This window comes from Molossus molossus, unplaced genomic scaffold (assembly GCF_014108415.1).
Source record: "Molossus molossus isolate mMolMol1 unplaced genomic scaffold, mMolMol1.p scaffold_m16_p_10, whole genome shotgun sequence".
In the NCBI taxonomy this organism is placed as follows: domain Eukaryota; kingdom Metazoa; phylum Chordata; class Mammalia; order Chiroptera; family Molossidae; genus Molossus; species Molossus molossus.
This window is the reverse complement of record NW_023425345.1, coordinates 88,349,513-88,637,870: the sequence shown is the minus strand read 5'-3', so window position 1 is coordinate 88,637,870 and position 288,358 is coordinate 88,349,513. Positions and strand designations below refer to the sequence as shown.

The 288,358-nt window shown below is 39.7% G+C and overlaps 2 protein-coding genes across 5 annotated transcripts; one reads left to right on the top strand and one right to left on the bottom strand.

Annotated features, from left to right (window-relative positions):
- The first annotated feature begins 74,685 nt into the window (after window positions 1-74,685).
- EEA1 (early endosome antigen 1) lies at window positions 74,686-209,780 on the top strand. Of its 4 annotated transcripts, XM_036252237.1 has the most exons (31): window positions 74,686-74,891; window positions 100,889-100,981; window positions 108,100-108,225; window positions 116,935-117,062; window positions 125,573-125,627; window positions 125,723-125,788; window positions 127,782-127,821; window positions 129,271-129,384; window positions 130,281-130,402; window positions 131,754-131,909; window positions 135,743-135,757; window positions 139,505-139,621; window positions 149,018-149,356; window positions 164,562-164,711; window positions 165,165-165,284; window positions 171,257-171,460; window positions 174,656-174,856; window positions 175,859-175,972; window positions 178,230-178,385; window positions 180,389-180,528; window positions 187,206-187,536; window positions 188,681-188,782; window positions 190,243-190,437; window positions 197,040-197,222; window positions 201,892-202,077; window positions 203,625-203,756; window positions 205,048-205,233; window positions 206,170-206,408; window positions 207,052-207,172; window positions 207,735-207,833; window positions 208,531-208,933. In XM_036252237.1, the coding sequence occupies exons 1-31, from the start codon at window positions 74,868-74,870 to the stop codon at window positions 208,651-208,653; spliced, it is 4,377 nt and encodes a 1,458-aa protein (XP_036108130.1). In that variant the 5' UTR covers window positions 74,686-74,867; the 3' UTR covers window positions 208,654-208,933. The 4 variants fall into 4 exon arrangements, with proteins under 4 accessions (XP_036108130.1, XP_036108132.1, XP_036108131.1 ...); XM_036252239.1 differs by lacking the exon at window positions 108,100-108,225; XM_036252238.1 differs by lacking the exon at window positions 135,743-135,757.
- Window positions 209,781-214,807: 5,027 nt separating this feature from the next.
- PLEKHG7 (pleckstrin homology and RhoGEF domain containing G7) lies at window positions 214,808-256,068 on the bottom strand. The gene is made up of 15 exons (XM_036251551.1): window positions 255,869-256,068; window positions 249,255-249,379; window positions 246,707-246,747; window positions 242,030-242,128; window positions 241,193-241,336; window positions 238,164-238,259; window positions 237,516-237,617; window positions 233,895-234,008; window positions 228,735-228,909; window positions 227,134-227,249; window positions 226,712-226,805; window positions 222,672-222,751; window positions 220,608-220,761; window positions 215,907-216,004; window positions 214,808-214,915 (listed from the first exon to the last, which is right to left on the bottom strand). The coding sequence occupies exons 1-15, from the start codon at window positions 256,066-256,068 to the stop codon at window positions 214,808-214,810; spliced, it is 1,746 nt and encodes a 581-aa protein (XP_036107444.1).
- Window positions 256,069-288,358: the final 32,290 nt, after the last annotated feature.

Genomic DNA, 288,358 nt, shown 5'->3' with positions numbered 1-288,358 from the left:
TGCTGAGTGCCTGACATGCAGTGTCAGGAAGGCAAACATTTCCTCTACCCTCTTAGGTTCCGTAAGTGGGGTCCTGCAAAATAAACTAACAAAAGACAGATTAACAAGAGAAAGGGCACAAAATTTTTATTTCTATTTATGTGCACAGGAGTTCACCAAAAGGAAGTGCAGTTGAAAGAAGCCGTTAGAGTCCAGGCCTTATATACCCTTTCAACAAAGGAAAGGGGTTTGCACTCCAAGGGATGATAAATCATGGGCCAGGACTGGGAAATACGTGGGGAAACTGGTGGAGGAAAAGGGTTATCTTGGTAAGGCCTGTGGATGCAGATCACCGAGTCTCCAGTGAGTTCTCTTCCCTTCCTGGTGGGGAAGAGGGGGTCGGGGGACACCTTCGCAAAGGGAAATGTATCCCCTGCTTTTAGGCAGATAAGGGAGGGACAGAGAATTCCCACATCTGTTGATTCTCAGTTATCTTCATGCCAAAATGACCTACTTCGGGGTGGCATATCCTGATCCCCTTCAGTAGCCAGCCTGAATTTGAGATGTGTTGCGAGTATGAAACACATACCAGATTGTGAAGACTTAATACAAACAAATAAGAATAGAAAATATCTCCTTAATAATTTTTTACATTGATTATGTGCTGAAATTATAATATTTTTGATATACTGGACTAAATGAAATGTATTCTTAGATTAATTTCATCTGTTTCTATTCACTTTTTTTTTTTCCTCCGTGTGACTACTACAACATTGTAAATGGCTTGGGGCTCGCATTGTATTACTATGAGACCATTGCAGTCCAGGACATTAAGTAAATGACTCAAGTTGAGGGTGAATTCAGTTTTTTATAGCGTGGCCTTCATTGCCAGGTGGACAGCAGATGTTAGCTAATTTAGTAGAATGACAGAAATTTAAACTCAAAAGTGATTTAAACAATAGGAAGACCTCCTGGGATACTCAGAACAGTGGGAAGCATTTTTTTGTTGTTGCGTTTGTTGTTTTAAACTTTCAATGATGTATGGGTAGTGTGTTTGGGGTGACATTTTTCATGTCCACTTCAAAGACAGGCTTCAGTTCTTTAGAGTGTAAAAATAAGGACAGCAAATCCTGAGCTGAAGGGTAGGAATGACATCGAGTGAAACAGAAGGAGGATCTGATGAAGTGAAAAGTTAACTGAAGAGCATTCCCTGGTGGCCGACATTCATACAAAGCATGTGACCGTTTATGCAAACACAACATAGCAAACATCATCTCCCAGGTCCCATCCATCTGACACAGAGGGTGCAAGACAAGGGCACATAAAAGAAAACCTTATTTCACCCCAGCCCCCGTCGGCTGGTTCCCGGAACTTCTCTGAGTCTTTCTTGATGGCCCGAGGTGGTTGTGAGGGTGGCTGCGAGTGAAAGAGGTCTTTCTGTCCTCCCTTTTCTCCTGGGTCCCCCTCCTGAAATAGCTTCCAATAGTTTCCAGGGCCTTTGGGGACCAGAGATCGCCACACCTAGGTATGACCTGTCAGTTCTGCGCCTGCTTCCTTACTTGAACTCCTTGTCACCACTGATCAATCAGAACAAAGTGTTCGTCAGCTAACTTGTGGTTATGCTTCTCCCCTTGCCCCAGGTTCGTGAACTTCGGCCCACGCGCAGCAAGAGCCAGCACGCAGTCCCTCCTTGAAGCTCCCGCCTTAAACAGGCGAGGCTCGGGGTGAAACATTCTTTGATTCCCTCTCCCATCGCACCACCCTTGCCTCCCGCTTCCCCACACCCAGTTCTTGTTTACTCTTCTCTCTATAAAAGAAAAAAAACACTTTGCCCTGGCTGGGTTGCTCAGTGGTTAGAACGTCTGCCTGAGGATCAAAGAATCACAGGTTCGAGTCCGGTCAAGGGCACGCACCTGGGTTGTGGTTTGATCCCTGGCCCTGGTCCGAGTCCTGTTGGAGGCAACCGATGGATGTGTCTCTCTCACATCGATGTTTCTCTCTCTCCCTCCCATTCTATCAGAAGATAAATTGAAGAATATCCTCTGGTGAGGATTTAAAAAAAGAAAAGAAAAAACACTTCAGACTGACTCTTGAGATCCTTGCAGATCTTATAAGCCAGAGTTTTCTCTCTATTGCAAGAGGCCCTTTCTTCCTCCTTGCAATAATCCTTTGGAATTACCCCCTCCTTACTAAGTCTGGATTTGTTTTCTACTTGACAGTTTTTACAGGCAGAGGAAGGGGGCTTTGGAGGGGGTTCCAGCCCTGAGTTTTACTCCCTTCAGAAAACCTTGTTTACTTGACTTTGTTTACCGCATACTAAGTTGAACCCGTGTTGTGTGCTCTTTTAGAAAAGGATTTTGCTACGTTGGCACACGTTCAACGGACTCCATAGATGTGGCCCATCGGCCGCATGTGTCAGTACCCAAGAATGGTGTAGGCAGAAACTCTGGGCTCTGGGCGGCGCACGTGTGTCTGACACCTGCCAAGCTGGGCCCCACTGGTGCTGGAGTCTCCGGACTCTGGTGTTCACCGCTTGCCAGCTGGCGGTCTGTGGGCTGGCTTCAGCTCCAGGTTTCCTTTATTTGGGCCACTCAACATTGAAAACAATTCTTTTCATTAGTTACCACTATTTTGTTCTTTTGGTACGTGCCCCTAGTGGGAACCGAACCCGGGACTCTCTGGTCTGCAGGCTGATGCTCCAACCGCTGAGCCAAACCGGCCAGGGCTATTTTTATTTTTTTAAATCGAGACGTCATATACATCTTCTAGCTTCTCTTGAGAGACAGGATCTGGAAACATTATTTGCATCCCCCCATAGGGCAACTAGTCCTCATAACCCTTGCCTGCCTCTCTTATGTTACCTGTCTGGACAGCGGCCCTTAACTGTTCACCTTGATAATGGCATGGAGCTAACAATTTCATGGTTGGGAGGTCAAAATAAGGTAAGTGGCTCCCAGCAAGACCTCGATGATTGTTTCTCTCCCTCCTTACTTGCTGGCATTAAGGTTTGTGAACTTACATTGACTATTATTCATCATTTCAATAGATTTTGCAGTTTGAATACATTGGCTCAGCGACTGGAATGTCAGCCCTCTGACCAAAGGGTTTCGGGTTTGAATCCCGGTCAGGGGCACGTGCCTGGGTTACAGGTTTGATCCTGGGCCCTGGTTGGGCAACCAATTGATGTCTCCCCGCCCCCTCACCTCTTTAACTCTCTCTGAAAATCAATGGCCAAATATCCTCAGGTGAGGATTAACAACAACAACAACAACAAAATGACTACACAGGCTAATAGTTAAAAATAACAATGAAAGAAAGGTTAGAAGTGTCTCTGAGATGAAACAAGTCCTTAGGGGAAAAGAAGTTGACTTTGGGATCTTGCAAGTGTGTGCGAAAGATAAACTTTTTCTTTTTAAGATTAAAATCTTAGACCACAGTTGTGTCTTCTTCCAAGTTACTTATTCAGTCAGTGAGATAGCTCATTGCAAAATAAATGTTTTCCCCACCCTGTTCTAAAAAAGCTGACTTGATTGATTTTACAATTAAATTGAGGGAGGTGGCTGATTGTTTCTGCAAACTCATTCCTTGCTCTTTATTAATTTGGTTTAAAGTTTAGCCATTGAACATTCAAGTGACTAATCCACCTTGAACCTACAAAAGCAAGTTGAAAGCATGACACAGGGTGGGCAAAGTGGTTTACAGTGGTGAGTATGCAAAACACAAAGTTTATTCCTGTATTATTATTTATGAATGATTCTATTGTTTATTTGTATTATAACTGTAGACCTACTTTTGCCCACCCCTGTATAAAAAACGTGTCACAGCTCTCCCGGATTTTTGAGTCTAACTTTTCCTTGAAAACTCGCACGCGTCTGATCACTGGAATACGTGGGGCTGTGAGGTGAGCTGGAGACCACCAAAGCTGCCTGGGCTGCCGAGAGGGCTCACCGTTTCCACGAGAACTCCCTTGCGGGTGGGTTCCAGGTCCTCTCCTGAAGGTATTTTTGCAGATTCAAGTCAAAAGAGACCCCCCCTCCCCCAACCAGGCTCTTTTGTGGTTCCTACTAAACTGACTGTGACTAACTGCATAGTTCAAGCCTCTCAGGTGACTTGACCTCCCCTCACCCCCTAATCCCTGCTGAACACTAAACTTGGCCAGTTTCAAGAATGATGTGCTCGGTTCGACAGTGGTCGGAGGCGTCCTCCCGGATTCACAGCCTCACGCCAGGCCTAACACCCCATTTCCCGCAGGAGGAGGGGGTGGGGGCGGGATGCGGAAGAGCCCACCAGCCTCTCCCGTAAGACGTGCAGCTCCTCCCGCCTCAGGTTTGTCTGTCTCAATACAATACGCTCTACTTCTGGAAGCTTCTTGTAACCTTGCATTTGGAAAATGATGCCAATTCTTTTCCTCGGCGAGGTTTTTGAATGCTTCTGGCATTTTCACAAGTTGCTTTAATTTTTATTTTTATTGTTAAAAGTATTACAGATGTCCCTTCTTTTTTTCCCTCATTGACACCCTCCTCCCCACTCCTGCCCACCCCCTTCATCCCTTTGTTGTCTGTGTCCATTGGTTGTGTGTACATGCTTATCAGTCCTTTGGTTTATCTCCCCCCCCCCCCCCCCCCCCCCCCCCCGCGCTTCCCTCTGAGGTTGAGGTTTGTCAGTCTGTTCCTTACTTCCATGTCTCTGGGTCTATTTTGTTCATCATCAGCTAATTTTGTTCATTATATTCCACAAATAAGTGAGATCATGTGGTACTTGTCTTTCTCTGACTGGCTTATTTCACTTAGCCTAATACTCTCCAGGTCCCTCCATGTTGTCTCAAAGGATAAGAGATCTTTCTTTCTTATAGCTGCATAGTACTCCATTGTGTATATGTACCACTGCTTTTTTATCCACTCGTCTACTGATGGACACTTGGGCTGTTTCCAGATCTTAGCAATTGTAAATAGTGCTGCTATGAACATGGGGGTACATATATTCTTTCTGATTGGCGTTTTAGGCTTCTTAGGGTATATTCCTAGAAGTGGGACCACTCGGTCAAATGGCAGTTCCATTTTTAATTTTTTGAGGAAACATCACGCTGTTTTCCATAGTGGCTGCATCAGTCTGCATTCCCACCAGCAGTGTACTAGAGTCCCCTTTTCTCCACACCCTCGCCAGTACTTGTTTAATGGTTTGTTGATGGCAGCCATTCTGGCAGGTGTGAGATGAAACCTCATAGTCATTTAAATTTGCATCTCTCTGATGATTAGTGAAGCTGAGTATTTTTTCATATGTCTCTTGGCCATTTGTATGTCCTGTTTGGAGAAGTGTCCATTCAAGTCCTCTGCCCATTTTAATCGGATTATTTGTCTCCCTTTTGTTGATTTGTATGAAAATTGTATATATTTTGGGTATTAACCTCTTATCTGTTGTAGCATCGGCAAATATGTTCTCCCAGAGAGTGGGCTCCCTTTTCATTTTGATGCTGGTTTCTTTTGCTGCGGAGAAGCTTTTTAGTTTGGTAGCCCCATTTATTAATTTTTGCCTTTGTTTCTCTTGCCCTAGGTGATGTATCAGTGAGAATTCTGCTACGTGTGATGTCTGAGATTTGGCTGCCTACATTCTCTTCTAGGATTTTTAATGTTTCATGACTTACATTTAAGACTTTTATCCATTTTGGGTTTATTCTTGTGCATGTTGTGAGTTGGTGATCTAGTTTCATTTTTTTGCATGTGCCTGTCCAACTTTCCCAGCACCATTTATTGAAGAGACTATCTTTTCTTCATTGTATGCTCTGGCCTCTTTTGTCCAATATTAATTGAGCATAATGTCTTGGGTGGATTTCTGGATTCTCTGTTCTGTTCCATTGATCTATATGTCTGTTCTTGTGCCAGTACCAGGCTACTTTTTTATTTTCTTAAATTTTAGTATTCAAACAAAATGTGGCCAATTTAAACGTTTCATTAGCTGTTGCTAAGCTGCTTCCCTGCTTGCTTGTAAAACACCCTTTCCAGGACCCAGTGAAAGCTGAAGCCCTACGTTTTTTGAAGTGAACTAGCACCCTCTATAGGCCAAACGTGTTACGAGTCTGAAAAACCACAGCACACAAGGAGTGTTACCTCCCTAATGCCAGCGCCTAAGGCAAAAACCGCATTTGTCAAAATCATCTGTGAAAATCCCTGAAATTATCAGGCACAATAAAAGCCAAGAATTATCTTCTTTTGTGTCTCCTTTAATTTGGCAGCTGCCTCCATTCATCTGGAGCAGTAGAACTTCAGTAAGAAAAGGAAGATTCGGTCAAATAGTCATCTTTTTCTGGATCCCTCTTTTGTCCCTGCCCCCTTATTTTGAGAAGATCACATTCTTCAAATCCCACACAGTATTGATTGACTGTCTACCAGGTGCCAATCACCACTGTAGGCTCTAACACAGAGATACTCCTGCTTTTATACAGTTTATATTCTAATGAGGAGATAGAGATTAACATCTGGATTTTGAGGCGATTCTTTTTCCAGAGAGTGGCAAGTTCTCTGAGGATTATAAAACAGGAACGTGTCCTAGAAAGTGGTGGAGGCAGTGGAGCACCTGTTTTCAGTAGAGCAGTGAAGGAGGGCCTCCAGCAGGAGGTGACTTGGAGCAGAGATGTGGATGAGGAGGCAGGTATATAAACTTGGTGACTGTCCAAACTGTGGAGGGAGGAGCCAAAAAAAAACTATTCCTCAGACATTTGGCTCATGTCTCTGAACTCAGAAGTTTGAGTTTATTGAATTTCTTCTTCTGGTTTGTTGTATAGCTTTTCATTTAGCTTAACACATGGTTGGTAACCTTAAACAGATTATTCTTATTTATTTTAAATCGTAGTATTATCGGAGAAATGCCTTCCTCTGTTGCCAGAGAGTGGGGTTCTTGGGGAACCGCTGGAATAAGCATTTCTGGAGACTCCCACAGGAGGATGAGATGTGGTAGAAAGCTTTATTGGCATGGAATTACATCTCTGGTTTGCAAAACCCCATTTTCCTTAAGCCAGTCCTGGAAGGGGTACAGCCGGGGATGCAGCAGAGCTAGGAGCAAAGCCAGTGTCCAGCGTTTCCAGTCCATGGTGGAGCTGGGTCCAGACAGCATCAGGCTAGGTCCAGTTCATCAGTTCATTGTGTGGGGTCCACATGGCCATAAGCCATGTGGGAAAATGTGGGGGTACATGCCCCCTACAATTAGAGAACCAGGAGCCCACCACACAAGAGAGAGAACTCCTTTGCTTAGGAGTTTATGCATCTCAGATTTCATGCCTTTGCAGTGGCCACGCCTATCCTGGCCAATGACCTGTTCCCAGGTGTGACTGACAGGCTAGCACCTTCCCTACATCACCCAGACCTTAGTGGGCCTGTATCTATTTGGCCTTCCATTTGCTCCTTTCTATTTATTAATAACTGGGCTGTTATAATGGTATCAATGGGACGAAATTAACAATTCTGAACTGTTCTTATTCACAGGAAGTAAGGGATGAGAGTTAAGAAACAACATGCTGTTTCAGGTCAAACGCTGGGGTGAAAGAGCAAGTCTTCTTTCCACAGTCACTCAGCGCCTTTCCTGGGAGCACTTTCTTCTCTGAGGAGGCTGTTCTAGGCCAGGGTGACCACGCTCTTCTGACTCTGAAGAACCCAGCACATAGGAGAAGTGGCAACCTACTGATGGTAACCATTTGCCAGTAAGTTCCCAATGGCATCTCTCCAACAACGAGGAACAGAACTCCCCAGCAGAGTGAGAATGAAGACCCTGTCCAAGAAGAGAAGTGGCAAAAAGAAGAGAAAGTGTTTGAGAGGGGAGGCGGAAGTAAAACCATCAGACTGAGCGTCAAGCCTAAAAGGAACTAGGATCCTGCTTCATTCACTCATCAAAAGATCTATTGGACACTTGCAACATGCCAAGCACTGTGCGAAGCACTGGGGATATTACAGTAACCAAGACCTAGTCCTGAACTCACGGTTCAGGGACAGTTCATATGGAACGCTCTCAAGTCCATCAGGAGGTCTCCTGTGATGCCACAGTCCTCAATCCTATATTCCCTGCCCATAAGGCTACTGTTGGGCTGCCCAGGGCTCTCCTAGTTCAGGATGGACTCTAATTTAGACACTTCAGGTTACCTCCTCCTTCCATCAAACACTGGCAGACAGAGAGGGCAGTGTAATGTTCGACAGCACAGGCTTTGGAATCCGAAGGTCTTTGTTTCAAGTTCTGACTGCCACTTACTGGACTCCTGACTTAAAAACTTTGTTCTCGACTTTCAGTCAAGATGGCAGGTAGGTAAACATGGTCTCACCTCCTCCCACAACCACATCAAAATTACAACTAAACTACGACACAAGCATCATTCAGAACCACCTGAAATCGAGCTGAATGGAAGTCCTACAACTACGGAATTAAAGCAGCAGCCACATCCAGACTGGTAGGAGGGGCGGAGGCAGATGGGCTGGTCCCACACCCACGTGTGGCGGATAAAAATCAGGAGGACACCTCGGCTGGGAAGGTCCTTCCTGAGGACTGAGGGGTCCCTGTCCCACACCAGGCACCCAGCTCAGGGTTCCAGTGCCAGGAAGAGAATCCCCATAACTTCTGGCTGGAAAAACCAGCGGGAACTGAGGTTCAGGGAGGCTGAAGCGGCTGGAGCCCCAGGCAGCTCCCTAAAGGGCCGGCATACGGACTTATCGGACTCTCTCCCTCTAAGCTTGGAGGGGAGGCAGCTCGAGGGGCACCAGAGATATACAGGGAAGAACTGAGCTGTTTGGCCTCAGGATGAGGGCTGGAGAGGCTGCTGTCTCTTGGACAGACCTGCAGGCAGAGGCTGTTGTTCCTTTGGTGAGCCTTCCCTGGGGCGGCAGATGGCCACCTTATCTGGGACTCCAGCAACCTGGCTCACTCTGTTGGTCCCATCCTGATGATTCTCTGAGACCCTGCCCCACCCAACTTTTGGGCCCACCCAAGCTGTTTCCCAAGGCTTTACCATAGGATTGGCCTGTCTTGGATTCTGCTTCAGAATTTTCTAAAATCTCTCAAACAAGCAGCATCTGGTCTCAGCTAGCCTCATACCTTTCGTTAAGTGGTCCCAGGCCTGGCACTAGAAGCAGCCAGCCTTGGTTCACAACTAGGCTTTTCCTGGGTACCTTTAAGCCCAGCACAAGAAGCAGCCACCTGCAGATCACTTTGTAGCTTATGATGGGTGGTCCCAGATGGAACACAGACAGTGGCTGACCTTGCCCCAGAGCCAGCACACCTAGTGGACAACTTCAGACCACATTGAGACACTACTGCCCAACCACCTCCACAAGAGACACACTCAATGAGCAGATTCAGTGGGTACCAGAGCCCTGATAAAGTAAGTCTTGTTCTGTGTGGTTGGCCCCTATACCACTGATCCTCCAAGGGAGTCAGAGGCCAGTGGTCAGTGGGCACAGCCAGTGACCTGCAGCTGATCAGCCTGAGTAAATCCCTCCCATTGACGTACCAACAGCAATCAAGACTCAATTACAACAGAAGGGTGTACAGTCCACACTAGGGGTGTACCTGAAGGGCCCAGCTGGGGTGATCAGGGAGGCTGTGCCACTAGATCCTACAGACACCTATAACAATAGGCCACCCTACGAAGCTTAGGAGACATAGCAACTCTACCTATTACATAGAAACAATCACAGGGAAGCAGCCAAAATGAGGAGACAAAGAAATATGTCCCAAGTGAAAGAAAAGAACAAAACTCCAGGAAAAGAACTAAGCGAAATGATGATAAGCAATCAATCAGATACAGAGTTCAGAAAACAGGTTATAAGGTTGCTCAAGGAACTTGGTGAGATATTCAAGGAACTTAGTGAGAACATCAACAACATAAAAAAGGACCAGTCAGAAATGAAGGATGCACTAACTGAAATAAAGAATAATTTACAGGGAATCAGTAGTGGAGTAGGTAAAGCCAAGAAATAAACCATCAATTTGGAATATAAAGAAGAAGAAAAAAAAACACCCAATCAGAACAGCAAAAAGAAAAAAAAAGAATATAAAACAATGAGGATAGTGTAAGAAGCCTCTGGGATCACTTCAAGCGTGCCAACATTTACATCATAGGGGTGCCAGGAGGAGAAGAGAGAGAACAAGCAATTGAAAACCTATTTGAAACGATAATGATAGAAATATTCCCTAACTTGGTGAAGGAAACAGACATACAAGTCCAAGAAGCACAGAGAGTCCCAAATAAGATGAACCCCAAGAGGCCCACACAAAGACACATCATCATCAAAATGCCAAAGGTTAAATACAAAGAAAGAATCTTAAAAGGAGCAAGAGAAAAGCAGTTTTTAACCTACAAAGGAGCTCCCATAAGACTGTCAGCTGATTTCTTGAAAGAAATTTTGCAGGCCAGAAAGGAGTGGCAAAAGATAGTCAAGGTAATGAAAAGCAACAACCTACAACCAAGATTATTCTATTCTGCAGAGCTATCATTTAGAATTGATGGACAGATCAAGAGTTTCCCAGATAAGAAAAAGCTAAAGGAGTTCATCACCACCAAACCAGTATTATATGAAATGTTGAAGGGTCTTCTTGAAGGAGAAGAAGAACAAAACTATGAACAACAAAATGGCAATGAATACATAGCTATCAACAATTGAATTTACAAACAAAATGAGCAAGCAGAACAGAAATAGACTCCTAGATACAGAGAACTTTTTATTGCTTGCCAGATGGGCAGGGAGAGGGATGGGTAAAAATGTCTCTGGAGGGATGGGTGAAAAAGATGAAGGAATTAAGAAGTACAAATTGGTTGTTAGACTGATGAACCTCAAAGGGAAGGGGGGAGGGAGGGTGTGATGAGATAAACCAAAGAACTTCTATGCATATATGCATAACCAAAGATACTGACAATAGTGTGGGGAAGGCAGGAGGGCGGTGGTATTGGGGAGGAGGGGGTCAATGAGGAAAGGGGGGGGGCATCTGTAATACATTCAACAATAAAGATGAGTTAAAAAAATAAAATAAATAAAGTAGAAAGAAGAAAAAAGAAAAGAAAAGAACAGAAAAGAAATCAACCAGCAAATGCAGGAATAGGTTGAACAACAAATCAATCTCAATCTCTCTCTCTCTCTCTCTCTCTCTCTCTCTCTCTCTCTCTCCTCAAATCAATCAATAAATAAAGTTTTGTTTTTTTTTTATCCTCACCCAAGGATATTTTTCCATTTTTTGTACAGATAGAGTGGGAGGGAGAGAGAGGAAGGGAGAGAGAGACAGAAACATCGATGTAAAGGGACACATTGAGTGGCTGCCACCCGCATGACCAACCAGGACCGGGGACAAACTGCAACCGAAGTACGTGCCCTTAGCGGGAACCGAACCCGGGTCTCTCCGGACCACAGGCCGACGCTCTAACCGCTGAGCCAAACTGGCCAGGGCATAAATAAAGATTTTTTAAAAAGACAAAAAATTTGTTCTCATCTTAACAATTGTGATTAAAAACAATGAAAGGCTTTCATGCTGACTAAATGGGATGGTTTTGTACAGTGCTGAGCCAACTATCTGTCACAGAAGGGAGATTGCTGGGCTGAAAAATGACCCCCACAGATGTCCAGATCCAAATCCCCGAGACTTGTGAATGTTGTTATGTGGCAAAAGCATTTTGCAGATACTATTGAATTAAGAACCTTGAGATGGGGAGAGGATCCTGGATTATCTAGGTGGGTCCCAAATGGAATCACAGCTTCCTTATATGAGGGAGACAGGGAAACTTGACTATCGAACAGTCAGACAGAAGGCATTGTGATGATGGAAGCAGATTTAAAGATATTATGTTGATAACTTTGAAGACGGAGGAAGGAGCCTGGAAAGGCTGGGAACTAGATTCTCCCCTAGAGCCTCCTGAAGAAACCAGCCCTGCCAGCATCTGGACTTCAGCACAATAAAACCGATCCAGACTGGCCTCCAAAATGAAACAAAGTACATTTCTGTTGATTTAAGCCACTAAATTTGTTATAGTTTGTAACAGCAGAATAAGAAACTAATACAATGAATAGGCAATAAATAGTAGATAGTCAATAAGTGCCCACATAAGGCAAACGTGGCACAGTGACAATTTTAGCAACTACAATTTTTTGAGAACTTATTACGGTCTATGTTGTAGGTACTCTATTTTAAGTGCTGTACAGTAATTACACTATTTAATCCTCAGAACAACCCTGAATTGGGTACTATTATATCCCCCACCCCATTTTTAAGTCCAATGTATCAATTTTTTCCTCTCTGAAGCATGTTTTAGTGTCATATATAAAAACTCTTTACCTACCCTAAGGTCACAAATATTTTATGCTGTTTTTCTTCTAGATATTTTATAGTTTTATATTTTACATTAAAATTTATTATCCAGATCTTGACAATTGTAAATAGTGCTGCTATGAACATAAGGGTACATATATTCTTTCTGATTATATTTCAGGCAGCCTAAGTGTCCATCAGTAGATGAATGGATAAAAAAGCTGTGGTACATATACACAATGGAACACTATGCAGCTGTAAGAAAGATCTCATATCTTTTGAGACAACATGGAGGGACCTGGAAAGTATTATCCTAAGCCAAACAGGCCAATCAGAGAAAAACAAATACCACATGATCTCACTTATTTGTGGAATATAATGAACAAAAAATGCTGATGAATGCCCTGGCCGCTTTTGCTCAGCGATTGGAGCATCGGCCTGCGGACCAGAGAGTCCTGGGCTCAGTTGCCGCTAGGGACACTTACTCTCCTCCCCCCCCCCAAAAAGCTGATGAACAAAACAGACCCAGAGACATAGAAAGCAGTGTGGTTCAGACCGACAAATGTCAGAGGAGAGGGGTGGGAGAGGGATGAGATAAACGAAAGAACTTACATGCATATGTGTGTAACCAATGGACATAGACAACGATGCTTGGTGGGGGACAGGATGGGGAAGAGGGTGGCTGCGGGGAAAAGGAGAAACATCTGTAACAAAAAAAATTAATAAAAAACATTTATTATCCATTTTGAGGTAATTTTTGGCATAAAGTGTGAGATAAGAATCAAGAATTGTTTTTTTCACATGGAAATTGTTTATAAATATAAATGTAAATATAAATACACCATTTGTTTGAAAGAGACTACTCCTCCACTGAATTGCCTTCACAGCTTTGGAATTAACAATCAGTTGACTATATTTGTGTGGGTCTATTTTTGAACCCCTATTGTGCTACACTGCTCTAGATGTCTTAGCATTTCATCATTACCACACACTGTCTTCATTATTGTGGCTTTAGAGGCAGCTTTGAAATCACACAGTGTGAACCCTCCAACTTTCCCCCCTCAAATTGTCTTGGCTATTCTGGTTCCTTTGTCTTTCCATATAAATACTAGAAGCTGTTGATTACAAAAAAAAAAGAAAAAGGAAAATTCTGTGGAGATTTTGATTGGCATTGTGTTGTGTGTTTAAGGATCACCCTTTGTAACATATGAACAAACGAAGGCATGGAGAAGTTAAGTAATCTGCCCAAGATCACACTGCTACAACCTTGATGGAGCTGGGGTATGCCCACAAGCAGCCAGCCCCCTTAATCTCTGCTCCTAATCTCTCTGCTTACTGCCCCCACATGTTGTGTGTTGAGCTACACCACAAAGATTCCATAAAAGAAGATTAAAATATCGCCACTGCCCAGCCTTCACTCTATGTAAAGACCTTGGAAGTGGCAATCTCAGGAAATCTGTCAACAAGGGAGTTGGTGGCCTGGGTGAGGCTATTTGTAGTTTGAGTGGGTGATCTTTCCAGATCCTCTGAGCTCACAGATTCTCTGTCCATGCACAGTGGATCCCGTTGCTCGCAGCTTCGTGTCTAAGCAAGGAAATGGGTTTCATTTTATGAACATTTGATGCTCTCTCCTTTCTATTTAGCCCTTACACTCAGGATAACGAGCGGCTAGGGAGAGAAATTCCGGTTAGATTTCTAATAAAGGGAGATCTTGTATGTCAGTAATTAAACAGGAGACTGAAAATGCCATTTCCTCCTGGCTGACTGCTGCACAGAGTGATCTTTTGTGGACAACCTGACACACCTGGCTGAAAACGCTCTTCTCTGCTTCTCCAAACCAGATTCCTTGGGATACTGCTGGCCTGGGACAGTGGGCTGAATCAGTGTCTCAGAGAGACGCCAGAGAGAAACACAGGCTTGTCCTGGGGGTACCTGGGGTGTGGTGGGAAGAATGAGAAATAAAACATTTGACAGATCAAATCAGTCTCTTCAGGGGCTTGCTACCATGTTCAGAGTTGCCCACTGTAGTCAGAAGACAAAATGACTGACTGATGTCCAAAGACAAATGGCTTCTGAAAAGATGTGATGGCAGCACCGTACTTGACACATGGCAGGTGATCAATAAACTGTTAATGGAGAAATATAAAAAGCAATCGGGGTTAGAAATAGTATCTGAATTATGCCCTTCTATGGGTCTCGGTTTCTTAACAGTACTTTGAAATTGCCTTTGAATTATGAAGTGAGAGGTCCGTAGTGGGTTGAAATTGTGTGTGACTGGAGGCAGCAGCTGCCTGTGAGGCCCCAAATTCTTCAAGGCCTTAGCTATACCTGTGGGGTTATTGTTGCGTTTTTTTTTTTTTATCTCTACCTGAAAACACAGAGTGTGAGAAACTATGCTTTGTTGAGCTCCTGTCTTCCTTGATGACAACTAAATTCCCAATTACCCAACCTTCTATGAGTTGACTTGGTAATTGAGTGCAATTAATGAGTTTAAAATTTATGTTATGCAATAAATTGTAGCATGGTGTTTAATTGCTCTATCTATCTATCTATCTATCTATCTATCTATCTATCTATCATCTATCACTTGATTGATTGATCTGTCTGCAAGCCCTTGACTTACTAAGGGGTGCTTGTTTCTGAATTGAGTGTTCTGGTTTTCTGAAGGCCCTTTCATGAGTATATCTGGTCAACGTTTGTATTTTTCCCAAGAACTGAACTTTCACAGCCTTAATTAGTATTTATAAGTAGACTATCTTAAACATAATTTTTGAATGTATGAGAAATATGACTAGTATTGTCACCATGGCAAATTGGCATGTCTTCCCACAAGAGAACTAAATCTACATTAGTCGCATCTGTCTGTCTCTTACAAAGTAGAAAATGGAAGACAGAAGAAAATATCCCCATGAAGCCATCTGAGAGTACCTTTACCGGTCTTTTTCTTTTTTCTTTTTTTAACAATCCACCTGAAAACAGGGATTTTTGATAAAATACAAGACTCTTAGGTAAATTTGAATTTCAAATAAGCAACAAAATTTTTTTTTATATATAATTGTATTCCATACAATATTTGAAACATATTTACACTAAACATCATTTTGTTGCTTATCTGAAATTTAACTGGACATTCTGTATTTGTATCTGCTAATCTGGTAACCCTACTTTGAAACAACTCAGTTTACAATCCTCCGGGATCCTCTAATTTCAATACCTGGAACAACCGGATCTCTTGGCTAGCACGGCTTGGTGTCCTTTGAGATCGGATCAACAGGTGGGAGCATCTGGGACATTATCGGGGCCACACAGACAGGTACATGTGGTGCTGCGGCCGGGAGTGTGAACTGGCTCTCCGCTCTCTGTTGTCTTCTAATTCTATACCAGTCGAAGTTGTAGATGAGCACATGGCTTCCCAGTAGGGGCAGCTCTCCCCAGCCAGCTCACTGCCTCTGTGACTAGCATGTGTCAATGGGATGTGAACAGGTGTTCTAGGCCCCTTCCAGATCTCGTTTAAGGGCATTCGCTGGGGACTGGACTCAGTTTATAAAACTATGAAGATTTACGTACCCTCCCCTCAAGGCCTTGCTGTCTACCCTGCTTCTGACGTGTTGCATTCCTGTGGCTGTCACCACCCTTTGCTCAGGGGTTGCTTCAGTCTCCCAGACTCTGTTGCTTCCATCTGGGAGACATTTCTCACACCCAAGTCCAGATAGGTGCGGCCCCGCAGCGGCTGCCTGAAGGGACAGTAATATGACTCAGAAATGTGGGAAAGTAGGAACACCTCAAGGGATGAGCTTCACCCAAGAGACAAAAATATCAGAAATTGCTGCAGGTAAATGGCTCGGCTTTCCTACCCCTGGTAGGGCTCCAACAGCTGGCCTGCGTTGCCTTTACCTGGTAGCTTGTCAGAAATGCAGACACTCAGCTGAACCTCAGACCTATGGCATCAAATTTGTATTTTAACAGGAGAGTCATATGCATATTAAAGTTTGAAAAGACACAGCTGTTCAATAGAAGAAAAACAACCCAGCACCTACATACATTATAGTCACACTACTGGAAATGAAGGATAAAGAAAAATCTCTAGGGCAGCCAGAGAAAATGACATAGTACAGTGGAGCAGAGATAAGAACTACCTGTCAGAAACTAAGCAAGTCAGAAGAGAGTGACATCTTTTATATGCCAAACGAACAAAACTATCAAAAATGCCTTTCCAAAAATAAATACTTTTCTCAACAAATGAAAACGGAGGATATGAATTATGAGCAGTCCTGCACTCCTAGAACTGTTCCAGGAATTTCTTCAGACAGAAGCAATATTATATCAGATAGAAATTTGGATCTGCCCAGAGAATGGTGTAAGTGAAGATAAATACAAAATTCATTTTTTAAGTTCTATGTTCTCTAAAAAGATAGATAATTTCCTAAAGCAAAAATAAGTGTCATTGTAGTATGTGTATATAACACAGGTGAGGTAAAATGTGGCACAAATGATGGGAAGCATAAATTGGGAATATACTTGTTTAAGATACAATAGAATTTGAGGTAGACTATGATTAATTAAAGATCAATCAACTTGACTTAACTGACATTTGTACAACACTGCACCCCAGAAGACATAAGAAAAATATGCTTTTGAGCCAGAGCAGAAATAAACTAGACATTCATAATAGAGAGATATTTGAGAAATCCTTAAATATTTGGAAATTAAACAACACACTTCTAAATAACCCTGAGCCAATACAGAAAGTCGTGTGGGAAATTAGACAATATTTTGAATTAAATAAAAATGGAAAATATTGCCTGGCCATTGTGGGTCAATGGTTTAGCATCCACCCATGCACCACCAGGTCATCACTTTGATTCCTGGTCAAGGCACATGCCCAGGTTGTGGGCCCAGTCCCCAGTGGGGAAGCATGCAGGAGGCGGCCAATTGATGTTCTCTCTCATCGATGTTTCTCTCTCTCTATCCCTTCCTTTCTCTCTAAAATCAATAAAGAAGGAATTACAAAATAGTGGCAGAGTGAATGGAACCTACACAGATTATCTCCCAGGACCAAACTGGAATTACAACTAAAATAAAGACAAATCATTGGGAAAAAAGCAACAGAAAAGCAGCTGGAGAGGACCCATTTAACCAGGGACAGAAAAAAAAGGACACTAAATCGAGCTTAGTAGAGCTGTGGAGGCATGAGAGGGCAGGCTGTTTTAGCTGTGAGGAGTTCCCTCAGGGTTAAAATTAGCTACAACCATTCACCTTGGGCTCTGGCAGAGGGAGGGTGGACTAGACTAGAACTGTGTGGTTAAACTCGGTATTTGGAGGGCACTCAGAGTTTTATCTGGGTCGCACCCTCACAGGACAGTGGCCATGTTGTTTGGGGAGCTCCTTCCCGGAGCTCTAGGGAGAAGTGTCAGCCTTTCCCTCAGAGATTTAACCCCACCAAACTGGGCCAGAGAAATGCAAATTGAGGCTCATTAGAAACCAGCATCTGCCCCACCCTCTGGAAATCCTCTTACCCTGACCACCTGAGCGAGTTTTTCTTTTTTTTTTTTTTTTTTATGAATTTTTATTTATTTTTTTGTTACAGATATTTTACCTTTTTACCCCATTGGCACCCCCCCTACCCCCCCTCCACCCTGTCCCCGGCTTAGTTGTCCATGTCCATTGGTCATGCATACATGCATATAGGTTCTGTGGTTTATCTCTTCCCACCCCCCCACCCCCCATCCCCTCTTCTGAGGGATGTAAGTCTGTGCCCTACTTCCATGTGTCTGGGTCTACTGTATTCCTCAGACTGTTATGTTCATTATATTCCGTATATAAGTGAGATCATGTGGTATTTGTCTTTTTCTGCTTGGCTTCTTTCACTTAGGATAATACTTTCCAGGTCCCTCCATGTCATCTCAAAGGATAAGAGATATTTCTTTCTTACCGTTGCATAGTACTCCATTGTGTATATGTACCACAGCTTTTTTATCCATTCGTCTACTGGTGGACACTTGGGCTGTTTCCAGATCTTAGCTATTGTAAATAGTGCTGCTACAAACATGGGGGTACATATATTCTTCCTGATTGGTGTTTCAGGCTTCTTAGGGTATATTCCTAGCAGTGGGATTACTGGGTCAAATGGAAGTTCAATTTTTAATTTTTTGAGGTAGCACCATATTGTTTTCCATAGCGGCTGTACCAGTCTGCATTCCCACCAGCAGTGTATTAGAGTCCCCTTTTCTCCACACCCTCGCCAACACGTTGTTTGATGATTTGTTGATGGCGGCCATTCTGACAGGTGTGAGGTGATACCTCGTTGTTTTAATTTGCATCTCTCTGATGATTAGTGATGTTGAGCATTTCTTCATATGTCTCTTGGCCATTTGTATGTCCTGTTTGGAGAGGCTGAGCGAGTTTTTCATTCAGCTGAGGGTTACAACCAAAGTCTCATCAAGTAACTGAGATTAATAGCTTCTAGGCAATAAGCTAGAGGATAACTGAACCCTTCCTAGGCTTGCAAATCTACCCAGGAAAGTAAGACTTGACAGTGATATTTAACATGGGTCCTCACACACTCATCCAAGTCCAGTAGAGGGAGCCACAGACAGCAGAACACCAAAACCCAAAAGGAAAATTTGGCAGGCTCCAAATCCCACTGAGATAGCTAAAATGGTGAAACAAATCCCAAATGAAAGAACAAGAGCACTCTACTGAAGATGAGATAAATGAAATGCAGTTAAGCAAGTTATCAGAGATAGAGTTTAGAGCAATGATCTTGAGAAAGCTCAACAGCATGGGTAAGGACCTCAACACCATGAGTAAAGATATAAAATATTGAAAACCAACCAACTGGAAATGAAGAATGACATAGCAGAAACAAAGAACACATTGGAAGGAATAACCAGCAGAGTAGACGAAGCCAAGGACTGAAATAGTGAATTAGAAGACAGAGTAGAAAAAATCACCCAATCAAAAAACCACAAAGAAAAACAATTAAAAAACAGGAAGACATCTTAAGAAAACTGTGGGGCAACTGGAAATGTAACAACATTTGCATTGATTGGAGTTCCAGAAGCAGAAGAAAATGAGCAAGGGTTAGAGAATATATTTGAAGAAATAATAACAGAAAACTTCCCTAACTTGGTGAAGGAAGAAAGCATTTAATTTCAAGAAGCACAGAGAGGCCCAAGTAAGAAGAACTCAAACAGGCACACACCAAGAAACATAATAACTGAAATGCCAAAAATTAAAAACAAAGAGAGAATCCTAAAGGCAGCAAGAGATAAGCAACAGGTTACCTACAAAGGAACCCCCATAAGGCTATCAGTTGACTTCTCAACAGAAGCACTACAGGCCAGAAGGGAATGGCATGAAGAAATCAAGGTCATGAAAAACAAGGATCTGAATCCAAGACTACTCTAACCAGCAAGGCTATCATTCAAAATAGAAGGTCAAATGAAGAGCTTCCCAGACAAAAAAAAAAAAAAGGCTAAGGGGATATGTCAGCACCAAACCAGCACTGCAAGAAATGTTAAAAGGACTGCTGTAATTAGCAGAAAAAACAGGAAGAAAAATATAACTACAATAAACAAAAATGGCAATAAATAAGTACATATCAATAATAATCTTAAATGTAAATGGATTGAATGCTCCAATAAACAGACACAGAGTAGCTGATTGGATAAGAAAGCATGGCTCATCGATATGTTGTTTACAAGAGACCCACCTCTCAACAAAAGACTCACATAGGTTGAAAGTGAAGGGATGGAAAAAATCTTCCAAGCAAACAGAAAGGAACAAAGAGCTGGGATATCAATACTCATATCTGATAAAATAGATTTCAAAATGAAGGCCGTAACTAGAGACAAAGAAGGCCACTACCTAATATTGAAAGGATCTATCCAACAGGAAGATATAACCTTGGTAAACATATATATATATCCAACATAGGGACACCAAAATATATTTTAAAACTTCTGGAAAACTACAAAGGAGAAATTGACAGCAATACAATCATAGCAGGGGACTTCAACATCCCACTGACATCACTGGATAGATCCTCTAGACAAAAAATTAACACAGAAACAGAGACTCTAAATGATGCAGTAGATCAAATGGATTTAATAGATATCTACAGAGAATTATACCCCAAAACTGCAGAATTCACATTCTTCTCAAGCGCACATGGAACATTCTCAAAGACAGACCACATGTTAGGACACAAAGCAAGTCTCTACAAGTTCAAGAAGATTGAAATCAGATCAAGCATTATCTCAGATCACAATGAAATGCAAGTAGAAATCAATCACAAGAAGAACATGCAAAGACATTTGAACACATGGAAGCTAAATAGCATTTTATTAAACAATGAATGGGTTACCAAGGAAATCAAGGAAGAAATTAAAACCTTCCTGGAAACCAATGAAAACGAACACACAACACAAAATCTATGGGATGCAGTGAAAGCAGTCTTGAGAAGGAAGTTCATAGCACTACAGGCCTACCTCAAAAAACAAGAAAATTTTCTAATAGACTATCTAACCTCACAACTTAAAGAACAAGAAAGCAAACAAAAAGAAAACACCAGAGTAAGTAGAAGGAAAGAAATAGTAAATATCAGAGCAGAAATAAATGACATAGAGACCAAAATAACACAATTCAAACGATCAATGAAACAAAGAGCTGGTTCTCTGAGAAGATAAACAAGATTGATGGACCCTTAGCTAAATTCACCAAGAAACAAATTCACCAAATACACAAATCAGAAATGAAAGAGGATCCCTGGCCGGTTTGGCTCAGCGGTTAGAGCGTCGGCCTGCGGTCCGGAGAGACCCGGGTTCGGTTCCCGCTAAGGGCACGTACTTCGGTTGCAGTTAGTCCCTGGCCCTGGTTGGTCGTGTGGGTGGCAGCCACTCGATGTGTCCCTTTCACGTCGATGTTTCTCTCTCTCTCTCTCTCTCCCTTCCACTCTATCTGTACAAAAATTGGAAAAATGTCCTTGGGTGAGGATAAAAAAAATAAAAAAAAAAAAAAGAAATGAAAGAGGAGAAATAACAACTGACACCGCAGAAATACAAAGGATTGTTAACAAATACTATGAACAGTAATACATTGACAATTTGGACAATCTAAGTGAAATGGACAAATTTCTAGAAACACATAGTCTTCCAAAACTGAACCGGGAAGAGATAGAAAACTTGAACAGACCAATAACAACTAAGGAAATTGAAGATGTAATCAACACTCTCCCAGCAAACAAAAACCCAGGCCTAGATAGCTTCAGGGGAGAGTTTTTTTTTTTTTTTTTTTATCCTCACCGGAGGATATTTTTCCATTTTTTGTACAGATAGAGTGGGAGGGAGAGAGAGGAAGGGAGAGAGAGAGAGAAACATAGATGTCATCGAGTGGTTGCCACCCACACGACCAACCAGGGCCGGGGACAAACTGCAACCGAAGTACATGCCCTTAGTGGGAACTGAACCCTGGTCTCTCCGGACCGCAGGCCGACGCTCTAACCGCTGAGCCAAACCGGCCAGGGCCAGGGGAGAGTTTTATAGAACATTCAAAGAAGAACTAACACCCATTCTCCTCAAACTATTCCAAAAAATGCAAGAAGAAGGAAGACTTCCAAACTCGTTTTATGAGGCCAGAATAATTCTAATTCCAAAACCAGATAAAGACACTACAAAGAAAGAAAACTACGAGCCAATATCCCTGATGAACACAGATGCCAAAATCCTCAACAAAATATTAGCAAATCGGATGCAGTAATACATTAAAAAAACTTTTCCCCATGACCAAGTGGGATTCATCCCAGGGATGCAAGGCTGGTACAATATTTGCAAATCAATAAATGTGATGCACCACATAAACAAAATGAAAGATAAAAACCATATGATCATATCAATACAGGCTGAAGAAGCATTTGACAAAATCCAGCACTGCCTGGCCAGTTTGGGTCAGTGGTTAGAGCGTCGGCCTGTGGTACAGAGAGACCTGGGGTCAGTTCCCGCCAAGGGCATGTACCTCGGTTGCAGTTTGTCCCCGGCCCTGGTTGGGTTGTGCGGGTGGCAGCCACTTGATGTGTCCCTTTTACGTCAATGTTTCTCTCTCTCTCTGTCTTCCACTCTATCTGAACAAAAAAATGGAAAAATGTCCTCAGGTGAGGATGAAAAAAAAAATCCAGCACTCATTTCTGATAAAAACACTCAGCAATGTGGGAATAGAGGGATCATATCTCAATATAATAAAGGTCATATATGAAAGACCTACAGCCAACATCATACTCAATGGGCAGAAACTAAAAGTATTTCCCTTAAGAACAGGAACAAGACAGGGATGCCCACTTTCGCCACTCTTATTTAACATAGTACTGAAAGTTTTAGCCACAGCAATCAGACATGAAGAAAAAGGGATCCAAATTAAAAAGAAGGAAGTGAAACTGTCATTATTCTCAGATAACATGATATTCTCAGATAACATAGAAAACCCTAAAGACTCCATCAAAAATCTACTAGACTGAACAAACAAGTTTGGCAAGGTAGCAGGATACAAAATTAACATCAAGAAATCAACGGCATTCTTATACACCAATAATGAACTCACAGAAAGAGAAACTAAGAAAACAATCCCATTTACCATTGCAGCAAAAAATTAAGATACCTAGGAATAAACTTAACCAAAGAAGTAAAGGACCTATTTGCAGAAAACTATAGGACATTGAGAAAAGAAATAGAAGAAGATATAAAAAAGTGGAAGCACTTACTCTGTTCATGGATTGGAAGAATTAACATCATTAAAATGTTCGTATTACCCCAAGCAATCTATAGATTCAATGCAATTCCCATCAAAATACCAGTGATATGTTTCACAGAACTAGAACACATGGTTAACCAAAAGAGACCCCAAATAGCCACAGCAATCTTGAAAAAGAAAGACAAAGTAGGTGGGATCACAATACCAGATATCAGGTTATACTACAAAGCCACTGTAATCAATACAGCCTGGTACTGGCACAAGAACAGGCAGATAGATCAGTGGAACAGAACAGAGAACCAGAAATTGACCCAAGTCATTATGCTCAATTAATATTTGACAAAGGTGGCAAGAGCATACAATGGAGTAAAGACAGCCTCTTTAATAAATGGTGTTGAGAAAATTGGACAGCTACATGCAAAAAAATGAAACTAGACCATCAACTTACACCATATACAAGAATAAACTCAAAATGGATAAAAGACTTAAATGTGATTTGTGAATCCATAAAAATCCTAGAAGAAAATGTGGGCAACAAAATTTCAGACATTATATGCAGCAGAATTTTCACTGATACATCACCTAATGCAACAGAAACAAAGGAAAAAAATAAACACATGGGACTACATCAAACTCAAAAGCTGCTGCACAGCAAAAGAAACAAGCATCAACATGGAAAGGGAACCCACTATATGGGAGAGCATAATTGCCAATGATATATCAGATAAGGGGTTAATTTCCAAAATGTGTAGAGTGCTCATACAACTCAACAAAAGGAAGACAAAGAACCTAATTAAAAAATGGGCAGAGGACCTAAATAGACATCTCTCCCAAAAGAACATACAAATGGCCAAGAGACATATGAAGAAAGCCTCAACATCACTAATCATCAGAGAGATGCAAATTAAAACAACTATGAGGTGTCACCTCACACCTGTCAGAATGGCCGCCATCAACAAATCATCAAATAAGTGCTGACGAGGGTGTGGAGAAAGGGGGACTCTAGTACACTGCTGGTGGGAATGCAGACTTGTGCAGCCACTACGGAAAATAGCATGTTTCCTCAAAAAATTAAAAATGGAACTGCCATTTGACCCAGTGATGCCACATCTAGGAATAGATTCTAGGAAGCCTGAAACAACAATCAGAAAAAATGTACGTGCCCCTGTGTTCATAGTAGCACTATTTACAATCGCTAAGATCTGGAAACAGCCCAAGTGTCTATCAATAGATGAGTGGATGAAGAAGCAGTGGTACATATACACAATGGAGTACTATGCAGCTGTAAGAAAGAAAGATCTCTTATCGCTTGAGAAAACATGGAGGGACCTTGAGAGTATTATGCTAAGTGAAATAAGCCAATCAGAGAAAGACAAATACCACATAATCTCACTTATTTGTGGAATATAATGAACAAGGTGGGCTGATGAATGAAATAGACCCAGAGACATACAAAGGAGTATGGTTCAGACTGACAAACCTCAGAGAAGGGGTTGGGGAGGATGGATGAGATGAACCAAAGAACTTACAAGCATGTAAGCATAACCAATGCACATAGACAACATTGCTCTGGGGGTTTGGGGGGGATGGGAAGGAGGGTGTCTAGGGGGGAAAAAGGAGAAACATCTGCAACAAAAATAAATTAATAAAAATTGGAAACAAAATAAAATCAATAAAGAAAAACAATTTTTTAATGAAAAATATTGATGATATGCAATCAGTATTATAGAGAAATAATTAAACTATGAACCCCACCATTACCTAGGCCCCCGTTGGCTTCTAGGTCATTTCCTAGGCGCTTGTTTGTTATGTAGAATCCATGTACGAGAAAAACAAAAACATCGAAAGAGGCTCAGTTGATGTCCATAAAAGTGAACTGAGGCACAAATGAAGGACGGTGTCAAGTAGATTTTTTGAAATAGAGGGAGACAGTGGAGAACGTGATGGGGGGAGTGGGCACTGAATAGTGCATCTAAACTCTAAAGTGCAGTTCAAGGAGTTTTGCTGTATTCTAAAAATATACCCCGATGTTAATATTTTATCAAAAGACTAAGCAAAGATTTACATTTTTAAAATGTTATGTTTCTGAAGGTGCCATTTCTTTGAGTGAGGCTCAAAGACAGGCCCCACGCAGCCCGAAACAGCCTTTCTAAGCTCCTTTCCTCATCCGTGTCCTGGAAGGCACTTTCCTCTTCTACGTTCTCCTTAGGCTGCAGGTTGTTTTTTTCTCGTTCATGTTCTTACTGAGTGCCTGTCGGGGTATTTATTTTCGTTTCTTTCCTTTACAAGGAAAAGACTTTATGAGGAAGAGGCCCCATGCACTCCTCTGCCCGGGAGGGATTAAACCACTCAAACCCCTAGAAATGGCCCTGAACATCTCACCTGTACTTTGAACATATATACCCTTTTATTTGCATCAGGCTTTTGAAGCCCCATCATCCTCCCCCACCCCCACAGCCAGATAATGAGCACATGACCCAAATCATCCCAGGAATTTGAATCCAGGGCATAAAGACACACAGCTGGGAGGTGGCTGAGGCTGACTCATTCCGCTGGCAGCCTCTAACATGTACTATTCCAGGAATTCCTGGTTCTGAGATGTCTGGAGCTGCCTAGTCTGGTTTTTTCTGATTTCCCTTCAACCCTGCGTTTTCTCGCATCCCTCCAATCAGGTCGGCCTTGTTTGAGTTAGCGATCTGTTTCTGTTGTTTGTGAGCACAGGGGCACAACGGAGACAAGTTCCAACACAGAAAGGGTGCTGAGCTCTGTGCCAGACTCTGCTGCGCTGGGCCTGCTTGTGCTGGTGTGGGCTGTGCGATGACTCAGCACTCCCACAGTTTTTTCCTACTTGTTCTGCTGGGAAACCGCTCATCTTACAGTGGACAATATGCTGAGACATCACTTGTCCCTCATTTGGTGCAGAAACATTATGTTTGAAGTCCACATTTGTTCCTATTGGTCTGTGTGCCAAGTGGTGGTACTTGATGCCATAAAAAACCATTTGGATCCTAAAAGTTATAAAGTGACCATTCAAATGATCCAGAATATGTTCCTACTAATTTTTTGACATTATCATTGAAATGAAAGCACATCACTTAAAAAACCTGAGGAGCCCTGGCCAGTTTGGCTCAGCGGTTAGAGCATCGGCCTGCGGTCCAGAGAGACCCGGGTTTGGTTCCCACTAAGGGCGCGTACCTCGGTTGCAGTTTGTCCCTGGCCCTGGTTGGTCGTGCAGGTGAGAACCGCTCGACGTGTCCCTTTCACGTCGATGTTTTTTCTCTCTCTCTCCCTCCCACTCTATTTGAACAAAAAATGGAAAAATGTCCTCGGGTGAGGATAAAAAAGAAACCTGAGGAAGTGTGTTGTGGTCGACCTGACTTTATGTTGTATTACAGACTTCGTCATCCTTCCCGATACCTCGGCGGGCTTAGGGTCAGCCTTGATAATGTGTGGCTGAGTACCAGGAGCTTACAAAGCTAACATGCAAAGACCTGAGCAGAAAAGGCAACACAAATGGTCGATAAGCGTAAGAAAATGTGTTCAGTGTCAGAGCAAAGAGGTTTAATGTATCAGTTATGATGGTCTGGGTAATGCTATAATAACATTCAACATCAAATCGCAGTGGCTTAAAACAACAAAGTTTATCTCTTGCTTGCCTCTGTCCTGGTTTAGCCGAAGGCTTTGTTCCATGGAATGTTGCTGGTAACCAACAGCCAAAGTGAAAGAAAACTCTGTAGGGTCTTACACTGGAAATGAAACACTCAACCCAGAGTGCTGCCTACCATTTCTATTCACAAGTCAGTGACCAGAACAGGTCATATGTCCCCATCTGACCTCCAAGGCCATGAAATTCAATCCTACGCTATGATTGGAAGATGGAAAGTCAAAAATATTTGGTGGGCAGTGTCAAAGACTAGAACATATAATCAAAGCAATACTAAGCTATTATTTTTCAGCTATTAGATTGGCAACTTCATAAAGAGAAATTAAATCTGTCTCAGCAAGTATGTGAAACCAGCATTCTTATACATCAGGAATAAAGTTTGTGCATCATTTCTTGGGGCAGTTTGACAATGCGCGTGCACACACACACACTCACACACACACACTGTGCATATACTTTGCCGGACAATTTCACCTCTAGGAACTTAAGCTAAAAAGAAAAATATTCACAATTGTGAAAAGCTAGAATTACAAAAACATTTATTACAGCACTGTGCATAACCATGGAAAATGGGAACAACCCACAAATGCAACAGCTTAGTAATGGCTGAACAGCTTATGTTACAGCTGCTTGATCAAATATTGTGGATCCTTAAAATTGTGCTCACAAAGAATTCATAACTGAGTAACATCTTTATTTTACAATGGGAAGCAACAAGGCAGCCTACACACTTCTCTCAAAGCAATATAACACACCTAGTGATTTGCAGAGATAAAATTCTCTCTGAAACGCTTGCTAACATGCAATGATCCTTTCTTTCTCTCTATAAGATATATTACAAAAACACCTTGAGTTTGTAAATGATTTGTTCCAGGTGACAACAAAGAATAACGTTTCTTACAGGAACAGTGTTTTTCTTCTTGCTGCACTCCGCAGGTTCTCCCCTACTCCCCTTCAGTGACCACAGCTCCTTCAGCAGAGCCTGTATATCTACTGCGAGGGACCCCAATCAGGGCTGGCCTCTGTGGGTGACTCCTATGCTGTTTTATAGCTCAACTGTTCAGCATCTACAGAAACTATGCTCGAAGCGGGATAGTGGGTGTCGTCAGGGTGGCTTCCATTTCCCCAGATGCTTACTTATGCTCCGGACTGGGGGAGAGATGGAGTACTGACTCCGTTCCCAAAGTCCTCATGGACTTTGCTCTCTAGGGATTAGCAGAGCACCCTGATCTCACTTGGGTCCTCCCTCCCTCCCTCCCTCCCTCCTTCCCTCCTTCCCTCCTTCCTTCCTTCCTTTCCTTGTTTCCTTGAAAGAAACATTTACTGAGCAGTGTTCAGGTTCAGTGTGTGCCCAGCACTGGGAGCACCACAATGAACCACACACTCTCCGCCCCCACGGAGCATTCAATCCATTGGGAAAGAGGCGACTGACGTGTATCCCTGTGGTGGGCACCTGTGAGATGCCCCAGCGGCCCCTGCCTCCTGGCATTCACACCCTCGTGTAATTCCCTATCCCGAGCATTGGCTGAACTTAGTGACTTGCTTGTAATAAATAGAACGTGGCAGAGCACTGGAATGCCACGTCCAGGACTGGGCAATAAGAAGACTCCGGCTCCTGTCACAGGTCCCCACCAGCACCGCGTCTCCTTCCCTCTTGCTCTGGGGGAAACAAGCGCTGTGGGCTTCACCCCTAGGCTGCGCAATCAGTGTCACTTGTCAGAAATAGAAGGTCATTGTGAAAATAATCGCAACAAAAGCAAAACAGTGCTATTAAATCATGGCAAAACAAGGTTGTCCACTGAAACTCTGAACCTGAGACCCCCTTGCTTCCCTCTCTCTGTGTCACTCTTCAGAAGAGAGGTGATAAAAATTTATTATCAAACGGAAATGTTCTCTTTGACGTGATCAAGATGAAAAGACATTTAAATAAGAATTATATGATTCTGTTTTAGTTACTGCATTGTCCACGTACTACCAACATACGTCTCTTGTTCATGAAGCGCTTTGAACACACTACCCTACAGTATAACCCGAGGCGCTCAGCCACAGAGATGGTTAGCACTCCTTAGCCAGGGCAAGCTGTTTTTTTAAGCCAGCCGTAAGGGAGTAGTTCTGCACCTGGGTGGGTGTCACAGTGGTGTTTTGTGAATTTTTATGGTGTGTTACGAGATTTTAATCAATATATAAAATTGATTCCCCCCTCCAGCTGAGGATACACATTTGTGTGTGTGTGCGGAGATTCTACAGAGTGAGTTGGCAATGTGTCTCCCACTCTCCTTCCCTCTCTAAGAGACCGGTGAACTGGAACACTTGTCAGAGCTAAAACCACTCAAAGGCTACACAGCAATAAAGAGTGACTCAGTGAATAGTAGAATAACTCTAAAGGCTTTTCAGTTTTCCCAAACTTGCTTTTTCAAGATCATCATTCACTTTTTTAGAAAAAATTCTAGGACTCTATAGAAAATTGTTTATATATGTGTGTGTGTGTGTGTGTGTCTGTGTGTGTGTTTATTGATTTTCTTAGAGAGGAAGGGAGAGAGAAAAACATCTATATGAGAGATGCACAGCTCCACTGGGGATCAAGCCCACAACCCGGGCATGTGCCCTGACTGGGAATCAAACAGGGATTTCTCAGTCCAAGGGATCACGCTTAATCCATTGAGCCACACCGGCCAGGCGTATCATCATCATTCACCTTTTAATAAAACTTTTGAGCACACTGTCCAAACCTCTAGAATTAAGAAATGTGCCTAGCCCTGGCCGGTTTTGCTCAGTGGTTAGAGCATTGGCCTGCGGTCCAGAGAGACCTGGGTTTGGTTCCTGCTAAGGGCATGTACCTCGGTTGCGGTTTGTCCTCGGCCCTGGTTGGGTCGTGTGGGTGGCAACCACTTGATGTGTCCCTTTCACGTTGATGTCTCTCTCTCTCTCTCTCTCTCTCTCTCTTTCCCTCCCACTCTATCTGAACAAAATATTGAAAAATGTCCTCGGGTGAAAATAAAAAAAAAAAAGAAATGTGCCTAATCTTTTCACTTTAAAACCATTAACCTTAAAGGGTGAAAAATGTCATAGTTGGTATGTTGGAGGCAGAATCCTTCCGCCAGCAACCAAGTCAGATTTCAGAATTCTTGCAGTAAGAGTTGTGCTTTTATGGGAACAAATGCTTCTTATTCATTTCCTCTCTCAAAGCAATAAAGCATGACTAGTGATTTGCAGAGATAAAATTCTCTCTGAAATGCTTCCTAACACGCAATAGTTTTTTTTTTTTTTTCTCTCTTTCTCTAAGATATATTATGAAAACACTTTGAGTTTGTAAACGATTTGTTCCAAGTGACAACAAAGAATAACATTTCTTCCAGGATCAGTGTTTTCCATTCTCAGAATTTTGGCACCTGCCTGATATATTTCTAGACAAATGGGATCGAACAGCATAGTCAAGCCTGGAAATGCAGAGCTGCGGAAGGAGGTGTACACAGCAGCAGTTGGGGGTAGAGTTTCGTGCATAAAACCAGAAGAAGGTACAGGGTGAGAGAATTGTTATTATTTCCCCTCCAGTGCGGAACTGGGCCACGTTTGGGTGCCCGGCGTGAGCTTGGCAGGGACTCACTGGCTTCCTCGTGCTGTTGCGTTCCCCAGGACTTCCTGTCCGCATTACCGGCTCAGTGAATGGCCTGTTTTGTAAATGGAATGCCACAGTGGTTCCACACGTCCAAATAGAAGAAATCGACTGACCTAGAACATGGAAATCCACGGAGAGGTCAAACTTGATTCTTTTCTCATTTAAATTTCTAAAGGGATACTTGCCTGGCATCCCCCAAATGATTTTCAATAAGTATCTAACTTGGATTGAAATGTTTGAATCCCAGACAAAAAAAAATAAAAGTAAGTCATGAGAAGAGAATAAGTAGGCAGGAATCAAGCACCACTTCCTCTCTTAAGAGAGATTTGTGACCCACCCATGACCATTTCCTCATCTCTAAGAAGGAACATTCACAGAAACCAAGTAAGTTCTATTTGCTTAAAAGTTTGAATCAGCCCTGGCCAGTTTGGCTCAGTGGTTGAGCATCAGCCCGCGGACCAAAGAGTCCCGGGTTCGGTTCCTACTAGGGGCACGTACCACAAAAAAAAAAAAAAGGTGACTCAGCCTAAAACAAAGTTTGAATCAGTAACAATTATATTTAATTGGAACATTAACAATTGAGGGAAAAGGACAGACTGTCACACTCTAGGAGGTCAGCCTCAGGGCGTGCAGGACCTCAGTGACTGGCTGGCTGGGGGGAGGTGGAAGCTGGACCCAGGCTCAGGAACATGATATGGTTGTGGTTCTGACCTCCAAGAACGCTGGCTGGTGGTCCAAGCTGATGTTCAAAAGGAGGGACAAATGATGCAGTTACATGCAATGCTGACATCTAAGGGGGTCCATTTAACAGATGGTGCATGTCAGCAAAAGTCTCCATAGACAAATGATGCTTCAAGTTGGCAGGGAACAAATCTTATGCTTGCAAATGGTTCCACGTTTATAGTATGACCTAGCCAGCGACTTGCAGGTCAGTGGAGGTCAGGGAGAGACATGGTGAGACTGGCCAGTGCTCCAGCAGAGCAGAGCTGGGCGCTATTTCTCAGAGAAACTGAGGCACAAGTTCAATCACATAAACTAGACCACGTGGTGAGATTTAGGGGGGTGTCATAGCTCAGTGCACACAGACTTCACAGACCCCAGTCAACAGAAAAACAACTATTTTCAGAACCCACCCACTAGCATACAATGGGACTCAGTGATGCCAAATTAGAAGGTGGGAACTGACATGTGTTAGCAAACCAAACAGCTTTGCCGTGGCAGGTAGGAGCTGCAGTGCTCATCGAGGGTACGCTCTGGTGGTGGCCTGTACTGCATTTTATGGAAAGGAAGTGTAAAAGGATTCATAGAGTCCCAAAGGCCAAAAAAATGAGAGGTGCACAACCTCTTGGCAATCAGGGAAATCAAGTTAAAAATCACAATTGGTACAATTTCACCCCCATTAGGTATACGTAAGAATGTTACTGCAGCAGGTAGAAAACTGGTGGGTGGGTTAAAACGACCTAGACATTCATCAGTAGGGTGGACATTTGATTTAGTAACAAGTATTTATGGTAATTTAAATGTTATATTATACTTCACGATAGAATGCTGTAAAACTACTATGAAAGAGGGAATGTAAATGAACACGAGCTAATAGAGAAAACAGAAGGCACATTCATGAAATACTGAATAATGTATCTCTAGAGCAACACAAGCTTAAGTTATAGAGTGTATCTAAATACCTAAGTTAATGCAGAAAAGCGTTTTGTTCCTACTTGTAATGTTAACACTCGCCAGCTTACATGGCACATTTTGATTTAGATGACCAGCAACCGGTAGAACAGGAAATTGTTTGAAGACAGGAACCAAGCAGAATGCTTCAACAGAGCTGGTGCTGACTAATGTTAGTTGAATGAAATAGAAGTGAATGAAGAGTTCAAGACACAATTGGGTCAGTTGCTTAACTGTCATCATTTGGACCAAGGTCAAAGCCATCAGTGTTAATCCTGGCTCCTGCTCTTCCTCCTGTCCATCCTGGCTTCTTTCTGTAACCCCTTACGTTCCCTCCTTACAGACATGTTGAACCAGTCAGGGCAAGTAGGGAGAGGGATGATCTGTCCCTATAGCTCATTCTCCACCCGCATTGTTTTTTAATTCTTTTTTTATCCTCACCCGAGGACATTTTTCCATTTTTTTTTGTTCAGATAGAGTGGGAGGGAGAGAGAGAAACAGAGAGAGAGAGAGAGAGAGAAACATCGATGTGAAAGGAACACATCGAGTGGCTGCCACCCGCACGACCGACCAGGGCCGGGGACAAACTGCAACCGAGGTACGTGCCCTTAGCGGGAACCGAACCCGGGTCTCTCAGGACTGCAGGCCGACACTCTAACCGCTGAGCCAAACCGGCCAGGGCCGCATTGTTTTTTAATCCTCACCCAAGGATATTTTTCCATTGATTTTTAGATAGAATGGTAGGGGGAGAGAGAGAAACATTGATGTGAAAGAGACACATCGATTGGTTGCCTGCCGCATGACCCCAACCAGACCCCAGGGCCAGGGATTGAATTGCAACCAAGGTATGTGCCCTCACCAGAATCAAACCCATGACTCTTTTCCTTGGGCCAACACTCTAACTGCTGAGCCAATCTGGCCAGGGCTCCACCCTCATTTTTCATCTCAGCTTGGATAGTTTGGGAGTTCCCCTGAGAACAATCAGATGTCTTTGAGAATACATGGTGTTTTTCTATGATATGTATCCATGTATGTGCATGTGATTTCATATGCATGGGCATAAAATACCAGCCTGGGCTGACTGTTGCACTTCCGCTCTACCACACCACTCCTAACCTTAGGGGCACTCTGAGGACTCGCACACAGAAAAGTAAATAAAGCAAATGAAACACAAGCACCGTGGCAGCTGTTGGAGCGCTCTGATGGGCATTCACTGTAAGAGGCATTTCAGGGATGTACCTAGAATAAGTCCAAAGACTAGCATGCACCAGGAGGGACTGAGACCTTTAAAAATAGTAGACAATAACTAAAATGATGTTGAAGGTGTATTTGAAGCAGGAGAAAGAAGAAAAAAGACAAATCCATTGCCAAGGAAACATGATGCAGTTTTAACAGATGGCACAGAGAAAAATGGAAAGACCTCACTATCATTTTGCTTTGATTTTTTAAAAAACAGCATTTCCCAAAGTGGGTTCCACAAAACGTTAGTTCTTAAATAGGTTTTGCAGGAAGAATTGCAAAATACTTTCCCAGATACTTTTGGGTAACATTGGGAAAATACACAGAGTTCTTCATTGTGGGTTTTTTCCTTTGCTTTAAGATGCAAAGTGTTCTTTGAAACCCATTCAGACTTATGTTCTGATTGACACTTACCGGCAAGCATCTCATGGGACTGGTTTTCTGTGAAACACACTTCAGAAAACACTCTTTAAAAGAAAGAATGGTCTTCTAAAGAACATATGGAATATCTAAGAATAAATAGGGCAAAGACAAAACTTCATTAAGAAACTACAGTTCATCCTTGAGGAAGAGAGAGAGAGAGAGAGAGAGAGAGAGAATAACTATTTTCAAGGCTCTTCAATGTTTTAGCCCAGAAAGTATATCCCAACTACTATAATCCAATTTGAGAAGTAAAAGAACATGTTAAAAATTCCATTAGAGGGCCCAAGACAATATGCTCAATTAATATTTGACAAAGGTGGCAAGAACATACAGTGGAGTAAAGACAGCCTCTTCAATAAATGGTGCTGGGAAAATTGGACAGCTACATGCAAAAAAAAAAAAAAATGAAACTAGACCATCAACTTACACCCTACACAAAAATAAACTCAAAATGGATAAAAGATTTAAATGTGACTCATGAATCCATAAAAATCCTAGGAGAAACTGTAGGCAACAAAATTTCAGACATCATATGCAGCAGAATTTTCACTGATACATCACCTAAGGCAACAGAAACAAAGGAGAAAATGAACACATGGTTCTATATCAAACTCAAAAGCTTCTGCACAGCAAAAGATACAATCATCAAAATGGAAAGGCAACCCACTGTATGGGAGAGCATAATTGCCAATGATATATCAGATAAAGAGTTAATTTCCAATATATATAGAGTGCTCATACAACTCCACAAAAGGAAGACAAAGAACCCAATTAAAAAATGGGCAGAGGAACTAAATAGACACCTCTTCAAACAGGACATACAAATGGTTAAGAGACATATGAAGAAATGCTCAACATCACTAATCATCAGAGAAATACAAATTAAAACAACAATGGCCTCCATCAACAAATCATCAAACAAGTGTTGGCGAGGGTGTGGAGAAAAGGGGACTCTAGTGCACTGCTGGTGGGAATGCAGACTGGTGCAGCCACTATGGAAAACAATATGGTGTTACCTCAAAAAATTAAAAATGGAACTGCCATTTGACCCAGTGATCCCACTTCTAGGAATATACCCTAAGAAGCCTGAAACAACAATCAGAAAGAATATATGTACCCCCATGTTTGTAGCAGCACTATTTACAATAGCAAAGATCTGGAAATAGCCTAAATGTCCATCAGTAGATGAGTGGATAAAAAAAGCAGTGGTACACATACACAATGGAGTACTATGCAGCTATAAGAAAGAAAGATCTCTTATCCTTTGAGATGACATGGAGGGACCTGGAAAGTATTATCCTAAGCAAAACAAGCCAAACAGAGAAAGACAAGTATCATATGATCTCACTTATTTGTGGAATATAATGAACATAACAGTCTGAGGAGTGGGGTAGTCCTAGAGACGTGGAAGTGGGGTACAGACTGACAATTCCCAGAAGAGAGGGTTGTGGGGGAGAGATAAACCACAGAACTTATATGCATGTATACATGAACAATGGACATGGACAACAAATCTGGGGACAGGGCGGGGATGGAGCAGGAGGGGGAAATCAGTGGGGGGGGAGGAGAAACATCTGTAACAAAAATAAATAAATTAAATAGATAAATAAATGGGAAAAAATTCCATTAGATTGGAAAAGAGCAAGTAACATATCCAAAGAAAGTTTTTAAAACATTGAGACCAAAATATAATAACCATTTAGAGCTAAAATAGGTTTTCATGCCCTTATGATTCTTTTATTGCAACCGAGAGAAACCAACACTGACAACTTTAAGGTAAACGTGGATGCACCAGTGGGACTTGTACTGGGAAGAAAAATGCAAAACTAGAGTTGGGCTTGAAATCAGAGCAAGAACCAGGGACGCTGTGGGCACGAGAGCCTGCCGTCCACACTGCCGTTCTCAGCTGCCATGACCGAAGTGAAACCCTTCAAACGCCCTCCTCTATCCATCACTCCGCTGGAGACTCTCAGTCTCAGGAGAGAAAGTCCAGTTGGAACAGCGTGGCTCTCAGCCTGCCTCTTGGCCCAGGGAGGGCTGGGCACCAAGAATGCACGCACGAGGGAGATGGATTACCTAAAATAAAATGGGGAAGTTGGTGGAAAGGGAAATGAATGAGGAGTGCCTGCGTATCAACCAACGCCCACTGTGTGTTTCCTAAGAAAAAGCTATATTAAATTAATGTGATTGCGTGAGTTTGGTAAAACTCTGAAATGGCATAAGAGAACTGTGGCGTTGATTCATTGTTTATGTTTAATTCATTCTTTTATTTATAAATCTTCAATATATAGCAAATAAACATAAGACGCCATGGTACACAAATCACGTTAGTCTCTTGCCTAACACCTTTGTAGGTTTACACTTAGGCTGAAAACAAAATCCCTGATGGGGCCTCCAAGGGCCCCATAGCATCTAGTCCCCTAAAAGCCCCACCCCTTGCCCACCCATTTCTGCCCTAGTGGCCTCAGACTGTCCCCACTCGGTGCCTCTGATGGTCCTCGCCTCGCTCAAGCCTGAACAACCTGAATAACCCCTAGTCCTGGGCTACAAGTTAAATGTTGGTTCCTCAGAGAACTTTCGCTAAACTCTCAGTCTGATGATTTCTCTCCTGTTGTTCTGGCCCCTGGAACCCTGGTTTCTTCCTTCCCAAGTTCAAGGACCACATCTAGTTTGTTCAATTCTAAATGTATTGTCTAACATAGACCTTGGCGAGTGTTGGCACACAGGAAATGCTGTTCAATGAGGATTCAGAAACAAATATGCACTCTATTTACATGGAGTCTGTCTTCTAGGGACAAGAAATGATGATGATCACTGTGGTCAGTACAGTACTGGAGGGTTGGGGAAGATGTCAAAGAAACACCCTGAAGGGAAGGGCAGTTCCAGAAGGTCTCCTTTCGTGCCCTTGTGGTTCTCTCCAAGAGGGTGAAATGAGGGGTGGAGGATCACATGTGTAGAGGGAGGGGAAGGGAGAGGGACGTGTGAAGGGTGCCCCTTCTGGTGAGTGCCACAGGATCGGGGCTGTGACCCCTTCTGCAGCACTTGTATCCCAGGTTTGGATGAAGACACAATCATTATGGCCCAGCTGGTGCGGCTCAGTGGTTAAGCATTGACCCAGGCACCAAGAGGTTGCCCGTTTGATTCCTGGTCAGGGCACATGCTCAGGTTGTGGGACCGATCCCCATTGAGGGGCACGCAGGAGGCAGCTGATCGATGTTCTCTCTCATTGGTGTTTCTCTCTCTCTCTTCCTCTCCCTCTAAAAAAATCTATAAAGGAAAAAAGACATGATAATTATGAAATTGGTACATGGCATAGAACTGGGAAGAATGACCAATGGGCTCTCTTGTCTAAAATTCTCTTTGAGCCCTGGCTGGTTTGGCTCAGCAGTTGGAGCGTTGGCCTGTGGACCAGAGAGTCCCAGGTTCGGTTCCCGCTAGGGGCACATACCTAAAAAAAAAAAAAGTTTAAAATTCTCTTTGATCAACCCTGGCTGGTTTGGCTTAGGGGTTGGAGAGTCAGCCTTGTCCGATGGCCTGGGGACTGGCGCCAGGCAAAGTGCTCGACCATTGTCTGCTTGCTCAGCCTTGTCTCCCACCCTGAACGGCCTGCCTCGAGCTTGTAGATTAACTCCCATCTTGCTCTTATCGATCCACATTCCAGAGGCTCCATGCATAGCCCCATAGCCCCCGCAGGGCCAAACCCTAAGGGACAAATTCCAGCTGCAACAGGCAGATAGATATAAAAGACACGAGCCCCTACATTGCGGCTTCTAGGACTCGACCCCCGGAGTCTGTGAACCCGCCCGGAGTGCACCCAATAAAGCCTGATCCCTGTTTATTCGGCTGATTGGCTCTCCAGTCTCTTCTCTGTTTTTTTCGGCGGCGCCCCCCGATTCCTTACAAGCCTGTGGACCAGAGAGTCCTGGGTTCGGTTCCCGTTAGGGGCAAGTACAAAAAAAAAAAAAAAAGTAAAATTCTCTGATCAAGTTTGCTTTAAACATGCATACTCCACTGCACTCCTTCATGGAACATTTGTTTTCTATTAATTAGTAGTGTCTTTGTGTTTCAATATATTTGCAATTTAATTCAAATGACTTGGAAAATGGGTTTTTTAAGAGAACAAATCAACGACTTGCTATTCTAGAATGTTAAATATGTTGCAAAGATAACTCACGGTGCCAGAGTTAAAAACAAAAACATAAAACAAAATGTTTGACATTCCTTTTTCAAACTCATGTGCTTTCAGCCTTCCAGTTATTACCCTAACATGCTTTTTATTAAACTCTTACTTTTCTTCCATTTGCACAATTAGGCTGAAAATCCGTGGTTTACAACACAGTGAGAGGACCATTAGCCAATTTATGCGTACTCAGTTGTTAAAATGGGGTAATAAAACTAATTTTCTTTTCCTCCCTCCTCCCTCCCTTCTGTCTTCCTTCCTCTTCCCACAAACATTTATTAAGATTCTAGTGCTAGCCTAGATCTCAGCTGGGTGCACATATTTTGAACATATATAATATTTGGATATAGGTTTTATTTAATTAGCTATATCCAAAGTAAGTTTAACATGACTCAATTGACCCAATTAAAGTACACATCTAGAAAGATTGAATACATTTGTTTTTAAACCAAATCTCTTTTTTTTTTCTTTATTGGTTTTAGAGAAAGAAGAAGTGAGTGGCAGAGAGATAGATAAAAAATGATGAGAGAAAACATTAATTGGCTGCCTCCTGCATGCCCCCCACTGAGGATCAGGCCCACAACCCGGGCATGTGCCCTGATAGGGAATTGAACTGGCAATCTCTTGGTGCATGGGTCAGTGCTCAACCACTGAGCCACACTGGCTGGGCTTGAATACATTTTTAAACTCCTATTTCAGCCCAATATGATGTAACAGAGTTGTCTCCCCGCCTGCCTGACCCCTCTGACCTCCCACATTCATTCATAGATAGTGATTCATTATCACACAGTTTTAGATTAGGTTCGTTTATGGTTGGCTCCAGCTTTGAGAGCAAAATAAAAATGTACTCCACTGACTCTTTAGGAAGTCAGTAAACCTTTTCATTTCTTAATTCTGGTTCTAGTTAAGGCTGGAATAAGCAGTTTTCCACCCAGCAATTGTAATTAAATCCATTCATTGAAAAAATAAACATAGACCATAACACATCAATTACAATAGTTACAGAGTGTATCTAATACAACATGTGGATCAAACAAATACATAGTTCTATGTATGACATATTCAACAAAACTGGGTGCATTTAATTTAGCTGATCTATCACTGTGGACCTATTTCCTTGTCTTCTGCTAGTTTTAGAAATGTTTTCCTTTTCTTGCTTCGTTGTTGTTGGTATTTAGTAGACTGCTCAGGCTCGTGAGTAAGGACAGAGGCAAGAATTTGTTAACACTGTGCATGATATTCACCAATGTCCCACTCACACATGGAAAAATGTCCTGGAGAGTACTATTTGAATGGCAGTTTCTTCAACTCGTTTAAAATAAACTAGAAATTTCTTTTTGTTTGGCAGAATTATTTTTTAAAGTGAAGTCGAGGGTAAATTTAAGAGACTTGTTTAGATGTAGAGTTTCCTGTTGGTAAGAATTTAAGATACAGCCTCAGAGGTATAGACAAGGGGGGAGAAGCAGCCCCACATTTTAAAGAACGGCCCCTCAACACACATGCACAGGCTCTGAGAACAACATCCAGGTCCACCAACCATCACTCCCAATAGCCTCTAGCAGACAAGGCTGGAGATTCATTTGCAAAGATGCATTTTCAGGGGCACTTCCCAAGAGGAGAGAACACGGTGGCATTTCTTGTTCTGCATGGGCCACTGCTCCTCCACAGAGTCAGGGAAGGGAGGCAGTGAGAGAGTCCCTTAGAATTGGGAGTGCTGGCTGGAGGGATGCGGGACTTTCATTTCCTGACCAGATGCTTGGCGGGCTGGAAGAATGTGTGCATCTGCCCTGCACTGCTACAGAGGTGGAAGACAATCCAGTTTTGGGGAGAATGTAACAAGGGTCTCTGGAGTTTGAGGGGTGTAGAGAAATCTGCAGAATAGAGGCTGGCTGGAGCTGTCCCTGGTGGCTGGGCAAAGACAGAGGGTTGCAAGTTACACTCCACCTCTCGTCTGGGCGAGAATGCACAGTGCTTCCTGTCGACCCAAGGAACAGGGTGGGGACTGTCTACCCAATGGAGTGAAAGCAGAAGCTGTGCTGCCAGCTGCAATGGGGGGGGCGGGGTAGGGTGGAATGGAGGGAAAATTAAAATTTAATTTAGACTGTACTGAAATTTTCCATAGCTAAAAAGGAGGAGGCTCCTTTCTCACCTGAGAGAACCCCAAAGGTCTGAAAGGAGTACCTGCTTGCTTGAAGGCAGTGGTGGACGGAGAAGCAGCAGTTTTTTAAAACTTATAATCACTGATTCAGTGCATCAAACAAGTCAGTTACATGGTTTATTAAAAACGAAGCTACTTTATCACCTATGGAGTATTCCTGCCACACAATTATTTTTTGAACCTAAATGTAATCAAGTCCTTCTTCTGTTAAAAAAAAAAAAAAATTATTGTTGAGAGTGTTACAGATGTTTCTCCTCCTTTTCCCCTCATTCCCCCCTCCACCGGGGTCCCGCCCTCCCCAGGCCTTCACCACCCTGTTGTCTGTGTCCACGGGCAATGCATATATGCATGTCTGTTCTTTGGTCAATCCCTACCCTCTGAGAATCAAGTCTCTTGAACTGACCACCAGCTTACAGGAAAGACAGGAGATGGAAGAAACTGTGAAGGACACCAGGAGGGCACTGGCAGCCGAACCCAGGTGATGGCAATCCCTCAGGACAGTGGCCTTTCTCTCCAATAACGTGGTATAGAGGGAAAAGGGGAGGACTGTCGTAGTGCAAAGAAACGTCACAGAACATCTGACACGTGTAATGTGTGCATTGTGTTCAAGCTTTTCTTTGGACAAAAATAAAAAAGATATTTTTGAGACAATCAGGGAAAGTTGAACTTAGATTGACCATTAAACATATTAAGGAATTATTAATTTGAGGAGTATGGCGTTATTGGGTTTTTTTGTTTTTGTTTTTGTTTTCTCATATGTTCTCATGTACTAGAGAAACACACTGAGGTATCTGTAGGTATGGAGATATGATTTCTGGGATTTGTTTATAAATACTCCTGGGCAAAATAATAAAAAATAAATTAAAAAATAAAGTCTTTAGGATAAAAGAAAATAAAGTGTAAATTGGGGGAAAGAATTAATAAAAAAAAGTGGTAAAATGGGAATAATTGTTGAGGCTAGATGATGGATACATAAGGCTTTATTATACTATTCTTTCTATTTTTTTTTTTTAAAGATATATTTGCCCTCTTCTTTGTTCTTTTTTAATTAAAAGAAAATTTTTTCTTTATTTATTTTTAGAGAGAGAGGAAGGGAGAGGGAGAAAGAGATAGAAACATTGATGAGAGAGAACGTCGATTGGCCACCTCTTGCATGCCCCCCACTGGGGATCGGGCCCACAACCTGGGCATGTGCCCTGACCGGGAGTCGAACCGGCGACCTCTGGGTGCATGGGTTGACACTCAGCCACTGAGCCACACCAACCAGGTATATTCTTTCTATTTTTATATGTGTGACATTTTTCATAATAAAATGTTGAAAATTAAAAATTAAATTAAAAAGCTGTTTAAATGGCAAATATTTTTATTTTTATTATGTAAAGTCTAATGGTGGTATAACATAGTGGTGATGAGCTCAAATGCTGAAATTAAACTTAGTTTTGAATGCCAGCTACAACCATTATAAGTCATGTGATCTTAGGCAAGACACTTAACCTTTTTACGTTCCATTTTCCCCGTATGTAAAAGCGAATAATAATGCCTGTTATTGTTGCTACAAGGATTTAATAAGATAATAACTAAAAAAGATACTAACAAAACACAGAGTTGCCACAAGTATTTGAGTAATGGATATTCTCTTCAAGTAGGCACAGAGCAGGTGCATGTATTAGCCTAGTCAGATTTAATTTTCACTTCTCCTCTGTTTCCGTATTAAGCTACTATCTTTGATGCTACAGTTGTCTTGTTACCTTAAGTCTGAGAACTGTAAGGCAAAGTGAAAATGGGCTTAGGCAGAAGTTCTTGGGCCAGAGAACCGGTTTTACACCTTCTCACCTTGAAGTCCATCCAGACTTGACCTTTAATTAGTTAGAGTTCTATGATTGTAAGTCACACAAGCCAAATATGAACAAAAGACTATATTAATATATTACAAAGTTCAAGGAAAATCTGAATCTAGGGTGGCAGACAAAAGGCAAACTAAGGAACCATAAAAACTAGACATCTAATTAGCATGAAGCCATAATGCTTAGTTTTTTCAGGTCACCACAATCAGGATGATTGAACTTAAACTATTTGAAGTCTCTGTATCACTTGGCTCAGTATTTCAGGTTCAGAAAGAGAGCCTGAGTGGCCCACGTTGGGTCACACGCCCATCCCTTGCTTGGAATGGAGAAGTGAATTGGATTCCTCTAATGATAGCCCTGCCTAGACTGTCTCCAAAGATGGAGAGATTGTGTTCTCTGTTAGATGACTCATCTCTTCTTCCATAATAACAGGGTTTTAGCTGGTCAAATATCTGCTCAAATAAAGACATTCCGCAGATTCCCTAGAAGCTCTATATGGCCATGGGCTATAAGCAGAAGACATTATGTGACATGTCCAGGTTCTGTCCTAGAATTGTACGTGTGCTCCTCCAGCCTCCTCGAGTCTCCTTATTCCTTTCCTCTGACTTCTTTTCATCTTACAAGTGCAGAGACTAAATCGTAGAAAGGTTAAGTGACTTGTTAGCTTTCCTGTATTTACAGGTGGCATATCTGAGATTTAAATGATTTAGAAACCCCTCACTCTTAGCCATGGTGCTGCACATAATGCAGGCATACAATAGTAATTAAACATCAAGTATTAGGCATTAGATGAGAAACTCTAAGTACTGCAATGAGCAGTCTCCTTCTCTTTGGGTAGCTGGTAGGCCCGGGAGTAATAGAGAGAGTAGGCAATGATAAGAAAAGGCCATGTGTTGTCTAAAGAGATATATCTAAAACCAGCAGGGTCCTGGAGCTGCCTTGTACTGGTTCTTACCAGTTTGTAGAAGCTTCCTTGCAAATGATGCCCATCAACTGATAAAGAGATTAATAAATGTGATCTATCCACACAATGGAACATTATTCAGTAATAAAAAGAAATGAAGTATTGATACACGCTACGATATATAGGGGCCTTGAAAATGTGCTACGTGAAAGAAAACAGTCATAAAAAAACACAAATTGTATGATGCTATTTATATGACATGTCTAGAAGAGGGAAATCGAATAAGACAAAATAAATTAGTGATTGTCTCTTAGGACTAGGTTAGGGAATGGTTGGAGGTTAGTGGCTGTTAATGAGTCTTTTTAGGGTGGTGAAATGTTTTATTTTTATTTATTTAAATCATCATCTGAGGATATTTTTCCCCCATTTATCTTCAGATAGATCTGGAGGGAGAGAGGGAGGAAGAGAGAAAGAGAGAGAGAAACATCAATGCGAGAGAGAGACACATCAATTGGTTGCCTTCCTCACGACCCCAACTGGGGCTGGGGATGAACCACAACCGAGGTACGTGCCCTTAGCTGGAATTGAACCCAGGACTCTTTGGTCCATGGGCTGACGCTCTAACTGCTGAGCCAAACTAGCCAGGGTGGATGGTGAAATTTTTAAAAATGAGTTGTGATGGTGGTTGTTGCACAAATCTTGAATACATTAAAGCTATTGAGTTGTACATTTAAGTGAGTAAATTATATGGTAAATTAATTGTATATCAATAAAGTTATTTAAAAAATAAATTGGTGTGAATATATCCCAACTCCTCATCCAATGACATTAGGAGGGTTGCCCAATTTAGCAATTTAGCAAGTAAAAATACAAGACAACCAGTTGTACTTGAATTTCATAGAAACAGCAAATACTGCCCTGGCCAGTTTGGCTCAGCGGTTAGAGCATCGGCCTGTGGTCCAGAGAGACCCGGGTTCGGTTCCCGCTAAGGGCACGTATCTCGGTTGCAGTTTGTCCCCGGCCCTGGTTGGGTCGTATAGGTGGCAGTCACTCGATGTATCCTTTTCACGTCGATGTTTTTCTCTCTCTCTCCCTCCCACTCTATCTGAACAACAGCAACAAAAAAAAAAATGGAAAAGTGTCCTTGGGTGAGGATAACAAAAAAAGAAAAAAAGTTAGAAACAGCAAATACTTTTTTTTTTTTTTTTTTTTTGCATTTATCATCAGATAGAGTGGGAGGGAGAGAGGAAGAGAGAGAGAAATATTGACGTGAGAGAGACACATCGAGTGGCTGCCACCCACACGACCCCAACTGGGGCCAGGGACAAACTGCAACCCAGGTACATGCCCTTAGTGGGAACCGAACCCAGGCCTCTCTGGTCCACAGGCCGACACTCTAACTGCTGGGCAAAACTGGCCAGGGCGCAAATACTTTTTAATATATGTATTCTGTGAAATATTTGGGACTTACTTATACTAAAAGTGATCCCTGTTTATCTGCAATTTAGATTTAACTGCACATCCTATATTTTATCTAGCAATCCCAGGTAGAAGTGTCTATACAACAGAAATCAGTAAATTTTACAAAACAGACCCTGCCACTTGGGAGCTCCCCAGAGAGCTGGTTGTTAAATATTTGCCAGCACACCATTGAACATGCCATTTAAAAAGATAAAGATGGAAAGTCGAAAGGTGTAAAAAGATATACTACTTAGCAAATACTAACCAAAATAAAGGTGGTATGACTATGTTCATATCAGACAAAATAGACTTTAAAACAAAACAAAACAAAAATTACTGTAATGTAGCTAAAGACATTGATAGAAGACTCACTTCATCAAGATTTAAAAATTCAAAGATGGCCTGGTCTGTGTGGCTCAGGGGTTGAGCGTTGACCCATGAGCCAAGAGGTTGCTGGTTTGATTCCCGGTCAGGGCACATGCCCAGGTTGTGGACCAAATCCCCAGTGGGGGCATGCAGGAGGACAAGTGATGTTCTCTCTCATTGATGTTTCTATCTCTCGCTCCCTCTCCCTTCCTCTCTCTAAAAGTCAATAAAGAAAAAACAAATTTTTTGATAACAGATATTTATTTATTATTAATTGGTTTATTTTTGTTGCAGATGTTTCTCCTTTTTCCCCCCTAGACACCTTCCTCTCGATTCTGTATCCCCCCCACCCCCCCGCCCCAGCATTGTTGTCTATGTCCTTTGGTTATGCTTATATGCATATAAGTTCTCTGGTTTGTCTCTTTCTTCCTCCCAACCCCCCTCCTCTGAGGTTTGTCCGTCTGAACCCTACTTCTTTCTATGTCTCTGGCTCTATTTTGTTCATCAGCTTATTTTGTTCACCCACTTACTTTGTTTATTATATTCCACAAATAAGTGAGATCATGTGGTATTTGTCTTTCTCTGATTGGCTTATCTCTCTAAAAGTCAATAAAGAAGAAAAATTTTTAATAAAAATTCCAAGTTGTGTGGGTCTCATAGCACAACTTTAAAATATATAAAATCCTGGCTGTTGTGGCTCAGAGGTTAGAGTGTCGGCCCATAGACCAAAGGGCTGTGGGTTTGATTTCCAGTCAAGGGCACATACCTGGGTAGCAGGTTTGATCCCTGGCCCTTGTCGGGGTGCTGCAAGAGGCAACCAATCAATGTGTCTCTCTCATATCAATGTTTCTCTCTCTCTTTACCTCCCTCCCTTCCTCCTTTCCACTCTCCCTAAGAATCAATAAAAAAAATGTCAAGTGGCCCTGGCCGATTTGGCTCAGCGGTTAGAGTGTCGGCCTGCGGTCCTGAGAGACCCGGGTTCGGTTCCCACTAAGAGCACGTACCTCGGTTGCAGTTTGTCCCCGGCCCTGGTCGGTTGTGCGGGTGGCAGCCACTCGATGTGTTCCTTTCACATCGATGTTTCTCTCTCTCTCTCTGTTCCTCTCTCTCCCTCCCACTCTACCTGAACAAAAAAAAAAAAAAATGGAAAAATGTCCTCGGGTGAGGATAAAAAAAAAAAAAAAAGTCAAGTGAAAGAAGCCAGAGACAAAAGACCACCTATGATATGATTCCATTTATATGAAATGTCCAGAATAAGCATTTCATAGAGACATAACGATTAATGATTGCTTAGGGCTCATAACAGGGATTAGGAAGTGACAGCTAAAGGATATGAAATTTCTTTCTGAGGTGGTGGAATATTCTGAAATTGTGGTGATGACTGCACAACTCAGAGAATATACTAAAAACCACTGACATGAACACTTTAAATGGGCGAATTGTATCATAGGTAAATGATATCTCAATAAAGCTGTTAGCAAAAAAGAAAAAAGTGACTTCTGTGAACATAGCACAGAACAGTCCCTGACTTCTTATGGAAAGAATAACTGATCACTCAGACTCCCCCTTGGATGGCAGGGAAGTTCCAGGAGAGGGAGAAGAGGACACACAGGAAAGCATAAGGACAGCAGCAGTAGAGGTGTTGTTTATAAAGAAGGAAAACGGAGGTTATCTGAATGTCCATCAACAGAGGCCTGGCTAGACAGTGAAAAATCCACATTCTAAAATATTAAGCAAGACTTTGAAGTGCATGAGAAAGGGCAAGAAGGCTAGGAACCATGGTGTTCAAGGTTCGGTGATGTCTGGGGAGGGGTACTGTCATGTTTTACTCTATAAATTCTACATGTTTTTATGACAACCATGTATTCTTATATTAATTAAGTAAAATTTTTAATGGAAAAATAAATAAATAAAATATATAAAATAAAAATTGCCAGAACTACAAGGACGATCCACAAATCCACCACCACAGTGGGATACTTTGCTGTCTCTCTCGATAATTAATGGACCGATCATAAAAGATATTAGTAAGGACCTAGATTTCAAAAATATAGTGAACAAGCTGAATCTAACAGACACATGTAGACCCATATCCCCGACAACTGGATTTCATACAGTCTTGCCAGGTGCCCCTAAAGCATTTATGAGACAACTGTCCAGGGATATGGGCAAATAGCAACTTTGAATAACATTTTTAAGAACAGGTATATGCAAATCATATTCTCTAAACACAATGTGATTAAATTAGAAATGCCCTTTAAAATATCAGATGCTTGGAAATTTATAAACATATTTATAGAAACACATGTCTCAGAGAAGAAATCATAATGGAAATTTTAAAATACTTAAACTTGGATGGTAATAAAAATACATAGTAAAAATTCAGAGGAGCCTTGGCCAGTTTGGCTCAGCAGTTAGAGCATCAGTATGAGAACTAAAGGGTCATGTGTTTGATTCCTGGTCAAGGGCACATACCTGGGTTGCGGGTTTGATTCTGGCCCTGGTTGGGGTCATGTGGGAGGCAACCAATCAATGTGTCTCTTTCACATCTATGTTCCTCTCTCTCTCCCTCCCTTCCTGCCTTCAACTTTATTTAAAAATCAATGGAAAAATATCCTCTGGTGAGGATTAACCAAAAAAAGACAAAGAAAAAAGAAAGAAAAAAAGAAATTCAGAGGAAAATGTATAGTTCTTAGTGTTTACATTAGAAAGAAAAATGTACCTAAAAGTTAATGAGCTAAGCTTCAAAACTAAAAGATAAGAAAAAAGAATAAAACCAAGCATAGTGAAAAAAAAAAGAGAGAAATAATAATTTTTTAAAAAGGAAAGAATAGTCAAATGAACACATTTAGAAAAAATCATAAAAAATTGAAATGATATTTTAAAATCTTCCCATGCATATAAGAAAAACCCCAGACAATATCACAGGGAGTTCTAACACACTTTCAAGGAATAGAAAATGGGGAGAATCTCTCCTTGACTCATTTTCTGAAGTTGGGTATAATGGTGATATCAAAACCAGACAGGTTCAGTGTAAAAAATGCAATTTAGAGGCCCTCTTAAAACAAAACATTGGCAAACAGAATACCATAAGACAGAAAGAGACCATTTAGCTTTGTAAAATTGAGTTGCTTATAAGATGCAGTATTGGTTCAGCATTAGAAAATCAATAGCGTAATTCACTACATCAAGATATTAAAGGCAATATGATCACCTCAACAGATACAAACAAACACAAAAAAATCAATAAATTCAGCAGCAATTCATGGTTTGAAAAGCAATCTTAACCTGATAATAAGTACCTAGAAAAAAAGGCATAGAACAAAACAACATATTTTAATGGTGACATGCTAAAGCCATACTTATAAAATCAGGAATGAAACAGGATGCTTGTTATTACTGCTTCTATATAACATTGCAATGAAGGTCTTCCAAAGCACAGCTAAAGAATGACTGCAAATAAAATTCAATTTTAAACACTGTCATTATTCACAAAGGAAACGATAATGTACAAAGGAAACACAAATGTATATATTGATTTATAAATTGGAAATAAAATAGAGTTTAACAGGATCATTAGATTTAAGATGAAAGGGTAATTAAATTTTGATACAGCAGCTACAGTAAAAAAAAAAAATACAACAAAATATATCTAGGAATAAGTGTAATCAAAGATACGTAAGACCCTTTTGTAGTAAAGTGTAAGTCTTTACTGGATGGGATTAAAGAGGATTGAAATGAATGAAGAGAGAAATCATGTTTATGGATTGGAGGATTTAATAATTTGAAGACTGAGTTCAAATCAATTTCTATTAAAATCTCAACAGGATTTTTTTTATCCTCACCCGAGGACATTTTTCCATTTTTTGTTCAGCTAGAGTGGGAGGGAGAGAGAGGAACAGAGAGAGAGAGAGAAACATTGATGTGAAAGAAACACATCGAGTGGCTGCCACCAGCACGATCAACCAGGGCCGGGGACAAACTACAACCGAGGTACGCGCCCTTAGCGGGAACCGAACCCCGGTCTCTCAGGACCGCAGGCCGACGCTCTAACTGCTGAGCCAAACCGGCCAGGGCTCAACAGGATTTTTTTTGAGGAATTTATCAGAATATTTCTAAAATTTATATTAATAAAATTTATATTAAGAGCCAAGGGCCAAACAAAGGTAGACTAAAACAACAAGCTGATATCAAGACTTCTTACAAAGCTATAGTGATTAAGATAATGTGTAACTGTCACGAGATAGGCAAATAGACCAATCTAAGAGAACAGAAAACCACTTAGCCAAACGATATACATGTTTATGTGAACGATATACATGTTTATGTGAAAGCCTGGTACCCGATAGAGCTGCGAATGCATAGCAGTGGGAGAAAGTAGAACAACTACAACTAGTTATCACTATGAAAAACAAAACTGAACGTTGGATTTCTGGTTTACACCATGCATAAAATCAATTTCAGATGGATTAAAGAATTAAATGTGAAAGGCAAAGCCTTACAACTTTTAGAAGATTGTATAATATTTTTATGACATCAACATAGACAAGGACTTCACAAGCACACACAGAGAAATATTAATACATTTAAATACACTAAAATTGAGAAGTTTATTTATCAAAAAAAAAAAAAAAAAAATAGAGTGAAACAGCAAGTCCCAATCTGGGAGAAGATATTTGTAAAACACATGACAGACAAAATCCTAATATCTAGAATATGGAAATGGGCAAAAGACATAAATAGCAATTTCACGGAAGAAACTCAAATGTCAAGTAAAATATGAAAGTGTGCTCCCTAGGAAATGCAAACTAAAAGCACACCGATCGCCTTTGGCCTGGCTCTAGACGTCATCCAAACTAGGAAAATTCAGACTCTCTGGGGCCCCTTGAGCCACTGACACATTGGCAAACACGGGAAGCACCAGGAAGTCATGGTAACGGTGGTGTCGTGCCTTAATTCAGCGCTTTGTAACTTATCAGTGAGCAGACAAAGGTAAAATGCTTCCAAAATGAGATGGACTTGCCCCTATCATTGATTTATTTCCATTGGACTACTGCAAAGTTCTTGAGACTGCAAAGCAACCAATGCCGTCAGTCATGGTGAAGACAATCCCAATTAGCAGAAGAGTTAAGGAGAGTAAGGAAGCAAGTGTCCTGATGATGGTGTGAAGTCACATTGGTAGGATTATTAATTGTTACACATACACACTCACAAAAATACAAACACACATTTAAATTCCATTTCAAAAGGTCTCATTGGCAAAAAAATTAAAACATCTGACAGTGTCAAGTGTTGGTAAAGATACAGAGCAAAGAGAATTTATTTATACTGCTAGTGAAAATATAAATAGAAACAACCACTTTGGAAAATAATTTAGCGTTATTTAATAAAGTTGTAGATGTGCATATTTTAATCCCCAGCAATTCCAAGGAGAAATGAAAATTATGAAGATCATAAGGTGAAGATCATAGGAGGGTGAAATGATATGAGAATGTTTTAAAAGTATAGTGTTGAAAGTCACAATCTGTGCTGAAAAATAAGCTGAAGAATATGAAAAATTTTAAGCAAAAATTCATTAGAATCTGGCAATGCCAAACCAGAAATGGTTAACAGTGCTAAAACAAGAGAAGCTAGGGGAAAGAACTTTGCAGAGAAGGTGCAGAAGCAAAGAAAGGTAATTATTTGATTGGCTTATGCATTTGCCTTGTTTGGAAAAGTCTAGTTGGCTGTTTGTGTTTGGTTGTCCTTAGGTTTTGATTTCTTAACCTTGAGGCATTTCAGGCTTAAGTTTTGGTTTGCATTAAAGCTGCCCAATCAATGGCTTCCTTGTTTAATTAATTTAACAATAGATAAATAAAAGATTTAAACTCCTAGAATAATATCGCCTATTTTAGTGCTGTTTTACACCAGTTCACTAGGTATTCAAGTACTTGAAACCATTAACAGTCTAGGCTCTGGAGTCAGACTGCCTGGCTTCAAATCTTGGCTCAATCACTTTTTGGTTTGGGCAAGTTATTTAATCTCTCTAAACCTCAGTACCATCTATCTCAGGATTATTATGAGGAATAAATGCAATAACATAAGTAAGAAGTTGCAAACAAGCACTAATAAGTGCACAATACAGGTTAACTACAAGGTTTCTGTTTGGTTATTTTGTCCTTGCAATAAAAAGTTACAATAAACAAGGTAATGTAGAATGATTTCCTATCATGATGTAAGTTACTTTAAAAACAACACACACTGTTTGCAATGTTTAATAAAATAACATTTCTCAGTATTGAGAAATTCTACCTAGTGGAGCTGCTTTCAAAATCAAGATAGATTCTTATCCACCAAGACAGCCCTGTATCTTATTTTACTTTATTGAATAAGAGAACATTTTCTAACCACAAGTAAATTTTTCTAGTCAAACCTAGGTTTCAACAAATGGTACTTCTTTGGCAAGAAGAAGAAACTTCCTAAACTAACTATTGCTTGAGTAAGCAACTGACAATACATAAAAAGACCTGGCAAATATTTATTTAGAGGATTTATCAGATTGTTTGTTTTTATAAGTAAATCCACTTCTCCAAAACTTTAGCAATTAATAATTTTCCAGAGAACAGAAACAATTAAAAAAATTAAATACAATAAAAATTAAATACAATTAAATGAAACAAAGCAAAAATAGATGTAATTTTCTTTAAACTCTTGGCACAGTTCTTCAAGCCAACTTCTTAATCAGGGTCAGCAAATACTATCCACACTTAGAAAAATGACTTGATCTTTCTACGTGGTGTGGGAGAGGAAGAAACTTTCCTCTACCCTCCTAGATTAGGTTCTTCCCTCTGGTCTAATAATCAATTTAACATGAGACAGATTAACAGAAAAAAAAATGAATTACATATGAATATATGGGAAGTCCACATACATGAGAAAGTCAGAGACCACATACATGAGAGGTTCAGAGTCAGAAAGCTAACACGAAGTATATGGCAATCTGAATTAAGGATGAGGTGAGGCACATCAGGGTTTTGGAAGGGAGGAAGTTCACTCACAGAATAAGAAGAACAGGTATTCAGTGATTAGACGTTTGCCCTACCCTATAGATAGTTTTCCCCACACGACTTATTGAAGAGACTGTCTTTACCCCATTGTTGTAGATTAACTGACCATATAAGCAAGGATTTATTTCTGGGCCCTCTATTTGATTCCATTGATGTATCTTTTTTATGCTAGTGTTATACTGTTTTGATTAAAATAACTTTGTAGTTTAGTTTAAAATCAGGGAGCATGATATATCCCACTTTGTTCGTTCTTTTTTTATCCTCACCTGAGGACATTTTTCAATATTTTTTTCAGATAGAGTGGGAGGGGGAGAGAGAGAGAGAAACATCGATGTGAAAGGGACACATCCAGTGGTTGCCACCCACATGACCCAACCAGGGCTGGGGACGAACTGCAACCGAGGTACGTGCCCTTAGTGAGAACTGAACCCGGGTCTCTCCGTACCGCAAGCCAACGCTCTAACCGCTGAGCTAAACCAGCCAGGACCCACTTTGTTCTTTCTCAAGGTTCTTTGGGTTTGTGGAGTCTTTTGTGGTTCCATATAAATTTTAGGACTAGTTTTTTAGTTCTGAAAAGAATGTCATTGGTATTTTAATAGGAATTGCATCAAACCTGCACAGTGTTTACGGTAGTAAAGAAATTGTTTTCTTAATTTCTTTTTCTTATGGTTCATTATTGGTGGATAGAAATGTAACATATTTCTGTGTTTTGATTTTGCATCCAGCAACTTTACTGAATTCACTATTTCTAATATTTTTTTGTTGGAGTCTTTCTGGTTTCCCTATATAGTATTATGTCATCAAAATGTGAGAGTTTTGCTTCTTCCTTACTGATTTGGATTATTTTTATATCTTTGTCTTGTATGAATACTGTGGCTAGAACTTCCAATACTATGTTAAATAGAAGTGATCTTGCAGTAGTTTTTTTGTGTGAGCTATAGGAGAGGAAAAATTATTTTCCCTCTACCCTTCTAAATTAGTGGCTAAGGCACCCTGTAATAAAAGGTAGATAAACAAGAGAAAACAAATATAAGCATGTTAACATGTATAACTCATGTACACATGAGATACCCAGAAAAAAATGAGTAATTCCTCCATGTGGTCTAAGTCACCAGTTTAAATACCATTTTAGGTTAAAGACAATAGAAAGGAAGTTGTGTGTGTTGAGGAAGGGGGTGGAGATTACTAGAAAAAGCATGGTAATCAAGGGGAAACTGTGTTATGCAGATTTAAGTTGGTACCTTCTCTGTTGATAGATTGTCCTGTGATTTAGTACTGCTTTTCTTCCTGGTAGAGAGGGAAATACCCTTATAGATGGAGGTTTCCCTTACAGAGCGAATGTCCCTGACAGAGGAATAAATTCTATTCTTGTTTTCAGAGCTTACCTTGAATTTGCCATTTCTCAATATAGTTAGCTCAAAATAACTCTGTGCCAAAGAGGCATATTTTGGGGTGGCATATCCTGCTACCTGTCAGAACAAAATTACCCATCTGAATTGCAAATGAATTGGGTGAGTTGATTATTGTTCTTGAAGGTTATACTGTTACCAGAAAGGGACTGGGCCTGAGCAGGTCTGTCTTGGCCTGGCCTATACTGGGTGGTTCTTGACTTCCTGCAAGAAAGATTTCACAACACAAGTCCAGGTGGTTTTGAGATTTACACTAATTGAAGCTGGGGACAGTGAGACAGGAAGGGCTTAGCACAGAAGCAGCGACAGGAGAGCCCAGGCGGGCAGCTGTCAGCTCCCTGGAGAGTCAGAGAACAGGAGGCCTTGGGGACAGGTTCAGCAGGTTAGCCCTGCCGAGCTGCCGCTGCCCATTATTAGTCCCTTGGTTGCAAGTCTTGTGGGGTGCCTTAGAATATAGGAGGTGCACACCTGTGGGGGTAAAAGAGGGTGAAGGAAAAGTCTCGGGTGTGTTCCTGGGCAGGAGAGCATGTGCTGGGTTCTTAGTTTTTGGAGGGTTTTTAAAGACTGACGTTTGGGGGAGGTCTTAGGGAAGGATCTCAATAGAATATTCATCAGCTTTTCCAGGTGTATTTTTTTCTGAGTCATGGTCTCCTCTGATTGGTCGGTGCCAGGGCAGGGGATCACTAGATCACTAGTCATCGCAGCTGGTCCTGGTGTCACCAGCCTGGTTTAAGTGCTGCTTTTCTGGGCCTGGAGCTGAAATACAACTGAGGCCTGGATGTTATCTCGGGGAGGGGGGGGGGGGTTCTAAACACATGACCAGCAATATGCTAGGGGAGGAAAGCCACCCCGAGGGTGAGGTCCGGTGCCAGTTTTGCCCATGGCTAGGCACCTCGAGCTCTTCACCCTGGTGACCTTCTGTACCTGGCTGTAAATTGCTCTGCCTGTTTGTTCAGCTGTCTGTTTCCCCATTCCGCTTGCCAAGGAGTTTTCCTAGCTTCTTACTATCCTGCCTCAACACCACGTTCTACAATCTCTGAGGTTGAATGGGATCGGGGTATGCCACCCTGAAGTATGCCACTTTGACATATTGATTATTGAGAGCTGAGAGCAACTGAGAAAGAGCAGACAGCATTAGAGCTGTTGGAATAAATGTCCATCCCAAGATGGAGTGACTCCCGCCCAGAGTGCCATGTCCACAAACAAACTCACGGAACTTCCATGTCTCTGTGATGCTCCACTTGACCAGAAGCCCAAAATGTTTAGTCAGCCAATCCCCAAACGCCAAGCCTACTCTGGGCGTTCTCACCCCAAACACGGTTCACCGTGTGGCCCCGCCAAGCAGCTATTTTTCTATTTGTTTCTCCCTTGTTCTTTATTTATCCTATGAAAGTTTCTTATCTTCTGCCCCATCTTGCAGTTCTCCAAAAAAAAAAAAGAGGCTATCCACTTCATCAAGCATTAAAGAAAGTTTGTTTGTAAACATGAATGGTCTGTTCTAATCTTTCATTGAACAGTTCTTTTCTCTTAGATTTTCTGCTTCAACGCAGGGCATACATTTCTCCCCTTCCTGGAGCAGGATGAGGAGAGCTAGTCTTATCACCTGAAATGAATTTAGGCAGGTTAAACTTTTGAAGAGTCTATTTGAGCAAAACTTGATTTGAGTCAAGTAACACCACACCGGAAGGTTAAGAATTCTCCACCAACAGTAGCTAGAGGCAACAGGTAGAAGCAAAGAAATTATTTCATTGTCTATAGTTTAAGTGGTTACCTTGTTTGGGGAAGCCTAGCTGGTTATTTGGGATTGGCTGTCCTTGGGTTTTGATTTCCTAATCTTGAGGCATTTCAGGCTTGGGTTTGGATTTCCTCAGGGAGGCTGCTAAGGCATTAGAATCACATCGGTCTAATGGCCTCCTTGTTTAATTAATTTATCACACAGGATATGGAGAGCTGGCTCGCAGAGGAGTCTGCACAAGCAAACCTTGCTAAAATAACCCTTCTCCTCTTTCAAATCCTCCCGTGTATTTCCTAGTCACTTTCCCACCGTTTATCTGCCCTGGAAGTCCCAAACCCTTTCCTTTGATGAGTCACTTCTCCAGAATGGATCACCGCCCTTTGTTAAAATTATGTAGCCCCCCAGTCTAATCACCTCTTTAAGTTTTTGCTTCTTTTTTGTGTGAAATCCTTATGCACATATATGTATTAACATCAATAAAAAGTGGTATGCCTTTTTAATGTTAATCTGTGTTTTGTTATTTTGAGTTGTACCTCCCCAGGCATGTAAACTAAGAGGGAAGAGAGGAAAAGTTTTTATTCCCCTACAAGGTAAAGGGAAAGAAGGGAGACTGTATTTTCCAATGCTGTTCTTTTGTTGTTGTTAATCCTCACCCAGGGATATTTTTCCATTGATTTTTAGACAGAGTGGAAGAGGAGGAGGAGGGGGGAGAGAGAGAGAGAGAGAAAGAGAGAGAGAGAGAGAGAGAGAGAGAGAGAGAGAGAGAGAGAGAGAGAAACATTGATGTGAAAGAGACACATCAATTGGTTGCCTTCTGTACAACCCACCTGGGCTGGGGATCAAACCTGCAACCCTGGTATGTGCCCTTGACCTGCTCTTCGGCCTGCAGGCTGATGTTCCAACTGCTGAGCAAACCCGCCAGGGCTCCAACGTTATTCTTTAATTATCTTCCCAGATTAATTTGTTTGCTTGTTTCTGTCAACTAAGTGTCCATTTTTTATATTAACTGAAATCTGTCAAATAAGATACATTTTAAAATCTAGTTTAGCCAACTAACCTGTAACAAGCATTGTCCTTAAACATTTTTAAAAAGTATACCACATGTGTCCTGGCTGGTGTGGCTTAGTGGTTAGAGTGTCTGGCTCGCACACTGAAGGGTCTTGGGTTTGATTCTCAGCCAAGGGCATGCACCTGGGTTGCAGGTTTGATCCCCAGCTCCTGTGGGGCAGGTGTAGGAGGCAGCCGATGTGGTCGATATGTCTCTCTCACATTGATGTTTCTTTTATCTTCCCTTCCCTCTCTTCCAATGCCTCTAAAAATCAATGGAAAAAGTATCCTCAGATGAGGATTAACAACAACAAAAAGTATACCAACGTTATTTTTTATGTAATCTTGCAAATGCTGATATTAAATACGTTTTAATATCATTTAGAAGTGATAACATGAATGAGGTGATAGTCCTAAATTATCAGGTGGACTTTGTCTCCCTTAACAAAGAAAACACTTTTCTTAATAAAATAGATGTAGATAGAGGATGGAGGGTAAGAAGGAGGGAGAGAGAGAGAGAGAGAGAAAGAGAGAGCAAGAACTTTCCTTGTCCATGCAGAATACTTTTTACACAAAAGTATTTTGTGTAAATATGAATAACAATTATATTAAGTTAAGTACTTTATCATCTCTCATTGCTCACTCACGCTACCATCTCTGTGGTGGTAAGACATTTTGAAATTAGTATTTCACAAAAGAGTATTTACTTGAGCCCTGATTAAAATACTCCAGGTTTTCAGACTGTTATAAGCAGTCTATGGACTTAAGCAATGCACTGTTTGAATTACATGTCCTCTGGAATCTTCTACAACTGAATTTCTTTCAAATCACAAGAGGAGATGGAAGTGTGCTCGATCTAAATTCAATATAACTCATCATTCTGATGATGCTGCCTAGAGAGGCCCGTGGGCTAGCTGTTAAGAGACCTCAGGAAGTTCATTTTCACTGGTAAATCAATGAGGTACAAGCTCTGAATCTTTGTTTGCCAGCTCAAAACTTGAATTTTTGTCAGCACATTAAAAGTAAAGTCTTCTCTTGGCAAACTTGTATTATCCAAATTTACAGAGACTCCAGTGCCATTTTATTAATTTACAATGGGCAATAAAATATGCATATGGATTGTTATGCTTACATCAACAGGACCAGTGCATTCACTCTTTAAAGGCAAATCTACCCAGGAAGCCAATTGTAATTGAAAATGGGGGGAGAGGTTTGCATTCAGAACAAGAGGTAGCTGAATGATGCACGTTAGGGACAAGCTTGTCACATAGCACAGAATGTTTTGAGTCTGTGAAGGTCTCTTCTCCCCACAATAGGTTTGATGACAAATTGGAGGAACACATAGACCACGTGACTTAGTTTGGGGGAGGGTGTGAGATTGAGGATGAGTAGGAATTAGACAGAGAAAGGGAAGATGAATATCGGGAATATTTCAGGCATATGGAATAGCACAGTTACTGGCCCAGAAGTAAGGGAGAGATTGTGATGAACCGGGAACCTGCGATAGTTCAGCATGCCTGAAGGGCAGTGCAAAGAAAATAATATAAAGAGATCAAGGGTGGAGGGGCAGCTGGGACAGGGACATGCGGAAGCCATGCAAGCCACAGCGAGGAGTTTGGAATTTTATTCTTAAACCAGTGGTGACTAGTGAGGGATTTAAATAGGGGTAATAATGATGTGTTTTAGAAAGATCACTCTGTCTGCATTGTGAAGAAAGAAGTGGAGGGATGCAAAACCAAAATCAGATCAGTTGGCAACTCAGATTAGAATGGAGTGAGTTTGAAAATGAGGTGATGTGAGCTAGAATTCACAGGACTGCGTGATTAATTGAATACGGGCAGAAATAAAAAGTGAACGAAGATGACATTCAGATTTCTAGCTTGGGCACATTGATTGTTGTCTCTCGCACGACCCCGACTAGGACCAGGGATTGAACCTGCAACTGAGGTATTTGCCCTTGACCAGGAATCGAACCTGTGACTCTGGTTGACGCTCAGCCACAGAGCCAAACCAGCCAGAACTTTTTAAATGAAACGAGTTTTAAAATGTTGACCAATGTTATATATTTCCTTTCAGTGTGGTACGTGGAAGGAATCATAGCTTTGTAGTCATGGCCATGTTTCAAACTTCTCATCCTCCTTGAACTTGTCTATGATATTTAATACAGAGTTGTAGACATCATATATGACACGTCTAGCATTGGACCACGCTCTGCGCTCTTAACTTAGATCTAGTATATATGAACATATATAATCAAATTTATTTTCCAGAATTTCTTTGACTCTTGTTTAACTCGAGGCTCAACTGCTGTGTCTCTGGAGGCTGAACTCGATCTACTCTGCATCTCCAGGCTGCCTTGCTCTTTGTCTCCTCTTGGGGTCAGGCCAGTGGAAAGTATAAGCAAGAAATCTAGAATGTTGGAAGGGAGTGAGTCCCCGGGCATATATTTGCTTGGTCCTCTCCCTTCCATGTCTCAGAATTTTCTAAGTATTCCTCTACTGAAGGTCATAGCTGCTGTCCTCGGCTTTCTGTCATAGTTCTCTTTGGATTCTAGTTACTGTTTCCTCTTCTTGCCCTTTGAGGCTCTAGTGCAACTAGATATATGGTAACTCCTGCTATTGATAACCTATGTGTGCTCTACCATTTCTTAGTGGTTTTCTTAACCTTTGATTACACCTGTTTAAATAGTCTGCTCCTTTAAAATATCCTCAATTACTCGTTCCTTCTGGTCCCCTGACTGACGCTTTCCTTTAAAAAAAAAATCTTACTCAGAACCCCACTTTATATAAAACATGAAAGTAAAGCTACATCAGCTGACACAAAGGTGAATACAGTAAACTCTCAATGTTGCAGACCTCCATTTAACAGACTTCAGATTTAACTGATAAAGTTTTCTGTCTTATGTCATATGTGAATATTAACTAACACCCTTTTAATTTTAAAATGCTTTTAATCAAGATTTGCTTATAATTAAATTAACAGGTTTGTTTGTTTGTTTGTTATTAATCCACTGTTATTTTTTTTTATTTTATTTTAACAAATAGGCCATATGTTGGAAGAGACACTGTAGTAATTTCACTGCCATAAATAAATAATATATATCTACAACTATAGTCTATATATTTAAATCCAAGAGTCATCTCTCCTAAATAATGTTCAGTGAGGGATTAGTACGTCCCAGTCCCCCCACCCCAGCATTGTTGTCCATGTCCATTGGTTATGCATACATGCATATAAGTTTTTTGGTTGATCTCATCCCCGCCCTCCCCCTCCCCGCCCTCCTCCTCTGAGGTTTGTCAGTCTGAACTATATTCCTTTCTATGTCTCTGGGTCTATTTTGTTCATCAGTTTATTGTGTTCATATAAGTGAGATTATGTGGTATTTGTCTTTTTTCTGATTGGCTTATTTTGCTTAGCAGAATGCTCTCTAGTTTCCTCCATGTTGTCTCAAAGGATAAGAGATCTCTCTTACAGCTGCATAGTATTCCATTGTGTACATATACCACTGCTTTCTTATCCACTCATCTATTGATGGATACTCGGGCTGTTTCCAGATCTTAGCTATTATAAATAGTGCTGCTATTAACATAGGGTTACATATATTCTTTCTGATTGGTGTTTCAGGCTTCTTAGGATATATTCCTAGAAGTGGGACCACGGGGTCAAAGAGCAGTTCCATTTTTAACTTTTTGAGGTAACACCATAGTGTTTTCTAGAGTGGCTGCACCAGTCTGCATTCCCACCAGCAGTGCACTAGAGTCCCCTTTTCTCCACACCCTCCATAGCATTTGTTGCTTGATAATTTGTCAATGGCGGCCATTCTGACAGGTATGAGGTGATACCTCATTGTTGTTTTAATTTGCATCTCTCTGATGATTAGTGACTCTGAGCATTTCTTCATATGTCTCTTGGCCATTTGTATGTCCTGTTTGGAGAGGTGTGTATTTAGGTCCTCTGCCCATTTTTTAATTGGGTTCTTTGTCTTCCTTTTGTTGAGTTGTATGAGCACTCTATATATTTTGGAAATTAACCCCTTATCAGATGTATCTTTGGCAATTATGCTTTCCCCCATATAGTGGGTTCCCTTTCCATTTTGATGCTTTTTTTTTTTTTTGCTGCGCAGAAGCATTTTAGTTTGATGTAGTCCCATGTGTTCATTTTTTCCTTTGTTTCTCTTGCCTTAGGCCTTGTACCAGTGAAAATTCTGCTGTGTATGATGTCTGAAATTTTGTTGCCTACATTTTCTTCTAGGATTTTTATCGATTCACAAGTCACATTAAGTCTTTTATTCATTTAGAATTTATTCTTGTGTATGGTGTAAGTTGGTGGTCTAGTTTCATTTTTTTACATGTAGTTGTCTAATTTTTCCAATGCCATTTATTGAAGAGGCTGTCTTTACTCCACTGTATGCTCTTGCCTCCTTTGTCAAATATTAATTGAGCATAATGACTTGGGTCAATTTCTGGGTTCTCTGTTCTGTTCCATTGATCTATATGCCTGTTCTTGTGTCAGTACCAGGCATTTTTTATTACAATGGCTTTGTAGAATAACCTGATATCCAATATTATAATCCCTCCTACTTTGTCCTTCTTTTTCAAGATTGCTGGGCTACTCGGGGTCTGTTTTTAGTTCCATATGAATTTTTGAAGTATTTGTTCTAGTTCTGTGAAATATGTCATTGGTATTTTAATGGAGATTGCATTGAATCTATAGATTGCTTTGGGTAGTATGGACATTTTAGTGATGTTAATTCTTCCATTCCATGAACAAGGTATGTGCTTCCACTTTTTTTTATATCTTCCTCTATTTCTTTTTTCAATGTCCTGTAGTTTACTGCAAATAGGTCTTTTACTTTTTTGGTTAAGTTTATTCCTATGTATCTTAATTTTTTTTGCCACAATGGTAAATGGGATTGTTTTTTGAGTTTGTCTTTCTGTGAGTTCATTGTTGGTGTATAAGAAGGCTGTTGAGCCCTGGCCAGTTTTGCTCAGCGGTTAGAGCAGCGGCCTGTTGTCCAGAAAGACCCAGGTTTGGTTCCTGCTAAGGGCACGTACCTCGGTTGCAGTTTGTCCTCGGCCCTGGTTGGGTCGTGCGGGTGGCAATCACTCGATGTGTCCCTTTCACTTCAATGTTTCTCTCTTTCTCTCTGTCTCCCTCCTACTCTATCTGAACAAAAAATGAAAAAATGTCCTCGGGCGAGAATAGAAAAAAAAGAAAAGAACACTGTTGATTACTTGATGTCAATTTTGTATCCTGCTGCTTTGCCAAATTTATTTATTAAGTCTAGTAGATTTTTGATGGAGTCTTTAGGGTTTTCTATGTATAATATCATACAAACTGTCATCTGCAAATAATGACAGTTTTACTTCCTCCTTTCCAGTTTGGATCTCTTTTATTCTTTCTTCATGTCTTTTGCTGTGGCTAAGACTTCCAGCACTATATTAAATAAGGGTGGCAAAAGTGGACATTCCTGTCTTGTTCCTGTTCTTAAGAGAAAAGCTTTTAGTTTTTGCTCATTGAGTATGACGTTGTCTGTAGGTTTTTCTTTTTTCTTTTTTTTTTTCAGAAAGAGTGGGAGGGAGAAGAAGGGAGAGAGAGGAAGAGAGAGAAAAACATCAACGTGAAAGGGATACATCGAGTGGCTGCCACCCGCACGACCCAACCAGGGCCGAGGACAAACTGCAACCGAGGTACGTGCCCTTAGCAGGAAACCAAACCTGGGTCTTTCTGGACAACAGGCCGCTGCTCTAACCGCTGAGCCAAACTGGCCAGGGTGGCTATAGGTTTTTCATAAATGGCCTTGATTATGTGAAGATATTATCCCTCTATTCCTACATTGCTGAGCGCGGTTAGTCAGAAATGGCTGCTAGATTTTGTCAAATGCTCTTTCAGTGTCTATTGATATGATCAAATGGTTTTTATCTTTCATTTAGTTTATGTGGTGTATCGCATTTATTGATTTGCATATATTGTACAAGCCTTGCATCCCTAGGATGAATCCTGCTTCCTTATGGGGAATAATTTTTTTTAATGTATTGCTGGGTTCGATTTGTTAATATTTTGTTAAGGATTTTGGCATCTATGTTCATCAGGTTATTGGCCTGTAGTTTCCTTTTTTTGTAGTACCTTTACCTGGTTTCAGAATTAGAATTATGCTGGCCTTATAAAACAAGTTTGGAAGTCTTTCTTCTTGGATTTTCTGGAATAGTTTGAGGAGAATGGGTGTTAGTTCTTCTCTGAACATTCAGTAAAACTCCCCCATGAAGCCATCCGGACCTGGGCTTTTGTTTGCTGGGAGATCTTGTATTACATCTTCAATTTCCTTAGTTTTTATTGATCTGTTCAAGTTTTCTATCTCTTCCTGGTTCAATTTAGGGAGACTATGTGTTTCTAGAAATTTGTCCATTTCACGTAGATTGTCCAATTTGTTGCCACATAATTGTTCATAGTATTTGATAGTGATCCTTTGTGGTGTCAGTTGTTACTTCTCCTCTTACGTTTCAGATTTTGTTTATTTGGGTCCTCTCTTTTTTTTTCTTGGTAAGTCTAGCTAAGGGTCTATCAATCTTGTTTATCTTTTCAAAGAATCAGCTCTTTGTTTCATTGATCTTTTGAGTTGTTTTTTTATTCTCTATGTAATTTATTTCTGCTCTAATCTTTATTGTTTCTTTCCTTCTGCTTGCTCTGAGTTTTTCTTTCTGTTTGCTTTCTAGTTCTTTAAGTTGTGAGGTTAGAGAGTCAATTAGAAGTTTTTCTTATTTTTTGAAGTAGGTCTGTAGTGCTATGAACTTCCCTCTCAGGACTGCTTTTGCTGTATCCCATAGATTTTGTGTTGTTGTATGTTCATTTTTATTGGTTTCCAGGAAGGTTATAATTTCTTCCTTGATCTCCTTGATAACCCATTCATTGTTTAATAACATGCTATTTAGCCTCCATGTGTTTAAATGTTTTTGTTATAATTGATTTCTAGTTTCATGCCATAGTGATCTGAGAAGATGCTTGATATGATTTTAATCTTCTTGAACTTGTGGAGACAATTTGTGTCCTAACATGTGGTCTATCTTTGAGAATGTCCCATGGGCACTTGAGAAGAATGTTAATTCTGCAGTTTTGGGGTATAATTCTCTGTAGATATCTATTAAATCTATTTGATCTAATGCATCATTTAGAGTCTCTGTTTCCTTGTTAATTTTTTGTCTAGAGGATCTATCCAGTGATGTCAGTGGGGTGTTGAAGTCCCCTGCTATGATTGTATTGCTGTCAATTTCTCCTTTGAAGTCCTCCAGAAGTTTTGAAATATATTTTTGTGCTCCTATGTTGGGCGCATGCATGTTTACCAAGGTTATATCTTCCTGTTGGATAGATCCTTTCAATATTATGTAGTGACCTTCTTTGTCTCTAGTTATGGTCTTCATTTTAAAGTCTATTTTATCAGATATGAATATTACTACCCCAGCTCTTTTTTCCTTTTTGTTTGCTTGGAAGACTTTTTTCTATCCTTTCACTTTCAACCTATGTGAGTGTTTTGTTGTGAGGTAGGTCTCTTGTAAACAACATATATATGAGTCATGCTTTCTTATCCAATCAGGTACTCTGTGTCTTTTGATTGGATTGTTCAATCCATTTACGTTTAAGGTTATTATTGATATGTACTTATTTATTGCCATTTTTGTTTATTGTGGTTCTATTTTTCTTTCTATTTCTTCTACTAATTACAACGGTCTTTTTAACATTTCTTGCAGTGCCAGTTTGGTGTTAATATATTCCCTTAGCCTTTTTTTTGGGGGGGGGGGCGGGGGGAGTCTGGGAAGCTCTTTATTTGACCTTCTATTTTGAATGATAGCCTTGCTGGTTAGAGTAGTCTTGGATTCAGATCCTTGTTTTTCATGACCTTGATTATTTCATGCCATACCCTTCTGGCCTATAGTGTTTCTGTTGAGAAGTCAGCTGATAGCCTCATGGGGGTTCCTTTGTGGGTAATCTGTTGTTTGTCTCTTGCTGCCTTTAGGATTCTCTCATTGTCTTTAATTTTTGACATTTTAATTATTATGTGTCTTGGTGTGTGCCTGTCTGAGTTCTTCTTACTTGGGGCTCTCTGTGCTTCTTGAATTTGAATGTCTTTTTCCTTCACCAAGTTAAGGAAGTTTTTTGTCACTATTTTAAAAAATATATTCTCTAACCCTTACTCATTTTCTTCTTCTGGAACTTCTATGATGTAGAGTTTCATATTGTCCTACAGTTCTCTTAAGCAGTCTTCCTGTTTTTTAATTCTTTTTTCTTTTTGGTTTTCTGATTGGGTGATTTTTTTCTACCCTGTCTTCTAATTCACTGATCCGGTCCTTGGCTTGCTCTACTCTGCTGGTTATTCCTTCCAATGTTCTTTATTTCTGCTATGTGATTTTTTATTTGCAATTGATTGATTTTTAATGTTTCTATATCTTTACTCATGCTGTTGGGCTTCCTCATTATCATCAGGCTGACCTTTACCTCTGATAACTTGATTAACTGCATTTCATTTATCTCTCCTTCAGTAGAGTTGTCTTGTTCTTTCACTTAGGATTTGTTTCTATGTTTTACAATTTTGGCTGTCTCAGTGGGTTTTGGAGGCTACCTTATTTTCCATGTGGGTGTTGGTGTTCTGCTGATTATGGCTCTCACTACTGGGTTTGGATGAAAATGTGAGGACCCACGTTAAACACCACTGTCAAGTCTTACTTTCCTGGGTAGATTTGCAAGCCCAGTAAAGGTTCAGTTATCCTCGAGCTTTTTGCCTAGAGGCTATAATCTCAGTTATTTGATGAGCCTTAAGCTGTAGCCCTCAACTGAATGAAAAAAAAATCCCTCAGGTGTTCAGCATAAGAGGATTTCTAGAGGGTGGGACAGATGCTTGCTGGCTATTAATGAGCCTCAATTTACATTTCTCTGGTCTGGCCAGGTGGTGTTAAATTCCTGAGGGATGGGCTGTTGCTTCTCTCTCAGGGCTCTGGGAAGGGGCTCTTTGAGTAAGATGGCTTTTGTCCTGTGAGGGAGTGCTTCTTCAAAAAACTCCCATTGCCCTCCCAGTTCTCTAAGCTCCTAAGTATCCACACAGTTCCAGTCCAGCCTGCCCTCCCTCTACTGGAGCCCAAGGTGAGTGGCTTTTGCTAATTTAGTGCTCTGTCCCAGGCCTCTGTGCTATGGAGCCGGCTTGGGATGTTAACCCCATGGGAACTGCTTACAGCTAAAACAGCTGCTGTCACCCTGGCCGGTTTGGCTCAGTGGTTAAAGCGTCGGCCTGCGGTCCTGAGAGACCCGGGTTCGGTTCCCGCTAAGGGCACGTACCTCGGTTGTAGTTTGTCCCTGGCCCTGGTCGGTTGTGCAGGTGGCAGCCACTCGATGTGTTCCTTTCACATCGATGTTTCTCTCTCTCTCTCTGTTCCTCTCTCTCCCTCCCACTCTACCTGAACAAAAAATGGAAAAAAAAATGTCCTCGGGTGAGGATAAAAAAATAAAACAGCTGCTGTCTGTGGGCTCCCTGCCCACCCTCTTGTCCTGCAGTTCCTGCCAGGTTTGATTTAGTGTCCCTTTTCTGTCCTTGGTTTTTTGGTCCTCTCCAACTGCTTTTCTGTTGCTTTTTCCTAATGATTTGTCTTTATTTTAGTTGTAATTCTAGTTTGGTCCTGGACGATGGTCTGTGTAGCTTCCATTCACTCTGCTGCCATTTTGGAATCTTGAAGCAGTTTTAACACCTGCAGGCTGATGTTCCCACTGTGCTAAGCCACGCCCCAGCCATGTGCATTTGTTTATTTGTGGTGACTGGTGAATACACCAATTTACTAGAGATTTTCAGTATAAATTTATTTATTTATTTTAATTTATTTTTTCTTTATTGATTTTAGAGAGAGGAAGGGAGAGGGAAAGAGAGATGGAACCATCAGTTGGCTGCATTTTGCATGTCCCCCACTGGTAATGTGGCCCACAACCTGGGCATGTGCCCTTACTGGGAATCGAACTAGCAACCTCTTGGTGCCTAGGTTGACATTCAACTACTGAGCCATACTGGCCAGGGTCAGTATAAATTTAAAGTTAGATTAATACATATAGAAAACTTTTCTGTGAAATTAAACATTTCATACATACTTAATTTTGATTATGCAAATGTGTCTATATAAGTAAAAACAGGTAAGCTAGCTGTCAATTTTTTAACATATGGAAAACCTACTTCATTACATAATGAACTTTAAGCTTTAATGAACCACTCCTTGCCTGAATTAGTTCATTATATGGAGGTTTTACTGCAATGCAGGGCCTTGATTCCTTGCTTCTCCCATCCACTCATGTGGCCTCTGAGAACTTGGGGCTTGGAGGGACACACTTAGAAAAACACTGCACTTATCAAATCCAAGGAAATGCCAGCCCTGACCAATGCTCATATGAGATCTCTCCACCAAATGCGTTAAATAACTTGACCTGACCTCACAAATACACTTTAGAAACACGTGGGACACAGCTTCAGATATTAGTTCTGTTGGTGAAAAACTTTTCCTTCTAGGTTTCTTGGCTGGTCTGTAATTAAATTGACATAGACAGATTGACAAGAGAAAAACAAGCAAAAGTTTAATAACATGTTTACCTCCTCCATACAGGGAAATACTTAGGAAGATGGAGTAACTGTTCAAAATGGCAGGTCATCACCTTAAATAACATTTCAGCTAAAGACAAAAGAAGATGTTGTGGTCGGGGACAATCAGTTATGGGAGGTTACCAGAAAAGGCACTGTAAACAAGGGTAAAGGTTTTGTGTATGTTTCAGTTACTGCCTTCTCTGTTAAGAGTTTCTAGAGATTGAGTCATGCTTCTCTTCTTGCTATAGAGTTGGAGACACCATTATCAATAAAGAGCTCCCTTTTACATGTAAATATCTCTTACAAAGTATAACTTCTACTTGATTTTCAGAGCTTCTCTCATATCTGCTCTTTCTTAAAAATAATTATCCTAATATTATCCTTATGCAAAGAGGCACATTGTGGGGTCAGATTTTGCTCCCCTCCAGTTCCATTTCTATAGTTCACCCACATAGCCTTTGGTGACTTATTATATTTGGTTGGCTGTTCAGCAAGGGGTCCACAGGTTGGTCTCAGAAGACTGATAAGAGTGATGATTTGGATTTGATCTAACATAAATTTCACTTTAATTTACTACTGCTTCCTCCCCCCCCCCCAAACAGATAATGTAAAGATATTTGCAAGATCTGAAAGATGAGTTATCCTAGATCTCCATTGCCTTCTTAGTTCCCAAAATGTGTGGTTTTAGAAAACCCCCACAGAATGAGAAGTCTACCAGGTCAGAAAGTCCCAACCATGAATTTTCTGTTTATGATTAGAGGAGCCATATCAGTTCTCAAAAGTTCTATCCTGTTACCATTGATGGGAATATTTGTGCCATCTCTACATGATTCCATAGTCTATTTTGTACTCTACAAACTTGTGAGACATATATATATATATACACACACACATATATATATATATAGAGAGAGAGAGAGAAAGAGAGAGAGAGAGAGAGAGAGAGAGAGACTACTATGTTTAAATATATCTTAAAATTACTATTATTTTGGATTTTCCCAGTACATGCCTCCAAAGAAATTCAATGGAGACCTAACGCCTTCCTTGAGATTAATCAAGTCAACTAGAGTTTGAAGAAAACCAGTAGGGATTTCTGGAGATTTCCTGTATCTCCCCATTCCTTTGACATCCTTGTCTTCGCCTCCTTCCTCATTATGTCTTCAAGAGCTGAAAAAGCACAAATTGGTACTAAGCTTTGAGTAGTTGGTTCAATAATGCTAATATAAGTTGTTAAAAGTGCATAAATCAGTTAAGTTTTTAGAAAATGATCTACTTGATGCCAAATAGCTGGTTAGTAGTCCTGTGTGAATTCCTTAGAATCCCTAAACTATTTTTTGCCTTACTTGTAGACTCACCATCTGTACTTTGCTTGTTGTGTTGTGATTTTTCTTGGATTTGCTTCTAATTGCAAATGAAGTATTTGGTTACCACAGACGAAATTAACAAGAGGAAATAATGTTCTAATTTTTGGAAGGTTGGAAATAGATCGTTTCCAATAAATATTGGGAAATTTTGAAGAATCAAGAAACATACATAAATATTATATCAAAAGCAAAAAGAAAATCAAACCAGATCAAAAGACTGTTGGATTGCTCTCAAATTGTTAGATTTGGACTACATCTTCACAAGTAGGAAGAGAGTAGCTTGAGGAACCCTGTAAGCCAACTCTTACAGAAATAATTAGATACTTCTGTTTTAGTCATTTTGGGTGGCAATAAAAAATTCCACAGACTGAGTGGCAGAAATTTGTTGCTCACAGTTCTGGAGGCTGAAGATCAGAGTGCCAGTAGAGTCAGTGAGGGTCTTCTTCCAGATTGCAGCCTTTCTCTTCTCACACAGAGGAAGGGACTAGAGTGCTCTCTAGTCTCTTTCATAAGAACACTAATCCCATTCATGAAGACCCCACCCTCATGATCTGATCACCTCCCAAAGGTCCCACCTACTAATAATATCACCTTTGGGAGTTAGGATTTTAACACAGGAAATTTGAATAGATACAAACATTCAAACCACAGCACCTTCATTCCTTTTTGCAGTTCTTTCTTTGTTCATCCCTCAACAAATGGTTATTGTTAACCACAGGCTGAGCACTGTTTTAATTGTTGGGAATACAGCCGTGAACAAGAGACAAGGTCCTTGTATGCAGGGAATTTACATTCTTCTTGGGGAGACATAAATAGAAATGGGTGATGTGGTAGATTGGAGGCTACTTTATTGTTTTATTTTTCAATTACAGTTTTCATTCAATATTATTTTGTATTAGTTTCAGGTGTACAGCACAGTAGTAAGCCAATCATATACTTTACAACGTGTTCCCTTGATATTTCAAGTATCCAACTGGCCTCATACACACTTAATACAATATTATTGACTGTATTCCCTATGCTATACTTTATAGCCGTGTGACTATTTTGTGACTACCAATTTTTACTTCTTAATCCCTTCACCATTTTCACCCAGTCCCACCCCTTTCCCCTCTGGCAATTGTCAGTCTGATCTCTACATCCATGAATCTGTTTTTGTTTATTTTGTGACTGGAGGCCACTTTAGATAAGGTGATCCTTGGTGATATCTCTGAGGAGGTGACTTTCAGGTACAGTATGAATGTCACGATATTAAGCACAAGATCTCATGGGAAAAACATTCCCTAAATAGAAACTGGTTGGTGCGGAGGCAGGAATAGGATTTGTGTAACTGGAATAAAAGTTCAGGCATACTAAGCCAAGGGAAGGGTGTTCAAAGTGGAGGGTAGAGCAGTGGGCAGGGTCAGATAGACAGGATACATTAGTCAGGCAGGATAAGGTATTTGGATTTTATTGTGATTATGATGGGAAGCTATAATCAAGGAGGACAGTGACATTATTTAATTTGCATATTTAAAAGTTGTTCCTAGATGCTGTATAGTTAATGGATTATAGGGAAGCCAAAGTAAAATCAGGGAGACCAACCAGGAAACTATTATAGTAGGCTAGACAGGAGATGAATGTGCTATAGACTAGGGAGATAATGGAAAGAAGCAGCAGATTTGGTGTATGTTCTGGAGATAGACCTGTCAGTATTTTCTGATGGATTGGCTCGGGGGAGGGGGGAGTGATGAGATAAAGAGAGAAATCAAAGATAACTCTAAGATTTCTGGTTTGATCTAACTAAGTGGTACATAATGAGACAGGAGAACAGGTGAAGAAGCAGTTTTGAAGATAATGAAAGTTTTGTTTGAGCCATAAGTTTGAAATGCTCATTAGATATCCCACAAGAGATATGAAATAGATGGTTTGTTATGCAAGTCTAGAAATCTGGGGAGAGGTCGGCATGACCTTTGGGGAAAAAGATGAAATATAAAGCCAGGAGCCTAGCTGAGATCACTTGTAGGCTGTTTGTGATAGATAAAATGAGGGTTCTTAAAACAGAATGGGGGACACTTGAACATTAAGATGCACAATATACAATATCGAGTGCATTCAGGGGTAAAGTATATAAAAAACTCATACAGCTCAACACCAAGAAACAAATAATCTAATTAAAAAATGGGTAGAGGATCTTTACAGACACTTCTCCTAAGAAGACATACAAATAGCTCTGGCTAGTGTGGCTCAATTGGTTGAGCAACATCCCATGCACCAAAATGTCAACAGTTTGATTCCCAGGTTTGGGGTTCGATCTCCAGTAGGGGTGTGTATGAGAGGCACCTGATCGATGTTCTTCTCTCACAATGATGTTTCTCTCTCTCTCTTCCTCTCCTTTCTTCTCTCTCTAAAATCAATAAATACATATTAAAAAAAAGGAAGACATATGATATATGAACATATGCTCAACTTCACCGGCTATTAGAGAAATACAAATCTACAGTGAGATACCATTTCACACCTGTGAGAATGGCTATTATCAATAAGACAAATAATAATAAGTATTGGAGAGATTGTAGAGAAAAATGAATATTCATTCACTGCTGGTGGGAATATAAAATGGTATCACCATTATGGAAAACAGTATAGAGTTTCCTCAAAAAATTAAGAATAGAGTTATTATATGGCCCAGCAACTCCTCTTCTGGATATCTACCAGATTTTTTTTTTTTTCCCGGTACATGCCTCTAGCAGGAATCAAACCCGGGACTATATGGTCTGTAGGCCGATGCTCCAACTGCTGAGCAAAACCGGCCAGGGTTACCAGAAACATTTTAAAACATTTATTTGCAAATATATATGCACCTCTCTATTTATTGCAGCATTATTCATGGTGGCCAAGACATAGAAACAAGCAAAGCGTCTTTTGATAGAAGATTGGATAAAGAAGATGTGGTACATGCACACTATGGAATACTATTCAGCCATAAAAAAAAGCTGAAGAACTACTATTTGTGACAACCTGGATGGATCTTGAGAATATCATGTAAGTGAAGTAAGTCCGACAGAAAAAGTCAAGAACCATATGATTTCACTCATATGTAGGATATAAAATGGAAAGCAACAAATGAACAAATAAGACAAACAAACAAACACAAACTCATAAACATAGCCAACAATATGGTGGTTACCAAAGAGAAAGGAGGGTGTGTGTGTGTGGGGAGGGGGGGATGGTAGGAAAGGATAAAGGGGGTCAAATATATGGGGACAGAAGGAGATTTGACTTTGGGTGTTAAACACACAATGCAATATACGGATAATGTATTATAGAATTATACACTTGACACCTATATAATTTTATTAATCAAAGTCACCCCAATAAATTTAAGAAGAAAAAAAAAATAGAGAGTAGAGAAGTTATCAAATGAGTCTGAGAAGGAATGATCATTAAGGGGAAAAACCAGAAAGTGTGTTGTCAAGGAAGCCAAGAGAATAAAATAATTCAAGGAGAGAGTAGTCAAGTATTTTGAAAGTAAATGAGTCAAAGTAAAAAATAACAAAGTTGTCAATGGATTAGGCAACATACAGGTCATTTGTGATCTTAACATGAGCAGTCTCATTGAAGCAGATGAGGAGGCTTGACTGGAGCGAAATGCAAGGTAAAAGTGAAACATCCGTAGGTGTGAAAACCATTTTGGTGATCTAGAGAACGAAGACAGGAGGAGAATGTAACAGGATTTCTGCTGGACTGTGCTGAGTTCCTAGCTGAGGTCTGTGGCGATCATGGAGAATAAGCCCAATAGCCCCAGTTGTATATGTGTATCTCTAGTGATACCCAGCTGCTCCTCTGCAGCACAGAGTAGGTGGATAGTTGGGCCTGGCTTCTGCTAGATGAAAACAAAAGAGGAAGAAAGAGGTGAAGAAGTTAAATATATTTGCAAGGGTGGTAGTGGGGATTATAAAGTTGGATCATAGACAGCTGGGTTTTGATAGCAATGAGGACTCCAGGGAAATGGCTGATAGTAAGAAAGCAAGGCCCTGGCCGGTTTGGCTCAGCGGTTAGAGCGTCCGCCTGCATCTGGAGAGACCCGGGTTTGGTTCCCGCTAAGGGCATGTACCTTGGTTGCAGTTTGTCTCCGGCCCTGGTTGGTTGTGTGGGTGGCAGCCACTCGATGTGTCCCTTTCACATCGATGTTTCCCTCTCTCTCTTTTCTCTCTCCCTCCCACTCTGTCTGTACAAAGAATGGAAGAATGTCCTCGGATGAGGATTAAAAAAAAAAAAGAAAGTAAGAGGAGCCAATGGATTGAAGGTCTTAGTGGAGTCAAAGAACTGATGCAATATTCATATAAGAGAGCTGAATAAATAGGAATTAATGGCCAGTTAGGGTAAGCAGAACTGTTATGTGTGGGAAGCTGCTAGATTGGTGAAGGGTAGTTTTACACCCACTGCTTATTTTCTTTTGTAGTAATTAGGTTTTCTAGCATATTATTCCAGTGATGGAGTTTTCATAAATTGCAGGGGAGCACACATATTTTTGAATAACTAGACCTTCTGCTTAGCAGAAGATGAGGGTCTATTTATTAGTCAAAAGATTCCACAGGAGAATTCCAGTAAAAATGGTCTTAGCATGTGATATTATAGGCAGCTTTATACAAAATTAATTCTTGAGAAACAAACAAAAAAGAGAAACAAATATCACTTTAAATGGAAAAAAGTGTTTTCTTTTTTTATTTACAACACTTTTGACACCAAATGTATGGGGTTTCATTCCACACTAAGCAATTCTCCAATTTTCTGGACACCGACTAGGTGTCCTACAATTCAGCTGAACTTGGACACTGACTACCCAGAGTTTGCGCAGACTCCACAGGTTCAGGGCTCAGTCCCACAAGAACACCTCCCACTTCAGACACCAGTCCAAAGTCCCAGGTTGTCACCTTTTCTCATTCCAACTTGCTATAATTTGGGGATTCCTACAAAACCATCCTCAGGTTCAATAATTTGTTATAACAGCTCAAAGAACTCAGGGAAACACTTCACTTAGTATTATCAGTTTATTATAAAGGATACAACTGAGGAACAGCTGAAATGAAGAGATGTATAGGGCAAGTTATGAGGGGAGGGGTTCAGAGCTTCCCTGTTCTCTCCAGGCACAACATTCTCCAAATACCTTGATGGGTTCACCAACCGTACAGCCCTCCAAACCTTATTGTTTAAGTTTTTTATTTTTATGGAGGTTCCATTACATAGGCATGGTTTATTGGCCATTGGTGATGAAGTCTTCCAGCCCCTCTTCCCTCCTGTAAGTGGAAGGTGGTGGGTCTGAAAATTCCAACATTCTGATCATTCCTAGGTCTTTCTGGAGATTAGTCCCAATCCTAAAACTCTAGGAAGCCCCAACCAGTCACCTCATTAGGTATTAAAAGAGACACTCTTATCACTCTGAGGATTTCAAGATTTTACAAGTTCTGGTGTCAGGAACTCTGCGCAGGAACCAAATATATATTTATATTTCACACAGTTTTATCACCTTGGTTGATGAAAACATTTCCCACATTGTATGAAAATAATACACCTGTGTCTGGAAAGATGGAAAAGTGTGCGCTTTGCTATGTTTGCCTGAAAGTATGTAAGTGCTCTCTTATCAATAGTGATTAATAATGTATTAGTTGTACGCATGATTCTTCCTGCACAATAGGCACATACAGTAAAAATAGAACATGTTTGGGAGAGAAAGAACGTATTACATCATATAACCTTTTACACTCTACAAAACACTCTTACTAACTCATTTGAGAAAAATATTGACTGTATTCTTCCAAAAGATCTGTACGAACTTTCCAATAAGCACTCCATTCATTGCTTGGTAGGTTTCAGTCCCACCCTGCACCCCAAGGTAAATTACATTATTCCTTCCAGTTCCCTCTTAATATTAAAGGCTTCTCTGTTCCTCCCAGAGTAAAAGTCAAACCTCTTAGATTGTGAGTACTAGCAGAATGATAGGGCTCTGAAGCTGTGATTTCTGAGTTTAAATAACTAAGCCCACGTCCTTGTTTTGGCGCGCCCTTTATCTGTGACCTCATTATTATTTCTTGATCTGTAAAACAGACACATTAACGCCGATTCACTTCATATGTCTATTATCCGAATAGGATTTAAAATTCATTAGAATGGGCCAAACATGGGCTTTAGACAGATAAAGTGCAACATGTTAGCGACATCAGTCCATTAAATAATGTTGCTACAGTTAAAAAAAGACAACGCCAAACTTCTCTTTGCTAACTACAATTCCAGTTTCTTCCCACCCTTTCTTCTGAGTCTTTCGTTTCTGTTGGCTGAAATTGGAAGCAGGAAGGGAGTAGGGATTAGAAACCAGGAGTCGGACAAGGGCACAGAAGCCCAACAGACCGGTTAATCGTGTCTGCGATCCTCTCCTTTGCTTCCACCCAGGGGCTAAGCGCCTCCGGTAGAAATGACGATCCAGTCCATTCTCGGTCGAGGCCAGGGTCACACTGACCATTTCACAGAGCAGCACGAGTGCCATAGCAGGGTACCCACCCGGGAGCCCCTCCTCCGGTCACGCTCAGGGACACCCCCACGCCAGGTCACGCTCAGGGACACCCCCGCGCCGGGCCCCACGGGTCTCCACCCGCCTCCCTCGCGGGCACGCGCGGTAGGCGCGTGGCCGCGGCCTCTGACAGAGCGCGAGCGTGCGCTCCGCGGCCACCGTTTTTCCCGACTGCCGGAAGGAGCGGAGGCACCAGTATCCTGCTGCCTGTCCGTCAAGCAGTCGCCAACGCCACCTCGCTTCCGATTGGTGCGGGGCCTGGCCGGGCCCCTTCCAGCCCCGCCCCCCGCGGATGGACAGGCCGGGAGGGCGGGGCTGCGGGCAGGCCCGCCTAGCTGTCAGTTTACGGGGGCGGCCCGGCTGGCGGGCTGGCGACGCTCGCCGGCTACCTTTGCGCTCGCTCGCTCGCTAGCTCACGCGCGCTCCCTCTCGCCGCCTGTGGGGAAGTCCGGGCCGCTCCAGCGGCCGCCACTGCCTCGTCCGGATCTCCTCCTGGGTCCCCTTCTGGCTAAGTTCCTTCCTCCCGCACACCCCGCGTAGTCAGTGACCCGCGTAGGGTCCGGAGAGTCACCGCGGCGGCGCCGGTGGTGTTTAAACCATGTTTAGGAGGATTCTGCAGCGGGTAAGAGAGTGAAACCGTCCCCTGGCAGCACGTGAGCGGGAGAGCCCGGGGCTGCGGGTGCCGGGCTGGCAGTGGAGCAGGCGGGCGGGCGCCTTTCCTCTCTAGGCCCCGCTGCCCGGGAGGCGATTAGGCCGCGGTCGTCCGCCCCGGGGTCAGGCCGTGGGGGCAGGGAGGGCGTCTGGGGCGGCGGCGGGGCGACAGGCCGGGCCGGGGCCTGGAGCCCAGTCCCCCTTGGCCGCGCGCGCCCCAGCCCGGGACCGCTCCGCGCGGGGCTGTCAGTGCCGGAGGGCGGCGGGCGGGAGGGTGTGGTGCCGGCGCGTTCCTCCCGGATCCTCGAATGGCCGTGCGAAGGAGGGTGAGTGCCCGCGGGACTGGCCAGCCTGCTGCCCGCCAGGCTGCAGGTCCGCCGGGGGAGACCTCGGGAGGCTTGCTCAGCGCGGACCCTCCTCTCCGCGCCCGCGGTGCCCCCCAACTTTACACCTCGTGCACCTGCCACACTGGGCTTCGGTTTCGCATCTGGACAAGGTTGGAGCGTATATGGTGAAACCCGGCCTAGCATGGGCCCAATCGTGGTACCGACACTTACTGGCAAAGTCAGCTGAGAAAGAAGATATTACTCACTGTTGGAAACTTTTTTTTCTTCCCCCAATTAAAAATGCGGTGTCCCCTCCCAGCCAGCCCTTTTTTTGAGCTGTCCAAGGATAAATCCGCAGTAAGCTTTATCCAATGGTATACATTTACTTCTTCACTTTCTCCCAGCGCTATCTGTATTAAAAATCTGGAAGAAATCTTAAGATAACAAAGATTAGAGAATTGGAAAGCTGTAGGTGTATTGTTTAGGAATCAGTGCCTATAATAACATAAAATCCGTTTTCCTATAAGTGTTACTCTATTAAATTTCTGTTGGTTTTGGATGGCTTTTTTTTTTTTTTCTTATTGAGACAAATAGGGTGCAACAAAATAGAAATAATTGTATAGTTGATGCCAAACCCATTGTTGGTTATTGAGTGAGTAGGATAACTAATTTAAAAGACAGAAGAAATTAGTGAATCTGTGGTATTCAGCCAATGTGCCAAAGATATTGAGTCAACCACTATACAGAAAGGGAGTGTTCTTGCTGTTGCATAGCTTTTGTGAAATGTTCAAGTCATATGAAACTTGGTCATATATCAGGGGCAGAAATAGTTAACTTCTGTCTCTGCCACCCTTTATTGACATTTGATGATTTTTTTCTTTTGCAGAGGTTTTGTCAGAGTTTTTATTTTATTTTATTTTTTATCTTAAGCCGGTGATTTTGGCAGTAGCAAGGACATGCCCTTTGCTCTTGCCATAGTTTCTTGTGTTCAACAATAAAGACATCTGTGCATGATTTACTTGCAGTACTTAGAGATTTTTCTTTTATCGAACCTGCAGGAATGTGTTACATCATGCCTCAGATTTTTTTGTCATAGTTCCACAACTGAAAGTTAGATTCCCTGTGGTTTCTGTTAAAGTTTAGTTTTCAGAAATATGGGATGCTTTCCAGTACTCTTAATGTTGTTAAGCATTACAGTTATATAAAGATGACTCTTACTGTTGGTGCAAACACATCAACAGTGGTGTAAATTTCAGTTGACACTACAAAATCGGAATTTATTTAGGTTATTGCTGAAATGTGATATGGAGTCATCATATGTGAATAAGTCAGTTGACAATTAAGTTTCTTGACCATGGCACTGTTGATATTTGTGACTGGATAACTCTTTGTTGAGGGCTGTCCTTTTTATTGTAAGATGTTTAGCAGCATTCCTGGCTTCTACCCACTAGATGTGGAAGTGGACATTTAATGACAGTGCTGTGTAATAGAGGAATGAAGACTGCCCTGGGAGCTACTTTGTAGGAGGTTGTTGGGGCGGTCATGGAAAAATTCAGGAAGGGGAGCATGTTCGAAGCTTAAATGAGGGAAGGACATGTCTAGCAGAGGGAACAGCAAATGCCAAGACATGGACTCATAAAAACGTGGGTAATATTAGGGAGAACATGAACAATTAAGTTTAGGAAGTGAAATGATGTCCAGGGATTAGTGGGAGATGAGGCTACAGAGGTAGCTACAGATCAGATCAGGAAAGTCCTGCAAAGCCTTCCAGAGTTCAACTTTTATCTTGGAGACGGGTCAGTGTTAATGCTGAGCATTTAATAGGGGCATTTTGATAAAAGCCTTAAAGAAATCTTGTGATTTTATTAATAGTTTAGAATTTAGATTATATATTATATTAATTCCACAGGTGATATTTACTAACAGGTATAACTGGAATCTTTAAATTATGTAACATAGTAACCATTTTATTTTATCCCACCCTGATAATCTTACTTCTCAGCAGAGATATTAAGATATAAGATTGCTCTGACAGTTTGGCTCAGCAGTTAGAGCATTGGCCCATGCCAACTGAAGGGCTATGGGTTCGATTCCCAGTCAAGAGTTTGATCCCTAGCCCCCATTGGGGCTGTGAGGGAGGCAGCCAATCAATGTGTCTTTCTTACATGGATATTTCTCTCTCTTTCTCTCCCCACCCCCTCCCTTCCACTCTGTCTAAAAAATCAAAGTAAGGTATCCTTGGGTGAGGATTAACAACAACAAAAGATATAAGATTAAAACTAAAGTTGCTGATTTAGAGATTTGTTGTTTTTGTTTTTTAAAACCTCACCCGAGGATATTTTTTCATTCCTCTTCAGATATAGTGGGAGGGAGTGGGGGGGGGGGAGAGAGAGAGAGAGAGAGAGAGAGAGAGAGAGAGAGAGAGAGAAAGAGAGAGAAAGAAAGAGAAAGAGAAAGAAACATCCATGTGAGAGAGACACATCAACTGGCAGCCTCCCACACGGACCTCAACCAAGGCCAGGTACAAACCACAATGTGCCCTTGACTGGAATCAAACCCGCTACTCTTCGGTCCTTAGACCAAGGCTCCAACCACTGAACCAACCGGCCAAGGATAGAGATTTGTTTGAAGTGGTCTCCATGTTTTGAAATTATATTGCATTCCTTTAACAATATGTTTTCAGATGACCTTTTTGTTTTAACTGTTGTAATGTTCTTTTGAATAGTGTTTTTTAAATAACATTTTTGAAAGAAGAAACAGACAGTGTACGTACAATTATTATAACTCGGAGTCTTTGAACATCACCAATAAGGTCCCAGGGTACTTTACAGGAAATTTAGTTTCTGATTCCCTTCCTCCTGCTCCTCCTTTTTCTAAAGGGTGTCTCTCTGAGGCTTGAAAGGGTATGAAAAACAATTGAGGTAGCTCCAATATGTGGGTATTGACTATTTTGCTTAATAGTCCTTTGAAGAGAAATGTGAATTTAAAGTACTTGATGGCTAGAAAGATGATCAACGTTTAGTACTTTAGGCAGTTTATAAATTTTGTTGCATTTTCTTTCTTAAGTAACTTACTGTGATTCATTTTCTTTCTTAAGTAACTTACTTAGTGCATTTGATTTACTTTTACTGGTATATATCAATAATATTGCTAAAAAAATGGATCTAATTATTCTAGAATTGTAGAAATATGAAGCTTTTATGGTCAACAGGTCTGTCTCTCTCATTTAAAACATGAGAAAAGTAGAAACAGAGAGCTTCTGTGATTTACTTAAGGTAACACAGTTAGTAGATGTCAAAGCAGACTACAGTCAAATTTTTCCAACTTCCAATCTATTTCCCTTTTCTTGGCATCTTGTTGCTCCACCTACCCTCACCCCCACCCCCACCCCCACCCCCACCCCCACCCCCAGCTCACACACACACACAACTGGTGTAGTTAGTACTATGCTAGTCACTGTGGAAAGTATAGGAAAAATATGGGACTTAACTTTTCCCTCAAGGAACTTATATGATTAAGTGCCAAAGTAAATGATATAGCCAATTAAGGCTATAGTAGTACAGGGGAGGAAAGATTAGAAATGAATCTGTGTGAGTGGGAAGTCTCCTTGGAGAAAATGCATATAAGAAAAAGGGTTTTGAAGAAAGTGTGTGATTAGGAAAGGAAGAGAAAAGTTTCCTTCTAGGAAGAAATTATAGTATAATCAAAGACTCCTGAAAGGAGAATAAGTACATTCTTCCTGCCCACCTTCCTTTCTTTGCATATTGCCTTTCAGTAAACAAATATGTATAACATTTGCCATGCACTAGATACTGGAGACACAACAGTGAATATGACACAATTCGTACCCTTAGGTAGCTTAAACTAAGTGACTTTTAGAGAGAGATGTTTGGAGTAGAAAGAAATTGAGAGAGAAATTTACAAAAATAATGTGATACCTCCTTTTGGAGGTTTATGTTAGCTTATCCCTGTCCAATGCAGATGAGTCACACATGTAATTTAACGTTTCTAGTAGCCACATTTTAAAAAATAAAAAGAAAGAGATGGAATTAATTTAAAAAACATATTTCTTTTGTTTGGCTGGTGTGGCTCAGTAGTTGAGCGTTGACCCATGCACCAAGAGTTCACTGGTTCGATTCCTGGTCAGGACACATGCCCAGATTCCCAGTTGGGGGCATGCAGGAGGTGGCCAATCTGTGTTCTCTCTCATTGATGTTTCTATCTCTCTCACTTCTTCTCTCTCTCTAAAATCAATAAAGGAAAAAATAAAAAAAACCTCAACAATTTCTTTTGACCTAGTGTATCTAAAATACTTAACATGTAATCAATATAGAAATTATTAATGAGATACCTTACATTCTTTTTTGTACTAAGTCCTTGAAATCTGGTGTATATTTTGCACTAACAGCACATCTCAATTTGGACTAATCACATTTCAGCTGTTCAACAGCCTCATGTAGTTGGTAGCTACTGTATTGGATAGTTGCAGGTCTAGTTGAATACGTATCTAATTTTTAACTTTTTATTTAGAACTAATTTCAAACTTACAAAAAGTTTCAAGAATACAGTAATACAAGGAACACCTGTATGTGTTTCATTCAGGTTCACTTATTATTTAACATTTTATCCTATTTATCATTTGCTCGGTTTATTCTCTTTTCTTTATGGTTCCTTTTCCCTCCCTTTCCCCTTTCCTCTTCTACCTTTCCTTCCTCCCACTCTTTCTCTGTGCTGTTGGTATTCTTCTCTCCTCTTCCTCCTCCTCCTCCTCCCCCTCCCCCTCCTCCTCCTCCCCCTTCTTCTCCTCCTCCTCTTTCTTTACTTATTTTTCTGAATCATTTCAGGATCAGTTATGGTCTTTTCCTCTGCATACTTAAGTGAAGATTGGGGATATTTTCTTACATAACCACAGTATAGTTATCAACCACATAAATTTACATTGATTTAGTTTATAATCCATAATCTCAGTTTTGTCAGTTGATCTGATAATATTCTTGGTAGCATTTTCCTTCTCCAGTATAGTGTCCAGTTAGGGTTAGATATTATATTTAATTGTCATGCTTTAGCTTCTTTTAATATGGAACATTTCCACAGCTTTTCTTTGTAACTTTGACATTTGTGAAGCATATAGGTTCCCTCTTGCTTTTTTTTTTTTCCCCCCTGAGAATGTTCTATATGTTGTGATTGTCTGATGTTTTCTTGTGATTAGATTGAGATGATGTATTCTTGGCCAGAATGTTTCCTAGAAACTGTTGTGTCCTTCTCAGATTACCATGTCAGGAGGCCCATGATGTCTTTCTGACTTTCATAGGTAATTTAATTACCTTGTCAAAGGTCAAAATGTAGCTCAATTTTTCAACTGGATAATAATTATTATTTTTTTAATCTAATATGCAGATAGTTGTAAGACCATGTAAATATCCTGCTCCTTATCAACACGTTCCCTAGATTTAAAATCCGTTGCTGATTCATACCTGATCTAGTCTTCACCACAGTGGTGGCAAAATGATGATTTTTCCACTTCGGCATTCCCTCCACATTTATCATTTGGTCCTTGGGACCCCCCTGCCCCTTCCCTCCCGGCTCCCTTCCATCCTACTCCTAGCTCCCGTCCCTAGAAGTTCTCTTCCCTCTCAAATCCATGTCGCCTTCCTCCCTCCCTTCTTTCCTTTCCTATTGGTATGAACTCACAATTTCATTCTTTTTCATGGTTTATACTTGTCGCTGTACTTAATTATTTTGCTGCTTAAATTGCCTAAGATTTGAACAGTGGGAGGCACTTCAGCATGGCTCTTGTATCTCTTGACATGCTCCTACTGGTGCTTTGAGCTCTTCCTTAAACTTTCTGGCATAACAAGGTATTCCAAGCTCATCCTTTGTCTGTCCTTTCCCAGCCCTGAAATTGGCCATTTTTCCATTTTTCTGAGGAACACTTCTCTTTTTAGTGGGGAATGGTATTAAAGACCAAGGTCTGGGGTGGTTTTCCTTCTTGTTTCTTTCAGCAGACAAATCTAACTGAAATTTTGAACTTTATTCTGTAGGCATTAGGAGATTAATAATATTTCATTAAGCAGTGAAATATATTTAGCACAGAGGGGAGAAAAAATTAGTAGGAAGATAAGGGTGAGTTTAGTAAGGTTTGTTTGTGCGGGTTTCGTAGCCCAGATTCTGTCTCTGGTGATAGGGATGCCTTCCACCCTGTTGGTACAGGGAGGGTACTCTTCACATAGGAATCTTACCTCCTGCTTTCAGGAAGCAAAAGGAGGGTCAGAGTATCCTTTTTGCACATGCTGTTTCTTAAGTGCCTTTAAATAAAAATAATCAATATGCCTAAGTGGCATATTTTGAGTGACATATTCTGGTTTCCTTCAGGCACATAGTAGGAGTTAATACTGTTTGTTGAAATGAATATTAAAAGGAATGTTTTGGGAAGATTAATTCGTCAGTGTTGCATGCAATGTATTAAAACCATAGGAGAGCATGGGCAGAGATCAGATGGTAGTGATTTTAATATTTTAGGATTAAACAATTATGATTTATATTAGGATGATGGTTTTGTGAGCAGGAAAAAAATATGATGGATAGGGAAGACCTTTTGAACATATCTGTCCTCAAACATCTATTATGGGCCTACTATGTGCTGTGGACATATTGTTGAGTAAGACTGATGTGAACCCCTGAAGAGCTTAGTGTCTAGGGGAGGAGAGAGGAGCTGTTCAAAGGATCACATAACTATATGGACACATCCTTGGGTGCATGTTGGAAAGGAAAAACACAGAGAGCCCCGACAGACACAGCAAGAAGGCCTTGGTCTAAACTAAGATGCTAGGGAAGGTGGCTCAGATTAGTTACACATCTGTTTCATTAAATGATTACTTATTTATTGAAGTAAATTTTAGAAAGTAGGATTAATTTTCTCTCTGTAGGTTTATTTTCGGTGTGTTAAGAATAAAGGAGCTGGAACTAAGTTTTCTCTTCTAATCCTGGTGGTCTTTTGCTTGACCTGGAGACAATATAATTTACTGGTTAAGAACAAACTGTGGAGCCACACTACCTGCGTGGTATCCAACACCATTTACTAACCGAGTAGCTTTTTGGAAAGTTACTTGACTTCCCTGTTTCACTAAAATGGTCAGAATACTATAGTACCCTTCTCATAGGTTGTTGTGAGAACTAAATGAATTAATACATATAAAAGTCTTAACAGTATCTGGCACACAGTTAACGCTCTATAAAAGTTAGCTGCTGCTAATGTCGGTACAATAAAACCTCGATATAATGGACGAATTCGGGTGAGGGTGTGTTCATTAAAGGGAAAAAGTGTTATAATAAAGGCGTTATAATAAATGCATCTGTTAAAAAATTGACAAATTAGTCAATTTATTTGTTTTTACTTATGTGGACATATTTGTGTAACTAAAATTAAGCATGTATGAAAAGTTTAATTTCACAGAAAAGTTTTCTATATGTCCTGAATAGGTCTAGTAAATGTGTACATTCACCAGTCACTGTGAGTAAACAAATGCACACGGCTGGGGTGTGGCTTAGCCCATGTGGGAACATGGACAGCACATGTTAGAACTGCTGCGGAGTCATGGCTAGTTAGGCCCAGAGATTAGAGCGTCGGCCTGAGGACCGAAGGATTGTGGGTTCAATTCCCAATCAAGGACACATACCTGGGTTGCAGGTTCGTTCTCTGACCCCTGTTGAGGACATGTGGGAGGCAACCAGTCACTGTGTCTTTCTCATATCGATATTTCTCTCGCTCTCCACATGCCCCCTACCACACTGTCTAAAAATCAATGGAAAAATATCCTCAGATAAGGATTAACAAAAAACAAACAAACAAAAAACTGCTGTAGAAAGTCATGCCACCCAAAAGCAGAACCAATTACTGTGCACAATGTGGTGTGATCACGTGCTAATTATTCTCTGAATATTGTTTACCAGCAATGACTCTTGGATTTAAATATGTAGACTATAGCCTGGCTGGTATGGCTCAGTGGTTGAGTGTCGACCCATGCATCAAGAGGTTACTGGTTCTATTCCTGGTCAGGAACCATGCTTAGGTTGTGGACCTGATCCCCACTGAAGGGCATGCAGGAGGGGGCCAATTGATGTTCTCTCTCATAGATGTCTTTATGTCTCTCCCTTTCTCTAAAATCAATAAATAATAATTATTAAAAAACATGTTGACTATAGTTATAGATATGTAATATTTATTTATGTTGGTGAAATTACTACCATGTTTTTTCCAACATATGGGCTATTCTCTAAAATTAAAAAAAAAATAATAGTGAATTAATAACAAAAAAGATGACCTGTTAATTTAATCTTGGTTAAAATCATTTAAAAATTAACAGGGCTTTAATTTTCACATATGACATATGGATTGGAAATTTTGTCTGTTAAATTCTAAGTCCATTAAATCAAGGTCTGTAAAATCGAGGATTTATTGTATTATTATTACTATTGTTATATACTCTAAATTTCTTTAAGGAACACTTTTCTTATCACTCCCTTGCTTTATGTTGTTTTTTAAAAAAATCTGTGTGTGTGTAGACATTTATTCATCATAATGTTGAACATTTATTCTGTGCTAATTGCTGTGCTGAGTTTAGGGATAAAAAATTTCTTGAGTTTTAGTGGGAGAGACAGATACTTTAAATAATTACAAAGCAATGTGATAAGTGTTAATAGATACATAGGAAATATTTGAGTACAAAAAATAAAGTAACTAATTCTGTGGCAGAAGGGTGTGGGAGAATTTGGGGCATAGAGAGGGAATAGAGATTGTTGAAGGCTTTGCAGAAGCAAGACGAGTGACTAAGGCAAGAAGGAGCAATGGAGAGAAGGCATTTTAGAGACAGGGACCAGGTAAATGCTAGAGCCTGAAATAGCCTAGCTCAACATAGGGGAATTGTAAGTATTTCTGCATTGGAATAGGGATAGTTATAAGAGATGAGAATGGAAAGCGTTTTGGACTTTATACTAAGGAGCCATGGAAATTTTTAAATGATGAAATTTATAATAAGGAAACCCCTCAAAAATATTTTTTCCAAGTAATCTTCATAAAAATTAATCAGGTGAATGAATCACTCTTCTGTTTAAAATCTGTTGGTGACTACTCAGTGCCCATAGGAGATGTCCAGATTCTTTACATTGGCACATATGAACTTAATGTTCTGGTCCCATTAACACCATTTCAGGCTCATCTCCACACATCTCTGTACATATACTGGCTTTGCTATTGTCACTAATTGTGTTTCCCACAACTTACCCTGTTCTCTCATCAAACATCTATAGAAGCTCTTTATTCTGTTCAGAGTGTCCTGCAATCACTTGTTCACATTGCTCAGTTAAGGTGACACTAGAAGTTATTTGCTTGCTTTTTTTTTTCTCTTATTCTCTCAAAACACCCCATGCTAATGAAGAAAATGGGCTTACTAGCATCCTCCCACAGCCACATCAAATTACAACTAAACCACAGAACAACCATCATTCAGAACTGCCCGAAATCTAGCTGAACAGAAGTTCTACAACTAAAGATAGAAAGAAGAAGCCACATTGAGACTGGTAGGAGGGGTGGAAATGTGGACAGGCTGGTCCCCCATCTGTGTGTGGTGGATTTGGGAGGGATATCTCAGCTGTGGAGGTTCCCCCTGAGAAGCAAGGGGTCCCAGCCCCGCACTATTCCTTCTAACCCAGGGTTCCAGTGCCAGAAAGAGACATTCCCATAACTTCCGGCTGTAAAAACACTCAGAATTGTGGCTGGGTTAGATGGAAGATGCTGGAGTTCCAGGCCATTCCTCTGAAAGGACCCAGGCATGGACTTGCTCAGACTCACTGCCTCCTTGCTCCAGCACTGAGGCAGCAGCTTGAAAGGAACCAGGGACATACGAGGAGGAACTGACTGCCTAGCATCAGGGTAAGAGCTGTAGGGGTAGTTTTCTCCCAGACAGAAGGGCAGGCAGAGCCATTGTTCCTTTTCAGAGCCCTTCCCCCACAGAGCCAGCAGGTGGGTGTCATATCTGAGTCTCCAACTACCTGGATATCACTATGTACCCCACCCTGGTGATTTCCTGAAACCTTGCCCCACCAACTTGTGGGCCCACCCAGGCTGTTTGCAGTGGTTTTCTATACAAATGGTCTATCTTGGCTGATGCTTCAGACTTTCTTAAAATCTCTCAAACAAGCAGTATCTAGCCTTGGCCTGCTCCATACCTCTAGCTAAGTGGCCCCAGGCCTAGCACTAGAGGCAGCTTGGCCTCTTCTGTGTACCTCCAAGCCCAGCACAAGAAGAGCCATTCATAGATTGCTTTGTAGCTCACACTGGGTGGTCCTGGGCAGAACATAGGTGGTCGCTGACCTTAGCCTGTACCTCCTGGATGGCCCAGAGGCAGCACATCCAATGGTCAACTGCAGACCATGTCGAAGTACCACCCAACCACCTCTGTAAGCGACACACTCAAGGGGTGGACTCAGCAGGTAGCAGAGCCTTGCTGAAGTAAGTCCTGTTCCATGGGGTGAGGCTCTACACAGCTGATCTTGCAGTCCTTGCAACCCATTGGTCTGGGGTAAATCTCATTGAGGTGCCAAGAGCAGTTAGGCTCAACTAAAACAGGAGGGTGTACACAGCCCACACAGGGGTCAGGTTGTACACCTGGACTGCCCAGCTTTGGTGAATGGGAAGGCTGTGCCACCGGACCTTACAGGATACCTACTACATTAGGCCACTCTACCAAACCCAGGAGACATAGCAGCTCTACCTTTACATAGAAACAAACATTTTGTCTCCTGCCAAAATGAGGAGACAAAAGAAACATGTCTCAAATGAAAGAATAAAACTTTAGCAAAGAACTAAAGAAATGGATATAAGTAATCTACTAGATGCAGAATTAAAAACATAGGTTATAAGGATGAATTTAAGGGAAGAGTAGATGAAGTTAGAGAGAACTTCAGCAGCATAAAAAGGACATGGAAACCATTAAAAAAAAAAAACAGAAATGAAGAATATACTAACTGAAATGAAGAATAATTTACAGGGAATCAAAGAGCAGATGAAGCCAAGAATCAAAACAGCGATTTGGAATACAAGGAAGCAAAAATACCCAACCAGAATAGCAAAAAGAAAAAATAATCCAAAAAAATGGGGAACATGTAAGGAGCCTCTGGGACAACTTTAAACATACCAACATTTGCATGATGAGGGTGCTGGAATGAGAAACGAGAGAGCAGGAAATTGAAAACCTCCTTGAACAAATAATGACAGAAAACTTTATTAACCTGGTGAAGGAAATAGACATACCAATCCAGGAAGCATAGAGAGCTCTCAAAAAGATGAACCTAGCCCTGGCTGGTATGTCTTAGTTGGTTGAGAGTTGTCCGATGCACCAAAAAGTTGCCAGTTTGATTACTGATCAGGCACATGCCAGGTAGTGAGTTTGGTTTCCAGTCAGGGTATGTGCAGGAGGCAACTGATAATTGTTTTTTTTTTATCACATCAATGTTTCTGTCTCCCTCTTTTCCCTTCCTTTCCTCTCTGTCTAAAATCAATAAAAACATTTAAAAAAAGATAAACCCATTTAGGCCTATACTAAGACACATCATAATTAAAATGCCAAAGGTTAAAGACAGAGAATCTTAAAAGCAGCAGGAGAAAAGCAGTTAGTTACCTACAAGGGAGCTCCCATAGATTGTTAGGTGGTTTCTCAATAGAAACTTTGCAGGCCAAATGGAATTGGGAAGAAATATTCAAAGTGATGAAAAGCATGGACCTAAAACCAAAATTACTTTATCCACTTAAAATTGAAGGACACATAAAGAACATCTCAGACAAGGAAAATATAAAGGGATTTATCACCACCAAACCAGTATTTCATGAAATGTTAGAGTCTTCTTTAAGAAGGAGAAGAAAAAAAAATGATAAAAAATGTGGACAATACAATGGCAATAAATACACATCTATCAACAATTGGATCTAAAAAAACAAAATAAGCCAAGAATTAGAACAGAAGGTCTTATAGATAACAGAGAACATTTTGATGGTTGCCAGATGGGAGGAAGGTAGAGGTAATTGGTAAAAGAGGCGAAGGGCTTAAGAAGTATAAATTGGTGGTAACAGAATAGTTATGGGGATGTAAAGTACAGCATAGGGAATATAGTAAGTAACATTCCAGTAACTATGTATGGTGTCAGATGGGTACCAGATTTATTGGGATGATTACTTAGTAAGTTATATAAAGTCTAATCACTAAAGTGTACATCAGAAATTAATATAATATTGTATGTCAACTGTAACTGAAAATAAAAAATGATTTAAGGTGTAAAAAAGAAAGAATTGATAGGATTTGTTGGTTTGTAAGTAGTTGGGTAGCTGAGAGGATGGTGGAATGGACTAAGGTAAAGAATAGAGGTAAAGGTTTGGGGAAGAAAGTGAGTGTGACTTAGAAGTGTAGACACCCCAATAGAGATGTTCACTAGGCAAGTGGAAATATAGGTCCAGCACTCAGGTGACAGGTGGAAGCAAGTATGTATGAATGTTGGAGAGAATTCAAGTCAAATAAGGACTGAAAAGTGTCCAGTGGATGGAACAGTTAGAGCATACCTAGTTCACTTTCAGGAGAGTCATAGGGATAAATGATTGGGAAGTAAGGAAATAAATTTAAAATTTATTTTAAAAAGTAAAAATATTAAGTAGCACAGATTACCTGTCTAAGAAATATGGAAGAGAGGAAACAAAGTAATTAACTATTAAATGTATGAATATAATCTGTCATCCTTGAACAACTCTCTAATAAATGCTTTTTATTTTCAAGGATCACAAATTGTACCAAATTAGTTTAAGTTGAAAGGAGAATTTATTGTGAGGTTTCAAGGTGATTGAAGAATAAGATGTGTTGTACTCTTATGTTTCTAGAGAGTAGTACCGAGAATGGTGTTGGAGGCAGCTCTTCCCTCTATCTTACACTTTCTCATGGATCACTTGTGTCTGCATCTCTGCATCCATCCTCTTTGCTACTGCGTTCTCAGTGTCCCAGGACTTCACATTGCCACCTGATCACATGATTCTACTTGATTGTCATCTACCATTACACAACCAACTGGCCCAGTGTCTCAATTCCCAAATTCTGAGAGAAGACTCTGAAATGTCCTCAGTCTTGTTGGGTCATGCATGCATTGGTGTCTAGCTGGCCAAACAGAGTTGCTTCCCTCAGGTCAGGTATTTATTGCTGGTTTAGTAATCTGAGGTTAGGAATGTAGTGGGGTCATATGATACTTAAGATTCCTCCTTCTAGGAGCTGTAGCAAATCTTTTACAAATCACTCTCGAAATAAACTTTGTCATGGCTCTGGAATATTAACAATTATGAGTGGGTTTATTGGGTTCTAAGAATAAATGATTAATCAGATTAGCTCAAAAACAGGATGATTGTGGATGCACTTAGCAATTAGAAATATGGAATTTCATGGAAATTGAAAACCAAAAATTTAATATGGAGCCGAGCCTCTGAAACATTTTTATTGCAAGACTTTGAAGGATCCAACACAGTTTTGTTCAGGACCTCCATGACAGGGCTTTATAGGTTTGTTTTTGTTGTTTTTTGTTTTGGTTTGTTTGTTTTTATTTTGTAATACCAAACATTAATTGTGAACCTGTTTTAAATCTTTTTTTTTTTATCCTCACCCGAGGACATTTTTTGATATTTTGTTCAGATAGAGTGGGAGGGAGAGAGAGAGAGAGAAACATCGACATGAAAGGGGCACATCGAGTAGTTGCCACCCGCACAACCTAACCTGGGCCGGGGACAAACTGCAAATGAGGTACGTGCCCTTAGCGGGAACCGAACCAGAGTCTCTGGGGACCGCAGGCCGACGCTCTAACCGCTGAGCCAAACTGGCCAGGGCCTGTTTTAAATCTTAAATAAACTTTTAACAGATATTGTGAACTATGTAAACAAATCATTCAAACTTCCCTGAAATTCATTGTACCATCTAATCCCAAAAACTTGACCTTCTTTGTAAATCTATAAAAGCAAAGTGAATTTCAAATAAATTCCAACACAGAATAAATATTTTAGATATTTTTTCTTTCACTCAAGAATTCATTATTAGATGCAGGGTACTATACTTACAAACTTATATAGGATTTTACCATGAAATACCAATTGCATTATTGTTTTGCAGCAAAAACAAACAACTAGCCAAACAAAACAATTTTGACATTGTTCTAGTTTATCACACTGCCTTTCACTTGCTTTGTGTGGAAAACTTGCCTGGCTTTATTTAAAAGATTGTAATTTCTCTAAAATAAAGTAGGGGAATATGCTATTTGACTTGGTGAAATATTTTTGAAACATGACAAAAAAAATCAATTGTATTAATTTTAAAAAGAGCCCGGCTGGTGTGTCTCAGTGGTTGAGCGTTGACCCACGCACCAAGAGGTCACTGGTTCAATTTTCCATTCAGGGCACATGCCCAGGTTGCAGGCTTGATCCCTGGTAGGGGGTGTGCAGGAGGCAGCCAATTGATGTTGATGCTTCTCTCACTCATCTATGTTTCTACCTCTCTCTCCCTTTCCTTTCCTCTCTCTCTGAAAAAAACAACTAAAGAAAAGATTAAAAAGAAAAAAAAAAAAAAAGAAAGAACTATTTGTATATACATGCTTTTTAGAGATATGGAGGTTAATACCAAAAAAACACCATAAAGTGGAAGCATCCAGGAGGAATTAGTGTGCTATTACACTTTTACAACCCTTATAGTATGAATTTTATTTTTCAAACTTGATACATGTATTATTTTGATAGAAATAATGCTTAACATTTTTTTTTTAATTCTCACCCGAGGATAGATTTCTATTTATCTTCAGATAGAGTGGGAAGGAGGGAGAGAGAGAAAGATTGACTTGAGAGGGACACATCGACTGGTTGCCTCCCGCACGACCCCAACCAGGGCGAGGGACGAACCACAACCAAGGTACATGCCCTTGACTGTAATCGAACCTGCAGCTCATTGGTCCACGGGCTAACGCTCTAACTGCTGAGCCAAACCAGCCTGGGCATACTTAACATTTTTAAAGATCCTTCAGAATGAAACCCATTATAGAAAATATTGGTTTTGATAATCTTTTCAGACTTACTCTTTTTGGATTTCACATCTTGTACCAATGTCCCAGCAATACTAAATTAAATACAGTTTCTCAAAACCTGCCCTCTTGTCTCTGTCTCTGTCGCTTTTCCCAGGTCCTCCCTCTATCCCTCCTGTTCTTTCTTTAATTTATTTATTTTTGATCACCACCCGAGGATATTTTTTTCCCATTTGTCTTCAGAGTGGGAGGAAGGGAGAGAGACACATCAATCGGTTGCCTCCTGCATGATCCTGACCAGAGCTGGGGACCTGACCACAACCGAGGTATGTACCCTGGACCAAAATTGGACCCGTGACTCTTTGGTTTGCAGACCAATGCTCTAACGGTTGAGCCAAATCAACCAGGGCCTTTCTTTCTTTCTTATTGTTTCTTGATGGTAGAGTTCTGCTGTTAAAGATCTCAGTGATTCTTCACATATTTGTGTCCCTTACTTTCGTTTCTGCTATCAGCTAATTTTCTCACCATCTATTTTAGGTTTTTTCTTCATAGTTTCTGTATACTCAGGGTCTGTGGTCTTTGAAACTTTGGCTGGGTTATAACTTTAATTTGCTCAAGTCCCTCATGTACTCGTACTTTACCTCCTGACTGCACTGTGTATCTGCTTAGTGCCACTCTGTGCAGCTTAGTCATTTCTCTTCATAGTTTGCAACTTAAGAGCCTGAGCGTAGGACTCAGCAGTAGTTCTTGGCATTGTTTTTTTTTTTGGGGGGGGGGGGGTCTTTTTATTGTCTGATAGCTAGCTTATGAATGGTTGCTGTTGGTCCAGGTGATCACATCTGTCAACTGGCAATAGATGTGGGGTCATATAACCTGGCTGTCTTGGGTTGTGTTCACAATATGGGCTATGGTAGAGTAACTTACTTTTTAGGATGGATCCATGCCCATTACATGCAGTGTGATTAACTGACATATTTATTTCAATAACATGAATAATTTAGTTGATTAGCCATCTGTTTAAGAGTTGCATGGGCCTTAGCAGTAGATGAAATGTACTAAACCCACATTTTACTTCTTAGTTTTTTTTTGTTTTTGTTTTTGTTTTTTATCCTCACCCAAGGACATTTTTCCTTTTTTGTTCTGGTAGAGTGGGAGGGAGAGACAGGAACAGAGAGAGAGAGAGAGAGAGAGAGAGAAAGAAACATCGATGTGAAAGGGACACATCGAGTGGCTGCCACCCGCACAACCAACCAGGGCCGGGGACAAACTGCAACCGAGGTACGTGTCCTTAGCGGGAACCGAACCCGGGCCTCTCAGGACCACAGGTCGACACTCTAACCGCTGAGCAAAACTGGCCAGGGCTACTTCTTAGTTTTTAATATCAGACTATGGTTAAGTTTTATATAAGTATGCTAATATAAGTTTTTCCAGAGTCTCAGTGATACTTTATTTGGACTTTATTAGGTAATTAATATTTGGAAAATGATATAAGAATTCTTATCTTTATATGACGCTATGCCAAAATGCATTGTTGTGTGAGATGGAGTAAGTGGTAAATCATATTGAGTTAGATCTCTGATAAAGAAGTGTGACTTTATTTTGTTCTGTAAGATATTTACTTTTCTGATATAACCTTTTATGTGCTTTCAACTTCTAAATAGCTTAAGCATTGATTTAGTTTTTAAAATAAAAATATTTAAATCAAATAATATATTTCTGAATATAAAAATAAGTCATGTGCATCATGAAAATTTAAAAAGTTCAGAAAAGGAAAATTGAGAAGCATAGGGCTGTAGCATAGTGGTTGGTTTAACATTAAGAGCACATGTTTTGAAGTCAGATGGAATTCTACTCTGTGTACATTTGTCATCTTAGCTAACAACTTGTTTAGCTTCTTTAACCTTATTTTTTTTCTTTTGGCTAAATGGGAACAATCCCTTTGACTTTATTCAAAAGATTGTTGTGAGGATTAAATGACATAATGTAAACAAAATGGTTGGTGTTGTGCCTTTCATAGAGGTTGTATATTAGATATTATTACTGTTAATAGAAAGATGAAATATTTCATTTAGCAGACTACCAGTTGACTTTTCCTTAATGGAAATTTCTTATGTGTATGATTTAAAAAATGTAAATAATTGAGAAGAGTTGATGTTCTGAGCTTTTCATAAAATTTATGCCTCAGGGTTATTTTGGTTTTAAGTTTTTGAGTATAAAGGTACCACAGCAAGTAGAGGAATCACTGAATTTGGAATCAAAAGACCTGAGTTTAGATTCTAACTCTGCTGCTAATGTGATTTTAGGCAAATAATTGAGCTTTTCTTGGCTTGACTTTTTTTCTGTCCAATGAGGGCATCACCTAGTGATTTATAAAGTACTTTTCAGGGTAAAAATGTTAGTTGAAAACCAAGGAAGTACCAGGATTTTGAGTCTGCAGATTATTTGCAACCCCAAAGTAGCATTTTTGATGTGTTACATAACAAATCCTGATACCTTTTACCCTATTTGCTGGGAAAAAAGTGTCTTCAGGAAGTGAGCATTCAGTGATAAAATTAGATGACTCATGTAAAGTGACTGTCACAGCACCTGGCATGTACGAGGCTTTAGAAGACAGTAGGTCTCCTTCTCTACTGAGATCCCCCCACCCAGTGTGTAGCCCTTTATGGGTATCTCAAATGCACGTAAGGTACTTTCATTATAGTGGATGCTTTATTGTGCACCCAGGTCTCCCTTTCAGGGTGGAGAAACATTCCCTTAGCTGCCTGGAGTCATGGCTGCCAGAGGCTCATAAGTGTCTCCTTCTCTGGGAGTTGCCCTTACAGAAGGAAGCTGCCTCACCCAAGTTATGTACCCTTTCTGGAAGCAGTCTGCCGTTAATTACTGGTTGATGTAGGGGATACAATGAAATATCATCTTTTTCTTTGATTAGGGTATTCTGTGAAGGGCCATGCTAGCTTTAGGACTCTTAGTAGGATTAACTGAGGCGTCTGTTGCAACTGCATTACTGATCAATATTGTTCTGTTCTGTCTGGGCCTAGTCATGTTTCCCCTGTGTTCACACAGGTGTTCTTGAGAGCACTCCTCAATAAACCTCCTGCTTGCAAATTTCAGAGTCTCAGGGTTTCCTTGGGAACCTGAATCACAAGTTATGTGCTATTTGGATGATTTTTCTCAGGGATTTTGTATCATAAAAGATGATTATATTCAGCCCCAGCTGGTTTGGCTCAGCGGTTAGAGTGTCAGCCCGTGGCCCAAGGGTCTCTGGTTTCATTCTGGTCAAGGGCACGAACCTTGGTTGCAGTTCGTCCCTGGCCCTGGTCAGGGTTGTGCGGGAGGCAGTCAGTAAATGTGTCTCTTTCACATCGATGTTTCTCTCTCTCTCCTTCCCTCCCACTCTATCTGAGAAAGTGGAAAAATATCGTTGGGCGAGGATTAAAAAAATAAGGTGTTTATATTCAGGATGGGTTTTAATTTTATGAATGTTATGGTCTACTTCTTTGAAACTGGTATTCTATATATCTTTTATAATAGGAATCCACGGCCAGTAGATAAGAATTTCTGTTAGATTCTAAAATGCTATGTAAAACATCTTCAAGCCTCTTTGCTGGGATTTTGAACATGGTCCACAAATGCTCTGCTTAGGAAATTTTATTATCAGCACCTTTTCCAGGTCTCTCAAGTGATTTTAAGTCTTAAAAAGTGAAAAAGGGCTACTTCTCAAAACTGGACTATGAACCCATATTTTGATATTTTTTTGTGTCTCTGTCCATATTTATTGAATCAAAATATCCAGTACGCTAAACGTGTTTAAAATATGTAAATCAATTTTAATTATATGTTCGATATTTTAAATTCTAGATATTTAAAAACTTTTATTCCTTTACTTAATATTGAGTTAATTGAGAAATTGGGTTTATACCTAATTTCATTATTAGTAACTTATCCATAATTAGTTTTGATAGTCTCAGTCTCTTACTGATTTGGTTGCTTTTTTTTTTTTTTGACTTGGCTGCTTATAAGAGGTAAATTATTTTCATGTAACTATTAATAACCAAATAAGTTTTAGAGTTTTGAAAGTGTCCGTAAGAAAGCTAAGCTATATATTTAGTGCCCAAACGAATCATGGAATCAGAACTTTAGAGCAGGAAAGACCATGATCTTGTCTGTCCTTGCAATTTATCAATGAAGAAGTTGAGATGAGAGAAATTAAGTGTCTTGAATGGGTATCAGAGGGATGACCTAGAAACATTTTAGATAGTAGTATTCTCTCTAGACTATTGAATTGGGACCTGGGAAACCTGTTTTAATTGCAACTCTACCATTCCATAGCAGAGTAAGCCAATTATACTTTCTGGGGGTTGGTTTCTTCATCTCCAAAGTTATACAGTTGTAACATTATTTCTGTGATGCTTGATTTCTGATTTACTTTCAGTTATGCTTTCCAGCTTTTAAATGTTGATTCTAGGTCTTTTTGGGGAGAAGTGCACTTAATAATAAGTATCTACTATTTATAGTGTTTCTACCAAATGCCAGGCACCGATTTAAACATTTTATATATATTATTTAATTTAATCCCCATAAGAATTTTGTGAGGCTGACATTATTAGTTTTACTTTACAGATGGGAATTAGAGGCTTAGAGAGGTTAAGTACATTTACAAAGCTTCTAAGTGGGCAAACTGGAAATTGAATTCAGGTCTTTGTGTCTCCAACTTCTAAATTCTGAAGCACTATTCATAGATTTAGGTGGACTTTCGTTTTTGAATACTTGACAGGCTCTCCTGAAAACAAGAGCCAATTGCATTTAGATAGGTGTATACTTCTAACCCCCTTTTCTGGCAGGATTTAGTATTGTGTATCAGTATGTTAGGCAGGAAAGACAGGATACAAAAGTATATTGTGTACTGGTGTGTGAGAAATTTTGGAGAGGGCTGGAATCAGATGCAACTGGGGATAGCTTTTTAATGGCATCTTTGAAAGACAAATTGAATAGGTTCAATTTAGCATTAATAATTTAAGAATATAGGTGACTGTATTTGCTTGCTCATTAAAGTTGTAGGTAATTCTAGGTTAGGTGGAATTGCTCACATTTTAGAAAATAGAAATTGTTCTCAGCTGTAAATTGATATAAATGAGTTATGATTACATGTATATTTGTAACAAAGCCTACCATTCATTGCATTGTACATGGTTTTGTGATGGATAGAAAAGCATCTATGGAATTATATGGCTCTATAAGTTTTCTAGGTCAAGGTCATATTATTGTAAAAGTCTGTGTAAGCCTGCTGCTTTTGATATTGATATTGATCAGGATATATTCAGTTTTAAGAAGAAGGTGGAGAAATTAGAAGAAACTCTGAGGGCAAAAAAGTAATTAGCAAAAATGAATTATGAGACAAAATTAAACATGTTAGAGTTATAATGGAGATGGGAATGAAGATTATTAATGACTGTTTTCAAGGCTGAAGATTTAGAACAAGCAGGAAAGGGTTTAAAAGACAAATTTTATAGGAAGTTTGAGGCTGACAGCTAGTTGTTAGGATTAGGAAATCAGAATGTATAAATGAAAAATTGAAGATTCTTTCTCCAATAATTATTTCTAATAGTTTCTTGTGTATTTTCCCACAATTTTTGATGTATATATCCACTAACATTATACAAATATAATCATACTTTTCATATAAGTTTGAATTTTTTCACAATATAGTTTGGAGATCTTTTAGAATCAGCACTTATTGTTTGTTTGTTTGTTTATTTATTTTTTTATTTTTTTTTATTTTTTTTTTCTATCCTCACCCGAGGATATTTTTCCATTTTTTTGTACAGATAGAGAGGGAGGGAGAGAGAGGAAGGGAGAGAGAGTGAGAAACATCGACGTGAAGGGACACATCGAGTGGCTGCCACCCGCACGACCAACCAGGGCCGGGGACAAACTGCAACCGAAGTACGTGCCCTTAGCGGGAACCGAACCCGGGTCTCTCCGGACCGCAGGCCGACGCTCTAACCGCTGAGCCAAACTGGCCAGGGCTGTTTGTTTGTTTATTGATAATCCTTACCCAAGGATATTTTTCCACTGATTTTTTTTTTTTTTTTGAGAGAATAGAAAGGAGGGAGGGAGAGAAATATCGATGTGAGAGAGACACAGTGATTGGTTGCCTACCTCATGACCCTCACCAGGGCTGGGGATAGAACCTGCAACCCAGGTACACGCCCTTGACTGGGAATAGAACCCACGTCCCTTTGGTCTGAAAGCTGACACTTTAACTGCTGAGCAAAACTGTCCAGGGCTTATTGTTTATTTTTAATAACTACATTATATTCAATTGTGTAGATTATCAAAATTTAACTAATCTCCTATTGAGGGACATTTAATTTATTCCCAGTTTTGCTATTATAAACAAGACTGTTGTAAACATTCTTGTATATGTGTATATAGATGGTACTTTTGTGAATTCATCCACTGGGTAATCCCCTAGCAGAGTCAGAGCGTATGTACATATTTTGTATTTAGTTATACTCCCACTAACAATGTTCGAAAGGGATGGTTTTCCAATACCCTTCCCACCAATGAGTATTGTCAAAGAATAAAAACATCTTGATTTTACTCAAATACTCTGAAAACCAGATTGGTAATTTGTCATTTAGTCTTCCAGTTTCTCTAAACTTAAAAAGTTAAAAAATGAAAGCTGGAAAATGGAATGATGTAGATTTAGGGTAGTTACATTAAACCTTTTTTAATGTATGAAAGCTGTTATATGTTGGTTAAATTCAGTGGACACTTTTATTGTGTTCTTACTAGAAATTGTGGTGAATATCTCACTCTGTATAGGGTTCCCACCCTCAAAAAGAGTTCATTTTCTCTTTTGTACAGAAGATATGACATAGCATCTACTGTATGTAATGGTATCTATTGCTGTATAACTAATCACCCCTAAACTTTGGCTTTGGCTTAAAACAACCACCATTTTCTTTGCTTTAGATTCTGTAGATCAACAATTTGTGCTAAGCTCAGCTAAGTGGTCCTTCTGCTGATCTCTCTTAGAGTTGCACACACAGCTGGAGTTATCTGTTGGTTTGATTGGGATGGGTAGTCTGAGGTGGCCTCACTCAGGTTGCTGATTATATTTATTGGGCCGCACATATCCAAGGCTAGCCTGGGCTTATATAGTGGCAGAAGGGTTTCCAGCAACAAGAGGGCAAATCCCATTGTGCAAGCACTTTTGTAGTCTCTGTTTTTATCTTATTTGCTACTCTACCATCAGCCAAGGCAAGCAAGTCTCATGGCCAGTCCAGAGTACATGTGGGAGAGGATTAAACAAGAGAATTACAGCTCTGGCTGGTTTGGCTCAGCGGTTAGAGCATCGGCCTGCGGTCCGGAGAGGCCCGGGTTTGGTTCCCGCTAAGGGTGTGTATCTCGGTTGCAGTTTGTCCCCTGCCCTGGTTGGGTCATGCGGGTGGCAGCCACTCGATGTGTCTCTTTCACGTCGATGTTTCTCTCTCTCTCTCTCTCTCTCTTACTCTCTCTCCCTCTGGCTCTATCTGAATAAAAAATGGAAAAATGTCCTCGAGTGAGGATAAAAAATAAATAAATAAATAAAAATAAACAAGAGAATTACAAGGGCATTAAAACATAGGTATGAATCATTGAGGGTCTTTACTGTAACAATCTATAATAGACACTACTTTCTTTTTTTCTTGTATTATAAGGTTACAAGAAAAATATCAATAAGAGACAAGTGAATTTAAAGGACAGAAAGATTTCTTATCTGGGGGGGGGATTTAGGGAGGGTTTTATGTCATTTAAGTTGGAAAGATGGTTTCATCAAAAGTTACAAAATGGTGGTTTTTCTAAAGTTTTTATTCCTTCTACATACATTGACATTTTTTTGGTGCATGGGTTGATGCTCAACCACTGAGCCACACCGGCCAGGCCATTGACATTTTTCTGTAAAGAAGTTTTGAACATCAACCAGGGGTATTTTGTTACCATGAATTTCAGTGCATACTGAAAGTCAGGATGAATGCTTAATTCTTTTCATTTAATTACTAATTTTCAGAATAAGAGTTGGTATACTATTGATCAATACAGTTTATTTGTTTTTTGATTTTCTCTTTCCTTGAGAAAAGAGAATTAACCATTTTTTTATATACTATTTTATGAACTCATGGATTTTTAGATAGTTCGTGGCTTTCAATCAGTGGAGGTCAGTGTGAATTTTGATTTGCAAATTGTCCCAGCTTTAGCTAGTGGAAGTGCCTCCAAGGTGACTTGTCATTTTGACAGGATCCTATTAATGCTTGATAGCTTCTTGCTTTTTGGCACACCATGTCCTAGGTCTGTCTTACAGAACGTCTCCTCTAAGCCTGGAATCAGCATTTCTTTAAAAACTCCTGGTTCCTTTTAGAGGGGAATGCTATTTAGATATCATGGTCAGGGCACTTGAGGTGCTCATTATTTCTGGGTTGTCATTGCTTTTAAGCTTTTAAGCAATAAGAACTAAGATCTATATATGTGTTTCTATATTTATATATATATCTTCAAATATCATTATTAAACTTTTAAGTGACAATAATTAAGATAAATATATCTTAATTATATATTTAAAGATATATAAAAGCAAACAAAATGAGTTCAAATTTAAGATTATAAAATGGTTTATACTTCTTTGATTTTGTATTTTTATCTTTTTTATCTTATACGTACTGAATTTCTTGGTTTGTAACATTAACAAAATTATTTTTTCTAATATACATAAAATAATTTTAAATAACTATATTAATATTACTGTTAATAAGTTTACATAATGTTTTCTAGCAGTTTTTTTCCTCTTTATACTATATCTCACTAAAGCTATGTAGTAAAAAATGCTGTGTTCTTAAATCACTTGGGATAATTATTTTCTGTGTGGCTTGAGATTCAGTTAGGTTTAAAAATTTTTTTTTAATTGTGTTAACATAAAATTTACCTCTAAAAAGTATATAATTCAGTGGCCTTAAGGATATTTATATTTTGCCACCATGACAGCTATCTGTCTTTAGAGTGTTTTCTTCTTTTAATTTATTTATTGATTTGGGGGGGGGGGGGAACGGAGACAGAGAGACATCGATTTTGTTGTTCCACTTAATTACGCATTCATCGGTTGATTCTTGTACATGCCCTGACTGGAGATTGAACCTTGGCGTATCTGGAAGATGCTCGAATCAACTGAGCTTTCTGGCCAGGGCCTCCAGAGTGTTTTTTTTATTTTATTTTATTTTTTTTTTATTTTCACCCAAGGACATTTTTGCATTTATCTTCAGATAGAGTGGGAGGAAGAGAGAGAGAGAAACATCAATGTGAGAGAGACACATCAAGTGGTTGCCACCTACACGACCCCAACCGGGGCTGGGGACAAACTGTAACTGAGGTACGTGCCCTTAGTGGGAATTGAACCCAGGTCTCTTTGGTCCATGGACCAATGCTCTAACTGCTGAGCCAAACCAGCCAAGGCCTCCAGAGTGTTTTTATCATCCCAAACTGAAACTCTGTACAATTAAACTCTATGTAGCATAAATGTTTTTTGATAAGGATTATTGAGTCAGTCCTTGTGCTCTGAATCTTTCTGCTCAGTGTTTTAATAGATTTACAGTTTCTTTAAGGTAACTCCTAGGTATTAATGAATGCCAAAGTTAGGTGATAAAGGTTGCAGGGGTAAGATAAAAAAACAAAAACTTTAGCTCTACAAACTGTATCTTTGGTGATGGAATATTAAGTATTGGAGAGAGATTGTTAGTGATTGGTATGGATGGTACATGGTTGGGTGACTAGATAATGTGAACTGTGTTGGTCTTTTTAGCACCTCTCAAATCATCGTAGTTTAATTGGTGTAGTAGAGAGAACAATGCAAGCGTAATCAGAAGATCAGCATTTGAGTTCTGCTTCTTTCTGATTTTTGTTTAATACAATCTTATTTTATTTATTTATTTTTATTTTTTAAACTCATCTTTATTGTTGAATGTATTACGGATGTCCCCTCTTTTTTTTCCCCATTGACCCCCTCCTCCCCAATCCTGTCCCCCTTCTGCCTTCCTCACACTATTGTCAGTGTCCACTGTGTATGCATATATGCATAGAAGTTCTTTGCTATATCTCATCCTGCCCTCCCTCCCCCCTTCCCTTTGAGGTTCATCAGTCTAACAACCAATTGTTCAATACAATCTTGAGAAGTCCTTTAGCTGCTTTGAATCTGTTTTCTCATCTGTAGAAATAACATTTGTCCTGCCTCTCACAGAGATGTCATCATGACTAAATAAGATGTTCTGTGAAAGTGATTTGAAACTATAAAGCACTATATCCAAAAGTAAAATTTTGATTAATTTAAAAAGATACCACATAGAAATCTTGATACAGTATTAGGTACAATTTTTAGTAAAGAATAGCTGCTAGTACTGTTCATTATTGTTGAGAACACATCTACTTATGTGTTAAGCCTAGACCTGATTACTATTTAGGTTATTAAATAGTTTATGGATATATTTTTAATATCTACTTTGATCCCCCCCTTCTGTTTATGTTTCAGACTCCTGGAAGAGTTGGCTCTCAAGGTTCTGATTTAGATTCATCAGCAACTCCTGTTAACACAGTGGACGTCAATAATGAAAGCTCTTCAGAGGTATGGAAAATAATGATTTGGGAATAAAATTCAGTATTGTTTAAGGAAAAATAGCAAATATCTGGAGTAATGAGTAGTCATTTAAAGGTTCATAGGGAAAGTTATTATAGGTCTTACAAAGGAATGCACCTTTTTTCCTGTTTTTTTAAAGATTAAATTTATTGGTTAATAGGATCATATAGGTTTTAGGTGTGTATTTCTATGTTACAAGATCTGTCTATTGCACTTCGTGCCCACTACCCAAAGTCAAATCATCTTCTGTCACCACAAATGCAATTTTTGAATCATAGTTGTAGATGTATACTGGTGTTTAGTTGTGAGAATGAGAAAATGGATATTAAGACTGAAAACTAATATTGCCAATATCTCTTTAATGCTAATGTCATCTTAAATTAATGAAGACTTAAAATCTATTGATAAGGAACTCCCGGTTAGAAAGTATCTGTTTATGTGTCTGTATTCTTTTTTTTTTTTTTTTATCCTCACCCGAGGACATTTTTCCATTTTTTTGTACAGATAGAGTGGGAGGGAGAGAGAGGAAGAGAGAGAGAGGGAAACATCGATGTGAAGGGACACATCGAGTGGCTGCCACCCGCACGACCAACCAGGGCCGGGGACAAACTGCAACCGGGGACAAACTGTACATGCCCTTAGCGGGAACCGAACCCGGGTCACTCCGGACCGCAGGCGGACGCTCTAACCGCTGAACCAAACCGGCCAGGGCTGTTTATGTGTCTGTATTCTTATGAACTACTGAGCTAATGAAAAATTAGGTTATCTTTAAAATTTATACATTATTTGCTGTCTTCATAAGAAGTTTTATCTTTGATAGCTTATTAAAAATCAACAGAGAAAGTAAATAAGACTAAGAAAGAAAGAAATTTTTGAGAAGTCAACCTTAGTAGTTGCTTATTATAATTATTTTTTAAAACAAACAATATTTGCACTTTATAGAGAAAGCAGATAAGGAAAGAGGAATATAAAACCACCCATAATACTGTCCCTAAGAGATCTACACACATTCTGCTCTGATAGTTTTTGTTAGTTGACCCTTTCTGGGTCCAACAGTATCACCTACATAGTATGCCTTTATCTTTTTTCTCCTCTTCTTCACCTCTTAGTTAATGAGTCTTTCTTTTGTGTGTTTTGGGTATATTTCTTTTTCTAACCATTTATCTCTCTGTTTTTTTTCTCTTTGACCATCTGTCTCTTCATCCATTTGTCTTCATGTATATGTATATTGACCATAATATTTTACAAGATTGTGAGAGCAAGAAGGAAAATATCAGATGAACTTCATTAATAACAAATTTGAGGAAATGCCTTTAAAAAATATTCCAAATTGTGTTCATAATATGATGAGCTTAAAGTGCTCATCACACAATAACCCTGAAAGAAATCTATTAATATTTGTTGATCTCAGTCATACCAAAAAGAAAATCTCCAGTGGGTAGTGAGTAGTGTCTGATAATCTTGCTATATATTCTTCCTAGGGTCATTTCCCTACTCTCTGAGATAGTTCTTCTCTCTTCCTATCCCCAAATCTCCCATGAGTCTAGTCTTGTTCCCACCTTCCTCAGTCACTTTCTATATCATTGAGAAAATAGGAACCATTAGACAAAATGTTCTTGTTTTGTCACCAGAGCTATGCTTATACCTGTTTTCTTTTTTACTTTAGCACAGGGAAGACAGGTTCCTTTCCCTGTCAAATTTCAATCCTTTCTCTTGTGTACTGGATTCCATTCTCTCTCACATTCTCAGTTTATCTTCTTTTCCTCCTGCCACTTTAGTTTTTACCTGTGTCATAAATTATTTACATCAACACATAAATACTACTCTAGAGGTGCCACTAACCTGGGACCCCCCCCCCCTTAAATTAACTTCTGTGCTTAAAATTCTTCAGACTACACAATAACATAAATTCTGAATACTAACCTAATCAAGGGTTATTAGTGATTATGGATTCTCAGGGGAAGTTGCTTTTTTCATGTGCTTAGTGCTAAGGTACAGATTTGTCATGGTCTCAGTCAAGGTCTCAGTCAATCTCTCAATCAATCAATGTCTTTCTCTCTCTCTCTCTCAACCAATCTCTCTCTCTCTCAACCAATCTCTCTCTCTCTCTCTTTCTCTTTTATCCTGCGGCTGGCTTCCCACTTTGAACAAACTCTGGGTTTTAACCTTATGCCTTTCACATTCCATTTAAATGGAATTTGAAACATCATGGTCTCCAGGACTTTAAAGAAATAGTAAAAAATAGAGCAATAGCTTGCTTTGGTGCTTATGTATATCATATTTTATATTTCATTGCATATAATATATATATATATAACATTGTCTTACTTATTATGGGCTATTATAACAAAAGTACCCTAAACTTATTAAACAATAAACATCTATTTCTCACAGTTCTGGAGACTGGGAAGTCCAGGACCAAAGCTCCAGCAAATTTTATGTCTGCTTCTTGGTTCATAGATGGCTGTCTCACATGGCCAAAGGGATGAGAAAGCTCTCAGATCTCTTTTATAAGCACACTAATCCCACTCATGAGGGCTCCACCTCATGGTCTAATTACCCCCACAAAGGCCCCACCTCCTAACACCATCACATATGGGTTTGGATTTCAACACATGAATTTTGGGGTTCACAAACATTCAATCCACACATATATGTAATATGTATAAGTATATAATGTAATAAGTGACATTTATATCATTTAGTTATCAGGATAGTGCTCAGACTATTTAGTATACTGTATTGCCAGAACAACTTTGTTTACTCTTTATCCTTTTCCAATCTGGCTTCCATCCTTGGTACCCACTGAAACTACTCACTAATAACCTACATAATGCCAAATTCTATTTTCCTTTTTCTGGACCTGTAGTTAGAGAGAGCTTTTTTGTTAAGTACCCAATAAAGATTCTAGGTTGCCAGCTTCTCTCTACTACCTAGTCGGGATTACATGAGGCAAAAAGAAAACTCAGAGCACTTACCACTGGGTCAGTCTTTGGGTCTTGAAATCTTTAGCTGGTCTGCCTTATTCTCTTTACCTTTCAGAGTTTTCTGATGTTGTTTTATATCTAATTTCTAGGGATGTTAATTTTACTTAGCAGGAGGAATGGGGAAAGGTGCATCTATTCCATTTTGTCTGGAACTGGACTTCAGTCCATTTTAAAAGTTGGATTTATTTATCTTTTTACTGTTGAATTGTGAGAGTTCTTTATCTACTTTGGGTACAAGTCCTTTGTCAGTATTTTGACTGCTTTCTATTCTCCCCATTGGTGAGGGTTATGGGGATGGCTAAACACATAATTTAACCTGACACTGGGCAGATGAGGTCAAGGGCAGTTTATTAATCACATATACTCACAGCCCGGGGCGGGGGGGGGGGGGGCATTGCATGCCATACAGGGCCACTGAGGGCTGCACTTAGGGACAAAATAAACAACCAGGGGCTGTGGGAGGCAGGCTTCACAGTGTCAAGAAGGTGAGGTGCCTCATCGTTCCTACAGGAGGATGTGATTGGCTTGTTTGATTAACTTGGTGGGCGGTGGGGAACTGATGCCCACTACTCAGGGATAATAAGCAGGCCCTGTGCCTGTGTCCTGTGGAAAAGGGGGTTGTTTGACTGGAGACCTTATCTGCAGGAGCAGAGTGGGGAGGAGAACTTCCAGTTAGGTCATTTGAAACCCCCCAGTTTCACCACTTGTCAAGGCAACACATAATACTGGGCCTTAAATTTAGGCCGTACACCTCAGTCAGATATGTGTGATATGGATATTTTCTCTCAGTCCATGGCTTGCTTTTCATTTTGTTAATGGTGTTTTCAAAGAGAAGTTTTTAATTTAGAGGAAATCTAGTTTGTCAATCTTTTCTTTTATGGTTAATGCTTTTTGGGTCCTTCTATGAATTTTTTTTTCTACCCCAAGATTGCAAAGACTTTTTTCTATGCTTCCTCTGATTTAAAAAATAATAATTATTTTAGGGTGTACATGTAAGTTTATGGTTTCTTTAAAATTCTTGTGTGTAGTATGAGATAGTGGTTGAGATTCATTTTTTTCCAGATGGATATGGGAACTACACTTTTCCATATGGTTGTTTCAGTACCATTTGTTGAAAATGTTACCTTGTCCCATTGAATTATATTTTTACTTTTGTGAGAAATCAACTGACCTTATATGTATGGCTGTATTCCTGTGTTTTTAATTCTGTTTCATTGATTTTTATGTATATTTGTATAGTTACATCAATATTGTCTTAATTACTGTAGTTTCATAGTAAATTTTCAAATCAGATAGTTTGTCTCCCAATTTTGTTGTTCTTTTCAAATTTGGTTTCACTCTTATTTAATAGGTTCTTTGCATGTCTCTATAAATTTGAGAAAAGTTCTACAAGGATTTAAAAAAAATTTTTTTTCTTTATTGTTTTAGAGAGAGAGGAAGGGAGAGGGAGAGAGATAGATAGAAATATTGATGAGAAAGAACATCAATTGGCTGCCTTCTTCATGCCCCCCACTGGGGATTTTGCCCACAAACTGGGCATGTGCCTTGACCAGGAATCAAACCGGCGACCTCTTGGTGCATGGGTCAGTGCTCAACCACTGAGCCACACTGGCCAGGCTCGATTAGGGTTTTGATTAGGATTATATATAATCTACAGATTAATTTCGGGAAGAGAGCCCATCTTAATATTTAATCTTCAAATTCTTGCACACAATATAATTCAATTTCTTTAATTTCACTCAGCTGTGTTTTATAGTTTTCCATGTAGAAGTCATATATATTATTTAATTTATTAATTGGTAATTTTTGTTTTTTCATGGTAGCACATAGTATTGCTTCTAATTTTATTTTCCATTTGTTTGTTTTTATGATATAGAAGTACAACAGACTTTTGCATGCCTATCTTTATGGTACAACCTGGCTAAATTCATTCATTTTCAATAGGTTTTTTGGGGAGGTATATTAGGATTATCTAAAGAGAAGCAGAACCAATAGATTCATATATATGTGTGTTCTTAGCACCTTAGCATAATGGATGGAGCATAGTAATCACACTCAGTACATACTTTTTGAATGAACAATTGAATGATTTTATGTGAAAATTTACAATGAAGAAACTAGAGTAAAATGAAAGGCATAAAGCTGTGATAGCAAAAAAAAAAAAAGGCAATGATGTCTTACTTTAAAGAAGTATTATTTTGTAGTTCTAGCACTTGAGACTATGGTTGCCTGAAAGACATGCCTTTCTTTATTAAAAACAAACTCCAAAACCAAAAAAATTGAATGCATGTTCCTCACTTTTATCTCTTGGCTAATCTCCTTTAAGGCTTGTTAATAAAAGGAACAATGATATCAATAACAGCCACCATTTATTAATATTTTCTTTCTTACACATACTATAAGCACTTTGTACATATTATGTCACTTAATTCTCATGAGACTCATATGAAGTAGTTTATTATTGTTATCTCATTTAACAGATGAGGAAATTGAAGGTTATAAAATCTACTTAAAGTAGTGTGAATCCATGATTCAAACCCAAGCCTAGCTCTTAACTGCTACCCTGTCTTGCCTCCCACTTTGGAACCTTGTTTGCAGTCTTCCTTGCCATCATGGCTTTTGTCCTCAGTGATATTAGTGACTCAAGGAACATCCTTATTTCTCAGTTCTTAATGTTATCAGTGCCAGTTTTGTTACCTTTATTACCTCTCTTCTAGCTACTCAAGTGATGGCAGTACCTTCTCTACCTGATTATCAGGCAGAATCATTTCATCTGAAATGTTAAAATCTTTATCCCTCATTTTTTTATCATAAGTGCCTATCCCCTCAAAAACTTCATCATATTTTCATTACTTTGGGCTTGCTGAGTACTTCAGATTTTTTTTAAATCCTCACCAGAGGATTATTTTCCCATTGATATTTAGAGAAAGTAGAAGGGAGGAAGGGAGGGGGAGAGAGAGAGAAACATCCATGTGAGAGAGACACATCTATTGGTTGCCACCTGCACAACCCCGACTGGAGCTGGGGATCAAACCCACAACCCAGGTACTCGCCCTTGCTCAGGAATCGAACCTGCAACCCTTCGGTCCAAGGGCCGATGCTCTAACCACTGAACCAAACTGGTCAGGGCGAGTATTGCAGCTTTTAATTTTCTGTCTTTTCTTCTAGTCTTTAACCTTTCCAGGCTTCATTTTCTTTCCTTTCTAACCATACATTTAATGATGGTTGGTATTAGGGAACACTTGCAATGTGTCAGGCACTATACTAAGCACTTTATGTACTACATGATAACTCTAGGAGAATAGTTGCTAATATTAGCCCCATTTTATAGATGAGGAAACTGACAGTAAGTAAAGTGATTTTCTTGAGCTCATATAGTAAGCATAGGTTTTTATAACCTATTGTCCTTCACCACTGTTCATTTTGTTTACTTTTTCCTGATACTATTAATTGCACAATTTTCTTGTCCTTCTACTGTTCCTACCTGAAAAAAACCCAACCATAGCTCAGTGTAACAGTCCAGATTTTAAAATACAGATATTGTTAGGTATAGGAACTTTGGAAGATTGTTTTAAAATGATATTTGGTTTGGAAAAATAGAATGAAGGTCATCTACTGGAAATTTGAGTATGGGCAAGAAAGGGATCTCAGGCTAGAGGAATATGATGAAGACTAAAAATTGCTTTCATTATAAGAAATTTGGTTTAGTATATTGTATCACATGAAGGTATTTGTTATACCTACTAGACATTTCTTGATCTATAAAAAAAGGTAACTTGCTAATAATAGCTTTCAGACAAGTAAGAATAAAGTGTCATAAACAAATATAATAATTATGGTTCAACTAATAATAAACAACTGGTTATTATAACTAAAAAAACAAACAAAACCAAAACGAACCAATGGGAATTTACAGTATAAGATGGGAACTAATTTTAGAAGTCCTGCTTTGTATGGATCTTCCACCTTTTGTTCCATTCTTACCTGAAAATTTCCTTTGCAAATACTAAAAAGAGATAATACTAATTATTATTTTTGTTATGTCCATTTTTATTGTCTGTATTTTGTTTTATAAACAACTTTTTATGTATATACTTCCTAAAAGTTGTTATTTCACAGGGTTTCATCTGTCCGTTATGCATGAAAAGATGTGTAACTGCTATTGAGTTGTCGGAGCATTACCAGGAAGTGCACCCTGAACATGAAACAAGAGGACAGGAACTTCTTAATGACTCCAGTGTTACTGTGGGTCCTGTATATTTTGTTTTAGTATCTTGGTTATGGGTTGCTCAGGATAGCTCTATTTTTCTTTGCTTGGTGTTGCTTTGCTTTTTATGCTACAAGGGAATATTGATTGCTTTAATTATGCATGCTTTAAAGAAAGTTCCATGAGGACAAGAGGCTCTTGGGAAGTTGGCTTGGTCTCTCTTGCTGTTTGCAGCTGTCTTTTTGTGAATCTAAACAAATATAAAAGTTTAAGTTAATATCTTTGCATAGATTTTGTCATGAAATTTGAAATACAACGTGAATGATATTTTATTTTAACACTGTAAGTTATATCTTTATTACATAGGTAATGCTCTAGTAATGAGTGCATTATAATGCTTTAGATTAAAATGCTTTACTCTTACATAGAAAGAGGACCTTACATGTGAGCTGTTAACTCTCTTTATCTGGAAAAATATACAGCAGAATCTGGATCTACCCGAACCTGAGGGAGATGATAGAATGACACACACTCATTAACAGTGGATCACCTAAATATTTCTCAGGAGTGTGGAGGGCTAGTACATATCTAATGCTGGGAGTAGGATCCAGTGAGGGGAAGTGGTACCCATTTTTAGGCTGGAAAAAGTTTCTTAGATGATCCTGATATATATATATAGATATATATATATATCTATATATATATCTAAATATCTATATATATATCTTCCTTTTGAAAATTACGACAGTGGTCTAAAAAAAGAGAAACATACTCCTTTTTTCTTTTTTGTACAAATCTTACAAAAGAATGACATTTTTTTATACTAGGAAAGACAAAAAATCAGACTTTTTTCTGTGAGGCAATTATATAATAAGGAATTGAGCTCATCAAACATTCACTTGTTTAACATATTAATGAGTACCTCTTAGTTGCCAGGTATTTAGGTATTTTGGTAGGTAAAGGAGACAAAAGGTAAGTAGGATATGCTTTCTACCCCAGGAAGTTTCTATGATAGGTTTTATTTGCAAAAAGAATACAGTAGCTAATTTGGCTTGAGGGGAACTGGAAAAACTTCACTAGGGAACAATTAAACCAGACATTCTCTAGGGTAATGGGGAAAATAGTGTATATAGGAGGACATTATTAAAGTAGGGGGAACAGTGATAGCAAAGATAGAGGCCTGATTTTTGCAACTCTGCTTAGCATTTTACCAGTTGTTTTCCTTCCAGAACATATGGGTTAACTGTTCTTCTTTATGGGTTGTCAGAATCACAAGTGACAATCTCACCTACCTGTCACTTAGATAAGAACTTTCCTTTTAATGCAAAGAACATTTGGTATAACAAAGTTACCATAAGTATCAATTTAAGTTCTCCAGAACCGCAGGCCGACACTCTAACCGCTGAGCCAAACCCGCCAGGGCTTAAGTTCTTAGCTGTAGTGAACCTGAGAAAGAATTACAGATAATTGAAATATAAGAGTAAGGAATTTATTGTTTTTGATGTTAGGTAAACTGTGTGTGTGGGGATTGGTTAGGTTTCTTTTTTTTTTTTGAAGTTGGATAGAGTTTGGAATGATTAAGGGCAATAAATATAGCTGGCTATTTTTAGTGTTTTATTTGCTAACAGTACTTTTGTGGAACTTATTTGATATCTAACAATCTCAATCCTCTTGAAAATAGTTTAGAAAAATAAATAAAGGCAGAGTCTCTTAATGTCCAGAATTAGTATTACAAAGTCCTTGAACCAAAGATTATGTATTCTGTTCATGAGATATCACTCAGACACTCATTCTTATTTTATTTTTATTTTAAATGAGTGATGTGGTTTTAATAAACTTTTCCTTAATCGACGCCTCTTAACCATAGCAGGCTAGCATTGTCAGAATTAGCATGCAAACAATTTTCATAAATTATTGTTGAAAGACAAGACAGGGTGTAGGGAAACCTGTAAAATGTGCGTATAGGAATTAAAAGAGTCTTGCCAGAATTAGTAGAGTGGATGACACCCAAATCAGTGAGTAATAAATTATGCCTCTTAGACATCAAGCAAAGGTTTAATATCATCAGTTTAAGAAGGTGAGGAAGTAGCCCTGGCTGGTTTGGCTCAGCAGTTAGAGTGATGGCCCGCGGACCAACGAATCATGGGTTCGATTCTGGTCAAGGACACATACCTCAGTTGTGGTTTGATCCCTGGCCCTGGTTGGGTCATGTGGGAGGCAACCAATCGGTGTTTCTCTCTCATATTGATGTTTCTCTCTCACATCGATGTTTCTCTCTCTCTCTCTCTCTCTCTTCCTCCCTCCCTCCCACTATATCTGAAAATCCTCGGGTGAGGATAAAAAAAAAAAAGATGAGGAAGTAGCCCTGGCCAGTTTGCTCAGTGGTTGGAGTGATGGCCTGTGGACCAAAGAGTTGCAGGTTTGATTCCAGTCAAGGGCACGTACCTTGGTTGCGGTTCAGTCCCCGGCCCTGGTTGGAGTCGTGCGGGAGGCAACGATCCATGTGTGTCTCTCTCATCAATGTTTTTTATTTATTTTTTATTGTTGAAAGCATTACAGATGTCCTTCTTTTTTCCCCTTGACCCCCTCCTTCCTGCTCCCACCCCCCTTCTGCTTTTCCCAACTTAATGTCTTTATCACTTGGTTGTTACAGATGTTTCTCCTTTTTCCCCCATTGACACCTTCTTCCCTATCCCCCCTCTCCCTGCCCCGTCCCCAGCATTGTTGCCTGTGTCCATTGGTTACACATACATGCATATAAATATTTTGGTTTATCTCTTCCTACCTCTCCTACCCCCCATCCCTCTGAGGTTTGTTAGTCTGTTTCCTACTTCCATGACTCCAGATCTCTTTTGGTTGACAGTTTATTTTGTTCATTATGTTCTATAAATAAGTGAGATCATGTGATACTTGTCTTTCTCTGCCTGGCTTATTTCACTTAGCATAAGGTCCCTCCATGTTGTCTCAAAGGGTAAGATATCTCTCTTTCTTACAGCTGCATAGTATTCCATTGTGTAAATGTACCACAGCTTTTTTATCCACTCATCAACTGATAGGCACTTGGTCTATATCCAGATCTTAGCAATTGTAAATAGTGCTGCTATGAACATAGGGTTACATATATTTTTTCTGATTGGTGTTTCAGACTTCTTAGGGTATATTCCTAGAAGTGGCGTCACTGGGTCTAATGGCAGATCAATTTTTAATTTTTTGAGGAAACACCATATTATTTTCCATAGCGGCTGCACCAGTCTGCATTCATTCCCACCAGCAGTGTACTAGAGTACCCTTTTCTCCACACCCTTGCCAGCATTTGTTGTTTGAGGATTTGTTAATGGCAGCCATTCTGGCAGGTATGAGGTGATATCTCATAGTTGTTTTAATTTGCATCTCTATGATGATTAGAGATGCTGAGCATTTTTTCATATGTCTCCTGGCCATTTGTATGTCGTGTTTGGAGAAGTGTCTATTCAGATCCTCTACCCATTTTTTAATTGGATTGTTTGTCTTCCTTTTGTTGAGTTATATGAGCACTCTATATATTTTGGAAATTAACCCCTTATCTGATGTATCTTTGGCAATTATGCTTTCTCATATAGTGGGTTCCCTTTCCATTTTGATGCTTTTTTTTTTTTTTTTTTGGCTGCGCAGAAGCATTTTAGTTTGATGTAGTCCCATTTCTTTGTCTCTCACTCTCCCTCCCTCCCTCCCACTCTGACTGAAGATAAATGGAAAAATATTCTTGGATGAGGATTAAAAAAAAAAAAAGAAGGTGAGGAAGTATATGTATTTTAAAAAGATTTATATTTATTAGTAATGTCTCAAAATTGGAGTTTTATTTAAACATGCAAGCTCTAATCACATGGAAAATTCACATATGTGGAATATTTTTATAAGTAAATATAACTGAATTTCTAAAATTTCTCTTTAGGGAGAAATTTGTTCTTCCTGAACAATTAAGCTGGTACTATCTAGAAGCTTTAAGAATGTATGGCATAGCTTAATGTGATCATTAGCTTTCTGGCATCCTTTGGTTCCTAGAACCAAAAGTTGGAAGTAGAGACAATAGTTAAGAAGCCCAAATTGTAAAGACTGAAGTGTCATTGGGATATGAGTTCTTTGAGGAACACTATTGTTTGTCTTCTATGTACTAGCAGAAGTTGAGACACAGAAAAGGCGTGACAGGCTGAAAATTATAGGGGTTCTTGTGCTGTTGTACTAACGGCATGCCAACTAGTGTGGTACAACAGTTCCTGGGCAGAAATTATAAGAATGCCAAATTAAGCATAATGTAGAGACGTTATGAAACATGGTGGTAGATAAGAGATGGTTTTGAAGAAAGAGAGCATAACACCATTAAATTAACGCACAAACAGGGAACATTCATTCATTCATTCAAAAGATAGTGCTCAGGCCCTGCCAGTTTGGCTCAGCGGTTAGAGCGTCGGCCTGCGGTCCAGAGAGACCTGGGTTTGGTTCCCGCTAAGGGCATGTACTTCGGTTGCAGTTTGTCCCCGGCCCTGGTTGGTCGTGTGGGTGGCAGCCACTCGATGTGTCCCTTCACGTCGATGTTTCTCTCTCTCTATCCCTTCCTCTCTCTCCCTCCCACTCTATCTGTACAAAAAATGGAAAAATATCCTCGGGTGAGGATAAAAAGAAAGGAAAAAAAAATTAAAAAAAAAAAAAAGATAGTGCTCAGTACCAAATGCCTAATGGCATTATTCTGATGTTCAAAGGCACATCCTCAGAAGTACTGTCTTTGCTCAGGGCAAGAGTTTTGAAGGGGATCCCTACATTTATTCACCTGTTGTGCCCCTGCCCTTCACTCTGGCTCTGTGACCAGAACACATTCTATTTCCCAAATATAGCACAACTGTCTTTTATAACTCTTTCTGCATCTTTATTTATGCTCCTCTATTTGCTTAAAATGCCTCTTTTTTACTTATCACAAGTAACCATTGATCATTCTTTTATTTTTTTAATTTATTTATTTTTAATCTTTATTGTTGGATGTAAAATGTATTACAGATGTTCCACATTTTTCCCGCATTGACCCCCTCCTCCCCATTCCCCCCCCCTCCCACCTTTTCCCACACTGTTGTCTGTGTCCATTGGTTATGCATATAAGTTCTTTGGTTGATTTCTTCCCACCCCCCCAACCCCTTTCCCTTTGAGGTTTGTCAGTCTAGCAATGAATTTATACTTCTTTTTTTTTTTTTTTCCATTTTTTGTTCAGGTAGAGTGGGAGGGAGAGAGAGGAACAGAGAGAGAGAGAGAAACATCGATGTGAAAGGGACACATCGAGTGGCTGCCACCCGCACGACTGACCAGAGCTGGGGACAAACTGCAACCGAGGTACGCGCCCTTAGCGGGAACCGAACCCGGGTCTCTCAGGACCGCAGGCCGACGCTCTAACCGCTGAGCCAAACCGGCCAGGGCGAATTTATACTTCTTAATCTCTTCACCTTTTTCACCCATTCCCCCAACCCCCCTCCCAACTGGCATCCAACAAAATGTTCTCTGTATCTATGAGAATGTTTCTGTTTTACCCGTTCATTTTGTTTGTAGATTCCATTGTTGATAGATATGTATTCATTGTCATTTTGTTTGTTCATATATTTTATCTTCTTCTTCAAAAAGATCCTTCATTTCATATAATAACGGTTTGGTGGTGATGAACTCCTTTAACTTTTTCTTGTCTGGGAAACTCTTTATATGGCCATCGATTCTAAATGACAGCTTTGCAGGATAGAGTAATCTTGGTTGTAGGTTCTTGCTTTTCATCACTCTGAATATTTCTTGCCACTCCCTTCTGGCCTGCAAAGTTTCTTTTGAGAAATCAGCTGACAGCCTTATGGGAACTCCCTTGTAGGTAACTAGCTGCCTTTCTCTTGCTGCTTTTAAGATTCTCTCTTTGTCTTGAACCTTTTGCATTTTGATGATGACATGTCTTGGTGTGGGCCTCTTGGGGTTCATCTTATTTGGGACTCTCTGTGCTTCCTGGAGTTGTATGTCTGTTTCCTTCACCAAGTTAGGAAAGTTTTCTGCCATTATTGTTTCAAACAGGTTTTCGATTTCTTGTTCTCTCTCTTCTCCTTCGGGCACCCCCAAGATGCGAATGTTGGCACGCTTGAAGTTGTCCCAGAGGCTCCTTACACTATCCTCATTCTTTTGGATTCTTTTTACTTTTTGCTGTTCTAATTGGGCATTTTTTGCTTCCTTATATTCCAAATCGATGGTTTGCTCCTTGGATTTACGTACTCTATTATTGAAGCTGTGTAAATTATTCTTTATTTCAGTTAATGCCTCCCTCAATTCTAACTGTGTATTCATGATTTCTGACTGGTCCTTTTTTATGCTCTTGAGGCCCTCCCTAAGTTCACTGAGCCCCTCACTAAGTTCATTGAGCCACTTTATAAGCAGTATTTTGAACTCAGCATCTGTTAGGTTGCTTATCTCCATTTCGCTTAGTTCTTTTATTGAGGTTTTGTTGTGTTCTTTCATTTGGGACCTGTTTCTTTGTCTCCTCATTTTGGCTGCCTCCCTGTGTTTGTTTCAGTGTATTACTTAATGAGAGGTATGGGGCTCGCTGAGACCAGATGCTGCTCATTTGAAAGAATTTAGGAAAAACCTGAAGCAGGATCCAAGACAGGCCAATCCTATGGTTAAGCAAGTGGCAACAGCTTGGGTGGGCTTGAAAGTTGGGTGGGGCGGGGCCTCAGGGAGTCACCAGGGCGGGGCTACCAGTGTGAGCCAGGTTGCTGGAGTCCCAGATATGGAGACTATCTGCCGCTCCAGGGAAGGGCTCACCAAAGGAACAAAGGCCTCTGACAGGGCATCTGTCCTGGAGAAAGCCCCCTCTCCAGCCCTCGCTCCAGTGCCAAACAGCTCAGTTCTTCCCTGTATGTCTCTGGCGCCCCTCGAGCTGCCTCCCCTCCAAGCTTAGCGGGAGAGAGTCCGATAAGTCCGTGCGCGGGCCCTTTAGGGAGCTGCCTGGGGCTCCAGCCATTTCAGCCTCTCTGAGCCTCAGTTTCCGCTGGTTTTTCCAGCCAGAAGTTATGGGGATTCTCTTCCTGGCACTGGAACCCTGAGAGGGGCACCTGGTGTGGAACGGGGACCCCTCAGTCCTCAGGAAGGACCTTCCCAGCCGAGGTGTCCTCCTGATTTTTATCCGCCACACATGGGTGTGGGACCAGCCTGTCCCGTCCGCCCTCCTACCAGCCTCGATGTGGCTGCTGCTTTAATTCCGTAGTTGTAGGACTTCCATTCAGCTTGATTTCAGGCGGTTTTGAATGATGGTTGTTCTGTAGTTTAGTTGTAACTTTGATGTGGTTGTGGGAGGACGCGATATCGCATTACCTACGCTGCCATCCTGACCGGAAGTCCCTCTGATCATTCTTTAATACCTAATTCCAATGTCTCACATATATATGTATGTGTGTGTGTGTGTGTGTGTATAGTATGTATATGTATTGTAGCTGTTTATTTTTTATAAAGCAATAATTGCTGAGTTGGATATCTCTTCTCCTGCATTTCTATATTTCTTCATATATATATACTTGTGTTATAGCATTGTCTGGTAATGTATGTCTATATCTACATTCTAGTATCTCCAATATGCAGTGAGCCTTGATTCTGCCACACAATGTGCAAAAATGATAAGTGAGGATGTGCTGCTTGCATAACATACAACCAAAGAACAGAGTTTATATTTATTTTTAGTGTTTATGTGTTCAGAGTACTCATTGCTTAGCTCAGTCTTTCCCTTGGAAAAGCTGTTAAATCTGTAAGCTGTTAAATCTTGTCTATTTTTTTGTAAACCAAATTCTGCACTGTTAGGTTTGTTTATATTTTATTAAATAAATATTCAATGTAGAAAATATGTAGTATGTTCAAAATTCTTCATTAGCCATTAGGGAAACATAGATGAAAAGCTCCAATGGTTGTGTATTAAGCAAATGTAGAAACTGGACAAGCTAATGAGGATAGTGCTGGAGGAAAAAGCAGTATATGCCAAGGTAGAGAAACGTAGAGTACCATGGTGTGTTCAGGGAAACACAGTTACTTTAGTATTGTTGAAACATGTTGTATATAGAGTGAGAGGTATCAAAAGATCATTGAGAGAATAGTCATGCAAGATTATGTATGCCATACCATATAATAATTCTAGGATTATGTATAAGTTTTTTTTTTTTATTTCAGTGGGACTACATATTAATTTTAGGCTTTTGCGGTATTAATCTTAGGTTAGCAAGGAGATTTACTTCTCAACCATTGTAGATACTCTAGTAATTATGAATTATATACTATATTACCCTTTTCCTCATTCAGTGATCAGGATGCTTCATGTTCTTAATTTTATTGTTTTCATTCCTGTGAAGTAGATTGTGCAGAGATATTTTACTAATGGGAATATCTAAAGAGAGGGAGGATATAATGGCTTATCTTCTCAACTGCTCTTCTAGATCAGATTAATTTCTCAGACTAGAATTGTATACTCTAGCCATTAATTTAATTAACCTAAAAGATAGTTTTAAGGGCTTTCTTTATATTTTGTAAACTCCAACTAGACTAGACAGGGATATACCTTTGTACAAAACCACAATTTGAGGTTAATACCATAAATTATAATTTACTCAATGGCACCGTTGTGTGAATAAGACACTTGACTGTATTTCATAATATACAAATTATTATTTTGCAATATTAAATACTATTTTGAAATCTTTTTCTGCCTTTTTCTGTAGGGCTTCATATGTCCCCAGTGCATGAAATCTCTTGGATCTGCTGATGAACTTTTCAAACACTATGAGGCAGTTCATGATGCTGGTAATGATTCAGGTCATGGAGGAGAGGCTAATCTTGCTCTGAAGCGGTAGGTATAGTATAATAGTTTTGAAATGTAATGTTATGAATGTAGGTAATATCATTGCTTAATCATGAATAACTAGTTTGTGAAAAGAGCACTATTCTTATGTTTTTTAATTTAAATCTGTCCTCATTTAGAGTGGCATTCTCCTTTACTGTTATAACCTATTCTGTCCTTGACCAGCAGTTATCTATATCAGCATGTACAACATGGTCCAGAAGTTGTTTTTTAATGAAGACTGTGAATTATCAAAAGAAGGTTAAATTATATCTAGCATATTTTGTTTAATAAAGAATGATATGCTTTGTTTAGAAGATTTTAGAGTAAGTTGTTAAAATAATAAATTTAGTCAAGAATTAAAATTTAATAATTATTTCAAACAATTTCTTTTATAGCCCTAGCCGGTTTGGCTCAGCAGTTAGAGTGTCAGCTCATAGTCGTATGTTTGATTCCTGGTCAAGGGCACATACTTGGGTTGCAGGTTCAATCCCTGGCCCTCGTTGGGGTCATGTGGGAGGAAACCAACTGATGTGGCTTTCTCATATCGATGTTTCTCTCCCTCCCTTCCACTCTCTCTCTCTATATATATATCAGTGTTAAAATATCCTCAGGTGAGGATTAACAACAATAATAAAATTTTCTTTTATAATTACCAATATAACAGTAAGCACACATACACATTCTGCTTCTTGGCAATTTTGCCTATTTTAAGAATTATTTTTATGTGTGCGTTCATAATTTTGGGTACTTTTTTTGTCATTTGTTAGGAAATAGATATAAGATATGTACTTAAAGCACATTATAAACATTTTGTGTTTTTTTCTATCTTCCCCAGAGGATATGTTTTTAATGATTTTTAGAGGAGAGGAAAAGTGGGTGGGGGAGAGAGGGAGAAACATTGATCGTTGTCTCTTGCCTCGACGAGGTGTCACACCTGTAACCGAGGTATGTGCCCTGACTGGGAATCGAGCCTGCAGCCTTTTGGTGTATGGGACCATGCTCTAACCAGTGGAGCCACCCAGCCAGGGCCACGTTATAATGTTTTTATATTTAATATCAATTTAACAGAGTTGCTTTTTCAGCTATGACTTAGTGCCCAATATATGAACTTTCAACATAAAATTATTCACAGTTAATCCTTGTTTTTACTTTTTAACTTTTCTTCGATGTTTACTCATCAAGGCCTGGGTTCTGCTCTACCATTCTCCTGAAACTGCCCCTTCACAGGCCAAGAGTAACCTGGATTATTTTCCGTTCTTATTGTGTAGGTGCGATAACTTTTTCTTTACCTTCCTAGGTTCTTTCAGCTGGTCTAATAAATAAATCAATTTAACACGTATTAACAAAAGAAGATAACCAAATTTAATTATATACATACTTATGGGAACTCTATATACATGGGAGCGTTAGATACCCCACATACGTGAGAGGTACACAGAAAGGTAAAAATGAGGTATATATGACATTCTGAACTAAGAAATGAGATAAAAGTGCCTTAAGATTTAAGATGGGAGGAAGATTATTCCCAGGATAAGAAGAGCAGATGTTGAGTAATAAGAAGTTTGCCCTGCCTTAGGTCCTAAAAAATTTTTGGTGATAACTTTTACTCTTATTAGAGTCAAGGCCTCAACTTATTTATTTATTTATTTTTATTTTTTATTTGATTGATTTATTTTTTAAAATTTATTTTTGTTACAGATGTTTCTCCTTTTTTACCCCATTGGCACCCTCCTCCCCATCCCCCCGCCCCGTCCCCGGCTTTGATGTCCATGTCCATTGGTTATGCATACATGCATATAAGTTCCGTGGTTTATCTCTTCCCACCCCCACCACCCCCTCTTCTGAGGGTTGTCAGTCTGTACCCTACTTCCATGTTTCTGGGTCTACCATATTCCTCAGACTGTTATGTTCATTATATTTTGTATATATGTGAGATCATGTGGTATTTATCTTTTTCTGCTTGGCTTGTTTCACTTAGGATAATACTTTTCAGGTCCCTCCATGTCATCTCAAAGGATAAGAGATCTTTCTTTCTTACAGCTGCATAGTACTCCATTGTGTATATGTGCCACTGCTTTTTTATCCATTCGTCTACTGATGGACACTTGGACTGTTTCCAGATTTTAGCTATTGTAAATAGTGCTGCTGTGAACATGGGGGTACATATATTCTTTCTGATTGGTGTTTCAGGCTTCTTAGGATATATTCCTAGAAGCAGGATCACTGGGTCAAATGGCAGTTCAATTTTTAATTTTTTGAGGTAACACCATATTGTTTTCCATAGTGGTTGCACCAATCTGCATTCCCACCAGCAGTGTACTAGAGTCCCCTTTTCTTCACAACCTCGCCAACACTTCTTGTTTGATGATTTGTTGATGGCGGCCATTCTGACAGGTGTGAGGTGATACCTCATGGTTGTTTTAATTTGCATCTTTCTGATGATTAATGATGTTGAGCATTTCTTCATAAGTCTCTTGGCCATTTGCATGTCCTGTTTGGAGAGGTGTCTATTCAGCTCCTCTGCCCATTTTTTAATTGGGTTCTTTGTCTTTCTTTTGTTGAGTTGTATGAGTACTCTATATATTTAGGAAATTAATCCCTTATCTGATGTATCATTGGCAATGATGCTCTCCCATGTAGTGGGTTGCCTTTCCATTTTGATGATTGTTTCTTTTGCTGTGAAGAAGCTTTTTAGTTTGATGTAGTCCCATGTGTTCATTTTTTCCTTTGTTTCTGTTGCCTTAGGTGATGTATCAGTGAAAATTCTGCTGCGTACGATGTCTGAAATTTTGATGCCTACATTTTCTTCTAGAATTTTTATGGATTCACGGGTCACATTTAAATTTTTTATCCATTTTGAGTTTATTCTTGTGTATGGTGTAAGTTGATGGTCTAGTTTCATTTTTTTGCATGTACCTGTCCAATTATCTCAATACCATTTATTAAAGAGGCTATCTTTACTCCACTGTATGCTCTTGCCACCTTTGTCAAATATTAATTGAGCATATTGCCTTGGGTCCATTTCTGGGTTCTCTGTTCTGTTCCACTGGTCTATATGCCGTTCTTGTGCCAGTACCAGGCTGTTTTGATTACAGTGGCTTTGTAGTGTAACCTGATATCTGGTATTGTGATCTCACTTACTTTGTCCTTCTTTTTCAAAATTGCTGTGGCTATTCAGGGACTTTTTTGGTTCCATATGAACTTTTGAAGTATTTGTTCAAGTTCTGTGAAATATGTCATTGGTATTTTGATGGGGATTGCATTGAATCTATAGATTGCTTTGGGTAGTATGGACATTTTAATGATGTTAATTCTTCCAATCCATGAACAAGGTATGTGCTTCCACTTTTTTATCTTTTATCTTCCTCTATTTCTTTTTTCAACGTCCTTTAGTTTTCTGCAAATAGGTCCTTTACTTCTTTGGTTAAGTTTATTCCTAGGTATCTTAATTTTTTTCCATGATGGTAAATGGGATTGTTTTTTCAGTTTTCTCTTTCTGTGACTTCATCATTGGTGTATACGAATGCCATCGATTTCTTGACATTAATTTTAGTATCCTGCTACTTTAAGGCCTCAATTTAAATTCTGTAAGGGAGAGGTAAAATTTCTCTTGGGCTGATAGGATTTTCATTGCCTTCAGCTCGAAATAATCCCCATGCCAAAGTAGCACTTCTTGGGGATGGCCTGTTCTGAAGTCCTTTGGTAGCTTACCTAACTTCTGTTTTGGTTCTCTATAACCCTGTAACAATTCACCCAAAATTTAGTGGTTTAAAACTATTTAAAACAGTTTATTAGTTATGATTCTTTGGGTTGACTGGATGGTTCTTCTGCTTTAAGTGATATAGACTGGGGTGTTGGGACGGCAAAAAGGTCCAAAATGGCCTTAAATTCATTGCTGGGAGTTGGTGTTGGATGCTGGCTGAAAGCTTGTCAGGGCCCTTAGTTCTCCTTCTTATGGACTTCTTCATGTGGCTGCTTGGACCTGCAGACCAGCAGTTGTGTTCTGGGAAAGAGCGTTCCAAGAGGAAAGAAGCAGAAGCTGCCAATTCTCTTCAGGCTTGGATTCAGAAGTGTCAGAGACTCACTTATGCCACATTCTATTGGTCAAAGTATCCACAGGGCTACTGTGGAATCTGAGGGCCAGCTCAGATTCAAGAGGCCAAGAAGTAAACTCTGTCAGTGGAAAAGCAGCTTCTGCAAACTTGATGGCAGCCATCTTTGTAGACTATCTACCACAATCTCTGCAAAATTTGGCTTTGCTTATTCTCTTTTCTTCTACTCTTCTGAGAGGGACAGCATGCCATTGTGATTATTCTTTCTTGATCTGTTTTGTGTGCTCATCTTGCTCTATACCCACATCCATGACGTCCCCCTAAACTATACCTCCAACCTAGAATTGTTTCCCAAGATGCCTACTAGATATCTTCTCTTAGATGTTCCAAAGGAACATTTCATTACTGACATTTTTTAAACAGGGCTCATTAGATTTGCTTTTAAACCTACTCATGATTTTCTTTTTCTGGTGAATGGCAACATTATCTTTCCATCCGGTTAGTTACTAAAGCCAGAAAATTGGATTTGCTTATTTTTACATATCTGACTCTGCTTCTCTATCTGATCTGTCACAAAGTCTAGTTAATTCTGTCTCCCTTAGAGGTACTAGACTTATTGGGGTGATCACTCTATAATGTATATGAACGTCTAATTTCTATATTGTAAACTTGAAACTAATATAATATTATATGTTAACTGTAATTGAAAAATTGAAAAAAAAAATTGTCTCCTTAACAGTTCTCATAATCCTTTCTGTCTTCAATGCTACCACTTATTTTAGGCTTCATCATCTCACACTCAAACATATTTTTTTTCAGTATTTACAGTTAGTTCTCTGCCTTTAGTCCTGTACTTCTCCAATTAACTTTCTATATTGCTTCCAGGGTAATAATCTTACAATGCAAATTTGATTGCTATTGCTCTAAGTAGTAACTTTCATTAGTTTCTCATTGCTTATGGAATAGTTAACTACAGTAATACCTCGGTTCTCGAACATAATTCGTTCCAGGAGGACGGTCGAGAACCAAATTGTTCGAGAACCGAAGCAATGAAACCCAATAGGAAATAATGGAAACTGGATTAATTCGTTCCAAGCCCCAGAAAATGCCTATTTACTGGCCTAATTTGTATATAATATGTAGAAAAACATAAGTCTCAACAAGAAATAAAAGTGTACAGTATGTCTAAGGGTTAAATTCAGTGTAAAGCGTGACTCTCTCCACAAAGCGTGACTCTCTCTCTGCACTCACACTGATGGCGCAAGCAAGGCGCGCTGGGCCGAATGAACGCCATTCGGCTCAACTCGGCTCATCTCGGAAGTTCGAGTTCCAAATATTTGTTCGGATTCCGAGACAAAAGTTTCTCGAATCTCCTGGTCGAATACCGATTTGGTCGAAATTCGAGGCGTTCGAGAACCGAGGTATCACTGTATATACTTTCCCAGGTTTATCTCTTACTGTCTCTGCTCTTCTCATTTTTCTACACCTCTCCAGTTTCTAACAATTACATCCTGTCCTTCGCTAACACAGTGCGTAACATGTGACTATGGAGGTGACATGTCTTTTAGATCAAAAGCCCACATGATTTGCATAGGTCATGAAACTTCTTTTGCTTTAAAGATCTCTGTTTATCAATTTATATGTAAATTTATCAACATTGGTCACATATTTGAAACCTGATGCAGTAGTAGTTTTTTGGGACCAGATTTTTAAAACGTATGTATACATAGCACATATGGAGTGCAAAATTCAAATGATTCAAAAAGTTATATGGCAAAAATCGACTCTTTACAACTTCTTAGCCTCTTACTGCTTATTAGTTTCTTGCATACACTTTCAGAGAGTCTGTGCATATGCTTACATCTGTGTACATATAAAAAAGTATAAATATCTGTAATTACATAATAGCAGTTCTATAATGTTCTGACCTTTTGTATCTCTGTGTATCTTATGAATTGTTTTACATCAATGCAGATAAAGCTATTTCCCTCTTTTTAGTGACAGCATGGAATTTTATCTTTCTCCTATTGATGAGCATTTGGGTCACTTCCAAATGTTTTGCAGTTACAAATGATGTGATATATGTCTTTGTGGATGTATCATTTGTACATGGTTGAGTATATCTGTAAGGCAGAGATTTTCAACCTTTTTTTTTTTTTTTAAATCTCATGGCACACATAAACTAATTACTAAAATTCTGTGGCACACAAAATATATTTTTTTTTGCTAATCTGACAGGAAAAAAAAAAAAGGTATAATTCTGATTCATTCACACCAGATGGCTATTATTGTGTTGGCTGCTGTCATTTAAAAATTTTTTTATTTGGCAGTCTAAGGGAAAATAAGTCAGTGCCCCTAACTAAATAGTAAGGTATTGAATGTTTTAAAAATTCTCGTGGTATATCAGTGTGCTGTGGCACTCGGGTTGGAAATCACTGCTGGAAGGGAAATTTCTAGAAATGGACTTTTTGGACAATATTTGCCTTTAAAATTTTAACAGATGTTGCCAATTGTCTTTTATAAATATCCTAAGTTGTTATATATTTCAGAAGATTTTCTATTGTAGGCAAATTACTTTCACAAGTTTGTTGAAGTAGCACTTTATAAGAGATTAATTGGAGCAACTGAGCCCATCAAATTAGAAGTTGAATTGGAATTATTTTCCTTGGAATTTCATTACATTTTACATGAGCCATTTAAGTATATTGTTATTTGCTTTCTTCATCATTTTAGTTCATACATAGAGTTGGAAAAGTACTAAATAGTAGAGAAAACCTAAAACACACTCATACTTTTCCATGCACGTGTGAAGACTAAGTGTCCTACATTGGCATGTGATTTCTACAATTCAGATTAATTGATAGGGCCATATGGGAGGGAGGGAGGGAGTGGTGGGACACACACACCCCCCCAAAATAAAAACTAATAAAAATTTTTATAAGAAAACAAATTTTGAGTCAATGAAGGTAGCAGGAATCTGTTATTAAATTTTAGTTTTGTATTCAGAGGACTAAAGACTTTACCTCAGAGTTTATCTCCCTCATGAAGCTCTTCTAGGTAGAAGTTACCACTATATTTATGCCTTTTTTTCTTTTTAAATCCTCACTCAATGATATTTCTCCATTTATCTTCAGAGTGAGAGGGAGGGAGGGAGGGAAGGGGAAAGAGAGAGAGAGAGAGAGAGAGAGAGAGACATTGATACCAAAGAGACAAATAGATTGGTTGCTTCTCTCATGACCCAGATCAGGGCTGGGGACCAAACTGTAACCAAGATATGTGCCCTTGACCGAAATTGAACCCAAGAATCTTTGGTCTGTGGGCTGCCGCTCTAACCACTGAGCCAAACCAGCCAGGGGTATGTCTATGTTTTTATTTCTATCATACATCTAATGATAGTCTATTACTCTTATTTATTTACATGTTCATTTTTCCCATTAGAATGAACATCTTGAGGGTTTGGAATAGACAACAAATGTCTGTTGAATAATGAATGAATTCCTTACATATGAATGCCTATGAAAGGTAGAGGACTTATTTATATTTTACATTTTTCTTAATTGGCAATTACTTTTCTTTTCTGCTACTAACCCAATTTTACAGATCAAGCTGAGCTCTGTCTTTGTATTCTCTATCTCTACCCTCATTCTAGAGAAGAATTTATCTTATACCTTGCTGATAATGTGCTGTGTGGACTTGGTCTTCTCTTCATTAGAAATGATCCTGTTCTCCTATTCCCTTTATACGAAAATCAATTCATTTGTCGATTCCAAATGAGCTCATTTCAGTTCTTGTGTCTTCTGTCACAGCAGTCATTAGTAGTGGCAAGGAACAAGGAGAGTTCCTTTTATTGTTATTTACAATCGAACAAGGGAAGGTATGTCCAAACATACAGAAGGATAATCTCCAAAGTATTTTATCATGGAATCTCTCCTGCCTTTGGGCCTGGAGTGGTCTTTGGCTTATTCTTTGTCATACTGACATTTAGGTGAGCGAAACAATGTGAGAAGTTCCCACAGGAAATTTTGAGCATGTCAGACTGAAGGAACAGAAAGAAGCCAATGTTACTAGTGCTAAGTGAATGAGGGGGACAGTGATAAGGCAGGGACTGGATATTGCTGATTTTATAGCCCTTGTTAATGAGTTCAGATTTTATGCTAACCGCAATAGGAAACCATTGATACTTATTGTTGGTAAATTAATGGGAGATACTTTGCTTCTGGCTCAGCCACTCGAAAGTCAGTTATATCATTATTTCTATGATAAAGTATTTTTCCATTCATAAACAATGAACTTTAGGTATAACATTATTTTTCTAAGGGTTTTATCTGTATGCCGTTATACATAAAATCTACAAGAGTTTTATTTTTTAAATTGAGAAAACTAGAATATTAATACACAGTCACTGGCTATGATTTGTTAATTAAAGAACATTATTAATTCTCCCCTCACTCCCAATATGTTTAGAGATGATGTAACACTACTTAGACAAGAGGTCCAAGACCTACAGGCTTCACTTAAGGTAAGAATAAAAATGATTATATTTGTTTCTTTTTAATGTTTCAGATAATAAATCTTTTAAAATTCACTAATTACAAATAATTTTTTTCCCTTTAGGAAGAAAAATGGTACTCAGAAGAATTAAAGAAAGAATTAGAAAAATTTCAAGGACTGCAGCAGCAAGTAATTGTTTTTATATGCTTGAAGTGTGTTTATTAGTTGATTATTGTCATTGTTGAAAATTAGCATAACACTTTTTGAAAGCAGGTGGCCGAATATAAACAACTTACTAATTTTTTTTCTTTTGCGTTTAATAGCCTACAGTGTATATTCCTTTTAATTCTAATGAATGTAAACAAGTATATGGGAATCTAAGATGTAACTCCTTAAAGGTGCTCCATTAAAAATCAATTCCTATAGATTGTTCTTTTACATCAGGCTACATTATTGTATTCTAACAATGTACCTAAATGGTTAAAAAATATAGGTTCAAACAATAGTGAGACTCTTCAAAGCATTTGTGATTGTGATAAGTTGGAAATGACTAAAATGTCTATTAGTAAGGAAAGAACTATTAACTGTTATAGTAAAAGTTGTTTGAAAACATGGGAAAACTTGTATTAATGATATTAGGTATCAAAAAGCAGAATAGCCCTGGCCAGTTTGGCTCAGCGGTTGAGCGTCGGCCTCTGGACCAGAGAGTTTGGTTCCTGCTAGGAGCACGTACCACCAAAAAAGCAGAATAAAAATATTTATATATATGTGTGCATATACATAAACACATGTATATATTATATGACTTTAACTACATAAAAATAATACATAGAAAAAAAACAAGAAAATCACTGTGCTATCAAAAGTGGTTATCTCTGAGTGAGATTCTTTTAATGTCTAAATTCTTTATGGTTTAGTGTATTTTCTAAGTGCATAATCTTAACCAATTATGCTTTTTATACTAAAATTATATTGACTTTTAAAATTAAAATTACATAAATTATATAAAGAATTGTAGAATAATAAATTTTATCAAATCTATATATAGTTTTTATTTATAAAAATAAAATGAATACCCTTCAACAATAGTTGTAATATTTTTATAAAGTAATTAGTGATCCCTTTGCACATTATCTTAGCATATTATGACTCTCAGTCTTTTGCCTTTGAGTCTTTTTATCAAAAATTGTCATTTGGACAAGAAAAGAGAAAAACAAATAAGTGGCCAACAAGATATCAGTCATGTTACTATTCAGACTTTATAAGAGTTTATATTAAAGAGATTTTTAACAATCTAAAATACTTATAGATCATTATTAATCTTTTACATGGATGCCATTTACAACTAATCAAACATGAGCTCTATTATCTTCTGTACCTGAAAACAGAAAAAGTTGTTAACTACATTTGAGATGATTATTTTACATTTAATAAATAAATTCTCCACAGTGCAAAGTACAAATTGACTTGTTAGGAGTCTTATGTTTGGGGGAAAATATATTTGAAGTATTGATGATTCTTAGCAATCATTATGTTCAAATTCAATGTATAGGAAAAAGAGTCAGATATACTATGAAATGCTTTATTAAATAAACTTTATCATATGTGTATGATTCTTTAGAATATAAAAATAATGACGAGGCAGTATATTATTTTGTTCCTAATGCACGTGCTAAGTTAAACCTTATGGCATATATTCTTTATTCTTGCTTCTAAAAATGATTTATGATCCTAAATTAAAAACTTATGCTTTTAAAACCAGTTTTTAGTAGTGCTGGTTCCATGGCATATTTATCTTATGTAAATTTTCAAATATAGGTTTGACTCTTGCCTGCTGACTTGAATATTTGCTTTAGAATCTATAGTTATAATTGTAACAATTTATATTTATTGATTACTGAACTTATGGAATTTAAGATTTCATCTATTGCAAGACACATAATAATTTCCTATAAAATGTTACTATAAAAACATTCTTAGAACCAATGAGTTGCAGTTAAATTATTATGCCAGTGTGCTTGGTGTTACCTTAGAGATCTGGAAGAATGTGAGCAGGCCAAATTAAAAATCTTCTTACCTGACTGAATGTGACTTTCAGAGATTTCTTTTTAACATTGGCAATTGTAACAGTATTATTTTTTTCTTCTTAATGCATTTGTTTATGTCTTTTGTTTTCATTGAGGAGTCTAAACCCGATGGATTGGTGGCTGATTCATCAGCAGGTAACTACTTAAAGTAGATATTTTGTTTCTCTTTTTTTTCCTTTTCATCCTTATTTTCACTTTTTTTTCCCCCTCATGCCTGCTATATGAATTTTGTTCTGTGGTTATACTTTATGGCTCTAAAATAGTGAAGCTAACAGTAATGTTCTAGGCTTACAGAGCTTGTTACCCATGAACTTTATAATTTAATCAATTTACTAAAATCTTAGTGTTTTCTTAGTTCATTATATTCTGAAGTTACCAACTTCTGGAATATTATATCAATATGTTGTTTAATGAAAAGTTAAATTCTATTATCAAAAAGTGTTATACTCTTTTTTCTTAAAAGAAGATGATGAAATTAGCATCTTTTTATTTTTATTTATTTTTTCTTGTTGTTGTTTTTATCCTCACCCAAGGACATTTTTTTTTCCATTTTTTGTACAGATAGAGTGGGAAGGAGAGAGAGGAAGGAGAGAGAGAGAGAAACGTCGATGTGAAGGGACACATCGAGTGGCTGCCACCCGCATGACCAACCAGGGCCGGGGACAAACTGCAACCGAGGTACGTGCCCTTAGCGGGAACCGAACCCAGGTCTCTCCAGACCACAGGCCGACGCTCTAACCGCTGAGCCAAACCGGCCAGGGCGAAACTAGCATCTTTTTAATGGACTATAATGGGAGGACCGCTCAATGAATATTCAAAATTATTAATATTTATTTATTTATTTTTTTATCCTCACCCGAGGACATTTTTTAATTTTCTGTTCAGAGAGAGCGGGAGGGAGAGAGAGGAAGAGAGAGATAGAGAGAGAGAAACATCGATGTGAAAGGGACACATCAAGTGGCTGCCACCCACATGACCCAACCAAGGCTGGGGACAAACTGTAACCGAGGTACGTGCCCTTAGTGGGAACCGAACCAGGGTCTCTCTGGACCGCAGGCCGTCGCTCCAACTGCTGAGCCAAACCAGCCAGGGCCAAAATTATTTTTGAAGTTAATTTCCCTCTGAAACCTCTTTTCTTTTTGAGAATAAAGTATTAGGAATTGACTGCATATTTTAATTGATTATTTTACATAAGACCTTGATTGTTTTCCTTAAACCAACTGTTTCATTTTATTTCACATTATTACAAATTTTATCAGAGAAGCAGAATATTTCTTTTTAGTTAGTTGACAGATATAGGAAAATAAATATGAAATGTGAAATCAAAATAATTTTCAAATAAATATCTATAGGTTATTTGGGTGTGTTACCAAACAATGCTTTCATTTGTTTTACATGTTTGTAAATTATGACTTGTGCCTTAAATGAAACAGATATGCTTAATTCTTAAAATATGAAGATACTTATAATTGGTAATAGACATGTTAATTGTCTTTAACTACTGCAATGATTATGATATAAATAATTACAATTTAGCAAATGTAATTAACATTGAATTTGAATAAATACTATACTTTTTTGTAGAACTGCATTCTTTGGAACAACAGTTAGAAGAAGCCCAAACAGAAAATTTTAATATTAAGCAAATGAAAGACTTATTTGAACAGAAAGCAGCACAACTTGCTACTGAAATTGCAGGTAAATTGAGTAAGAATTTTTTAGCTAATACATCAATTTCATTTCCTTTTGGTCATTATATATCCTAGACATAAGCATTGTATTTTAGTGATAAAATATTTGGTCTAGACTATGGTGGTGGTTACTGGAATTTAATAGCAGAATTACTATATGAATTGTTTTGTTTGTCTTTCTACCTACTCCTTTCAGAACACCAATTTTCTCTATAGAATTCTTCTTGATTTTTAGAGAAGATGAATTTTCTTTGGGATATCTTAAAGGTTAACAAGAAACATTTTAAAGATGTTAAATAACATAGTATAGATTTAACCTTTGGTTATACTATCTGTTATACTTATTATTATTATTATTATTATTATTATTATTATTATTTTTATCCTCACCCGAGGATATTTTTCCATTTTTTGTACAGATAGAATGGGAGGGAGAGAGAGGAAGGGAGAGAGAGTGAGAAACATCGACGTGAAGGGACACATCAAGTGGCTGCCACCCGCACGACCAACCAGGGCCGGGGACAAACTGCAACCAAAGTACGTGCCCTTAGCGGGAACCGAACCCGGGTCTCTCTGGACCGCAGGCCGACGCTCTAACCGCTGAGCCAAACTGGCCAGGGCCATATTATTATTTTTTTAACTACATACTTTTAGGTAAGATATTATATGTGATTAAATATACACAAAAATTTTATTTGGTAGAATATTTATATATACAAAAACAATTGATTATTTTAAGTTCAATTAATGTAAGTAGAACTATACATATATATATAGTTATCTAAAGAATGTGAATTTGAATGAGATGATATATAGATATGCCCTTCAATATACAGCAATTTATAAAACTGTCCTTCCTTAGAGTTAATGCCATGAAACTAATATACATATATCTTTAATTAGATATAAAATCAAAATATGATGAAGAAAGGAGTCTTCGAGAAGCTGCTGAACAAAACATGTCACATCTGACAGAAGAATTAAACAAAGAGGCAACTATAATTCGAGATCTGAAGACTGAACTGGTAATTTATAAACTATTTATTAGAATGTACCTTTATAATCTTCTAAATTCAAAATGAAATATCTTCTCTGATGGAAAATATTTGAAAGTATAGCTTGAGCCCTGGCCAGTTTGGCTCAGCGGTTAGAGCGTCGGCCTGCGGTCCAGAGAGACCCAGGTTCAGTTCCCGCTAAGGGCATGTACCTCAATTGCAGTTGGTCCCCGGCCCTGGTTGGGTTGTGTGGGTGGCAGCCACTTGATGTGTTCCTTTCATGTCGGTGTTTTTCTCTCTCTCTCTCCCTCCCACTCTATCTGAACAAAATATCGAAAAATGTCCAGGTGAGGATAAAAAAAAAAAAGTATAGCTTGAGTAAAATGGAGGAAATAAAAAATTCCCTACAGTTCTTCTACCACCTTCATATATTTTATATATGATTTTAAAAATCAAAATGGAATTTTATGTTACATAATTTATTACCTTAACATTTTTGTTGTTTCTGTCTTAATATCATCTGTCTTTTTGTGTAGTTTCCATATCTGCATCTCTCATCCTGACCTTCCCTTGCTCTTTAATTTTATAAATCCACCTACTTTTAGGATACTTCTAGTTGTGTTTCTAGCTTTCATTTAAAACTTCGTAAGTATATAGTCCATGAACACAGAAAATAGTGTGGTGAAGGCCTGGGGTGCAGTGTGAACATGGTGAAAGGGAGCAATGAGGGATAAATGGGGGGTATCTGTGATACTCTCAACAATAAAGATAAATAAAAATATTCAATAAGTATAACATCAAATCATCATATTTCCTCTATAACTGTATTTCTGTCATTGGTACTGTACATCTTCAGTGTTCAGGCTCAACAACCTTGGATCTGTTCTTGACCCCTTTCTGTTCTTTATTTAGCACTCAATAAATATATCAATGAATTAAGCAACTACATTCAACCTGCAACAAACCCTAATTATGCTTACATTGCTCCTTCTTCATTTTCATGACCAGTTTCTTAGGATAGAAAATGAAGGAATGTTAGCCTTTGTTAAGTGATTGTTATGACCAATAAGTGTAGTTTGTGAAGGAAAGGAAAACAAATAAAGCACTAAGGATAATTGTGAATTTGCTATTTTGCACTTTGAGTGGTGATACCATTAAATATGAGATAGAATGGGAAGAAGAGAGGCTTCTTGTGGGGAAGAAATCAGTGTTTGATGTTTGGAGTTCAGTAATTGTTTTTATTTTGATTTCTCTGTAGTGAAACCATTTAGAATGTTTATTATTTTAGGTTTTCACTGTAATTATTTTTTATTGTTGAAAGTATTACAGATGTCCCCCCTTTTACTGTAATTTTTATTTAACATGTGTTGTTGCTTTACAGCTTCAGAGACCCGGTATAGAAGATGTTGCTGTGCTAAAGAAAGAACTGGTCCAAGTTCAAACACTAATGGATAATATGACCTTGGAACGTGAGAGAGAATCTGAAAAACTCAAAGATGAGTGCAAAAAGTTACAAGCAGATTATGCTAACTCAGAGGTAATGAAGTTCAGTGAACTTAAATGTGATGATAGACATTAACTTATTTATACTGTTGAGAGAAGCCAGAATATGAGATTTTTTGGAGTGAGCTATCAAAATAGTATTTGTCTTTCTTTCATTTGCCCTGAGTAATATTTATATATAGTAAATAAGATCTGAGAATTACTATCTTGTCTTTGCTTTATGTAGCTAGACACTTAGAGAAGAATGTTTGTATAAAAGTATATTGTGCTATTTAATAAATGATGTATATTGTGTAGAGATGATATTTAAAGTTAAATGTGCTCCTGGCTAGTCAGTAAGTGGCAATTGAGTTTATTTCATTTAGGTAGGCATAAAGGAAGCATCTCTGAGAACTGATCTACAACTCTTGTTAGATGGTGTAGGGTTCATATTTCTTCATAAGTCAGCTCTTCCATTGAGTCGACATTTCCCTATAATTTACTTGCACTGGTTCCAATTCTCCTCAGGAATTACACAGAGTAAATCCTTTCTCTTTTCCTCATGAGATATTTTAAAGCTGTTCATATTTACTTTTGAGTTTTTTCTCTTCTAGGATAAAAATCCTCAGTTTCTTCTATCATTTCTCACAGGACATGACCTTGACCTCTAAACCCCTTACATAGTTATGTCAGCATCTTTCAAGCTCTAGGATATGTAATATATATATTTGCATAAAAATGCTAGCCTTTATCCTTTTTACTGTATTATAGGAGATATTATTATGACTACTATTATTTGTAGTTCTTAAGCTCTCATTTTTGATGTTGACCACTTTTTTTTTATAGTTTCAGTTTAAAAAGTAAAGTTATAATGACCTTTCAATTTGTATCTCTGTCTTAGAGTTTTAAAGCTGGTGATCTAAAAGCCTCTCTCCTCATACTCATATATTACTGAACTATGGAGTATAATATGGGTAATCTATGTAGTCTTTTACTTTTATGTATTATGAGTGGGGGAATGGGAAAAGTTTATGGGTACAACATGCATAGGCACATGAGGCTTTATGATGCTAACACTTCAGATTTTAAAGTTTATGAATTTCAGGGCCAAATTTCCCAAAAATGATCTTTGTAGCCAATAACACATAATCCCACAATTTTTCCATCAATTTCAGGGAGTTTATTAATTATCAAAAGTGGGTAAAAGCTCCTAATGTGTAATCAAGGTGAAGCTGAATTGAAGACATCTCATGAGAAAAATCTGACTTAGATAATGCTAAAGTAGAAATACTTGAACCCGCGTTAATCCAATCATTTACTTCAGTGCTTCAATAAGAATTCCTTTTGATTAAATCTGCCTGCCTACTAGTATTTCTGAGATAAAAAAATTAGCCCTGGCTGCGGTTTGGCTCAGTGGTTAGAGTGTTGGTCCATGGACAGAGGAGTCATGCGTTCAATTCCTGGTCAAGGGCAGATACCTCAGTTGCAGGTTTAATCCCCGGCCCCAGTCAGGGTCATGCAGGAGGCAGCCAATTGATGTGTCTCACTCACATCAATGTTTCTCTCTCTTTCTCTTTCTCTCTCTCTCCCCATTCTTCCCTCCCACTCTATCTGAAAAAAATTAATGGAAAAAATATCGGCAGGTGAGGGTAAAAAAAAAAAAAGTTATATTCTATTTTAATTAAAAATATCCTTAATGTTATTTAAAATTTCAAAACAAATGTAATAGTGTGACTAAAATTGAATCACAGTAATGGCAGTATCAATGTGAGAGAAAAACATCGATTGGCTGCCTCCTGCATGTCCCTACTGGGGATCAATCCCGCAACCCAGGCATGTGCCCTGACTGGGAATCCAACCGGAACCTCTCAGTCCATGGGACGTCATTCAAATACTGAGCCACAATGACTGGGCAGAATATGTCTATTTTAAAGTGCAATCCTCCCTGACCTTTTCAGCTGAGAATCTTGGCTTCATAGTTGTTATATATGTAGAATTTGAACAAAGAGAAGAAATTTATATATACTTGCATTTTGGGAAAAATATATGTGGGAAATATTTTTGAGTAATTTTTTTAAAGAATTACTATAGTTTAATGTGGAAGATTTTTAAAAATGCATATTTTTATTCATGTAGATTAAATATATGTTTATATGTAATGAGAAGAGGTTCTTTCAAATTTTCATAAGAAACATGTTTTGAAGTAAACTTTTACAATAAAAGGATTTATTCTTGCTGAATAATTGGTGTTTTAATATTTTATTATATTATTACTAAAATATGGATAATATTTACTCCCTTCTTAGTTAATTAACAGATGTATAGTTATTGAGGCCTCAGATTGTTTTTGAAATATTTTGAACAACTTTAGGAAATGGTAGCATAAGAGAATACTATTTCTCTGGCCAGTTTGGCTCAGCAGTTAGAGCGTCAGCCTGCGGTCCAGAGAGACCCGGGTTCGGTTCCCGCTGAGGACACGTACTTCGGTTGCAGTTTGTCCCTGGCCCTGGTTGGGTTGTGTGGGTGGCAGCCATTCGATGTATCCCTTTCACGTCGATGTTTTTCTCTCTCTCCCTCCCACTCTATCTGAACAAAAAATGGAAAAATGTCCTTGGGTGAGGATAAAAAAAAAGAGAGTACTATTATTACTTGAAACAAACTCTTACTTGAGCACCACTAGTTTGGGGTACTATGCTAGGCATTTTAAATATGTAGTCCTATCTGTTTCTTTTAACACTGTGAGTTAAGTACTATTTTAAGTTTGTTTTATATGTTAGGAATCTGAGGCTCAGTGAAGATATATGCCCTGTTCAAGGCCATGCACCTAATATTAAGAAGTTAGTATTAGAGCTCAGGTCTTATGCAAAGCCTGTGTTCTTTCTATATCATGTCATCATTTTAGATGGTCTAATGATTTACCTTAAAAGTAAATTTGTGCTGTTAATATTGACCTAATACTTATTGTTATGACTTTCTGTATTTTGCCATGTTGTATGTTATAATATTTATATTGAGTATAGCTTACAATTACTTTTGAGTTGTGTCTCATACCATTTTGATATGAAAAAAAAATCTGTCTAAATACTCCATCTCATTTATTTGTTTATTACTGCATTTGTTTTTAGCTTCTGCTTGCTCTTTAAATAGATGGCATGTATTTTATTAATTTATTAACATTCAATTCTGTTTATTCTCAGTTAAGTGTGTTGGTAAATTATAGCACTTAAAGAACTTAATAAAAATACTTTATTTTATATATTAAATATTTTACTGAACCTAAAATTAGCATGAGAAACAAAGTACATTAAAAGGAAATAAAGAAGCTGAAAAATGCAATGGTTTATTTGGTATTCCTAGTTGAAGCTGAAGATATATTAGTTGGTGTGCATTGTTAAATATGTCTTTATGTTTCATTACTTTATGTTTCATTACTTAGATGCTTAAATAACTCATTTTAAACATTTTGAAAGTACTTTATAAATACTAATTAGCTATTTTATAGATCAGAAATTGAGGATTTAAAGCTTTACAATATTATTTCTAAAAATCTACATTATTGAAAATATTGAACTTGTAATCAACTTACATTTAGTGTGGTCTTTAATGGAAATTATTTTTTAAGAATTTTATTTGTATTCCAAATAAACTCATTTGAATTTTAGGTTTAAAAGCTAAATTATTGATAAAGACATGGAATAAGTGTAATTATATTCAGCATAGTTATTAAAGAGAGTACTTAAAATTTTTTTGAAGTATGCTAATTTAAGAGATCAGATTTAGCAGTATGTTTTGACATTCTTACTATGTGTTCACTGTGTACTTTTGTCAGTCTTGTTTTCCACCTTTCATCCATCATTTTATTATTATTTTTTCTGCTTTCTAATGGAGATGCTTAAACTTGAGGTAATGTGTTTTTGGAAGGCTTTTAATATTAGTAATACTTTTAATATAGTACTTTTATCATCATATGGCAATTTTGTGTTTTAAGCCAAAGTCAACTTCAAAGATATGCTCATTTTTGTTTTTATTAATCATGCAAATGTTTAGCCATCGTTGAGTGATTATTTACCAGGTAAGAGTAGTATAATATTAGGACAATGATTATAATTCTAAACTACTAGCAGGATGTTTGCTTGAAATATTTTTTCCTAATTATTTTGTAATTTAAAATATTTTTTGGGAAAAGTTCAATGTTAAATTCAATAACACGACTGTAAGGAACCCAAACTATTTATAGAATCTTATATACTGTTTCCATGGGAACAAATATCTACTAACTTCTTGGAGATAGAATCACTCATTCTTTTAGTGAATATTTTTTTGACTGCCTCAGTGTGAGCAGTTAGGAGCGGGGCATATAGCAGTGGATAAAACAGAGTGCCTGCTCTCATAAAGCTTGTATTCCTTTGTGGAAGCTGAACAATTAGATTGTAAAAAGATCGTGATAGAAAGTCAGTTAATGCTAAGTGCTATAAAGACAAATAAAGAAGGATGTGCAGTAGTGGAGCTGACAATGTGGGACAGTTTTAGATGGAATGGTCAGAAAGGTCTTCTCAGGGAGCAGATGTGTGAGAAAAATGAACTAAGCAGGAATCAAGGTGAAGAAATGGGAGCAGGAAGAGGCAGTGCAAGTACTAAAGCCTTCAAGGCACAGGTGAGCCTGGCCTATAAAGTCGGGAAGAAAGGGCCCTGGCTGGGTGGTTTAGTTGGTTGGAGCATCATCTTGTACACCAAAAAGGTTTCGGGTTTGACCCCCTGTTGCAGTTCAATCCCTGGTTGGGGCATGTACAGGGACAACTGATCCATGATTCTCTCTTGCCCCCTCCCTCTCTCCCCCCTCCTTTCCTTTCTCCCTAAAATCAATAAACGTGTCCTCACCCAAGGAAAGGTAGTGTGGCTAGAGCAGAGAGCCTTCTTTGTTTGCATTTTATCATAGTGATACCTGAACAGGAGCTTTATTTATTTTGAAATTTGTCTTCCTTTGATCTTTACTTTTTCCCAAATATAGACAATTATACTTGACTATTGTAAAAAAATTTATAAAAAGAGAAAGTGAAACTTCCTGGAATTCACTGCTTTCTCCCCCTTCCCCACAATTAAAGTTCACCTTTTGGTGTATATTCTTCCCACATCTTTCTTTTCTTCCTTCTTGAGTACATTAAAAATTTAAATGCTTGCTTTTTAAAAATGTTTTAATATTCTAGTTTTAAAAAAGATACATTTTAGTGTACAAAGGGTAAGTGATGTACCTAATGTTCAGTTCTTTAGGTGTTAACATTATAAAATCATTTATAAGAACATGTCTATGTCCGGCTGGTATGGCTCAGTGGTTGAGCATTGACCTGTGCACCAAGAGGTCGCTGGTTCGATTCCTGGTCAGGGCACATGCCCAGGTTGTGGACCTGATCCCTAGTGGGGGGCATGTGGGAGGCAGCCAGTCGATGTTCTCTCTCATCAATATTTCTCCTTCTCCCTTCCTCTCTCTCTAAAACCAATAAAGAAAAATAAATTTTAAAAAAAGAAAAGAACATGTCTGAAAACTAAAATAAAACAGGATATTTTTGGATATATATTTTTTTACATTTTCTTATTTAGTTTCATCTACATTTTGGAATTTATCAGCAAGATAGATACTAGAGAGATATTACACCTGGCTTACAATATCCTATAAACTTTAATATGGGATCATGGTGTTTTAATTAAATGTACTCATAATTTTCATTTTAATATATATCATTATTTATTCCTATTATTATGTGCCACTCTGCTAAATCCTTTGATAAGGTATTTACAAGTAGAGATTAAAAACCAATAATTTGTTTTCTTTTGTGATAAGTTGGCATTTGTGCTATATGATTAAAACATAGTAATTAAGCCCTTGCCAGGTTGCTCAGTTGGATGGAGCGTCACCCTGTACACCAAAAGGTTTAGGGTTTGATTCCCAGTCAGGACACATACCTAGGCTGCAGGTTTGATCCCAAGTTGGGGGACGTATGGGAAGCAACTGATTGATGTTTCTCTCTTTCTTTCTCTAAAAATCAATAAAAATATATCCTAAAGTGAGGATTAAAAAAAACAACAAAAAACAACTTTGTAATTTAAGGTAGCCAAGTAGTTCCCAATATTTCTATTAATATTCTTAATGTAACTAACAGAAAATGATCCTGAGATTCCAAATTGTTAGAAATAGCAATTTGAAATGAAGTACCAATACATATATCCATGTCAAGGCTGCATGATCTGTTTAAGACAGAATGTATTAGGATATCTGCTTTTAACTTGAACAGTTACAAATACATAAATAGTTAAACATTTTCTTCTTTGAAATATATACATAACTAGTTGTTATATTTTATATTGAAATGCCCTATGTAAGGCGTAACTATAAAGTAATGCAACAAATTGCCTTTCAGTGGATCAGAATGGTTCATTTACATGAATATCTTCCATCAAAGGTCAACCATTAACATATCTCAGACATTCTGCAATTTCTAAACAACATTTTTGAAACCTCTTTGAATTGATTTTAAGCCAGTTTGGAAAACACTCAAAAGACTAGTTTTATTAAATTATGGTTATTAAAGTAAATTAAAATAAAAGAAGCCTGTGTTTGATCATAGAGTTCAGTCACTTACCTCTTTTACTAACTAGATGGTTTCCAAAACTTAAAATCAAAGCCACTGTAAATGGATGAAGATATACCACCAATGAGACCCACATTCTAGAAAGGTTTCCAAAAGAGGGGTAGTAAACAATCTCTTGGCATTTTTGTCACAATAAATTAGTAGCCTTCTTATTTTTCTTCTTTAAAGATGAAAGTACTTATTTATAATCTACTATGTAGGTAACTGCTGATAAGAAAAAATTTTTGTTTGTCTTATTTATATTATAAAGTTTATATAAATAAAGGATATAGACAGTGAAAGTAATTATAATTTTAGGAATGTAAAGAGAAAGCTTTAATGGTTAAAACTTTCATGTATAGGATGTTCATATTATTTTGAAATAATCAAACCATTATTTTAAACATAGAAATAAAAATAGAAATAAATTTTCATGAAAAAAAATGTTAAAATGTATTAAAGCAAATTCATGTTCAGCTATTGTACCTGATCATAGAGTGATCCAGCTTAATGAAACTATATATAACTTCCATTTGATAACTTTTTTGGACAAATACTTTCCATTACAGTAAAAAGGATGATTCACCACTTTTCAAGGTGATTCTGTGTTGTATTTTTGAATTTAATATGTTTTTAAAATAAAAAGAAAAGGCCATGTTATAGAAATTGGGAGAAATGTAGGCATAACTTCCTATGTTCTTTAAATTCAGGAGGATTAATATACATTGTCAAAGTCAGTAAATTAAAGTTTGTAGTTTGATGCTTACTTCAGATGCATAAAGTAGGTTGTCCACTTTTCATTTCCCATATTATTAAATAAATAAAGTTGTGTGTTTTGTATAAATTATAGAAGTTATTTTTAGGCAAATTACATGTGGGCTGGCAGTCGGGTGGTAGGATAAAAAACCAAGTTGAAACTTTTAAGTATTATTTCAATTTTAAAATAACAACGACAAAAATCAATGTAATCTTAAAACCTTTGGATGCTTCTATTTCCTTTTTCATTTTAGTTTGTTCTATTTTTTAGGCCACAATAAGCCAACTAAAGAGTGAACTTGCCAAAGGCCCCCAGGAAGTTGCTGTGTATGTGCAAGAACTACAAAAACTTAAAAGTTCTGTTAATGAATTAACACAAAAAAATCAGGTGAGAATTTTAAAACTATATATAGTGATGAATTGATTTTATTTATCTTAAAATTTAATCTTGTGTATGTTATTATATATGGGTACAGTACAATGTGACATTGTGTATTTCTTTTAGTGTTAAGTGCATTTATTGTTATGCAGCCAATCTCCAGAATTCATCATCTTTCAAAGCTGAAACTCTATACTAATTAAACAACTCCCCATTCACTGCCACTCCCTGCATCACCATTCTTTCTACATTTATGAATTTACTATTTTAAGTAACTGAAAAGTGAAACCATACAGTATTTGTCCTTTTGTGCCTGCCTTATTTCACAATAGCATAATGTCTTCAAGGTTCATCTATGTTGTAAAATGTGTCAAAATTTTCTTCTTTTTCAAAATACTGAATAATATTTTATTATAGGTATATATCATGTTGTCTTTTCATTTGTTGATGGGTACTTGGATTGCTTCAGTCTTTTGATATTGTAAATAGTACTGCTATGAACATGGGTATACAAATATCTCTTTAAGATCCTGCTTTTAATTTTGGGGGTACATACACAGAAGCAGAATTGCTGGATCATATGGTAATTCTGTTTTCAGTATTTTGAGGAAATCACGATAACAGTACATAACAGTTCTCTTAAGTAGTGCACAAGGATCCCATATTTTTGCCAACCTCTCTCTCTCTTTCTCTCTCTCTCTCTCTCTCTCTCTCTCTCTCTCTCTCTTTCTCTCTCTCTCTCTCCATGTGTGTGTATGTTTATAATCACCATCCTAAGAGTGTAAGGTGGTATTTCATCATAGGTGATTTGCATTTCCCTAATGGTTAGGATGTTGAACATCTTTTCATGTGCTTTTTATCCATATAACGTCAATCAGTTTTTTTTGTGGGTTTTTGTTGTTGTTGTTGTTGAGTTGTGGGAATTCTTTATATGTTTTGAATATTAACCCCTTACCAGATATATGATTTGCAAATATTTTCTCTCATTTCTTAAGTTGCCTTTCACTCTGTTGTATCATTTTGTTAAAGAAAAATGCTCCTCCTGTATCTCTTAATAAATACTCTGACATCAGATGGGTGGGTGTTCCATATATCAGCAGTTCTGCAACATAAGCTGGGTGTCCTACAATTTACCTCAATTCTGAAACTTCTGATGTGGAGATAGCATCAGATCCCACACATGAAGGGTTGAGTCCCTCAAGACTGTGACGTCCCCTTCAGATGTCAGTTGGAAGTCTAACATGTTACCTATAATTTTGATCAACTGGCTATAAATGGAGGGTTTCGTCAGTCCCCTCCTGGGGTTCAACTAATTTGCTAGAGTGACTCACAGAAGTCAGGAAAACATTTTACTTACCACATTTCTGGTTTATCATAGAAGACTATAACCTAAGAACAGCCAGATGGAAGGGATGCAATGGGCAGGTTATGTGGGAAAGGACACAGAGCTTCCATGGTCTCTCCATGTTCTCGCCACATGTTCACCAACCCAGAATCTCTGCAAACCCTGTCCTTCTGGCTTTTTATGAAGGCTTCATTACATAGGCATGATTGATGAAAACTTTGGCTTTTGGTGATTAATTCAGCCTCTAGCCCCTCTCCCCAAACTGGAGTTGGGGGGTGGGGCTGGAAGTTTTAACCCTTTAATTGTGGTTGTTTCCCCTGGAAACCAGCCCCCCGCCCCCCAGCATCCTTAGGGGCTTTTTCAAAAAATCACCTCATTAACATAAACTCATAGGTGGTTGAAAGGGGCTTGTTGTGAACAAAAAAATACATCTTTATTGTTCTTATCACAGAGGATTCCAAGGGTTTTAGGGGTCTGTTCCAGAAGTGGGGATGAAAACCAAATGTATATATATATTTTTATTATAAATCACAATATCACACCTCTGATGCAAAGAAGCTTTTGATTTGATATAATTTATCTAGTTTTACTTTTGTTGCCTGTGCTTTTGGTTTCATATCCAAGAAATCAATGCCAAATCCAGTGTTACCAAGGTTTGTTATGACTACTGCAGCTTTTAATATGGTTTGAAATCAGGAAGAGTAAGATCTCCAATTTTGTTCTTTATTTTGTATTTTGTAATGTTAATATTTTCTGCCTTGTTTCTTTATAGACGAACAACAGATAACATTTAGTTTGGGGCAGGGCAGTTAATAGTATTAGTACCCTTTTTTCCCATTTCTTTACTTTTTTTGGTGGTGGGGGAATACTGAGTTATTAAGCACTTATATTTGAAAGTATGGTGAATTTGTTGGCTTTACTATTGACTTGGACCTAATATTTTGGTGAAATATAACACGGGAAAAATCAAGAAAGAAAAGTACATAGTGGAAGGGAAAAATGAGGATACACTCCATTAAGGAAGCCATAGGCCTGAGTCCACAGGACCCAAGCAGGGCTGTTGAGCACAGGATACTGTGGACATCACTCATTTATATAGGGTCTCCAGGAGTAGGAGCTACGGAGAGAGAACAAGCCAGCACACGGGGGAGTGTGGGTCGTGGAGCAAGGGAGAACAAGGGCAAGCAAGAGTGAACAAGCACAAGAGCAGGAGCATGTGGGGACTCTTTGTCTGGGGATTTTAACTAGGAGCTTCTTCAAACTAACCAACTACCCTTTCAAATTTCATGTGCTTCTGATGGGGTCCACCTCCAGCCAAACCATTGTTCCCCAGCCTAGACCGACAGGCAAAACACCTTCTCTACATCACTCTGACTTCACTGTGCATGCACTTATCTTCCCCTTGTTGGATCCCTTTTCCCAGTGATCTACCGGGAATGGACCCATGGTTTCCTAGGGAGTGTGAAACTGCCCAGATAACCATGCTTATAATGTCTGGCCTCCCCTTTGCTTTCTTCCTATTACTAATACTAATAAACTAGCTAATTATGATGATAACATAAGGACTGCTTTACATTCTCAAAGTTGTTATGAATCTCAAAGAGCTTTTATTTTTCTGGGTTTTATCTATGGATTCTTGTAATATTAGAAATTAAAATATAAAATTTAAAATATATATTTATTAATTTATTTTAAAATATGAACATAAATATAATTTCTTATGAAAAATGACTATTTTCCAAAAGAAGGAATAGTGGTGGTGGTTTATATTTTTGCAAACCTCTTAAATGTTTAGCTTACTACAGAACAGATGGATTCTAGTCGGCTTTAACATTTAATCTGTTATAATATGGTTGAAGTGTGTGAAGAATATTCAGTCTCACACAGATATGTAGTTGGAAAAAGGTAGAAATATCTTAATAGCCCTTTTAGATAATTGTAGCTATTTTAATTTGATACTATACTGAAACTATATAAGGTATAGTTTTTCAAAAGCTAGTTACAGTGTAGAATCTGAAACCATATCAATGCAGTTTTTGTACTTTGTAACATTAAAATTCATTCCTCTGTCTTGCCTTTTGAGTCCATCTTTCCTGTGCCTGATTTTGGAATATTATGTTACAAATGAGGAAAATATTGGTTCACTGACTTATACAAACCTCTCAAATACTGACACATTTCATTGTGCAATACAAAAACAACCACATTTGTCAATATCACCATTAAGTATGAGGAAGTGTCAAGCTCATAGTAGTGGATACAAGTTTTTCAAAATTCTGAGCTTCATTCAAAAGTTTTAATTTTATCATTGGCAGCAAATTCTATCAGTTCTATTCTTTGAAGTGACAGGTTCTCTTTCTCCCCGTCTGAATAATTATGGTTTGCCTTTTCATTCACTCCAGTAAAAATGGTGTTTCATGGGGGAAGAAAGAAAAAAAGCAACTAGTTCAGTTTATAATTTAAACATAAAAAATGCTTTTCCATGTGATAATTATGTTATTCTTTGGAACACAGCAGAAGTGCTCCATATGTACTTCCCATTTTTCACACAGTCTTATTTCCCTTGTTATTACAAATGTTGCAAATATGGATATTCACATATAAATATCATGCATTTTTGCAAGAATTTCTCTGCTATATATTCCCAGGTGAGTTTTTTTTTTTTTTGGTAGACTACACACATGTTCAAATTTACTAGGTGACCCCAAACTATTTTCCAAAGTGATTATGCCAGTTCACCAGGGTTGGCGGTCTACCTCTTAGAAATGGACCAGGATGTGTACATGCATTAGATGTTTATGCTCAGTGTAATTCATTATGTATTTTTGAAATATTTAACTATTAATAAAGGATGTGTTTGACGTTGATGGCCTGAAGTGTATGGTTAAATAATGGAGTGTAGATTGTGTGTGTGTGTGTGTGTGTATTTTTTTTTTACACACACACGCACGTGCACACACACGCACGCACACGTTGTTAAAGGTAGTACCATGGCTATTTTATACATAATACATGGAATCAAGATGGTTTAGTGTAGTAAAATTAGAATACTTTTTATTAGGGAATAGGATCTTCTTCTAATCTTAATCCTTGTGTAAATCTTCAAAATTTTTTTTTTTTTTTTTTTTATCCTCATTCGAGGACATTTTTCCATTTTTCGTACAGACAGAGTGGGAGGGAGAGAGAGGAAGAGAGAGAGAGGGAAACATCGATGTGAAAGGGACACATCGAGTGACTGCCACCCGCACGACCAACCAGGGCCGGGGACAAACCGCAACCGAGGTACATGCCCTTAGCGGGAACCAAACCCGGATCTCTCCGGACCGCAGGCGGATGCTCTAACCGCTGAGCCAAACCGGCCAGGGCTCTTCAAAATTTTTTTTCCTCAAAGTATTTTCCATTTGCTCACCAGTAGAGCAAGTGCAGAGGTGCATTTACCTTTACTTATAGTCCTTGCTATCTGCCTCCCCGACTTCTCCTTACTCCATGTCCTTGGCAAACCATAATTGTTGACAGTGGTGATATCTAAGTGTTTTGAGTTTCGAAATCTCTATAGATGGTCTCTTGAAGGTTATTACGTAAAATGCCTTGGGAAGCTTTTGTGGATCACAGGCACCATCAAGGTAGATAGGTAGCACTATAATATATAATGAACAGAAAAATAATTGCTTTTGTGTTAATGTCAAGATTTTCAGCATTAGACCAGTGTTTTGTACTTACTGGCTTTGAACATTTAAAAACAAAAGGGCAATATTGAAGAAACTTTTTTAGGGTTTTTTTTTTTATCCTCTCCCAAGGACATTTTTTTGTTTTTTGTTCAGATAGAGTCGGATGGGGAGAGAGGGAGAGAGAGGGAGGGAGAGAGAAACATCGATGTGAAAGGGACACATCGAGTGGCTGCCACCCGCATGACCCAATCAGGGCCGGGGACAAACTGCAACCGCGGTACGTGCCCTTAGCGGTAACTGAACCTGGGTCTCTCTGGACCGCAGGCCGACGCTCAAACTGCTGAGCCAAACCGGCCAGGGCTTAGTTTTTAATAAGGATCATATTCTGACATTTAAGCAAAATTCTGCAGCTTGATTTTAATTATTTCCATATAAATTTTGAGCAAAATTATATGCTTATTTAAAGCTACCAATATAATATAGGTCACTGTAAGAGACTGAATTATTTTTTGATTCTCATCTCTCACCCCTTTTCCATCCTTCATTGTTCTCCTCTTTCCAACAGTCCCAGTATTAAGGTGCTTACAGGCCAGGCAAGAGCCAGATGTGGCAAGTAGTTATATTGCTTGTTTTACCACTGTGTTGCAAAGTGGTATATTGATATCAACAGTATAGTACAGTGGTCAAAGGCATTTAAATCTCAGCTTTGCCACTGACTGGCTGTGACACTCAACCTCTCAAAGTCTTTCCTCTTCTGCTAAGAAGTACTGTTATATCCATTTGCCTCTTAGGATTGATATGAGTATTTTAAAAAATTAATAGTGCTTAGACCAGTTTATGGTATTTAAATAAGCACCTCAGTGAAGGTTTATTTTTGTTTTTATTGGTAAGTGTTGTGATACAGAACTGGGTCAGGACCAAGGTGGGAGTTTTTCTAACTTTCTGCCTAGACATAATGTTTTAAATTAGTCTTTAAGGATTTTAAAGAGCATTTTACATGGCACAAGGTTAATGACATTTTATTTTGAGAGCTAGATATACAAGAGGTATGGGGAAATGTAATGTAAGAGCACAAAATATGAGATGTTGGAGAGCTACAAGTAGGTCAGTTTATTCTTTCTCACCAAATTGTTTTGAGGAACAAATAAGATGAGACCCCTGAAACTACTTTGTAAGCTATTAAGCATGTACAAAAATGCAATTTTTTTTTTTTTTGCATTCATTCGCATTACCTGGGCAAGTAACAAGTGAATAATGGAGCCTAAAACAGGGAAATTGACTCTGTAAGAAAACATGTTGCAAGAACAATTGGTAAAAAAATCAAAAGAGGACTAGACATTTACAAGGAAAGAATTTTACTTACCCAAATGATAATTATGTTATGGGTTAGGCTTAACATTCATTTTATAATTTAAACTTGAATAGGATATATTTTGGAAAGCACAATTTGACTCGTTGAGGATCTAAATTGTGTTGTGAAAAATTTATTGGACTTAAAATCATAATATGTGACTCTTCCACTTGGCCAAGTCATATTGGGCTCTTTCAACTGTAGCTTCCTTGCCTGTAGAATGGGGATATAATAATATCTATCTCATATTGTATTGTAAGAACTAATATGGAGAAGTGTATATGCTATTATTATTTCCTTTAATGGATTCTACTGTACTTTAAAAAAAATCAATCTTCAAAAACCATGTATTCACTGTATTGTTTTGCTTCAGATTCTATGGGAAAACCATAATAAGAATGAACAGTTTTTAGTGTTAAATATATTTAGCCTTTTTTTGCATGTAAAAACTATACAGTGTAAGTGGATTAGGTTCTTACAAAAGAACGTGGTTTAGGTTCTTTTAAAGAAAATGTAATTATCCCACCTAAGAAATAAAGCAGGTAGATTTTGATTAATTTTTTTAGGACAAGTGAATTTTAAACAATCGACAGTTGTTACATATTTTTGCTTCTTAAAGAATGAAGATGTCTGAGGGGTCCTTTATTTATAGAACTGGTGGGATTTCTTGGTCACTTTATAAGTAAGCCCGTGGGGAAGAAGAATAACTTATTACAAGCCTTAATTTTTGTAGCATGTTTTAAAATTATATCTTGCTCAAGTTCTAAGTATTTGTGAGCATGGTTGCATTCATGAAATTTAATAATTTAGAATTTTCTATAAAATGATCCAACACATTTATAGATCAATGAATAGATTTAACAGCCTACAAATTCTAAAATAAATGTTATTTTCTTAAAAAAGAAAATGTAAAATTATGTCAAGAAAGATTTGCAGTTACTAGTAACACACAGAAATGTTTATGAAAAGGATTTTTCTAACATATAGTTTGACTTAAAAGTATTATTTTTTCCTCTAGTTTTTGGCTTCCCTACCTCTTATTTCTATTTCTGTTGATTGGTCAAGGCACACATCTTTTGGCTAATATTGTTGCGAGTTTCTGGTTGCTCTTCTTACTGTTAAGGTTTTTCCCACCTTGTCTCATATATGTATATGCTTCTGTCATCTTTTTGGACACTGCTTTTTTCTACAGTATATTCCTCCTTGATAATTTGCATTAATGCACTTCTTCTTAGATAAGTTACTGCTGTATTTCCCTCTTTGGTGCCTAGATTTATACTCCCCTTGAGGTAATCGTGTTTACTGTTTCCCCACATGCAACTTGTTTTGTCTGTCCATTCTGTCTTTTTATATGTTTATGTCTTTTTGTATAGAGCAGACGGCATGAGTCATGTGTATCTATTACTAACTTCTCTCACCACTTTACCAAGCTCACACTTTATTTTTTTGGTGATCGGAACTTACTAGTTAGCTTCACCTTACTGTGCTTATTTTATTTTTAAAAAAATTATGCACTTAAGAAACTTGACACAAGTTTTGTAGTAATCTGTATTTGCTTGCACATTGCTTTAACTTTCTTAGAAAAGTATTTTTTTAAATGTGCGTGTTTCATTTAGATTATAGTCATATAGATTAAAGGCCAGAGGCTTTGATTGTCCCCTATGATTTCTGTATTATTTTCTTCTAGCACACTGAATATAAAAACTGAGTAAAATAAATGTCTAGGGATCGACTCTCCAGGTGCTTATAGTGGCTTCTTATTGTGGCTCTTTCTTACACAGTTGAGTCAAAATTCTAATTCATATTTCATGTGTAAGTGTGTTGACTTAAAATATTCAATATTGTTAACAACTCCACTGACACCAGACTTTGACATTTGATTAGTGTTGTTATTCGTATTTTTTTTTTTTTTTTTTTATCCTCACCCGAGGATATTTTTCCATTTTTTGTACAGATAGAGTGGGAGGGAGAGAGAGGAAGGGAGAGACAGACAGAAACATCGACGTGAAGGGACACATCAAGTGGCTGCCACCCTCACGACCAACCAGGGCCGGGGACAAACTGCAACCGAAGTACGTGCCCTTAGCGGGAACCGAACCCGGGTCTCGCCAGACCGCAGGCCAACGCTCTAACCGCTGAGCCAAACTGGCCAGGGCTGTTATTCGTATTTTTGATTGGTGGTATCATTTTTATAGTTTATACTTGATAGTATTAAATGAAATAACAAAATATAAAGCAGGTGATATTTTTATATCACTATTTTAATATATTTAGAAATCTGAATTGGTCTTAAACTCCTGATTCTTAAAAAATGGTTCTTATCAAGAAGAACAAAAATAAGGAATGAGTAAATCAGGCATACTAGAGCAATGAATGGTAGTATTATGCTGATAAAACACTTATCAACTATGAAACTGCAAAGCCAGAACTCAGAATTTCTATAGTATATTGTTATTCAAGATACTTTTGATGCTAGAAGGGTAGTTTTATTATTATTATTATTATTTTTATTTTTTTTCCATTTTTTGTTCAGATAGAGTGGGAGGGAGAGACAGGAAGAGAGAGAGAGAGAAACATCGACGTGAAAGGGACACATCAAGTGGTTGCCACCCACACGACCAACTAGGGTCGGGGACAAACTGCAACCGAGGTATGTGCCCTTAGCGGGAACCGAACCTGGGTCTCTCTGGACCGCAGACCGACGCTCTGACTGCTGAGCCAAACTGTCCAGGGCTTATTTGTTAACTCAAATATAAACTTACCCTAACCAATCTAGTAGATTTTAGGGTTTTTATTTTATGTCAAAATTTTGTTGATAATTCTTAAATTATATTAAAGGGTTTAGTAAAGTGGACCTATAGTAAAATCATGTTACTATGTAATAATTTAATTCTTCTTAATTAGAATATTTTTTCTGTTTTTGTATTGTAATATTGACTAAAATATTTACTAGGAGATGATACAGCTGTATAAATTATTTGAATAATTAGAATAATTAAAAATATTAGAAAAGGAAATAAATCATTGACTTGATATTTCAGACCTTGACTGAAAAATTGCTGAAGAAAGAACTCGACTATACTCAGCTAGAAGAGAAACATAATGAGGAATGTGTGAGTAAAAAGAATATACAAGCAAGCCTTCATCAAAAAGACCTAGATTGTCAACAGCTTCAGTCAAGATTATCTGCATCGGAAACCTCATTGCAGAGAATACAGGCAGAATTAGGCGAAAAGGGAGAAGCTACTCAAAAACTCAAAGAAGAATTATCAGAAGTAGAGACTAAGTACCAGCACCTTAAGGCAGAGTTTAAACAGCTCCAACAACAGAGAGAAGAGAAAGAGCAGCATGGGTTGCAACTACAAAGTGAAATTAATCAGGTAAGAGATGTGACTTGTGTTTATTGCAATACCTCCTATGGTTTCTTCTTAATGCCCGATGGTTATTTGATCATAATATAGTTCATTAAAAAATTCTCATTTTAAAAAATTAACTTTTAATTTTCACAACTGTACTATTGTGTCAGATCTCATTTCCTTTCATTTTAATTTCCTTTAAAAGGAGGAAAAAATGATATTATCTATCATATAGTAATGTTGTGACGTGTTTATGACTTAATACATATAATTGCTTAGGATGGTACCTGGCTCATGGTAGGTACTCTCAGCAGGTATTAGCTTTTGTAATTAATTCAAATTGTTGACCATTCTTTAATTTAAAATATTTTTTTCTCACTAAAATTTTAAAATATAATTATTTTTACACCAATAATATAAAACTTAGATATTTTAAAAGAAGAAAACGTATTAGTCCTAACAGCTATTTCTTATAAATAATGTCTGTCAGATGAAGTTTAATACAAGTTTTGACTTTGCCATTAACTTAATTTTTAAATTATGTATTCTAGTTATTTCTTATAGATAATATTAAAAGTTGATTGAAAAATGGAAATTTTGGGGGGAACAAAGTCCTCAGCCAGTTTTTTGCTGATGTTCATTTTCACTTAAATGGTAGTGATACTTGTTTTGTGGCATCAATTTTTCTGTCTTCTTGGCTTGAGATATTCTTCCTATTCTTCTTCTACTTGGTAAATAATACTTATTTCACTTGTTACTTTTCTAAAAATCTGTTTCTGAACAATGCCACTTCTAAGCTCCCCCAAAAGATGGCTTAAACGTGTACATATCTTGATTGTTTTACTCGCCACAGTATTGTTATATTACCATACGTTTTTCTTCACTAGACTCTGAACTCTTTGGGTACAAAGACCATGTCTTACTCATTTTTTTTATCTTCACTACCTGGCACATTGCTTGTTTATCAGCACATGTTTTAGTGAATAAATAAATATAGGCATTCATAATGGAAAGAAACAGAGGCTTGGGAATATCAGTGAATAACTTAAAAATAGCTTAGATATTTGACTTTCATTTCAGATAAACTAATTGGGCATTTATGGTTTCTAAAAGATGCCATGCCTTATTGTTAGGAGATACAGAAATGGAAAAGGATACATTACCTACTATAAATAAGTATGTAAACGTCATCGAGGATAAGGCTAGTACTATCATTTACTAAAGAACATGAGAATTATAATAAAATTATCGCATATGCTGTGAGAATTTGGGGGAGTTCCTCTCCTGTTTCCCTCCCCCCCTAGTATTTCATATTATGTAATTATTTAGTCCAGTTATGTGGTCAGAACAAGCTTTGTATAAGAGAGAAGTGGTGCTTGAAATTGTGAGCAGTGGATAGGTTTTGGCCAGTAGAGTTCAAAGGCAGGAGGGGCTTCCTGGCAGAAGGATTAGTGAGAGTCAACTAGTGGCAGGAAAGTATTGTAAGAACCAGGAAGGGGCACTGATTTGCTCTTAGAATAAGATATGTGTAATTGGAGTTGGACTATTGTGGAAGAGTATTTGGGACTTATATGTAGGGTCTGGAAAAGCAGGCTGAGAAATTTGGGCTTTATTTGGTTGTCAGTATATGGAAGGGCATTAGGAATTTTTGAGAACCTAATCAAGCATATTTTTATACGAAGACTTGAGTATGTGATTATTGGGCTTGATCACAGTTCTGTACAAAATAAAGAGGTCATATTGAAGACCTTGAAGTGATACCATTTATCTTCTTTCTTTCAGCATGCTGTCTGGATTCTACCATCAAAGTATGTTTCAAATCTGTCCACTTCTTTTCATCTACACTGCTACCACCCTTAACCTAAGTCTCCATCATGCTGACCTGGGCTACTGTACTAGCCTTCTTACAAGTTTTTCTTCTTCTAGTGACCTTGATCTGTTCTCCACACTGAAGCCAGAGACATCTTTTTAAAACATGAAGGATACCACTATTCTTCTGCTTAACCCTGCTATTTGCATTACACTTTGAATTGAAACCAAATGTCTTAATTTGGTATGTAAGCCTCTGAATGTAGTATGGCCCACACCGTGTCTTCAAATGTATCTCCTACCACCGTGAAGCCATGCTGGTCTTCTTTCCGTTCCTCAGACACACCAGCACTTAAAGTGCTTTCCTGCCTTAGGTCCTCTGCCTGTGTTTTCTTCTTAGTGTGCTCTTGACTGCAGTTCTTCACAAGGCTGGCTCAAGTGTCATTTTCCAAATAAAGCCTTCTGGGACTATCCTATTTGAATAGGTTGTTTCCCATATAGTGTGACCTCTTCTTTATTTCAGCAAGCTTCTTCTTTCTTATTCTTTATAACACTTTATGTTGTATATTAGTTTTTTGTTTACTTCTATGTTGTCTACAATTCCCATTGGACTCTGAGCTTCTTAATGTGAGGAATTCATTTTATTCTGTACTCTATCCACCTCTATACTTAAAGCTTTCAGTAACTATTTGTTGGAAGAACGGAAGTGAACCTCACCTTAAACATTTTTTTCAATATCCTTAAAGTGTATAGGCATGAACTGGGTTTGTTTTGCTCTCCACTGTATCATATTCAGCATTCATTTCAGTGCTGACAAAATTAGTTGGCAATTGTCAACAAAGAAACAAAGTAACCTATATTCTTCATATTTGTGTTTATGAACACTTCTAAAATAGCCACAGATGTGCAGATAATGATTTGTTACTTAATTAAGAGATTAGATGTCATCAATTTTACTTTTAAAAATGATCACACATGCCATCTTGAATAGCATAGTGGTTTATCTGTGGATTTAAGAACCAACTGCGCAAGTTCTAGTTCTGTAGCCCACAAATTGTGTGATCTCAGGCAAGTTATTTAATTTGTACTTCATTTTGCTCATCTATAATATGAGGATAATAATGGAACTGTCTTTATAGGGTTATCATAAAGATTAAATTAGTTACTACTTGTGAAGCTTGTAAAATAGGGCTTGGCACATAGTAAGCATTATTAGAAATATAACAAATAAAGAATTATGTGTAGCCCTGGCTGGTTTGGCTCAGTAGTTAGAGCATCAGCTTGTGAACTAAAGGGTTGTGGGTGCGATTCCCAGTCAGGGGCATGTACCTGGGTTGCACGTTTGATCCCTGGCCCTGTTCGGGGTTGTGCAGGAGGTGACCAATCAATGTGTCTCACATTAGTGTTTCTTTCTCTCTTCCACTTTATCTAAAAATCAATGGAAAAATATTCTCATGTGAGGATTAACAACAACAAAATGATGTAAATTTACAAAAGTGAATTTACTAAAGAACATATACATATATGTATATATCTCAAAATGGGGCTTTAAGGTGGGCCAGTCTATTAATAATTTCAGTGTGTATATTTTTACTTTTTTTTTTTCTTTATTGATTTGAGAGAGAGAAAGGGAGAGGGAGAAAGAGAGATATAAACGATAGAGATAGAGATTGATGAGAGAGTACATTGATTGGCCGCTTCCTGCATGCCCCCCACTGGGGTTGGGCCCACAACCTGGGCATGTGCCCTGACTGGGAATCGAACCGGTGACCTCTTGGTGCATGGGTCGATGCTCAGCCACTGAACTGCACCACCAGACTATTATTTTTACTTTATAAAAAATATTTTTTAGCCCTGGCTGGTTTGGTTCAGTGGTTGGAACCTTGGCCTGTGGACCACAGAGTCCTGGGTTTGGTTCCTGCTAGTGGCACGTACCAAAAAATATATATATGTGTGTGTGTATATATATACACACACACACACACACACACACACACACATATATATTTTAATTTTTTAGTTGATGTACAATATTATATTAGCTTCAGGTGTACAACCAAGTAATTAAACATTTATATAACTTGTTAAATGATTACCCTGATAAATCTAGTACCCCTCTGACACTATAGAAATCTCCTTTCTAATTTCTAAACAATTATGGGAAGTACTTTAACAAAAATCTAAGAATATGGCCACACATGGCCAATAACAGGGTGCAAGCGGAGACCCCCCAGGGGCCTGGCCTGTAATGAGAGGTGGGGGGAGCCCACTGTCAGCAGTGGAGAATGACATCTAGAGAAGATGGCTGCCACTCAGACCCACACAGCTGTCTGTGTGGGAGTGAAAGCTCAGGCTGCCAGACCTTCTGATACTTCCAAAGATGAAGAGACAGCTTTTTATGTGGAGTTTCTCAAGTTTTACATGTTGGTACCTTATTTAAAACAAAGCAAAAATAACAAATCCCAGCATGGGCCAAAGATACTGAGTCTATGGCAACCCCTGCTCCCAGCTGAGACATGTGGGAAATATCTGTCTTTATAGCACCCCTCATTTTATTTTTATTTTTATTTTTTTTTAATTTTTTTTTTTTATCCTCACCCGAGGACATTTTTAAATTTTTTGTTCAGGTAGAGTGGGAGGGAGAGAGAGGAACAGAGAGAGAGAGAGAAACATTGATGTGAAAGGAACACATCGAGTGGCTGCCACCCGCACAACCGACCAGGGCCGGGGACAAACTGCAACCGAGGTACGTGCCCTTAGCGGGAACCGAACCCGGGTCTCTCTGGACCGCAGGCCGATGCTCTAACTGCTGAGCCAAACCGGCCAGGGCAGCACCCCTCATTGTATTGCACTTCACAGATACTATGTTTACATCAACATTGAGGCAAGACCCTCCATCAGTAAAGCATTACAGCTCTCTGTAGTCTCAGAGAGTTAGCATCTTTAGCAATAAAGTATTTTTTAATTAAAGTATATACATTGTTTTTTTTAGACATAATACTATGGCTTACTTAATAGACTACAGTATAGTGTAAACCTGACTTTTATTTGTGTTGTGAAACCAAAAAATTCGTGTGACTGATTTTATTGCAGTGCTCTGGAACCAAACCAGCAGTAATGCTGAGGTACCTGTGTATGGATCGGTTAGAGCAGCGGTTAAGAGCATTGACTGTGGAGTTATTTGGACCTACATTTTAATCACTCACACACTTTGTGACCTTAGGTTAAGTTTAACTTCTCTAAGCCTCACTATAGTTATAAAGTAGGGTCCACAATGTAACACCCTCATTAGAGTTGTTGTGCTTAAAAGCCAGCAGCTAGTTACCATGATGATGAGCTGCTGACCAATGCCATGCTTCTGCATGAGGGCAATGAGGTCAGCTTCAGTAAGCAGCTGAGGTGGACTTGTCTCCCTGTCCATCCCCTCCACAGTGCTGGGATGAAAGCCGAGCCTCTCTCATAGACAGGGAGAAGCATTAATGAAGTCATTCCGCCATGGTACTCAGGCAAAAGACAACTTCCAGTTCAAAGAACATGTCCCGGTCCATGCAATGACTCTAGGGTTGGGAACACGACTGTCATCCCCTTCTTCTTGAGGCTTATGAGGTCAGACATGGATTTCAACCTCTGACTTCACCTATGATTTATTACTTGTCACTCTAGTGATTATATGGGTATACATCCAGATAGTTTTTGACCAGAATCACCAGACTATGGGCCACAAAGCGTTCTTGAGAGATGTCAATCTCCATGACAGTCTCCTGCCTCTGAGCATCCTGGGAGCAGCAAGCTAGGAAATGGTAAATGATATACTCATACAGACTCTGTTCATATCCCATGAAGTCTTTCAGGGAAGCCAGACAGAAGATTGTGAAATAGGAGAATTTTGACATTGACATCTCTTTTCTGCAAGCTGCTGGTGTATTTGGTGGGGTGGATGGGAGGGTGAGCTTGGTCAAACTTGTTTCTTTTGCATGGGGTGGGGCAGTCTGCTCTAGAATGCTCTGGGCAAAGAATCCCCAGTATAGATCTGGGGTCTGCTTCTCCATCAGTGCTGTCGGATTTAAGTCTCTGGGGAAAATGTTTGTTTTAGTTCTAAGATAACTGATGTACCCTTGAGTGTAGAGCTTTTGGGCAATTCTCATGGTTTCTTCAGCATTTATTCTCAACTGTTGTGAAGCCAGCTTTCAAGCTCCTCAGTGTCCACAGCTTGAAGCCTCCACTTGCTTTTTGTCTTAGAACTGACCTCCACCACAGTCGTCCGGAGATCTTCCATGTCCAGCTGATAAGAGGACAAGACAAGCCTGCAGTTAAAGAGAAGATGCCTTTTCCTACTCAATTCTACGATGCCACCTTTGTGGTCATGAGTTACTTTAATTTTGTGGAAGATTCTGGCACAGAAGGCTGATTGACTTTAAACCTCTCCACCACAAACTCCAGTGTTGGGAACTGGCAGCTACCATAACTGATCAGCTGATCTGCCAGCCCCTCGAAAAAAATCTTCTGAGGCCTCATGTCTGGATCCTAGTGAAGGAAGCTCAGATCCTAAGGTCTGGCTTTTGTCTCATGTCCACAGCATCACTCATTCTCTGATTGAGCATGGTCAGGTTTTCATAGGCTATCCTGATGGCTTGGGGGTGATCTTAGAGAAACAGGTTCTCAACACCTGAAGACTGGGCGTCACAGCCTTACACACGTGGATAATCCCAAACCCGGTATTTTCACCTTCTTTATCACAGTCCAGATCACCAGGGCCAGACACTGCCAACTCTCTTGTTCTAGAGTTTTCTTGATGTCTACAAAGTTCTCTGGGCAATACTTTTCAATTTCTGCTCCAAAGAGGACAAGGGGATTTCAGTTCTGCCATTAATGAAACTATATCTGGAAATCATGAGCCAACAAATGTCCAGAAACCAAAGTGATTAGCATGGTAACATTCTGGCCATTCAGATGATAATCAAATGTATAGATCTTGTTGAATTTAGAAAGTTCTTCCCTCCACTTCATGCAATCCTTATACAGCAGGTTCGCAGTTCCCGTGGCCACCTTGTTTTCTCAGCCACACAGAGACTCTCTGCTGGCCTGGGAAGGCCTCCTCCATGGGAGAGGCCTCTGGACAGATGCAGATATTAGAGCGCACATTGGGTGCCAGGGAAGATCGCCCTGGGTGCCCACGCATGCTGAGGAACTCAGGGTGAGGGCCACCTCCTGCTCACCCTAAGGGAACTAGAGTTTCCCGGAGCTGCCAGCGCTGCGGTCACATTCCAGTCTCCTCCCACAAGCCCACTTGGGAGCTGCGCCACTTCGCCTTCTAATTTTACTTTTAACCTCATTTTCTTTAACATATTTACTCTAAAATGGTATAGTATCATTGTGTAAGTGATTTTGGCCTGCTGCCACTCTTGGGCAGCTTCGACTTGAGATGCATTTCTTTATTTAAGTTTAGGAATTTATCAAGAATCATACAGTAATGAATGACAAAATTATTAAAAATGCATATCTTTTTTCTCACCCCCATTAGATATTTTAGAGCAATAGTTAACTTTAATTCAATGGTTCTCAACTCTGCACATCAGAATCACCTGGGGATATTTAAAAATTACCAGTATCAAAGCCTCACCCTTGATCCAATTAAATATCTCTGGCATATGCCTGGACATTGATATATTTAAACATTTCCCTTGTGATTGTACTGGGCAGTTGAGATGGAAAACTCCTGCTTTTTGTTTATTTATTTAGTGGTATGTGCCTCTAGCGGGAACCGAACCCAGGACTCTCTGGTCCACAAGCCGACACTCAACCGCTGAGCCAAGCTGGCCAGGGCGAAAACTCCTGCTTTTTAAAGTTTTACTTTTTGGCAAGTGATTTCTGAACTCTTCTGAATCTAAATATCATAAGTCTAAATTTCTAGGGAATAAATCTGATTATCTGTGTATTAACAAAAATAACAGGAGATTCTTATTGAGCAAGTTTAGGAACTAGATATGAGTGATGCCTGTTTGTAAGAGATAGAGCACTTAGATGCTGGAAATATGAGTTTACTTTGAAGGCCACCTTTGCTTTTACCTATCCGGATGGGGCTGAGTTCTTTTACTGAGAAGGAGAAAGTTTAGGTAGTTATTATCGTGCTAACTCACTGCATTTTAAGATGAAGAATAAAGAAGATTCCAAGATAGTGACAGATGAAGAAGCTGCACTGATCATCTCCTAGAATCAAACTGAAATTACAACTATAATATAGAAAAATCATTCTGAATAACCAACTGAGGACCAGCTAAAGAGAACCCTTATAACCAAGGATGTAAAGAGGGGTCCACAGCAAGACTGGCAGGAAGTGCGAGGCACAAGAGGGCTGGCTGGGCTCCCACAGGCAGCAGCTAAAGTTCCAGAGGGATAGCTCAGCTGTAGGAGTCTCCCTGACAAGTCTGGGGTCTAAACCCCAAACTGGACTCCCCAGCCCAGAATAACAGAACCAGGAAAAGTACCCACATAACATCTGGCTGTGAAAAACATTGGAGGTTCTGCCTGGCAGGGAGAGATGGCTAGAAACACAGACACTCTCTTAAAGGGCCAGTGCACTAAGTTTTGTTTGCAGTTACTCACCTCGGGCTCTAGCAGAAAGCAGAGTGGATTAGAGCCATGTGAGGGGAGGCTGGGGTTGGTGGCCCTGAGGATTGAGCTGGGAAGACAGTCGCCAGGACCCCTATGCTGAGTAATTTTCCCATCCTGCAGAAGCCATCTTTCTCAGGCAGAACTTGCCATCCAGGCAGCTTTAGCCTGGGGAGAAGCAGTTGCCCCACCCATTGGAAACCCTCTTGCCCACCCTGTGGAGTTTACACCCTGTTATAGACTACAGCCTGAGGGTCATTAAGTGACTGAGACTAACAGTCAGACTGTAGGCAGAGGTGGTTCTCTGGGTGCTTTGAGTATTTGCCCGACCTGCTCCTGGACCCAGGGCTAATAAAAGCAGAACTAGTTGTGCAGCTTGGGCCTATCCACATGCACCCTGCCCCAGCAAATGGAACAACAAACTGTGGATCTCTAGCTCCAGACAGGGTACTTAGGGCCAGTCATAAACAATGTCTCAGTGTCTGACATTAGCTGTACCAGAGACCCTCTGAAGAAGCCCCAAACCAATAAACCCAGTGGCTAGCTTCAGGCAATGACAGAGCAGGATCCAATAAGCTTTGTAAGCAGTATTTTCACAGGGAGATATTGGCAGGCTCCAAACCCTGTTGAGGCAAATTCTGCTTCATGTGAAAAGCACCTGCATAGCAGTCTGCATGCTGTGTTGGGTATTGAGCCTTTCTGTCAGCCAGCCTGATTGTCAAGCCCATGCATGAATGCACCAATAGCAGTTAAGACTCAATTTCAACAGGAGGGCACACACAACATGCACAAGGGACATTATTAGAGTGCCCAGGTCTGGTGATCAGGGAGTCCATGCCATTGCATCTCACAGGTCACCTTCTACATAGGGCCACCTTACAAAAACTGGGAGTGCTAGCAGATCTACCTAATACAGAGAAACAAACCAAACAGGCAGCCAAAATGGGGAGAAAAAGAAACAATCCCCAAATGAAAGAACAAGAGAATTCTCCAGAAGAGCGGAATGAAATGGAGATAAGCAATTTATCAGATATAGTGTTCAGAGTAATGATTATAAGGATGCTCACCAGCATGCAAATATAGAAACTATGAAAAACAACCAGTCAGAAATAAAGAATGACATAGCAGAAATAAAGAATAAATTATATGGAATAAATAGCAGATTAGAAGAAGCCAAGGATTGGATTAGTGAATTAGAAGGCAGGCTAGCAAAAATCACTCAATCAGAGAAGCAAAAAGTAAAAAAAAAAAAAAAAATTAAAAAACTTGACAACAGTTTAAGGGCACTGTGAGATAATATGAAATGTAACAATATCCACATCACAGGAGTACCAAAAGGAGAAAAAAGTGAACATGGGATAGAGAGCCTGTTTGAAGCAATAATGGCAGAAAATATTCCTAATCTGGTGAAGAAAAAAGTCACACAAGCTCAGAAAACACAGAGTCCCAAGCAAGAAGAACCCAAAGAGGCCCATGCCAAGACACATCATAATTAAAATGCAAAAAATTAAAGCCAAGGAGAGAATCTTAAAGGCAGCAAGAGAAAAGCAATTTGTTACCTACAAAGGAGCTCCCATAAGGCTGTCAGATCATTCTCAACTGAAACACTACAGGCCACAAGGGAATGGTATGAAGTATTCAAGATAATGCAAAGCAAGGATCTGAAACCAAGACTACTCTATACAGCAAGGCTATCATTCAAAATAGAAGGTGAAATAAAGAGCTTCCCAGACAAAAAAGGTTAAAAGAATTTATTACAACCCAACCAGCATTGCAAGAAATGTTAAAGGGACTGCTGTAATAATAATAAGAGATATATATAGAAACATAAGCATAAAGAATAAGAATGGCAGTAAATAAGTACCTGTCACTAATAACCTTAATTGTAAATGGATTAAATGCTCCACTCAAAAGACATAGGGAATCCCTGGCTGGTGTTGCTCAGTGGTTAGCGTGATGGCCTGCACACTGAAGGGTCATGGGTTCAAATCCTGGTCTGGGGCATGTACTTGGGTTTCAGGTTTGATTCCTGACCCCAGTTGGGGTGCATGTGGGAGGCAACCAATCAATGTGTGTCTCTCACATTGATGTTGCTTTCTCTCTTTCTCTCTTCCTCCCTCTTTTGCTACTTCCCTTCCACTCTCTCTAAAAATCAATGAAAAAAAAAAAATCCTCCAGTGAGGATTAACAACAAGAAAGGGACATAGGGTAGCTGAATGGGTAAGAAAATATGACCCATGTGTATTCTGTTTACAAGAGATTCACTTCAGATCAAAAGAGACTCACATAGGGAAAGGGAAGGGACAGAAAAAAATAGAAACAAACAAAAAGTAGGGGTAGCAATACCTATACCTGACAAAAATAGACATTAAAGCAAAGGTCATAAAAAGAGACAAAGAAGGTCATTACATAATACTAAAGGGATCAATTCAATAGGAGGATATAACACTGGTAAACATATATATACACCCAATATAGGAGCACCTAAATATATAAAAAAAAATTTTGGAGGACTTTAAGGGAGAGGTCAACAGCAATACCCCAGTTGGGGTGCATGTGGGAGGCAACCAATCAATGTGTGTCTCTCACATTGATGTTGCTTTCTCTCTTTCTCTCTTCCTCCCTCTTTCCCTACTTCCCCTTCCACTCTCTCTAAAAATCAATGAAAAAAAAAATCCTCCAGTGAGGATTAACAACAAGAAAAGGACATAGGGTAGCTGAATGGGTAGGGGACTTAAACATTTCACTGACTTCCAAAACAAAAAATCAACAAAGAAACAGTGACCCTAAATGACATACTAGGTCAGATGGATTTAATTGAGATTTACAGAACATTTTATTCTAAAGGTGAAGAACATACATTCTTCTCAAGTACACAAGGAACATTCTAAAAGATCACATGTTAGGACACAAAATAAATCTTTACAAGTTCAAGAAGTTTGAAATCATATCAAGCATCTTCTCAGATCACAATGGCATGAAACTAGAAATCAACCACAATAAAAACTCTCAAAAACACATTCAAACACATGGAGTCTAAATAGCATGTTATAAAACAATGAATGGGTTACCAATGAGAGCAAAGAACAAATCAATAACTTTCTGGAAAGAGATGAAAATGAACACCCATCAATCCAAAATCTATGGGACACAGCAAAAGCAGTCCTGAAAGGGAAGTTCATAGCAGTACAGGCCTACCCGAAGAAACAAGAAAAATCTCTAATAAACTATTTAACCCTACAACTTAAAGAATTAGAAAGAGAACAATAAGAAAAGCCCATTAAGTAGAAGAAAGGAAATAATAAAGATCAGAGCAGAAATAAATGACATAGAGACTAAAAAACAATACAAGAGTTCAATGAAACCAAGAGCTGGTTCTTTGAAAAGATAAACAAGATCAATGAACCTCTAGCCAGACTCATCAAAAAACAAAGAGAAAGGACCCAAATAAATAATATCAGAAACAAAAGAGATAAAGTAATTACTGACACCACAGAAATACAAAGAATTGTAAGAACATATTACAAACAACTATGTTAACAAATTAGACAACTTGGGGAAAATGGACAAATTCCTAGAATCATACAGTTTTCCAAAACTGAATCAGGAAGAATCAGAAAACTTGAATAGACCAATAAAAACTAAAGAAATTTAAGTAGTAATGAAAATAAATTCCCAGCAAGCAAAAGTCCTGGAAGAAACCATAAGCAGCAGTCTTAGACATCTCATGTAGCAGAATTTTCACTGATACTGTGCCTAGGACAAGAGAAACAAAGGAAAAATAAACAAATGGGACTACATCAAAATAAAAAGCTTCTGCAGAGAAAAATACAGTGATACCTCGGTTCTCGAACATAATTCGTTCGAGGAGGACGGTCGAGAACCGAATTGTTCGAGAACCGAAGCAATGAAACCCAATAGGAAAGCGTGACTCCACAAAGCGTGACTCTCTCTCTGCACTCACACTGATGACGCAAGCAAGGCGCGCTGGGCCGAATGAACGCCATTCGGCTCAACTCGGCTCATCTCGGAAGTTCGAGTTCCAAATATTTGTTCGGATTCCGAGACAAAAGTTTCTCGAATCTCCATTTGGTCGAAAAACCGAGGCGTTCGAGAACCGAGGTATCACTGTAAACCATCAACAAAATGAAAACGTATCTCACTGTATGGGAGAACACATTTGCCAATGATACATCTTTTAAGGGGTTAATTTCCAAAATATATAAAGAACTCACACTACTTAAGAGGAAGACATACACTCCAATTACAAAATGGACAAAGGACCTAAACAAATAGATACTTCTTCAAGAGACATATGAAAAAAATTCTCAGTCACTAATCATCAGAGAGATGCAAATTAGTATGACAATGAGGTATCATTTTACACCTACCAGAATGGCTACCATAAATAAATCAATAAATGACAAGTGCTGGTGAGGATGTGGAGAAAAGGGATCCCTAGTACACTGCTGGTAGGAATGCTGGATGATGCAGCCCCTATGGAAGATAGTATGGAATTTTCTCGAAAAATAAAAAATGAAACTGCCATTTGACCCAGTGATCCCACTGCTTGGAATATATCAGAAGACTTCTGAAACACCAATTAGAAAGAATAACATGCACCACTAACTATGTTCAGAGCAATGCTACTAGCAATAGCTAAGATGTGGAAACAGCCCAAGTGCCCATCAGTAGATGAGTGGATAAAAAAGCTATGGTATATTTATGTAATGAAAATACTATGCAGCTGTAAGAAAGAAGGATCTCTTACCATTTGAGACAGCATGGAGGGACCTGGAAAGTATTATCCTAAGTGAAATAAGCCAGTCAGAGAAAGACAAGCATTGCATGATCTCACTTATTATGTGGAATCTAATGTATAAAATAAACTGACAAACAAAATGAATCCAGAGACATGGAAGCAGGGAACAAACACACTGATAAATCTGAAAGGGAAGTGGGTGGAGTGGGAAGAGATTAAGCAAAGAAACAATATGCATATATGCATAACCCATGGACACAGACAATAGTGTGATGATGGCCTTGAGGGAGGGGTGAAAGCAGTGTAGAGGGAACCATGGCGGGGGGGAAAAGGGGGCCCATCTGTAATACTTTCAACAATAAAAGTGAAGGAGGAGGAGGAAGAGACAGATGTTAGGGTGCTGGCTAAGGACAAAGATAAAATAAATACATTGTCTTTAACTGTTATTGATTCCTGGTTTAGTTAGATGGAAGTTTGTTTTACTTTAGAAATTAACTTTTAAAAAAAATTAAGGGGCCCTGGCCGGTTTGGCTCAGCGGTTAGAGCGTTGACTTGCGGTCCAGAGAGACCCGGGTTCAGTTCCCGCTAAAGGCACCTACCTCAGTTGCAGTTTGTCCCTGGCCCTGGCTGGGTCGTGTGGGAGGCAGCCTCTCGATGTGTCCCTTTCATGTCGATGTTTCTCTCTCTCTCTTCCTCTCTCTCCTTCCCACTCTATCTGAACAAAAAATGGAAAAAAGTCCTTGGGTGAGGATAAAAAAAATAAAATAAAAATTAAGGGTATCATATACTTTGATAGCCACAGGTGGTTTCACAGCATAAGAAAATAGTGGGTGTCTACTTTTCTGATACAATTTTATTTTTTCCTTGCCAATTGTAAATTTTTATGTAGAAATATGCAGTTATAGAGCACATAAGTATAAATATAACACAGGCTATATATTCTTAAAATTTTTTCAAAATATGTTTTTATTGATTTCAGAGAGAAGAAGGGAGAAGGAGAGAGAGATGAGAGAGAAGCATTCATTGGCTGCTTCCCACACACCCCTACTGGGGACTGAGCCCACAACCCCTGACTGGGAATCAAACTGGTGACCTTCTGGTGCATGGGATGATGCTCAACCAACTGAGCCACATCAGCTGGGCAGATTCTTAATATTTTAAGATTTAACATAGTTTTGATTGAACGCAACTTGTATAGAATGTTTTTAATTTTGCTGAGCCATATACATTTATTTGGAGTTTTGAGGCTGGTATGTCAAAGCATTCTTAGTGTAGAGGCCTTTCCAAATCTCCTGCATTCTTATCTCCACGCAACTATTTTTTGTTCTTTTCTCTCAGCACTTGTGCAGTAATTATTTTGAAATCAATACAAACTTTTCTTTTTTTAATGGAACTGCCCCATCCCACCCCGCAGTTCCAAGAGAAAGTAACTGTTATTTCTGGTGGTATTAGAAAAAATAATGAATTTGAGAAAGTGATAGTTCTTACTTAGCTACAGGTCAGATTGTTCTTTTACTTTTAACTGGGTGGCAATTTTAGAGTTAGTGAATGAGGGTGCTCTAATATTTTTTTTTAAAAATTCTTTGCTCTGTTTTATTTAGAAATTATGTGCCATTTTGAGGACTTTGGTATGTTTTGGATCTCTTCAGTACCCAATGTAAGAATTCAATTGTGGTGGTTCATAATTATGGAAAACCAACAGTGATGTTTAAAACTACTGTGGACTGTGTCTGAGTGTGTCCTGAGTGTCTTCATTTTAACTTTCACTTTGTTATTTTAAGTTCTTCAAGTGATTTCAATACCTATGTCCAAACAAGACCCTTTGGCTCACTATAATTTTTATGAAAGCAAGAAAACCAGAAGCTGTGATGTTTAATCACATTTTTATGTGATTCATCATAATTTATGTGATTAAAATTTAATTGGGTCATGAAAATTACGGTATTATACTTATATTGGTGAAAAAGAAATTGTTTGGAAACTGGATGGTGGTGGTGATGGTGCATGTGTTTATATATATTTATATACCTTTTTTCCTTTTCTTTAAAGTTACATGGTAAACTTCTGGAGACTGAGCGCCAACTAGGGGAAGCTCATGGAAGGCTGAAGGAACAGAGACAGCTTTCCAGTGAGAAGTTGATGGATAAAGAACAGCAAGTGGCTGATTTACAACTCAAACTTTCTCGTTTAGAAGAACAGGTAAACTAGCATTTCACAAGCTCATGTAGGAAAATTTGTTGATAGCTTTGAGGCATCTTGAATATTGTTATGATTCATTCTTTTCAGTAAGTGATAATTATTTAGAAAAATAAAACAAATGTTGATACTGTGGGTTAGATTATTGTCCCAAAAAATTTGCATGCAATTTCTTGATCATATTAGTATATAAAACACAATGATAAAATAAATGTTAACCTGGAGAAAGAATTGTATTCTCAGGATGAGAGTCTGTTCCTAAAGAATTGTTTCTTAATTGTGATATTAAAATTCCATAAGTAATGAGATATTGCTTTTAAGGTTGATTTTATATTATTGTCTGAATTTAGTTTTCCCTTCAGACTTGAGAATTGTGAGATATAAACTAATGCCTGATATTTATGAACTATAGTTTTATGTGTTTAAGTTGTCATCTGACGGTCTACATTTTTTAAGTTGAAGGAAAAGGTAACAAGTTCCACAGAACTGCAGCATCAGTTAGAGAAAACAAAGCAACAGCATCAAGAACAACAAGCTCTTCAGCAAAGCACTACAGCAAAACTTCGAGAAGCTCAGGTAAATGTTATTTGAATTATTAGCCTTTTAATAAAAATAACCAAATCATTATTCTTTTGTTTTAGTAAATCTAGATAATGCAAAATACTTGATTATGAAGGATTTTGATAATTTTCAGTATCTGGATAATCAGAAAATCTTTTGCTTTTGATTACTGTGTTGAAAACATTTTCTCTAAATAATACATTTAAAAAATATTTATTTTAAGTAAATTTATTTATTTGAAAATATTTACTTATTAAATTTATTAATAAATGTATGTTAAACTTATTTATTTAAATAAAATGTGTATTTAAATTGTTTTTATACATAATATATTATTATTTAGTATTATTTAGTATTATAACTTAATGGTTTATTTTTCTATTACTATTGACATACAATATTATATTAGTTTCAAGTGTATTGTTTAAATAACATATTTGGAAAAAAAAATTACAAATAAAATTTTCTGATTTAGTTAGCTCAGTAAAAAAGAACATTTTGTATTTCCTACAGTAGAACATAATGTTCGTTGGTCATGTCTTTTTCCTGCTTCAGAACTATCATATGAACATTGGGATTATTGTTATAGAAAATGTAAATGATTGGTTAAATGTATACAGATTCTACAGAATAGCTTCAAGATTAAAATAAGTTAAATTTTTGTTATGTTATGGTGAGGGGAATTTATTTATTCATTTATTCCTTCAATCTTTCATTAATTCATTGGGTATTACTGAGTACCGTATGTCAGGTCCTGTAGTATGCACTGAATAAAGAAATGAATAAGACAGTGCTGCCTTCTGGGAAATGGTAATCTAATTCTGTGCACACAGAAACAGTGTTGGAGTTTAAAGGAGGTAGTAAGTAATGACTCGCTTTCCTTTCTGAATTTGGAGAGTGGCTTGGGAGTCACATGGACAGGAATCAAATACGGTATTCATTTATTCGTTCTTTTATGCATTCAATCAACAAATATGTGTTAATATCTGCTCTTAGCCAAAGAATGGATTTTGTGAACATGACAGTGGATAAAAATGTCTGCTCTTGCTGGGCCCATGTGGCTCAGTGGATTGAGGATCCTCCCATGGACTGAGAGGTCCTGGTTCAATTCCAGGTCAGGGCACATGCCCAGGTTGAGGGCTCAATCCCCAGTAGGGGGCATGCAGGAGGCAGATGATCAATGTTTCTCTCTCATATCTATGTTTCTATTTCTTTCTCCCTTCCTTTGTGTGTAAAAATATCAATAAAAATATATTTAAAAAATAAAATAAAAATAAAAAATAGCTGTCTGGGTGGAAATTGGGGGTTGGACACTCCTGGGTCTACCCTCCATGCCTCAGATGTTGGCTCCCCTTGTGCCTCAATGTGAAAGAAAACAAGAAGACTCTCCAGGTTTTTCTGGGAGGATTTGCATTGTTTCCCACTTTCCCATGAACAGAATGGGGCTCAGAAGAGGAAGTTTCAAGGAATAAGGGGCTCAGTTAAACATGCTTAGTCTTTTATCCAAACTTTCCAATTAGTTAAATTCTCATTCCTTGAGGAATAATAAGAAAAGAATGGCAAAGAGGCCAGGTAGTCTCTCATTATGGAAACCTGAAAAGTCCTAAAAACTAATTAAAGAGATGTAATGAGTGTAATTGTAGGTATAGATATGTATGTAAAATTATTATGGTAGTATAAAGGACAGATATAACTTGGATAGTGTCTAGAAAGAGTAGTCAATAAAAACTTCTTAGAAATGGCAATCTGAGTTGCAAGGGATGCATACATGTTTCTAGGTTGCTCAGACGGTGATAGTGAGGAGTATACTCGAGAAGTTACAAGCACAAGGATACTGAAGCTGGTGTGAGCTCAACTATTAGGTTTTGCTGGAGCTTTGAATATAATTGAGAGAGTAGTTAGAGAAGAGGCTAGAGCATTAGACATGTGTAAGTTTATGAAAGGCCTTGTGAGACATTTATTCTTGAAGATAGAAAGGTATTGAAGGTGCTTTTTAAAAAATATGTTTTTATTGATTTTTTTAGTGAGAGAAGAAGAGATAGATAGAAACATCAATGTGAGAGAGAAACATTGATTGGCTGCCTCCTGCACACCTCCTACTGGGGATTGAGCCCACAACCTGGGCATGTGCCCTGACAGGGAATCAAAATGGGACCTCTCAGTCCATGGGGCAACACTCAATCCACTGAGCCACAGTGGCTGGGCTGTTGAAGGTCTTAAGATAGAAGTTCCATAACCAGATTTGAATTTTAAATAGGTTATTCTTGTGGTTGTGTGAAAGATGCATTTCGGAGAGAACAATTTAAAACAAGAGATCAGTTAAAAGATTAATAAAGTAGTTATTCAGTATTAACAGTATTTTAGTTGAAAAATAATCTTAGTTCAAGCAGTTGTTAAAAAATATCATAGGGACAAATGTAAGTAATACTTGGGAGGTAAAATTAGTAGGACTTGTTGACTTAATAGTTGTAGGGAATGAGAGAAAAAGGGAATGATTTCCTTATTAATAACATCACGTGCATGGTAAATGGAGGTGTCATCAGTTGTGTTAGTGAACGTGAGACAAATGGCTATCACGTTTTATAGAGGAATGTGACGAGTGCAGTTTGGACATGTATTAAACTGCCTATGGCATGCATTAATTTAAAACTTATAGATATTAGCTTCAGTAAAAATGGGGTAAATGGAATTATTAGAAGCGTTGTGGTCAGCCAGAGAAAGAGTATAATGAGAAAAATAGATAAATAGGAACATAAGACACCAGGAAACACCAGCACTTAAAGGATGGATGAATAGAGGAAGAGCAGCTCAAAGAGAGAATGATCGAGTAATTATGAGGACCTGCAGAATGGAGCTAAAGGACTTCAAAGGTGGATGTGGTGGGGATGCCCAGTATGATGAATGGAAAATATTCATTAAGCAATTAAGTAGTAAATTTGTGACCTTGTCAAACATAATTTAAATAAAGTGATATAGTTGAAAATCTGATTTTTGATTGATGAGTAAATGAGAGATGAGGGAGTTAGGAAAATAAATATGCATTACTTTTGAAATTGAAATGTGAATAGTATAAACACTGAGTAGAAACTGGAGTGTAGGCTTGGTTCAGGAAGTGTTTGGGAGAATGAGAGATATCTAAACATGTTTATAGTCTAGGAACTGATGGAAAGAGTAATTGAGGATGTTGGAGGAGAGGTGACTGAAAGATTAAGATGTTGAGAAAAAGCTATGATGTCACTGATACAATGGGTGGTGGTAAATTTGAATTTTTCCTCTGAAGAATATCTTTTGAAGCTTGAGGAAAGGAGATAAATTAGATATATATAATTTTATGGGTAAAGAAATGGAAAATCAGGGTTGATATTCTTGAAGATTCACCCCTCCCCTTTTGGATAAAGTTGGAGATAATAGCTGAATATATGCACTTAGAGACTAAGAATTTGAGAGAATATTGAAGGTTTTACATAGTTATTAAGGGGAATGTTTGAGGGTGAGAACCTTACTAAGTAAAAGGGTTGACAAGATGATTCTGAGTATACAATGGAGATTGGTGTCTAGAAATGTGTGGTGGCACCAATCTGTGGAATTTTGTGATTTTGCAATAACTGATTAGAAAGGTATGGATGAAGGAAGCAGATTGCAATACTGATCTAGGGTAGGGCTTTTGGGGGGGGTGGATATGTTGGAAATTTGGGGGTAAAGGGAAATGGAGAATGTAGTTGAAAGAATTAAGGTTAGTTCATATCCATATTTGAGGTTCAGGAAGAGAAGCTAGGCTTATGCCAAATAAGCTTGAAGAAAATAGAGGTAAATGTCTCTTTGACATTGAAGAGCAGAAATGAGGTCATGGAATTGGGAGATGGTCAGAAAGTTGTGGTCACAGAGTAGAATAGATAAAATGTTTCATCTGGAACAATTAAGGTGATTACAAGATTGTACCTGTGAGTGATTTGAATAGAATGAGTAAAGGTTTAAGAATTAAGGTGATATGAGTATTGAGGCTATGCTTTTAATTCTTTATGTATTTTGTATTTCTCAGGAAATTGGCAGAAATTGGGATTGAGAGAAAAACTAAATCAGGTCCAAGTCTTCAGTGAATGAGGTAGGGATAGCAACACAGAATAGAGGGTAGAATGAATGAATTACTTACTCTCCAAAGCAATGTGAAACTTTTACATAAGGGGGAGAGTAGTGGTAGTGAAAAACCAGGAAAGGGGTCAACCTCCCCTGCTTTCCCAGAGGATTAGGCCTCCGTATCAGAGAGGGCTGAGGGAGACCAGAATCTGTAAAGGGGGAACCACATACCATTTACGCCTTGGAAAAAGAGTGATCGGAAAGAAGCTTAGGCCTGTGGTTCTCGATTAGTGGAATGTGGAGAAAGGGATCATTAGTGGTGGGAAAGAGGATGAGAGCAGAGAAGTTATCTTTCATCCCTTAGTGATTGATACATAGAGGGATGAGAAACATGTATAAAAGTGACTGCTGCCCTGGCCGGTTTGGCTCAGCGGTTGGAGCGTCGGCCTGCGGTCCAGAGAGACCCTGGTTCGGTTCCCGCTAAGGGCATGTACCTCGGTTGCAGTTTGTCCCCGGCCCTGGTTGGTCGTGTGGGTGGCAGCCACTCAATGTGTCCCTTCACATCGATGTTTCTCTCTCTCTTCCTCTCTCTCCCTCCCGCTCTATCTGAACAAAAAATGGAAAAATGTCCTCGGGTGAGGATAAAAATAAAAAAAAAAGTGACTGCTCCCAAATATTTTAATACTGGTGCAGATTGTTGAGGATACCAGGGGGTTGGCTCTGTCTCACGCAGTGGTGGGGGCTATGATAAAATTTGCAGAGGGACTCCTTAGGGCCTTGTTCTGGGTAGAGTCTCTCTGGCTCTTCAAACAATTGAGGCAGCCCAGCCAGTGTGGCTCAGTGATTGGGCACTGACCCAGGCACCAAGAGGTTGCCAGTTCGATTCCCGGTCAGGACACATGCCCGGGTTGTGGGCCTGATCCCCAGTGGGGGGCATGCAGGAGGTGGCCAATCGATGTCCTCTGTTATTGATGTTTCTATCTCTCTCTCCCTCTCCCTTCCTCTCTCTCTAAAATAAATAAAGAATATATATATATAACAATTGAGGCAGATGGAAAGGCTGTGGGTCAGACAGCTTGAAAATGTTAATTGGCATTGTGCTCTGTGTAACATTACTTTGGTCAAGTGGAAGAGGGATGGATCCCTTGATGTAATTATAGAAGAGTCCTTTGTGGTGTTGAAATGAATCTTCTTGAATGTCTCTGTGTTAGAGTGAAGTAATTTATTTTTCTGTTCATTCAATACGTATCTTAGGACATATGTGTCTTAGATATATTAATGAATAAAACACAAAAGTTCTCATCTTTGTAGAGCATATATTCTTGTGAGGAGGAAAAGGGAGGCAGGTAAACACAGAAAATAAATAAATTATTTAGTGTTAAAAGATAAGTGCTATGGAAAGAAAAAATATCCAGGAGAAGGGATATTGGGAAAGGCTGTAATATGTAATGTATTGGCCAGGGTAGGCCAATTGAGAAGGCGACATTTGAACAAACATTTGAAGAAGTAAGAATGAGACAGGACTGTGAGAGAAGTGTTCCAGGTAGAAGAACAAAAATAGTGCAAAGGCTCCGAGGGGCGCTGTGCCTCGTGTGATTAAGGAATAAGAGCAGTCCCATGTGTCTCAAACTGATTGAACAAGAAGAGTAGTAGGTGGTGAGGTCAGAGTGTTACTGTAAGAATGCGGGTAATTGAAGGTTGTTGTTAAATTCCAGTTTGTTATCAACAATATAGATTTATATTAAATATATAGCACTAATTATTTAATTAAATTTACCATGTTAAAATGTAATGATTAGTAAAGAAGATTAAGACTAAGCATTTTAATTTTTAAATTTATTATTTTATGTTTATGTTCAAGGAATAACTTTTTAAGTTCTCTGTCCTTAAGGTTAATTTTTAATTCTTTACAGAATGATTTGGAACAAGTACTACGTCAAATTGGCGATAAGGACCAAAAGATCCAGAACCTTGAAGCCTTATTACAGAAGAGTAAGGAAAATATTTCTGTACTAGAAAAGGAAAGAGAAGATCTTTATGCAAAAATTCAGGCTGGTGAAGGGGAGACTGCTGTTCTTAACCAGTTACAAGAGAAAAACCATACATTACAGGAACAAGTAAGCTTGTCAAATCTATTTTATTTCTAAAATGGACTGTTATCTCTCTAAATCTTATGAAGTGCTTTATTTAAATGATTCTTCATTATGTTATTTTTAGTGCTTTTTATTTTATATATTTTGACAAATACCATCTTATTTACCTTAGAGGTGGGTTGCAATTATAGTGAAATTAAGTTAAAATGATTTGAGAAAGGAAACTTTAGTTCATGTCCCAGGATGTAACTTATTACATATGTGAACATAAGCAAATCATTGCACCTTGTTAGATCATTTGAAAAGTAGAGATGTTATTAATAATTATACTTGCTTATGGTATTTTATTATGTTTTGAAAAAAGAATGAATAACAAAATATATTTATAACCTCAAAGTACTAATTAAGTGTTAGTTGTTATTCTGTATTGGTTAGCATACAGACTTATTGGTTACTTATATTTTGATAATGTCTTTGCAATATATAACTAATAACTTGAAGTTACCTTATTCTAACATTTGTATGTAGTTTAAGAGAAACTTATAAATTTTAGCTTAATACATTTTCAAACTGAAAAGAATTTATATATTTTTTTGGGGGAAGAATTTTCCAATGAGAGAATTATAATTATCTAAATGAGAAAGTATTAAAGTATTAGTCGGTCATATCACTTTTCTAATTTGGATATTAGAATATCATAGAATTTTCCCCTCAAATTAAAATTTTTTTTTCTTTATTTTTTTTATCCTCACCTGAGGACATTTTTCCAGTTTTTGTTCAGATAGAGTGGGAGGGGGAGAGAGCGAGAGAGAAACATCGACGGGACACATTGAGTGGTTGCCATCTGCACAACCCCCAACCAGGGTCGGGGACAAACTGCAACCAACGTACGTGCCCTTAGTGGGAACCGAACCCGGGTCTCTCTGGACCGCAGGCTGACTCTGTAACTGCTGAGCCAAACTGGCCAGCGCTTCCCCTCAAATTTAAAGGTAGCTTTAGTTACCAGTTTTTATGAAAAATTTTTAGACTGTTTTTTAGTTTCAACTAGCATACAACTTGACATTGCTTATTGTATAAATATGACCGTAAAATCCTATACATGTTGGAGAAACTTTTATTTCTTTAGTCCTCATACCATAAACAATAGAAAATTGGGGTGGGGGGGTGAAACCACTGTCTTCAGACATTGTACAACAAGCAGTACAGGGTTTTGATCCCTGGAGAAGAGAAACAAATGAAATAAATCTTTCAGCTTCTCCAGCTTTGGACATGGAGACGTTTTCCAGACTGGTGCAGGTCGGGGAAATCTAAGGAGAGCACAGTGGTCTCACTGAATTGAGGTGTGAGGGACCGAAGTTCAGAGAAGTTGAGGCAGCTCAGATTGTCAGGGGCAGAATACCAGAGAGAAGAGAACATGGGGAGAAATCTGCATAAGATCCACTTGAGTCTTTGGCTGAATATTAAGCTTTGTGATCAGAAGATGGGGTTCCATGAGGCAAGGCAGTACATAATTATTAGAAGCTGAAGGCTGAAAAATTATAAGATTCATAGGGCTGGGTGATGTTCAAGTTCTAGCCAGTCAGAGAAGAGAGATGTGGGTGAACACTTGGGCCATTCAGTAGAAACCCCTGTGATGTCACACATTAGAAATAACATTAAACCAGCCCTAGAGTAAAACGCTAGTGCATATCCAACCTAACAAAGCATAAAAACAAGCCTCAAAAGGATCCAGCTGAACCACAAGTACATTAACTGCCAGATGGAACAAAATTCAACATTTTTTGAAGGAAGACAGCAAAATCCAGAGCTGTCCCAATAAATACAAAAAAAATTGCTAGACATATGAAGAGGCAGAAAACGTGTACTGTAAGCAGGAGAACAATCATTCAATGGAAAGAGACCCTGGTATGAGAGATGATGGAGTCATCAAACAAGTACTTTAAAAAGTTCTTACAATATACTTATGGATATAAAACAAAAACTATAATAATAGAAATAGAAGTGAACTGCTAAAACAGAACCAAATAGAACCTGTAGAGCAGCAATTTTCAACTGCTGTGCTGTAAGAATTTTTAACACATACAATACCTGACTCTCTAGTCAGGGGCACTGACCTCTTTTCCCTTACACTGTCAAATGAAAACATGACAATAGCCAACACAATAGCTGTCCACGTTTGAATGAATCAAAATTATATCTATTTTATTTTGTCAGATTGGCAAAAAATATATTTTTGAGTGTGTTGTAGAATTTTAGTAACAGTTTACATGTGCCACGAGATGGAAAAGGTTGAAAATTGCTGTTCTAAAGATTAAAAAAAGATCTGAAATGAAAATTTCATTGGATGGGCTCAGTAGATTAAGCCAGTAGAAAACAGTATCAGTGAACATAAAGAGAAGATAACTAAAACTGTCTAAAGGGAAGTAAAGAGAGGGAAAAGGCTAGAAAACAAACAAACAAACAGTGCCTTATTAATGACCTGTGGGACAGTATCATGTAAGCTAGTGTCACAGAGGGTGGGGAGGAGGAAAATATTAGTAGAAATAATGGCTGAAAAAAAATTTAATTTGATTAAAAATATGAATCCACATTCATGAAACTCAATGAACTCCAAGCAAGGTATACCAAAAAAACATCAATGGGATGATGAATGGGATTTTCTCTCAAGTAAAAATGTGTACTCTTCAACAGATACCATTATGAAAATAAAAGCCAAGACATAGACTAAGAGAAAGTACTTACAACATATATGTCTGACAATTTAGAACTATCTAGTATATATGGGGAACTCTTATTACTCAGTCAGACCAGCGATGGGGAATAGAGATGAATGGAGGGTACTCACTGCACAGGGGCATGAGGAACTTTTTGGAGTAATCGAAATGTTCTCTATCTTGTTTGTGGTGATAAGGAAATGAGTGTATGTATTTATCAAATTTCAAACTTTATAACTCTATTCAGTTCATTTTATTTCATGTAAATATAGCTCAATAGAGATAGATTTAAAACAGTAGGAATCTCTGAATTTTATGTTATTTCTTATTTTGAGGTATTATGTTTCCTTATTTTTGGAAAGATGTGAACAATTCTTTTTGAAAAAAAAATTTGAGATACCTATCATAGAGCACTTTAATATTCTCTTGGTACTTAAATTTGGATCTTTCAGTCCATGTTATATCATTTGTGGCCTTCATAATTAGAGTTTTGCTAATGTGGCAGGTAACTCAACTCACAGAGAAGCTGAAGAATCAGTCAGAAAGCCATAAACAAGCCCAAGAGAATTTGCATGACCAGGTGCAAGAGCAGAAGGCACATCTTCGAGCTGCCCAAGATCGCGTTCTTTCCCTAGAAACCAGTGTTAGTGAATTAAACAGTCAACTAAGTGAAAGCAAGGAGAAGGTCTCTCAGCTTGACATACAGGTAATATTGAATTATGCAATTTATTATGTGTTTGTATGAATAAAACACTAATTTTAGGCCATCAAATGTTTTAAATTTTGTTTCCCTCTCTCTTTCTGTCCCTTAATTCCTGACCCCTACCCTGCCCTTCCTGGCCCTTCCCTCCCTCTCTTTCTTATTAATGGGAAAAAGCTGGGAATAGGAATCAAATAAAGGTTGTAGTTAGACAATTTCCTGTTTGCCTTTTCCCTCTTTCTTCTGGCAAACTATACTTCCTGAAACTAACGATCATTTTGCTTTGTTTTGGTGAAGCTGTTGTTATTATTTTTGAAATTCAAAATAGTTTGATATTATACCATTAGATTTCTAAGTTAAATATTTTTTTACTTTGTTTTTTTCTTTTTATTTTACTTTAAAGGTATGATTTTTAGAAATACTTTTATATGGTACCATTATATTTTTAAATATATATTCTTTCATAGGCTAATGTAGAGGTTTTGCTCAGTGAATCAATTATGTGGTAGGAATTAAGACATATTTCTTTTTCCATTCTCACCATTGGTTTCTGATAGTATACTGTAGTAGAGAAAGTTATAGAAACATTTCTAAGCCTCTCTTTTCTTTATTTTAGGAGATTAATTCCATTGAAAATAAGAAATAATATAACAACTTGGAATATAAGACACACATTTCTTTCTTTTTAAAATATGAATATTTGTCATATAAGTTATATGATAATCCAATAAATGGATGTCTAATTTAAGAGAGGGAGAAGTGTGTTGGTGGCATATCGGAACATCTTTTTGTCATTTATCCAAACATTATTAGGAATCTTCTCCCCTACTCTTTTCTGTTTGGAGGATGATCACATACTAATTTTTCAGTATTTAAATCCTTACTTTAAAAAATTGTTGCCAAAAGACTTAAAATTTTAAATTATTTAGTGACATAAGCAATGGATATTCAAGCAAGAGGGAATCAAGGACTAAATATGGATTACATGACTTGTAAATTTTGTTACAGATCAAAGCCAAAACGGAATTATTGTTATCAGCAGAAGCAGCAAAAACTGCTCAAAGAGCAGATCTTCAAAATCATTTGGACACAGCCCAAAATGCATTACAAGATAAACAGCAGGTAAGGGGTCCTGATGCAGTTCATACCATAACCTGATGTTCAGATAGATAAATTAATTGCAAACATATATAAAAACAATGCTCAGTTTTGTATCATGTTGTGATTGACTTGCTTATTCGTCTTAATTTCTTCTTGAGTTCAGAACCAGTTTGCGTGGTAGATACAGGAGTCAGACAGATGAAGATAAAAATATAATTTTTGTTTTTGATAAGCTCATCTGGAGTGCAGCTTACCGAACCCGGTACTCTCTGGTCCACAGGCCAACGCTCCAACCGCTGAGCCAAACTGGCCAGGGCATGGCTGTGTTTTTTAATCTTGTTATTTCTCCCCTAGTCTGGAACTTGCTGTGAAGCTGAAATATTCACTCCTGATTGTTGAATTGTTGCTTCATCCCATCAAGTGTCAATGGCTGGGAAAGAGAGACAGACTTGCACACATATTTTAAGTAGATGGTCTGGGCCATAAACCAGATATACTTGTCACTTGGAAGCAGAAAAGAGCAACATGTATTCCATCTCAATAGTAAAAGTTACTCTTTTTTCTTAGGAGTAGGAATCAGTGGGGCTGGCAGGAATATAGATTACCTTTTCAATACTTCTGGTAAAGTAAAATCTTCCTTCTTAGGGCCAAGGTCAAAATGCTGGTAGGTTATTCTTACCTCTTAAAATTTGTACTTTATTTGAGAACTAGTACTAGTTTTTGGCCCAATATTTTTTAAAAAACAGTATAGTAGTATATCAAGTTAACAACAACAACAAAATATCTGTTTCCTATATTTGCCTTAAACTCCAATCCTTAGATGGAAAGTTTGCTATTAAATCTGGTATGTATTCTTCCAGATGTCTATATGCATTGAACACACACACACACACACACACACACACACACACACACACAGATATTTTTCTTTTATGAACACAGAATCACTATATATGTTATTCTACAACTTACTTTTTACTTACATTATTGCTAAACACATCTGGAACGTATTTCCTAAGCACAACATCAGTGCCAGAAACTATAATGGAAAAAGTATTTGTAAGAATAACCACATAAAAGTTTTAAATTTATCTGCCAAAAGTATTAATAACAACATTCTAAAGCCAATAGCAAAAGAATAAAATGTTTTCTGAAGTCTGATGAAAGGTTAAGTGCCTTTATATTTAAAACACTTATATATAAGAAGTAAGTGAACCTATAAAAAAGTGATCAAAACTGTATTAGTAAATGTTCAAGTTCATTAGGAATCAGTTTCAATTTAAAACAATATGGAATATGCCCTTAATGAGGTAAAATGTGTGTGTATATGTTTAATTAATACTCAAAGGATTGGAGATGGTGTAGAAGAACAAGCCACTTTTGTACATTGTTAGTGGGTTTTATATACTAGTTCAATCTTTTGATGGTGGTAGGGGAAGCTGTTTGGCAATCTACTTCAAGAACTTCAGGATTTTTTATATATTCTAGTTCACTTTTGGTCCTTTATTTTAAGGGAATAATCACAGCTTTAAGAATGCTGTTTGTATCTCTTTCAATAAATGCAGAAATTTTAGTAGTAACCTAAGAATATAAAATAAAAAATGGCCTGTATCAATAAAATGAATATTTATGCAGTCAAGTATAATGATATTTTAGAAAATGTCACAGTTTCATGATGTATTATTATGTAACAACAAAGGTGGTTACAGTAAAACAGTATGTAAAATGAGATCCTGGTTTTATTTTAAAAGTACAAATAAAAAAATAGAAACTAATATATAGAAAAGACTGGAAAAAAAGTTATCAAAACATTAATTGTGATTATCTGTGGGTGGTTGATTTACTAGTAATTTTTATTTTGTTCTTTCTGTTTAACTAGATATTTCAAATTAATTGAACAAGTATCAGATATAATCATTTATATTTTTAAATGTTATTTTAGAAAGTGGTGTCTTGAATTTTGAAAACATTTAATTATAAAAGCATTATTTTGTTATTAGCTTGTTTATTATTATTTTGTATTTTTTGGCTTCCTAGAAAAAGTTATTGAATTGTTATGCGTATAAACTTAGTATCTCAGACTATGCACAAGTTCAGTTCAGGTCCTTGAGATTGGCGGATACATTTAATGACTAAATTATCATTAGACTTACCTGTGATCTTACTCCAAATAGTTTTAAAAATAAAATTAGAGTTTTAAGTTTACTTTGACCAAACATTTGGACACTACAATAAAATAAATCTTACCACAGTTTTCTTCACTTTTATTTCTCTGTAGGAGTTAAATAAGATCATTACTCAGTTGGATCAGGTCACTACAAAGTTGCAGGATAGGCAAGAACATTGCAGTCAGCTGGAAAGTCATCTTAAAGAATATAAAGAAAAACAATTGTCTTTAGAACAGAAAACTGAAGAATTAGAAGGTCAAATTAAGGTTTGTATAAAATAAATTGAATTTAGCCATATTTTTTACAGTTGTAACAATGGAAACTAATGACCTGGATGGAATAAAAGATTTTACATTTGCAAACAAGGGAGAAGTTGTGATATAAAATATTTAAAAATTCCTTGTAATTTTTATGTATTAATTTTGAATTTCACCTTAACTTTTGATATCTTTGTTAATGGGTGACTTTTAAAAATGACAGTTAACATTTATACTGGTTCATTTTTATGTGTAACTAGTATTTCAAAGAAACAGTCAACCAGGGATCTACTTGATTATTACAAAGAAGTTATCATTTTTTGGTTGTTGTGAAGTCTCTTTTGTTCTATCATTTCCACTTCCTTCCCTCCTCATTCCAATATAATATTGAAGATATAGTAGACTTCTTCTTTTTTTAAACTTTACATTTATACCCTTTGCATTTTGTTTCTAATTTAATAATAAATTTATTCTATGGTACCCTGCTTCTTACTTTAGTACAACTCCAAGTGAAAGTATTGATTTATTAAAGAGATTAAATTAAAAGACAGAGAAGGAATTGACCTGAGTCCTTTGGTCTTTAAATTGGAACTATCAGTTAAAAATTTCTCAAGTTTATGTGTGTATACACACACACACACACACACACACACACGCACACATATACCTTCACAATCAGATGAAGCACTTCTGTATGATTATATAATCATGGGATGTATATGTGTGTGTGTGTATAATATATTTATCTTCACACCAATATAACATGGAAAAAGAATTACATTTACAATTCTGTTTATGGATTTCTTTTTCTTTTTTTTTTTTTTTTTTTATGGCCAGTGGTAATAGTAATGACAAATTTATGTAATAGTTGAAGAAAACAAAATACTGAAAAGTGGCTAATGAGAATTCTATTTGGATATCTTTTAAAACTAGTTTTTAAAATCCAATAGTGTCTATTGTACTTATCAGATTTTTAACATTTTATAATTATTATTTTATAAAGTATTCCATATGTTTCATATCAATATATTATAAAATTAACATTAATTACATCAAATATCCAATAAAATGTTGAGTAAGAGCCACAGGTATCCAGATTAGTTTGTAAAATAGAATGCAAAATTATTAAACTATGTAAGAAAATGCATTGCTTATAGATATACAACCTATATACTTAACAGCTTGATTTTGTAAAATTGTAACAATATACAGTTATATGTGAATATATGAATAATAATCTCTAGATCAAGAGATTAAAGAAGCAAAATCAGGAATTCAATTGGTTTTATATTTAAGGTCAATAGGTTTTAATGAGAAGGATGATGTGATAGCTTCATTGTAGTTTTAAATATCTATAATTAGATAATTGTTAACTGAATACTGAGGAATACACACACACACACACATATTTATGCATATGTATAATATGTTTTTATTGGTTTTAGAGAGAAAAGAAGGGAGGGAGAGAGATACAGAGAGACAGACATTGATGTGAGAGAGAAACATCTATTGACAGCCTCTTGTACACCTCCTGCTGGGATTAAGCCTGCAAGCCAGGCATGTGCCCTGATCAGGAATTGAACCCATGACCTTTTGGTGCATGGAATGATGCTCAACCAACTGAGCCATACCAGCCAGGGCAAGGATAATATATTTTAAGTGGGCTCATATGTGAACTTTTTACTTATTTTTCTATACTTGAATGAATGATTTTTACTCATTTTAAATATAATTATTTTAAGTTCATGTTTTTATTCAGATAATTTTTAAAGGTAAAAACTTAATGACTATTGTGTGTAAAGCCTGCTGCTAGCTCCTCTGGCAGATTTCGAGATAAATGGCTCCTTTACTCAGTAATGGCTTCAGAATGTATTTTTTATATTTAAACAAGTACTTTATGGCTTTTTTTGTGTCTGTTATGTTAACACCAATTTGAATATAAAACAAAGATGTTGTACTATTTAAATAATTTTTGATGTTAAAATGGTTACTATGTTACATTTTTTCCACAGAAACTAGAGGCTGATGCTCTTGAAGTTAAAGCAAGCAAGGAGCAAGCTTTGCAGGATCTACAACAGCACAGGCAGCTGAACACGGACTTAGAGCTTAGAGTCACAGAATTGACTAAACAACTAGAAATAGAGAAAGAAATGTAAGCTTGAGGGGGGAGATTATAATTTAAGCATTAAATTTTTCTTAAAATTTATTTTGGTTTCACAGTGCTTAAATATTTAGTAAATGTTTCTTTGTGTTGATTCTATAAATAGCTAATATTATTGTGAATGAAAAAATAAAGCCATCATAATATGGTTAAATTTACCTTCACTAGAAAGGACTGAAATTTTGAGTTATCTAGTCTTCTTCTACCAGTAATGTGCTACTCATTTCTCTAGGTTAAAGCAATTATTTTGAATTGTTCGTTAATTTGCAAAATTAATGTGAATCAACAAACAGAGAGGTGTTTAGATATAATCACCCAAGGGCAGTCGGGCTTCTGTTTTGAGGCACTGTACCAAGTAGGGACCAAGGATCATCTTTGCCTCCATACATTAAGTTGTTATAGTCACATTTGTTGATAAAACATTTTCTATCCCATTGAGTGGCCTAGGTACCTTTGTCAAAAGTGATTTACCAAAATATGTAGCTCTATTTGTGGAGTCTATTCTGTGCCATTGGTCTGTATCTATATGGTATTTGGACACAGTACCATCCTCTGTTGATTTTTTGTAGCTTTGTGGTAGATCCTAATATCAGGTTGTATCAGTCCTCCAACTTCATTTTTTTCAAGATTGTCTTGACTCTTGTAAATTCATTGCTTTTCCATATAAATTTTAGTATTAACGTCCATTTCTATAAATAAAGTTATTGGATTTTTATTAGAATGGTAGTGAATCTATAGATCAATTTAGAAAGAATTAACATTTTAACTTTATTGAGTCTTCTAGTCCATGAACATGTATATCCTTTTATTTATTTAGGTCTTCCTTAATTTTTCTGAGTAACATTTTGTTTTATTTAAAGTAGGGATTTTGCATATCTTTTGTTAAATTTATTTCTAAATATTTTACATTTTTTAGTGCTATTTTAAACGGAATTCTTTTTAAAATTTAATTTTCTGATCGCTTTTGAATTGTATAAAAATACAATTGACTTTCTACCCTTTAACCTTGTTCAATTCAGTTTCTTGTTTTAATAGTTGTTTTGTGGAGCCCTTAGACTTTTCTAAATAGATAATAATCATGCTCTCTGTGAATAGCAATAGTTTTACTTCTTCTTTTTTTAATTTGCAGGCCTTTCATGTCCTTTTCTAGACTTATTACTGGCTGACACCTCCAGTAAAATTTTAATGTAAACAGTAATAGTGGACATCCTTGCATAATTCCCAGTCTTAGACAGGAAAATTAAATAAATTATCATCAATTTAGTGGTTAGCTCTAGGTTTTTCCTACATTCCTATATCAAATTGAGATCATTTTCTTCTATACTAGTTTTCTTTAAACTTTTTTTTTTATGAACTTCTTTTTCTTTATTTTTGATATGCTATACAGTTTTTCTTCTTTATTTTGTTAATATGGTGAATTACATTTATTGATTTAAAATTTTTAAACCAACCCTGCTTTCCCGGGATAAATCCCACTTGATCATCCTATTATTCTTTTTATGTATTACTATATTTAACTTGATAATACTTTATTTAGAATTTTCCATGCCCCCTGGCCAGTTTGGCTCAGCCGTTAGGACGTTGGCCCATGGACCAGAGAGTCCCAGGTTCGATTTCGGCTAGGGGCACGTACTTTGGTTGCAGTTTGTCCCCGGCCCCAGTTGGGGTTGTGTGGGTGGCAGCCACTTGATGTGTCTCTCTCACATTGATGTTTCTCTTTCTCTCTCTTCCTCCCTCTCTCCCTCCAACTCTGTCTGAAGATAAATGCAAAAATGTCCTTGGATGAGGATTTAAAAAAAAAAGAGATAATATTTTATTTAGAATTTTCCATGCCCCCTGGCTGGTTTTGCTCAGTGGTTAGAGCATGGGCTTGTGGACCAAAGAGTCTCGGGTTCAATTCTGATCAAGGCCACATGCCTCAGTTACAGATTGGTCCCTGGCCCTTGTTGGGGTCATGCAGGAGGCAACCAATTGATGTGTCTCTCTCACATCAATGTTTCTATCTCTCTTTCTCCCTCCCTCCTTTCCACTATCTGAAGATAAATAGAAAAATATCCTTGGGTGAGAATTTAAAAAGATAATAATAATAAAGAATTTTCCATTCATTTATGATGGTTATTGATCTGTAATGTTCTTTTAATGTCATTGTCAAGGTTTTGAAATCATGATTACATTGGTCTTAAAAAAAGGAATTGATAGTATTTTTTCCTTTACTTTCTGAAAGAGTTTGTATGAGATGGATATTACTTATTTCTTAAATGTTTGAACCAAATGGCCTGAAGCTTTCTTTCTAAGTTTGGGATTCAATTTATTTAATAGATACAGGAATATTTTTACTTCGTATTTCTTGAATCAGTTTTGGTAATTAATGTCTTTCAAGGAATTTGTGCATTTCATCTAAACTTCAAATTTATTTATAAACTGCTGTTCATAATACAGGTTGGGGCCAAAGTAGGTGTACAGTTGTGAGTATGCAAAACACAGAGTTTATTTTTGTATTATTATTTATTAATTATTATATTATTTTCCATACAAACAAATGTAAACCTACTTTAGCCCTACCCTGTATTATTATACTTTTAAGGTCTTGTAGGATCTGTAGTGCTGTCTCATTCTTTTTCTTATTTTGATTTTTTTAATAGAGAGAGGAAAGGAGAGAGAGATAGAAACATTGATGTAAGAGAGACATATGTATCGGCTGCCCCTTGCATGCCCCACACAGGGGATCGAGCCTGCAACCTGGGCATGTGCCCTGACCAGGAATCAAACCAGGACCTCTCAGTCCGTGGGGTGACGTTCAATCCACTGAGTCACACCAGTTGGACTGTTTCATTATTCGTAATAGTGATCATTTGTGTTCTCTTTTTTCTTGATCAATCTAATTAGACATTTATAAATTTCATTAAAAAAAACTTTTGATTTGGTTTTTTTTATCTATTTCCTATTTCATTTACTTCTCTTCCTATCTTTAGTATTTTCTTCCTTAGACTTTGGGTTTAGTTTGCTCTTTCTTATTTATTTATTTTGTTATTCCTCAACCAATGATATTTTCCCGTTGATTTTTAGATAGAGTGGCAGGGAGAGAGGTGGGGGGAGAGAGAAACATTGATATGAGAGAGACACATTGATTGGTTGTCTCCTGCACAGCAGGGATCAGGGATTAAATTTGCAATCCAGATACGTGTCCTTGACTGGGAATTGAACCCCAGGTGCTCTAACCACTGAGCTACCGGCAAGGGCAGTTTGCTCTTCTTTTTATAGCTTCTAATGTGAAGGTTTCCCTGTGGCTATTCACCTTTTGAAGTCTTTTTAAGCTTCTCATCCCCTTTGTATTTTGTCAATGATAGATGTCAGATGTCTATAGATGGTAGTTATGTCTTATTCTAATAAAATCAGTGTAGTATGAGTTTTTCAACAGGTAAAATAAATTATCTTGATAAAGATTATCCTTTTTCTCATTTGCACTAAGTGGTCAGTGGGTTCATGACAGACCTGAGTATAAGAGGTATTTAGTTTAGAAGATATTGGGATCCTAAAAGATATTGGTAAATGAAATTTCAAATGTCTTCGATGGCAGAAGGGATATGTGCCTCTGGACACATGCCATATAGCCATTTAAGTACTAAACTGAAACATCTTTCTTTAGTCCCAAGGTAGAATGAGTCTCTTGCCTGGCTTGTCCTTGATATTGATGGTTGGACTGGGTTTTACTATGAGATCTTCAGGGAACACATAACTCACCAAACTTTCGATGGATAAAAATCAGTTTCATCCCATTCATTTGAATGTCCTCATAGAGGAGGGCTGTGACCCGTTACACTTCAGTAGTCTTTATCTCTAAATGCCAAGTAGACCACTCTGACTGAGTTGACAGACTTCATTTGTGTCAAGGGGATTAAAGTCCTTGACTCTCAGTAGTAAAGTTGGGAGCTGAGAGCCTGGGAAAAGGACCTGTCAGGGAAATTAAATAAAACACCTCAGAGTTAATGATGATTAAGTTGTTTCACGCCTTCATTCTTGTTTTGGAAGTCATGAAAATTTCTTGTTCTCACATCTAGTAAACGTTGAATTTGAGAATATAGAACTACATTTTGTGTCTCAAATGGCATTTCTTCTCACTGTTAGCATCATAGTTTTTAGTGCCTATGTATTTGGGGAGCACATCTGATCTTTTTTTTTTTTTATATATATTTTTATCTGTATTGATTTTAGAGAGAGAGGAAAGGAGAGAGAGAGAGAGAGAGAGAGAGACATTGATGAGTGAGAACATCAATTGGCCACCTCTTGCATGCCTCCTACTGGGGATTTGGCCCACAACCTGGGCCAAACCGAGAATCGAACCGGCAACCTCTTGGTGCGTGGGTTGACACTCAACCAGTGAGCCACACCAGCCAGGCACATCTGATCCTTTATACCACCAACTGAACAGTTGATTCATTACCTCTGGAACTCATTCATCAGTTTGTGAAGATCACTTCTGTGTTGGTTCTTGTTTTCTTTCCCAAGGCCCCTGTAGGCCTATAGTTCTTTACATTTGGGCCCATTTTCACTCATGGTTCAGATCTCACTCAGAGAGTTCCACATCATGTTGGGGTAAGAAAACCTTTTAGGACTAAGAACTTTTTTGCCTATATACTTCATGCAAACATTTCTTATATGTAGAGTACTAGAAATGGAGGGCTGGGTAAACATATCTTGGGTTTGACTAAACCTTACCCCTGATCCAAGGGCTCATCCCAAAACAGGGTACAGGGTTTCCTTTTCTCAGTTCGTCAGCATCTATGCGTTCAGTTTTTCTCTTCAACTCACATTCTACAATGTATTTTCATAGTTTAATGTGTTTTCTAATATCCTTTGTGATTTCTTCTTTAAAAATACTTATGTTGTTTATTTTCTAGCTATTTGGGGCTCTTATAGATATCTTACAGTATTGATTTCTAATATTCTGTAAAATTGAGACTTTTCAAACAGTCTTATTTATGATCCAGTGTTCAGTTTATCTTGGTTAATTGTTCATGTGCACATGTATGTGCTCTGTGTTTTGGGGTAAAGTGTTCTGTAACTATCAGTTAGGTCAAGGTGGTTGATAGTGTTGTCCTAATTTTCTATAATCTTGCCAATTTTTTCCTCTGGTTATTCTATCAGTTTCTGAGGAAAGGATGTACCTGTGATGTGGATTTATTTATTACTTCCTTTAGGAAGTAATTTTTAAAATAAATCGTTATACAGTGGCTATACAAGCCTTTATTTCTGTTTACCTTCTTTACCACAATCTTAGAATTTTATAATAATTATTTATGGAAAGCTAAGTAGCATAGTAAGTAAACATCTCAACTCCTAATTTTACAGTTTTTTTTTTTTTACTAAGATTTTAACTATATTAAAATGGTAAACTAATATTAGTATAATAAATTTTCTACTTGGACCTTTAAAATTAGTGAGGTACAATATCCTAACTTCATCTTTTCACCTATACTTAACTTCATCTTTTCTAGCTATTTTTTTTTTTTTTCCATTTTTTGTTCAGATAGAGCGGGAGGGAGAGAGAGGAAGAGAGAGAGAGAAACATCGATGTGAAGGGACACATCGAGTGGCTGCCACCCGCATGACCAACCAGGGCCGGGGACAAACTGCAACCGAGGTACGTGCCCTTAGCGGGAACCGAACCCGGGTCTCTCTGTACCGCAGGCCGACGCTCCAACCGCTGAGCCAAACCGGCCAGGGCTTTTCTAGCTATTATTTTTGAAAGTAAAAGTTAGTTTCTGGGATTAAATGTTGGAAAGTTCAATGTTCTGGTATTGTATTAATACCCAACTCTAAATATGTGGTTAGTATTATTTTTTAACAGCCTCTCTTTAACATATTTTTGAATTTATGATTACAAAGTACATTGGAAATACTATGCATTCAGGAAATATTACTTTGCATCTGGTTTTATTTTCATTTTTAAAAATTGGTTGATATTTAATATGTTTTTTGGTGCCTAATATATATAATTTTTTTTTTATGAAAACAGTAAAAATCTTTAGTTTAATTTTTTTAAAGCTGTCTCTGCATTTCTTCATTATTGTAGTTTATTCATTCATGGATAGAAAACCTATATTAAGGGACAAATGATAACAAAGCTCTTGTATAATCTGCTAAACTCTAGGATTAAAGTAAATCATTTGTCTTTCATCTTTGTTTGAAATAAAATATTTCTTTTGTTTTTTAATTTAGTTTTTTTTCTGGGTTAATAAGTTTTAAGTTTTCAATGAAAGAGGCAAAGTTCTCTATGTGCTTGGGGGATAACACATTATAGGTTCTTTACGATACATGGAAAGCCTTTTATGGCCATTGTAGACTACATGGTCTGTTGCATGCAGTTTGTTTGGAGGGATCCATTGTGGTGGATAAGACTGAATTAAGTCAGGAAGCTTAAATGGTCTTGGCTTTACCATTAACTTATTTGAATTGATGAAAACCATCTTCATCTGTTAAATGATCACATTATATGTTTTAAGGCATTTTGGTTGTGTGGTTTTATGACATTTAATTTTTCTTTTCTTTTTTTTACTTAGCTACACAAAAAGTTTAAAAGCTCAATAGTAATTTATTAATTTTGAATGGTACATTAGGGATGGTAAATTATGCATTATTTTTTAAAAATTTGTTTTTTGACTATTTAGAGTATCCAGTACAAAGTTGGACCTACAGAAAAAATCTGAAGCCCTTGAAAATATTAAGCAAGTGCTTACCAAGCAAGAAGAAGAAAAAATCATTCTGAAAAAGGAAATTGAAAATTTAAGTCAAGATGCAAAGATGCAGCACAAGGAATTGAATAACAAAATGCAAGCAGCAGTAACCGAACTAGAAAAAGTGAAGATGGAGAAAGGAACTCTGATGGCAGAGCTCTCGGCAGCAAAAGAGAAATTATCCAAAGTTTCTGATTCTTTGAAGAATTCCAGAAGTGAATTTGAAAAGGAAAATCAGAAAGGAAAGGCAGCTATATTAGATTTGGTTAGTTGTTTACATTTACTTATTTAGGTAGAAGTAATTTTTAATTAAAATGTAATGATTTTTCTACTTAATTCACTGTTGACTTTTTATCCTACATTTAAATGGTTTCAATAAATCTTAGGAGGAAAGGATTGGGGATTGCTTAACCTGGGAAAAAGATATTGGTATGTACATGTGTTGTTTTTCAAAGACTCAGGAAATTTTCAGTTGAATATACAATCTTACTCTGTTGCTAGTATGATGTGAGATTTGGGAGATACCAGAGGAGGTTTGTCCTCAGGGACATTCCCACAGAGAATATAGCTACTAGTTGAAACATTATTCACGGATCTGTGAAAAAAAGAAAAACGACAAGAAAGATCTTAACTGTTTAATTCTGGTACTATAAACTTTCTAATATTTATTGAATATTCTAAAACACTGGATAATACCATATCATAGAGATACCATAAAATCTATCTAAAATACAGAGAAAAAAGTCTCACTGTCTTAGGAAATGCTTAAAGAGGAATGTATCCTCAGAAATATTTTAACTCAGAATAACACAGAGTAACAGTGAAAGTAAAATTCTTTTGTTTTCAATATGAAGGTCAGTGAAAGTGTTTAGTAGTAAAAAAAACAAACAAAACATATGATATTAATATGTTACCTTTCTGTTTGGTAAAACATCTTTTATTTGTACAGCTTCCCCCTTAAATTATTATTATTTTTTTATTTATGGTTTTAATACTTTCTGTTAAAAATTTTTCTGCCTTCCATTTTTTTGAAGCCCCTTATTCAACTTTCAAAATTACATGACAAGTTAATTAATTATAATTAATTTTGTAACATAAAAGCATTCTAAAATATTGTTTACATATCTAAAATATTTATTGTGACCGTTTGTTGATGATAGAAACTGTTAGTCTTTCCCTGTCTCTCTTCTGTTACTACTATAATATTTACTTGCTTTTATAATTGAAATGGAAGATTCTATCCCATCTTCTTTTTTAAATTTATCTTTATTGTTGAAAGTATTACAAATTTCCCTGATTTTTTCCTCCTTAAACCACCAATGATTCTAGTTTATTTCCTTGGGTGGAACCAAACTTCTTAAACTTTCTACAAATATTTTCTGCATAATGTAGTTTCCATTTCTTTTTAGGAAAAAACTTGTAAGGAATTGAAGCATCAATTTCAAGTACAGATGGAAAGCACAGTTAAGGAACAGAACGAACTGAAAAAGTCACTTGAAAAAGAGAAGGAGGTAAGTTTTTTTTTTTTTATTTTTTTATTTTTTAATGATGTAAAATATGTAAAGCATAAAAGACCTTTATATTTTAAAAATATTTTCACACTGGTGCTTAAGTCAAAGGAATATGTATTTCTCTTAAATATAATGAATTATATATACATAGTTTAAAACTGTAATTTGTTTTCTACCTATTACTAAAAAGATTTAAGATAGTTTGTAATAAAAGGCCAAAAATTGAGGTTTATAATTAATAAAGATGGAGACTTGAGTCAACTAACTATTGAGTTATAATTAAATCATCTAAAATAAGGAACATTATAGTTGTAATTCTCTGAAGATACACCTCTAGCAACTAGAGTTCAGGCATGTAGCTTTCTAGAGATCTGACTTGATAAAGCAGCAAAACCTACTCCTGACAAGTCTTTAATATGAAATTATGGTGGCTTGGTGCCCAAGCTCTGAGTCCAGATTGTTCAGAAATATTTACTGGGTATGCCATTTGTTAGCTATGCTGTCTTGCCTTGTTTTAGGCAGATTGCTTAATCTCTCTGTGCTCCAGTTTCCTCAGCAGTACAATGGGGCTAATAATAGAATCTATGTCATAGGATTATTGTGAGAAATAAGTGGGTTAATATATTTTAAAATGCTTACAACACTGACTAAAAAAATATTCCGTGTTAGCTATTATTTTATTACTGGTTATCATAGCATAATCATCATTACTGTTTTATTACCTGACTTCTATTTTACACAGAAGTATTTCCCTCTGTGTTAGAAAGAGCTGACACATGGATGACTTTGGCTGGAAGTGGGGGAGATAGTGGTAGTTCACTGTGTCCACAGAGGAACCTCATTATGACTTCTATACATCTAATTTTAAACAGAAATATATTCCAGTAGATTGTAAAAACAAGATAGCAGCAAGATATATTCCATTTCTCTAAATGAGGAAACTATTGTGTGGTGTAGCTTAGTGTCAAGTCTGATATTAAACATACTTGCCAAAAGCGATTTTAGTTTTTTGTTGTAATTGATACGGAGTTATTCTTTCTGATTAACCATGGGCAGCAGGCTCAGTTAGCACTTTGAGAGTATTCTAGAAAGACAGCAGACATTCTGGCAATCTAAAGATTCATGTTGATATTCTTATTTGCTATGATATAAGGGGATACTAGCCTAGTTCATTTACAAGCTCTATCCCAATACATAATGATAAATTTAAAAGGAAGTTAGTATTAAATAAATATTAAAGATTAATCCAGTGTGTCATCTAGTTGTGAATAGTGTCAGTTATAAAAGCTTCATGAAGGCAGGGATTTTGTTTATTTATTTGTGTTTTTGGCTTACTACTGGTTACCTGTGGACAAAAGGCTCAGTGGTTTCTACCCAGAACAGTGGTTGGCATGTAGTAGATATTCAGTAAATGTGTTTGATGAATAAATTAATACTAAACAAATTTTCTTTTCTTTTAGACTTCTCATCAGTTGAAGTTGGAACTCAATTCAATGCAGGGACAAGTCATACAGGCCCAGAATAATTTAAAACAAAAGGAAAAAGAAGAACAGCAACTTCAGGGGAACATAAATGAGCTAAAGCAATTAACTGAGCAGAAGAAAAAGCAAATTGAAGCACTCCAAGGAGAAGTTAAAATTGCAGTTTCACAGAAGGTAGTGATATGTTTGTTTACTTTTTATGGGGAAAAAAAAACTTTATAAAAAAGGTAACTTGATAATTAACACAGATGAATTGCAACACAAAAAATTATATATGCTGGAAATATTTCTAAGTAATACCTAATAATATTAAATATCTAAGTTCAGATTCCCATTTACTATAACCATTACTAGATAATTCTTTTTTTAAATTTCTTTTTCATCCTCACCCGAGGAGATTTTTCCATTTTTTGTTCAGTGACAGTGGGAGGGAGAGAGAGGAAGAGAGAGAGAGAGAAACATTGACGTGAAAGGGACACATCAGGTGGCTGCCTCCTGCACAGGGCCGGGGACAAACTGCAACTGAGGTATGTGCCTTTAGCGGGAACTGAACCCAGGTCTCTTGGGACTGCAGACTGACGCTCTAACTGCTGAGCCAAACCAGCCAGGGCAGATAATTCTTATTTAAAATTCTAGAACTAATTGTTTGTCTGATAGACATAAAATAATCTTTTTGTAAAATAACATATAACTAATACTTATTAAGGGAATGATTTTTTTCTTATTAATTTATTTTTGTTACAGATGTTTCTTTTTCCCCCACTGATTCCCCCTACCCCACCTGTCCCCAGCTTTGTTGTCCATGTCTATTGTTCATGCATACATGCATATAAGTTCTGTGGTTTATGTCTTCCCCACTACCCCCTCTTCTGGGGATTGCCAGTCTGTACCCCACTTCCATGTCTCTGGGACTACCCCATTCCTCAGACTGTTATGTTCATTATATTCCACAAATAATTGAGATCATATGATACTTGTCTTTGTCTGTTTGACTTGTTTCGCTTAGGATGATACTTTCCAGGTCCCTCCATGTGGTCTTAAAGGATAAGAGATCTTTCTTTCTTACAGCTGCATAGTACTCCATTGTGTATATGTACCACTGCTTTTTTTATCCATTCATCTACTGATGGACATTTAGGCTGTTTCCAGATATTAGCTATTGTAAATAGTGCTGCTACAAACATGGGGGTACATATATTCTTTTTGATTGGTGTTTCAGGCTTCTTAGGGTATATTCCTGGAAGTGGGATCACTGGGCAATCATCAAACAACAAGTGTTGGCGAGAGTGTGGAGAAAAGGGGACTCTAGTACACTGCTGGTGGGAATGCAGACTGGTGCAGCCACTATGGAAAACAGTATGGTGTTACCTCAAAAAATTAAAAATTGAACTCCCATTTGACTAAGGGAATGATTAATATAACATTTCTGGTGTATTAGAAAATTTTAAAGGAATTTAAAAATAAATTATTCTTTTTTAAAGGAAAATTAGAACAAAAATTACAAAACGGGATATATTAAAAAAATTCAGTAGTGTAGGTTTTATATAGTTATAATTGTTTGATATTTTAAGTTATTATAATGGTTTCCATTTCTAAACCTATTCTAATTTATTATTGAGCATCTGTTCTCATTCTTAAATATTTTTAAATACTTGTCCAGATCAAGAGTGTGTAAAAATGGACCATACTTAATATTTGAACAAAATGAATTTCTCCCCACTTTTGGTATATGCATATTAAGTGTTCCATGGAAAAGAGAGAAGTAAATTCCCTACTACGTAAAACAAAATATGTCATATCTTTAAGCGTTAGCTATCATATTACAAGAAAAAAAATTAATTTTACACATATATGTTTTACATTGACTACTGTTTTTATAATTGTTATTATGTCAATTTATTAAAAGAGTAATTTTTTTTTTTATCCTCACCTGAGGACATTTTTCCATTTTTTGTACAGACAGAGTGGGAGGGAGAGAGAGGAAGAGAGAGAGAGGGAAACATCGATGTGAAAGGGACACATCGAATGGCTGCCACCCGCACGACCAACCAGGGCCGGGGACAAACTGCAACCGAGGTACATGCCCTTAGTGGGAACCGAACCCGGGTCTCTCCGGACCGCAGGTGGACGTTCTAACCGCTGAGCCAAACTGGCCAGGGCTAAAAGAGTAATTTTTTAAATAATACAAACAAGAGTAGACAAATTTTCTACCCATTTTTGTGTATTATATATAATCATAGGTCAGGATATAATTATCACAATATATTTTGTTGTATACTTTAATATCTTGAGGTCATTTTTTTTTTCAAATCTATTAGCCTCATATCTAAATATTCCCCAGATTTTTTGTTTTAATAGCATTATAATTTAGTTAACTGAAAAAAAATACTATTTTTATCATATTTTCTTTTTCATTACATTATTGGTTACAGTAAAATTTCTTTCAGATTTCTGATTAATGTATATTGCCTAGATTTTGCATGGCTTTCCTAGATTATGAGAGTTATAGGAAATATTCTTACTGGTAATTGCTTTAGTTTAGACTGCTATAACAAAAATGTCATAGACTGGGTGTTGAAAAATAAACATTTGTTTCTCACAGTTCTGGAGGCTGGGGAGTCCCAGATAAAGGCACCTGACATATCCATTGTCTGGTGAGGGCCCATATCCTGGTTTGTAGCAGCAGCCTTCGCACTATAACCTCATATGGCAGAGAGAGGTTGTCTCTCTTGTTTCTTTATAAGGGCACTAATTCCAATCATGAGGGCTTCACCCTCACGACCTAGTGACTTCCCAAAGGTACCACCTAAAAATACCATCACACTAGGGATTAGGATTTTAGTATATGAATTTGGGAGAATGGGGACACAGCATTCAGCCATGGTAATAGCTCACTAATGTTAGTGTATGGATGCTAGAATGAGGAACACACTTTTTAACCTTGGGGAAGACAGCATTTTGGGGAGTATTGGGTGGATAACTAGTCTCTGTAAATTAACTTGAAATTTGGAGTAACGGGAGAAGCATTGAATGGCAAGAATAGTTAGGTTTTGTTGAGGAGTAGTGTAGCATCATGGAAAAAAGATAAATTTTAGAGTGAGGCAAATCTGAATTTAAATTTTATGTAACATACATTAGGTTTATGCTTACAGAGAAGTGATTCATCTTTCTGAGCTAAATAAAATGGGGTCATAAAATTGTTGCAATAATTGAGATAATGTATTTAAAGCACCTAGTACTGTGCCCAGTACAGTAAGTTGTTGGGTATTATATGAAAGTATAGCAAACTGATCTAAAAGTGTCAGTGTACATAGTAGTCCATGCAGTGATGGTCCGTGACAAAGTTATCAGTGGTCCACAGTGAAATAGGAAGACCAAGGATGATATTTAAATAGGTGTAGATGTATATTGTGTATGTGTACACGTTTATATACATAAAACATACACACATATTTTCTATGTATATATTTACATCTAATCATATTTTTATTTACATATAATTATTACATAATCAGACATACACATGCATTTATATATAATCATATATATAATGGTTTAGGAACCATTGATCAAGGATCTAGCAAGCAGGCTGTAAGTCAACAGTTCCTGAACCCATTTTATTTGAAACCTAATGTGGGAATACAGAATGAATAGTATATGGTCCCCTACTCTCAAGGAGTTTATAATTTAATGAGGAAGCAAGTGTGTAAAGAAAACGAAAACTATAATAAATAAAGGAGAATGAAACAAGAACTTAGTAGAAAATTTGACTGCCTTTCTAATGGAGCTAGCATTTGCACTGGGCCTGTGAAGATGATTATAATTTTGTAAGCATAAGAAAAGGTGGAAGTTGGGCATTTCAAAGACAGGAAATAATATTAGCAAAGTTTGCAAAATTTAAAAAATGCCATTTAGAACATTAGCTATTGGCGTGCATAGTAAGTGGAATAGTGAGGGAAGATTAGGTTACAAAGTTAGATAAAGCCAGATCACAGTAGATGTTATATAGTTGTTTCCACTTTTAATTTTTAACATCAGAGGACTAAAAGTTTTTAATAAGGGAGAAATGTGTTCAGACCTGTTTTAGAGAAAAAACTTAACGTGTGAAGGATAAATTGTAAATGACTGACCCTCATGTATTCTCCTTTGGGACTTTGGGTTTACTGCTATTAAAGCAATTATCAAACTGTTGCCTTGATCTTTTTTTTTTTTTTTTTTAATTTAACTTTCCCACTGCTGGATTTGAGTTCCTCAAAGTCAGAAAACTGTGTCTATTCACAAATAAGCCATCACTTTTTTTTTTAAGAATCAGTCTGTCAGAGTAAAGATAATGAAGGCCCAAATATAAGCCTGAAGGGCCATTATGTTCATTGTTGAGACTTCACAGAGGGCTTAGTTGAGAGCCATACAGTTATTAAAGAGAAAGGATGCTACATTTGTGAAAATGTTAAAGGAAAGAAGTAGTATTCTACAAAAGAAAATGTGTAAGGCCCTGGCCAGTTTGTCTCAGCGGTTGAGTGTCGGCCTGTGGACCAGAGAGTCCCGGGTTCGGTTCCCACTAGGGGAAGGTACCACAAAAAAAAAAAAAAAAAAAAGAAAATGTGTAAGTACAGTATGAAAAAAGATTTCCAGGAATTCTTCATTATGAAAAATCTAAATTACAGAAAATGAAAGGGAGGTGACATGGAATGTTACCAGATACTGTATGGGGCAATCAACCCCATTTTCCTCCGCAGGCAGTGAGCACCACCTCTGACAATCTGCCTCCTCGGTCTCTATCCATCCCCTCTTCTCATTTTCTACTGACAGTCTTAGTCCAGGCTATCTGTTTCTCTTATCTGAGCCTTTACATAGCCCCTTAATAGATGTTCCAGGCTTTTCTACCTCAAATCTATTTGTCATTCATTTATTCAAGAGGTGTTATTAGGCATCTCTTTTATGCCATGGCACTGTTCTGGGTGTTAGAGATACAGCCATGAACAGACGAGGAATCTGTTCTCATAGAGCTTACACTTTCCTGGGGGAAAAAAACTAAATGGGGTGTTGTGAAAGACAGTGATGGGACAGAGTCCTACGTAGGTTGGGTGATCAAAGAAGCCTCTCTGAAGAGATCTGAGCCGATACATGAAATACAAGAGCTGTCCATACAAAGGTCAGGGGAGACAACTAGTGCAGACTTTAAGGCTAGAACAAGCTTGGTATTTTCTAAAAAGAGAAAACTAATATAGGTTAAGTATAGTGGGAGAGCAGAGTAATATGAGCTCAGAGAAGCAGACAGGGACCAAAGCATATACATGCAAACATGTCAATTATAAGATAACAGAGAATGATATATATTTTTTTTTCTCTAAGAACAATTAGAATCAGTTGGAGAATTTTGAGTTGGGAATGGTACAGTCTGACTAAAGGGAGATAAAGGAACAAGCAAGGAAGGCATAAAACTATTGCAATAATTCAGACAGTACATGACGATGGAATGAACTAAAGTGTTTGATTTGGGAATATGTTTTGGAAGTTGAATCATCAGGACTTGCTGATAGATTAGATGGTGAGAGGATGGAAAGAGGAATCAAGAATAACTCTAGGTCTGTGACTTATGCAAGTGGATAGATGACCGTATTTATTGGGGAAAGTAGTAGCTTTTTGATGAGCAGAGTTGCTCTCACTGATCAAGATTTCCACTTGAGATAGATATCTATCAGTCATTCAAGTGGAGATGCCAAGGAAGTACTTGATTAATGAGCCCAGGATTCAGATGGATAGGTTGAAGATAGAGACATAAATTCAGGAGTCATTGGTAAATAAGTGATGTTTAAAGCCTTGAGTCTAGTTAAAATCTTCTAGAGAGAAACTATATAGAATAGAAGAGGGCCAGGGACAGAAACTTGGGGCTCTATAATATTGAGAAGTCAAATAGAAGAAGAGGAGCTATTAAATGATTTTAAGAAGGAATGACCAGTGAGGTAGGAGAACCTAGAGCATGAGGTACCTGGAAACTAGGTTGAAGAATGTTTCTAGGAGGGGATGCTATCAACTATTTCAAGTACTGTTGGGAGGTCAAGTAAGATGTGGACAAAGACATAACTATTGGATTTTGGAACAAGATGGTTGCTGGTGTCCTCAAAAGCAGTTTCATTGAAGTAGTGTAGTTAAAAGCCAAGTGCTTCTTTTCATACTATGCATACATGTATTTTCATTATGTCATAATTTGTGCATAACTCCTGAATCTTCTTAAAGGCTAAAGGCATTAGAGTGTAGAGGAGTTGGACCTTTGAAAATTTTCTTTTTCTCCCTTGATATTAATAAAGATGACCTGTAGAAATTTTTTAAGTTATTTTTGAATTTCAAGGAGAAAAAAACGAACACTTCACAGTAATGGCTTTTTAATTTCTTTCACATAGAAATTTCCTCTAGTTTAACTTCTGAGCTGTATCATCTATCTACACCCTCCAGCACTGCGTCTCCCATCAGCTTGTGGTTGTTGCCCTCAGTCTCCTGAGTCCTTGACACTTTTAAGACTTCCCTGTGAAATGCTTCCTTTCTTTATTTAATTGCTTTTTCATTTTTTGGTTTTGAAATTGAGACTTGTTGGATTGAGTAATTCTTTAACTTTGTAACTATAAGGTTAAGTATGTTACTCTTTATTAAAGTAGAAGAATTATAGGGCTTGGATACAGTTCATTTCTCAGGAATCTTCTTAGTTGTGTGGGTTTCATTTTATACTTGTAATGGTTTTCGGTATGCATACTGTTTTAAATAACTATTGTCTGTTTCAGACAGAGCTTGAGAATAAACTACAGCAACAGTTAATCCAAGCAGCGCAGGAACTTGCAGCAGAGAAGGAGAAAATGTCATTGTTACAAAACACCTATGAAAAAAATCAGGAAAATCTAAAACAGCTTCAATCTGATTTCTATGGGAAGGAATCTGAACTTCTTGCCACAAGGCAAGATCTTAAGGTATAGTAAACTATATTTTTTTCATAACAATCAGTAAGTTGTTTATAGACATTCATTAAATGATTGATTTCAACCCAAATGGGCAAGGGAACGTTAAATATTTGTGGAATGCCGCCCTTGTTTTCTATTAAATTATTATTTTTGGAGTAGCATTTATTTAAAAAATGAAAGTTTTATAACAAAATATGATATGTATAAATAAATGCATTTAAAAATAACATATCTGTAGTGATAAAAATGTTTGAAATTTGTTAATGCTATATTATTATCTAAGAATTTTGCTGTCTTTATGTAAAAAAAGAAAACAACTTTAAAATGTACTGCAGTTAGAAAATCTAAGGAGTTTTAAATGTAAACCACTGTAGAAAATGAAAGCAGTTTTATTGTTTCTTGTCAGGCAATATTGACTTTAGTTTTATATATTTGTTACCTTCCCAAGACTACTGGAATACCTGATGATTAAAATTAGGAGATTATAGCTCAAAGTAAATTTACCATTAATTATCTAAACTTATGGAATACTATTTGATTCGATAAAGTATCATGTTTATTAAAATGAAAGATATGGAAAAAGGGTAAACAATTTTCATGTAGCATTAAGGTATCAATTTCCTAAGGGAAATGGAACATTTATATTCTCTCATAGAAGATTAAGCCAGTTTTCTCTCTCTCTCTCTTTTGGTGAACTATAATTTTGTTTTTTATGTTTGAATTTTTGTTTAATTTAAAGTGCATTATTTAAACATTCTGAAACTTATAGGATAATTATATATGTAATATATATTATATATATATTCCTGAAAATGATAGAATACTTATATGCGTAGTATATATATACTAAGCCTATATTCCTTCATAAGCTGCTGCTATGGGGAAGGCTTTATGAAGGAGAGAGGACTGGGCCAGGTCCTGAAGCGTATGTGGAATTTGAATGAACAGAAGATCTGGAGAAAGATCCATGTCTGAGAAAAGGTGCCGCAGTGGAATGAGCAAAGCCAGGAGGCAGTTAACATAATTGTCTTGCTGGAGTGCTGGTTTGTGTTTGGATGCTCAGCTTAGAGACGTTGAGACCAAATTATGAAGAATCTTAGATGCCTAGCAAGGACGATTGGACTTTATATTTGGGAGTAACATGAAGAGTCTAAACAGAGGAGCAAAATGAAGAAAATAGTTCTTTAGGCAACTTAACCTGGAAGTGGTTTACAGATAGTTTGGATTGGACCTTGGGTAAACTAGTGTTAGAGAGATTAGTTAACAGGCTGTCTTCAAGATGTGAGTTTATTAGAACTAGGATTGAGGTTAAAGAGGATGAAACAAGAGATTTATGAGAGTGAGAAAGATAAGATGAAACAGAAGAGCTGAATAAATACAAGCTGCAAGATTTGTATTTTAGGCCAATGACTATAGGATAAGGGATGGATTGTAGGGGAACATGGCTGAATGTAGAGACTAGAGAGGAGACTTTGCAGTATGTAGTCCAATGGGGATGATGGTGGCTTGGGTTGAAAATAGTAAGAATGGAGAGTGTGGATGAATTGAAGGGTATTTAGTTGATAGAGGAGATGAAACCTGACTGATCATAGAAGTCGTATAGAAATCTCACTCTGTTTTTCATATGAATGTATTTTGCCCAAGAACATAACACAGTAATAGGACTTAGATCTCTTAAATCAATATTCTTTCATTAAGCTAACAACTGTTTTTATTATGCCCGAAAGCTATATCATGTACTATATTTTTATACATAAAAGAATCATTCAAATGTAAATATGGAAAAAAAGTTAAATACAGAGCGGCTAAGTCTGCTGTGGAGTTTTACAACTATTAAGAGACAATGGGTAGATCCTGTATTCCAAAAATTTCTTGTACAGATTAAGGCCTTTCTTGTGCAGACTGAGGCCCAGCTTGGTTTGTGACGGCCTAGTGTTGCACAATAACAGAATTGATTATATCTTAGTTCTTCTGATTTATAGCCTTTTATTCTCTTATCATAATTTTACTAGAATTTTAAAAAATAAAATAGACTACTGATGACTTCTATATCAATACTTCCAAAATGAGAAGTGTCTGAACTACTTAGGAAGTTGTTTTTTTTTTTAATGAAGTAAATTCCTAGGGAAGTTCAAATGATATTATAGGCCAGAATAAGAGATAGTTATCGGTCATTATTATCATTATTTTTTTTGCTTCAGTGGTGTTATACAATCTTATTGTGTATAAGAGAAAGAAAGTTCAGAACCTTAGAACATGACACCTACCTAAGACAAGGCTGCCATCTGTGGGCAGAGGGTGTATACCAAGACACCAGTAGAATGGAAGATGATGGTTTGGCCTAACCTATGCCTTTAGCCCCATCTGCTGGATTATTTATAAAATACTTAAGTTTGTTGACTGGATATTTCAAATTGGCTGTGCTGTGTGCTATTTGTTGTTGAGGAAAGGTTGAAGGGAAATTTAACTGTAAATTTCTCCCCCTGAGGGAAGTGAAATTCTAGGTTAAGTTCAGAATTAATAGAAATCTTCTTAGCCTAGTACTCTTCCTTCTGTCATTTCAGCAGTCATCAAGAAAAAATAAGAACTAAACATTTTTAAGTTTTATTTTGAAAGAAGAAAGGGAAAATTGTTGAATGGACAAACTAGCAATAGCTCTCACAGAAGACTGCAGAAATTCTTCTTTGCTATAGTACTATAATGTGATTGGGGTATTCATTCAGGGTTAAGGTTGATAGTTGATGTACTCAGGGATTTGCCCATTCCAGTGGGAGTGGATGGTTTAAAAATAGCCCCAGCGAAACAATCGAATGGGAGAGAGGAGTTCCCTAAGGGAAGAGGTACTTAGCAGATAAAAATAACATGGTCTGCAATAAGAAACAAAAGGAATATTTAAAATGCATGGCAGTATACCACTGAATGATTCAGAGGCAAGGTAGAGCAAGATATCTTGACATCTTCAGAAAAAAGGTAGTCTATATTTTGAACTTGACTTTAAAGATTTATTCACTGGGTTTTTGTGAGTTTAAAATGTATAGGCTTATTTAGTCATGAGCATTTTGGAATTCTTGTGGTCAGAGATCAGGGGTACTGTTACTTTCAGGCTCCAGCAAGCCTTAGTATTCTTTACCTCTGTTACCTAGTTACAATTGCTATAGACCGCATGGGTTAGGCATTGTCAAATTGTATCCTTTTATCTGAAATCACTCTCACTCCTTGTGATACTTAGGTCACATACACCATGGGCCCTTCTGGAATCACATTCCACTGAAGGCTCTCACGCTCGAGTTTTCTGTGCATTTGTACATAGCAACTACTTTACTAACCTGTTCAGCTTGTGTTTTACATTCTGGTTCTGTTTTGTAGGCTGCATAGTTATCTCCTTTAGTAAACACCATCTTATACCCACCAGTCTACTCTGGTAGTATACTTAATTAATGGCTAGCTGCTTGATTAATAAAGGACTGTAGGTCTTTCCTGAAAAAGAAACCTTAGGATTGTTTTTTTGTGTGTGTTCTACTGGAAGCCATTGGAAATAGAAATTTAATTTACACCTTTTCTTTCAGGAAGCTTAAGAAATCCCTTAAATAAGGTCTATATTTATTTATTGAATGCTTACTATAGCCAAGTCTAGCCAGCAGGGATCCTACCTGAATTCTATCTTCTGCTTCCTTTTCAAGAGAACTCCCTGTCTAGAATAAGAAAGATAAACTTCTAGATGACAGAAGAGCATCTTCAAGTTAGTTCCCTTCCTTGCTGATTCTTAGCAAAACAGCTGGGAGTGGCCAGGTGCCTGCCATTTCTGTTACCCGCCCGTTACCATATCTGCTCCCAAATGAAATCTGACAGGTCAAAAAGCTTGCCCTTTTCCCCACTGGCTTCTCAAAATATTTGGGTCTTAGAACATTCAATAACTCTGGACTGTGTCAACCGACAACCTTACTTGTGCTACACAAGTGGGAAGTTAGGAGGAGGGGGTGACGGCCTCGTCAGAAATAGAGCCTCAGATACCCAGTTGCGTTCCCTCTTTTAGTTCCCTTGATCAGGTTGGCGGACGTGAAATACAGTTTTGTTTTGTTTTTCCAAGACAGAGAAACACTCTTTACTTATTCAAGGTTTTAGCATGTTAAGGGACATCACAGATCCTACAAAACATATACAGGATGGGGTAAAAGTAGGTGTACAATTATTTGTATGGAAAATAATACAGTAATAAATAATGATACAAGAATAAACTCTGTGTTTCATGTACTCACAACCTAACACCTACTTTTGCCCCACCCTGTATGTACACATAACATAGCATTTAACTATATTTCTTTTTTAGTTTTTTCATCTCTCTCCATGTCTTCTCTCTAACCATCTGACTGTGTTTGATATGGTCCCTACTTACTTGATATTCCTTCATATCACTTAACCAGTAAATATTTATAGATTATTTCTAGGGACTTTGGAATTCTTCAGCTTTATTAAGTATTTTATGCTATAAATGTTTTCCATAGGCAAGATAATTAACTACATAACATTTTTTTCTTTTTTATATGATATTACTGAAGGGTATAACATACTATCTTGTAGTTTGTTGCTTTTCTCTATGCTTATGGTAACTATTATGTTTCTGTTGAAATTCACAAAAGAAAATGGCATATAATAATTTGGGGAAATTGTTTTCTATAAGTCTGTAGAAGAGAAGCTTTCTCTAGCACAGGAAGACTTGATTTCAAACAGAAATCAAATTGGAAACCAAAATAAATTGATTCAAGAACTGAAGACTGCCAAGGCTGCTCTGGAGCAAGACGCAGCAAGGAAAGAGCAGCAGCTAAAGGAGCAGTGTGCAGCACTACAAGATATCCAGAAAGAAAAGGTATTTCCTTGCTGACTAATCTGGAATCTTAGAGTTGCGATGGCCATTGAGATCATCCAGTCAAAACTCTTACTGTCAATAGAGCATCACCTTTATTTTCAACAGTCTCTCAGATGGGCTTTTAGTTTCTGATAAAATGGTTTTGGTCATTGGAATTTTAATTCTAGGAAGTGCTTCTTTCACTTCTATCCATTTTTGTTACTGCTATTTTTAGTTTTACAAACAAATCTAGTTTTCTATCCATGGACTCTTGGTTATTCAAAATCATGTATTATGGCACTCAGCTATTTCTCACATAACATGCTGCCCTCTAGATGTGTGAATGAAATAACAAAAGGTCTGGAAATAATTCTTCAGCTTGTTAAAATTCCTAAAATTAAGAACCAGATTTTTCTTTTCTTTTCTTTTTTTTAATTAATTTATTTTTTTTTAATCCTCATCCGAGGACATTTTTCCATTTTTTGTACAGACAGAGTGGGAGGGAGAGAGAGGAAGGGAGAGAGCAGGAAACATCGATGTGAAAGGGACACATCGAGTGGCTGCCACCCGCACGACCAACCAGGGCCGGGGACAAACTGCAACCGAGGTACATGCCCTTAGCGGGAACCGAACCCGGGTCTCTCCGGACCGCAGGCGGACGCTCCAACCGCTGAGCCAAACCGGCCAGGGCGAGAACCAGATTTTTCTAAGGGAAGTATGAGTGTGTTTCATATAAATGATGCTAAGTTACAAAGTTTAAAGCATTGTATTAAATGACCAGTACATTTAAAAATCAAAATTCTGTATGAAAGAGAAATGTAGATCTAGGGAACATTTTTTGGCTTCATAACTGAAATCATATATTTCCATCATCTGATAGGATAGTGTTCTGAAGTGTACCGTTCCTGAAGTGCTTGGTATTTGTAAATTGTGCAATTCCTGAAATTCTCTTTAGTTAAAAAAATTAGAGGATTTTGTGTGTGTGTGTGGGGGGGGGGGGGTGAGGCTGGTAAAGTTGGAATGAATTCATGATTTGTGCTTCAAGTTTAGAAAATTCTGACAAAACTAATAGTTTTATAGGCCTTTAATTGCAAGGGCTGTAGATTAGTCAGATCTTGTTTTAGTTTACCTCTAACTCTAATAGATTATTTAACATCTCTAAACTTTTTTTTGTTTACCTATAAAATGAGGATTAAAAAAGCTGCCTCATATAGGGATTGAATTAGATAATATATAATACTCCTGGCTTGGGTGCCTTATGTAAGGATAGTGATAGTAGTAGTAATAATAAGAATATTAATAAGAGTGATAGTTTCGGCTAAATTTTATAGTATTTTTACTTGGCCAGTCATTATTTATTTTACAGTACTAACTCTAACTTTTTAATCCTTATAATAATCTTGTATTTCACATTGTATAAATAAGGACACAGGCAAGAGAAGGTAATTTACTCATGTTAACTTAGGTAGAGAGGGGCAGAAACAGTGTCATAAATAGTAGCAGTCATTTTGATTATATTATCAGTTAAGTATTTATTTTAAAGTTATTTTTAAATCATTTTTCTACAGTCACTGAAAGAAAAAGAGCTAGTAAATGAAAAATCTAAATTGGCAGAGATAGAAGAAATTAAGTGTAGACAAGAAAAAGAAATTGCTAAACTAAGTGAAGAACTCAAGTCCCACAAGCAAGAAAGCATGCAGGTATGTTAAGATAATTATTATTCTTTCTTCAACATTGTATTACTGTTGTTTAAATTTAAACATATATATATATTTATTTATTTATTGAGAACCTACTATGTATGTACCAGGCACATTGGTTTGTTGCTTTTGACAAATACTCTTGCTCTCAAGAGTACTCTTGTGTTGCATAATATCTGTACACATATTGAAACTATGTTACTTTTGTTTTCAGGTTAATGAATAAAGCAAAGTAACCCTAAAAGTTTAGATTTTATTAAAATGGTAATCAAGAGAGCTATTGATTTAGAAAATTATGCTTGTAGACAGTAAGCTTCAAAATATATAAGAATTTAGAATTACAATTTTAAGGAATTCTATTTTTTCAATTGTTGTCCTCCTAAAATTCTTTAATACTCTCTTGAATATTTTTCCTATCATAAGCAAAGCTAGGGTGCTATTTAAAGAAACTGATTGTTATAATGTGTTCTGGAAAATGTTATTTATTTTCTTAGAGAAAGATTAGATTCTCTCTTGAGTGCTCTCATAATAACTGTTACATCTATCAGTATATTTACAATTTTGCTTTATAATTATCTCTATATTACGTCATTAGGTTCTTCCAGACTGTGGTTTCCTTAAAGCAGTGAGTGTACATAGTTCATCTTTGTGTAAATCTTCAGAGCCTAACACAGTGTGTGATGCCTAAATGGTGACCGATAAACACTTGCTAAGTGAATAAAGGGAAATAGAGGGTAGAAAATTTTCACATAATTTTATCAAAACATATGTATGCAAAGTATCACTTGAATTTAAATGATTGTTGAACAGGAAGTAAATAATCTTGCATATTTTAATTTTTTGTTAATCCTCACCCAAGGATATTTTTTTCCCATTGATTTTTAGAGTTGATGGGAGGGAAGAAGAGAGGGAGAGAGAGAGAGAGAGAGAGAGAGAGAGAGAGAGAGAGAGAGAAATATCAGTGTAGGAAGACACATTGATCGGTTGCCTCCCACACGTCTTTGACTAGAGCTGGGGATTGAACCTGCAACCCAGATTCTTGCCCTTGACGAAAAATTGAACCCTTGACCCTTTTGTGCCTGGACCGACACTCTAATCACTGGGCTACACTGACCAGGACAATCTTGCATATTTTTAAACAATTGTTTGAAATACTGAATTTTAAGAATCTCATTAGAGAAGAGGCTAAAACTCATGTTTGTGTATTTTGTTGTGATGAGTTGCATAAATTTCAGCTATATTTTGAAATATTTTCTATAAAGGATGATTTATTTTTGGCCTCTTTAACTAGGAGGTAACAAATCTCAAGGATGCCAAACAGCTTTTGATTCAGCAAAAATTAGAGCTTCAAGGAAAAATAGATTCCCTAAAGGCAAACCTTGAACAGGAGAAGAAGAATCAGCAAATACTAAAAGAGCAGGTGAAAAAGGAAGAAGATGAGCTGAAGACAAAATTTATTGAGAAGGAAGCTAAACTGGTCAGTAAATTAATAGTGGGAAGTGTGTTTTGTAATTGATTTTGTAAATCAATCCAGTAAGAGAGAATTTTCCTACCTAGAAGGTGTGATTGGAATGTTCACCTAACATTTTAATTTTTGTTTAAGAAAAGAGATCTGATTTGTTTAAATAGCTAAGATATGATTGGAAATACTTTATTTTGTAATTTTATTTTGGTTTATATAGATGAAAATCCAATAAAACATGACCGAAAAAACTATAAACACTTTTAGTGCCAGAAAAAACCCACAACTATGTAGATTGAGGTAAATGACTTGAATGCTAATCATGTTCAACTCATTTGTTTGGTCAACATGAATGTTGATAAAGGGGAATGTAAACTTCCATTTAAAATCATGATGATCAAAGTCTGCGTTTCCCTCCCCACGCTGTGCATGCCAAATGGGAAGCATCTGGCTTTCCTTTGTTGAAATAAGTCCAAATATCCTCAGATAACTTGACCGCTGAATGTTTTCGTTGAAGAACTGCAATTTCAAATTCACAGTGATTCAAAAAGTTTGTACTGGTGTTTGGAAGGTTGATAGAGTCGAAAGGATTTACGTGGAATTTGAGACATACTAAAATGCTAGCTTTGTTTGCAGGGCTCTTTGCTGTCCCTAACTGTGTGTTCTTCCCTGCTCTGTGGAAAAGAGGAAAACCTTCAATTGTTCTACTTTATCTTGTAAGAGGCTTGCTGACCATCATTTCAGCATTATGGCCTTTGAGGCAATTCAAATTAAACAGATGTTTGTGGAACCGATTTTATTAGTGTATAATGAAATATGTTCTCCTGCCTGTTTTCCTGAAGAAGTAATATTATTTATGTTGCCAATATTTTAAATTCAATAACCAACTTAAATTTATTTTGCACTACTTTTTGTAATAGTTTTTTTCCTCATTGTTTTTCCTTTTCTCAGCATTCTGAAATAAAAGAAAAAGAAGTTGGCCTGAAGAAGCATGAAGAAAACGAAGCTAAACTCGCCCTGCAGGTCACAGCACTGAGCGAGAACCTGGGCACCGTGAAGAAGGAGTGGCAGGCCGGCCAGCGCAGGGCCAGCGAGCTGGAGCAGCAGGCCGACGAGCTGCGGGGTGAGATCGCAGTGTTGGAGGCCACGGTCCAGAATAACCAAGACGAGAGGAGAGCGCTGCTGGAAAGGTGACCGGTACCTAGTAACTGGTGTAGTTTTATGCTAGGCGAGAAAAAGATGGCCACATTCCACATTAAAAAATCCTCACCTGAGGATATGTTTTTCATTGATTTTAGAGAGAGTAGGGGGAAGGAAGGGGTGGGGCGAGAGTGAGAGGAACATGGATCAGTTGTCTCCTGTATGCACCCCAACCGGGGTCTAACCCCAACCTGGACGCGTGCCCTGGAAATCCAAGAACCTGCAGCCTGTCAGTGTAGGGGACCATGCCCCAACCCACCGAGCCTCACCAGCCAGGGCACACTCCATGTACTTTAAAATAAAAGAAGAGTCTTGAGAAAACCATATGGCTTCTATAGGAATTTAAGTAGCTATTTAACGAATTTTTTTTTTTAATTTATCTTTGTTACAGATGTTTCTCCTTTTTCCCCCATTGACACCCTCCTCCCAATCCTGCCCCCCCCCAGCATTGTTGTCTATGCAAACATGTATAGAAGTTCTGTGGTTTATCTATTTAACTAATTCTTAAAACAATTAGATTATTGAAATTAATGTTTTCTATTTAAGGTTCATAAAGTAGTTCATTATCTGTGTTCTAGAATGGACTTTAATGACTTTTTAAAAAATTAAATACCTTTTTGCAATCTATTCTAGATGTCTTAAAAGTGAAGGTGAAATAGAAAAGCTTCAAACCAAAGTACTAGAGATGCAAAGAAAGCTGGATAATACAACCGCGGCGGTGCAGGAGCTGGGCAGAGAGAATCAGTCCCTGCAAGTAAGTCCCTGGAGCGGGAGGCGTCACTGAGTCCAGCTTCCACCTCCTAGTGAAAACATATTTTCAGCCTTTAAAAAAAATCTCGTGTATTTAATAAATACTCTTGAGTGGCTGCTACCTATGTAGCAGTATTATAGAATGTTATGGTTAATTAAATATGAGAGACCCCAGGGATAGAGAGCCATGTCATTCATGAATTGTCAGTATTTGGAAAATTCAAGAGCAGCGAGCAATAGATGAGTTGCTATGTGTTGAAGAAGTGATGCGAATGTGTGCTCAGAGTCCCAAGGAAGGATTGGTCATTAGAGTTAGAATGGATGGAAAATCACCAAAGATTAGGGAATAAAATGCGATTTACTTTATCCATCTATCTATCATTCAGACTTAAGAATGTAGCAACTTTTGACAATGGAAGTTGACCAAAGTAGTTCTGATTTTTAAAATTTTATCCCATGGTTGTATATAGTCAAAATTTTATGAAACTCAGGCACCCAATTAGAAAGTAGTCATCATTCTCTAAAAAGTTGAATATTATAATGTATTGAAACTTTATTTTTAATAGATCAAACATACGCAAGCATTGAACAGAAAGTGGGCTGAAGATAATGAAGTACAAAACTGTATGGCCTGTGGGAAGGGCTTTTCAGTAACAGTGAGACGGGTAAATGATTTTACTCATATTGCTACAGTTCTGGATTTTGTTCCTCAGCGACAATTAATGTTTGAACCATCAGAATGAATTTTGACAGATTCAAACAAGTTTTCATTTTTTGGTTAATTTACAACTACATAGAATAATTAAATTTCACGCAGTTTAGTTTCTGGTTAGCATGTGTGTTTTAATTTTAGTTTTAAATTCAGTTGTTGTCTTCTTACTGAGTTATTCTCTGGAATAATCATTTTCTGAATCAGTGCACCAATATTAAACTCATATGTTTTAGTCATCACTGTGTTCTTTTAAAGGAAGAGAAAACAGAGTTAAAACAACTTATTCTAAACTTATAATATCATCATGTGATGTTGCAAGTTTATATTCCTGTTGAAGAAATGCCTGAAACATTTGGCAAACAGTAATAGCTTTTCACCTGTTGGAGGTGCTTTATTAACACTTTGAAAGATTTCTCGTTTCTTTTGAAAATTCCACGATAAAATCCGTATAAAATGTTAGCATACCATATGATTAATAGGAAGCATTCAATTTATCTAAGGGATGAAACTGACATACTAAAATACTATTAAATATACTAATCACTCAAAAGTTAATGCCTTCACAGTGCAGTTTGCAGTATTCTTATAGTCTCACAATGCTTTTGATGTCATTTCTATGCTTAAAATTGTTTAATTTTTGTCATCTACAGCATCACTGCAGACACTGTGGGAATATCTTCTGTGCTGAGTGTTCGGCCAAAAATGCCTTAACTCCTTATTCCAAGAAGCCTGTTCGTGTCTGTGATACATGTTTCAATGACTTGCAAGGATAATGGGTTATTGCAACTTCAGAGTAATATTACACTAACATTAGATTTTTAATAAATGTACTTAATAGGGGTCTTGGACTACTATTTGATTTGGACAGTGGTTGCAATATTAAACCAAATTAGAATTCGTATATTTTAGAATGCTATCAATATCAAGTAAAATTCTTCTATTTTTGTGAGACTTGGGCTTATCTTTCATTACTTTTTTCCATTTAACTCCTGGAACAGCTTTCATGCTAAGTTTAGAATTAGCCAATGAAATGTAAATAAACTTTGGACAGAATATAGCAATGTATTTTTTTAAATATAATTTCATTGTTCACAGATGACATGATTACACTTCCATAAACTTACTTCTTTCTCCCAAATTGAGTGTACAGAAATGTACATGGATGATATCACATTATATATGTTGCATAGTAACACATTAAATACAGTAAATATTCTCTTTCTGAAGTTATGCACAGAGCTATAAAACTTTATGACTATTTTTTTTATATATAGGTCTATACCTTAGTTACATTGTTATGTTATAAATTTACTACTCAAGTGTTGTAAACAAATTTTATATTGAAATATGTATGAACCATGGATTCAAAATTGTTTTTGCTTTAACAATACTGATTAGATTCTCTTGGGTGGGTTATAGGAAAACCTCTGGAAAAATCAGTTTGCTTACTTTGTGATTATCCTGGGATTATGTTTTAAAGATTAGAGTTAATTTTTCTTTTTCTTTTTCACTCTCAATTTTAAACTCCAAATTATTCTCTGTTAAGAATTCTACAAAGCTTCCACCCTTACCAGGTTGGAAGATGAATAACAGAGATTGTCTAATGATCCTGTTCTCAGTTTCGTGTAAGTGGGAAGTATTCTGAGATTAGCCTTCCTAGCATCCCCTCATTTAGTCTCTGCAGCATCTTCAGGAATGGGCTTGCTTTTCCAGTGGATCTGCGTCTTACCTTTATTGGTTTAATCTTCCCAAGTACAGCTCAGCTTCACTGTAATTATTTTATAATTTTTGCATCTTAAAGCCAATAACTGATGTTGTTATAGTCTTATCCGTGAAATAAAAGTGCAAAATGGTAAGGGGACATTAAATATTCTACTTTATATTTTCTTCTCACCTAATAATAAGGAACATTTTTTTTTTTTTTCAAATTGTGAACTAAAGTTAAAGTTAAAATGGTTCAGAATTTAGGTTCCATATTAACTGGTAAATTGTTTGACTTTGCAAAAATAATGCTGTGAAATTCCCCTGAAGGAATAGCTGAGAGCAGAGTTGCACTAGGAACAAATGTGTTTAGGGATCCCAGGGCTGCGGTCAGACCTAAAACAGACGGCTAGTGGAGGATAATTCAAAGTTAACTTATTTGTTTACTGAGCAATGGAATTGAACCTTAAATTATCATAGTCTTACTGATTTGGAAAACATCTAAAGAGGGAAGTCATTGATATTGGTTTATTACTTTTTCAAGAGAAGTAAAGTTATGCATTTGTTCAGTGCAGTTATTTGGTGGCAATAGTAATGGGAAAGGATGTGAGTTAATATTTTATTTACAATAAGTCATTTATAATGTACACTTTAAAATATCATGCTAAAATGAAATTATGTTTATGTTATGCCTACAATACATATAAACTAAGAGATTGATTGCCACATATTCATTTAATCATTAAAAAAAAAGCATTTAAGTAAACCCTGTTGTAAGTAGCTTTTAAGGACCCTGATTGAAGCCCTGGACTTAGATACACATATAACCTTTAGCATATATAATGAAGAAATACATAGCTCTTCATTAAAAAATAACACTTGGATAATATAAATCAAGCTAAAATTATTTATGTATTTTCATATACGTATAAATCCTTTCAAATACTCTTAATTCTATACTTTTACAGATAAAGGACTTAGTAATGTATTGGAAAAAATAGGTATTCACAGAACCACTGTTTATTCTTTCTAAAATAATAAAACTTCATGAGAATTCCTCTGGATTTGTTCTCTTCATCTCCTAATTGGGTGCACTGAAGGCCTTTTCTCTTATTTCCCTGCCCACATATTAAAGAAAAGTGTGGGGACAACAAATCAAACCATATGTGTCTGAGCGATTTTCTACTTTTCAATTACTTAGCCTCATTTCATGGGGCCTGAATAATTTACCATAGGCTATTGTACTAATAATATTAGAAATGAAACTTAATACTTTTGTTGTTAACTTTCACCAATTTAAGGTGTTTGAAAACAAAAATTAAAGGGTTTTTCTTTTTCTTTTAATTAAAGTCATCTTCTGAGTCCTTATCGGCTCTACAGTTTAGATGTCTGCGGGTACTGTTCATCAGTGAGTGAGTAAGTGTGGGGTCCCAGCCCTCGGCTCTAATGCACAGCGTATGAACATCACGCGGCAGTAAACTCCAACCCCCAGCGCAGAAGTGTGACCTAAAATCGAGTCTTGCTGGGTTAGTGTATAGTAAACTCTATCTATGGACTTCTTTTAATGTAAAAAAGACAAAGCTGCTGGTATGGGATTTGTTCGTTTTGAGAAAAAAAAAAAAAAGAGGGAAACAAACACGAAAACCTCAAAGCAGTGTACAAATAACATTTTGTTCAACTACCTCTTAATGTGGAATTAGCTGGGTTAATAGTTTCCTCACAGTAATGTTAAATAGTAACTGCCAAATTTGTTAGTTTCCCATCTCTTAAAAATGGCTTTATGATTATTTTATAGTTTTGAGAATTTTAAATTCACTTTTTTTAATGTTGCATTTGCATAAAAATGTTTAGCTTTTAAGTGGAGAGCAAATTATGATCTTATATTTTGATATTCATGACCTATTTGACTGTAGCAGTTTTTTTTAATGCACTTTGGCTATAAAACCATGAATGACTTGATCTATAAGATTTAAATGTGCCGTCAATTTAGTATTCCTAGACATGAGTGTGCTGAGTGGTATTCTATAATTACAATGTGCCACACGTTCGCGGGTCTTAATTGCCCTTTGCCTGAATTTTAACGATCAATTTGTTATTGTTGCAGATGTGAATATTGTGCATAAGCTTACTAAATTTATGTAAAATTGTGTAAAATAGAATTGGAAATAGCTAAGTTCTTCCAGTGTAGGAGTAATGAATTTATTGTAACATGTTGCAGTTATGTATTCGACATTCTGTACTTCTTTGAACTGGATCACATATTCATATCTTCTGTAGATACTTTTGCATGAATATTTTCTTGTTTAGTTTTTGGATTCATTATTTGTATTGTGTTTACTACTTGTGATCATGTTGTTGTGCCTTATTTTGTGAGAGAGTTTAGCTCAGTAAATACTGTAATTTCTAAACTCAGTGATTGGAAGGTTATTGATTATAAATGTAACTGATAAATTACATGACAGCATTTAAATCTGTATAATGATCAATGGAAGGATCCTTATTGAATGTTGCTTTTGTTTTTTTAATATGTTAAAGATGATATTAAAAAACATTTCTTTCTAGTAGATGTATTCTATGACTATAAATTATTTTGTTTAAAAAGAGAGAGCAAGATATTAATCATTTTGCATTGATTTATTTACAGAAAGTTAGAACTTTGCACTTGGATATAGACAGTGGGCATGCTTTAATGTTCAACTTAGAAAATAATTAAGTTTATAATTTGAAGAAAAGTTACTGATGCCATTTTGCTTGAAACATTCCCTTTTCATTCCATGCATCATTGTGGAGAATTAACAAAACTAAAAAAATATCAAACAATATTAAATTAATTTCTTCTTTCATTGTATATCTAAGGTTAATACACAGGTGACTTCTTTTTTTTCCTGGCTGCCAAACAAAATTGTTTAAAAATGTATCTTTACTGTTGAAGGTATTACCGCTGTCCCCCTCCCCCCCCATTCTAATATGCTTACCTCTGGAGAGTTTACCTTGTCTACCCTCAAGCACCGAATATATTACAATATTAGACATGTCCTTTTGTGAGCTTTATAGAATTCCAGTTTAAGTATATAGCATATTTTTTCTTTAAGTTTTATTTTCCTGTGATAAGAACACTTAACATGAGATCTACCCTTATGGCCTCTTTTTAAGTGTACAGATCTCTAGAACTTACTCACTGTGCTTGACTGAAACTTTATGCCTGTTGATTAGCAACTACCCATTTCTCTCTCTTTCCCTGGCAATCACCATTTCATGCTTTGATCCTATGAATTTTACTATTATTAAATACCTCATATAAGTGGAATCATACAGTATTTGTCTTTTTTGTGACTGGCTTATTTCACTTAGCATAATGTTCTCAAGGTTCATCCATGTTGCTGCATATTACAGAATTTTCTTCTTTTTAAAAGCTGAATAGAATTCCATTTTACATGTATACCCCATTTTCTTTATCCATTCATCTGTCAGTGGACATTAAGGCTTTTCCCACATCTTGGCTACTGTGAATAGTGCTGCAGTAAGCATAGGAGTGTTAACATTTTTTTGTATATAGCATATTCTTAAACTATTTTACACTCTTGATGTTAATTTAGTCCCTCTCTACTTTAATGGTATTTTAAGGAGAAACTGGTCCTTTATACATATGATTACGTGGTTACTGGACTCATGGGACAAAAGGAATCTTGAGAGACTGCCTACTCCTAGTCCATTGTCCTCCTAAATCAGCTTGTATCCAAAAATCCCCGCAAGATGATTGTTCATTTCTTTTTCTAAAACAAAAACATATGATTTTGGCCATCCATTTCCGCCCCCTAAATCTCCTCTTGCATAAAAGTCTATATGGTTTTGTCCTGAACATAAATTGCTTTCAATCTCATCTGGGTCCCATCTCTAGATATTCACTTGAAGTCTGTTCTCTCCTTTGTCTTTTTTCTTCTCTCATTTCTTCTTAGCCTTTAACAGTAATTATTGCTTTCCAGATTTTCCTTTTATTTTCACTCGCTCCTACAAATGTCTGTCATCATTACCCAAGTCCTGCGGCCCTCCATTCAACAGTGCCTGGTGCTGGCACAGGGGCCTGTGTGCCGCCCTTCCTGCTCCGCCCGGTTTGCAGGGGGGCTGACCTTTTCCTCCCAGCACTGCCTGTGCACACGCCTTCCCTGAGCACCGTCCTCTCTGGCCCACTCTCCAGCTTACAGAGACCGGGTAAGATATCATTTGTCTTGCAGCCCAAATTGATCAATTTGCATTTTGGAAATTGCACAAGACAACCACGGCTGAAATTGAAATGGGTGGGTTTCCATGTGCTATAATCTGACCATAAGAACTAGTTCCTTAGATACAGTTAATAGGACATCCCACCATGATAATGTAATAATTCAAGCTGCCTTTCTTAATAAAAATTCTAATGAAATTTCAAGTCCTGCCACGTAAAACTCAGTGGCTGTACTGTGGTGAAACACACACAGCCCATCCTGCTCGAAACCAGAATGTACGTTTACGACACTCTCCGTCAGTCTTCAAAAAATGAGGTTTAGAGAAAGATATTTGACTATTCCTAAGAAAACGTCCCATGTGAAAGTGTTCACGTGTGAAACTGGAACAGCAATATTTACTTTTCCTTTTTAAAAGAGTGGAATTTAGTCTTTTGGACCTTCTATTTCCAAGTTAGAGTATTATAAAGTATACCTGAGCTAAGTAAACTGTTGGAGAATCGGAATTTGAAATCTTCCACTAAAATGTAGACTTTATGTATCACTTAACATATTGAAAGAGACACTTTGTATCGAAAGAATTATCATTGTGTGTGAGGCAGGACTATAAAGCAGTCAGACTGATCCACAAGCCATGTAGGAAAGTTGGTTTCATTATAGATAGATCCAAGGAGGAGGCCAGAATTCATATCGGACACACATGTCGTCTCCCTCCTGCCACTCCATTTATCTGATCCCTCTACAAATGAGAACACACCATACTCGCTCCTCTTGTAAGCCTGACAGAAACATTTAGGGAGTCTGGACATCAGTATACACTTGACAAGAAACTCCCAGTTCAAATTTGTCGCAGTCATCTTTCCTCTTTACTGAGGATGCTCTTCGCGCAAATTCTCAAATTCCGGAACTCCTTGAAAAGGCACACGTCCTTCTAGCCCATCACTAAGTGTTACAAAAGTTTGAAAGAATACCTTAATCCCTCATTTCTTAAAAAGGTGGTTTTAGGTCCCTAAATTTCAGAGGATTCTGCAGGTGACGTGAATAAAGATATCTTCTGGGTGTCCCGAGTCTTGGTGAAGTTAGAGATTGCCGCTGCAATTTGTGCCATCCATGTTTTCTGTAAAAAACAAAACCAAAACCACTATATCACACACACACACACACACACACACGGAGAGAGAGAGAGAGAGAGAGAGAGAGAGAAAGAGAAGAATGGAGAAGAAGAATGTTAACCTGACAAATTTTCACACTTGGATTACTGTTTTCCTTTGTATTTATTGACTTGCTCTTTAAAAGCGAGGACTAATGAAACATTTGCATGTTTCCCATCTTCTTTCTTACATCTAATATATCATCAGTCTCACTCATTACACATGGAAATGCAAATGGATTAAATGAGTATGGTACGCGAGTGGGATAAAGAGTTGTGAGGAATCAAGGAACCGTAATAATCAATGACTAACTAGAGTATAAATAGTGTGAATGTTGAATTTCTGTTGGGTGTGGTATAATTTGAAAACCAGACTGAGGGAGATGACCCAGGAAAATGGAGTCCTTAAGAAGAATGCAATATTGCATCTATTGTCCGGCCACCCTGCTGCTGTGACGGACCTTCTGAGACGGAAACTAGAGCCAGGCAGCTGGTTGTCAGCTCCATCGCTGTCAAAACAGCGGCGTTATTTTCAAAGGTCGAAGAGCAGACTAGACATGGTTTATGACTGCGGCAGCCCCTCACTTAAGTTGACATTAAGTTATGTGGCTTGCTGGGACTTTGGAAGTGGATTGGAGCACCTTAAAAGCCAATCATGCAACCCAAAGCAGCCCTTCCCCCATTTCATACAGAGACAGCAGGGCTCAGAGTCCTGGAGCTTCTGCTGCAGGAGAACATGAGGGAGGCTGTGTCAATTCTGTGAGTGCGAGGTGTCACCGCGAGGCTGCTGAGCACGACACGGACCAGACGTCCACAGTCCTCCCGCCTCCTGCCCTTCCCAAAGCGGGTGAGGGAAATACGCACACCTTTCCATTCCCCTTTCCTGAAGAGACTTGGGGTGAGGTTTTCCCTTATGTCAAGTTTGAGGAGTCAGAATCTACAAAATTGAAATACATACTTTGATGTTTTCCGTCTGGGCTTGTAATAAGAACGCTGCTATGCACTGTCGATACCGGTTTTCATGTTGAATAAGGAAGGCGTTTCTCAGCCCGAAGACTAGGAAAAGATGACAAAGACAAAAAGCCAAATCATTTATTATGGAATCCAAATAGCGTCCCAGTGCTTCTCTAAGAAACTAGAGTTGTGTGTGTGTGTGTGTGTGTGTGTGTGTGTGTGCTTTAATGAATGTGGGAGGGTTTTGTAGATTACAAAACAAAATCTGATTCCAAGACCAAGACTTCACTACCATGTCCAAATAGAGTCCATTAAATCAGAAAACCCTTTCTTCATTCCCTAACAACTTCTGAGGCTTGAAGAAATGTGAATACGCCCTGGCCGGTTTGGCTCAGCGGTTAGAGTGTAGGCCCGCCGACCAGTGAGTCGCAGGATTGATTCCGGTCAAGGGCACGTACCTCAGTTGCTGTTTGTCCCAGGCTGGCCCTGGTTGGGTTGTGTGGAGGCAACCAGTCGATGTGGCTCTATCACGTCGATGTTTCTCTCTGTGTGTCTCCCTCCTCCCACTCTATCTGATAATAAGTAGAAAAATATCCTTGTGAGGAAAATATCCGGGTGAGGAATAAAAAAAAAAAAACCAAACAACAAGAAATGCGATGATCGCTGGGGATGGAAAGTGGGCTCCTTTTGAGGGAAGAAGCTTCTCGTGTTGGGTGGATTTTGTGTGTGTAAAAGATAGATAATAGCTCTGGCCTGATTGGCTCAGTGGTTAGAGCGTAGGCCCATGGACCAGAGAATCCCAGGTTCGGTTCCCGCTAAGGGCATGTACCTTGGTTACAGTTTGTCTCTGGCCCCGGTTGGGGTCGTGTGGGTGGCAACCACTCAATGTGTCTCTCTCACGTTGATGTTTCTCTCTCTCTCTCTTCTCCCCTCTCTCCCTCCCACTCTTTCTGAAGATAAATGCAAAAATGTCCTTGGGTAAGGATTAAAAACTATCTATCTATATAAAATATTATATATATAATAAAAATGTGGCAAACGATGGGGTGATTGTTTCTTTTGAGACTCCCACCATTCTTTTTAAAAATGTTTTCTTTATTTCTGTATTTAAAAGGAAGCCACATCAAAACAAGAGTTAGAAACAAATTATGATGTGGCAAAAATACAAAACCACCTGAATGCTTCAGAACAGGGTTGAGAAAGCCAAAAAGTGTAAAACAAAGCACCCGCCGAAGGATGTGAAATGTAACACAAAACAGAAAGAAACCGATGTGGGCCTGTTTTCTGTTTGCAAGAGAAACGTCCTGTCCTGTCCCAGCTGCTGTCAAAGTGACAGGAGCTCGTGGGAGAGCAGACGCCTGTCCCGGAGCCGGCGCTCCTGAAAGAAACGTTTCTTCTGTGAATTATGAATGCAACCCCAAGAATAAAGTTCTGCACCTGTACATCCTCTCCGTAGTTGATTCACGTTTAGAAAAAAATCAAAACATCAAATCAGGGTGCGTCCTGGTCACGCCAAGCGTGCAGAAAGGCCCCAGGAGAGCACTTTTTCCCGGGCTGATGGCCCGGCGGCTGCTTGTCCGCCACCGTTATTTCTAGCTGGAGTCTGTGGCTTTAACTCAGACTCACTGAGGCAGCTTGCGCCTCCCTTCAGGATCGAAGCGAATGCAAGGTTTTTGTTTTCTTAACTGCGAGAACGAGTCCAGTATCACAAGTTACACCCATAACAGCCTAAACCTCTTAGCTGCGAAATCCTACCACAAGCAAGCCTGCCCCGGTGGGGAAATCCCGTCCAGCGTCTATGAGGTCAGAGCACTAACCCTACTCAAATGGCTTTCTGGGCCCAAAAGGCTGGGGCTGTGTGTGCTTTACTCTCTGGGTTTTCTCCGTATAAATTCCTTGTCGCAAGTGAGGCTTTAAATAGCAGGTGGTTTTTCTTGGCTAGCTTTTGGAATCCATTTTCCTCAAAAATGGTTAACTGTGGCTCAGTTATTGAGGGTGTCCCTCCTTTGTTTGGTTTGCAATGTGGGCACGAGGGACTGTAGAAGCCAAAGGACCTGGTATGCTTAGGCTCGGAAAGTAAAATGAAGAGATAATATGTGGTCAGGAGAAGCTCTCTTTCCCCCTGACATTCTACCAGAATAATTAATAATAATGAATATAACAACTGACACCATTTATAAACACTTTGTACTGGACACTGTGCTGTTTCTCTCTCTCATACTATTTTCTTTATTTCTTTTCTTTTTTTTAATCCTCACCCGAGGACATTTTTGCATTCATCTTCAGATAGAGCGGGAGGGAGGGAGGAAGAGAAAGAGAGAAACATCGATGTGAGAGAGACACATCGAAGGGTCAACCGAGGCATGTGTCCTTTGCGGGAACCAAACCCGGGTCTCTCTGGACCGCGGGCCGACGCTCTAACCGCTGAGCCATACCGGCCAGGGCTATTTTTTTCCTTTTTGAATCATTTAAACCATACAGCAACCGTGTAAGAGAGGTCAGCTAATTCCTACTTAGAAATGAGGACACAGATTTAGATGAACCCTCCCAAGGTCATGCAGCAAATGCTCTGGCCAGGTCTCTGTCACTCCAAAGCTCAGTCTCCTCTCTTCTCACCTTGACTCTCTCCGTCTACAGCTATTCTGCCTCATCCACTGTATCCGAAGAGTCAAAATAATAGACCAGAGGAATGAGGAAAATATTTTTGCAGAAGAAACAAGAGATGGTAGTGACAAAGCAAAAAATAACAAACAAATGGTGGAAGTCTTTTTGAAAAGGTAGTGTTCTTGTTTTTAAAAAAGAAAAAGGAATCGGAGAAGAACAGACACCTCCCAGGGTAGTCCAGTGATGTCAGATTTCCCGTAGGTCCAGTCTGGCCAGTTCTTAAAGCCACAGGGTTGTGGTTCAACCGAGCCCAGCCGCTTCCACTCATCCGCAGGGGGTCCTGGCAGCTCCTCCCCAGCCCTTCATCATGCCACAGCCTTCTGCTACGGCCACTGCAGTGAGGGGATGCATTCACGGCCTCGGATGCCCTCCGATAGGACATTTCCCCCCACGAAAAATAACCAAACAAAGAAAAGGAAGCAATTTCTGGGCTTCACACTGAGTGTCTCCATCTACACGCTCTGAGCTGGGAGGAGGTGCACATCAGGTTGGGGGTGCACTCACAGGCAAAGGCTTTGCTCCCCTGAGATGCCCCATTCTAGGCATCTCTCTGGCTATGCAGACTTGGCCTGTGTATATGGTGACTGGTCCGGGCGGGGTCAGCTGCAAGAGGCCTCAGGGCCGGGAGGCACACAGTTCAGCTCGTCTTCGCCAGAGTAGGAAGAACAGTCAAAGGAGGTGGGAGGCTCCGGTTCTGGATGCAGGAGCCCCCTTGTGGGGAAGGAAGTCTGCATCCATTCACACATTAACATATGTACCACATTGAAATATGTAACTTAGTTGTGGACCATAATGATGGAAATGTTTGCTATTATTATTGTTTTGTTTGTGTATTCATGCCTTCATTCATTCATTCATTCATTCATTCACTGTGCAGTGTTGTTCTGTGTGTATAAGTCCTCCTACGCTAGTAACTGATGCTTTGGGCTTGGCTGCTGGGGTGGGAATTGAGGGGAATGGGTAGTGCGCCCTCTTTCCCTGCTCCTCACTTGGGACAGAAAGGCTGTCCCCTCCTGCCTGGCTGCAGCTGGTCTCCCAGGAGCCTGTACCCAAGGCGAATGACCGCCTGCGTCCTCCTGAACACCCCAGCACAGAAGGGACTAAAGTGTCCTGAGTCCCTTGAGTGCCAGCGCTTTCATGACAGGATTCACTGGTCTCCCATTGTTCTGAGAGCTCCCCACAAAAAGGGGCTCCCAGCCCTGGCCGGCTTGGCTCAGCAGTTAGAGCATCTGCCTGCGGATCAGAGAAACCCGGGTTCGGTTCCCGCTACGGGCACGTACCTCGGTTGCAGTTTGTCCCCGGCCCTGGTTGGGTCGTGCGGGTGGCAGCCACTTGATGTGTCCCTTTCACATCAATGTTTCTCTCTCTCTTTCCCCCTCCCTCCCACTCTATCTGAACAAAATATGGAAAAGTGTCCTCGGGCGAGGATAAAAAAATAAAGGGGGGGGGGCGCCCACGCAGTGCCTGGTTCTCAGTAAACACTCAGGAAATGCTTGAAAAATGAATAACTATTTCTGACCTATACATAGGACATATATGTGTGTATGTATTATTTCTGGCATATGTCTTTCTAGGTAGCTGTTGTGATAAAATATCGGAGGCTTGCATAGCATTTTGTGGTGTACCAGTGATCTATCAATAGCAATGATACTAATAGTGGTTGTACAACAGCAACACTAATCCTAGCTATCATATATTGAGTGCTTTACAGGCCTTATTTCATCCAATGCTCATTGCAACCCACTGACGTTGATATTATTATCCCTAGTTTACCAAGGGGGATCTGAGGCACAGAAAAGTCAAGTGCCTTGCCTACGGTCACACAGCTAGCAAGTGGCAGCCGGGTCATCCCAGCATGGAGACCAGGTCCAACACCATTTCCAGAACTAACTTGAAGAGTGAGTGATACATAGCCGCAGAGGGAGTCAGTGCTTTCTCTTACGAAGGCTTGAATTGGATGTATGTGCTGTTACCAAAAGAGTCTCATGTAAAATTCTGCAACGGTGAGGAGATGAGCTGAGTAATGAAAGCGGACACATACCTGGTTCGTGGAGTGGGTCGGTACTTTGGACCACCAATCTATCCAGCGGGATGGGCTGATCCAGCACTGTGCACGAACCACCCTCTTTGATTACTGTCTGCAGCTCAGGAGTTAGTGAGGGACACATGATACCTGTGTCCAAGCCTCCAGCTTTCTGAAATCAAAGAGGAAAATCATGCAGTAAAGAGGACATCAGTATTGGTGCAGATCCCTGAATGGACTTTGAGAAACAACTGCTTGAAATTCAGCTACTACTCTTTCTGGATCTTGAGAATCATTTCCCCAAAGTACATGGTGATTTAAAGCCTAGTGTTTCTGATACCCAGGTTTAATTACCTGAGTAAAGTATGTGTGATGTCTATAATTGGGAGACATTTTAATGCCATCACATCCGTGGGAAGCTGTTCATGTCCAGTATCTCTCTCTAGTGCTGAATGAGATGGATGAGAAAGGGAGCCTCCTTTTGGCCAACTCTGTCCATGAATCTAATCCTAATTTCTGAACAGACGTTCCATGCTCTGTAATTTGTAAATAATTGAAATTGTTTGGAATATAAAAAATACTGAATTTTTTTTTAAAAGGGTGTCAAAGATTGTGATTTGCATGACATAATAGTGTTCATTAAATTGCAAAGATAAATTTAAAACATAACATTCCTATTTTTTCCCCAAAACAGAAAAGTGAAACCCAGTGTCTTCTCTGGATTGTTTCTTTTGTGCCTATGAAGTCAACAAACGTCTCCAGACAGTAGACAGAGGAATTAAAGCAGATAATAGTCCTTATACAGGAATCCAGTTGTGAAGCTTGAAACCAGACTATCACCTTACAATAAATCGATACGGGCTGCCGCTGATTCACGTACCCAGTTTGGAGCTATTATTTGACAAGAAGGTAGGCTGTGCTTCGTGTCCACGTGTTTGAACGGGATATTTGTCAGAGCCTGACTTGTTCGGAATGCCTGTCCGGGTAGCTTATGAGAGAAGGCCATTTAAGTTCCAAAACTGCGATTCTTCATATACTCAAATATCCACTTCCTTCTCAATGACCACTCAACTATTTATAGACTGATCAGTGGGCATCTGTTTTATTGCCTAAGGAGCCTTCATTATTTAGCTCAACCAACCAACATGCCATCCAGAAGCTTAGGTTCTTAAAAGATTTGAGGTATCTGGTCTCATGATCTTGTATCTGTGTAAGGCTAGTTGTTTGGTAAAGAAGTGGGTGAATAAAACAACCTTAGACACCTCTGGCAGCTTACAACATTGCAGCTCCCCGGCCCCCAAGGGCAGGTGTCCAAGTGCCTTAGAGGAGGTCCCCGTCTAAGTATCACTCCCACCATTCAGGGGACAGACCATGAAATAGGAGATTAGACAGAAAGCCTTTAGTGGGCCACGATACCCATGGTTTAATTAGTAGCAACAACAATAGTGGCCACTAATATTTAACTAGTAGGGAAGATCCCTGTTCTTGGAAGAGATTCTGTGGCTTTAAACCCGAGTTGACTCATTTTGTCTGTAATGCCAGCTGCACATTTGTTTGCTTCTGCAGATCTTATATACAAGAGAGCAGGGCACCCTCCCACCTGCAGCCCCAAATCACTATTTTCCGGGAATGATGTGAGCTTTCAAATCAGAATGAACGGTGGATATCACCTTGCACATGGCAGCAGACATGCCATAGAGTCCCCACCCTGGTGGCTTTCACTGTGGACAACTGGATGATGAAAGAGTCAATACAGACAAAAGCATTCTCAGTTTATTTGCTCAGGCAGGTCAGAAATACAGCACTGTGGCTTCTGGGACTTACCTGAAAGTATACAGACTAAGTCATTCTAAAAATGTACACAGCCTTTGACATCCTTAAGGAATGTAACTTGCTGTCGTTATTGTTAATTTTCAGTTCAGAACTATCTGGCTGAAAAAGCCAATATTTTGTAATGTCTCCACTTTTTAGAGGGTGAATCCCAATGTGATGTGTAAAAATATTTTATATTTTGAACACAATTTGTTTGGAAATATTTCTAAACGTAGTTAGCAGACTTATTTAGAAATAGCAGCATTTTACCTTTTTGTTGCGCTTAGTTTTCGTAACTAAGAGGAAATCGTCAAAGAGAAACAGATAAACATCTAGGAATCTGGTACTTTCTGGGGAGAGAAAGAAGGTGAAATTGGGGCTGAAAATAGTAAGCAGGTGTTTGTTTTTGTTTTTAGAGAGAGGGAGGGAAAGAGAGAGAGAGGTAGAAACATCCATGAGAGAGGACGATTGGCCGCCTCCTGCGTGCCCTCCACTGGGGATCGGGCCCACAACCTGGGCATGTGTCCTGACCGGGAATCGAACTGGTAACCTCTTGGTGCAGGGGTCGACGCTCAGCCACTGAACCACACTAGCCAGGAGGTTTTTGTTTTTGAAACCAAAGAATCCCTTAGGAAACCAATGGAGCGGGCATCCTGGCCAGCAGGCTGGCAGCTCAGGGCGCTTCGATGGCGTGGGTCAGAAAACTTCATGACTGTTGCACTGATTTCTTCCTAAAGCAGAGACTTGGTGTGAGCTCGAGCTCATAGCTTTAAAAACCATATTTTTGATGCATTTCACATGGATGTAAGATAACTTGGATGACGTTTGTAACGGTTTCAGCTGAGCCTGAGACACACCTATCAACTAATTGAACTTATAGCGTTTTTGCCTCTTGACTTATCCGGTGGCCACTGGCAAAGGTATGCATTACCCAGAAAGGGGGCATGTTGTCACTGCTGTGGCCTGAATCGCGCCCCTTCCCCTACTCACATGTTGAAGTTCTAACCCCTCAGTGGGACTGTTTTTGGAATAAGGAAGTAATTAAGAATAAATGAACCCTGGCTGGTTTGGCTCAGTGGTTAGAGTGTCGGCCCAGCAGACCAAGGGGTCTCAGATTCCATTCCCAGGTCGGGGTGTGTCTCTCTCACATTGATGCTTCTCTAATCTCTCTCTCTCTCTCTCTCTCTCTCTCTCTCTCTCTCTCTCTCTCTCTCCCCCCACCCCCCCTTCCCTCCTTCTCTTCCACTCTCTCTAAAAATCAATGGGGAAAATATCCTTGGGTGAGGATTAACCAAACACAACAAAAAAGAATAAATGAAGGCGTGAGGGTGGAGCCCGATTCAGTGGGATCAGTGTCGTGAGAGAGGAGACACCAGAGGGAGCCCCGTGTGGACACGGAGGGGAGGCTGCCTGCAAGCTGGCAGAAAGCTCTCACCACAAAACGAGTTGGGCTGGCGGCCTGGTCTTGGACCTGCAGCCTCCAGAGCTGTGAGAGAAATTTCTGTTGTGTAAGCCACCCAGCCTGTGGGATCTTGTTATGGCGCCCCTAGCGGATTAAGACGGTCATTACAACTACTGGTTTCTCAGGTTTTACAAGTCTCGACACACGTTTAAGTATTCTTCATGTAGCTTTATACTTACAAACGTTTTTGATATAACCTTTGATAGTAACAGAAGGCAATTAGGCTTTTCTACTTTTCTCTAGGAGAGGAAAAGATTAGAATCAGTCATCCCCCTCTCTAACTTTACCACTTAGGAGTTAGAAAGAGAAATAATTAAATTTAAAGTGATTTCAGTGGAAAAGGCTGTCTGCGTGGAGGAGAATGTGCTAGATACTTAGTAATTATTTTTTAAAATCAGTGAATATTTTTTAATATTCTATTTATTTATTTATTATTTTAGAAGTTTTTTCTCATATACTTTTATCCCTGGAAATCAGGTGACGAATGTTAAATTAACAGAGAAAATATTTAGGATTCATTTCTATTTCCTCCCCTTCTTTAAGTTTAAAGAAAATATCCTTTAAGTTTAAAGGATATTTTTTCCATTGATTTTTAGAGAGAGTGGAAGAGAAGGAGGGAAGGAGAGAGAGAGAGAGAAATTAGGGAAACATCAATCTGAGAGAGACACAGCAATCTCTCCATATTTGCAGAGAGGAGAAATTGGATATTTTATTCAATCTTGAATTTTCCTCGAACATTTTTAAAACGTTATATTCCATCACTAGAGACTTTATTTTTGTTCAAATCAACCTGTGGCAAACACTGTTGATTGTCTCTCAAAAGAACATTCCCCTTCTTTGATAGTAATGGAATTTCTGAGTGTTAGTGGGTACAAGTTCACTGCAAATAAATACTGCATCTTCCAGCTTCCCTTGTAGCTAAATGTGACCAGGTGACTAAATTCTGACCAATGGCTAAGGAGCAAATGTGTGCAGCCTGTGAGACACACCCTTAAAGAGCAGGGCTCTGCTCACCTTCCCTTTTCTCTTCCCACCAGCTAGACAACCTGGTGACTCCTCTGGGACCACACAGAAGGAAGCACCCCGGGGAGGGCAGAAGAAAAAGACAAAAGAAAGCTGGGTCCCTAATCACACCAAGGAGGAGAGCAGTCACAGAAGTCTCATTTTACATGAGAGAGGGATAAACCGTTCTGTCTAAGTGATTGTCATCTTTCTCTGTCTCCAGTGGTCAAACCAATATCTTAACTAAAACAGACGTGTTAACCTCCAGGTGACCTTGAGCATGATACAGAACCTTCCCAAGTCTCGTATTTCTCACCTATAACTTAGGATTAAGTGTAACTTCTCTGCATGACTCCCTGGAAGGAGTAAATGGGTGAACAAGCCCTTTGCTGTAAAAGACCGGGCACATCTGTCCACATTCCCTAGCTGGCATTAGCTCGGTGGGGGTTACGTCCCAGCCTGACATCTAGAGCTGAAATAGAGCAGATCCTCAATCAATGTGGGTAGAATACAGAATTAGTGCCGGGCACTCCCCACCAGGTCTCACGCTCCCATACGTAGGAAACCTCACATCCCACAGCTTCTCACACTGGAGGTGCCCAGTCAAGGTTGTGTGTAGAAACGAATACATGAATGAATGCAAATCCTACTTTGGTCAGGCAGCCCTTTCTGATCATAGTATTTATCGAGCGCTGAGTCTGTGTCCACCGTTTTTTCAAGTGATTGCATATTCATTAGCTCTTTCAATCCTTACAGCGAAGTGTGGAGATGCTGTGAACGGGCCAAGGTTACACAGGCAGAAAAGGTGAGCCGGGAAGTAACTGGCTCACCTCCAGGGCTCGCTCTCCCGGCCCCTCCACCAGAGCCTGTATTCCCAGGCGGCTTCTGCCTCCAAGCCTTTCCTCCCGCCACACTCTTCATCTGGGAGGTCCTCCCTCATGCCCGTCCACTGACCCCCATCTTTCTGTCCCCACAATCCGTCGCCAGTCCCACGGACCACATAAAGCCCTCCCTGGGTACTCCGGCTTCACCGTCTCTCTTCTTTTCTGAATTTATCCTGCAGGATGCTCACTGTGGCGGAGCTTCCCAACTAGAGGACCAGGACTACACAGAACAGCGACTTTTATCCTCCCGCGATACCCACCTAGCACACCTGTCACATACCAGATTCTCCATCAACACTGACAGGATGATCGCCCAGCTCACCGGAGGGGTAAATGATGCTACCAGATGATGTGAAGTGTTTATTATGTTCTCAACCTTGACTTAAACTCTTCATGTGTGTGTTTCATTTTAACAGCAATCTTACGAGATAGATATAGTTAATCCCACGTTACAGAGAGAAAATGAAGGGCACATAGCCAGGTACACGGTGAAGTCTTGGATCAATCTGGCACCTGCGTGAGTCCATAGCATGTTCTCTGACTCAGGTCTTTCATGCCCTTGGCCATAGGCAAACCCAGCTCTCCACACTCTCAATTAGCAACTGGACAAGTTAATGGTAGCAAAGATGTTGGTTTTTGTTTTTGTTTTTTAAATCCTCACCTGAGGATATTTTTCCATTTATTTTCAGATAGAGTGTGAGGGAGAGAGGGAGAGAGGGAGGGAGGGAGGGAGGGAGGGAGAGAGAGAGAGAGAGAGAGAGAGAGAGAGAGAGAGAGAGAGATCCACTGGTTACCTCCCGCATGACCCTGACCAGGGCCGAGGACTGAACCGCAACCGAGGTACATGCCCTTGACTGGAATTGAACCCGCGACTCTTTGGTCGAGGGCCAATACTCTAACCACTTAGCCAAACCGGTCAGGGCAGATGTTGGTTTTTTTTTAAAAAAGCAAAAATTATTTACCTGTAAGAGTTAATTTTCCCTCATAGAGCAGGTGTCTGTTGGTTGGTGACAGGATGTTTTCTGCCGTGTATTCTTTAAAAATGTGTTTCAGGCACTTGCAAAACAAGGGAGAAAACCAAAGAGAGATTGTTAACAGTTGGAGGAGCACAGGTTCCGGGAGCTGGGGCACTGCGCTCTGTCTACGGGGTTCAAGACCTTTACAAAGGTCAGCAGATGGCCACACGAACGGGGAAGAACGAGCAAGGCTCTCGGAAGGACACCCCAGGAACGGCGTGGGCACATCAGCCTCCCCACACACAATGCCAGGTGCATAAAGCTGTACTTCTTGCTCGTAAAACTAGATTTCGTATTCGAGTGGACAGCTGGGGACTTTGTGAGGCCTGTGCATTTCCAACTGCAGTCCTCACGGATCCCTTTTGTACCTCGGGAACGAAAAACCTTTTATCTCGATCCCACAGCGGAGGCCACACTACAATCTCCTGCAGATGTCTAACTTTCTGGAAATTGTCAAGCCACTTCACTTTTCCTTCAAGATCCCCTGGAAGACAAGGCACATTCAATATACGTTTACGTTCATGTGACATGGCAGCACAGATGTTAAGCAAGATGCACAGTAATTGCTCAGAGACTCTACCCCTGGAGCCAAACCGTACCTTAGGTTTGTTTACCACATTGCTTGCAGTTTACAGGTCTTAGAAAACTTACTAGGTTGAAATCAGCCTCTTCAGAGAAAAATGTAGCTTACATAGTTTAATTCAGTAAGCTGAAATGTATTGTGCAGTTTTATTTAAAGAATACAAATAAAGTCCCTGGTAGCTCTCTCTGATTCCCTGCACCACACAGCCTATAATTAGAGGAAGAACAAAGTCAGACTAACAAGGACAAACATATATTTTTGTCCTAATGATAAAACATACATTTGCTTTTTGATAATGATATATCTTTTTGGCAAAAACTCATTTTTTTTTTCTTTTGAAGGTTTGTACTAATTTTTAAATATTTCCTAATAACATTGTTCATGAGTTTGGGGAACAAATCATAGGCCCATGGACTCACATGGTTAGGGGATCCTTGGAAATTCAACATCTCTAAGCACATAGACTTAACGGGAGGCCATAGGAATGTCTTCCCCCAACAATGAAAATCCAAATACTATTGAGAAATCCCCAGAAAAGATGCTATTATCTTCTTCACAAAGCTATTAAAATGAGTAATCATCTTCAAATTTCTTTAAAAGTCCATTTTAAATGGAATTTTTCATCTTATTTACTTGATAAGCTTAATTCTAGTTCCTTGGGTCATTTTGGAATTTGAACAAAAAAAAAAAAAAAAAAAAAATTGAAACGAAGGACAAACTCCCACTGCAGGGTATCATTTGACATGTGAACTTGCACAAGGAAAAACATGTCATGTCTGTACAGCTAATAGTCATAACCTTGACTTGTTCCCCTTTGACACTCCCAGGAAATCTTGGTTTATGGGCATGTATCATGAACTTCTTTATTTCAATGTACTTATACAGAGCTACCCAAATAAACTGAAGGCATCAAAGGGCTTGTTCTATTCCCATTCTCAAATTCAGTTCTAGAGATCGCAGGTGGCATTATTTTTAGATTGACCCTGGATTTCAGTGACTAAAAAAAAAAAGAATGGTAATTTATCCTCCGGAAAGGACTCCCATGCTGTTTATTTCCACTTGCTTTGTGTTTGGGCTCAGCGTGGATGTTCAAAACAAAGCCGTCAGCCATCTGGGGAGCGGAAGCTTTCCTGCCTGAATTCACACGCGAAAGCCTGGGCCGGCCGCGTCCTGCGTACCTCGCCGGGCGGCGGGAGCGCTCCGGGTCGCCAGGATGTGGCTGCAGCCCATTGTTTCGTGTGCGTTTCTCTTCCCAGAGCCATGACCTCAAGTCAATGAAACAACCTTCTAGGATGAAGCCCAGCCCATTCCCGGGAGCCACAGGGCCCCCCAACTCTTCGATTGAGCTTTCACGGGAGCTCCGGGTCACTCATCCCAGGGACTTACGGATTGACTTCTCCACCTTTTCCTGGATGGAGGAGATGGTGATTTTCTCAGCGGAGTCCGTGCTCCTTCTCCAGATGTTCTTCAGCAGCAAGGGGTAGCGAGTCAGCCTGTGCAGGGGGGCCACCAGCAGCTCGCTCAGGTGCAGCCGTCTGCACTGCTCGTTCCGCTCGCACCACTGGGGAAGGCAACGCAGGCGCTCAGAGCAGCCCCTCTCCAGGGAGGCCCAGGAGCCTGGACACGGGAGGCGCAGAGACTTCACTTAGCAACCACATGACGCAGTGGTGAGCTTGTGGGAACCGTTTCTACGCCACAGACCCGACTTTGCTTTGGAAAATCCTTACGAAAGTGTCTTGAGCAAATTCAGGGTCTGAAATCGCGTTCTTAGGTTAAGAGGTATTATTGAATGTTACTGAGTACCACTGTTACCTCCCAAGGAGAGAGAGGAGGGCATCCTTCTCCGGCTGCCTGGCCTTCCCCGCCCTGGTGGAGAAGGTAGCTTAGTATAACATCACCTCTCAATCCTAAGTGGGGAAATTCGTTAAGAGGCAGAGGCACAGGAAAAGTTTAAGCTTTCTTAAACCCCCTAGAGAATACATGTTCCTTCTGTGGCGGCGATCAGATGTATTAATATGAGTGTTCCAGCCTCGTGTACCCTCCTCTCTCTCGAGTTCGGGGGGCCCATTGGCCTCTCCTTCTCCCCAGCCCTCGCAGGGGTCCCTGGTCTTGCCAGCTCTGTCCCCATTCTCATTGTGAGGCTCAGTCAGGAGAACTGAGAATCAACACATGGAGGGAAAAGGAAGGGTTTCTGCTTGTTGGATCAGTTCCTTGACTCTCTGGTCTTGGAGGGAATCAGGGTAGTAAGAGGAAATGGAAATAGACGTGGAAGAGGCTAAATTGAGCTACACGCTCTAGGGGAGACAGGGAGAGGGAAGGTACCACATAGACAATGTCCAGGGGAGAGCCTTTGACCGAGGCAGGTGTGCAAAGCCCTGGGGAACAGGGAAAGAAACTCCCATTAAGTACTGCTGTGGGTTATACACTGATTTCTGTAAACGGTACTTGAGAAACACGTCAACTTGAGATAGCTCATGAATCTGTTTCATCTGCTGGGCTGTTTCTTTGAACATGATGTCGTCTGGAACCCATGGAGCCTTGGCTTTTGTGCGGGTGACACGTGACACAAGAAGTCAGGTCTCCGGCTACTGTGCACATAGGCACGTCAGAAAGTATTACCAGGGGGTGTGTTTTCTCCCTCTTGTCTTCTCCCACCTACTCACTCACACCTGAGCTCAGCCATGACGGGGTCGTGCCCTTACACTAACTACTTACCTTGCTGCAGTCTACCCCAGTTCTCTGTCTCACACTCAGTCCAGGCCCAGGTACCTCCTCTGCCTTGCAACCCGGACCCTTCAAGCCACTGCAGCTGCACACTGTGGAAGGCTCCCTCCGATTCTCCAAAGATCGCTTCGTACGTCTGCATGCCCGGGTGTCAGTCCTTGCATTTTGGAGATCTAGGTACAACTGGCTCAAACCCCCACCAAGTCCAAAGCCCTCCCTTAGATATTTGCAAAGTCGCCGAGAGACAGATCTGGATGCTCCCTCTGGCCCCTGGACCCCTGCTCCCACTCCCACTCGCTTCCCTGACAGCGTGAGCCAGCTCGCGCCACACTCAGCCCCTCGGCTGGTTTCCACCGGGATCCCACTTGTGCCAAATGTTTGATGAGTGTACATATTTATTTTACTGAAGATTTTGGGTTGTGGGGAGGAGTCAAATAGACAGCCCACAACACCCTCACCCCCATTTTGGTGGTGCCATTCTTTGAAAAGAGAGCGCTCTTCCTCTCTCTCCCCGCCCCGCCCCCAACTCCTGGCCTCATTCTTAGCAATGTGCGCTCGTCCTGCAGAGCTTGACCATGTCCTCGGGGGTCCGCCCTCCTCCGCTAGGAACGCTGTCAAAGTATTTCTTCTGAGAACATCCAGCACTCCTCCTCTCAGGAACTGTGCTGGACACGGTCATTTCCACCTCCCGCTATACAGAAGGCAGGTCAGGAACGTGAGCTCGGAGGTGCATGGTGGATGGAGCTGGAGGAGCCAGGCTTCCGGGCTTTCTGAGGGACACCCGCCCTTCTCTGCACTTCCGTTTCCTCTTGGTGGGGGTACTAGATCACCTCCAATTCTCCTCTGGCTTAAATGGCTGAGATTCTCACGGCTGTTGGAAGGAATGGAGAGAGAGGCAGAGACTGCAGAGGCGGTACCGGGTGGAAAGAAGGGGTGTGGAGAGGCCTTGGTCTGTGGTCTGAGTGGCTGGTTTCCATCCTGCCTCACTGGCTGCAGCCTGCCAGCTGGGGTGTCCGGGAGCGCCGGGAACCAACTTCTCAGAAGCAGTTAGGTAGGTATTTCCTCGGAACACAGCGCCGGGCCACTGCCCAGATATCCGGCGCTGTGGAAAACGGCTCTGCGTGCCGGCGCCCAGGGCGAATGCGCAAGCACCAGTCTGCTCCACGTCAGTCCGGCAAGAAGCACCAGCGCTAAGTAATCGAGACAAAGGCCCAGGCAGGGATGTTGGAAGCGGTTAGTGTTTTGGAAGGCGGAAGATATTCGATGATTCTAAAAGTAGATGTACATTTCCTTTCATCTCTCTATTGGCTTTAATTTTCAGGTCCATTGTGGGGGAGGAGAACATCTCTGTCAAGAGAGATTGGACATCAAAGGCTTTTTTTATGGATAGATCTAGGTCAATGGAGGATGCTCTTGTTTCATAGAAAATGTCCAATGTGTTTAAGGCAACAGTGAAAGGAACTCTGAAAGGAATTCAGGGGCCCGTATAAAAATATTCCGCTCAGAAATCTGTCTTGGTGGCATAGACATTAAGCCGGGGCAGCCCGCATTCTTGCAATTTTGGGAAATTTACTTAAGCTCTCTGAATCCCATCAGTGAAATGTGGATAACAAGAATAACTACTTCAGCAGCTTAGGAGAGGTTTTAACGCGATAAACCATACAAAGTGCCCAGAACAGTGCCTGGCACGTACCCAGTCCGAGGCTGGTGGAGTTCTTTGCGATCGATGATAGAAGCCCACGAAGAGACCTGGCACAACGCTCCAGTGTCTTTCTCTGCATCATTCTGACTGCCTCTGATAGAGCGGGAGACGTCACTTCCATCAGCGTGCACCAACGTGATGCACGGCCATTCATTAAGGCCATGCGACGCGGAGGGTAAATTCCTCCCAGCGCATTCTTAGCCCCGTTCTAGGCAGCCCAGGGCCCGACACAGGTTTAAATTCTCCAGCGACGTTGTCTGTACCCGCACGTGGGAGGAGAATGAATGTCGGCTTCCGCAGGTCTGAATGGAATCCTGCCTCTGCCCTGAACAGCCATAGGTTTAGCTGGTTGCCCGATTTGTCTCCGCTCTTGAAAAATGGGCATAAGATCACATTGCACAGGGTTACTGTAGACAAAGAGATTGGAGAGGACCAGCAGTGGCTGGCCATAGCAAGACTTTGAGAACCAGTCACCTTTATTATTATTATTTCTTGTATGATTATTATATTATAATCATTATATTTATTATATATTATAATGAAATCATTCTTAATTTTTTGTGATGGTGCTTCTGCTCTGTCCTATAAGGCCAAGGAAGGCAGATTTACCTTCAGTTCCTCTAAAGTCCCTTCCTAATCCTTCACCTTTATCCCAAAAAATAGCCCTGAGGAGCTGTAAATAGTTTTGGTGGAAATAGCATTTGGTTTTTCGCCTGAAGGCCTTTATCCAGGTTCCTTTTTGCCACCTCTCGGCCATGTGACCTTGCAACAATCATATAACCTCTCTGAGCCTCAGAGACACATGGGGACGATGGAACCAACTTGATGGTTCTGTGCTAAGGGTTAAAAAAGGTGTTTGAGAGAGGGCCTGGTAACGCAGTATGCGTTATAAAAGTATCACGTGTTATCATTACAACACTGCATCCCTAAATATCCCTGGGTGCTGTCTGTATTTCACACACAAATGTGAACCACCCTTCTGTGTCACAGTTGACAGGGGATTTCCCACAGTCGTTTGAAAACGCTGGCTGAGCCTTGTTAACTTCATTTCGGCCCTAGGTTGGAAGAGAGAGACATAGAATTGGATTCTCCCCAGTTTGGAGGCCAGGCTGGGAGTCCAATCCATCGGCTTCTGGGGAAAACTTTTGGAACAGGATTATTCATACATTTAGAAATCGAATGAGCTTTCAGGCTTTAGTTTGGGTAGCAAAGAAAACACTGAATGGTTGAAGCTACAAAAACAGGGCCAAGTCTCTCCCCGAAGATGACGCCTCCTTTCTTGGCCAGGCCACACCCAGGCTCCCTGGAGAACCCGGGCCCCAGGTAAGTCTTGGGAACCGGGCAGCCTTTCCTCCCACCCTGAGGGGATGCTCTGCCAGGGGGCTTTTTGCAACTGCCTGGAAGAGCTAGTTTTCTGAAAAGGCTTGGACTATTTTCTCCGGATCATAAAGAGGGTTCTGGTATAATACTGAAACGGTACAGTTCATACTAAAGAAATGTCCAAAGAGGGGTCAAAGAAACGGGTGAAGTCAAGGAAAATTCCTTTCATGTCGGCTTATTAGCAAATGCTGAAGGTCCCTAGCAGAAATCCCTTGCTCTGATGCTTTGGAACCCACAGCTACCATGTCGTGCGATGGCAGGGGCGACATTCACACTGTGCTCTATGATGTACTCCAGGGGGCGCCATTCACATAGAATACAAGGCAAATGGTTCCCAGGCTTGTGTGCAATAGAATCTTAGGATCTCACTGGGACCAAATCTTACAAGAGCCAAACTCCTAGTCACAAACAAAGCCTCGGTTCTTATTCCAACTTTCTCCTTACAGTATATACCAATTCCATCCACAGACACACCAACGAACAAATAAAACCTTTTACAGCCCCGGCCAAAATTTTAGGAGGGACGTTAGCTGATATAATGTTCCCAGATGTGCTCCACTCAGCATCCCTCAGTGTGCAGGGGAAGACGGATTTACGAGGAAAGCAGATTTGTAGTTAAAATGTATTGTTGATTATTTCTTTTTCTTCTTTCCCACTGAACGTGGGTGTAATTCCTAGTACCTGTTACGCCCACAGTGAGTCTCAGGAAAAATAGAAGAGAAAAGAAAACGATACTTTACTTTTAAATAAATTCCAAAGTCATCTCTCTGCTTCAGGCTCTCGAGATAAAAGACAGCGGCCGAGTAGTTCAGGCAGTAGGTCTGGAGGCTCTGGCAGAGGCTCCCTCGGAAACACTGCAAGGGAAGAGCAGGGGATGCAGACAGCCTGCCTCGTTCTCCTCACTCTTATCGCCCCCAGAACAGGGACAAGTGAGAAGCCAGCACGATCAAGCAGGAGTTATACTGTGGGGATAGGCGCAGGTTATCTTCACAATAAACATTCTTGAAGAACACAGTATTCCCATACTAAACAGGTAACTCCTCCCTAAGTCACATTTTCCCCCTTCCTACTTAAAGAAAACTCTGGGGCATCTCGATTTAATTCACCCTTCCTTCTTTTTATGCTCTGCCGATGTCTGCACTCCCTGCATGCGCCTGATAACAAAGACTGTCTCTGATTTCAGGGCTGATGTTGGTTGATGTGAAGCTTGTTGGTAGTAAGCAACAACATTAACTTTCAGCAGCTCTTCCTCAAAAATATCCATAAACTTGCCCTGGCCAGTTTGGGTCAGTGGTTAAGTGTGTCGGCCAGTGGACCAGAGAGTCCCGGGTTCGGTTCCCGCTAGGGGCACGTACCTCGGTTGCAGTCTGTCCCCGGTCCCATCGGGGCCGTGTGGGTGGCAACCACTCGATGTGTCCCTTTCACATTGATGTTTCTCTCTCTCTTCCTCCCTCTCTCCCTCCTACTCTATCTGAAGATAAATGAAAAAAAAAATAAATCCATAAACTTAATTCTTCTGCTGGCTTCTAAACCTGTAGAGCCCAATTTGAGGACCTCTCCTAAGTGTGTATATGTTTAGGTAATAGTCAAACTGAGCTTGCTACACAACGTGCCACCACCTCAGGTAAGTGTCTTCCTCGGGAATGAGTTATTCTATTCTCTTCACCAAGCTCTGTCTCCTTACTAGTAGACATTCTCTTCAGGGTTTCGCAATGCCTACCATGTTGGAAGGCCTGTGTACTTCTTGATGGATTTATTAATTAATGTAATGAGTAGTGGGTCCCGCTAGTGAATATCTAATAGCGCCATCGTGTGGTGGAATGAGAGAAGGAAGACCCACTTGGTGATGTTACAACTACACTTAGTGGAGAAAACAGACCTAGCCTAAAAAGTCACGAGGGAAAGTGACGGCAATAAAAGCAGAGATAATGAAAATCTAGAAAAAATATTTTGTTATAAGACTGAGGAGAAAACACTACGGGGGGACAGAAATGTCAAGTTTTGGCTCCAACAAGAAGTAATTGGAAAGACAATGCAATTAATTTTTGAGGGGGTGGAGGGGGCATTGGTTGGGAACTTGGAGATAAAGGGCACGGGGTGCCTGAGAAACTTCATTGCTAAGAGGCAGCCGTTAAGAGCATATGTGATCAGGCTTAGAAATCCGGATCCACAACTGATTGGCTATGTGACCTTGGCCAAATGGTCTAACCTCTCAAGCCTCAGTTTCCTTTTCAGCGACTTGCTGACATGGCTCATGTGCGAATAACAAAATGCTGCCCCTTCCACCTGGTGGACTTCTTGGGAGGCTGTGTGCCTGTCCGTGTATTTCCCCTGCCCGGGAGGTGACATGCGCCCGCTCCTCGGAAGGTAACGTGACTCTCCTTGGCTGGTGAAATGTGAACAGACCGGCCGCCTGTTGCTTCAGGCAGAACTTGAAGAGCCAGGGAGTGCCCCGCCCTGTCTGCTGTGTCTTTGCCACAGCGACTGTAACAGGCCCGGTGGTGCCTGCCCCTCAGCGTGGGTCCCAGAGAGGACAGGGACCAAGGAGAAGTAGAGCACAAGGGTGATGTGAACCAAGCTATTGAGATTTGGGGATTGTTACTCTGGTAACTGAATCTAACCGGACTAATAAAGGACCTTTTACATTTAGGGAAAACTTGTGTAACCCATCTTTGCACACCTGTAATATGATGCATTCACATGTGGGCTATATTATAGACCTTTAATAGTCTATTAGCCCGGCCCGTGTGGCTCACTGGTTGAGCGTCGACCCATGCACCAAGAGGTCGTCAGTTCGATTCCGGGTCAGGGCACATGTCCAGGTTGTGGGCCCGATCCCCAGTGGGGGGCGTGCAGGAGGCAGCCGATCGATGTTCTCTCTCCTCGATGTTTCTATCTCTCTCTCCCTCTCTCTTCCTCTCCCTCTAAAAATCAATGAAGAAAAAAAAAAGGAATCTATTAATATCCCACACTTTAATAGGCTATAAATTCTCTTACACTATGGCATAAATGTTTGTGTCCCCCTCAAATTAATACGTTGAATCCTAACCCCCAAAGTGATGGTGTGAGGAGGTGGAGCCCTCAGGAATGAGATTAGTGTCTTTACGAAGAGGCTCCGCCAGGTCAGGGTACAAGGAGAAATCTGTGCCGGGAAGAGAAGCCTCATCTCATCTCATCTCAGGATTCCACCCTCCCAGACTGTGAAAAACAAATCTGTTGTTTATGAACCACCAGCCTGTAATTGTTCGCCGTTGCCTGAGCAGACGAAGACAATTTACGTGTTTCAATGAGAAGTTGGTACTTCTCCAGACTATTCACTTAAAATGAAATTAAACATTTCTCTGACTCCAAATAAATTGAGGCAGCCCAAGACTAGCCACGCCCCAACCCTTCACGTTCTTTCTGTTGTTTTTCAAAACTTTTCTTATTCAAATCTCTTTTCAGAGTTCAGATAAGGGTCTCCCTACTTGATACCTAGCTTTCTGTTTGTTTTTGCCTTGTTAAAATACTCCTTTCTTCTGTCTCGCCTCAAACATCTTTGCCCCAGGAAGAATTTCCTGCCTGTAACTACCCACCCTCTGCCACAGCTGGGAAGCTTTCCTTCGTAATATCGACGCTCCTTTTATCCTCAGCATTGATCTCAATTTGATTATATAATTATTATGGTCATTATTGAATTACACCCCCCCCCCGCCCCCCGATTGAAAACGGGCAGGAGTGTGTCGGGTTTTGCACATTATTGTGTACAGGGTATCAGCCCCACACATCAGCACTTGGTGAGTGCTCAAGAAATCTCAATCTATGCTTTTTAAGTGAATCTTGCTAAATGACAATAGATAGGAACTGGATTAAAAAGCTCAAAGTAAACAAAGCAGGGAGAAGGCTCCTATATCTCCTCAAAAAAGAAATAGCCTTTAACAAACCGGGGCCCCAGGTTTTCCTCTTTTCTTCTTCTTTCTTACACGGAAGTCCTAGGAAGGGTGCTGATGGATTTGAAGGGTTGTTTTTTTGTCTGAAAGACGGACACCTTTGCTAGAACAACTGAACCGTGTAATTAACCTGCACAAACTATTGCCATGAATATTGCTTTCAATTGAAGTCCTCTAAAAGACAGACCTGGAAATGGCTTTTCCATGTGTGCACATTTCTGGGTGACTAAAACCCACGCCGCAGAGGTGACAATGGGAAGACAGGATCTGCAGGTTATTTTTGAAAATGTCGATGGGCTGAGGAAAGGATGGTTCCTTTGTGGGCGGGTGCTAGGGGAATTTTCCCAGGAACAACAAAAACAAAAAAGTCGAGTAGATATTAATAGCTGTCCAGGGGGTGGGTGACGCTGAGATCTCCCGGAAGGATTTTACCTTCGTGAGCACGGAAATAAAATCCACGGATGGTGAGGTCTCGGAAGCATCGAAGTAGTCCTTGATGATGTCAAAGAGACTGCTCACAAAACCAAAGCTTGTCTAGGGCCGGAGAGAAAGAAAAGAGTAAGCACACACCCGGGGCAAGGAATCAATATTTGATGAATTTCAAATATCACTCTACAGCTGTTTCTTATTGCAAATTTACCTCCTGGCAAAATTCAGATTTATTTTTCATTTCAATATATATATAAAAATTCTTTTTATAATCTCTCTTCTTTTCTTTTCTTTTTTGGAGGAAGGATATTCTTTATTTATAATGTAGGAGGAAAGGACATTCACTTGAGAATTAACAGTTATGAAGATTATGAAAATTTGGGGAACATGTTTATTTTCTTAAACAGCCAAGTTAAAATGGAAAATGCTACCGAAGGCCAATATCTGCGATGTATTGGCAAGATGTCAATGGATGTTTAGATTTCCTTCTTATTAACCTGGCCTCCTGACCATAAAATTATATGGGGAAACGAACCATTTTCTATATTGTAGTGTGGAATACAAGCCCAGGAATAGAAAAAACATGCATTTTCATGATCCCGCTGGTGAATTTTAAAACATGGCTCCTGGCATCTTTCTACTTTGGCTCACCTGACTTAACTCCTCCAGGTTTGCAAAAAGTCTCCATAAATCCACATCCAGGAGATACTCATAAGTTTGTAGATATTTAAGTGTATTCATGAAGATCTGTTAAAAAAATAAATGCACATTACTTTCTGCTTTTAGGTATTGAAACTTGCCCTTTTCAAGATCATTGCACATAAACCTCCCGAGGACAACTTTACAAAGCAGTGCAGAAATCAGTGTTTTCAAGATTTAAGAATTTTCCTAACTACGAATGATGACATTTAGGCTCCGTGGAACACGTGGGAAATGTGCTCTTCTTAGGAAACGTTGTTGCTGATACGCGCCCTTGCAACATCCCTGTTCAATATAATCTGTTCAGATGGGCCTCCTCTTGCCAACAGCACTAACGTGAGACCACAACAACATTCATGCTGAGTTCTCATTTGTACCTCTCTCTGCAAAGGCTCCAAATGTCTTTTACTTCCAGGAAATTAAAAAACAGAGAACTAATGAGTGAATATCTGGTAACTGGTAAGATGTTGGATTTGGATACAGGCATTAAACATTCATGAAAGCACTCAGGAAGGCTCTAAGCTGTTGTTCCTTGTTTGACACTCTCGTGCAGCGGGAGACCACAGCAAGTCAAGAAAGAACTACAGTTCTCACAGATCATCTTCCCTGAGTCTGTAAAGTAAAAAAAGGGCTATTTATTGAAAGAGGAATGCTTTGCAAATATCACGAAGCATTCAAAGGGAATGATTATCTTAAGAATTGTAGGTAAAAGAAAGACTGGACTTTAGGCACCAAGCTTCTACAAGTCCATCTCCATAGTACTTAATTCATGCAGTGAATGGTCCTTGAACTTGCTTCAGAATCCTCTAGAAGCCTTAACCAGAGATTGGGCTCCACCCCAGAGTTTCCGACTCAGTAGGTCTCTGATGGGGCCTGGGAATATGCATTTCTCCCAAGTTCCCAGGTGATTCTGATGCTGGTAGTCCAGGGAGCACACTTTGCGAACCCCTGACTAAGCACCTCCCCAAATCCCTATAGTTAGTCTGGAAAGTTGACATTACCCAAGCAAGTAACCCTAAGAAACAGATGTCGTGACTACTGAGTAATTTGGCAAATTAAGAAAAAAGTCTTTTTGCTACAAGATTATTTTCTGCTTTACTAAAAATGTTGCCATTAAAAAAAAATGAGTACTCCAATATATTCATTTTACTATTTGAATTTACTTATTGTCAATTTCAATTTACAAGAAACTGGGAAACTCACATTGATGGAGTAAAGGGAAAAACATGTATACTCTAGATTTCCCACTAGGACAGTGGAAAATCAATAAACTCAAACTAATTTTTTTTAGACAGAAAATATTAGTTTAAAAAGCTTGTGAGGTCAACAGTGGGGTAGAAAGTTCTGTGCTATTTTTAGGGTACGGGAAGGAGGGCTCAGGTGATCCTGCTGTGCAGTGTGCCATTGGTTACACGCAGTTCAGCCTCCTCTTTCCTGAGCTCACCCTGGTCTTCACCTCAGTGTCTACCCTTCCCCAGGCCTTGCTGTGCCGTGTGGCCAGCGGACCTTATCCCCGTGGTGGGCCTTAAACCAGATGGCACCTTCTCTCCTTAAAGGAGCAGCTGGCACGGAAGTGGGAGGGAATGACGTAAGCCAGTCCAATCAGAATGAAATTCAAGACTTTTGCTGTGAATGTTGAAAAAGATCCTGCCTTTTTCTCATTTTTCCCCTCGGTCTCTTTCCATGGGCATAAGGAAAACAGCCATTCTGTGACTACAGCAGAAGCCAGCCACAGGACTCGGGTGATGCCATGGACGGCAGGCGTGACAGATAAAACAAAATTGTCCTTCATCTCAAGCTTCTCGATCACATCAACCTTGAAATCTCTCCCCACTCTGGACTTGACATGGGCCACCAAAATCCTGTGTTATTGAAGACAGCCTTCTGTATCCTCATGATACCTCCCCACCCGCGTCTCCATTTCCTCAGACGTCTGGGTGGTTTAAATTTCGTGGTCAGGTACTCAGTGCTGTGACTGACAATAAATGGCACTTACAGAAAATAGCAACTGACATTCGTATGTCACTTGATAGATTTCAAGGGAAACGAATCTGCGGGCCACAGTGCTTAGATGCTGTGAGGCAGCCAGAACCGGTATCGCCATCGCTCTGGAGCTGAGGACGGATGTCAAAGGACACCCTGTGGCGTGAGTCAGCCTCCCGCCTGTTGTGCGGCCTCGCTGGGACCCCGCGGGCACATTCCTCAGTAAACCACCCGCTTCCCCCGCGCCGGCCGCAGAGGAGCTGAGGTGTATAAAGACCATACAGTCTGCAAAACCCAAAGTAGGGCGGTGGCAAAAGGAGGTCGCCAGTTCTGGGTCGGAGACACAGAGTTTATTCTCGTATTTCTTAATTATTATGTTCCATACGAATAACTATAAACCTACTCTTGCCCCTGGATCTTCACAGGAACATTTGCTCCCCCTCCCCGGTGGTCCTTGCCGTCCTTGCCCGGGGTTCTTCTCCTAGGAGGTCTCTGCTCAGGGCCTCCCCACGGCAGGGCTGCAGCACGGCACAACCTCGGGGACATCGCTTACAGGCAGACACCACGCCTGTGCCGTGTCATCCATCGCCCCACGAGGTGGCCCTGCGCTGACGAGAACCCTCGCCTGGCACTGTCACCGGGAGCAAGAGCTCCCGGGGGAACCGACCGGCCAAGGGACGGAGCTGGAGGGTGGCTGTGAGCCCCCTGGCTCCCGAGGGTGCAAACCGGGGTAAGAATAGGCAGAGAGTCTGACATCAGATGGGGAGTCAGACTAGTTTCTCTAGAAGACCTCCTCCAATCCTGAGCGTGTGTGCGTAAGAAAACAATGAAGAGACAACCAAGCAGTAGATCAACAACAGGTAACATTTTCTTAAGAGCTCCTGAAAGAGGGGACCTCCTTCCCCCAACTTTCTTCCTTCCATGTGGAAGAGAAAAACAAATCTCTCCAAATCACATTAGTATTTTCCATCTACTACAAAAACCAAGCCCGGCATTACCATCTTAAGAACTAATAAATGGTCCAAGAAATAGGTGCATTCACTCGTGAAAAGTTCCCACACGGCCTCTTGCTGCTTTCTCAAGTCTAATTGATCGGTGGGAAGCTTTTGATGTATTTCCATGACTTCATTCCAGGTCTTACCCTGCGCATGGAGGAAAGAAAGAACAAAACGTTTCCACCTCAATGGGGTGACCTGTTCACCACGTGCTCTAAGTACGTCAAGAACACGCAAGCATCCCCGAAATCACGGTGTCCCGCTGGGGCCCCGGCGTCCCTCTTGGGAGTGGCTTCCCCAGCTCCCCAAACCACAGTTCTCTCTGTGTGGCTCTGGGGTGCATGACATATGTCACGTTTAGTTCAAATAAAAAGGAATTCAAATTGATGTTGTTTTGCATTATGTTGAGGATTTCATGAGCCTTTTTCAATTTATTGCAAAAAACCCTCCAAGAACCCCAGACCCAGACTGGGACGTCTGATCTGGGCTCCCCAGCTAAAGCTTGTTGAAATTAATTACAAGAAATGAGAGTTTCAAAGTTTATAGAGGCCTTTAGAAATGGTCTTATCAAAAGCAAGTTGTTTTGCAGATGAGGACATGGAGGCCCGAGGTGGAGAAGAGTAACCACTGCAAGCATCTGTGCAAAGCCTCCCACAGCCATTATTTTAGTTGAGATGAAACGACCTTCCTGAGGTGTCCGTGTGCATGAGAGAGCACAGACCCGATTCAGCCCCGCTCTGTGCTTCTCTCCTGCACTTTGCTATTGTATGAACAAAGGCAGCAAAATAATAACTAAACCAAAAAAAAGCCACGTCACGCAGTAAGCAATTAGCGAGGTACCTGAAGGCCGAGGAACTCAGAGCCCCTGAAGTCTGCAATCTTCACGGAGGAAAGGCACTTCTCCAAACCAGACACATGCTTGTGTTTGTCTTTGCCCTGCTTAAAGATGGTGAGAAACAGCGTTTGCAAACACGGATTCGTGAACGACACGCTTCGGTAGCCTCGGCATCTTCCATACTTTCATGCTCCAACGTGCATGAGAACAGACTGACTGCACTTTCTGTCTACGAACCACCGACAGCTGCAGAGGCGTCTCCCAGCCACGGTCTCACCAGAGGACCACAGAACGTCAGATCTGGAGGACAGAGGCTGGGAGGATGTTTGATCCCAACTTCTTATTTTACTAATGAAAAAAAAAAAAAAAAATCCAAGGCTTGGAAGAATTGTATAATAAATAGATGGGCTGCAGGTCTCACACCCACCCCGTGGGGTGATATAATGTCTTTCCAGTTCTAACTTCTCCAAGCGCAGGATGATAGGACTTAGTTCCACCCCTCGGTGAGCGAATGATTGGGTAACGCCCGGAGTGTCCAGGAAACTGCCCAACACGAAAATTCACTGCTAAAAAAATACTACGATATGCTAGAAACTAGTTTCCTTAGAATGGAACCACCCACTTATTTGTCTTACCATTTTTATTTTTAATAATATTAGTTTTAAAAGATCTGATTACAAAGGAAATCTGTGGTCATTGCAGGAAATTTGAGAAACAAAGAAAAACACAAAGAACATCAGTGACCTGTAATCTTCACCCCCAGATTTCTACTGAAAACCTTTCTCTGATGGTATTTATAATTCATTTCTAATGGTGTCATATTTACACATCCTTCCATAACTTGCCCTCGGAACTTAATATATTGTGACTTTTTTTTTTTTTTTTTGACTCGTTGAGTACTCGGTTGCAACATCATAAAGTAGCACTTTAAAAAGTTCACTTTACCACCTACACCAGGAAGAAGCTATCAAATGAAGTGTAAGGCTCCCTTAAGGAGACCTGGCTGCATTTCAAATGAATATTTCTCACAAATAATTTTTTAACTTGTTCTGTTGCCTCAGGGTCATGCCACTGAAGGGGATCTACGCAGTTTGGAGGGCGGTATTCAACTTTAGGTTAATGAGCAAGAAAACGCAGGAGTTATCTGCTGTAGGCAGCTCCCTGCGTGTCTGAAAGGAGACCTATAACAGTTTCAAGGGCTGTGGCTGGTTTCTCGGGTAGGGTTATGGCCCTGAAAGAGAAAACCTACTAGAGACTCATTAGCTTCCACAGTAGCAAAGAAATCTTGGAGAGGGTTGGGGACCGCCTGCCGCCCCTGGGACATGTGCTTTTGGTTGTTGTCTGAAACCACAGTGACTGCGTGTTGTGGAAGGAGAACATCAGCAGCCTGTTGGAAAACGAAGAAGCTGAGACAAGGGGAGCAGCACCCGAGCTGTGGGACGGTGGGCACCCGCCTGTCTCGAAGGGCATTCACGGTGGCTTTCCGTGGGTTTGACCAGCCTCCTGATGACAATGCTTGGAGGATGTACCAGCGAGAAGGGCGGGGACAGGCCTCTGAGACATCACATTCCCTCTCTGGAGTAACAAACCCATTGTTGAAGCCTTCCGATGTGGTGGGATTGGCAAGGGGCGGCAACGAGAAGGATTTGAGAGGAAACAGAGCGTGAGGAAGAGCAAGAACCAAGCTTAATGCTGGGGTCTCAAAGCTGATAACTAAGAGGTGGGTGGAGCGGAAATTTACAGTTGGGATGTGGAACTGGAGCAAAATGAATATATGTGATATGTGAACGTGAATATACACATTTTAGAGTGGTTGACCAAGAGATGACATTGACTCTGTGAAAACAGACTAGATCCATGAACACTCTGATAAGACGGAGGAGGCAGGAGTGTCCAGGTCTGGTTATGGAGCCACATTGGAGGAACAATTCAATGTCTGACCAATCCCTGCTCTGCGGCTTATAAGCTATGTGACCTTAGGCAAGCTATTCAACCTCTCTGAACCTCAGTTTCTCCATTTGGAAAATGGGGATAATAATGTTACTTGTCTTGTTGGGTTGTTGTGAGAATTAATGAGTTAACATATATAAACTATGACATTTATACTTAGGAATACATGTAAAAAGAAATAGTGCCCGATAATGTGGTAAACATTTCATCTGTTTGCTTTTATTACTAATATTCATTTGAAAAGAAGGAGAGAAGGAAGATAAGAAAAGGAAAAATGTGTAATAGATTGGGAAAATACATTATACCGTAGCAGCGTGTTCGTTATATTTATGTGGATTAGCGTTTATATAGGTATGAATTATGTGATAAATAAGGTTAACAAGCCCCGGCCGGTTTGGCTCAGCGGTTAGAGTGTTGGCCTGTGGACCGGAGAGACCCGGTTTCGGTTCCCGCTAAGGGCAAGTACCTTGGTTGTGGTTTGTCCCCGGCCCTGGTTGGGGTCGTGTGGGTGGTGACCACTCAATGTGTCTCTTTCACATCGTTGTTTCTCTCTCTTCCTCCCTCTCTCCCTCCTGCTCTATCTGAAGATAAATGCAAAAATATCCTCGGGTGAGGATAAAAACAAAAAATAAGGTTAACATGATGAAGGAGAAAGTAGACATATTAATTTGAAGGAGACCAGATACTTTGTCCTGATGAAAATGAGCCTCTGAGATATGAGTTTCCCTTCATTACCGAGAACATTTGCTGAAGCACTTTGTCATCCCACTAATTATTCCATCTTTGTGTATCTCTGCCACTCCCCACCCACCTCCAACACTGTGCAAACCGTTTATCACATTTTCCTTCCGATTTGCATATCAGTCTGACCTTCTCAATTATGAGCGGATAAAGGGCATCTTGGCAACTTGGAAATCTAGCCCAGTGTTTGGCACATGCAGCCACCCAACACGTGGAACAGATTGCTTCTTCGAGAAGAATACATTGGTCACAACTTGTAAAGCGCCCCTCCCTTAGGGACACCCTCCCTTCTGGAAGCACAGTCTGTCTCCTAGGCAGCCCTCGGAGCTTCCCTGCTCTGGGCGAGCCCTTAGGACAGCTGGTGGGAGAGACCCCTTCTCCAGAGACCCCAGACCTGACTGGTAACTGACCCTGCCTCCATTTGAATGAGGAAGGAGCCCTGGAAAGCTTGTACCATAGGCCCTGCCTCAGACTTGCCAGGGAAACAGTCAAATCAGGTCCCTAAAGAGGGATGAAATGAGAATGAATGATGAGAAACAGCCTCAGTGACAATTTTGTGAAAATTTTGCTAGCTTGTAATGTTTAGACTGTCACTATGGCTGAATGTTTCTGTCTCCACTTCCCTCCTCCTAGCCTCCCCCAATTCATATGTTAAAGCCCTCACCCCCAATGTGATGGTGTTTGGAGATAGGACCTTTGGGAAGTAACTAGGCTTAGCTGAGGTCATTGTAAGGACCCTGGGCTTGTAAGGACACTGACCCATTCTTGAGGTGAGTGAGGAGGAGGAGGAGACACGGGAGCTCGATCTCCGTTGTGTGAGGACCCAGCGAGAGAGTAACCATCTACCAGCTAGGAAGAGTTCTCACCAAAACCCCTGCCCACGAAGGCCCCCGATCTTGGGCTTTCCAGCCTCCAGAACTGTGAGAAGTAACTATCGATTGTTTAGGCTACCCAGTCTGTGGTATTTTGTTACAGCAGCCCGAGCTGACTGAGACATTCATACAGTTATTTTTCATGTTTGGAGAAACAATGTGAAAGTCACTCAGATACTTGCTTATGAGAACAAGTAGTTTTCCAACCCCTACTTACAAATAAAACCACCAATAATATGGACAATGCCGATGGAGTGTTGAAGACGTGCCCAGCTCTGGGGCAAGCCCCTCATGCCTTCTTTGATTTACTCGTCACAACCACCCTAGGGCTGGCACCGTCACCATCCGGCTGGGGAGGACCTGAAGCTGAGAGAGGTTGACTCATTTGGCCAAGGTCACAGAACAGTAAGTGGAGCAGCTGGGATTGGAACCTCAGAGAGCTTTTAATTTAGCTACAGTGCTCAAAAATGGTTTTGCAACGGGTATTGTGGGAGAACAGAGTCAGTCTTCCCATTCCTACACAAAGAGGAGTGAGGAGTCAGGTTGTGGTCGAACCACTCCTTGCCTCTGCCCCCAGCGTGCCTGAAGGGAAGACTCACTGTGGCTTTGTCGCAGGCCGTGAAGAATCAGGGACCTTTGACTCTTTCATAATTGATGGTACGGAGAATGAATTTAAAAAACATGCAAGGACTAATCCAACCGGCTTTCTCAGAAATAGAAGTATATTTGTGGAATCTGTTTCTGTAATAGCTCATTAATTTTTCAATGTTCCCAATAAGCACAGCACAGACTGCAAATGGGACATACCCTTGTGCAAGCTGACTTTATCGCGTGAGCTGCATAAGTTACAAATTTAGACTTGTAAAGCATCCTGGCATTAGGATTGCTCTGTTGTTGTTGTTGTTTTGCAGAGCTCATTAACCACTGGCAATTAGCACTGTTTTGCTGCACAAAGTGTCCTTATTTGGTATGTTCTGTAGCTGCTACTATGAATGTGATGATATAATTTTAACTTCACGTGTCATCTGCCGTCATGCAAGGATAAAGGTGCTCTTCAGCTGCTTCTCACTTCCTTAGCTACAGAAGGCGTGATCGAAGCAAAAATGACAAAGCACTCACCGCTCCTCTCTTGGAGAAAGGCCATCTTGGCTTTTTGGATTCTGGTGGGGAAATGAAAAAAATATATTAGAACTTTGAGTAGCTAGTGACAGAGCACGGCTGTGCTGTACAAAACCTGCTTTTCCAAAGGAGCCAAACGGAATTCATCCTGTTCTAACTTGCCATCCCTTGCGAATGCACAGAAGGCATATTTATATGTATGCAGATGAGTGAAGGAAGAGATGATGCAATATAGAAGTTGGTATTCCGTTGAAGGTAATATTGTTTTATATTTTTACTAGAGTATTTTTCAGTATATATATATATATGTGTATATATACATACACATATATACACACACACACATATATATGCACACACAGATATATATGTATATATATATATATATATATATAAAATATATAGAAAGAGAGATTTTTTGCATAATTTATTTAAGACAGAGAGTCCTAGAACTTGGGGGCCGAAATGACTTCATTTTTGCACTGTTCTGCCAGAAACTCTTCCAGACCAAACTTGACACTTGACAACTGCATCCACCTGATAATTCCCAGGTGTGGCTAAACAAGGGAACATCAACATCACCAATCTTTGTGTTGGGGGTTACTGTTGCTATTAGGCACCATCCTTGCAGTCCTTAGGAGATGCTTTGAGCTGAGAAGGAAGTCATTGTTCAATAACACTGTCTTTTGATGATCAGGAAGTAAAGAGATGGGATTGGAACTCCTGATTTTTATGTCATTTGCATCAACTTGTGATGTTACCCAGAAAAGGTGGGGAATGGTCTCTCAGAGTTAGGTGAGGTGTTCTGATGACTCAGTATACAAAAATAGATGCCTTATAGGTCTATCTGTCTTTCTGTTCAATTCATCAGGGACTCTGCAGGATACGTTAATGGATGGAGGCAGTCACTGAGCAGAATTTACTGCAAAGGGTGTGCTCAGGGACTTTTCCTACTGGATCCTGCTCAGCTGATTATCTTGCTCACTCTGACCACCCTATCGATCTTTGCAAAGGAGAACATGGGTGGAAGGAATCTCCTTTAGGGGCAAATTGGCTTTACCACTCTCAGCCCTCAAATGCCAGGGGGTAAATTATGTTCAATTTGAACGGCAACTGGGGTCTCTGGTCTTGACAAATGTCTCTCCTCTGCTTTTCTAACTTCGGGGGGTAATTCTAGAGCCTTGGGAAAGCGTCACAAATATTCAGAAGATTTAAATGGGTCTTTATTGCATCCTCTATCTTTTCTTATTTGTAGTACTGGGCTCTTCCCCCAGGATTTCTAATTCAGAAGGTCTAGCGAAGGGCCTCAGAACCCACACTTCCAGCAATTTCCCAGGTAATTGGAGCGGAAGCTCCTGGTCTGGCACCAGCCTTCGGGAAACACCAGTTTAGAGGCTGACCAGTTTAGAGCATTTGCGAAGTGTCGTGGAACAAGTACTAACTTCTGCTGAGGTGACCCTGTGTTTAAAGCCAGCTCTAATTTCTAGGGACCTGTCCTTGAGTAGATCACTTAATCCTTCTTGGTTTATTCATTTGGGTGATTGTATCATCGGAGACAGTAGATGTTCGTTTGGATGGTTGTATCTTATAAGACCGGGATCTATAAAGAGTGAAGAACTATACAAATGTTAGTATGATTTATTTACTGCGTTCCGTCTAATAGCGTTGATGCAGGCTTGCCGGGAGCACACAGGACTAGCAGTCAGGAGCCTAGATTCCATTTCTCTGACACGAACCATTTGGCACCGAGGCTGGGTCACTTCTCCTTTCTGGGTCTCAACCTTGCACGTATGTAAATGAGGCATGAGCTGGGTGGTTTTCCAGCTGAGTTGTTAGATGTCCTGGGCTCCTGGGGGTGAGGCTTTGGGACCCACCCCATTTTCAAACATTGCAACTCGGCTTGGATCTGTTTTAGATGCTGGATTTCCAAGTGAGGATTCTTATGTAAAAAGGGTTCTGCTAAGAACAAAACCAGTTTAAGGACTACCAAAATGGGCACTCCTTAAGTCTCCTTTTAGCTCCCAAAGGCTACCCACAGAAGCATTGAAAACTGTTCATTTCTTTCCCAACGGAGTTCAAAATGCAGAAGATTTACACTTAAGGCTGCCTGTCTGTAATCTCTCTGATCAGTCATCTGCTCTCACCAGGACCCTGTTCCCACATGGTGCCACCCTGGTTGGAAGCCCAGGAGCAGGCTGGGGCTGTGGTATTTGTTGTGTGCCTGGCGTCACAGCAAAGATAGAGAAGCTGCCCATTCAGCTCCAAGATGGTGACTGTCACTGGGACCTACGGCAAATTATTTGGCAAGAGGACCTTTTGAGAGAAGGCCCACACATGATCCGTCTGTAAGAGAGATGGCCAATACCAGAGGGGTATTCTACTGGCTCCAGTAATGCATGGCTGCCCCCTGCCCTAATGTGCCGATGGATCTGTTTTAGCTGTTAGTGCACAGGTTGTACTGGCCATTCAATATTCTGAAAATCCCCCTGCTTATTACTATATCCTTCCCATAGTAGGCACGTGATGTAAGTATGCCAAAGGACGGGACCTGGATTCAGCAGCAGAAGTGGGTGGCACAGGTAATCGGCAGCCCCATCTGACACCAGAAGGTCCCCGGGGAACACCTCAAGTCCAGGGAAGTTGAGCACCACGGACCTCCTGTGCTCACGGCACCTGTGCTCAAGAGATAGAAGGAGAGAACTTAGAGGCGGCACGCGGCCGGGTCATCCTTCAGACCACTCTGGGCATTTGGAGGGACTGCTACAAGCCTGATTAATGCCTGCTCTTGTGTGTGTGTGTGTGTGTGTGTGTGTGTGTGTGTGTGTTTATCGATTTTTAGAGAAAGAGGAAGGGAGAGGGAGAGAGAGAGAAACATGGACGAGAGAGGAATACTGATCAGCTGTCTCCTGAGCCCACACCTGGGCATGTGCCCTGACGGGGAATCCAATAGGTGACCTCTTGGTGCATGGGATGACACTCAACCCCCTGGGCCACACTGGCTGACTGGGCAATGCTTGCTTTTCTAAGGAAAGATTTGGAGGCTACCTGAAGCTTCACACACAGGAGGGCTATCATGACGCACACACTCCATACCTTTTTGAGCTTGATTGACCATTTGTGATTCTGACTCATCCAAAGCAGAAGAGCTCTCTCAAAGTGGTCAGCACAGCCCTGTGGCTCTGTTGGTTGGAGTGTCGTCCTGTGCACTGAAAGGTTGCCGGTTCGATTCCTGGTCAGGGCACATACCTAAGTTGTGGGTTCCGTCCCCCATCTGCATAAATGTGGGAGGCAACTGATTGATGTTCCTCTCACATATTGATGTTTCTCTCTCTCTCTCTCTCTCTCTCTCTCTCTCTCTCTCTCTCTCCTTCTGTCTTCCCATCTCTAAAATTAGTCAAACATATCCTTGGATGAGGACTAAAAAAAAAAGTCAGCACAAACATACCCAGCGTGTTCTGACTCAGAAGGACACTAGGAGAAAGCCCTCACACACAAGAGTCTCTGCAAATTATTCACAGGGCTCGAGAGGGAGCAGGATGAAAGGTATGGCCACCAGCACCCCCGAAGATCTGAGGCTGGTTACTAAGTCAGTACTTATATTTTTCCCAGAGAAAAATGAGAACCACGGTTGGTAACGCTTAGCAAACAGACCTACACACCTTCTTCTTTTCTCTACACTATTTCATGGAACTTCCTGTCTGTTGGATATTCACAAAATAAATGGTTGACATATCAGACACAGAAAGGGGAGTTCTAAAGCCACTGGTATACACTTAGTGATCTCTAAGGAGCAAAAGGGCTACAAGATCTGCCCCGCTGGGAACCTGCCTGATAGCATCAATTTGAGGGATTTTCATAGCTTCCTCATCAGAGCTGTCCAGATATTCCTTTGGTCTATTCTGGGGGATGAGAGATGCAATTCTTTCTACTTATTGACCAATGTAATATCTAAATCCTCTTTTAGTTTAATTAATCAATTAATTAATTAACCAATTAATTAATTTTTAAAATAGAGTGGGAGGGGGAGAGAGAGAGAGAGAAACATTGATGTGAGAGGGACACATCGATTGGTTGCCTCCCGCAAAACCCCGACCAGGGCTGGGGACGAACCACAACTCAGGTACGTGCCCTTGGCCGGAATTGAACCCACGGTTCTTTGGTGCACGGGCCAATGCTCTAACCACTGAGAAAACTGGCCAGGGCTCTAAATCCTCTTCTTAAATCAACAAATAGCTCCGTATATAGGTTACTTTATATGCAGAGGAATTTTGTCTCAATTTACCAACAAAAGCCTCGCTATGGAATTGCCTTGGAAGTTGAGAATCTGGGTCTGTTATACTTTGGACATTATGATTTGGTCCATTACCCCGCCCCACAAAGCGGCCATGCCCGGAGCCCCTCAATCGGCCCTGCCCAGCCTTCCCCTGCTGCTTCCGCTTTCCCGCCTGCCAGCTGCTTAAGCCCTTCAGGCTCGTAACCAAGCTCCATGCCTCTGACCTTGTACCCGAGGGATGACCTTCCTGCCTGTACTTCTGTCTCTCGCCTCACAATTGTACATTCTTGAATCTCATGCTCCTTTCTCATCAATATGTCTGATGTTTGGGTCCGAGTTGTGCCCTATGAGGCCTCTCATGCTGTTAACCAAAGTCTGGTGCATATTAGAATACCGTGTGGGATTTATTATAATTCCTGTCCCCAAGGCCCGGCCTCGGGATTCTGATCCAGGAGGTCTGAAGGCGGTTCTCTGAATCTGTAGTTTTCCCAGCTCCCTTGATACACTCGGGTTGGAGAACAACTGATCTTGAGGATACAAGTACTATAATGTAGACTTTTCCTACCTTCAGATTTTAAGAGTTTTTCAAATTTTCAGCCTATTGCCAAAAGCATCTCCAGATGTCATTTTACTTAAGAATAGCAGGACAAGTTGTTTAGGAATTTCTAATAATGAATAGCCTCTCTCTCATAAACTCCTAAAAAATATATGAAGTAGGACAGCCTCAGACTCTGCAGAAAGATACCATAGGCACAAAAAAGTTAAATTTTAGTCACAAAAGGCTGCTTCCTTCAAGAAGTCTCCCGTGATGCTCAAGTAAGTATTTCTCATATTTGTGCACTGCTCTGTGTCCTCACTAGATCAGGCTCGCGGCATCTTCCATCTGTATTCATACAGTTGTCTCTTAACTTATTTCTCCACCGTTAGCTTGATCTTTTTCATTCCATCCTATACCCAATCACTAAGCATGAATTATCCAAAATGCAAGTCTGACTTAGTCCCTCCTGACCTCAGATACTTTAGTGGCTCTTCATTCTGTACCAGATTAATACGTTTTAAAAGCATACACACAAGCCTTCTATAATCTGGCCCCTGATATTCCTTACTTTGAAATTTATTCTCTGGAAACAGGGAATGGATTATAATCACCACACATGATTTTTCACACGTTGGTGCCTTAGCTGGCAAAGCTTTGTTCTCTCTGTGCCCTCACCAAATCTTCCTAACTCCTATTTGTTCCATAAGATTTAAAGCCATGGATTATCTAAGTAACTTAAAAGGGAAATACTTAGATAAAGTTGGTTTGGCTTTATTCAATTGGTTACATTCTCTGGGGTTTTAAAGTCTGTTTTGACTGCCTTTTCTCTTCTCATCTCTTTCTTTTTTTAATTGGAAAACTCTACATTAATCTTTCAGACATCGCTAGCTACCAAACCAATGTGCATGCTCTTCATTTTTCTTACTATTAAAACCCTGCTTTGCTTGGAGTGGCATGTGCTGAGGTACTACAGTGATTTGCTCTGACTCCTTTGCAGCTAGCAGAGGCCATGTGACCCAAATCTGGCCAATGAGATTTAAATAGAAGTTGCAGGGTGTGGCTTCTAGAAAACGTTTTCAAAGTGGACAGAGCTCCCTAACCTCTTCCTTTTACCTTCTGCCCTTCTTATTGCCTTGAATACGGCTTGATACCTCAACGTATACCAGTAATCTTGCAAAGATAACAGCAGAATAGAAAAGCATAAGGAACCTTAAAGGTTGTTGACATCTGCCCTGGCCTGGGCTGTGGTTATGTCATAAGAGAAATGCCCTTTACTTGCTTAGGTTGACCTTGTTGGGTTCTGTTATATGCAGACAAATGCTATCCAAACGGACACACAGCTCCTCATCCTGGGCTTTCTTGTCCAAGAATAAGGTCATCTTTTGACATTCTGTGGCTTTTTTGCTACCTATTTATGATGATGTTTCATAAGATCATTAGAGTTACAACTAAACTTCTTACAACTCTTCCCTTTTTGTGATTTGCCAACCCAATGTCCATGGTGGTTATGAAGATGGAGAGGGCTGAACTAGGTGGGAGCTGAAAAAGTTACAGTAATTTAGGTGGGAAATATAGTTCTAGTTTCATCGTCCCGGATACAGGACATTGAAACTGACATATCATGAATTAGCAGTATATAAATCCAGCCTGGAATTTTCACAGTGCTATTCAAAAGGTATCATATAACATAAAATGCTGGGAGCCCACAAGAAAAATCTAAGAAGTATTAGATGTTTCCTGTAAAATTCACACTTTTCTTGATGAAGCCCCTAGAAGTATACAATGAGATTTGGTATTTATGGGACTAGAAAATTACAATGATTTGAATGAAAAAATGTAACCGGGGTGAATTTTGGGGGGGAAAGTTTAGTTTTTTGAACTTTAACTCTAGATGCTACACAATCTGGGAAGTATAATGAGTTTGGTAGCTTTCTACAACTCTATAAGCGATCTCTGTATTCCCTGGAGACCACAGAGAGAACATAACTACCAGGGGAGGGGAAGGTGTTCCCACTGCCTCTAGGCTGGCTTATGTGTTTGATTCTTGGTTAGGGCACAAGTCCATGTTTCGGGCTCAACCCCAGGTGGGGGGCATGCGGGAGGCAGCCAATCGATGTTTCTCTCTCACATCGATATTTCTCTCTCTCTCTCTCAAAAAATCAACTTAAAAAAATATAAAAAAAAAGAAAAAAAAGAATGAGGAGTCAATTTTTATGGATTTTAACCTTAGCTGAATGACCTTGATTGAGCAAGTTAATAATCTCTCTGGCCCTAATTTTGCCATTTGTAAAATGTAGGCAAAAAAAATCAAACCTACTTATTGTGTGAGGATGGACAAAGTCAATATAAAACACTTAGATCAGCATATGGAACTTAGGAAGCTGTTAATAAATGCTACTATGTTGATTATTGAATATATTATAACGTAATGTTCTGTTTACATGTCTGTTTACCCCACTAGGCTGCCAGCTTCTTCAGTGCAAGAAACGCATCTTATTGTCATTCGTGTCGATAGGTGCTCATTTAGTACTCGATCCATTGTTTTTGATAACTGACAACGAATGAAATACTCCTCTGCTGTCGTCCTCCCTCACAGAAAGCACCTGACTTTTTTAGGTGGTTTTTCAGAATCATGTCTCATCTCCTCTTTTACCCTGAGCTCCTAGCTTCTGGTCCAAGTCCCGGTGTTCAGTAAGAGCTCCATAAACATTTGCTGTGTAAATGGAACCATCACCAAACCTGCACACACTCAGAGTCATCGCTGTCATTTCCTGACACAAACTCCTACAGAATGTGAACTCCAGTAACAGCTGACCACTCACTACTCTTCAAATTCCCCCTCCACCCCTTGTTACAGGCAGTTCCCATCTGTCTGCCTAGCTCTACTTTGTCTGCCTGGGAAACTCATAGTCATCTCTAAATTCCAGCTTAAACTCTCTTCCTCCAGTTTTTCTGAGCTGCTCAGAGAAAGCCAACTCTCTTCCCTCCCCCCTCAACTTGGTGTTTTTGTGATTTCATTGAAAGCTCGTGCTGTGTCTTAAATATCATAGAATCTAACCACTAACATAGAACTTGACCTGAAGCAGGTATCTAAATAAGCTTGCTGAATAAGTAGGTGTGTTGACCTACAGAATGATATACACACAGTCCTCAAATGAATTTGCTTTTCCATTTTGGAATAGGAATGAATCATCATAAGCATCAATAGCAAAAAGCAATTTCGTCTCCCCCATTAAAGGTGGTGAAATTACCCCTGTCCATCCCTCCCTCGTCTAGGGTAGCTTCTGACATGAGGCATCCATTTGGGAGCACAGAGGCCAGGTTTGGAGTTGAGCGAGCACGTACGGAGCAGAGCTATGACCACTGGCTCGCACGGGGCTGGGGCTGTGACCTCGGCTCTGCTGCCCTGGCATTCAAACCCAGGATGCTCATTCTGGAAAGGTGGGCATGTCCCTGGAAGAGCATAACAGACTCTTCGTGGACATGACATTTCTATGCTCATCAGAAGAGGGTGTGGGTTCATAAAAATATCAAAATGACAATGGCAACCAAATGGAGACCTAGGAAAACAATAAGAGGGAACACCGGCACATAGCAACGCCGACAGAAACCAACTGGTGCAGAAGAGCTGCCTGCATCCCCCAGGCCTGGCAGGGGACTGGATTTCTGTGTCCTCTGCAAAAAGGTGGGGTCAGCTGGCATGGCTCAGATCGTGGGTTAGCAATAGTAATGCAAATAGTTGCAATGAATTCAGGATGACTTGAATTTAAGTTTCATGGAGGGAGAGGTGTTGTTGATTCCAAATGGGTATTTTATTTTTGCTCTTCCAAATATTAAAACTGCTTCTTATAAAAAAGGACATGCACGCAGGGCCATTGTGTCCGGTTCTAGCTCGAATGTGCGCTGGAAGCAATCAATGCAACGAATTCAGAGTTTTTATCTATTCCTCCCAAACGAAACTGTGTGTGGGAAAGGAATTTTTGGATACCTGATTTTCTCATGGGGAAATTAAGCCAGGACATGAACTAGTAATAAATGTGAAATGTCTGGGGTGTGGCTGGCAGCCCACTGTCACTGTGGAAGTGCAACGTCACTCCACGCCATCCTTGGTTTGGGAAGCACAAATAAACAAACATTCTTGAGAAATGCTTGTTTGTATTTGTTTTTGTTTGTTTGTTTGTTTTGGTTGGATGCTGCTTGGCTATTGTGCTTCTTCGCTTCAGCAGAAAACTCTGGACCCAGAAGGTTGTATCACTGGGTGCCTGACCCAGACTTCACAGCCCGCGGGCTTGCCGGCCGCCTCCCCCACCCCCCACACGCAGAAGCCCCAACACGCCACACTTGCACTAACCCTGAGTTGCGTTGCCCCACGCTGGTCAGATCCGAAGGGACTAGTCCCATGCTTGCTGGAATAAGCTTGTCTCCTGTCTGGTCCGTGTCCGCATTGTGTCCTCTGCTGGGGATCCGAAGGTCCATGGTGTGGGCTGGGATGGCAGCGATGTAGAGAATCCGGGGAATTCTCTCCCACTCCTCAGCAGGCCGCACACCCATGAGTCAACACTCAACAATGCGCCTGCTCTCCGACGGTGCCAGAAGTTTCCGGCGGGTGGAACTGTGTCCCAGGGAACCGCAAATGCATACACTTCGAATAGATTGGTCTTGGTGAATATTATTATAATTTAAAGTCAACTGGACTTACTGAGCACCTGCTTTTACCAGCGATCCTGGTGGTTTACATGTGTTATAATGATGTCACAGCGTCCTGTGGAATGAAAATTACTGTCCTTCTTATAGACGGGAGGAAGCTAAGGCTTAAAGAGATAGTTAAGAATCCATCGAGGGTCACATTGCTAACGAAAGAGCCTGAATTCAAATTTCAATTACACAGGTCTGACTCCTGAAAGACTGGTAAACAGGAAAAAGAGAAAAAGATACTACAAACCATTTTAAAGCACAAAGTGTTTTTTTAAAACGGATATAATGCTGATTACTAGTTTAGGTAAAAGAAGGGGTCCCCCCAAGATATGTTCACATCCTGACCCCAGAATTTCTGAATGTGATCTTATTTGTAGAAAAGGGGTCTTTCTCGATGTAATTGAATGACAGATCTCGAGATGAGATTATTCTGGGTTATCTGGCTGGGCGCCCGATCCAAGGGCACGTGTGTATCTCAGACACCTAGAGAAAAGGCAGAGAGGAGAGAGGCGGCCACGTGAGGACGAGGCCAGAGGCCAGTGGGCACCTGGATGAAGACGCAGGGACGGGGGCTCCCGAGAACCTCAGAGGGAGCCTGGCTCTGCCCACGCCGCGGTTATGAACATCTGGCTTCCAGCACAGCGAGAGCAGTGATTTCTGCTGTTCTAAACCCTCCAGGTGGTAGTTGATTATAACGACCCCCAGAAAATAATAGAGGGGGTGACACCGTTGAGTGGCAGGGCATTCGATTCACGACCTCTGATTCCCAACTTTGGCCTGTGTGTGACCTTAGTAGGTGGCTTCCCCGGGCCTCAGTTTCCTCATGGGGAAAGCAGCTTGGGGGAGACAGGGTCCTTTCCTCACAGTCTAGGAGGCAGGGTGTACGGGCACTGCCCTCCCTGTCCGGCGGTGCCCGTGGGCGGGGCTGTCACTATGTGCTGACCTTTATCTTGGCCGAAATGTTTGAAACAAATAATTAAAGCTTCTCTTTTAGAAACACGATGAATGTATTATTTGCATTTTTAAAAAGATTCTTTTTGTATAGTGGGCTTAAACCAAGGGTCACTAGCCTTTAATTCCCAGGTGCAAATTTTAAGGAAGAAAAAATGATAGAGAATATTGGAGGGCGGGTAGCAACTGCCATAGAGTGATAAGTGTGTATTAGTGGAATAAAAATCTGATTGAGGGTTCTACAATTTGGATACAACAGTTTCATTTTCCCCCCTGCTGTCAATGTTGCCTGGTTTTTTATGTTTCTTTTTTTCTTTTCTATCAGAAGGGCTTATTAGGCCTCATTCTTCAGATGCTATAGTCCCTTGTCTGTAGTAAAATTAATGGTAAATATACTTTTTTTGGCAGGTGGCATTGTGTGACTGGAAAAGATAGGTGTTCTATTTTAAGAATCATAGTGCTTTGCCGTATGCAAGAAATATAGCACAATTGGAAAAACTTGCTTTTAACTTTGGGTTGATTACATAGGAAGAATACATTAAGAATCGGTGACAACCTCTTAAAAAAATCTCTTTTAAAAATAATCAACAGAGAAATGACAACTAGACTGCCAATTATGAAACTGCATCTCTCACGGTTAAATCTGGGATGTATCTTTTCCATTGCGAGACTCAGAAGATTGTTGGAAACTTTCCTTTGCATCTTTGACCATAGTTTTCAGTTCAACTTTCTACCAACATATTCCATTTTCTGGACATCCAACTGCAGAGACAGAAAAAATGGGGGGCCTCTAGCTCACTGCCCAGGGCCTGGCCACATACCAGCTGCTTCATGGGTGTGGAGTGGACGACGGATGCCCCTTCCTGACATATTGATTTTGGTTATCAGTTCATATCGTAGCATCAGCCTTATTAGATGAGTATGTATTAAGTGGGAAGGCATATCAGTTTGAACACAGAACACAGTCTTTAGAGTTTCATCAGTGTGGAAAACACCCTGCGTTGTGACTTCCTGGGCTCAATAAGTAATACTTCTCAAACACACATGCTCAGAGCAGAGTAGTTGCTGGTACCTGCCCAGAACGCTCAACGTCCTTCTAGGCTAACTGTCTTTTCTAGACAAGAGTCAAAATACTGCCCAGTGGGGTCAAACAACACTTGTACAAATACCCACCCGCCTAAGGTACATTCAAGAGATAAACACAAAACAGATTAGGAAGGGAGCGGAGGTTGAAAGGAGCTGGATAGAGACGAGTAAGTAGCTGGAGGAGAAAGTATGCAAAACAAAAAGGGCGCATACAATTTCCCTATCGGGCTTGTCCTAACCTAACTAGCCAATTAACTTCCTTTCTTCTTCCTTAAGCGTCTATTGAACACCTACTACACCGAAGCAGTGGTCTAGACACTAGGGTTATGATGATAAACAAAGCAGACGTGACCCCTGACTTCATGGGGCTGCATTTGGAGAAGCTGGTGCAAGGCTGCTGATGCGAACGGAAGCTGCCAGTCTGCGCTCGACCCTCCAGCGTGCCCAGAGCTTTCCCGACCCCTTCAGACAGCAGTCTCCTCTGACTACAACAATCTCCGTCTACCTGGTCACAAGGGGAAAAGATGTAACTGCGTGAGGTGATGATGTTAGCTACACTTATTGAGGTGACCATTCTGTTACACATATAAAGTCATTATGTTGTATCCCTTGAACTTATACAATGTTATATGTCAATTATATCTCAATAAAAGTGGGAGGGGAGAAAGTAATACAACATAGTATGATTTTACAGAGTGCAGAAGTTAAACAAACAAACACAACAGTATGCCATCTATTAATCTCTAGTTAACAACTCCTTTCTCACAGGCCTCTGAGTTCCGTGAGAGCTGGGATAGAGTCCTCTCTCTCTCTGTTACTTCCCAGAGTTAACAGTGCTAGGTATGTAACAGGTTTTAAACAAAAGTTTGGAGAAGATACAATACTGTATTGAATTAAAGTTCAGACACATTGAATTAGTTTCCTGTGATCAATCTATAGTCAGAATATTTTAGAAAGAATAAATCAATGACTTGCATATAGGAAATGCTTAATGAAGAAATGAATGAATAAATAAATGAATGGTTTGGAAAAAGAAATACAACGCTTAGTATTGGAGTGATGCAATTTAGTCACATCAAAAGCCATATTAGATGGATACTATTTGTGTCTCCACTTCATGGTGGAAGACTTTAAGGTTTCACGTTGTTAAAGAACTTGCCTAAGGTTACATGGCTAGAGGGAAGTAGAGGTAGGATTCAAATCCAGAGTTTGATTCTAATAGCTCTTAACACCACGTTATGCTGCCCACTAAGGACAACTCCAGATGGCTTTGGGGGATGTTTTACTGTCATTCAACATTTTTGTCTGGTCTCTTCCTGGACACACTTCCAAATACCTTGTCATTTGGTTTGCATGCTAATGTTGCCCCAGTTGCTAATTTGGATATATTTAGTATTTTTTCTTATTTCCTTTTCAACATTGGAAGGTTAGTCTTTGTTCTCATGGGCATAGCATGTAGGTTTCCCTTCTTAGCTTCAGGGCTGACCAGACAATTGGGTGTGACAGACAACTTTCTGTGAATATAGATATTAAGGGGTGCCAGGAAGGTCTTCCTACCTGTCACGTCTCCCCCCACTTGCTTCCTGATGTTGAAAATCCCACCAACGCAGCTTCATTGTTTGGCTTCAAGTCACGTGCTCTCAAAATGCAACTGTATCTGGGCGAGATAAGTCACACTGCAAACCAAGAAGTCTGCCTGCTGACCTGTCTTTCTTCCCCATCTGTTCCTTCACCCAATAAGTATTTCTGGAGAAAGATTCTAGCTGGATACAGGGTGCTAGAGGTTTAAGGATAAATAAGTGGTCCTCTACCCTCAGGAAGGTCTTGATTCTGGAAGCAGATGAATGTACAAGAAATGCAATGCAGTGTTTTAGATCCTGTGATGAGGGATTTATAAAGTATAGGGAAACCCAAAGGGAAGAAATACTGTTCCACTGGGAAAGGTAAGTGTGGCTATCTCTTAAACTTAAAGTCCTTCACACTTTAGTAAGAATGAATTTTAAAGATTTTTTTCAGGAGGTATATTTTGGTGATAGGAGAAGAAGGTTTAGAATAAATGCAAGTTCACTGAAATAATATGGAGGGAGAGAGGGATCGCCAGTGAGAAAAAAGTCACAAAGAAAAACCAAGAGTCAAAGTCATGACACTTAGCTAATTTCAGAACTGAAAGTAGATTGCGTCCTTCTCATTTACATGAGTCTGCCCAATTGTCAGGCCATGTGTTAAAAACACTGTGGGGAAAAAAAGAAAAAGGTCAGTGTTTCTGGAAGAAGGTTTATGTCTGAAATTCTATAAGGCAAAATAGGTGTAATTGACTGACAGCCACAGAAGCAAACATTTCTTAAAATACCAGGGGTCGGCAAACGTTTCCCATAAAGGACGAGATAGTAAATGTCTTAGGCTTTCTCAGCCACACAGTCTCTTTCGTTGCATGGCCAGGAAGACAGCCACAGACAGTATTTCATTGGATGGGTGTAGTTGTATTCCAATACAACTTTATTTGTAAAAACAGGTGGTGGGCTGTATTGGGGCCACAAGCCATAGTTTGCTAGTCCCTGGTTTATACCATTTCACAGGCATTTTAAAGTCCTAAGTTAACTAAGTTTTCAAGAATTTCATGTTTTTTTTTTTTTTCTTTGTTTTGATTTTATCCTCACCCAAGGACATTTTTCCATTTTTGTTCAGAAAGAGTGGGAGGGGGGGAGAGAGAGAGAAACATCGATGTGAAAGGGACACATTGAGAGGCCGCCTCCCGCACAACCCCAACTGGGGCCAGGGACAAACTGCAGCCAAGGTACGTGCCCTTAGCGGGAACCGAACCTGGATCTCTCTGGACCACGGGCCGACGCTCTAACTGCTGAGCCAAACCGGCCAGGGCCTAAGTTAACTAAGTTTTAATAAGGTTTTTGAGGCGAGGCTCCTTGCTCCTGGATGGACAGGCAGCCGGTCCTCAGGTGTTACTAAGCTTGTAAGCTACCTGAAGGAAGCAGCCCTTTGAACAAATGGCAGCTGGGAACAGGCTAGAGACATGACAAAGAAGAGAGGGAGGAAGAAAAAGACAGACAGACAGACAGAGGATCTTTGTGCTATAGATGTTTAGCTGTTTACCAAAGATTCATGCTTAAGGTGAACTTTTTGATTAAAAAAGTATAGATTGGGTAGTCTATGGCTGATGAAAAAATTACTTCTTTCTTATTAGTAATAATATATGTATGTTTAACATATTCATGGATTATAGTTACTTAGTCTTTTATTTATTCATTCAACACACCTTGCCTTCTACAGTCCAAGTTTTCTACTAAGTCCTAGAGAAACAATATCGAGTAATTCAGGGTCATCACTAGATACCAAGATGTCCAAATTACCTCCCTCCTAATTTCCTCCAACCTTCCACTATTTTATAGTATGTGTTTGTGATATATTGGGCTCTCCAGTGCTTTTTAAGGCCTCAAGCCCTTTGACCAAGTTATTCCTTTGAATTTACTAAGACTGTTTCTGCTATTGCCTCACAAAGGTTCTGCCTGTCAATAAAAACTACCGGCATGTCGTCTTCTGTAAATGGCCTAATGGGTCCCATCACTTAGCCTGTATGTCTGCTGACTCCAGCTTATAATTGAAGCTGGGCACAGACTTCACCTGCTCTGGAAAGCATTCCTTGATTGAAGACCTTCAGATATAGATCTCCATCCCAGATGCCATCTCTAACCAAGTATCTACTCAAAATCTCCACTCAGATGTTCCATAGGTCTTCAAACCCAACATGCCAGACTTTTAGTCAAGGCCTACACCCCACCTACCCCTCCCCCCTCCCCCACTCCCCTTCATTACCAAGATCAGCCAATGAACCATTTGCCACCTGTGGTACAAGCCAGAAACTTGGAGGTCATTCTTGACAACTTTCTCCCCTTAAGGTCTACTATTCACAAAGTCTAGGTGAACATAGTCCTTAAATAGCTCAATGTGACCTCTTTCTAACTCTACTTCCTTTGTCAGAGCCTAACCTGAACATTCTGAGTGGTCTGCTGGAGTCCACTCTCATCTAAATCTCATGACTACCCTATATCCAGCTGGTCACATCAATCCATCCAACAGTTTCACACTGCTTTTTGGGTAAGGGACAAATCCCTAAACATTCTGCTAGACTCTACATGATTGACTCTAATCAACATCATCATCTTTCTCTCAGCCTATTCTCTTTTTCTCTTTCTCTAACATACCTGAATTAGGTGTCATTTGAGAGTTTAGTCTTGTTTTCTCCTGTGGAAGATTTGCGTGAATGGCCCCATTCTTCACCAACCTTCGTATCCTTACTATCTGCCATGTAATGTTTCAGTGCTCTCCCACTGTTGTTGACACACGATTTACTGCCCCTGAGGTCAGCCATGTAACGTGCTTGGGCCAGATACAGAGCCTAGGCTCCAAGAGGCCTTGCGCGTTTCTGCTAGTCCTCTTGAACCTCTCCCTTCGCCCTAAAAACAACACACGTGCCTAAAGTAGACCTTTGGTCCCAGGAAAAGGTTGAGGGACATGTGGTGTGGAACTGCCCAGCTGAGTACAGCTTAGATCAACTGACTCTCAGAAGACACATAGATTTATAAGAAACAATAACTGGTTGTTTTAAGCCCCCGAGATTTGGGATGGCTTGTTGGGTAGCAATAGCTAACTGGTACACTAATGCAATAATAGGCATTTTCCTGTGGCTTTGTACATATCCTCTATCTTTGTTCATATTTTTATGTCAAGTGGGGTTAAAATGAACAAAGATTGCAGAGACGGACCTCATCTTTCCTATTTTGAACACCGACTCTTGCCTGGGGATTGAGGGCCAGCGATAATACAATGGCTAATTCTTTGAGGATACTTAGTGACTTTCCAAATGAAATGAGGCCTTTCCCACCAATCCCACAAATTGGGTGGTTGGAACTGGGCATGGAGTTTTTTCTTACAGCCAGAGAAGCTCTTCGTCCCTGGGAGAAATGGCAAAGTGCACCACAACCCGAGGTCCAACCTGAACGTTAGAGCTGGTTTCCGTGGTGATGCAATCCACCTGTGCCCTAGATAAAGGCACAGTCTGCCGTAACAGGCATTTTAAAGGTTGCCCTAGATTTAAACAGCACATCTTGTTCCTTTTATCTTTGTCCTCTGAATTTCTCTTTGAAAACCCATTTAATGTGAAATGTCCTTCCCATTTTCTCTACTTGACAAAACCTATTATTGAGTGGAAGGTAATTAAGCCACAGGGACAATTCATTGACACTTCATAATGAAAACCATGCCCGTGTGTGGCTGACATACCCTGTCCCCCAAAGCCACAGCACAGTGCTGGGCTCTTTTTTGTTGTTGTTAATCTTCACCCGAAGATAATTTCCCATTGATTTTCAGATAGAGTGGAAGGAAGGGAGAGAGACACAGAGAGAGAAACATCAATGTGATAGAGACACATCGAGTGGTTGCCTCCCACTCGACCCCAACAGGGATCCAGGATGGAACCTACAACCCAGGGATGTGCCCTTGACTGGAAATCAAACCTGAGATCCTTCGGTCCTCAGGTGGACACTCTAACCACTGAGCCAAGCTGGCCAGGGCAAAAGGCTGTGCTCTTAAAGGAGACTCTTGAAACTAAGACTCTTTTACTTTACATGTGAGGAGCATCTTGAGAACTGTAAAACAAGTGCCTTGATTACTAAGCCATTGGGTTTGCAGTGTCAGAACAGAAAAGTCGACATAAAAGTCAACGGTCGATAGATTTCACGGCACTGGAGACAATAAATGCATACACACCTGGGCTGATGTAATTTTTCTCCCTGAAATAGATTTTAAAAATTCCTGTTTTAGTTTTGCTTAAATGCTCCCAAAATTTCAAAGCAGACATCTTGAAAGGAGACACAATTAACTTTACTAGCTCAAATGTTTTCGATTTTTTCTTTTTTTCCTTTTTGGAGGGGAGGGAGAGAAGATTAGTACTTTGAATATTTTGCTCTTTCTTTCCTTTTAAACCGGCCACACAATGTCATCGTCCAGTTGTGTGTGCCTGCGAGAGGCCACCTTCGCGACCCGACGCCCGGCAGACCTGTGCGGCCTGACCTGGGCACACCATTTCTGAAAGTGCCTTCAGGATAGAGAAGATGAAAGTGGGCGAGACCTTCATCCTCCTTCCCCAGACTGCTGCCCCCCTTGCTCTTGCGAGTCAGCACACAGATGAGCGCGAGTCCCTCAGCTGTGATTCCTGCCTCCCACCGCGGGACCTCCTGGCCGTCGGCTCACGTGGAAACGCCGAGGCCTGCTGTGCTCTCTGGTCCACGGAACGCGGGGCAGGAGCTTAGAGCTGTGTGACCCGAGCAGTGGGGCTGGGCAGGGGGCGGCGTCCTCCCCTGGGTCAGAGGCCTGGGGAAGGGACCCTTTGTGGGCAGGGGGGACCCCAGGAAGGGCAGCCTCAGCTCTGGGCCCTGCTTGGGGCCCAGATGGGTCGAAGCGTGGAGGGCCCTTTCGGGGTGCCGGGACCATCTTGGTCAGAGTCTCAAGAGCGACAGGGAATGTGAAGAATTTGGGGGCTTCCAGGGAGACTCTTGGAAAGGTCACATGGGGAGCCTGCAGGCTCCTGCCAGCCTCCCCAGGTGGGCCCTCCAAGGTCCCTTGCTGAGGCAGGGAACGCCTCCTCCGCAGACGCTGTCCCTTCCTCTCCGCAGAGTGTGGAGGTGGAGATTCTGCCTGGGCTTGCAGGTCCGAGCGGGGGAGACTCCCTGGTTCTCACGGTGCTCCCTTGGCAGGCTCCTCAGGGGCGCAGAGGAGAGGCCCGAGGCTTCGGGGCTGCTCCTCCGGGTGGGATGACCCTTTCCCCAGGAGCTAAGGGCTGTGTTGCTGGAAGCTTCCCAGAGACACTGTGAGAGTTGCTGTTCTCTGGACCACACCGGGTTGTTCGGTTTCCCGTCCAAGTGCCACTCTCCCTTCGTGTGTGTTTGTCATGTTGTTGCATCTTTAGTGAGGGAGAGCAGAGTGTGGAATCTACCACAAACCAGGGACACCGAGGTGAGAAAAAGGTGTCTGAAACTTCACATGAAAGTTCTAGTTCATCATAGATTGGTAGAGCCTGGTTAACAGTAGCATCCTTTACACTGGAAAGATAATTGACATAAGTGAACCCACCCTTCTCATCCGAATACCCTGTGTAGCAAAATTTGTTTGCTATTTACTTGACATCCTTTTCAGGTTCAAATGAAAAAGCTTTAGAATACTTTAGTGAGCTAAGAGACTTTTTGGAAGCCAGATAGCTTATCATCTTTTTTTTTTTTTTAATCCTCACCCAAGGATATTTTTCCATTTATCTTCTGATAGAATGGGAGGGAGGGGGAGAGAGAGAGAGAGAGAAACATCAATGTGAGAGAGACACAGCAACTGACTGCTTCCTGCAAGACCCTGACCAAAGCCAGGGACTGAACTGCAACTGAGGTACGTGCCCTTGATGGGAATCGAACCTGTGACTCTTTGGTCTGTGCGCCAATGCTCTAACCGCTGAGCCAAACCGGCCAGGGCAGCTTATCATCTTTTGATTATTCCCTTTTAAGAGAATAAAATATGCATTAAATTTTAATTACTTTATTCATGTATACGTGTATATATGTATGTATATGTATGTATGTATGTATATGTATGTATACGTAATTTGGTATACTTCAGGGATGTAAGGTTGTAAGAAAAAAGAAAATAAGGCTCCTTCCTTCAAGGTTTAAATTACAGAATGAGACATGGTTGCAGATATTAATGTAAATTATTTGGCAAAAGATATTCTAGATTTTATCTTTCCCCAAGTTTTGGAAAAACAACTTGTGAGTCTGAATAGGAAAATCCAGATGTCACCCAAATGCCCTCCTTCGCGTGACGAGGGGCATTTTCTGGGAGTCACTAATGCAAACTTACCTCCCAGTTAAGCTCCTCTCAGGCTCAAGCAGAGCTGATTCCACCACTTGATGTGGGAAGACATCAACCTTTACCCACCCTGCCAACCATCGCGTAAGAGTCAGCAGGTGTGAGACTGTGGAACAGAGAGTATAACCATCTTCCCTGGCCACGGGCAATGTGGAAGGTGGTCCCAGACTGTGCATGGCTTGTTGGTGGAGGGAGTATCAGTAGTGACCACATATTCTGAGATCTCCTGTAATCTAATTTTAGCAAGTCTATATACTTCCACAGTGAAACCCAGCAAGCTGGAACTTTTTAAGAATGAACACATCTGGATAGCCAGATTTTAAGGAGAGCGAATAATATACTTTTTAAGTGCTATAAAATTTTAATGGTACCAACAACATTTTTTTAGGAGAACTTTTTCTCAGGTGTGTTATTTACCTCCTCAACCTGGTAATAAAAAAAAACACTGAACACTAATAAATCTTTTCTTGATAGCCGGGCCTTCTTATGTTGATTATCACTCGTAGTACTACCTGAAATACAATGATTGTCATACATCTAATGTAGTTCTATGAGGAATGCAGTACTTGTTACAGGTTTTTATAGCATATGATTACTCATCCCCAACTGAATGACCTCAAGCTGATGTACTCCCTAATTTTTGTTCATTGCGTCTCATTATAGTTGTGTAATTGACTATGATAGCCGCTCTCCCCTTTAATTGGTTTCTTCTAGTCTGTTTTAAGCACAGGAATCTAAAACCTTGTGTTGATAGAATGAGCTCTTAGACTTACTCTTTTCAGCGAAGAGGAGGAGCCCAAGGCTGTGACATTGTCATGACAAGGCTGTGACATTCATCCTGCTGACTTGGTATTCTCTTATATCTCCTCCCTGGTTCTCATCTGGCCTACGGCCAAATGCAACTCACAGGCACTGATTTCAGGTGGAGAATTGTTTGAGGGCCTACTTAGATACCAACTAAAGTCAACCCAGCTCTTACCTGCCAAAGAAACCTGCAGTTCCTAATGCTCGGTTTGCTTTAATACTTTGAGCCGAGGACTCACGCGTACAGGGCTTTGTGTGCAGAATAAAAATGCACGAGGTCCCATTATTCGGAGCACCTGGGGGAAGGTAATACCAGTTAGGAAACTTACATTCTTAGTGAGCTCATTTTGTTTTCAGATTGGCAATTTCCGCTGCTTTAAAGGCTGATACCAGCTTCGCAGGAGGAGAATGAAAAAGCCCATGTTGACCATTGATGAAGACAGATACATTAGGCTCTTTTGATGCCCTAACTGGAGGGGCCAGATTCTCACTCTCCCAACACATTGCTGAGTGGAGGACTGGAGTTACAGGTACTTTCACACACATACACACCCAGGGGATTTCAAATGTTCTTCCTTGTAGCACTACCCAAGTCCCGGGCAGCCACACCCCACGGGAATTCAGGGTGCGCACACGCCCGGGCAGAACAGCTGCCAGAATTCTGAGTCCTTGGCTTCCCCTCTGGCCTTGTGCTTTTCTCCTCCTGTGAGGGGTGAAGACACTGCTTGGGATTTCCTTTCCAGTCGTCCTGGCACAAGGGTGTGGTGGCCAGTAGGAGGTTATTATGGCCAATAGAACTTAAGAGTCATTAAGTGTTATTTAGTGGCTGGTGTCTCAAATACTGGACCCAAGGCAGTAGTAACTGCTGACATAACTCACAGAAAAACTTGAGATACAGCAGGGCTTTGGGAGGTGGTTTGCAGACGGGAACACCCAGACTCTGCACCCATCTGCTCGCTCTGCCTACCTCCCCTCCCTGCCGGCTGGCCTGTGACCTCGGACACGCCACTGCCCTGTTAGCCTCCGCGCTGCATTTATGAAGAGGCATCCAAGTACCTCCTCATAGGCTTGTTGCAGAGGTTAAAAGAGATAACGGCTGAGGGTCCTCCCAAATGATGACCTTTATGAATATGATAAGGAGTCAAACATTACCAGAAGAATTCAGGCTAACTTTTCTCCTTTCCATCTTCTAAAAGACTAACTCGATAGATGATCATTATAAAGAAAATTCACCAGCCGTTGACCTCCCAAACTTTAAGAACCCAGCAAACACCTCCCGCAGTTGGGAAGCACCCAGCGTACTGGAAATTAAACCATGCAGATCAATGATTCTCCCATTCTTCTAGAGCTGGAGAAGCCGGCGAGACAGGGCCAAGAGGAGCTGGTAGCAACAGGATCCGAACAAACGGAAAGGGAGAGGGAAACCCGGACAGCAGCTGACGTTGGCCCCTGGTCTGCTTCTGGAGGTGACATTGTCCAGGTGGGTCTGGACAAGGGAGTCAGCAGAACCACAAAGCCAGCTGCCGGGGCTTGGAAGAACAGGTCCACCCTGTAACAATGGACCCTCCTCAGCCAAGTGCAGGCAAACTTCATGCAAGTTGAAATGAGAAACTGGTCTCTCCCCTCCTTAGAGACCTTTCTAGATAATTGTTGTTTTTTTTATCCTCACCCGAGGACATTTTTCCATTTTTTGTTCAGATAGAGCAGGAGGGAGAGAGAGGAAGAAAGAGAGAGAGAAACATTGACGTGAAGGGACACATAGAGTGGCTGCCACCCGCACGACCAACCAGGGCCGGGGACAAATTGCAACCGAGGTACGTGCCCTTAGCGGGAGCCGAACTCAGGTCTCTCTGTACCGCAGGCCGACGCTCCAACCGCTGAGCCAAACCGGCCAGGGCTGGATAATTGTTTTTGAAAAAGTCTACAGGGAAGCAAGTTCAGAATCTAAGATCTCCTCTGAGAAAGTCCAGTCATTTCTTTCTGCTGAACAATGGCCGCTCCAGCTCAGAAATGATGCAAATGGGGCTCCTGCCTTCCCCTCCAGGAGCTCAGTAATGCCACGGGTAGTTCAGGGACACCCCTCTGGGTTCCTACTCTGTTTATCTTCTTAAAGCTTGTAAGAATCACGCCTTTCAACCTTTGCTCACATCTTACAACATTTTGTGTGGATCTATTTATTAGTAGAGTGTTTGACCAGCATGGAATGATAGAGAATGAATCATTGTCCTTGGGAACACATTTGTGCATTAATTTTCACATAATTAAAATGAAACGAAAGGCATTGTATTTACTGCTGGTCTCACGGAAGCAGTTCCCTGAAGAACCTTTGTGTGGTGGTCTAGGTGGAGACAGTGCACTCATTCCCAAGAAAGCATGCAGTATTCAAAGAATATTTCTCCAGACTCTTTATAAAAACAAGTTCAAATAAATTCTACTTCAGTCTAATTTACTGAAGTTGTCATTGCTTAGAATCATTACATGCTTGTTGTGAAGGTTTCAGTACGTCTGTGGTTCTCAAAGTGGGGTTCCTGGACCAGCAGCACCAGCATCACTCAGGGAACTGATTTGAAGGCTAACTCCAGCCCCTCCCCACCTCCTGAATCTGAAAGCCTGGGGGCGGGGCCAGAAGTCTGTTTTAACAAGCCCTCCAGGTGATTCTTACAGGTGTTAAAATGTGAGAACTACTGCCTTAGGGGCAAAAAAAGGTTTAATTTATAGATCCTGGTCTTGTGATAACCTTTGTATTAGTCTTTAATTCTCTTGTATTCGCTTATTAGAATATTTTTACTTACAACATTGGGAAATGACCTACTCCCATCACCACTATGGCCACCATGGCTGACACCAAACCAAAAACAGCATCAAGGGCATTTCTCTATTTTGCCAGCATGGAGCCAGCATAAAATAGCTGAGCTCTTGCCAAGGCTGTCTGGAAATGAAATGCTTCACTGTAGACAGAAAGAAAAATAAAGGAGTTCAGCTTTTGGCTCGTGGAACGAAGGGCAGGCTTTATCTTCCAGTCTCCTCACGCACTCATGATTGTAAAACTCTCTCCCCGGGGACAATGATAACGGGATAGTTGATCTCCAACCAAAAATTTCCAACCTGGGATGTGACTAAAATAAGAAAATTAAGAGTCTAAAAAAAAGGTCATAAAGGATGATCAGGAAAAAAAAAAATAGTGCGACCTGTAAGGAGAAAGGGGAGAGAGGCATTTTGCGTGGGGGATGGACAGCCTGGAGGAAAAGCAGCTCCTAGGTCAGCTTCTCCTTCAAGATCCTGGGCAAACTCATTGAAAGCCACCTTCTCTCGGTGTGATACACACGGTTTCTCTCCAGTACTGCAGAGGGGCAGCCCTGCTCATGCTTTCTACCTCCTGCCCAGCTGACTTGAGCTGGAGAAGCTTCGGTTGGGGAGAAAGCCATCTGAGATGTGCCCCACACAAAATCGAAGACGTTACAGAAAGTTTTAGATTGCAAGCTTTTTAAAAATAATTAACTAGTCTGGCAACACTATGCTCCTATTTCCATACTTCCATTGCTACATACAATGACTAGATCTGAGGACAGACTCCCTGCTTTAGACAGGACAAGCAGTCTCCAGTCCCCCACACCCTCTGCCCCTGCCTCTCTTTGCCCTGATGTGGGCTAAAGTAGGGTGCTATTTATCACTGTGTTTGTAGAGTTTTATTTCTCTGGGTTCTTGAATCATGTTGAAATATGAATTATTTAGTGTTATGAACTGAGATATACGATGAACTGAAGTGTACATTTGTGGTCTAAGAATTAACATCAAAGATTCACGAGTCAGATAATTTTTAATTTTTTGACTTCTTGAAATAACTCTATTTCAAAGAAAGATGGTTCTACTGAGCCATCTTAGAATTTTGTACGTTATTCTTGTGACCTATAGACTATCTTCTGGGCTTTGTAGCTATTGTATTTGCTGTTCCTAGAGAGGGGCATATTTACTTGCTTGGTGTGGATTTACGGCCAGGAAAGTGTTGGACTGGGTTCTGATAGTGTGTGGGTTTGTGACGAAGGATCTCAAATAGAATGTGTTTTGAGAGGAGAAATGAGAGAAATACACGAAGCCATCAGATTGCTTGCTCAGTGACTTGGAAGACCAAGGGGCATGGAGAAGGATCGTAAGCCTCAGCTGTGGTCACAATGAGCACTTGAGCTTCGTGTCATTGAACCAATGCAGGATGGAACAGCTCCCCATTAGGCCCGGCCTCCGCCTGCTGAGACTTCTCCTCAGGAACAAAGTCCGAGGCCTTCCCATACCGCTGCTGCCAAGGCCCCGGTGCTATTATTTGTTGGCAGAAATGAGAAGGTCCTACGGGCTGGGATTCCTCATGAGTTCCCAATGCCCTCCTTCCTTCTAAGTCACAGGACAGCGCGAACCTTACCTCTTTGACTTGGGGTTTTAGTAGACATTTGTTAGTCGCCTCCATGAATCCATGATTCACTCCCCTTTCCAAAGAGTTGTGATTTCCATTTAGGTTTCATGTGTTTCCATCATGCCCAGATTGCTGAGTGGAACACATGACCTTGGCCAAATATGCATCTCAATCCCCTGGTGCTTATAAGGACTGGCTCAGAAGATGGGCATGTGAGCTAAGCCAGATCCGTCAGTTGCCTCTCAGGAATCTTGCTAAGAATACTGGGACAAAGACTCTCTTTCCTGATGGATGTGAAAGAGGAGGCAGGCAGCACTGGGAACCGTTGGCAGTCACCTTGAGGCGACAGGGGTGGAGTAGCCAGTCTTTGGATGTATCTCACACCATGGCAGGGAGAGTTAAAAACCAAACCAAACTGAGCTTTAGTGAATCCAAGAGCAGCTGAATTAGTCCTTGTCAGACTCCAGAGAGACGTTTCTCTACATTTATGTTTTCTCATCATTCAACTGTCTTCATTGTTAAGTCACTTTGAGTCATGCTTCCTTTGCTTGCATCCAAATGAATCTCCACTGATATAGAGGTGTTAGAGGGGGGTCTATTGGTTTCTCTTCCTACCTTCTAGAAACACTGCTGTCAGGAAGAGGGGAGCGCTCACCATCTTCCTTTGACCTGAACCACTTAGACTGTATCCGGAGAATACGATCCTATCGGTTTCTGGTCTGTGGGTGACATCAGTCCTTGATTTCCAGTGACCATGCAGCTGTTTTCCAATGTGAATACTTTGTTAGTTACTATATTAGTTTTCTATTACTGCATTTAAAACTGCCACAAAATTAGCAGCTGAAAACACATACTTGTTATCTCCAAGTTACCGTGGGTTGGGAATCTGGACATAATTTATCTGAGTCTTCTGCTCACTGTCTCACAAGTCTACAGTCTTGGTGTTGGCTGGGCTGTGTTCCTTTCTGGAGTCCAGGGTCTTCTTCTGATCTCTCATGGTTGTTAGAAGAATTCAGTTCCTGTGGTTGTAGATCGGAAGCTCTCAGGTTCTAGAAACCACCTGTAGTTCCCAGCCACATGGTCCCCTCCATGGGCAGCTCACACCATACTTGCTTCTTCAAGGCCAACAGGACCGGTTTTCCCTCCAGTCTGGCGAAATGAGTCTAACAGATACAGTGTAGCATAGTCCGGGAGGGGCATTCCATCACCTTTGCCATGGTCTATAGGTCTGAAGCATACAGGGTCCACCCACACTTGAAGAGGGGGCGGGGGTGTTACGTAAGAGTTTGACTTGGGGATCACATTAGGTTGTGTCTACCACAGTCATGTCATCGTAATTTAGTTTTCTTACAATTGCTGTGTGGCTAGAATAAGATACGTCCCCAACCCTTCGCATCACATCTTTCTTTCACTTTTTAACATCAGGGTGGCCTGAAAAATGGTCTGAGTGTTTCTGAGGAACAGAAGCCAGTGTGGAAAAGGGGAAGCAAACCAAACCCTCTCACACCACTGACACCCACAGAGTAGGCACAGCTAAGGTTTCACAGCAACTTAGGCTGCCCCGGGCTCTGTCCCCACCCACCTATGATTGTCAACACCGTCAAGAGGCATGGTGGGGTCTATGTCTTCTGTTTAATGTGTGGGCTGCTTTGAACTTAGCTTGACGTTCAAAGGGGCTCACAGCAACACTTAGACTTATGTGAACGAATGTGGTCTGATGTTGACTGAACCAGCAACAAATTGCCTCCCTTGGAAAGTGTGGAGATAAGATTTAGGTGTGAAATTTATTTCTGAATTGTGCTGAAGTCCTAAGTTGCTGATAATCTATCCAGCACGTTTCGTTCCGCTCAACTCAACCAATTTTAAGTGATGACATTTTTGAAGTGACCGAGTTTGCCTTCCTTTCAGAATTCTCACAGTGAAGAACTTAATGACTGCAATAACAACCCGGGAAATGAGTTTTAAAAGCCTGCTAGGAGGTAGAACAAGCCTGTGAATTTTATTTTTAAATGTAGCAACGCTGAAACAGATAATTATCCTGTTTCTGGCTCTTCTTTGTGATTTAGGACCCACTGTTCGATTTCATTCACTTCCCCATGATCTCTGTCCTCAAGTAATAATTCTAGCACGATTATGTCAAAATTATCTCCACAGTAGCCAACTGTGGTGTTACAAACAGAGAATTAAGACTTCAGGTGGTGAATAAGCAGAAGCAGCAGGAGCCCTGGAAACGGAGAGGCATAAATCTGCTCTCCTGAAAATGTTCCTGAGGACAGCAAAGGAAGAGAGAGAACATGGTTTGTTACGTAAGCCAGAATCATTTCCACACGGACGGACGGTGGAGCCGATGTTCTCCAATGACACTCATGAATCTCTCTCAAGCAGAAGGACACTGTGAGCAGGGTCATATTACTGTTGCATTATATATGGAGGCAAAGTTTTTTCCAAATGCAATACATATTATTTCCTACGTAACCCACAGTCATTATATAAAGATAGTCATCTTTAAACTTTTATAAGCAAAATGTGCTTTACCTGAGTTTATTTTTTATTTTCTTTGCCTGCAGGAATATTTCTCAGGTTATCGTTTAAGGGATTATATAATCAGAAACTGATTTGTGCATGGAATCCCCCGCTGAGTGTATTTACTGGGGAGATGATGAGTGTGCAAGGCTGATTATAGTACATTAGAAAGTTAAATAATCACTTGCAGTCCATTGGTTTTATTTTTATTTTTGCCAGAGTTTGCTGTGTCCAATGGCTGTGCATTTTGTTTAACCCCAGGGATGCCCTGTGTGCGTGGTTAGAGACTCCGCATCTCACTGGGTCAATCAAATTAACTCGGACGCAGTCCATGAGTCCACATGGCCCTATCTGAAAGAGAATGCTTTATATTCTTATTTTCTGCTTTTCATAGATAAGGAGAATTTTTTTTATATGCAGTACACATTAATTTTCTCACCGTATCTAACAAAGATTGTCCTGCCATCTTTCTGGCTGAGACGGGGAAGTGTGGGTTACATTAGAGTTCAGGTAGGTTAATGGGGATCAACCGTAGCCCCAAAGCTCCTGATGGTAAGTGTGGAGAGCAGGCTAGAGAAGAACCATTTTCTGCTTTTGGTCTGTGTCGATCAACATTTTAATCAATGTTTGCATGATAAAATCGAAGTACTGCTTATCAGATTTCTAGATGCCACAGTGATAGAGCACGTGGCCAATGAAATAGACAAATGAATCAAAATGACGCAAGACAGGCTCCATCACTGATCGGAATAATGAGAGAAATCCAAGAAGGTGGTATGTGATTGGTATATGCATTGGAAGAAATTTAAGTTCTTATTTATTGATTGAAATGTGAGCTAGTAAAACATTTAAAAATTATAAAAAAAGAAAATGAGAATGTCTTAAGTACTTCCATTCTAAATACTAACATTGTGGCATTTAGATTTCTTATAGATTTTTAAAAACTGAGTATGTGTGTGTGCACTCATATAAATATTTATATTTATATATTTTGGATGCATATAAGTAATATAAACCATGTTGTTCTGTGAAAAAACATTACAGGTATTATTAAATCCTGCTACAATCTGCCTATGCAGACCCCCAATTCATATATTGAATTCTAACCCCCAAAGGTGATGGTCTTAGGAGGTGAGGACTTGGGAGGGGATTGGGTCATGATCCTCATGGATGGGATTAGTGCTTCTGTGAATGAGTTTCCAGGGAGATCCCTTGTCCCTTTTACCACGGGAGGGCACAATGAGAAGGTGTCAGCTATGAACTAGGAAGTGGGCCTCTCCAGACACAAGATCTGCCACTGTCTTGATCCTGGATTTCTCAGCCTCCAGAACTGTGAGAAAGAAATTCCTGTTGTTCATAAGCCACTCAGTCTGTGGTTTCCTGTTATTTAGACTGAATGGACGAAGAGAAATCCTCCTTAACTTCCCTCCTGATTCTTCACTTCCCACTCGACTCCCAGAGTTACTTTTTACTTTAAGATCTTAAAAAAAAAAAAAAAAATGGTATTGTTTTACATGTTTAAAAATGTATAGGAAAGGCATGCTGTGCAATCGTTATTTTGCAACCGGTGCTTTTTATTCAACAGCCTTTTTGAAATATCCTACGTTGATGTATTCCTTCCAACTGAGAGTAAGAGCCCAAATCCTGACGTAGCCTATGAGCCCCTCTATTATTTCTAGGTCCTCATCTCCTGCTACTTTGTCCCTCCTGCCACACTGGCCTTCTTGCTGCACCTTGAACACATTAAATATGTTTTTACCTCAGGACCTTTGCACGTGCTGTTTCCTCTGTTTGGGCTGCTCCTCTATTAATATACATATGTCTGCCTAACCCACACTTTTTAAGTCTTTGCTGCCATTCCACTTGTCAACAAGGCCTCCACAACTCTCAGACTATACTGTTTAACATCACAAACCTTCCTTCACTCTGCCATTTTTTCCATAACAGTTATACTTTTTCTAACATACTAAATAGTATTAATTATACTTATTGTGTTTATTTTTGCCTCAATTCATTAGGAGATAGGCCTTCTAAAGGCAGAAATCTGTGTGCATACAAGGTTTTTATTAACATTAAAATTAATGTATCTTATGTAATTAACACTAACAACAAAGATGAATCAGACAACATGGTGCAATTGTTTGTTGCCAGTGTTGTTTCTGTTCCATTCTCTCTCTCGCTCTGATTCTTCTCCGACTCTAGTCATAGACGTTTTGGCTATGTCCCACATGTCTGTTATACTCTGTTCTGTCATTTCCATCTTTTCTCCACCCCTCCCATTTTTAACTTCAGTTTGGAAATACTCACTGACCTATTTTTTTTTTCCATTTTTATTAATTTATTTTTGTTACAGATGTTTCTCCTTTTTCCTTCCTAGACATCTTCATCCCCATCCCTCCTCCCAAGTCCCCCCAGCATTTCTGTCTATGTCCATTGGTTATGCTTACATGCATGTAATTTCTTTGGTTCATCTCATCCATCCCCCCAACCCCTCCTCTGAGGTTTGTCAGTCTGAACTGTACTCCTTTCTATGTCTCTGGTCTATTTTGTTCATTATATTCCACAAATAAGTGAGATCATGTGGTATTTGTCTTTCTTTGGCTTATTTCGCTTATGCCACTGACCTATTTTTGATTTCACGAATTCTGACTTCAACTTCTGGTCTATTGTCAAACTGAATTCCTAATTTCATATATTTTATTTGTTCAGTTCTACAACTTCCGTTTTAATTTTTTTTATAGATTTTAATTCTGTTATCTTTTATTTTCCCCATCTTTCTCCCATTTGCATGGGAGAAATAATAAATACAATAATAAAAGGTTATTGTATTTATCATAGTTAATTTAAAGTTTTTGTCTGCTAACTCCAATATATGGATCGTACCTAGTGGGCCTAATTCTTTTGTCTCTTATTTCTCTTGATTATGAGCCACTTTTTCACGCCTGGTCTTGAAATGTTTTGTAATTTTTTATTGGGTGTCACACACACATTATACAAAAAAGAAGCAATATTATTGCCAGGGTGTTCTCGCCCTTTCCTTTATTAGGCAGCTAGATAGGTGTTCCTCACCTCAATCTAATCTGATTTCCATGTAAGGGCTGGGTAGCAGCTTTGGTTCAATTCCGTCCACTTCTAGATGTCTCAAGATCTGTGGTATGCTTGTTACAGAGAACTCCCTCTAGTGGAATTTCCCTGCCTAAGCATTGTGAGACTGGGAAATTTTATTGTCTTTCCAGCCCACCTCAGCTTCCTGCAGCCTCAGCACTTAGTAAATGCCTGATGGGAAAAACTAGTCATGCATTTGGGGCTCCTCTACATTTCATCTGCCATGACAATGCATGCAACTATCAGAAGACTCCTGGCTTTTCCTGCCAGCTAGCTGTGTTTGTCTGTCTGTGTCAAGCCAGTCCTCAGCTCACACCAGATTTAGTACATGTCCTCAGGGAAGAAAACAGCTAACACTCTCAGTTCACATGGGAACATCTTTTTATTTTTTCTAGTACTGCAGCTGGAATGATGGCTTGCTGTTATTACCATCTCCTACCTGGATAAAAGAGATGACTTGGCTCCAGTAATTCATAGCAGCTTTGCCCAACCATCTCTTCTCTGAATTCATACAGGGCCCACATGTTTAAACTTCTCAAAGCTACTTGGAACTCACTGACAAATGGCTATGCAAACTACCTTTTGACACTTTAAAAAAATATATCCTAGGACCAGGTACATGTAGATTATAAAAATAATAACCATCACCACCACCACAAGATAAAAATGGTTTATTGAGCATGTATTATATTTTTTGTGTTGTTCTAAGTCTTTTCTCAAAAACTCCATAGGGAGGGCATTATTATATCCTGCTTAACAAATACAGAGTTGAAGTTTCAAGAGTTCAAGTATATTTTCCAACGTCACTCAGTTCTCAGCTAATAAGTGGCAGAGCTACAATTCAAACCAGGTCTGTCTGACTTCTGTTACTCTTAATCAGTATACTATAAACATCTGTCAAAAGAAGGACACAGGAGTTTTGTGTCTTTGTTATACATAACAAACCTGTTCCCCCCGAAAAATAGCTGCACTCCACTGACCATTTACTACCATATGAAACTCTTATTAAAGCCATACTGTGAGAAAAAGATGAATACTGTCTCGATATTTATCAGGACAGATCTTCATATTATTTATTTCCAGTATTATTTCAAAAAGACTCTTGCTATTCCCCCAAATGATTAAATTTCAAAATGTTTAAGGGCCCATATTTTAGCACCAATTGGCTTTGTATCACAATTTGTCATCAGCAGAACCATGCATTTCGGAATTTATGGAAAGACAAAAACAATCTAATTCACAGTGTCCCTGGGGTAAAACTAGCTTTGCTGAATTTGCTGAGTTTTGTTATTAGCATTACCCAGAGAGTGGGGGAACAGGAGCATCCTCCACGCATTGTTCCTACATGTTTTCCTCGATTCTAAATGTGGTTTTACCCCATTGTTTTTCAGACACAATGATCTCATCAGAAGGTCCAGGGCTGTGCTATCCTGAGAAATATCAATATTTCTCAGCTCTTTATTTTTAAGCTTTTAGGTGTCCTTGTTTAAAAATCCCACGAGTGCTTCCTTCCTTTCTCATGGTTCCTGCGGAACGTTTTTGTGCTCAGAAATGTTTAAGTGGCAGAGAACAAAGACAAAGTCACAGAAAATATCAATGGTCACAATATCTGCTCCTCCTGGCACATGCTTCTCAGGGCAACTATCTTCTTAAGCTTCACTGACGGCAGAGCATCAAAAACAGAGGAAGGTACCGCCAGCAACCCACATCCCTTCATTTTGCAGCCACAGAAACAAAGTCCAGAGAGATGAAACGATTTGCCCAAGAGAACTCAGTGTGATGCTGGAATCCCGGCTTCTGGCGCAGTACCCTCTCCAAAGCCCGTCACGGGCCATGCCCTGGCTACAGAGTCACTCAAAGTGATGCGGAGGAGGGTGGCACCACCAGCTATGTTTGGTGGCTTATCTCTCCCTAGACGAACATGTCAGCAGTTCTCATTTTCACCTGTGTCCGGGCCAGGCAAGCTATCCAAGAACCTTTTCACCGTTATGTGTGATACCAAAGAACCTAGTGATGGAGTTTGCTCTGGCAGCTTGGTCTTTGACCGTTTTCAAAGAATTTTATATCATGGGGAGGTCTGAACAGCAAAGAGGGATCATTCTCATCTGAACCGGAGGATTCTCAACACGACCAGGCACGGGGAAGTCCACAGCCAAAGAAGTCGTGAGAAACAGAGGCATTTGGTGTGTCAGAAGCCAAATGAGCACTCAGTCATACACATTTGAACTTCATGGTTTATTTATCAAGTGTTTATGTTTACGATTTATTATTTATTTATTTTATGGATTTATTTGATCATTTTGAATTGGAACTTGCCCCCCCCCCCCATTTTTTCCATTATCTCTGAGATTTGGCTCCGATTATATTTGGCTCATTAACCACCGCACTTCCTCACGAAATCATGCCCCTAACATTACCAGTGAGTCCTATTTAAACGCATAGTTCATGCTTTGCCTTTTCGCCAGTGTTCTAAGAGTTCCATACGGGAGGTACGGCGGTACTGAAGTTAACATATTAATTTACCAGGTAAGTGTAACAAACATTTAAAAAACCATGTCAACAATATCAACAACACAGAGTTCGTATCTTGTGCCAGGCTTGGGAGGCAGAAAGATGAAAGGCACTGTCATCGCTAATTTGTAGGCCTCCTGAGGGCAGGTCTGGGTCCCCTTTGTCTTCTACTTTGTCTCAGCATCTGGCCCAGTTCCTGTTTACAGCAGAATTGGGGTTTGGCTAAGCAAAGAGGAGGTGGAAGGGCTGGCCATTGAGACTCGGGGTTGACTGTGAACGGAGGGTGTTGGGGAAGGGGGTGGGTATGAGGTGGGGACTGGCCAGAAGGGTTAAGCTGCCGGCGAAAGTTAACAGAGGTGCTGGGGTCCAGCATCTCCCTTCACTGACAAAGCCGGGAAGACGCAGCACCCCGAGGTGGCTAATGTAGAGCTCCTGATGCTCAGAAAGTACAGTAAGAGGGACAGACATGGCATTTCAACACAACTCCCCACTATCCTGGAGTAAGAAGAATAAGATGATGAAGATGGGGATGATGATGATAATAATAGCTTTTATTTATTGAGCATTTGATATATGCCAGACACTTTTCATATGTCATCTTTTGGAACCTGTTTGACAGAGGCTCACACACTTAATCTGAGCTGCCATTGTGTTTTGTTTGGTCCTCACAAAGAGGTCAATCAAATTGTTCAAGGTCACATGGCTTGGAGATTGCAGAAGTAGGTTTGACCCCAAATCTGTCAACTCCAAAGTCTATGTAGAAATAGTCTGGGTACAATAGCCAGACTGCATTCCCTCCCTAGGTATTCTCCCTTGGAAAGTGGCTCAAACCAACCGCATTTAAGTTGCAGGAGATATTTATCTGTGCACCTGTCTTATTTTCTTTCCTAAATGACATACTTCTAAAAGACAGAGCTGCTACATATTTTATTCACGGTTAGGGGATGGTCTCATCTCTATTCCAAATTGGAAGACAACTATCAATGATGAAATCTTAATTAATAAATAATCAGAATTGTTGGCTCAGATATCCCTTGGCTGTGCTCAGGTTGAAGGGTATCTGACAGTTTGTCAGTTTTCTTTCTTCTATCAACAGCCATGAAAGAGTGCTCTTCCTTCCCCCTGCTTTCCACCCTCTGGTCCTAGCACAGTAAAGGAGCTTCCTAAAGAGTCAAGGGAATGGACAGCAGAAACCTTGAACCTGAACTCTATGGTGTTGCTTCATTCTGAGTACACATCTTTTTGCTACTGAGGAAAGTTGTTTCTGTGCTGATAATAGATCTATATGTCTCATCTCTACACCCAGACTGGAAAATAATTTCCTGCTCAGAAATAGCTTCCCACTTCCTGCAGCATGAAATCGAGATCTCTTTGGACCCCTTTACATTCTGGCTTCAGTGTGCTTTCCCAATCTTCCCCCCATTTCTGTCCCTGTAATCCTGGTCCGGAGCAAACCTCTTTCCCGGACGTACCTGTAGCTCTTCTTTCCTGGGCCCTTTGCCCGGAATGCCCTTCCTAAATCTAACCTCCTTACTTAAGGTTTTATCAACATCTATAACTGGAAGGGGTTCTTTTCTTTCTATCTAAAGCTTTTATTTTATCTTCTTGGGCTTATCAGATCAACCTTTCAGCAATACCGTTGTAGCCAGGTGTTTGGCGGGTATTGTACCAGCTGGCACTGGCATAACGCTAGGGGGAAACTCACGGGTGCATTGATAAGGTGCTTGTAGGAAAATACGGTGCTGGCTTCAGCAGGAGCCAAGAGGACAATGGTGACAGTTGCACTCCCCTGAAGGACACAATGAGATGAACGTTTTTGTGCTTTTGATAAGAAAAATTGAAGGAGAGGAGAGAGAGGAGTATGTACGTGTGCAGGTAGAAAGAAGCCAGGGCTGCCTCAGGGATGAAGCGGCTAATTGAAGAGCCTCATCCTTGGTTGGCTGTAAGATGTCTTACGAACAAAGAAAGCTAAGGTCTAACCTGAACCCACAGTTCAATTTGAAGTGGAATGCACCACTAGCTGTTAACCTCTCCTTGGTAATCCTTCAGTAAATTGGACTGTAACCAGAAATATTTCTGGTGTGTGATCCTGTACACATTTGGCTGTACATGTATGTTTGTGTGCAGATATCAGAAGGGGCCGAGTATCGTGTTTCTGCTGCAGTGGTACCAAACTGGGTTCGCACGGGCAGCAAAGAAGAGCTGGAGCCAGGCAGGGCCACACCAGTCGATGACCCACTGGAATTGGCAGAAATCTTGGGATCGGCATTGACACTTGGAAGGCGGCTCAAGCCTACCTCATTTGGGGTGCATGAGAAAGTTAGTCTGTGTACTTATTTGCTAAATCATATGCTCCTAGAAGGTAGAGCTCATAAATATCTTGTTCATGTAAAAGATCTTATAGTGTAATTTTAGTAATAATAATAAAAATCATGGAAACCACAATACCATTGCATCATCATAGATACAGTACAGGTTCCATATACTTAACAGATGATAGAAAGAGGCATAAACTCAAAAGTAAAAACATCTAGGTTGATTTTCAAAATGTCTATATTTTAGTTATGTAATAGTACGTATTTATTTCTATGAACCTCTGCCTTTCACAGATGCAACACGAAAAATACCAACTCTGACTCACAGGCTTGCTTTGAAACTCAGATACAGTGGTCCACTCAGCCTCCCGGGGTGGAGTCTCCCTCTCCAGTCTTTCAGGCCCCTTCCACTACAGCCACGCCGGTGTTTTGTCCGAATCCTGGGGTCACGCTTTCATCACTCTTGACCTGACCTTGGATTACTTGGTCGTCTTTGCTTGGTCCTGCCTTCTCTCTGTTCCACTGGTTGTCTCCCAACGGCAGTGGTAATAGTTTTCATTTAAAAAGTATTGAGCCCTGGCCGGTTTGGCTCAGTGGCTATAGCATCGGCCTGTGGATTGAAGGGTCATGAGTTTGATTCCTGGTCAAGGGCACGTACCTAGTCACAGGTTTGATCCCCAACCTTGGTCGGGGTCTTGCGGGAGACAATCAATTGATGTCTCTCTCTCACATCAATATTTCTCTCTCTCTCTCTTCTTCCCTCCCTCCCACTCTCTCTAGAAATCAATGGAAATCCTCAGGTGAGGATAACCAACCAAAGAAACAAACAGAAAGTATCGAAATGGTTTTTCTTAAGTTTTGAATCCTGGCCAGCACTCTTACTTTCTTGCTGGGCTCTTAAAGTTATGATCCTTGTACTTCATCAACTATTAATACTTGATACAAAGTCCAGCTAAGCTGTGTGCAGAGAGAAGTTCGGTGACACTGTGGGACTCAAAGCTCCAACCACCACCGGTGTCCCTAGAACTGCTCTGGTGTTCCTGTCTCCCTGGGCAAGTACCTCCCCAACTGGGACAGGGCCCAGACGTCACAGGTTCAGGTATTTTTTCCTCCTGTTTTTGGGTGTCAGTCTTGGAGACCAAATACTAACTATATAACCTGCTACTGATTTTGCATTTATGACAGTCTTTGATACCCTGATTCTGGAATGGACACCGAGGATAGACTTCTTTTTAGGTCTCTTGTTACACCTGGGAATTTATTTTTTCTTCAGAGTAAAATTGTCCAAAAGCAAAGATAATTACCAGGTAGGTCTCTGTTTTCCTTAGTGAACATTTGTGGAACGCTTATCTTGTCCTGGACACTTTGCCAAGCATTGTACAATGTTATCTCAGTTACTTCTCTGAAAACCCTATGAAATAAGTACATACTCTTATTGTCCTCATTTTACTGAATGTCAATGAAACCTAGAGAAGTTAAGCTACTGGCCCAAGGTCACACAGCAGAGAGTGGATTTAGGATTGGAACCCAGGTCCTCTGACTGCCTTGCTGTTCTGCCTGTGGCCCTGCCTGGGCTCCGGACCTTTATGTACAACTTTCCCACGGGGGCCGGACAGAGAGCGACAGGACTGAGGCCCAGCACTGTGGTGACGGCCTCCCCTAGAGTGTCTGGAACGTCATTTCAAGGAGTGCTCAGCCGAGTATGATGAAATCAGGAGCTTCTCTGAGGACTTGGGGACAACCAGGGTAGGCCCTTATCACATGATATGCAGAGTTGCCTTGGCATGGACCTTTTGTTATGACAGTTTCTTCTCTTGGGTTTGTTGACCCCCAAGTTCATGTGCCTTGAATGTTGGGGCTGGGTCCAAGGTCTGGGGAGGCCCTTTGTGTCTGCAGTGGAGTGGACAAGGCCAGGCAGGTTCCAGTGCCGTAGAGTTACAAAGTCCCCTTGGAGGTGGCCAGGCCTACCACTGTGCTGTCCCTGGGGTGCCGCAGAGGATTGCTGGCCAACAGCCCTGGCGGACCGCCTGCTCCCAGCACCCCCTTGAGCAGCTGTGCGTAAGCAAGCAGGGCTCCGCCTCCTCGTTCCGGGAACCTGCCTGGCTGGCTTCCCTTGCGTTTGCACAGATGGCTCCAATGAGACAGAAATTGCACCAAGGGGAAGAATTGTGAGGAAAGGGTCAATCTGGCAACATTTTTGTTCCCAAAGCTTGTTTCTGAAATGTGCGAATGTGATCTATAAAGCTTGAAAGCAGAGCCCCATCTGCCTATGGATCTGGATGTCATACCTCCCTTCTCCTCCGGGGACGTTAATGTCGTGCTGCCCTGGGCAGACTGGCCAGTTCGGGAAAATCGTTTGTATTTCAGGGTGTCTTAAGCATCACCATAGTGATCAATTATACACTGAGATCAAATCTTTATCATTGTTTAACATTAGCCCGGCCCGTGTGGCTCAGTAGTTGAGCGTCGACCCATGCACCAAGAAGTTACCAGTTTGATTCCTGGTCAGGACACATGCCCAGGTTGTGGGCCCGATCCCCAGTGGAGGGCATGCAGGAGGCGGCCAATCGATGTTCTCTCTCATCAATGTTTCTCTCTCTCTCTCCCTTTCTCTCTCTAAAATCAATAAAGAAAAAAAAATTAAAAAATATTATTTGAGAAAAATATAGCTATTTGGAGGGGTATTTGTGTGTGTGTGTGTGTGTGTGTGTGTGTGAACAGGAATATACTATTCTTTATTCATAGTGGTGGTCATTACCCTGATCCCCGATGGGAGATTGGTTAATTGCTTTTTACAGTAGGGTTAATTTAGAGAGGATCTTCATTTTCTCTTTTCCAGCAGCAAATGTGGTCATGAGCTTTTCAGAGTTTGTGTCCATTTTGAACAAACAGGAGACAGGGAATATTTGTCTACAAATAATATTTCTTTATATGGAGAAAATAAGTTTATAGGGAAGCAATTATCATGGAGAAGTGAGAGATGCTAAAACAACTCTGAATGAGTAACTAATGACGAGGTAGTGATCTCTGTTTCCATTCTGTTGGGAGAGAAATTGTTACACGTGCTGCAAAGCCAGTTTCATTCCTGCTCTGCCGTAGCATTGAACACAACGGCTCTGAAGTCCCTCTGCGTGAAGGCGCCTCTCTGTGAAGTACATTTTAACGCAACCCTCTCCATTCATTCCCGTCACTGAGCTGACAGGTGTGTCAGTATGTCCCCATGGCTGTAGGCCCCCCCTTGTTGAAACCTTGTGTACTTATCTTCTCATTTCAGAAAAAACACAGAAGAAGGACGACAGCTAGAATAACAAAAACTGACCAGAGCCAGCCTGAACCAAGATGGGGCTGAATCTGACCTCCAGGAGACCCCGAACCTCGTTACACCCCGATTATAACACATCAGCATGCTAACCGGCACAACAAAAGGGCTGGTGCCCCAGTTCTGGGAAAAGATGGGCCCATTCCCCCAAAAGTAATGCATATGCCTCCCCCTCATTATGTTGCTCCCATAATACTCTTCCCCAGACTTCTCCAGACAAGGAATTGATCCGTGAGTTTGAGTCCCGCTCTCCTTCTCTGCCATGGAATAAAGCCTGTGCTGCTCAGTGCACAGCTTTGGGTTAGTTTTTGGCTCAGAGACAGAGAAAAACCCTTGACAAGACAGAGGGTCCTTCCCAGGGACCAGGTTACTACAGTTGGTATCTGGATGATCAAAACTGGTAACACATATTTAAGGAAAATATATATGTTTACATGTAGATACAGGGGTTTAAAGAACAGAAACACACAGAAAGATATTTAATAATTTAGCAGAGGTCCTCAGGTAGGAAGATGACAGGACATTGATTTGTTCTAGGAGAGGCCGGTGTTGAGCTGGACAGAGAACATCCAGGGGCGGTGAAAGCAGAACTCCTTATACTAAAAGTCTCATGTGTGCAGCTCACCAAGCCCGGCTCACCCTGCGTCAGGGACCCACTCGAGTTCTGCAGATCCTCCGTGGGAGCGGACAGTAGGGTGAATCTCCTGGACGAATTTGAGGGCACTCTTTGGTGCTCCTCCGTGGACTTGTTTCCTATTGTTTCAGTTACCTGTTGCTGCAGAACAAACAACCCCACAACTTAGTGACATAAAGCAACACATGTGTGTTATGTCACAGTTTCTGTGGGTCAAAAACCCAGGTGCAGCCTAGGGCCTCTGAAAAACCGCAATCAAGGTCACCTGCGGCCGCTGCGTGCTCTGTCGGAGAGGTTCTGCTCTCGTGCTCACTCCCGTGGCTGCTGGTGGCCTCAGCTCCTTCCTGGCTGTGGGCATCTTAATCAGTCCCTTATTAAGTGGCCTTTTCTACAGGGCTACTCAGCAGAGCAGCTGGCTGGCTTCGCTTAGAGAGAACCAGGAGAGGGAGCGTCCAAAAGAGGTCAGACACTGTACCTACTCCTGGGTGTGGTGTCCCATCTGTTTTGCTGTAGTGTAGTCTCAGAAATGAGTGACTAGGTCCAGCTCGCACTCCAGAGGCAGGGGCTACCCTGGGCATGAACGCAGCCGCAGGAGGTGAGGATGATGGGGGGCTGTCTCAGAGCTGTTTGTGGGTGTCCCTCTTGCTTCATGTGCTGACATGGGGTATTGGTCCCCAAAATCAGATAGCAGGGGAGCTCAAGGAGAGAACAGACACCCAGAACCATCTTCGGCTCTTGCTTTTTGGGGTCCTCACAGAATTGGCCTTTGAGACATTTCAAGTGTAGCAAACATGGGATTTACATCCAGCTACTGTAACTAATGTCCGCAGTGCTCGGCTCTCCGTCCACCCTGAAGGTCACCCCTGCAGCGCTTGGCCCTCCGTCCACCCTGAAGGTCATGCCTGCAGCGCTCGGCCCTCCGTCCACTCTGAAGGTCATGCCTGCAGTGCTCGGCTCTCCGTCCACTCTGAAGGTCACCCCTGCAGCGCTTGGCCCTCCGTCCACCCTGAAGGTCACCCCTGCAGCGCTTGGCCCTCCGTCCACCCTGAAGGTCATGCCTGCAGCGCTCGGCCCTCCGTCCACTCTGAAGGTCATGCCTGCAGTGCTCGGCTCTCCGTCCACTCTGAAGGTCATGCCTGCAGCGCTCGGCCCTCCGTCCACTCTGAAGGTCACGCCTGCAGCGCTCGGCTCTCCGTCCACTCTGAAGGTCACCCCTGCAGTGCTCGGCTCTCCGTCCACCCTGAAGGTCACCCCTGCAGTGCTCGGCTCTCCGTCCACCCTGAAGGTCACCCCTGCAGCGCTCGGCTCTCCGTCCACCCTGAAGGTCACCCCTGCAGCGCTCGGCTCTCCGTCCACCCTGAAGGTCACCCCTGCAGCGCTCGGCTCTCCGTCCACCCTGAAGGTCACCCCTGCAGTGCTCGGCCCTCCGTCCACCCTGAAGGTCACCCCTGCAGCGCTCGGCTCTCCGTCCACCCTGAAGGTCACGCCTGCAGTGCTCGGCTCTCCGTCCACCCTGAAGGTCACCCCTGCAGTGCTCGGCTCTCCGTCCACCCTGAAGGTCACCCCTGCAGCGCTCGGCTCTCCGTCCACTCTGAAGGTCACGCCTGCAGCGCTCGGCCTCCTCCGTCCACTCTAAGGTCACGCCGCAGCGCTCGGCCCTCCGTCATTCCTTGAAGGTTCCACGCCTTGCAGCGCTCGGCCTCTCAGTCCACTCTGAAGGTCACGCCCTGCAGCGCTCGGCTCCTCCGTCCACTCTGAAGGGTCACGGCCCTGCAGCGCTCGGCTTCTCCGTCCAGCCCTGAAGGTACACCCCTGCAGCTGCTCGGCCCATCCGTCCATTCCCTGAAGGTCACGCCCCTGCAGCGCTCGGCCTCTCGTCCATCCCTGCAGGTCACGCCTGCAGCTGCTCGGCTCTCCGTTCCACCTCTGAAGGTCACGCCTGCAGCTGCTCAGGCTCTCCGTCCACCTCTGAAGGTCAACGCCTGCAAGCGCTCGGATCTCCGTCCAACACTTGAAGGTCACCCCTGCAGCGCTCGGCTCTCCGTCCACTCTGAAGGTCACCCCTGCAGCGCTCGGCTCTCCGTCCACTCTGAAGGTCACGCCTGCAGCGCTCGGCTCTCCGTCCAATCTGAAGGTCACCCCTGCAGTGCTCAGCTCTCCGTCCACTCTGAAGGTCACGCCTGCAGCGCTCGGCTCTCCGTCCACTCTGAAGGTCACGCCTGCAGCGCTCGGCTCTCCGTCCACTCTGAAGGTCATGTCAGCAGTGGTCGGAGCAGCTGGCCCAGCAGGGTGTCAGATGACAGTGCTGCATTTCCCTCTCAGACATAGTGTCCAGAAACCAGCCACACAGCTTTGAAATGTCTCCTAACATAGGGCCAAGCCCCTGCCAGGCTTTCCTGGCCCCTGGACTCAGATGCACGAACCTGTAGATCACTTTATCTTATGACCTATAATGACAGACAATGGGATTTCTTTAAAAAATGAACTAATTCTTATGGACATCAGACCTTTGGGTTTACTTACTGTCACCATTTTAAGGCAGGGTAGCTAAGTGGTTGAAAATGGACAGAGCT

Coding starts and splice junctions, on each gene's coding strand:
- EEA1 (XM_036252237.1), top strand. CDS start 74,868: ATGTTTAGGAGGATTCTGCAGCGG. Junction 127,822..129,270: donor GGTGGCTGATTCATCAGCAG/GTAACTACTTAA, acceptor ACTTTTTTGTAG/AACTGCATTCTTTGGAACAA. Junction 139,622..149,017: donor AATTAACACAAAAAAATCAG/GTGAGAATTTTA, acceptor TTGATATTTCAG/ACCTTGACTGAAAAATTGCT.
- PLEKHG7 (XM_036251551.1), bottom strand. CDS start 256,068: ATGGGTGTGCGGCCTGCTGAGGAGTGGGAGAGAATTCCCCGGATTCTC. Junction 246,748..249,254: donor ACTTCTGCTGCTGAATCCAG/GTCCCGTCCTTT, acceptor TTTCCCCACCAG/AATCCAAAAAGCCAAGATGG. Junction 237,618..238,163: donor ACCTGGAGGAGTTAAGTCAG/GTGAGCCAAAGT, acceptor CTCCGGCCCTAG/ACAAGCTTTGGTTTTGTGAG.